This window comes from Podarcis melisellensis (assembly GCF_964234715.1).
Source record: "Podarcis melisellensis genome assembly, chromosome: 2".
Taxonomy (NCBI): Eukaryota; Metazoa; Chordata; class Lepidosauria; order Squamata; family Lacertidae; genus Podarcis; species Podarcis melisellensis.
In genome coordinates, this window is record NC_138529.1 from 104,430,103 (window position 1) to 104,667,149 (window position 237,047).

At 47.6% G+C, this 237,047-nt stretch overlaps 4 protein-coding genes across 6 annotated transcripts in view; all 4 read right to left on the bottom strand.

Annotated features, from left to right (window-relative positions):
• LOC309365186 (putative peptidyl-tRNA hydrolase 2) overlaps positions 1-952 on the bottom strand; it is an 11,362-nt gene extending 10,410 nt beyond the window's left edge. The window contains exons 1-2 of the mRNA XM_081903399.1: positions 636-952; positions 414-488 (exon numbers count right to left, since the gene is read on the bottom strand). Coding sequence (XP_081759525.1) covers positions 414-488; positions 636-731 — 171 coding nt within the window. The 5' untranslated portion in view covers positions 732-952. The remainder of the gene's footprint in view (positions 1-413; positions 489-635) is intronic.
• A 14,629-nt stretch (positions 953-15,581) lies between these two features.
• Positions 15,582-36,850, bottom strand: LOC309364979 (SRSF protein kinase 3-like). 2 transcript variants are annotated; one of them, XM_081903046.1, is made up of 12 exons: positions 36,331-36,850; positions 31,612-31,718; positions 30,008-30,116; positions 29,587-29,674; positions 28,877-28,966; positions 27,275-27,379; positions 24,876-25,029; positions 23,720-23,805; positions 21,180-21,287; positions 19,919-19,988; positions 19,730-19,822; positions 15,582-16,873 (listed from the first exon to the last, which is right to left on the bottom strand). In XM_081903046.1, exons 2-12 carry the CDS (start codon positions 31,655-31,657, stop codon positions 16,689-16,691), a joined length of 1,134 nt encoding a protein of 377 aa, XP_081759172.1. In that variant the 5' UTR covers positions 31,658-31,718; positions 36,331-36,850; the 3' UTR covers positions 15,582-16,688. The 2 variants fall into 2 exon arrangements, with proteins under 2 accessions (XP_081759172.1, XP_081759171.1); XM_081903045.1 differs by having other exon boundaries at positions 24,876-25,038; positions 36,331-36,849.
• Positions 36,851-43,661: 6,811 nt separating this feature from the next.
• Positions 43,662-51,703, bottom strand: LOC309365121 (ankyrin repeat and SOCS box protein 5-like). The gene is made up of 5 exons (XM_081903288.1): positions 51,473-51,703; positions 49,342-49,565; positions 48,133-48,326; positions 46,842-46,970; positions 43,662-44,656 (listed from the first exon to the last, which is right to left on the bottom strand). The coding sequence occupies exons 2-5, from the start codon at positions 49,550-49,552 to the stop codon at positions 44,435-44,437; spliced, it is 756 nt and encodes a 251-aa protein (XP_081759414.1). The 5' UTR covers positions 49,553-49,565; positions 51,473-51,703; the 3' UTR covers positions 43,662-44,434.
• Positions 51,704-53,877: 2,174 nt separating this feature from the next.
• PLXNB1 (plexin B1) lies at positions 53,878-212,753 on the bottom strand. Of its 2 annotated transcripts, XM_081901288.1 has the most exons (39): positions 212,278-212,753; positions 181,572-181,621; positions 179,753-179,877; positions 150,127-151,255; positions 136,289-136,471; positions 132,723-132,851; positions 128,227-128,327; positions 124,828-124,960; positions 123,786-123,942; positions 122,273-122,381; positions 122,077-122,185; positions 119,193-120,047; positions 118,156-118,281; positions 115,757-115,879; positions 108,109-108,202; positions 107,164-107,330; positions 104,535-104,686; positions 102,019-102,124; positions 99,900-100,036; positions 98,242-98,418; positions 96,683-96,851; positions 95,002-95,244; positions 92,474-92,650; positions 89,036-89,184; positions 87,619-87,719; positions 85,548-85,765; positions 80,735-80,913; positions 79,190-79,256; positions 77,688-77,834; positions 75,927-76,104; positions 74,873-74,976; positions 74,377-74,461; positions 72,625-72,791; positions 70,806-70,966; positions 69,716-69,863; positions 68,555-68,619; positions 68,380-68,455; positions 60,823-60,897; positions 53,878-59,772 (listed from the first exon to the last, which is right to left on the bottom strand). In XM_081901288.1, exons 4-39 carry the CDS (start codon positions 151,252-151,254, stop codon positions 59,668-59,670), a joined length of 6,600 nt encoding a protein of 2,199 aa, XP_081757414.1. In that variant the 5' UTR covers position 151,255; positions 179,753-179,877; positions 181,572-181,621; positions 212,278-212,753; the 3' UTR covers positions 53,878-59,667. The 2 variants fall into 2 exon arrangements, with proteins under 2 accessions (XP_081757414.1, XP_081757413.1); XM_081901287.1 differs by lacking the exons at positions 179,753-179,877; positions 181,572-181,621; positions 212,278-212,753 and adding an exon at positions 177,763-177,821.
• Positions 212,754-237,047: the final 24,294 nt, after the last annotated feature.

Genomic DNA, 237,047 nt, shown 5'->3' on the forward strand with positions numbered 1-237,047 from the left:
GCGAGTGGGTGCGGGGAGGAAGCAAAAACCCGTCTTTGAAGGGATGGGGAGTAAGAATGCGTGCACGCGGTTGCTGGGAACGTGTGTACCGTCGCAGCACGGGGTCAAAAAAATCTCAGAGAGCTCCTCAGTCGCCTCTTGAATATCACCTCGGGGCGCCACACCCTCCGAGGCGAGAGTCCCCGGTACCCAATTCCAGAGGGTGCCGGGCCGCAAGAAAGAGGCGCTCTTCACATGCTCAGAAACCGCGTCAGCAAAAAGAAAGGTTTGCGGGTCAAGGACTGAAAAAAGCGTAGGGCAGGGTGGATGAAACAAAGAGAGAGGAGTGCGTTGGGTTAGGCCGGAAAATGATCCCCGGCGGGATCAGGAGGCAGGAAAACGGGATCGGGCGGGGGAGATCGGGACGGGATTACCTGGGAATCGAGGCCGCTGCTGAAGTAGAGCTGCGCCGCCGCCTCGGCCGAGCGGCCCCCGGTGAGCGCTAGAGCCTGCGGGAAGGGAAAGGGAGACGGCCGTGAGGATCGGCTGCAGGGGGTGGATCCCGGCCCACACCCGGCGCCGCCAGCGCCACAAGGAGCAAGCGGCCCCCATCCCCTCCCCGCCCCCAAGAGAAAGAGATCCACCGGCCGACCCACCCGCCGCGCCGCCACCTCGGGGATGCCGAGCTCCAGCAGCGGCGCGACGAGAGACTCGTCCACGCCCGAGTCCGAGTCCAGCGCTTGCGACTCCATTCTTTTACAGCTGCTGCTGCCGGCGCTCTGCCCTCCGATTGGCCTCCCCTGCCGCCTCCCGGCCAATAGGAGCCGCCCACCGCCGCCGCCGCCGCCTCTCGGCCAATCGCCGAGCCGGCTCCCCGAGGCTGCGGCCAGTGGCCGGCGCCCGCCGAGCGCCGCTTTCTCCCCTCGTGACCGCCGCGGCCCGTCCAGGTTCGTGAACTTGCGCGCGCCTTTGGTCGCTTTCTTCCGCACGTGACGCGGCCGCGTTCCAGCCTCCCTGCGAGGTGGGCAGGCGCGGGAGGAGGCGGGCTTTCCCTGGCAGGAGCAGCCGCAAAAGAGGGCCTTGCATATGTCTCATATATGCAAAATTATATATAATTTTGTGCCTTCCTTTTTTGTTCTTCTTAGCCTGAACCTGAGGAACATTGTCAATTTTATTTCATAATTTTAATTTTAATTTAATTTTATATTTTATATATATTTTATATTATATATTATATATTTTATTTTATATATATTACATTTTATTTTATTTATAATTATTTTATAAATAAATATTTATAAAATATTTATTTTCTTTTAATTTATTTATAATCACACATACCGTAAATAAGAATAAAAATCTGCGCCCCACCACCAAGTATGATTTCAATGCTCAGAATGGGTATTTGAATGAACAAGTGTAGCACCTCTGCTTGTGGTTAACGCTTAGCTGGAATGAAATATTCAACGCAGCAATAGAGAAATTAAAATATTAATTTATTTGTCAGACAAATAAATGAGAGGCACAGTGGTATATGGTTACCAAGCTCTGGCCTGGCCTCCTGCCATTCTGGCCAGCACTTATATTCCCTTAATCCAGCCCCCTTTGCTCCTCCTGTGGCTGCCTCTGTCCAATCAGCCTGGTTGGAATTCCTATTGGCTGTTTGGTAGAACCAATCACAAAAGATACACCCACAAAAGATACACCCATTTCCTTGCCCTTATAAGGGAGACAAAGAGCTATATATATGACATATAAGTAATAATATATCTTACATGGAATCTTAATTACCAGCTCACCTCTTGCCCTATTGCCTTCTAAAACAAATGTTTAATCTTACATTTTTATGTTCAACAGATGTCAAGGATCTTGAGTTCACATCAACATTGAAAGATTTCCTTCATTTAAGGTTTCTAAACAAATGCCTGACAACTATATATCAAGAGTGCTTGGATGGCGTCTTCTGTCTGGCAGGGGGGCTAGGCTGGTGGCTGACTTAATTTCAGGATAAATACAACTCTTACAACCATATGAAATAAGAATCTAGCATTCCTTAAATCCTTTGCATAATTACATTTAAGCCAATATATTTAAGCTAATATATTTCATACATTATCATAGGTAGCCTCTTAAAAGAATAAAGCTTCTCAAAGTAAAAAGGAAGGAACTCAGTAAAAAACAGCTTTTAAAAGAAGCCTCTTTAGTTTACACTCCTCCTTTCACCCCCCTTTCCAGCCTAAAAATAAAGTAGAAAGAAGCTTCTTCTCCAGCCAAGCCAGTTGCCTTTCCCCAACATTTTATTGCCCTTTTTAACTCTCTCAGTTTGAGAAAGAAACAGCTTTAGAAGATTTCCTAAAAATGTTCTCTTTTTTTCTGTCAGCTAAATGTTTTTCCCATTTGCTTCTGGCCTTAGAGAATTCAGCTCAAGGTTTAACGTGAGGCCCATTGGTATCATTTTACTTATTTACCCATTCTTAATAGTGTTTTTTCAGCCTTGGGGCAGCATATGTAATTCTCCCTTTTTATGACTTTGAGAATTGTTTTTTCTACCATAAATCAATGGGGCCCTCTTGTCTTAGGAGAAAACCTCTTGCCAAGGTTTTTTCTGCCTGGCATGAAACATTTTGAAAATCTAAGCCCATTTAATTTAGGAACCTGATCAAGATATAAGCCAATATAAGTCTTGATTAAAAATGCAGTCTATATTCAGATGCCACATTCCCCCCTTTCAAGCTCAAGGACCTTCATCCCAAGTGTCCTTGATAGCTTGACCTTCATCATATTCCTGAGGTAAAGCTCTGTATAGGGCCATGATATGAGGTAGAGTTTCATTTGAAACCATCTTGCTAATTGTACTTCTAAAACATGAAATGATACATGGCATCATACATAAAACCATTACCACTACTGTCAAGAAAAACAAGCAAGACAATAGTATCCCTTTAAGTCCTGTGACATTAGGTAACCAATTGGTGAGCCATCCCATATCCCATCCTTCCCATGTTTGTACTGGGACATGTGCTATATTCTCCATCTTTGTAGCCAACACACGGATTGCCTCACCATTATCTGAAATGTTAAAGCAACAGGCATTCCCTGTCAAGTTCAAGACTCCACATAAGCCTCCCTGCCTGGCAAGTACATAATCCATTCCCATTTTCAGCTGCAAAATGGCGGCTCTACTTTCATCCAACTGTTGTGCAATAAGTCTCAAACTCTGGGCCGTTGCATTGGTTACAAGTTCCACTACTGCTTGCAATCGAATTATTCTATTTAGATTATAAATAGGATCCCGTGCCCCTTGTATGAGCTCACCAGGATTCCAGGAGGCAGGATCATAATAGGCTATAATGCGCTCTGGCGGCCAATCATCAGTACCGCTCCAACTTTGGGTACTTCCTCCTGCTATATGAGAAATATCAGCGTTTCTTCGTGTACGCTTGGCCGAACTAGTGGGCATAATCCACATTGGTGGTAATACCCAACCCAAGAAACAAGTCCCACTCCATTTGGAAGGGAGTTTCTTGTATGCCCATTCTCCACATATCCACCACAACCATCGGGTCTGAGGTTTTTGGTACGTGGAGTGCATAAGGCGAAATATCAAAAGGGGTAGAGAGTTCACAGTGCAGTATGTTAGATTGCCTTTTTCTGTCACAGTTATGTTCCACACCACTTTCCATGCATGAATAAAAGGAGGTGCACAGGGCAAGGTATTCCGAGTTCGATACGTAGTACCGTTTGCCCAGGTTTGACTATTCTTAATATAATCCCAAGTATAGTGACAATGAGAAGAGCCTATCATGGTAGGATCAGCTGCATCTGATGATTTATGCACACAGATTTCCCCTTGCACAGGTATAACTCGTATTGGTTTAGTTGAGTTCCATCCGGGGAAATTCTGTACTTCTGTTTGGTGTGGCATTTCGCTTACCATACCAATGGCACTTAATGGTATTGGTAATAAGGGCATACCTCCCTCTGAATCATCTGGCCCAAGAGAGCAAACAAGGCAATTAGTCCTATTTGCAACATTGGCTACCATCTCAGCTAAGCCTACCCACATATTGTGGTCATGGCGGAATCCATATTTAGCAAATTTGGTCAGATTCATGGACCCTTCCCCTTCCCAAGGGATCAGGATTAATAATGAAATCATGTTGATGTCTAGCATATGCATTCCTTCCACAAAAGATTACCTTATTGTGATAGCAAATAATTATTAGCCCCAATATAATTCCCCCAATGACAGAAATGGGGAACCACCAAGACCAAAACATATATCCCGAGGATCCCCAATGAGTAATATCACTTATAATTGTTCCACAAGGGGGCAGTCAATCGATTGTATAAGAGAATCTTCCCGTTCACAATCGCTGGTTTAGACGCTCCTCAAGCTTCAGGCGTGCGCAGGTCAGCCAGCTTCCAGGTTGTGGCTGCAGCAGGCCGGTCGTCAAATGTTGCCCGTGACCTAGCCCGTTCCCGGTAGGGCTAGATACAGGGGTTTTTGGAGAGAGTTAGTTTTAAAGGATTAGAGGGGTCACCTTTGCATGTCCAACTGCCTTCGGACTTCTTCAAACGAGAGTGATGAATCCAGGGGGTCACCTCAGCTACCTTCACCGCTGTTGGAGTAGAGAGCAAGACGGTGTAAGGTCCACGCCATTTAGGTGCAAGTGGATCGCGTTTCCACTCTTTCACCCATACGCTATCGCCAGCCTGGAACTGATGAATCGGCTCAGCAATGCTGCACGGCGTGCGTTCGAGGGCCCACCTGTTAAGAGAAACAAAAACACGGGAGAGAGATTGCACTTGTCCCTGTGTCACATAGTCTCCTATTTGTTTAAGATCAGCTGGAATATCCTGAACAAAGGAGGGCGGTCTCCCATACAGGAGCTCAAAAGGTGACAACTTAAGTCTTTTTGTGGGTGCACACCGAACACGAAACAGTGTTATGGGTAACACATCTACCCATCCCAATCCCGTTTCCTGGGTTAATTTTGCCAATTGGGTTTTCAGAGTCCGATTCATTCTTTCAGTTTTCCCTGAACTCTGAGGCCTATATGCTGCATGCAGTCTCCATTTTACTTGTAGGACTCGACATACATCTTGTACTACTTGATCAATGAACGCTGGCCCATTATCACTTCCAATGCATCTAGGTAATCCAAACCTTGGGATCAATTCAGTGAGGAGTCTCTTAGTTACCTCTCGTGCTTTTTCAGTTCGGGTGGGAAAAGCTTCAACCCATCCGGTAAGAGTATCTACAAACACAAGGAGATACTTGAATCCCTTAGAAGGGACCAGCTCTGTGAAGTCCACAATTAGGCTTTCCATGGGGACGTATCCCACATGCTGAATTCCAGGAGGTTGTACCGGTCCCTGCCTGGGATTGTTTTTAGCACAAAGAACACATTTCTGTGAAATGCAAGTTGCTAATTGTGATAGGTTAATAATATACAACTTCCGACTGAGACTCTCTCTGGTTGCAGTACCGCCAAGGTGAGTAGATTCATGATAATTTCTTACAATTGTGCCTGCTAGATGATGAGGTACATAAATCCTATTGTCCGGCAGGATCATCCAACCGTCCTTCACAACCGCTCCTTCCTGTTCAGCCCACTTCCTCTCTTCTGGGGTATAGTGAGGTTTAACTTCTTCTGGAACTACCTCTGGTATGAGGGCTGCTATAAATCCTCCCACAGGCTTTTGGGCTGCCTCTCGGGCTGCTTTGTCAGCAGCATGATTTCCTCTGGTTATTGGATCCCTTCCTCGTCCATGACCTTTGCAGTGCATTACAGCAATCTGTTCTGGAGCCCATACTGCTTCTAACAGGATTTCTACTTCAGGTCCATATTTCAAGGCCTTCCCGTGGGCTCCGATTAGACCTCTTTCTTTCCATAGAGCTCCATGTGCATGCAGGGTTAAGAAGGCATATTTAGAATCAGTATAGATGTTTGCCTTACATCCAGCTGCCAACTGCAGAGCTCTAGTTAAGCCTATAAGTTCAGCTTTTTGTGCTGAGGTGCCAGCAGGCAAAGCTTCAGCTTCCACAACTTCCTCATTGGTGACCACAGCATATCCTGCTCGTCTGGCACCTTCATGCAGGTAACTGCTACCATCCGTATAATATACAACATCTGGATTTTTCAATGGCTCATCTTTCAGATCAGGTCTACTGGAATAAACTTCATCCATTATTTGGAGACAATCATGTGATTCTTCATCATCTACCTCTGGTAGGGGCAGCAAAGTCGCTGGATTGAGCATATTCACTACTCGTAGATGAATCCTGGGATTTTCACACAATAGGCCTTGGTATCTAGCCATCCTTGGGTTCGTTAGCCAATAACTACCCTTATATTCCATGAGTGTCAGAACAGCATGAGGTACATTCACATACATCGTCTGGCCAAAGGTAAATTTATCAGCTTCTTTGACAAGGCTCGCAGTGGCCGCTACTGCCCTTAGGCATGGAGGCCATCCTTTTGCTACTGAGTCCAATTGTTTAGACAAATAAGCTACTGGACGGTTCCAACTTCCTAGTCTCTGGGTCAGGACTGCCGCTGCAATCCCATTCTGTTCATGTACATACAGCTGAAAGGGTTTTTCCGAATTAGGCAATCCAAGGGCTGGTGCCTCCATAAGTCGTTGTTTGATAACTAAAAAGGCTTGTTTCTGCTCAGGTCCCCATACGAATGGGTCCTTTTCTGCACCTCGAGTGCTTTCATGTAAGGGCTTGGCCAGACTGCTGAAATCAGGTATCCATAGTCTACAAAACCCTGCTGTTCCCAGGAATCCTCTAAGTTGTTTTCTTGTGGTAGGTTCCTTGATAAGGCAAATAGCTTCTTTCCTCTCTGGTCTCAATGCTCGTTGTTGGTGTGAGATGTCAAAGCCCAAATATTTGACCTTTTCTAAACATAACTGTGCCTTTTTCTGGGAAACTCGGTAGCCAGCTTCCCAGAGCAAGTGGAGCAGTTCCTCTGTCCCTTCTTTACAGGTATCAAAATCCTTTGCCGCTAATATAAGGTCATCTACATATTGCAGAACCACCTTTTCTCCCGGTATTGAGGGGTAACTTGTTAGATCCCTCGCCAAGGCAGTGCCAAATAAAGTTGGGGAATTTTTGAATCCTTGGGGCAATCTTGTCCAGGTTAGCTGGCCTTTTGTTCCTGTTAAAGGGTCTTCCCACTGGAAGGCAAATATAGGTTGGCTCTGTGGTGCCAGCCGGCAACAGAAGAATGCATCTTTCAAGTCCAATACAGTAAAAAATGTTGCTTCTGGTGGGATCAAACTCAGCAAGGTATATGGGTTTGGTACATTTGGGTGCAAGGTCTCGATAGCCTGGTTTACGAGCCTCAAGTCCTGCACTGGCCTGTATTCATCTGTCCCAGGTTTTCGAACAGGCAAAAGGGGTGTGTTCCATTCTGATTGGCAAGGCTTAAGCAGACCATATTTTAATAGGCGGTCCAAATGTTTCTGGATGCCCTCTGCTGCTCGCCGGGGTAAGGGATATTGCTTTACAGATACAGGGGTAGCCATAGGTTTTAGGGTTACTACAATTGGAGCTATATTCTTAGCCATTCCTGGTGGGCTATTTTCGGCCCATACTCCTGGTGGCACCTGTAGAGTTCGGAGGAGCTTGTTTAATTCTGTATCCAATGTGGGTTGGACTTGCAAGGCTGACATTAGGCGCCATGATTGTTCCTTAGGTACTGAGAGGGTAATTATTCCTGCTGCTTTTGATGGCAGTTTCATTTCTGGACCTCGAGGAGTGAAGGTGATTTGGGCCTGCAATTTGGACAGCATATCTCTGCCTAAGAGAGGTATTGGACACTCAGGTATATACAAAAACTGATGGGTTAAACGATGTCCCCCAATCTGGCATTCCAAAGGTTGGAGGAAAGACCTCTTAGCTGACTGTCCAGTGGCACTTTTAATGACTACACTTTTGGATGCCTTTTTCTGCAATAGTTCTGGGAGTACTGAGTATTCAGCCCCAGTATCAATCATAAAGTCTATTAAATGGCTCCCTAATTGAATCGTGACCGTGGGCTCCTGGAAGCCTAACTTTATGGAGTCCGGTCGTTCCTAGTCTTGGGTAAAATCCTCTTCTGCCAGTCCAATAAAATTGTCTCTACTCCGTCCCTGTCCTGGTCTCTGATATCTTCCATCTCGGATCATTCCCCGTCCCCGTCCCTGGTTTCTTGGGCCGGAGCCTGGGCCTGGGCCTGGGCCTGGGCCTGGGCGTACTTCTTCCAACCTCAAGGGTTCAGGACACTCCCGCTTCCAGTGACCCTCCTTCTTGCAATTTGCACATTGATTCCTTCCCAATGGTGGATTCCTTCCTCGCCCTCTCCCTCCATTTAAGGGGCGGTGGTCTTGCTTCACTGCTGTGGCTAGCATCACCATCTTTTCCTTCTGCCACTTCTTCTTCTCTTGTTTCTCAGCCTCATCCCTATTCCGATAAACTCGGCGTGCAATGGCCATAATTTGGCTCATCAGCATCCCTTCCCATCCTTCTGATTTCTGAATTTTCTTACGAATGTCAGAAGCACACTGGGCCACAAATGTAGCCGTAATCATTCTGCTGTTTTCAGGGGCTTCAGGGTCAAAAGGAGTCCATATACGATAGGCTTCCTGCAGCCTCTCTAAAAAGTCTCCCGGACTCTCATTTGGTTTCTGTTCTACTTCTGAAACTTTAGACATATTAGTGGGCTTCTGACATGCCCTGCGGATACCTTGCACAAGCGTCTGGCGGTAGGTGGTAAGTCTGGTCAGGTGAATTGCATTGTTTGGATCCCAATTAGGATCTTCCAAGGGAAAGTTGTCTTGGAGATGACGGTCAATATTAAAAATATTTCCCACTCTGGCCTGCTCACGCAAATATATCTGTGCCTTTTCAATTATGTCTCTCCTTTCCTCAGTGGTGAAAAGAGTATTTAGGAGCTGGCGACAATCTGTCCAAGTAGGGCTATGAGTATTTACTATTGAAGTCACCAAGTCCATCATAGCCTGAGGTTTTTCTGCAAAAGATGGGGTGTGTGTTTTCCAATTCATCAGATCTGTAGTTGTGAATGGAATGTACTGCAGGGTCGAAGTTCGAGGTGGCCGTGGTCCGGGTTGCCCGTTAACCAGCGCAGGCTCCTCAAGTGCATCAAATACTCTTCTAAGAGGGGCTACTACGTGACCTTTCTCTTCACTTTGCTCTAGGGGCCTCAAATCATAAGGGATGGTATCTGTTCCAAGGCGTTCTTTTAGCAGCTTTATACGCCTGGCTGTATTGCTTGCTGACCGATCAAGGTCTCCCTGTAACTTCTGTAATATTTCTCTAGGACTTGGATGTACAGGGGTTTGGGGTGGGCAATCAGTTGTTCCACTAAAGGAGACTTTAGATGGAGGTCTATTAGGAGTCACAGGTGGAATAACCACTTCTGCTTGGGCTTTATTATAGGACTCCAATGCCTCCTGAAGATATTTATCATAATCTATCAAGGAATCAAGCTCTGTGACTCCACCCCCATTATTCATTCCACTTTCTTGCTTCGGGGTTACAACTGGTGGAGTGTTTGGATTAGGCTCCCTTCGATGTGGAGCATAGGGGGGAGGTGGAAGCACCTCTTCCTCTGGTCCCTCAAAAATGGGTTTAAGTTTATTTGGCAAGATTCCTTTCCTAGCTTCAGCTTTTACAGCCAATAATTTGCATCGTTGGACTTTGCATTCCCTTATCCATGGAGGATTTTTATTTAATGTGCTCAGCCAGGAATCTATATATGGAAATTGTTCTGGGCACCCTCCAGTTTCTTTGGCGATATCAGACCAAAGTTTGCTTACTAAATTTATATCAAAGGTTCCCTGGGATGGCCATTCAGTATTTTGTTTTGGCCATTCTAGTTCACATAACGTTCTCAAGCGCTCTGGCGTCATTTTGACTCCATATGCCCCTGAGAAGGCTTTCTTAAAATTATTTAACATACACTCAAGAGGTGTATTTTCCCCCTTTGAACCCCCAACTCCCATTGTATGGCCCTGTGAAGTATCCACTCAGTCACTCACAGACACGCTTTGTGGGTTTCCTTGCCTAGTGAAGTCGCCTTACTAGGAACCGAAGTACTGCCCACTCCACACTCAGGTCAGCTACAGATTGCTCTGTACTTTCTCACACATACAATGCGCTGGATACTTCACCACACTCTACCTCCCAATTTTCCCTTTTCCTCCACCAGACCACCATCTGATGTACCCAACCACCTAGCGTACTCAGTTTCCCCTTACTGAGACGCAGAAGTTTGATCAAGACTTCTCTTCCTCCTAATTAATTGGAGGGCCAAAAATCCCTTTGTGCACTTACCCTTGGTTGATTCCCTGTTTCCCCCGGTTCCGTCGCCGCCAGTGAGCAGGGTATCAGACAGACGAGTCTTCTGCGTTCCCCCTGGAAAAATTTACCAGTGCGCGCTTTGGGTAAGCAGTTGTCCTCTCTCTTGTACCCTGCCCAGTAGGGCGAAGGGGCTGCGTTCCAGCAGACCACTTATCCGAGTCACAGGGCACCATAAAATGTAGCACCTCTGCTTGTGGTTAACGCTTAGCTGGAATGAAATATTCAACGCAGCAATAGAGAAATTAAAATATTAATTTATTTGTCAGACAAATAAATGAGAGGCACAGTGGTATATGGTTACCAAGCTCTGGCCTGGCCTCCTGCCATTCTGGCCAGCACTTATATTCCCTTAATCCAGCCCCCTTTGCTCCTCCTGTGGCTGCCTCTGTCCAATCAGCCTGGTTGGAATTCCTATTGGCTGTTTGGTAGAACCAATCACAAAAGATACACCCACAAAAGATACACCCATTTCCTTGCCCTTATAAGGGAGACAAAGAGCTATATATATGACATATAAGTAATAATATATCTTACATGGAATCTTAATTACCAGCTCACCTCTTGCCCTATTGCCTTCTAAAACAAATGTTTAATCTTACATTTTTATGTTCAACAGATGTCAAGGATCTTGAGTTCACATCAACATTGAAAGATTTCCTTCATTTAAGGTTTCTAAACAAATGCCTGACAACTATATATCAAGAGTGCTTGGATGGCGTCTTCTGTCTGGCAGGGGGGCTAGGCTGGTGGCTGACTTAATTTCAGGATAAATACAACTCTTACAACCATATGAAATAAGAATCTAGCATTCCTTAAATCCTTTGCATAATTACATTTAAGCCAATATATTTAAGCTAATATATTTCATACATTATCATAGGTAGCCTCTTAAAAGAATAAAGCTTCTCAAAGTAAAAAGGAAGGAACTCAGTAAAAAACAGCTTTTAAAAGAAGCCTCTTTAGTTTACACTCCTCCTTTCACCCCCCTTTCCAGCCTAAAAATAAAGTAGAAAGAAGCTTCTTCTCCAGCCAAGCCAGTTGCCTTTCCCCAACATTTTATTGCCCTTTTTAACTCTCTCAGTTTGAGAAAGAAACAGCTTTAGAAGATTTCCTAAAAATGTTCTCTTTTTTTCTGTCAGCTAAATGTTTTTCCCATTTGCTTCTGGCCTTAGAGAATTCAGCTCAAGGTTTAACGTGAGGCCCATTGGTATCATTTTACTTATTTACCCATTCTTAATAGTGTTTTTTCAGCCTTGGGGCAGCATATGTAATTCTCCCTTTTTATGACTTTGAGAATTGTTTTTTCTACCATAAATCAATGGGGCCCTCTTGTCTTAGGAGAAAACCTCTTGCCAAGGTTTTTTCTGCCTGGCATGAAACATTTTGAAAATCTAAGCCCATTTAATTTAGGAACCTGATCAAGATATAAGCCAATATAAGTCTTGATTAAAAATGCAGTCTATATTCAGATGCCACACAAGGTCACACAAAAAATAAACAAACCAACCAACCGCCAATGGGGGGGGGAGAGGTCCAAAACCTCGCCTATGAATGTTGGCAGTGCACGGTGAAGAGAGAGCGATTTTGTGGAGCGGAGGGTCCCCTTGGCCTTGCACACATTCAGGCCACAATCCTATACAGTGGTACCTCGGGTTACATACGCTTCAGGTTACATACGCTTCAGGTTACAGACTCCGCTAACCCAGAAATAGTACCTCAGGTTAAGAACTTTGCTTCAGGATGAGAACAGAAATCGCATGGCGGCAGCGGGAGACCCCATTAGCTAAAGTATTTCCTCAGGTTAAGAACAGTTTCAGGTTAAGTACGGACCTCCGGAACGAATTAAGTACTTAACCCGAGGTACCAGTGTACACACTTAGGGTCCGGATTCAACACAGTGGGACTTACTTCTGGACACTGACAACTGGGAAACACTGGCCTGCGAGCACTCCAGTTGGAGAACAGCCTTTACCAAAGGTGTCATGGGCTTTGAAGACGGTCAAACTCAGGACGCAAGGGAGAAACGTGCTAAGAGGCAGGCACGCTTGGCAAATCCACACCGTGATCAACTCTTGCCCGGAAACCAATGTCCCCACTGTGGAAGGATGTGCGGATCCAAAATTGGCCTCCACAGTCACTTACAGACTCACTGTTAAGACCGTGTTTATGGAGGACAATCTTGGGTATGAGTGATCTCCAGAGAGAAGACTTACTTCTGGGTGGGCAAATATAGGATTGCCTGAAAACCCTGAATTAAATTATGACAGACTGTGCTTTTTGCATTACTGTTTAAACCCCACTCTTTACATTACATGCTTCTTTTACACCCATGTGTATAAAAGACGCCTGGACGGTTAAGTCCAGTCAAAGGCGACTATGGGGTTGCAGCACTCATCTCACCTTCAGGCCAAGGAAGCCGGTGTTTGTCCACAGACAGCTTTCTGGGTTGTGTGGCCAGCATGACTAAACCGCTTCTGGCGCAACAGGACACCATGACAGAAACCAGAGCGCACAGAAACGCCGTTTACCTTCTCGCCACAGCGGTAACTATCTACTAGCACTGGCGTGCTTTCGAACTGCAAGGTTGGCAGGAGCTGGGATGGAGCAACGGGAGCTCACCCCTTCGCGGGGATTCGAACCGCCGACCTTCTGATCAGCAAGTCCAAGAGGCTCAGCGGTTTAGACCACAGCGCCACCCGCGTCCCCCTGCTCAGCATTATGAGGCAGTAGTGCAGAGCGTTCCAAACTGTGTCCAGACACGTTAGTGTGTCGGCTGCAGTGTAGGTGTGTTGCATTAACGCTCCCTGTGCTCCTCCCGGAGTTGGAAAGCGGTTTGTTTAACCTCGTTTGCTAGTAAAGCTGAATTCCTGTGTCACAAAATGATGCATGTCTAAAAAGCGTGCCACCAACATGAAAAGTTTGGAAAGCTCTGCAGTCGCTGGCCACCTTTGGTCCTGCTAGCTAGGGATCAAGAGAGTTATAGTCCGATGCCTGGAGACCCAAGGTTGAGAAAGCCTGGTCTAGAATTTCCACTAGCTGTCAAGGGGTGATTGGGGGTGGAGAAGGAGGAAGGCCATGCCATTGAAGGATAGGGAGACACCGTTATGGAGTTTGTGGGCAGAGAGAAGTGCTTATGCTTGGAGCTAGGGAGAATTGTTGAGATGGGAAGGGAGGGGGCTGTGGTAGCTCAATGGCAGAGCATCTGCCTTTCATGTAGAAGATCTCAGGTTGAATCCCTGGCTTTTCAAGGAAGATACTAAGAAATACTCATGTCTCAGATCCTGGAGAGAGTCTAGTAGCGTAGACCAGTGTTCTTCAACCTCATGTCTCCATATGTTGTAGGACTACAACTCCCATCATTCCCAAACTAACCAGGAATGATGGGAGTTGGAGTCCAACCACATATGGAGACATGAGGCTGAAGAACACTGGTGTCAACAGTCCTGAGCTTGATGGCAAGATGGTTCTCAGTAGAAGTCAGCTTCCTAGGCTCAATTCTTGACTTTCCACCATGAGGAGTTTTCTGCATGTAACCGTTCAGTTTAAGAATTTTGGCCAATTTTGCAAAAAATGAAAGTATGGAACCAGAGTTACATATATTTGCACCAATGCATCCTTTGCTACAATTCCATTAAATTTTATTTTGTTTAAACCAGTCATGATCTTTTCTGTATGATTGCATTCTGTTCTTTGCTTGTTTCTTGCACGAATACACACAGTTCCATCTTCTTCAGATTAGCAGGCCATTCATTGTGGTTGCGGTATTTTATTTTTTTTAAAGTAAAAATTGTTAAAAATTTTAAAATTGCATTTTAATGAAAAATCAAGTTATACATGGGCCCCTACGAACACAGGCAAACGATAATTTTGCCGATGAGGTGTGTCAACATCAAAAGTGGCGTAGGGAGACCTTAAGACATCTTTGTGAGATCAAGCGGTACAGATCCCTCAAAAGTCAAAAACCAACAAAGGTGTCTAGTGGAGGGGGTGGGGTGATGAACGGGTGTGCACATGCTCACAAAATTCTTAAAAGTGGGTGAGGGGAAAACAGCTTTGAATTTTGTAACATGGGGAAATGGATGGGCTGAAACATTCATCTAGATAAATAGATGGAACATCATGAAAAGGTTACTACTGCTTGTTCTTATTAGACACTCAATTTCACATTAAGAGGGTGGAATTGGCGCACCAACCAACTTAGGATGAGGTATGAAGTGTGCAAGACTCAAGATTTCTGCTTAAAATCCTGCAAAATCATCAGGCGCAGAAAGGACTGGGTGTTTCTAAAGATGATGTTTCTAAAGCAGAGAAACCTCAGTTTCCAAAGCACTCCGGTGGCAACTGTGTCTCCTACTTTACAGGGGACAATCCTCTATTTGAAGGAGTCTTCTAAATGAAGGTCTGTCTAGTCCAGGTCTGGCTCAGTGATAAAGAACCGTAAGAAAAGAGAGCAAAGGCCCTAGCGTTTCTCCACCAACTAGGTAACAGACTGAGCAGGTACACAGGTAACCTGGTCACAGTCTTTTTCTCTGCCGGGAAGTTGTATTGCAGTTCTATTTAAATGATTATAATTATTTTCTAAATGTGCACCTATACATATGAATTGGCACATACCAATCTAATGCAAATCTCTGCTGTCTCTTTTTGGGTGATGTATATCTGGCCACCCTAGGAAGCATCCTCACTGTGTTCCTTGCAAGCATCTCCTTCCTCTCTGTGGTGCAGCTCTGCAATTATACATATGCCATATTTTTCGCCCTATAGGACGCACTTTTCCCCCTCCAAAAATGAAGGGAAAATCTGTGTGCATCCTATGGGGCGAATACAGGCTTTTGCTGAAGCTTGGAGAGCGAGAGGGGTGGGTGCGCACTGACCCCTCTCACTCTCCAGGTTTCAGGAAGCTATCAGCAAGCCTGGGCAGCCCGCGGGAGTTCTCGCAGGGCTCCCTAGGCTGCGGGTAGCAGCCTGCTGCACGGAGCGTGGGCTGCACTGAAGCAGAGTGCCCCGTGCTTCGGGCAGACATCGGGCAGCCTCACAAGCTCGGGGGACAGCGGGGAGGCGCAGCACCGCCATCCCGCTGTTCCCTGACCTGGTTTGGATTCCCCAACCTGGTTTGGGGGGGGGGGGAATTAAGGAAAGAATTTTTTCCTTTATTTCCCCCCCAAAAAACTAGGTGCGTCCTAAGGGCTGGTGCGTCCTATGGGACGAAAAATACGGTATACTGCAAGTTTGAAGCAGAAGGTCTCCTAACCTGTACCTGATGCTGATTGGCTTGCCCATCTATGATGTCTCTCCGAAGCCAGATCCTAATCCCCAGAGAAAAATCTGCTCTTCTATAACCACGGCAGCAAAAGTCACGAATGCATAAATGCAAATGTGGAGAAATTAAGGTGAGCAGCTTGCCTGAGGTGCGTGTGGCCAATATCCAGGCATAGACACCTGTCATTTCCATTGTGAAGCCAGGAGGCTCACCCCATGGCAGAGGAGGGACCTGCCGTTTGTCTTACGTTACAGCAGTCTTCACCCTGTAGAACTGGTTTGCCAAGGTGGATTAAGAGGAGACGTATCCAGAGTTAAACCATGACCATTTGCTCTTGTGAGACGGGCTTCAAGAGCCTCATCCATCCAAGACGAAGGGCAGCCAGACTAGGCATGATGTTGACTTAATCAATACAATTAACGTGCATGTGTTTTGTTACATAAGCAGATCTGGGACTCGTGAGGGTGGGAAGAATTAAATTCTCTCTCCCAGCTAAATTTGCCCCTCCAAAGGATCCACTTGCATTCCAAGGGATGCAAATAGCAGCCTTGGAGAGCTGTTTTGTGTTCAATTGGCAGGAAGTGAAATAGTTGAACTACCCCTCTGCACCCTGTACGGTCCCGGGCTACTTAGGCTTCTTTGAGGCTGGGGCTGTTGAAGTTCAGTAGCTCATAGTGACAGCCCCTAGATAGCTACACCCCCAAGGAGTTGTTGTTGTTTTAAGCAGGTGTCAATCTATTATATAAGCTGCCCTCAACTTCTGACTTCCTCTATTCTCTAGTGAAACTTGAAAGCCTTGTTATCACCTCATTCACTTTCCAGAGCAAGGAGAGCCTGTCAATTACCCTGCCTCTCTTGTAGATGAGGCCATCGCTCCCACTCCGAGAAAAATCCCAGAGCTGTACTCCCCGGTGTTCCCTTGTCCGCCAGACCCCTGCTTGCTTACCTAACAGAGAAAAACCCATGCACTTTAATTTAATTCATGCCTAGTCTGCCCCTAAGATTCCTTTGTGAGCATGTCCTACTTCTAAACCATCCTGGCGGAGAGAGCAGCAGGATCAGGCCAAGCCTGCACTAGGTATTGAGCCAAGGATGCTGAAGGCATTTGTCAGCTGCTGCCCTCCTTTCTGGGGCATATTCCAGCATAGGTAGGAGAAAACTGGTAAGCGAAGATGCCTGATGCTTGGGCCAGCTGTATTTATCCGTGAGGATATGGTAGAGGTCATAGGGAGACAGCCAGGACATTCTCAGGAGAGCACCTGCCAAAGGAGAGAGGAAAAAAGCAGCTACAGTCATGTTCTGGAAACCTGTTAGATTCCTCCTGGGGACAAGGGCAGGGTGTGGCGTTTGCCTCCTAGGTGGGCCATAAGGAAAGGGTTAAATGAGTGTGATGTGATTGGCCAGTGGGAACTGATAGGAGGAGAGTTAGAGTGGGTGTTTTTTGGAAGTCAGTTGAGAGTTGGGAGTTGGAGAAGGAAGAGGGAGGATATAAGTCTGTGGGTTGGTCGAGTTGTGTGGTGAGAGAGTGAGAGGAACTGTTAGGTGGAGTCAGGTAGATCAGTGTTTTTCAACCTTTTTGGGCAAAGGCACACTTGTTTCATGAAAAAAATCACGAGGCACACCACCATTAGAAAATGTTAAAAAAATTAACTCTGTGCCTATATTGACTATATATAAAGTAATTCTCTTGAATAGGAATCAAATAAACACAAAGAAAGTATTTTATAATTACTTTATTATGAAATAGTAAGTAAACAGAAATGTGAAAAATTATAAAATACTTTATTTTTAAATCTTTCGAATTTTTCAATTTTTCCCACGGCACACCAGGCAACATCTCGTGGCACACTAGTGTGCCGCGGAACAGTGGTTGAAAAACACTGAGGTAGATAGTTAGTTGGGATAATCAGTTTGAAGTTGTTAGGAACGAATAGGACAGTATAGAAACTAAGATTAAGAAACTGCCAAGAAATTTAACTGAAACCATAAGCTTGTTCATGCCTATAAAATAAACTTGATTATTTGTTAATGTTAACAACTGCCTGGACTCCGTGTGTGCCCAAGGGAAATGGGTTGGTGGCAGCAAAGAGGAAATCACAGTGGTGGCACAGGGATCAATAGACCGTCAAACGTCCGGGGGTCCTGTGTGATCGCCACAAAGGGACACTGACTTGGGCCAAGATTATGGGTTGCCATGACGTCATGTTGCATCAGCGGTGCAGCGCCGCTTCCGAGGCCACGCAAAAAAACGGAAGTTGCATTGGACTCCTGCGTTGTGGGTGCCCTGGAACTGGCACCTGTGGACGAGGCTGTTGCATTTTTCCTTTACAAACTTATCTTTTGCAATTGCACCAGGCAAGTGCAGAATTTCAGACCAGACGGGCCTGGCTGTGCAAAGGCAATCCTCTGCATTTGCACTGCTTCCTATGCAATAGCGTAGGGCCAAATTCAGAAGCGGAAATTCCCTTCGTGACAGCCACAGCCACTTCCCCTCACAGCCACAACCCCTTCTAAAATGATACAACCTTCAAAGATAATACAACCATCTTAAAATTAGGCACGCATTGCAAACATCACTGCAGATCGCCAGGTGTTGCCTTTCAACTAGATCTACTATTTTCTGTGCATAATAATGATAATAATAATAATATAATTTTATCATTTCTACCCCACCTATCTGGCTGGGTTTCCCTAGCCCCTTTGGGGCAACAGAACATTAAAAGCAGAACAAAACATCAAACATTAAAAACTTCCTTCAACAGGGCTGCCTTCAGATGTCTTCTAAAAGTCAGATAGTTGTTTATTTCCTTGACATCTGATAGGAGGTGTTCCACAGGGCAGGCGCCACCACCGAGAAGGCCCTCTGCCTGGTTCCCTGTAACCTCACTTCTCCCAGTGAGGGTACTGCCAGAAGGCCCACAGAGCTGGACCGCAGTGTCCGGGCTGAACGATGGGGGTGGAGATGCTTCTTCAGGTATACAGGGCCGAGGCCGTTTAGGGCTTTAGAGATCGGCACCAACACTTTGCCCATCCATGGGCAAATGATATAGAGTGCTGCAGTATCTTCTTTTGGAGTTACTTAGGTTGGTTTTTTATTTGGAAGTTCCATTGTACTTGGCATTAACTTCCACACTTTTTCACTTGAAAATTGAAGCACCTTGTGTTTTGAGTGCTTCTAAATTCCTAGCTTTGGAGGATAAATAACTACTCCTTCGAGACTTTGCGCCTGCCCATTAGGGGAAATAGGAAGCCTCGAACATATTTTTTTTATATGTCCTTTTTATGTTGAAATTCGTAGAGACACCATCGATCCTTTGCTGATCTTTCAGGCAAGTCTAAACTTAATTTTCTCCTCTTAGGCAAAGATCATAAGACAACCTGACTAGTAGCCAGATTCTGCGCCCAGATTTGTAGGCACAGATCATCCTCTAGAATAAAATAGCTTACTAGGGAAATGCTGAAGTTGCCCTTTGGGGCGCCTCAGGGGCAATTTTTTATGGTAGCCCAAATCTCAGTTGTACGTACGGGTGTATGTATATATCTCAATTTCAACTCATGAGCTATTGCTGCAATCTGTTCCAATTGTATATTTTATCTTTATGAACGCTGTTTTTATTGTGTTATGTGAGATGGTCTTTGACTGTAATAAATTACAGTGGTACCTCAGGTTACATACGCTTCAGGTTACATACTCTTCAGGTTAAAGACTCCGCTAACCCAGAAATAGTGCTTCAGGTTAAGAACTTTGCTTCAGGATGAGAACAGAAATCGTGCTCTGGCGGCATGGCGGCAGCAGGAGGCCCCATTAGCTAAAGTGGTGCTTCAGGTTAAGAACAGTTTCAGGTTAAGTACGGACCTCCAGAACGAATTAAGTACTTAACCTGAGGTACCACTGTATCTAATTATCTAACTACTCCTTCGTGTTCTTCCAAAACGACTCTAGGAGCCAATCCTCTGTGACTGACTTACCCCTCTTCACTCTGATTGGCTCAATCAGCACTAAAGGTGAGAAGACTTCTGAAAAGCTTGCTGCAGAAATAGTAACAGGCCTTTTGACTCCCCACCAACCCCTCCCACTGGACCTCTGCTCTTATCTCCCACTCCCGCAGTCTCACCTTGCCTGTTGAAGAATGTTGTTGCCCGCTTCCAGAACAAAGCAACTTTAGGTGGGATTCTGCCCAGGAGTTCGATGATCCGAACCACGTGATCTGAAATTGGGGGGGAGGGAAGCAAAGTTAGATGCTTTACTGTATGGTTTTTCCTATCAAATGGAGTTTAAGAAGACAGGCTGGACTCTGACCTACCATCATCTCTGGAAAAATACTGCCCAGCCTGGGGATCAAAGAGACGGTCTCCAGTGGCCAGTTCAAAAGCCTGCAGGATGAAACACACTCCATGTAAGTCAATTTCAAGCCAATTTGTATAGTCAATACAGTGGTACCTCGGGTTAAGTACCTAATTCGTTCCAGAGGTCTGTTTTTAATCTGAAACTGTTTTTAACCTGAAGCACCACTTTAGCTAATGGGGCCTCCTGCTGCTGCCGCGCCACCGGAGCACGATTTCTGTTCTCATCCTGAAGCAAAGTTCTTAACCTGAGGTACTATTTCTGGGTTAGCGGAGTCTGTAACCTGAAGCATATGTAACCTGAAGCGTATGTACCACTGTAAATATTTTTGTTTTTACATACACTTAGCAGTTTGATCCGAAGGATTATAAATATTAAAATATCCATCTTACGTCTCTGAAACATTTTCACAAGAATAGAGACAAAAGAGTGAGACACACAGGGGTCTAGGGTGAAATCCAGCTATGCTCAATCCCAAAGGTGCCTCCAGACTATTTTACAGGAGGGATTCCAGCGCATGCCACAAATTTAGGGTTGCACATTTAAAGTGGATTGAAGTGCTCCATCGCCTCAGCACAACAAATTCACAGATAAAGCGCACCTTTTTTGCAGCCTGCGGAGCGATTAAGAAATGCATTGCAAAGTGTGGGGTGAATGAATGGTGAACGGGAAGACATGTAAACACCCCGCAAGCAAATCAGGGTGAAGGCAGGATGACTGCTCATTGTCACATAACCACTCCAGAAAGAAACCGGAACAAATGCTCAATAAAGGGTGGACATAATCGTAAACACTGTTTAAGATTTGTGCAAACAGATTAGGGTGAACGCTGAGCGAAAAGGGCATTGAGAGGAACCCCAAGGCTATCAGTTCATATGAATAGATGGTTGCGATTCTAAAGGCAAGAAGAAGAAGCAGCAGCAGTGCCATTCCTGAAGGAACATTCCTGTTAAGTTGTGGGTGAACATATCAGACGGCACAGCAATTCTTCAAACAGCTCTTGTTTACTCACAGGCCAGAACAGAACTGAACTGAAGGGTTCAGCCAGCCTGCTTATATAGAGCTCCACTACAACGCAACAGTAACCACTTTCTGTAACTATCCAATCACTGAACGTCACTTTCGATCCCTTATTTGCATACGTGGACCTGAGTGAAAACTATCTACAGTATCCCCCTGCTGGCCCAAGGTGAGAACTTCAGTACATAACAATTCCTTACCAGGCACGCTGTGCTCCAGATATCCGCTGGGGTGCCGTAATCTAATCCAAGGAGGACCTCCAGGGCTCTGTAGGGCTGGGTCTGGATCTTCTTGGAAAAGGGCTTGTACTGGAACAGAAGGGACAACGGGCTGAGTGAGAGTGGATGGCCCAAATGCACTTTTGGGTAGGCAGGTGGCATAAAACAGCGGCAGATCCTTAAGGGAATAACACTGTGCAGGATTATTTTATTTGTTGATTCATTTCATAAGATTTAAACACTGCTTGGTAGCAAAAAAAGAAAAACAAAACCACCCTTGATTTACAAACAGATAAAACCGTAAGACCAGGAAAGGATTGCAATGTGTTAAAAGACACAAGAGGTTAAAAGACTAAAGCAGATTAAAATTCACACCAGCTTTTCTAAGCACCAAAAGAATAACGTTTTTAGCAGGTGCCGGAAATAATCCAGCGAAGGTGCCTGCTTGATTATCAACAGGCAGGGAGTTCCAAAGGGCCACACGAAACTAATGGGTTCTTATAAATGTGGGATGGGTATTCTGCGGCAGCTGCGGCAGTGCCATTTCCACCAATCGAAGCAGTCAAGCGGGCGCATAAGGAAGGCCTGTAAGCATGGCCATGGGAGAGTCAAAGGGAGAAACTCCAATTATCAGGGGCTCAAAGAATCTTCCCTGCGAGGTTTTGAAAAACTGAAGTGTCGGGGCCTTTTTGGTTTAAGAGAATTTTTATTATATATCAATATAAATATATTATATATCAATATAAATAATATATATAAATAAAATATTTATATATAAATATAAGTAAAAATAAAAATTTATTATTACCAGCCCGACTCCCTCCTTTGGCAATCTTCACAGAACTCTAGCCCAATGGTTGCCATTAATTTGATTTGAATTATTTTTATAATGAACTGATTTTAGAATGTTGTATTATTTTATTGTTGTTAGCTGCCCTGAGCCCGGCTTCGGCTGGGGAGGGCGGGATATAAATAAATTATTATTATTATTATTATTATTATTATTATTATTATTATTATGGATGCAGATCTGGGAGTAAGCCCCACTGCAGTCAATAGGACATGGTTAGGATTGTACTGTTCAGAGGAGGTATACCTCCATATATAGCAGTTTGGGGGGGCAACAACAGGTGGAGAGGTCTTTTGCCTTAGAATCAGTGCTTTTTTTTCTAAAAAAAAAGTTTAGATTTACTCTCATTTCCCTACTTATATTGAAATACAGTGGTACCTCGGGTTAAGAACTTAATTCGTTCTGGAGGTCCGTTCTTAACCTGAAACTGTTCTTATCCTGAGGTAACACTTTGTCTAATGGGGCCTCCCACTGCCGCCTCGTGATTTCTGTTCTCATCCTGAAGCAAAGTTCTTAACCTGAGGTACTATTTCTGGGTTAGCGGAGTCTGTAACCTGAAGCGTCTGTAACCTGAAGCGCCTGTAACCCGAGGTACCACTGTACTGTCCCTCAATGAGGCCAAACTTAGATTCACAAAATGTTTAGGGGGGGTATGTGTACCCTCCCTGCATCCCCCAGAAAAAAAGCACTGCTTAGAATCATAATAATAGAATTGTGGGGTTGGAAGGGACCATGGGGGTCATCTCGTCCAATCCCCTGCGATGTAGGAATCTTTGGCCCCATGTGGGATTCAAACCCACGACCCTGAGATTAAGAGTTTTATGCTCTATTGACTGAGCTATGACACTGCCTTCCTGCTCAACTTGGTGGCATCTGATAGTACACTGGGGGAAAGGGAATGCTGGACTGGAAGGATATTTAGACAGAGCCAGCAGGGCTTTTATTACATATTCACACCTTCACTGCTGCCTTTTCCCCAGCTTAACACACCAGTGGCAAAACCACCTGCAGCACAGCCTAGGGCAGAAAGCTCTTGTGTTTTGTTCTTGTGGCTTGTGGCAAGGGGACAGGTGCCTCTGCCAAATTTTAGTTTCTCATTTTCCCAATTGTAATTGGATTTTTTAAACTGAAGATTGAATAAAAATGTATTATTTTTTTCCAGCTTCCATAGGAGTTTGTGATTTTTTTTTAAAGGAAGCTCCTCATTAAAAAGTCATCAGCATTTTTATACGCGTTTCTCCTACACACACATTCCTGTGAAGTTATTCCCCGATATACATTATTTTTTTGCAAGCAATTTCCTGTTATATAATGCGGTTTTGTACATTATGAACTTTTATGCACGCTTGACACAAATATATGCATTTTTTTGGCGGGGGGTACACATGACTCGGCTGGAAAACTGCACAAGATTCGGAGAAGCACAAATTTTGAAGCAAGGCTCTGCTTCAGTTTGAGCGCTGTTGTGGAACATGCAGATTGGGTGTGTTCACCTTTAAGTGCGAACTGACGGATTTCCCCTCCATCTCCACAACCTGTGGCAGCCTTGTCAAAAAGATTAACTAGCCAGCCATGGGGTGATGCCCTCCCTGGCGCATTTCAATGGAGAGCAACGTACTAACAAGCAACGATGGCAGAAAAGGGATGGGAGGGTGTGCTGTCATAGACTCACCGTCCAGCATGCGCTTCCCAGGTCCGCAATTTTCACTCCCAATTTCATGAGGTTGCAGCAATCCAGGACAGCAGCCCCGTCCTCCTCTGGATGGAACAAGCACAAGGAAATAATCTCCGGAGGCGATAGAAAACCATAGGTTATATATCCCTTATGGCACCTGTACTTCACACCAGCCCTGATCCAACAGCAGCAGTGTGAGATCTAATCCCAACAGAAAACAAATCCGAAAGAAGACTGTAAATGTATCTTGCACACTTCAGCCCGGCAGGAGTCCGCTGCAAATTATAGCACAGCAGACCCTCCAAGTGTCCCTATTTTCCAGAGACAGTCCCGGATTTACAGAAGCCGTCCCGGTTTCTGATTTGATACCAGAAAGTCTTGCTGTTCCTTAGGATGTCCCTGTTTTCATCAGAGAAACGTTGGAGGGTATGGAGTCATGCGACCCCCGAGCCAAGGAGATAAGTAACTATAACAACCTTTAAAAGGCAGGGAAGTTTTTTTTATTTTTAATGTTTAATGTTTTGCTATGTTTCTGTATAGGTTGGAAGCGGCCCAGAGTGGCTGAGGCAACCCAATCAGATGGACAGGGTACAGTGGTACCTCTGATTACGTACTTAATTCGTTCCGGAGGTCCATTCTTAACCTGAAACTGTTCTTAACCTGAAGCACTACTTTAGCTAATGGGGCCTCCCGCTGCTGCCACGCCACCGGAGCACAATTTCTGTTCTCATCCTGAAGCAAAGTTCTTAACCTGAGGCACTATTTCTGCGTTAGCGGAGTCTGTAACCTGAAGCATATGTAACCCAAGGTACCACTGTATAAGTATTATTATTATTATTATTATTATTATTATTATTATTATTATTGAATAGGATTTCCCTAGTTTCATTAGAGAAATGCTGGAGCATATGGCATAGGCATTGCCACCCTCTCCCAATTAACCTCCGTCTCCTGAGTTGGCAACCCTAGGCCCTGCCCACCGCCAGCATGCGGCTCCAGAAGTTGACCCACAAGGGGCTGCAGCCCTTGATCTAAGAAAAATTGTTCCCCACCCCTGGCCTGAAGGGACCAAAGAGGGATTCCTCCAAGTTCCTGGGTGGACGTTCTTTCCCCTTCCAAACAAACTCTGTGGCTTTTCTCCTGTGTGGCGTACCTGGCCTCTTGGGCTCGGCTCCTGCGCCGTGTTCCTGGAAAGCCACCTTGTGGAGAAGCGCCTGCAGGCTCCCTTCCGCCACGCAGAGCAGGATGTTCTCCGGTTTGATGTCTGCATGGATGATGCGACACTCCTTGTGCAAGAAATGCAAGCCCTGGAGAACCTGCCGCGAAGCAGAGGCAATCAGTGGCCCAAAGCTGTTCAGTGTGTACTGCGCTTGATATTTTTGTGGTATTGAAGAGCATAAAGGAGAAACTCCAGAGTTGGGAGCGGGGCTCAGAGGCGTGGGGGTATGGAGATTGAAGACCCCTATCTATTTCTGCAGCAGGGTCCCTGCCTCCAGCACCCTAGAGCCGTCTGATCAGCATGAAAGGGGAGCTGAGAAGAAGTCTGCTTGTTATGTACTGAAGTTCTCACCCTGGGCCAGCAGGGGGATACTGTAGATAGTTATGCAAATGAAGGATCGAAAGTGACGTTCAGTGATTGGATAGTTTTAGAGTTGCTACAGTACTGTGCTCCTGGAGCTCTATATAAGCAGGCTGGCTGCACCCTTCAGCTCAGTTCTGTTCTGGCCTCTGAATAAACAAGAGCTGTTTGAAGAATCGCTGTGTCATCTGATATGTTCACCCACAACTTAACACTGCTCATCCTTTGGGCTGACTGGGGCTCATCAGGGTCAAAGGGCAGGTGAGTCAGCCAAAGAGGATTGGCTCCTGGGGTCACTCTGGAGAAGGCATGTGGGAAGAACATGGACTGGAGTCGGTCTGTGTGCTCCAAAACTAAGCATTTAGGAACACTTAGGAACACAAGGGGCTTCCGTTTCATGCTGTGCAAACTCTGTAATGTACAAAACGCCAGTCACTCCAAAAGAATATCTCCAAATCAGTTGCCCATGTATGTAGCTAAAAGAAGTAGCTAAAAGGCAACACCTTGAGATTTGCATTGGTCGTTGCAATGCATCTGTGAGTATTATTATTGTATAATTATAAGATTATTGTATTATCTTAGACGGGGGTGTGGCTGTGGCTAGCATGAAGAGGCCCTGCACTTCTGAATTTGCCACTACGGTACAGGTAGGTCTTAGTATACCTGAAGGAGCGTCTCCACCTCCATTGTTCTGCCAGGACACTGAGGTCCAGCTCCAAAGGCCTTCTAGCGGTTCCCTCACTGCGAGAAGCCAAGTTACAGGGAACCAGGCAGAGGGCCTTCTCGGTAGTGGCGCCCACCCTGTGGAACGCCCTCCCACCAGATGTCAAAGAGAACAACAACTACCAAACTTTTAGAATACATCTGAAGGCAGCCCTGTTCAGGGAAGCTTTTAATGTTTGATGCATTACTGTATTTTAATATTTTGTTGGAAGCTGCCCAGAGTGGCTGGGGAAGCCCAGCCAGATGGGTGGGGTATAAATTATTATTATTAGCCTTAAAAAAAATCTGTCATGGACTGGATGTGCTCACACCTCAGGAAGGAAAAGGAGGGTGTAGCATTGTCTGATTGGCAGGAAGTATGGGAAGACCTCCAGGTTGGCCTTGTGAAATCTCTCATTCTGGGAGAAAATTCTGCACATGCTCAGAAACACCTAGGTGCCAAGGTTGCTTACCAACGTTGCACGTGACACGGGAGGGGAATGTGCCAGGGACTCAAGCAGCCTCTTCTGCAGGCCTCCAGGGTTTTATGCAAAGGGAAAAACTCGCCCAGCATCTGTGGAGGCTGCTCCATGGGGTAATTTGGGTCACTGCCCCACTCGTGTCATCCTTCCCTCCTCGCTGCCTGTCACCTTCCTCATTTCAGTGTTGCCCTTGTATGACTTAGCAGGGAGGATAGCAGTTCGAAAGCACGCCAAATAGTGCAAGTAGATAAATAGGTACCACTCCAACGGGAAGGGAAACGGCATTTCCGTGCGCTGCTCTGGTTTTGGTGTTCCATTGTGCCAGAAGCGGCTTAGTCATGCTGGCCACATGACCTGGAAAAACTGTCTGTGGACATGCGGACAAACGCTGGCTCCTTTAGCCTGTAAAGCGAGATGAGCACTGCAACTCCAGAGTCGTCCGCGACTGGACTTAACTGTCAGGGGTCCTTTACCTTTACCTTTTTATGACTGGTGTTGTTGCAGGCTGTGGCGCCACCTGCTGTCAGGCTCCCTCCCTTCCGCCCTACCAATCCCAATGAGAACCAGCCAATGCTGTCCATACATCTGAATGGGAAGACGCATGAATTTATACTGAGCATGTGTGGATTTTGGTGAGGCCAGGGCAATGAAGAGTTCTCCCCTCCGCCCACCCATTGCATCCTTTGCTGCAACTGTTGCCTGAGAAACATCCCCACGGCAACTGCCTTGCTGCATCTTGGCCGGCCCTGACGCTGCCTGGCTCAGCTCTCCAGGTAACCCTGTACTTACCTGTTGTGTTGCTTTCTTCACAAAGGGTAACGGGAGGGCCTGGACTCCTTGGCTGCTCAGCAGAGACTGCAGAGAAGGCCCCAGCAGCTCAAACACTAAGCACACATGTGGGAGGAGATATTGTCAGGGATCCAGTAACCGGGAAACTGCTGGAATTAGGTTCACTCCACGGCAGCTCCCTAAAGTCTCATGCAGACAGAGTGGAGGATGTGAGAAATAGCTTCCTGAGAACTGTGTCCCACAAGGAAAGTTAACTGGGAGAGATCATCAGGGGGTTTGGACTGGGTGTTCACCAGTATGCAGATGATGCCCAGCTCTACCTCTCCTTTAAATTGGAACCAGTGATGGTGGTGAAGGTCCTGTGTGAGTGTCTGGAGGTGGTTAGAAGATGGATGGCAGATATCAAACTGACGTTGAATCCTGACAAGACAGAAGTACTGTTTTGGGGGGAGAGGAGATGGGTGGGTGTGGAGGACTCTCCCTAGTCCTGAAGGGGTAATTGTGCCCCTGAAGGACCAGGTACGCTGCCTGGGACTCATTTTGGACTATCCATGGAGTCACAGGTCAATTCTGTGTCCAGGACAGTTGTCTACCAGCTCCATCTGGTATGCAGGCTGAGACACTACCTGCCTGCAAACTGTCTCGTCAAAGTGGTGCATGCTCTGGTTATCGCCCGCTTGGACTACTGCAATGCGCTTTATGTGGGGCCACCTTTGAAGGTGACTCAGAAACTACAGCTAATTCAGAAGCGGCTGCCAGGGACCATATAACACTGGTCCTAAAAGATCTTCATTAGCTCCCAGTATGTTTCCGAGCACAAATCAAAGTGTTGGTGCTGACCTTTAAAGCCCTAAACGGCTTCGGCTCAGTATACCAGAAGGAGAGCCTTCACCCCCATCATTCGGCCCGGACACTGAGGTCCAGCTTTGAGGCCTTCTGGTGGTTCCCTCACTGTGAGAAATGAGGTTACAGGGAACCAGGCAGAGGGCCTTCTTGGTAGTGGCGCCCGCCCTGTGGAACGCCCTCCCATCAGGTGTCAAGGAAATAAACAACTACCTGACTTTTAGAAGACAACTGAAGGCAGCTCTGTATAGGAAATGTGAATGTTTGATGCTTCACTGTGCTTAATGTTTTAAATTTCTTGGAAGCCACCCAGAGTGGCTGAGGCAACCCATTCAGATGGGCAGCATATAAAATAAAATACAGTCAAACCTCGGTTCTCGGACATAATCTATTCTGGAAGGCTGTTCAGCTTCCGAAATGTTCAACAACCGAGGCACAGCTTCCTATTGGCTGCAGGAGCTTCCTGTACTCAAGCGGAAGCCATGTCGGACGTTCGGCTTCCTAAAAATGTTTGAAAACCCGGAACACTTACTTCTGGGTTTTCTGCGTTTGGGAGCCAGAACGTTCCAAAACGGTGGCATTTGGGAACCGAAGTTTGACTGTAATGATGATGATGATTATAGCGAATTCCGTTAAGGACAGCTGGGTGTGTTAGGACAGCAGGTTAGTACAATATCAGTGGAAATGTCCAATATTTAATAGCATTGCCCTGTCCATCTTTTTGTGCCCTCCTGGTGCATTATCTAGCAACCAAAGGATATGGAAGCCATTGTCTCCAATCATTTTGAAATCGTCCAGGAAGTGGATGACACGGTCGCTGGCTTGGTCTTTCTTCCTCTTGCTGTTCACCTGCAAAATTATAAATAAATAAAAAACGTGCACAAATTACTTTTATGAGGGCTTCGACAGTCTCCGGATGGCTTGCGATTAGGGGAGGTACCAACTGTGTTTGAAATGGGCCATTAACGTAGGAATGGCATCATTAGTAGTATTAGTATTAATTATACACCTTTTATCTTGAGCTCCCAAGGCTGGTTACCATGATTAAAATCACAGTGTTAAAAACAGTTTAATACAGCTTGCCATATTTTTTTAGATGTGCCCTAAAAATATGCATTTCAAGGGTCATAACCTTCAGGGGCTTTCGAAGAAAAGAGGTGATTTGCAGTGGAGGCTGGTCCAGGAGGGCGAACAGGGCACTTGTCCCAACAAGCTCAGTCCGATTCCAGCCCCTACCTATCAGCCTTCTTAGTTTATCAGTCCAGAAGGTGGTAGCAGCTAACAGCTTCCCTATCTCTCGTCTCTGTGTTGCCCCTTGTAGCACTCAGCAGGGGAGAGAATGAGACACAGCTGGTTCGGGTTGGCCCCGTCTGCCGTCGGCTCTGTCGCCACCTACTGTTGGCCTCCTGCCTTACACCCTACTGGTCCCAATGGGCCACCAGTCCCCCAACTGGCGGTTTGTTACCTACGCAGCGAAGGAGCATGACTTCGTCCAAGGCTGCCTCAGCAAAATCCTCCCCGCCCTTGGGCACTTTGACAGCCACACACCTCTTCTTCCTGAAAGGAGATGCATAGTTTGAGAGCGAGAACATATATCTGGGCTCCGAACTGTTTTGCAGCCCTCTTCCAGCTGTTTCAAAAATGGGTTCAAACCTCTCCACCTGGTCGGCAGAAGATCGTTGACCAGGCACTCCTTTCCCCACCCCCCACGATATAGCAGCCTACTTTGCAAGGTTGTTGTAAGGAGCAAATGAAAGGAGGAGTCCCGTGTTCGCTGCACTGAGCTCCTTTGAGGAAAGGCCATATGAAAACACAGACCTTCCTCAGCCAACAGAATGTGTTCCTACCACTGCCTCTGCAGTTAGGAGCAGGCCGTTTTTGTTTACTCACCCCAAGTCTTGGCAAAGCCAGACTGTTGAGAAGTAGCCGCACCCGAGATTCTGCGCTACGTGGTACCTTCCATTGAACACCTCTCCTTTCCTCACGGGATAGTAACCTTCTGCACAAAGGGAGGGAGGATGAACAGGCGTTAATGAAAGACACCAAGAGACTTAGGCTTTGCAGGTCATGCCGATAGTATAAATCTTCCAGGGTTGAACAGTGGAAGGTGTGAAGCCTCTGACGGTAAGAATTTGAGAGATTCCCTGCAATTTTATTCATAAAGGCATAGCGGCCTATGCAATCTGGCGAAAACATCCCTATCTTATATATTACACCTGTATTCTCCCATTCCGGTAAGCAGGGTATGACTTATGGGAAGACAAAGAAACAGCGATTTCTGTATCCCCCCCCCAAAAATAGAGAAAATAGGGTGCCGATAGGGCAGCAGCCCAGATATGCATGGCACCAAAGGAAAATTACTTTTCTGGCAACAGATTGGTTTTTAATTAATGGTTCAACTTGGGGTGGGAAAAATTCAAGAAGAAAACTTGCAACAGCTGTTTGGTGATGCTGGCTCCGTTGCTGGTGGAAAAGCTTCTTTTCCCCCTGCTTGGAGCAATAGCCATAGCTGTCAACCTTCCCATTTTTTGCGGGAAGTTCCCTTATTCCAGCGCCGTTTCCCGCTGCTTCCCGCTGCTATCCCGGATTGTTAGATATCCCGTAGACTGTCCCCGGGACAGGTGAGGCTGCTGATCCCTTATTTTCAAATCTGAAAGTTGACAGCTATGGCAATAGCTGGTGTGCAGTTATGTGTCTGGGACTGATAGGAGCTGTGGACAGTCCATCTTGGGGGAGGCCAATTTGGACATTGTGGACTGGCTCACCTGTGGCCCTCTTGTTATTGCTGGACTTCATCTCCCGTCAGCCACAGCCAGCCTGGCCAGTGCAAAGAGATGATGGGGTTGGAATCCAACAACATCTGGGAGGGCCACAGGATAGCTATCCCCGAAGGAGACCATCCTGCATTCTTCAGCTGCAATTCACAGGGGGTGGACTGGATAACCATTGGGGTCCCTTCCACACAGTCTATGTTCCCTGACTTTTCTGGATCCATTTGCCCATCTGACTACCAGCCAGAAATCTTCCCTCATCTATAAAGCTTTCTGGATAACCTTTTACTGGATGCTGTATCTTGAGGGTGGGGACCACAGCCTCCTTTGAGGGTTGCTAAATGTCACAAAGAAATTTATTATTATTAATCATCATCATCATCATAATACCCCGCCCATCTGGCTGGGTTTCCCCAGCCACTCTGGGCAGCTTCCAACAAAACACTAAAATACAATAACCTATTAAACATTACAAGCTTCCCTAAACAGGGCTGCCTTCAGATGTCTTCTGAAAGTTTGGTAGTTGTTGTTCTCTTTGACATCTGGTGGGAGGGCGTTCCACAGGGCGGGTGCCACTGCCGAGAAGGCCCTCTGCCTGGATCCCTGTAACTTGGCTTCTCGCAGTGAGGGAACCGCCAGAAGGCCCTCGGCGCTGGACCTCAGTGTCCGGGCAGAACGAATGAGGCAGCTTGGTGCAAGATGCGTGTCTGCCACCCAACTCACCTGCGCAGGAGGCCAAGGCCTCCTCCTGCCACTCACACCCATCCATAGCAGGTGTGCAGCTCTCTCAAGGATGCTCAGAATTCTCCGGGGTTGAGGAGGCTTCACATCTAAGGGCAGAAACATTTTTATTCTGGAGTCAACGGTTACTCCTCAAGCTGCAAGCTAACTGAACAGAACTCTGCCTTAAGCCATCACTGCAAAGACCACTTTTGTCAGGTGAGAAGAATTAGAGGAATTCTGCAGTTCCACAGCACAGAGAGGGGGAATCTGCAGAAGTTGTAGGACTTCGATGCCCAACAAGGCCAACGATCAGGGATCGTTGGCGCCCAAAAACATCTGGAGGACCACAGATTCCCTGTCCCTGCTTTAAAGATCTGGACCAATTGCATGAGGAAAACCTGAAGTCATGTGTTGTCTTGAGAAATGCACGTGCCAGTTTTGATCTGTTTAGGGGAGGCCTGAAAGAACCCACACAATTAACTTGGCCTGCATTGTTGCTGCAGCTCATCTGATTAAACAGTGCATTTGGGGAAGAGAGCCAGTGTGGTGTAGTGGTTAAGAGTGGTAGCTTCGTAATCTGGTGAACCGGGTTTGATTCCCTGCTCCTCCACATGCAGCTGCTGAGTGACCTTGGGCTAGTCACACTTCTCTGAAGTCTCTCAGCCCCACTCACCTCACAGAGTGTTTGTTGTGGGGGAGGAAGGGAAAGGAGATTGTTAGCCGCTTGGAGACTCCTTAGGTAAAGGTAAAGGGACCCCTGACCATTAGGTCCAGTCGTGGCCGACTCTGGGGTTGCGGCGCTCATCTCGCTTTATTGGCCGAGGGAGCTGGCGTACAGCTTCCGGGTCATGTGGCCAGCATGACTAAGCTGCTTCTGGCGAACCAGAGCAGCACACGGAAACGCCGTTTACCTTCCCGCCGGAGCGGTACCTATTTATCTACTTGCACGTAGACGTGCTTTCGAACTGCTAGTTGGGCAGGAGCTGGGACTGAGCAACAGGAGCTCACCCTGTCGCGGGGATTCAAACTGCTGACCTTCTGATCGGCAAGTCCTAGGCTCTGTGGTTTAACCCACAGTGCCACCCGCGTCCCTTGGAGACTCCTTAGGATATTGATAAAGCGGGATATCAAATCCAAACTCTTCTTCTAGAGAACGGGGTTTTTTTTCAGCTGGAACTCACCAGAATTGAGTTCCACCACCTCTTTGGTGTGTACTGGCAGCTATATAGTGGCTCGGTGCCCAAAACTGTGTGTCGAAGGCTTCGGGCTGCATAACCCCCTAAAAAAAAGGCTCCCCCTTAAAAAAAAAGCTTTGATGGTTGTCCGTCAAAAAAAAGTGGCCGTTCTTGCACCTCTTTGTAGAAAAAAAGCACTGGTAGAGTATGTGTTGCAGGCATGCAAAGATCCCCAATACCTCTAGTTAAAAGGACCAGAGAGCAGATGATAGGAATGGACAGTCTTCCTAAGGCTCTACAGAGCCATGGTCAGCAAGAGGAGACAACATTGGGCTTGAGAGGCAAAAGTCAGCTTCCTAGGTATGTTCTGGCCCAGAAAGAACGCTAGTGAAAGTGAACTACAGTGGTACCTCTGGTTAAGTACTTAATTCGTTCCAGAGGTCAATTCTTAACCTGAAACTGTTCTTAACCCGAAGCACCACTTTAGCTAATGGGGCCTCGCACCGCTGGAGCACAATTTCTGTTCTCATCCTGAAGCAAAGTTCTTAACCCGAGGTACTATTTCTGGGTTAGCGGAGTCTGTAACCTGAAGCGTATGTAACCTGAAGCGTATGTAACCCGAGGTACCACTGTATTAGGTTTCCATACACACAGAAGGAAGGAAAGGAAATTGACTTTAGAAATAATAATTATTGGCTTATTGTAGATTGACAATTTGATGAGTAGATACCGGAAATGTTAAAATATTGTACGTGCAAGAATTGGAAAGTGGAAAGAGGCAGCTGGTGAGACTGGAGGGACATCGCTATGCCTGACAACAAACCCTAACTATTGGATTCTTTTGCCCCATCTTTTTGTGCCTGCCAAACAGCCGTGTCATGCTTATGATAATCTTTTATTCTTGTTAATTACGCTGTTTTAAATGTGCATTCTATATCTGACTTCACTTAGCATTTTTTGGGGGGGAAATGTTTAAGATTTTTTTGGGTTAACTTTGTTTATGTTAAATATGTATTCTGTAGTTGACCTTCTCTGGAATGTTTTATTTTGAAATCTTTAAGATATTTTAGTTTTCTGTTAATTATGTTGCTTTGACTGTATACGCTATATTTGACTTTCTTTGGAAATGTTTGATTCTGGATTGTTTTATTGATGTTTTAATATGCGGTAAACCACTTTGAGTTTTTTCTTTAAAATATAAAGCGGTACAGAAATGAAATAAATTCTAATGATAGCTGATGGATAATAAGTTAAAAATAACAAAAAAAAATGTAATACAAGGTTAATTATAGGGAATGGAATGCGAATTAGGAATAACTGGGAAAACAATGCAGCAAGAAGAGTAAATTATGACCACATCGAGACCAGAGTGCGGGAAGCCGATTTTTGAGGAAATGGTATTAAATTTGTTTCAATTTGCGGTTGATTCATTAACATTAGGAAAAATCCATAAAAATGATTTGGCAGAAATATTGGCAGCCTATTGGGTTATCGTAACAGAAACACTGGTTGTATTGGACAAGAGGAGGAGGAATATTTGGTTGGCTCTGAGCAGGAGCTTGCTGGTTCAGAACCTGGAAGTGGAAAGAAGGCAGGAGATGGGAGTGTATGCTGCCTTATACCATTGGCCCATCTAGCCCAGAGCTGCTACCAACACTGACTGGCAGTGGCTCTCCGCAGTCCCCAAGTCCTGAGCCTCATCCTTCCTTCTCTCTCTTCCCCAGCTGTTACGACTTCCCAGTCCTCCTGGGTTCCTGCCTCCTTGAATTCTGAGAGTTGGCCTGGCAGGAGAATTCCTGGCATTTCTGATAGGGTCGTGGCAGAGATTATTTCAGTGGGGCTGCACTGGGCCTGGGCATTTCAAAATGACGGCAGCTATGCCCGTTCTGCTTTCCGCACTCCACTGAGCTGGACCAAGGCCAGCCTGAGCGCTCAGCTTCCTGGCTGCCCTTCCTTGGATTTTCAGATGGGATTAGTGACGATTGGAAGGAAAGGCCCAGAGAGGCTTCCCTGCTGAAAGGCTAGCCTGGCCTTCTGCTGAGAGCTCTCAGATCACCTTCCCCAGGCGAGCAGAAAGGAGAGGCTGTTCTCGCACGTTCACAGTTTTGCACGTTCAAGTTGCACAGTTCAAATGCTTTGGGAGGATGGAGCCCTGCGCGCCCGTCATGTAGAAAACCCTTTTTAGCAGTTGCTATGTGAGCACAGATCTGGTCCAAGGTGAATGTTAGAATTATTCCAGTTCAGGCTGTCTGGTAGCACAGCAATCAAATCAACCTCGTGTTCATGAGGGACAAAACGGACGACACCACCAGTCAGCTTTCTTCCTTCTTTCCTCCCCTTCCCTGCTTTACTTACCATCTAGCCTGACGATGAGTTCTGCAGAACTAAAAAGCTTGCCCATTAATGGTCATGTGGGCATTTTTCCTCACAGCAAAAAACCAACCTGTTGGAAGTGTTGACCCTTCCAACACTGCTTGTTTGTGGATGCTCCTTTCTTTCAAGACAAGTGCAGTGGTACCTTGGGTTAAGTACTTAGAATCATAGAATCATAGAGTTGGAAGAGACCACAAGGGCCATCGAGTCCAACCCCCTGCCAAGCAGGAAACACCATCAGAGCACTCCTGACATATGGTTGTCAAGCCTCTGCTTAAAGACCTCCAAAGAAGGAGACTCCACCACACTCCTTGGCAGCAAATTCCACTGTCGAACAGCTCTTACTGTCAGGAAGTTCTTCCTAATGTTTAGGTGGAATCTTCTTTCTTGTAGTTTGGAACCATTGCTCCGTGTCCGCTTCTCTGGAGCAGCAGAAAACAACCTTTCTCCCTCCTCTATGTGACATCCTTTTATATATTTGAACATGGCTATCATATCACCCCTTAACCTCCTCTTCTCCAGGCTAAACATGCCCAGCTCCCTTAGCCGTTCCTCATAAGGCATCATTTCCAGGCCTTTGACCATTTTGGTTGGTTACTTAATTCATTCTGGAGATCCGTTCTTAACCTGAACTTAACTTTAGCTAATGGGGCCTCCTGCTGCTGCTGCGCCGCCGGAGCACGATTTCTGTTCTCATCCTGAAGCAAAGTTCTTAACCCGAGGTACTATTTCTGGGTTAGCGGAGTCTGTAACCTGAAGTGTATGTAACCTGAAGCGTAACATGAGGTAACACTGTATTTAAACATCAGGAAGAACTTTCTGACAGTAAGAGCTGTTCAACAGTGGGAGGTCTGTGGACTCTCCTTCTTTGGAGGTTTTTAAGCAGCGGTTGGATATGGCCATCTGTCATGGATGCATTAGCTGAGATTCCTGCATCCCCGGGGGTTGGACTAGATGACTCTCAGGGTCCCTTCCAACTCTACGATTCAATCTAAAAATTTCACTGGCTAGCGATATAAGAGTCTGGAGATCAAGAGCAGTGCCCAAGCTAGGAGTTTCTGAACACTCACAGGACTTCCTCACACTACTTTCTGTGCCCTTTGCAAAATTACAGAGCCAAATAACAGTGACCTGCGTATTCAATCCTTGCCTAAAAATGCATGAAACTTACCTTTGTTGTGGTTCAGGACTTAAGCAGCCCAAATCAGTCCGGACTCGCCCGGGGAAAGGCAGCTTGCAGGCTTCTGAGCTCTGGGGAGACTCGACCAACCAGCTCCCACTGCTTCCCTTTTTAGTCCCTGTTGCTGGAAAGGAGGCGGAGGGAGGGGGGCGTCCCAAGTCCCCCAGCATAGCTGTGGTGAGGATAGAGGGTCGGGATTGGATCGCACTGAAGTCTGTGGAAACACACGGTGCTTCGAAACAGTTCACGGGCCCCGGGACAGCTGGGAGGGTCTCATTTTACCATCCCTTTTCAACCCTACACCTGTTGGAATAGCTTCCTGCTATGCTCTCTAATACTTTCCTGGCTCCATCTCTGCCCAGCAAAACCTGGAATCTCCAGGGTGTATATTTATAGATCAGCAGCGACTGATTGCAGAGATGGAAATGCAAACTTTTGCATTGTGCAAAACGCAGACCTATACCTAGAAGAGTAAGTCCCGCTGAACTCGGAAAGACTTTAGCCTGAGCAGACAGGCAAATTGAGAACTTAATTTGTTCTGGAGGTCTGTTCTTAACCTGAAGCACCACTTTGGCTGTGTGTTAATAAGCATACCAATTATTCACACACACACATACACAGTGGTACCTCGGGTTAAGAACTTAATTTGTTCTGAAGGTCTGTTCTTAACCTGAAGCACCACTTTGGCTGTGTGTTAATAAGCATACCAATTATTCACACACACACATACACAGTGGTACCTCGGGTTAAGAACTTAATTTGTTCTGAAGGTCTGTTCTTAACCTGAAGCACCACTTTGGCTGTGTGTTAATAAGCATACCAATTATTCACACACACACACACACACACACACACACACACACACACGTACCTCGGGTTAAGAACTTAATTTGTTCTGGAGGTCTGTTCTTAACCTGAAGCATTACTTTAGCTAATGGGGCCTCCCGCTGCCGCCATAGCACGTTTTCTGTTCTCATCCTGAAGCAAAGTTTTTAACCCAAGGTACTATTTCTGGGTTAGCGGAGTCTGTAAATTGAAGCGTATGTAACCCGAAGTACCACTGTATATGAATGAAATTTTAGATTACCGATACATGCTACCTTGTTTATTTATAAGAGTATTCATATACCGCTGTCACACACACAAAAAAAGGCTTACAGCAACAGAAAAGGTAAAGGTAAAGGTACCCCTGCCCGTACGGGCCAGTCTTGACAGACTCTAGGGTTGTGTGCTCATCTCACTCTAGAGGCCGGGGGCCAGCGCTGTCCGGAGACACTTCCAGGTCACGTGGCCAGAGTGACAAGCTGCATCTGGCGAGCCAGCGCCGCACATGGAACGCCGTTTACCTTCCCGCTGGTAAGCGGTCCCTATTTATCTACTTGCACCCGGGGGTGCTTTCGAACTGCTAGGTTGGCAGGCGCTGGGACCGAACGACGGGAGCGCACTCCGTCGCGGGGATTCGAACCGCCGACCATGCGATTGGCAAGTCCTAGGCGCTGAGGTTTTACCCACAGCACCACCCACGTCCCCCACAGCAACAGAAACCATATAAGAAAATACCATTTAAAAACAGAAATCAGCTGTTATGGAAAGATGTGTTCTTAATTGCCTGCCTAGGCCTGGGAGAACAGAAATGTTTCCAGGAGGCACTTAGAAGTTAGCACAGAGGAACCTGCTGAATCTCAATTGGCAGGGTGTTCCACAGGACTGGGCCAATGCCACGGAAGGCTCAGTTTCTTGTTGTCGTTAAATGAGCCTCGCCAACTCGGGGAATGAAAAACAAGGCTCCTGCGGATGATCTCAGCAATTCAGCCAAGATCAACCTTGGGAGTAAGCCCTCATGAACTCAGAAGAACTTGTGCCTGAATTCCTAGGCTTACCAGTGCCATGATACTTGTGCTGTCACCAACACGGCCTCGTCACTTGCCGTTGCTTTTATGCAATTTGCCACTGTCCTTTTTGCATTTTGTTTCCCTCCAGCCTCACTTTACTCCAGCCTGTTCCCAAGCTATGTGTATACATGCCTGCTGCATCTGATGATCGCACAATAATACATTTGCCAGTGTGGTGGACTCGTAATCTGGTGAACCGGGTTCGCTTCCCCGCTCCTCCACATGCAGCTGCTGGGTGACCTTGGGCCAGTCACACTTCTCTGAAGTCTCTCAGCCCCGCTCACCTCACAGAGTGTTTGTTGTGGGGGAGGAAGGGAAAGGAGAATGTTAGCTGCTTTGAGACTCCTTCGGGTAGTGATAAAGCGGGATATCAAATCCAAACTTCACAAGACTCTCCATTGTTTGAAATATACATACAGACCGTCCTCTAGCAAAAGGTCCTACATTGTGCCAGAAGACAAACCCAGGACGCTTCTGCCTTGAAAATTAAGAACCAAGACAACCATTAACTCTGACGGCAAAACAGTGATGTCAAGGCAGTGTTGTTTTTTAAAGAAACGGCCTCAGCAACTGTGCTTGTGAACTCTCAGGGTGCATTCAGACATGCCTACTAAAAGAAGCCGCTCCATGTTTTTACTGCTGCAGCGAGAACTCTTGCTTCCTCTTACTTTCATTCTTCTAATGACAACACCCAAAACCTGGCTTAAAATCCAATGCTGATTTTCATTAAAAACAAAAAATCTTTAAAAAAAATTCAGGTGGTTAGCATGTTCATCAAGTTCAGAGGTAGGAACATGGCCCTGAGACTGAAAATAATTCCCCACCCCAATCTCGTCAAATGATTACTAATCCCCCCCCACCATCAAAAAAATGGCCACTCCATTGTGCTGCTTAATGAAACCTTGCTCCAGACAAGGGGAGCGGTAGCATGCTTGCCTTCTGTGACAGATCGTCTAAGCCCACCTAGCATGGAAAAGGCACGGTTCAAATGCGAGTCTTCCTGATTTGTAGCTCAGTCTCTTAGCCACTAGTTTTCATTGTGGTCCCCTACTTGTGGAATGTCTTCTTGAGAAAGGCTCACCTGCCAATCCATCACATTGTGGCCTTTCTGACCGTTTCATGTTCCCAGGCAAGTTTAAAGGTTAATAGCCCCAAAAGCTTTGGTTATTGTGGCTTGATAGTAGTGCAGTAATGCTGGTGGTCAACAAAAGAGGTTTAAAGACTCTCCCAGGCAAATCTAAAAAAATGTAGCATAAACATCGACAACTGGGAAACACTGACCTGTGAGCGCTCCAGTTGGAGGACAGCCTTTACATAAGGTGTCATGGGCTTTGAAGACACTCAAACTCAGGACACCAGGGAGAAACGTGCTAAGAGGAAGGAACACTTGGCAAATCCACACCGTGATCAACTCCCGCCTGGAAACTAATGTCCCCACTATGGAAGGAAAAATTGGCCTCCACAGTCACTTACGGACTCATTGTTAAAACTGTCCAACTAAGTTTGTTATTTGTATGAGCTTTCGTGTGCATGCACACTTCTTCAGGTGGTCTCTAAGGTGCTACTGGAAGGAATTTTTTTATTTTGTTTCGGCTACGGCAGACCAACACAGCTACCTACCTATATGTTAAAACCGTGTTTATGGAAGACAATCTTACTCGGCTACGAGTGATCACCAAACAAGAAGAGCAGATGAAGTGAACATAAAAGCAGCAAGGTAGCAAAATCTAAAATTCTGCGCACACAATAATAACCCAGGGAAAGGCAAACAAAAAAACCCCCAACAACAGTTGTAAGCCTTTGATATAAAAGTTTTTAAAACTGCAATGTGCATTACATACACACCTTTGGCAGCAGATGAGGCTAAGAGAAGATCAAATTAAGGTATTATCATGGAGACAGACAGTTAAGTTGTATATCCATAGCAGTGACCGGAGGAGAAATGACCTCTGGGAGGAGCATACAGAGAAGAAATGCCATGGTGTCCCTGTAACAACAGGAAGTGGACACCTTCATCTGCCCCAGCTGAAACAAAACATGTCTCTCCCACTTCGGTCTCTAAAGCCACAACAGGTGCTTCAACTTTCCAACAGCTTGACCTCACCCCCAGAGACGCATTCCTCCATTGTCTCTTGAGACAGACGGATGTGGACATACAAGCAAAAGGAACAGGTGAAGAGAAAGAGGAGGTCCAAGCTGCTGAGATACAAACTGATTTCTCCAGATACAAGACCGTTTCAGTGCTGGCAGGGTCAAGAAAGAAAAAGGAGAGAGGTCATCCCAGTGATGAATTAGCTTTATTAATCTCAACATCAATTAGAACAAGAATCTTGCAGATTGAGAAAGTGGATAGTTATGCAGTAGTTCGGACAGTTAAGATATCAAATGATAGCTTTTCTTGTAATCAATAATAATAATAATAATAATAATTTATTATTTATACCCCGCCCATCTGGCTGAGTTTCCCCAGCCACTCTGGGCGGCTCCCAATCAGTATTAAAAACAATACAGCATTACATATTAAAAACATCCCTAAACAGGGCTGCCTTAAGATGTCTTCTGAACGTCAGGTAATTCTTTATCTCTTTGACATCTGATGGGAGGGCGTTCCACAGGGCGGGCGCCACTACCGAGAAGGCCCTCTGTCTGGTTCCCTGTAACCTCACTTCTCGCAATGAGGGAACCGGCAGAAGGCCCTCGGCGCTGGATCTCAGTGTCCGGGCTGAACGATGGGGGTGGAGACGCTCCTTCAGGTATACAGGACCGAGGCCGTTTAGGGCTTTAAAGGTCAGCACCAACACTTTGAATTGTGCTCGGAAACGTACTGGGAGCCAATGCAGATCTCTCAGAACCGGTGTTATGTGGTCCCGGCGGCCACTCCCAGTTACCAGTCTAGCTGCCGCATTCTGGATTAATTGCAGTTTCCGGGTCACCTTCAAAGGTAGCCCCACGTAGAGTGCATTGCAGTAGTCCAAGCGGGAGATAACTAGAGCATGCACCACTCTGGCGAGACAGTCCGCAGGCAGATAGGGTCTCAGCCTGCGTACCAGATGGAGCTGGTAGACAGCTGCCCTGGACACAGAGTTAATCTGCGCCTCCATGGACAGCTGTGAGTCCAAAATGACTCCCAGGCTGCGCACCTGGTCCTTCAGGGGCACAGTTACCCCATTCAGGACCAGGGAATCCTCCACACCTGCCCGCCTCCTGTCCCCCAAAAACAGTACTTCTGTCTTGTCAGGATTCAACCTCAATCTGTTAGCCGCCATCCAACCTCCAACCGCCTCCAGGCACTCACACAGGACCTTCACCGCCTTCACTGGTTCTGATTTAAAGGAGAGGTAGAGCTGGGTGTCATCTGCATACTGATGAACACCCAGTCCAAACCCCCTGATGATCTCTCCCAGCGGCTTCATATAGATATTAAAAAGCATGGGGGAGAGGACAGAACCCTGAGGCACCCCACAAGTGAGAGCCCAGGGGTCTGAACACTCACCCCCCACCACCACCTTCTGGACACGGCCCAGGAGGAAGGAGCGGAACCACTGTATAACAGTGCCCCCAGCTCCCAGCCCCTCTAGACGGTCCAGAAGGATGTTATGGTCGATGGTGTCAAAGGCCGCTGAGAGATCCAGCAGAACTAGGAAACAACTCTCACCTTTGTCCCTAGCCCGCCGGAGATCATCCAACCTAACTTCATCACCCTTTGCCTATGGCCGAACGTGGATAATTTTTTGTAGCAATTGGGGCAAGAACTTCCTAGAAACCCTAGTGCTTTGCAGAGGATTTTAATGCCAGAATTGGTGGGGAAAGAAGTGAACATTTAAAGTGGAGTGATCAGGAATTCCAGAAACTCCCAAATCAAGTTCTGAGAGGTTCTGGTTGGTTTATTAGTCAGAGCTAATTTTTGTTGAATGGTTGTGCAAGAGGGGATGAGAAGGGAGAATTCACTTTTCTTACAAAGGAGCAAATGTAATGGATTATATGGCTGCTTCTCCACTCTGGTGGCGTAAGTGGAAGAGGTTCTCAAGTTCTTCCAGAACTGGGACGTAACCACCAACCCTTCTTCCGAAAACTTGCACACTGGAGAGGATGAACTGAAGAAAGCCCATCAACGTACACCTTCTCATCTTAGGGGTAATAGAGAAGTAGTGTCTAAATTCATGTACAGATCTGAGGACATTACAGATACCATATGGTATGCCTTCCTCTTGGTTACGAGCCAAAGCTAATCCACCCATGTTAAAAGATAAAGGTACCCCCGCCCGTACCGGCCAGTCTTGACAGACTCTAGGGTTGTGCGCTCATCTCACTCTATAGGCCGGGAGCCAGCGCTGTCCGCAGACACTTCCGGGTCACGTGGCCAGCGTGACAAGCTGCATCTGGTGAGCCAGCGCAGCACACGGAACGCCGTTTACCTTCCCGCTGGTAAGCGGTCCCTATTTATCTACTTGCACCCGGGGGTGCTTTCGAACTGCTAGGTTGGCAGGCGCTGGGACCGAGCGACGGGAGCGCACCCCGCCGCGGGGATTCGAACCGCCGACCATGCAATCGGCAAGTCCTAGGCGCTGAGGCTTTTACCCACAGCGCCACCCGCGTCCCAATCCACCCATGTTAGATTTTAGTAAATAATAGGATGAGGGTAGTTTATTGGATTAAGTTATCCTATGGAAATGGCTGGAAAATTTCCAGGCTAACACTTCTTACTATCCTGGACCAGAAGATCTCTGGGCGATTTCTTACAAGAATTTCTTACTCCCCGCTGATTAAGGAAGGAGGCAAAGGAGTAACTTTATTTGTGTTGTTTTTTTGTATGGAAGGACTGAGCCCAGTTCAGTTCTGTGGTACTTGAAACAAATTCCTGGGCTCGGAATTCTCTAATACTAACAGTGTGTCTCTTCGCACCTGGCTCTGGTTTGTGGATCTGGTTTGTTTTGAAGCCTCCTTTTCCCTTGATCTAAAATGCACACGGAGTCAGCTAGAGATAACAGGGGCAAGCAGCAGGAGAAGGTAAGGCATCACCTTCATGCTCTGCTTACAAAAGGGGTGAGGAACCTCCACCCCCCGGACAACCAGCCAAGGGTTCAAGTAGTCCCACAAGGCCATTTCCCCACAACCATGTTCACCTGTCCATCGGCTGATAGTCACCGGATGACACCACCTGATAGGCAGGGGAGTAGGGTTGAGTCCTGCTGGGTGCCACTTCACTAGAGTGCAGGATTGGACCCGCTGCTCATCAGCTGGTGAGCAGAGAGTTCAATCCTGCTTGGTGCCGCTTTGAATCAGACTACTCCATCACCACCGCAGGTAGGTCAACATTTGACAGGTGGGTGGGACCAACCCCCTATCAGTCATCATGATGTCAGGCGGTTGACAGGCAGCCGACCTCGTCCACCTGTCAACGTCGGGATGTGGAGAGAGGAAAGATCTGGCTTACTTACTGTGCCAAAAAAGGCTCCAACCCTGCCCCCAGTTTACAAGCTTCCCAGCAATATCAGGTTTTGTCAGGAACAAGAGGTCTGATCCAGGAAGGCAATTCGGCCATCCAAATGGCAAGACATCCAGGTGACAAGCAGAAGAGATGAAGGGGTGCCAGTAAGGAAGGAAGTGACTCGAAAGACCATAAGACCCACACCCAGATCAAACCCATCTAGGCTAACAACCGCTTTCAGAAAGTGACCAACTAGTTGCCCCAGGGAAGTCTGCAAGTAGGACATGAACGCAACACACATACTCCCACTATTCAGAGGAATCGTGCCTGTGATCCCATGTGATCATTGACAACCTTACCCTCCGCGAAGTGATCTAAACCCCTCTCATAGCCACCCAGCTTAGTGATCGTCGCAGCATCTTCTGGCAGCAAACCCCATCGTTTTAACAATGTAAGGAGTCTCCCAGCATTGAGCTTCCTTGTACGACCGGGTCCTTGTGGGAGAAAAAACGTCTTTGTTCTCTTTATTTGCGCTACACATCGCTTTATGCACCTTTCCAGCATGTTCCCTTTGCTCGCCTTTTCCTCCTAAACTAAAAAAGTTGTAATCTCATCCCCTTGTCTCCTTCTTGGAGAGCCCGACTTCCGCGTGTGATGGCGACGCCAGCACCCCAAGACAAAGGCGACATATGCCAGGTAAGGAAAAGGCGCCGGCAGGCCCTCCCGTGGTGGAGAAACAGCGCCAGCCGGAGGAGCCGATTCTGCGCCCGCGAGGCTACAACCCATCGAGAAGAGCCAGGTCTTCAAACATAAGGTATTGCTTCAGCAGCGGAGGGAGGTTGAAGTCCCTGATGGCTTGGAGTCTCCTGTGACCCAGGGCAGTCCGGATGGAGAGGCGGCTGAGGTGTTTGAGGGAAAGGGGCTGCTGGCGGCAGGAATCCATCCAGGACATCAACGCCGGCTGCGAGACGAGGCGCTTGGGAGGGGCTCCTGTTTTCTGCAGCCGGAAAAGAGAAAAAACAGCATTTCGGGTTGCGTTCCCAAAGGCCTACTTGGAGGAGGCGCACTGAAATTAGTGTACAGTGGTGCCTCGCAAGACGAAAAGAATCCGTTCCGCGAGTCTCTTCGTCTTGCGGTTTTTTCGTCTTGCAAAGCAAGCCCATTAGCGGCTTAGCGCTATTAGCGGCTTAGCGGATCAGCTGATAAGCGACTTGGCGGATCAGCTGTTAAGCGGCTTAGCGGATCAGCTGATAAGCGGATCCGCTGATAAGCGGCTTAGTGGCTTGGGGGAAAGGGGGGGGGGGAGGAAAAAAACCCCGCAGGAACTCGCAAGACATTTTCGTCTTGCGAAGCAAGCCCATAGGAAATTCGTTTTGCGAAGCACCTCCAAAACGGAAAGCCTTTCGTCTAGCGGGTTTTCCGTCTTGCGAGGCATTCGTCTTGCGGGGCACCACTGTATGTGAGTTAGCCCTGTTCCTTAACGCCAAAGGGTCTACTCTGAGTTGGGCTGGCACTCGAGGCAATTCTTTGGTTTGGGTGGCAAGAGATCAGGTGGAAGAATGGCAGAGTAGCAGTGAAGCTAACCTGGGACACAGAGGAACTTTGCCACCTTGGAATTAGATATTATTATTACTTATTATTATTATTATTTGCTAACATCTATTATAATATTTATTGTTGTTGGGAAGTTCGGGTTACGTACTTAATTTGTTTGGAGGTCCGTTCTTAACCTGAAACTGTTCTTAACCTGAGGTACCACTTTAGCTAATGGGGGCTCCTGCCGCTGCCGCACAATTTCTGTTCTCATCCTGAAGCTTCCAGCCAACAGAGAACACTGGGATTATCCCCATATGGGATAGCTCCACATGTATATACTTTGTAACTAAGTTTGCCCTTCAGGGATCCAACTGTGAACAGAATGTGAGTAAACTACGTTTATATACTTTACACAAGATTGTGGCATGTTCATTCTTTTAAGAGGGATATAAGGGAACTTACCAGTAACCCAATACAGTCATACCTCGGGATGAATACACTTCAGGTTGATCGTTTTCCGATTGCGCTCCGCAGCGACCCGGAAGTAACAGAACTCGTTACTTCTGGGTTTCGCCGCTCGCACTTGTGCAGAAGAGGCGAATCACGTGGGTTGCGTTCATTTCAGGATGCGAACGGGGCTCCAGAACGGATCCTGTTCGTATGCAGAGGTACCACTGTATTGAGAGGCTTACACAAGCCTGCGACCAGCTACCCACTGTGTGTTTAAAAGGGGAATGTGAAACTCTGCTAAGTAAAGGAACTTGCTAGCGCAAGTTAGGAAGGATAATAATAAACAATATATCCTCTCCTGCCTCCCTGGACATTCCCAGAGTCTTTAGCATGGGTAGGCAAACTAAGGCCCGGGGGCCCAATCGCCTTCTAAATCCGGCCCACGGATGGTCCAGGAATCAGCGTGTTTTTACATGAGTAGAATGTGTGCTTTTATTTAAAATGCATCTCTGGGTTATTTGTGGGGCCTGCCTGGTGTTTTTACACGAGTAGAATGTGTGCTTTTATTTAAAATGCATCTCTGGATTATTTGTGGGGCATAGGAATTCAAGTTTTTTTCTTCCAAAATATAGTCCGGTCCCCCACAAGGTCTGAGGAACAGTGGACCGGCCCCCTGCTGAAAAAGTTTGCTGACCCATAACTTATCTTTCATTTGCTTGTTTCATTGACCTCCTCACACCTCCCTTTTTTGTATTCTAGTTTGGTTAACTATTTCAGCAAATCCTTTCCATCTTTTCCAAATTTTGTCCTGTAATTTATCTTAATATAATGTAACTTTACTTTCCTTCCTTTCACCAATTAACAGTCTGTTTTTTCCTAAACCTTCATAACATTTCTGCTAAAACCACATAACTTCATTCCAACATCCTTCTAACATTCATTAATTTTACAATGTTTCTGTAGATAATCTTTAAATTTCTTCCAGTTATGGGAAGATTCGCTGTGTTTTTTAATGGATTTTATTTTTCTGTTTTTTCTTTTTTCTTTCTTTATTCCTTATTGTGACGTGATGTGTTGTTTTGTTTTTGTTTAATATGGTGTTTTTACTTTTTCTTTTTGTAACCTTTAAAACTTTAATAAATATTACTGTTTTTAAAAAAAAGTTTGCTGAGCCCTGGTCTTTAGTAATGGGCTACTTTGTTTCTGTAGCAGATACAGGCCCCAGCCTGCACCAGCAACCGGATGCACTCTGTCTGTCCACTGCATGCAGCCAGGTACATGGGGGTCACCCCCCAGTTGTCCTTCAGATTCACATCTGCGCCGTGCTGAGGAGAAACAAGAAGTCATTAGCACCACAGATCTCACCCCCCACCATGTCCTGGCTTGCTGAAGCCTTATGGTGTGAGCAAAGTCCAGAAGTCCATCCTGGGCATCTTTAGGGCCGAATCGGATGCAACACGTACCTGATTCCCCCTCCACCCACCACAGGCCAAACAGAACGGCTTCTGTGTAAATAATTTCCTGCAGTGATTGAATTTGCCCTCCTTCTTCCTGCCACTTTCAGGAATGGCAGCTAGGAATGGAGGAAGCTGCCTTAAAATGCCTCGTGGAGCAAAAAATACCAAGGGAGCAAAAAAAAAAAAAAAAAAGCTGTTTATGTACACAACAACGGCAGCCTGGATACTCTTAGGAAGAGAAGATCCCTATACAAGAGAGGAATGGATAACAAAACTGATGGACTATGCCGAAATGGTTAAAACTACTGGGGAAATCAGAAACCAGGATGATAAAAATGTCAATAAAGACTGCGGGAAATTTGTAGCTTATCTGAGAGAACACTGTAAACAGTTTAAAATATTAGGACTGCAATAAGACTTGCAATGTGAAAAAGAACTTCAGTTAATATTGAGTATATTGGAGAGACAGATGACGATATGATACACAGTGGAAAGTGACTATCTGCGGACTCCACAGAGAGAATTATTTATTTTGTGGTGGTATTTTATGTTTGAATGTAAAATTAAAATGCAAAACAAATATTTTTTTAACAAAATAATGAAATGCCTTGTGCAGAGAAACCTCTGAATAAGTAAATGAAGTCAGACCACAATCAATACACAGATAATTAACTATTATTATTATTATTATTATTATTATTATTATTATTATTATTCCTGTCAACAGGCCAGCATGCTCCTCCGGATCCTAGCATCAGGGATGCAGATTAGGAGCAGAGAAATCTGCCTTACACCATTGGCCCACCTACCTCTGCGTCACCAGCACTGGCTGGCAGCAGCAGCTTTCCAAATAAGGAGGTTCTCCCGTCTCGCCTTAAGAGATGCCAGGATTGAACCTGGGGCCTTCTGCATGCAAGACAGGGGCTTGACCCCTGGACGATGGCCCTTTCCCTAAGGCTTCCATGGAGGGAAGCAAACACCACTTTCTGCAGGACGGGATGATAAGGAGCAGCACCTTTGACGACGTTACCTGGATCAGCAGCAGGGTGCAGTCGGGGAAGAGGCCGACGGCCGCGTGGAGAGGGGTCCCCCCGTGTTTGCAGCAGGTGTTGACGTTGGCGCCGTGCTGCAAGAGCAGCTCCACCGAATGCCTCTGTCCCTTGTAGGCCGCCCAGTAGAGGGCCGTCTTGCCGTAATAATCTTTCCTGTCCACCAGCTCCCTGCCTGAAAGCAAAGGGGAGATGAGCACCTTCCAGAAAAACAGTGCAACATGGAAACAAACTGAGGACTTAAGAAAAGCCGGCCGGATCGGGCCAGTGGCCCAACTAGTCCAGCATCTTGTTCTCACAGATGCCCCCCAGCAGGACCCAAGCACAAGAGCATCCCACCACCTGTGGTTTCCAGCAAGTGGTACCCAGAAGCATCGCTGGGGAGGTAGAGTCTAGCCCACTATTTGAGTGTTTTGTTGGAAGCCGTCCAGAGTGGCTGGGGAAACCCAGCCAGATGGGCAGGGTATAAATAATAAATTATTATTATTATTATTATTAGGCTTGTGGGCTGGATGCAGCCCAATCGCCTTCTCAATCCGGCCTGCGGACAGTCCAGGAATCACTGTGTTTTTACATGAGTAGGATGTGTCCTTTTATTTAAAATGCATCTCTGGGTTATTTGTGGGGCAAAGGAATTCGTTCATTTCCCCCCCACAAAAAATAATAATAATAATCCGGCCCACCACATGGTCTGAGGGATGGTGGACCGGCCCACGGCTGAAAAAGGTTGCTGACCCCTGCTCTAGCCATTTCAGCCAGTTGCCCTCGATAGCCCTCTCCTCTGTGACTTTCGTCTAATCCTCTTTTAATGCCACCCAAGACGGTGGCCATTGCTACCTCCAGTGGCAGTGAGTTCCACAGTTTAACTGTGGAAGGGCCTTCTTTCATTCATCCCAAATCTTCCAACATTCAGCTTCACGAGTTCCCAGGGTTAGAAGGAAGGACAACTTTTCTCTGGCTTTCTCTATGCCATACATAATGGCCTGGATTAGGAGTGGACTACAGTCACCCCTTGCCCACGGTCCCTCTTTTTTGGTATAGTACACCATTTGTACTGCCTGCGCACAATATTGTTATGGAGTTTTGAGTGCGGGGAATAAACACCGCCCAGGCCCCTCTCCTTCCCAAAGTCTGGTTTGCTCCATTTTTAGCCCTAAGTGCAACCTGGAAACATTATATAGGACACACACTTGAGGTCAGCAGGAGTTGTTTCAGCTTCTCCACGTTGCCACGGCTGGCCTCGTAGTGCAGCTCCGTCCACCTGTAGTTGTAGCTGGGCGCCGCCTGGTAGCGCTTGGCAGCGGGGCGCGAGGACTCTGGCGGTGCCCCATTGCCGTAGGGCGCTCGGGAGAGGGAGCTGATGTAGAAGCCCATCTCCGTCCGTCCTCCCTCTGTCCACATGCAAAGGCTTCCCCTGTATGGTAAGGTAAAGGTAAAGGACCCCTGGACGGTTAAGTCCAGTCAAAGGTGACTCTGGGGTTGCGGCGCTCAGCTCGCTTTCCGGTGTTTGTCCACAGACAGCTTTCCGGGTCACGTGGCCAGCAGGACTAAACCGCTTCTGGCGCAACGGGACACCATGACGAGTGCCAGAGCACACAGAAACGCTGTTTATCTTCCTGCCGCAGCGGTACCTATTTATCTACTTGCACTGGTGTGCTTTCGAACTGCTAGGTTGGCAGGAGCTGGGACAGAGCAATGGGAGCTCACCCCGTTGAGGGGATTCGAACCGCCAACCTTCCGATTGACAGTGGTTTAAATCACAACAGCACCCGCGTCCTCTGTATGGACTGGGGGGTGCATTGAGCTTCAGGTTGGTGATAAGAGAACAGGGGGGAGGTTAAGCACCCTTACGTGTCGCATGAGACCTACTGGCCAGATTCTCTCTACCACAGTGGTTTCCCAGGACTACTTTAAAACTGCTGAGGGTCTTGGTGGACCACTTTATGATTTTTCTACCAGTTGTAGCAATTGGCCAAAGTACTCCTGGCCATGTACAGAGTTCCTCCCTGCTATGTTCCTCCTTCTCTCTCTTTCCCCGCTTCAGCCATACCACAGCTTCTCAGGGACGGAGGGGGGCAGACATGGTCATCCATAGGAGCCAACTCCAAGGGACCGAGGTCCCTTCATAGAATCATAAGAGTTTGAAGGGACCCCAAGAGTCATCTAGTCCAGTCCCTTGCAATGCAGGAATGTCAGCTAAAGCATCCCTGACAAATCACCATCCTTCTTCCCACCCTAATAAAATTTGCCTCCCCCAAGTTGATGGGCATTGCTGTTCCAATAGTGTGGGTGTGTCCCATCATGTGATCAATTACGCAGGGTGGGGCTTACCTCCCCCCCCCCCGTATTTTATTCAAGTTGGCACCCCTGTGGTCATCTGTCAATCCCACTAGGAACACGGCCCTGCCCCATACCCAGGAGTCCAGTGTGCATGGCCCTGGCGCTGAAATTTGTGGGTGCCTGGCCCCTTCATGGGAAATTTTGTGGGTGCTTGGCAAGGCCGGATTTAGCTTTGATGAGGCCCTAAGCTACTGAAGGTAATGGGGCCCTTTATATGCCCAGCTGTCCTTTGTCAACATATTGTCACTGGTTTTTTTGTCTTGAATATATGCTATATGGTAATTTATGAACCTAATAGGTATCTAAAGCCATTTGCATGTAACAAAATATGTATTTTATCAAAGTAATTGTTGAACTGAAATACAATTAAGAATATATTAATAGTGAATTTTTGGGGGGCCCCCAAGAGAGTGGGGCTAAGCTATAGCTTGTTTAGCTTATACATAAATCCGGCACCCAGGGAGTTGGCCCCTATATCTTAACTCAGCTCAAGCCTCCTGCACCAGAAGCACAGGGCTCAAAAGAGTCAGCGAAACGAGCTCAGGGGTGCTAGAGCTCAAGACCCGCGCTCAGCCCTGGGGGTGTCGAGCGCACTTCTGAACATGTGCAGAGTGCAGCGGCCCTAACCGGCCCATTACTACTACCAGACCACGAAGCCGTCGGAGCTCAGGGGAAGGACCTTCGAAATGGATTCACCCCAAACTTTCTCAGGAAGGCCAGGCAGGGGGATGCAGATCTGGGCCGGCAAGAGACGCCTCTGTCCGCGATGCAGAACGAGAGGCTCCCGCTGCACCGACGCCTGGACCGATTGGCAGCTGCAACATTCCCTCCCCGCTGCATCCGGCGCGGCGAGCGGATCCGGATTAAAACCCGCTTCGACCCCTCCCCTGCGCCATGCATTGCTCCTTTGAACGCCAATGGGTCGTGGCCGCCCGGCATCTCCCCGAATACCCTCCCTCCTTCCCCGTCTGGGCCGCTTACCCGCCCGCGCTACGCCCGGCACCGGCTGGGAGAGACGCGGCCGGCCATCTCGGAGCGAGAGGCGGGCGTTGCGAGTCCCGTCGGCGGCGCCGCTCCGCCCCGGGGAGGCCGCTTCCCAGGGCTTTCCTCAAGGCCCCGGGGGAAAGGCGGCCGAGCCTCCTTCCTCCGCCCCGTCTCGCCCCGAGGGAGGAGGCGCCGCCTGCAATGGCTGCCGCGCGGCGAGAAGGGAGCCGCCCTCCCGGGCGCCGCTTTCTCTGCAGTGCGAAGCCGCAGCGAGGCCTCGAGGAGCCTTTATAAAACACGCGGGAAACCCCGGGGTGTGTCGGCGCGCGGGAAGCGGACTCTTCAATCCACACGCCTTCATTTTAAATTCGTTTTTAATGCCGTGTAACACCGTGTTAATCATGGGCGTAGTCAAGGGGGGTGGGCAGCTGCCCCCTCCAAAATCATTGAAAAGCGTTAAAAATACTCAATTACCACTCGGTACATAAGGCCAAAAAGGAATGGGAATGCTTCCAAAATTATCTGAATAAATACGGTTCCAATAATAACACTTGGCTGTGTTTAGATTAATTTCATAGAAAAGCGGGGGGGGGATTCTTCCTATTGTTTGGATAAACAATAAAACACAGATTATTTAATTGTAATAGTCGGAATCGAAACCGCGAAAGTCAACCAACTCATGAGGGACTCAAACCAGTTGGAAGGACTTTGTGTACAGAATACCCAACTATTGGTTTGGTTTGGTTTTTTCCCCCTTCCTTTTTTCTTTTTTAATGTTAGTCTGTTTATCTTACATCTACCATGTATTTTGTGACACCTGTTTTTACTTTAGAATATGTAGTTGAGGATCAAATTATTCTATTCTTTGTAAATTCTGAAAATGTAATTAAGTTTATTAATAATAATAATACTCAATTAACTGAGTATGACAAAAGCCTGTCCCTCGTGATGTCCTCTTTTTTGGGGGGAATTTGACCCGTGATCTCAGGCTCCACAACCTGGGGGGGGGGCGTGATCTCCCAGAAAAAGCTATGCCCTTGGTGTTCAGGTTGTGTTTCCATTTTCTGGACCCTGCCCTGGGACCTAAGGGACCATCCACACTTCACTTTGTCCCGTGATTTCTAGTCAGGGGTTGGAGAGGTTTGTTTGGGGTTTTTGGACCCCCTGCTTTTTTCGGGAAAATCCGCGGTTTACTGTTGAATCGGAACAAACGTCAGTTTGCTGAAAACCCTATTGATCTTGGTTCCAGTTCAGCAGTAAACAGTGGGTTATCCCAGGGAAAGCGTAAAAGAAAAAACGCCTGACTAGAAACCACACAGGACAGTGGTTTGGATGGTAATAATAGAAATAATAATAATAATAATAATAATAATAATAATAATAATAATAATAATAGATGGTCACAACAGAGGTTACATAGGAAGCTGCCTTAATATAAAGTCAGGCCATTGGTCCATCTAGCAGAATGGCTTTAAAAGAGGATTAGCCAAATTTGTGGAGGAGGCTAAAATTTATTTAATTCTTATCCTGTTGTTTCTCCAAGGAGCCCAATGTGGTTTTACAGACTTCTCCTCATTTAATCCCTCACAACCACCCTGTGAGGCGACGACAGGCCCAAGGTCACCCAGTGCGCTTCATGGCTGAGTGGGGATTTGAACCCTGGTCTCTCCCAGCCCCTTGGCCAACCCACTGACCACGTCGGCGCATGTGAGAACATCATAAAAGCCCTGCTGGATTAGCCCAAGGGTCCTTCTAAAGTCCGGCAGCCTCTTCTCACATAGGCCTGCCAGATGCCTAGGAGGACCTCAACACAACACAACCTTCTCCACTTGTGATTCCCAGCAGATGGAAGTTCATCTGCTTTCACCAGTGTAGGTAGTAATTACATGGCTAGTAGTCCTTGATAGCCTTATCCTCAATGCCTGTATCTAACCCGCTCTTAAAAGCCATCCAAGTTGGCCATGTTGACACTGCCGGGAGATGGTCGTCCTCTCAGTACCAATTGCTGGGAATCGCAGGTGGGAAGAGTGGTTGTTGTGAGTTCGAGTCCTGCTTGCTGGCTTCTCACAGGCACCCGGTTAGCTGCTAAGAGAACAGGAGGCTAAGCAGGGCTCTTCTGTTCTTAATAGTACCAGTTAAGTGAAAGCAAGAGTTTTTCCTCCCACAATAAGGTACACACAAACACACACACACGAAAACTAGCTTTGATCCTCTGCTTTTTAACAGCATTGTGGCACAGAAATTAAGCTGGTGAGGTTTTCCACAGCAGAATACACAGGGTAGGAAAATTGCAGTTTCTAAATTTATGTATCCTGTTAAAAGCACAGGAGCAGAGCCAGTTGTTGTTGTTTTTTAAAGGCAATCAGACCTCCCACATCATTAAGGAACTGGAAGCTTGAGCCTTCTTCTGTGTTGTATATTAAAGTTTATTGAATTACCGTGTAAGAATTTTGCTCTGTAATAAAGTCATCTGGGATCTAAACTGATTATTTACAGACAAAACTTCTCATTTGATGATAAAACTCCTACTTTGCTCAGAACAGTATCTACAATAACATTATTATACTATGGAACAACAACAAAATCAGGCTGGCTGGTTTGTCCATCAAGCTTTCCAGATTGGAGAATTTATTATTATTATTAATCAGTTGAGAGAGTGCATTTACGGAGCTGGGCCAGAATGAGGAAAAAAGGGAAAGTGAGATGCTGAGCACCAGGGATGCAAGAAACTAGAAAAGAAACACAGGCAGAGTCCAACCCACCCACCCACCCACCTCAGGCAGCCCTCTCCCCAAAATGAGATGCTAGCTTACAGTGAGTCAGGCCATTGCTCCATCTAGCTCAGTATTGTCTGCAGTGCAGGCAATAGACTCTACACTGATTGGCAGTGGCTGTCCAGGTTTCAGGCAGGCATTTTCTCAGGCCTACCTGGAGATGCTGGGGATCAAAACCCTTCTGCATGCAAAGCGGGTGCTCCGTCACTGAGCTGTGGCATGAGCTAAGAGCAGTTTCTTCCTACAGAATTTATTCCCCCATTGTAGAAGTTCCTGCCGCCATTTACGCTGCAATGGAACTCTGTTGGGGGACTGAGCTGCCAAGACATAGAACCTGAGGAACTGCTCTCTCTCTTTCTGCTTTTCCAAGAAGCTTGGTCACCTAGTGGTGTTTGCAGACTGGGCTGGTGTAAAAAACACACCACAACAGAGACAAGTTAAAAAAGGAAGAAGTTGTTCTTCTCTTTTCCTTCTGCTTGTTGCAAGAGCACAGGTGATTCTGGTGCGTGGGACAGGAAGGGTGGGCTACAGGACATGAGACGTGTCAAGGAACCAAGGCAGAGGAGCTCCACTTTTCTTAAGGTAGCGCTAAAGATACAACATCTGGGCAAGCCGAGTTGTGCAGGGACCACTTTCTACAATGCACAGCTGCCGCTTTTCAGTCTCTGAATGGCCATTGCCAATAGATGAGGACCCCTGGGGTTTGAGTAAGCACCAGATGTACCACTGCTGCACCCAAATGCCTCTTTAGCACCCGCAGAAGGCAGTGGGTGCTGGGACCCCGCCAGAGGGCTCACCACCTCAAACAATGCTCCCCTCTCATTTTGCACAGAGCACCCCCCAGGATCGGAGGCGTCCAGAGGCGAAGAAAGGATTGAGGTACGCAAGAGGGTGCAGGGTGTGGGGAAAAGCATTTCTTAATACTAGAGCCTGGAAAGGGAGCGTTGCAGGACTAGAACCTGGGCAATCCGGGACAAAATGAGGTGCTTCTTCACGCTTGGGATACCGTTCATGAAGAATGCTTGTGTATTCATATCCGTAGGCACTCAGAGAACAGACTAGATGGGACCAGGAGGTTTCTTCTGATGCTTTTAAGAACATATCCCCACAAAGCAAGGCAGTCTCAAGCCCTGCATCCCAGAGCCTCTCTCAAGAACTGCAAGCTCCTAGGCATGATTATAGGGTTAGGAAGGGTCCTTCATTTCAACTCCCTGCAATGCAAGAATCTCAGTTGGGTGGTCATCCCCTCATTCAAACTGAAACCATACCAGACCCTGCTTAGCTTTGCAGTATTACTGGGGCACCACTAGGAGGGATTACATTCCGGATTCAGAGGTGTCTCAGTAGCAACTGCTAGGGAGCAACAATGGGAAATGGATATTGCCCTTTGCGTCTCGCTTGTGGCCTTCCAGAGACACCTGGCGGGGCACTTTGGGGCTGGGGGGGGAGAGAGAAGTATACGGGAGTAAACAAACCTTTGGCTCTTCCTTACATTCTTATCCTTGGCAGCGGGGCTAAAGAGGTAAGTTGCTGAGTCGACTGGAAGGTAACCGCAATTTTGTCTCGTAATGCGGCGACAAGAGGCCACCCCATTCTGGGAAAGGAAATGGGTGTCCAATATCTGTCTGTGCACGATATACCCTTTTCGTGGTACAAATCTTTACGGGACAAATTCGGAGCTCAAGACTAAGGCTCTAAGTTACGAGTTTTGTCTCACAGCCTGGTTTTAACTATGGGACAGGGGAATAATAAAAGGAGCAAGAGGCCTGCTGAGCATGTACGAAGTGCTCCCTACCCCCAAGTAAAACCAGCCCCGCTCTGAGCTACCTGAAATTTGGGGGGGAGGTTGTTCCAGGTCAAAGGGCACAGCTTCCAGCAGGGTTGTGCTTTCACCTGAGGTATTCATAACTAGACTGAGATAACAGGTGGGAATATGTATGGCTGGACAGCCATGTTGGCTGGATCTGGAGGGCATCAGACTGGAGAAGGCCGATGCGGCCTTTTCCCGAAATGTGTGACACACGTAATCTCAGTAATCCTTACAACAGCTATGCAAGGCATACCAGTATAATTATCGGTGTTCCTCATATTGTAAACAGGAGGCGGAGGGCTGGAGTTCAAGTGGCTGGCTTAAGGCATCTGAGGAGTGTTATGGCTAGGCTGAGATTTGAACCAGCGGTGCCGGAGCTGGCAACAGGTGCTCTTCCTAAAATCTGTGCTACCAAGGTGGCTCAGCCTTTGAATCTCTTAAGGCATGATGCAAGGAGATCCGTGAACAGACTCACCTGCATTTTAAAAAGCCAGGGAGGAGAAAAATTCAGACCCTGGTGCTAACAGATGGGAGGGAGCTAGCCCTTTCGTGCTTGTGCCATTTCCTCAATTCAAATTCCCCCTCTCCAAGGCTGGTGTTCGATTTGTCCTGCAGTTTAAAATAGGCAAGCCACGTGTATGGTACCTGGAAGTCTACCTGCCACAGGGCAAGTAGCAGCTTTGGGGGAGCGGGGATTTAAAATAAGGAAAATGGCACAGTTGAGAAAGGCAAACAAGTGCTGCGACTCTAAGCTGAATCCTCCTCCCACTCTGCGCCTGCTTTTAACTTACAAGGGTTGAAGATATATGCTATTCACGGATGTCCCACAACAAGCCTCATATGGCTCTTGTTGACCTACTTTGATGCTGGCACAGGCATTCTTTCAAAATTGCACAGAACTCTCCGTAAAAGCTCACTGGAGTGTTCTAGGAAGCCGGACTAAAAAAAGCTGGGCATCTATCTGCAACAGAGCCTAATCCAGGGAAAACATGCCACCTCTTCTGTTTTGTTGCCTGACTGTGCAGCTGTTGAAGGAGCAGGAGGCCTGCCAAAATAAAGAGAGAGAAATCCTTACCCCACGGCTTGCAAGGAAGCGGGCCAGAGCCTATGATGCAAAGCGGCACATTGGAACGATTTGCTGTGGCTGGATCTCACCTGAAACTGTGGCATTAGTGCTGTTTTTCGTAGGCTGCAAACATACAAGGAGAAGCAGAACTAAAACTGCAGAGGCAATAAGGTGCAAGGGGGGGGGGGAAGAAACACAAGGGTTTCTTTCCCCCCTGTGAGGAATGACATGGAATGATTCAACAGCACTTCAAGTGATAGTTCCTTTTCAGATAACCTAAGTAAGGTAGAGTTGTCAACTCCCCAGCTGGGCTTGCACCCATGTCTGTTAAAACAGATGAAATCAGCAAGGGATAAATATTGCCTCCTGCGGATGCCTGTAGGTCAGGGATGGGTACCTGCGACCTTCCAGATGTTGCTGGAGTTCAAGGGCGCTTCCAGACTGCTGCTATTTTGGGATGGGATAAGCAGAGCAGTGACAAATTCAGAAGTGTAGGGCCCCTTCACCATCGGCACTGCCACGCCCCCTTTAAGAAGGCTGCATAACCTTATAATTGTACAATACTACTAGTAATCAGGGATGTATTGCAACGATAAGTCCAGATCTCCATGTGCTTCCTGTGAGCTAGATCTACTTTTTACTGTGCTCGTACACGGGCAAATCATTTGGAGTGCTCCAATATCTGGAGCAACTTAAGTTGTATTTGTACGTTACGGAACATGCACGCAATTCTCCCGAAACCGAAGCAGCTTGTGTTTTCAGTGCTCCTAAAAGGCTTAGCTTTGGAGCATACAGAACAACTCCTCTGAGATTTTCCAGTGTGCCTTCTGTAGAACGACCCCGGGAGCCAATCCTCCATGGCTGGCTCACTTCCTTTCCCTCTGATTTGCTCCAATCAGCACGAAGGGTGGGAAGACCTATTCCAAGTAGCTAAAAGGCTTCCCTTTCCTGTGGCTTCAGGACCCTGGAGACAGAGACCCCGCTGCAGAAATCATAACAGGCCTTTGTCTCTACACACCATCCCAGACCACTAACACCTCTGGGTGAGATTCAATCACATATGGACAAATTCATGTTGGGTAAATAAATCTGATTTGGAGCTCTTGCTGGAGAACCTCATTCCCACCCCCAAATCTTATTTTTTTGTAATAGGCGAAGTGACAGGAAAACACACTGGGAAGTGTGGTATAGTATTGTGAAATAAAATAAAAACCCGAATGCTAAATAAACAGCTGAGGTTGTCTAGCTTCCCCACAATTTTTGTGCAAACAAATCCCAAGTAAACAAACAGAACGTCTGGAAGTGACCCAACTCCCATCAGCCCGAGCCAGCGGTCAGGGACAATGACAGGAGTTGTCGTCTAGCAACTTTTGGAGGGGCGAAGGGGGAGCCATTTCTGTTGTAGATCAAGCAGCTCTCAAAGACACAGAATGAGAAGTCGGTGAAATATTGGCAACTGAACTGCAGGAGGAGAAACAGCAAAAGCCGCCAGAATGGGCTTTGGAGGAAGCCAGAGGCATGGCCAATTGCTTCTGCAAAAATTCTGAGTTGCCTCTGGCAGACCCAGGAAAGACCCCCGTGGGGAAGCGGGGTGGCGTTGGACAAAGCAAAGCCACAGTGTGAGAGACAGGAACACGAGGAAAGAGGGTGTTTCCTTGAGGAGAAGTGCTAACTCAAAAGAGGAGTGGGAGAGGGGAGGAAAGACTTCCCCTCTCCATAGTGCGATCCAGAGGTCCGTTTTTCCCCAAACAGCAGCAAACAGGAGGGGGCAAGGCAGTCGGAGGGGAGCGAGGTCTCCTTTGTGCTTTCTGGGGACAGGCTCTGTGCTTGGAGTAGCAGCTGCAGAAAGGCATGCTGGGTTGTGGGGGGCAAGGACCTCCGAAGCAGATGGGGGTGAGCAAGGCAGGCGCAGGCTCCTCTGTGCTGTTCCAGGAATCTCGGCGGGGTCCCAGCTAGTGGCAGACCTTTCCCAGCCTGGCGGTGGCTCCTCTGTCCTCCATCCTCAGCCTCTTCCCTTTTGCTTGGTCCCAGTCTGTTTTGATGCGCCAGGGAAGGGCACTGCTGAAGAGATGCTCCCCTCCTTCTCTGATTGCTTAGGCAGTGGGATGCTTTCTCTTCTCAGGGCGAAAGGGAGGCCGCCCAAAACCAGAGGCTGCTGCCTGAGCCTTGGCTTCAGGCATCGAGGCAAAAAAATCGCCGCCTGCGTGGCTACACTAGTCTCTAACCCTCTTGGCACATTCGTAACTCCCAGCCTCCTGGCTCAAGCTGAACGAGAGGAGCCCACAGCTTCTGAGGAGGGAGACGCTCCCCTAAAGTCCATTATCATCGTCATTATTGTTGCAAAAAAAAAAAAAAAAAACAACCAAAGGAAAAAAGGAGAATAAAGTTCTCTGGCACCCTCGGCCCTCTACGGCACTTGGCATTTCCTGGTCTGCTGCTGCTCCTCCCTCCTTCCACGTCGTCGGTGTGGCGTGCCTGGTCCCGGCTGCAGCAGGTCCCTCTGCCCCCTCCCCCCGCCTGGCTGACTGTCCCCTTGTGCACATCACAAGTCCGTGACTTTGTTCTCTACGGCAGCGGCAATCTGCTGCAGGCGGTAGCCCAGCTGCATCTTCTGCGCCGTCGGGTCCTCCTCCAAGGCGGTGATGATCTGCGGGGAGAGGAAACCTGGAGCTGTTATCTGGTAGGGATCGCCTTCGCCTCTAGAGCCAGATTTTTGGTTTTGTTTGGTGGTGGGGCAGCAGATGCTCTGCATCCTAGGGAGGCCTCTGAAGGCTAGGTGCATGGATTTCTAGAGGCCAGAATCTCCATCAATAAGCTACAATGCGAACCTACGTTGTATTTTAATACTCTGCTGGAAGCCGCCCAGAGTGGCTGGGGAAACCCAGCCAGATGGGCGGGGTATAAATAATATACAGTAGTACCTCTGGTTATGTACTTAATTCATTCCGGAGGTCCGTTCTTAACCTGAAACTGTTCTTAACCTGAAGCACCACTTTAGCTAATGGGGCCTCCCACTGCTGCTGCTGTGCCACGCGATTTCTGTTCTCATCCTGAAGCAAAGTTCTTTACCTGAGGTACTATTTCTGGGTTAGCGGAGTCTGTAACCTGAAGCGTATGTAACCCGAGGTACCACTGGATGATGATGATGATGATCTTTAGGAAGGCCCCTGCTCTAGGTGCCTTCCTTGTTGACATCCAGGAAGAGCAGGGCCTTTTTGGTAAAGGCACCCCGATTAAGGAATGCTTTCCTCTTTGAGGTCTGGGGTCAGCTTGATTCATTCACCCTCGTGCTCTGAATTATCTCCCCACTTCCACCTTCTCTCAGCGGCCAAGGGACAAGCACCAAAACAAATTGTTTGATGGAGGAAGCAATTTCGAGTTCCAGGGGAGCCACAGAGTTTCTGTGGAGGCAGTGGGCTCATTTACACCAAGTCTGCAATTTTCCTCATTGCGTGTTCGTTATGCCACTGAGTTAGTAGTAACGGCAGCAACAAAACCAACTGAGAAACAGAGTCTTATGAACCATTAGCCCCTGTGGGCTAAATGTGGTACAAAGATGAAATTTGCACCCACTGCTCCGCCCACTTTTGCCTCTGGCCCCACCCACCAGGGACATGTGCCCCCCCCGCCTGAAAAAATGTTCCTTTCCCCTAAAAGGAAGTTTTTGGGACCGCATTAAAATATGAGCCACATTTACCTGGTCATAGTACTTGTTGATGTACTTGTAGAGCTCATGCAGAGCCACCAAGGAATTGAGGTCACCTGAGTAGTTCTGTAACCAGGAAACAACAGGTTAATAGTCACCAAGAGAGTAACATGCTGTCCCCCTCCCCCTACTGAGTCACTTTCAATAGTTTTGTGGTGGCCCAAGTTGCAAACAGGACTGTCGATATGGTGAAGTCACTTCATGGTGGGAAACTCTCAATGGATCTGTGGAACATGCCTTAAATAGGACTATAGCCCGGTTCTGTCTGCTCTGATGGGAAAAGGCTCTCCAAGGCCTCGCGCAGAGGTCCTTCCCACCATCACCTGTTATCTTGATATTTTTAACTGGAAGATGCCGGGGTCTGAACCTGGGAAACTTCTGCACCCAAACTTCCGCCTGGCCTTTGGGCTGGACTCAATCTAAACCCCCCTCCCATTTGTTTATTTTTTGATGGAACCCCTTATATGGGATTTTGTATATAAATTTTCCCTCGGCTCTTTTTGCTGGGCCATGTAGGACCAGCATGGATAGTTGGCCCCGGTGAGTATTTGATGTTTTCTCCCCTTATGGCTTTGATCTATAGGCTACCACTAAAACGAGGCTGCATTTTAAGCTGCATTTTAAACTGTAGTCTAACTTATATTCTAATCAACTGTTTGTTTCGGGGTTGGTTTTTTTTAAAAAAAGATATTTATTAAGATTTTATAGACAGGAATAGGTTACAGAATAAAAAAGAGAAAAAATAGAAATAAAAAGAAAAAAAGATACAAAAATACAAATGAAAAGTACAAAATACATAAAAAATAGATGAAAAATAGAAAACAACTAAAAACAAATCAATCTTTTCATGTCTTATATTTCATTTACTTATTTTCCTGACCTCCTCACGCCTCCCTTTCCTTTTTTGTATTCCAGTTAACATGGTTAAAGTTAGGGTTAATTCAGCAAATCCTTACCCTCTTTGTTTTTATCTTAATTTTATATCTTAACATATTGAGCTTCATATTTTCATCTACTTATCAATCCATTTTTACATATTCTTTTAACTTTGTTGCTAAAGCCGTCTCATTTCAATCCTACATCATTTTAACATTCATTAATTTTACAATGTTTCTGCAAATAGTCTTTAAATTTCTTCCAATCTTCTTCCACCAACTCTTCTCCCTGGTCTCGGATTCTGCCAGTCATTTCCGCCAATTCCATATAGTCTATCACTTTCATCTGCCATTCTTCCCGGGTGGGTAGATCTTGTGTCTTCCAATACTTTGCGATGAGTGTTCTGGCTGCTGTTGTTGCATACATATTGTTTCGGGGTTGTTGTTTTTTGTGTGTGTGTGTGTTTTGTTTTTAATGTTTTTACTGTATATTCGGTGTTAGCCGCCCTGAGCCCGGTCTTGGCCAGGCAAAGCAGGGTATCAATTAATTATTATTATTATTATTATTATTATTATTATTATTATTAAACTTGTGCTCTGTCATTAAGGCACACAGCCCCAGCCCACAACCACAAGACTTATTTTCCTTGCAATAACCTCTGCTCTAACCAAGTTGCTTCAGGAGAGTTGGAAGACCCAGCTGCAAGGAAGTTGGGATGGAGGGTCATGATGTTATCTCGGCTCCATCTTGTCTGTGCTCCCTGCCTTTTGCAGACCTTTCCCACCTGACCTGGGAGGATGGGGCCCTTACCGACTTCAGCTACAAAAGCAGAAGCTGCTGAACAGACCCTTGGTCCGGGGGTATTGTTTGGGGTGGGAGAGAGTTTCCTGTTATCAATGTTACTTTTTTTTGCATCTTTATTTTTGATCTTATGCGTATTTTTTGATGCTTCATTTATTGTTTATGACTGCTTTTGTTATGTTGTAATTACGTGGGGTTTTGGGGTTTTTTTTGCATTGCCAGCCACCTTGAGCATGGTTTCAACCACAGAAAGGTGGCATACAAGTACAATTATGTCAAGTATGCATCTCTGCAATGGAAGACAAGGGTAGCAGAGAGCAATGCCAATGCTGCTTCTGTGCCCATTATGCAACCTGACCTAGTAGCAGACAAATTCATGTGGCTACCAGGCACAAGGGCTATGCCAGGCTTCCTCAACCTCGGCCCTGTCAGTGTTTGTAAAAAGCAAAAAAAAAGGAGGAAAAGGTTCTGACCTCCCTTTGCCTCTTCAGCCTGGTCCTCGGACCCTTGTCGGCACAAAAAGAGTCCACGAGAATATCCTTGCAGAGTTTTATTCTTAAAAGTCTTTGTGCAAAACACGACTGAATAACTCCACACACCAGCACCAACCAACCCAAACACCAGCCTCAGCAACAAACTAACATTTCTCACTTATATATACAACTTGGTGCAGACCGCTGAGTCATGCTGACCCAGCTTTATTCGCATTAAAGAAACAGCGGCCATTTTAGCCGTGACACCCCTTCTGTTTCTTTAAATGCGAAAAACCCCAACAGAAACAATACATACATACATTATATACATAAACCCAGTTTTCTCATCAGTTCATTATGGCATGTTGCTGGCAAAGGCTTGGTGAACAAATCAGCAATATTATCTTGTGATTGACAATACTCCAGTTTGATTACCCCATTCTGTACACAATCTCTAACATTCGCATGACGGATAGCAATATGTTTTGATGCGGATTTCATTATTTCCGAGCCCGCTAATGCAATGCACGATTGGCTATCTTCATACACTTGGATAGGCAAATCAACTTTACAATCTAGATCTTTTAGTATCTGTATAAACCACATGATTTCATTGCATGCTAGCGACAGGCTCCCATATTCTGCCTCACAGGATGAGGTTGCAACAAATCCTTGTTTCTTTGACCTCCACCCAATTATGGAATTGGCAAACATCATAACCATTCCACTTGTAGATTTTCTGGTAGCTACACAGCTTCCCCAGTCCGCATCAACAAATACTTCTAGTTTTTCGTCTTGTGTACTAGATATCTTCAAACATACATTTAATGTCCCCTTTAGATATCTGATAAGCCTTTTCAAAGCACACCAATCAGCAGTACTGGGTTTAGATACACGTTGACTCAGAACATTTGTAGCACATGCAATGTCTGGCCTTGACCACTGGCTTAAATATAACAGTGATCCTATTTTTGAGTGATACAACTCAGGCTGATCAAATTTATCATCACACACTGTCTTTGGGAAATCTGGTGTCATGGGAGTCTGAACTGGCTTGCAGTTTTCCATGCCAAACTGCTCTATCAAACGAAGAATTTTCTCTTTCTGACTCAATAGGAAGCTTCCATCAGCTTCCTGCCTTACTTCTACTCCCAAGTAATTGCTTACAGGCCCCAAGGCTTTAAGCTTAAACCTCTTTTCCAGTTGACTTGTGAGCTTCTGGATCTCATCTGTGGAACTCCCTGCCACAAGCAAATCATCAACAAAGACTAAGAGCATTAGATATTTGTTGCCTGATCCCTTGGTGTACAGGCATGGATCAGCCACACTCCTTTTAAAACCAAGTTTTACAAGGGCTTCATTTAAACACTGGTTCCAACACCTTCCACTTTGTTTGAGACCATAAACAGCCTTTCTCAAACGCCAGACTGCACCATTCTCCTCTTCAAACCCAGGGGGTTGTCTCATTAATACTTCATGGTCTAAATTTGCATGCAGATATGCAGCATCAACATCAAAATGGTGCACTGCTAGTTGTCTTACAGCAGCAATGGAAAGCATTAAGCGAAAAGTTTCACTCTTTACAGTGGGAGAAAACACTTCATCATAACTCTCCCCTTTAATCTGAGTGAACCCTCTGGCTACTAATCTGGCTCGAAAACGTGGTTCCCCAGATGCAAGGGTTTTCCTTTTGTAAACCCACTTGCATGACACCACTCTGCCACCAGGTGGCGGCATTATGACCTCAAACACTTTGTTACGTTTAAAAGAGTCCATTTCTTCTTTCATAGCTTGTTCCCACAAAGCACGTTCCCCAGGGGGTAAGTCTAAGACTTCATTATAACTTTGTGGTTCCACACAACTCACATTGCATACTCTCACTCCTCCTAGGGTCAAACGCTGAGGAGGTACACCCTTGTTTGAACGCTGGGAGCGCCTAGGCACTATTACTTCTTCTTCCCCCCTTATCTCTGGCTCTTCTTCCTCTTCCTCTAGAGAAGTATTATCTTTTGCCACATCTTTTGGGGAAATCTGTGCCTCCTCCTGCTCCTGCGTTGCCAATGGCTGAGAAGAAGCCTCTTCTTTTACTTGCAGGGGCAGTAGGCAATCTGGGTTGGCATGGATCACAGTCCATCTGTCCTGGTCAGCGAAGTCTGCACTTCGTGACAGAACCACTCGTCCTGGGCGTAAATTGAAACGCCACCCTTTGCCATAGGACTGATATCCCACAAACCGCAGTCTCTGCGCTCTAGCACCCCCTTTCTGGCGCTGAGCTTTGGGGATGTTTACATGTGCCCAAGCACCCCAGTTATGGAGCATTGTCCACTCTGGTTCTTTCCCAAACAACACACGATAAGGAATATCTTTTATAGAGCTAGACCAGGTTCTATTAATCAAAAAGTTCGCTGTCAGAAAAGCCTCGCCCCACAGCCTATGGTTGTGACCCAATCCTGCATCCACTAGCAGGCAGTCCTTTACTGACTGTATTACAGCCCCACGCCTTTCACACAGACCATTTTCAGCAGGGCTATAAGGGTTAGTCAAACGATGAGTGATCCCCTTACGTCGCAACCATGTCCCAAATTGTTTGTTCAGAAATTCTCCACCCCTATCTGTTTGCAACTGCACAACAGGGCGAGCGAAGAGCTTTTCAGCTTGGGCAACCCATTCTCTGAATGTGGGGAAACACTCAGATTTCTGCTTTAACAAAAACAACCAACTAAAACGTGATTTATCATCAATTACCAGAAAAGCATATCTGGCGCCTCCTTCAGTCTTCTGTGGAAAAGGACCTATCACGTCACAATGGACAAGTTCTAAAACCTCTTTAGATACTCTGTCACTTTTAGAAGCCACAGGCTTCCTCTTAGATTTGGCCATTTTACATACATTGCAATCTAGGAAACAGTTACAGCTGTTTACTTTTAGGTTCTTGCACACCTTTTGCATCTCTGAAAGCACACGGAAATTGGCGTGACCCAGTTTTCTGTGCAGTTCATGTACACACCCCTTATGAACTGGCAAATTATCCTGAACCACCTGGGCTGCTTTAACAGGCTTGTCCTGCATTACATATAACCCATTTTCCAACTTTGCATGGCCACATACCTGAGTTCCATTCTTTATCAGACAGCCATCCCGTGTGAAGTTAACACTATACCCTGCATTAATGAAACAGCTTACAGACAGCAAACAATAGTCCAAACTGCTGACAAACAGAGTCTCTGGTAGAGTAGTGTTCAAGCACTGCAGGAAACATGTTCCCTGGCCATCAATCTTGCTTCTACGACCATCAGCAAGATAAATTGAGTCTTTTCCATCAGCTGGCTTCCCCAGGGTCTTAAAGTCCTCCCGACTGTTGCAGATAATCCTGCTGCTCCCAGAGTCCAGCAACCATGTTCCTCGAGGTATCTTCCTCTCCTCTCGAGAAAATGCAGAAACAAACTGAGCAGAACGCGTGTTCTTCTTCTCTGAAGAGAACCCCTTCTGCTTACGTTTCTGCGTTGATTGCTGTCTCTGCTCCACGTCGTCTCCTGGAAGTCTTGCCCTGCATTGACGTTGGAGATGCCCGGGTTGGTTGCATCTATAGCATCTCCTCACTGCCATGGCCAAGTCCAAACCTTGGCGTTGCTCCATAGGCAGATTCTGCTGCTGGCCCCCTCGACTGTAACTCCTCCGCTCTTGGAGTTCAGCTTGTTTATCTGACCTTCTTTCTGCTTCTTCGGTCAATCTTCCAACCACATACTCAAGGGTCAGATCTCGGGGACGCATACTCTCCATGCTGTTAATCACGGGCAACCTGCTTTCAGGCAAACGGCTTCTAGCTGCTGCCTCTGTTGACCCTCAGGTCCCGCCTGGCTCTGCAACTGGTGTAGCCGCTCTGTGAGTCGCCTACTGTGGTCCTCTAGCAGTTCAAACTGTTCCAGTAGCCGACGCTGAGTGCTTTTCTGGTCCTCAGATCCTAGCTGCTCCAGCGTCGCTGCAGACAGTTACAGCTTGCCACCAACTGCTCCAACGCACAGCCACCGGCTCCATACACCACCAGGACTCACCAGCTCCCTGCTGAGATGCTGTCAGTCGTTTTGCACTCTGCACATGCTCAGAAACACTGGGCCCATAACCTGTCAGTGTTTGTAAAAAGCAAAAAAAAAGGAGGAAAAGGTTCTGACCTCCCTTTGCCTCTTCAGCCTGGTCCTCGGACCCTTGTCGGCACAAAAAGAGTCCACGAGAATATCCTTGCAGAGTTTTATTCTTAAAAGTCTTTGTGCAAAACACGACTGAATAACTCCACACACCAGCACCAACCAACCCAAACACCAGCCTCAGCAACAAACTAACATTTCTCACTTATATATACAACTTGGTGCAGACCGCTGAGTCATGCTGACCCAGCTTTATTCGCATTAAAGAAACAGCGGCCATTTTAGCCGTGACAGGCCCCTCCAGATGTTTCGAGACTACAATTCCCATCATCCAGGACCGCTGGTCCTGCTAGCTAGGGATCATGGGAGTTGTAGGCCAAAAACATCTAGAGGGCCGAGGCTGGGGAAGCCTGGGCTATGCTCAGAGGCAGCAATGCTTCTGAATACTAGTTGCTGGAAACTGCAGGAAGGGAGAGGCCTACAGGTATCTTGGGTGACCTCTGTGAGAATAGGATGCTGTATCAGATGGGCCAGCATCCTCTCCCCTGGGATAGCTCAGCTGGTAGGAAGAGCATGAGACTCTTAATCTCAGGGTCGCGGGTTTGAGCCCCACATTGGGCACAAGATTTCTGCATTGCAGGGGGGCTTGACTACACAGCCGTTGTGGTCCCTTCCAACTCCACAATTCTATGATTGCCTTGATCCAGCATGACTCTTCTTCCGTTCCAAAAGAAGGCTCCTACAGTTTTCCCAGTAGTGATGTATGGAAGTGAGAGCTGGACCATAAAGAAGGCTGATCGCCGGAGAATTGATGCTTTTGAATTATGGTGCTGGAGGAGACTCTTGAGAGTCCCATGGACTGCAGGAAGATCAAACGTATCCATTCTTAAGGAAATCAGCCCTGAGTGCTCACTGGAAGGACAGATCCTGAAGCTGAGGCTCCAATACTTTGGCCACCTCATGAGAAGAGAGGACTCCCTGGGAAAGACCCTGATGTTGGGAAAGATGGAGGGCACAAGGAGAAGGGGACGACAGAGGAGGAGATGGTGGGACAGTGTTCTCGAAGCTACCAGCATGAGTTTGACCAAACTGCAGGAGGCAGTGGAAGACAGGAGTGCCTGGTGTGCTCTGGTCCAGGGGGTCACAAAGAGTCGGACATGACTAAACGACTAAACAACAACAACAGAGGTCTTGGCTCAGCAGGAGGAAAACAGAGAAAGGAAAAAAGACTGTGGTGTAGCTCGCAGCCTACTTACTCGTGAGAGTTCAGCCAGGGCGGAATTCATTTCCTGGTCACTTGCGGAGATGGTTTGGCGGATATCTGCATAGTACCTGCAGGAGATAAAGAACGATAACCCTTCATTTATTTACCCTGTTTCCTTCCTTTTCTTTCTAGGCACATCCAGCCGGCTCCCTGGCCCTCCTCCTTACCTTTCCACCATCTGCTTGTAACGTGGAATGTCGCGGGCGTAGAGAAGCTTGTTAATCGGAGAATCCTGGAAATGCCACAAAGGGAGCAAGACATTAGGAACAACATCCAGCAAATTTTTAGGTGTCATGATAATGGTTATCCAAATGGCAGCAGCGATGAATAGGACAAGGAAAGTTTGAAAGAGGAAATTTTTTGAAAGAGCTGGGTAAGTTTAGGATGTTGTTAGCACTCCCAACTCTCTTCCGTCTCTGCCAGCATGGCCAAATGCTCAGGAATGACAGAAATCATAGCCCAGAAGTTCTGGAGTGCACCAGGTTTGGAAGGTCTGCTCTGAGCACCCTAAGGTGCACACAGTGACTGACAACCGCCCTGCTGAATGGAAAGCAAAAAAATTGGTTTGGGCAGCCACTCTGGATGCAGAGAGGAAACCTCGCATTCTACTGAGAGCCAGTGTGGTGTAGTGGTTAAGGCGGTGGACTCGTAATCTGGTGAACCGGGTTCGCTTCCCCGCTCCTCCACACGCAGCTACTGGGTGACCTTGGGCTAGTCACACTTCTCTGAAGTCTCTCAGCCCCACTCACCTCACAGAGTGTTTGTTGTGGGGGAGGAAGGGAAAGAAGAATGTGAGCTGCTTTGAGACTCCTTAGGGTAGTGATAAAGCGGGATATCAAATCCAAACTCCTCTTCTTCTTCTGTCACCCATTTTTAAAAACAGTAATTGCGGGCAGGAGCTCTGCCCTCACATTACAATGAATGACAACAGAGACATTGCAGCAGCAACAACAAAAATGGGCTGGAGTCGTGTCCATCGGCGTCCTTCGCATGGCAGGTACTAGCCAAGAGTCGTGCAACTGCATGATTCCTGCATTTGCAAGGGAGATGGGTCCCTTTGGGACCTTTCCCTATGATTTTCAGACAGGTTGCGTCAGTGCTGGAGAGAAGCTCATTTTCCGAGCAAGAAAGCACTGTGGGTTGCGCTCAGGAGAAAGGCAACATGCCCACAGCAGAGGAATGCCTGGATCCTCTGCAGCAAAAGGGAACAGCCCCACTTGACTTGCGTCAGGAAAAGATGGCGTGGAAAGCATACGGCTACCATATTTTTCCCAACTGACACCAAAGCAGAAATTCAAGGCACCCGCCCATGCCTTCTCCAAGCTCACCCGGCCCAGCTTGTGGTCAGCGAGAGTGCAGGAGTCCATGAAGGTCTGAGCGATGACCAGGAGCACAGCATCCACATTGTCCGACGTCTGCACATCAAATACAAACTGGGGGTTCTTGATTATATTGATCCAGAACCTCAGGGGAAGGCTGCGGAGAGAAGAGGAAACGGTCAACACACTGGCATGCGATGGGAATCCTATGGGCTAAGTGCTTTGGGAGCTGAACTAGGGTAGCCCAGTGAACAGGGGCCAAAACCTACAATCCAATTACAATCCTGGCACAAAGCGACAACCCCACACCCCATTAGGGGCAGCAGAGATGGGTGCTGTCAAAGTTCTGCTAGAGCATGGGTAGGCAAACTAAGGCCCAAGGGCTGGATCCGGCCCAATCGCCTTCTAAATCCGCCCCGCGGACAGTCTGGGAATCAGCGTGTTTTTACATGGGTAGAATGTGTGCTTTTATTTAAAATGCATCTCTGGGTTATTTGTGGGGCATAGGAATTTGTTCAATTTCCCCCCAAAATATAGTCCGGCCCCTCACAAGGTCTGAGGGACAGTGGACCGGCCCCCTGCTGAAAAAGTTTGATGACCCCTGTGCTATTCTCTTTTTAAAAAAATAATTTTTATTAAGTTTCTTACAGATATAACACATATCACAACAAAAGAAAAACAGGGGGGGGGGGACAAAAAGTAAAAAGACAAGATCACAAGTATAAACCAAAAAGAGAGTAAAAACAAAATACCGGTAAACACCTAAACAACACAAATTAATTAATCATTTAAACTTCTAACCTCATAAACATATTTTGGGCTTCCTCTGAGCCCTCCCACCTGAATTTCCTTGTAATTAAAATGTAGCAGTTTTCTGATATCATTTTTTAAAAACACAATATTGCAATTAAAATAAAATTTCTTAACTTTCCTTAAAGTTCTAGATCTTATTTATTTAATTAACTCTCAATTTAATCCTAGGCCTTATTTTGGTACTTTCAAGTAATTTCTAATTTTTAACATGGGCTAGAGTATTCTCCATCACAGGGAAGTGGAGAGCATGGCAATATCCCAGTGGGCAGGGGCTTGGGCTGCACACCTGTTTGTCTTCCAGATGTGGATGGTCTCTGGGTCCGTGATCCCATGGCTCAGCGCTTGATCATCCAACAGGTCAAAGAAGTACTTCACAGCCAGTGGGACGGGGCGGGAGGTACTGAGGATCACCTGGAACAGGTCGTCTACAAACTTCTGCATCGTCCCCTGCAGGTAACAACCCAGGTAGAAAGAGACAAGCCATCAAGAAACATCTACAGTGGTGTTTTTCCAGCACGGAGCCAGCGAGGAAGAACTGCCAAACTACATGGATTTCCATCGTTGTTTGGGGTGGGGTACTTTGGTCTTCTTTTCTTTAAATAAAAGGCTGCTGAGACTGTACAGTGGAACCTTGGTTCTCAAACTTAATCCGTTCCGGAAGTCCGTTCCAAAACCAAAACGTTCCAAAACCAAGGCACGCTTTCCCATAGAAAGTAATGCAAAATTGATTACTCTGTTAAGACTTTTAAAAACAACCCCTAAAACAGCAATTTAACTTGAATTTTACCATCTAACGAGACCATCGATCCATAATATGAAAACAATAAACAATGTACTGCAGTCACACAATCAATCCATCAGTAGCTGAACTGGGTTCCACACAGTCACAAAAACAAAACAAAAAGAGCCGCAAAAACAAAAACACAAAATAAATAGCAAAAACAGACAGACCTCAGCATAACACTCGAAACAGAAGTGTGGCACTCAAATCGGAAGCATAACACTCAAAATGGAGCACATTCGGCTTCTGAAAAAGGTTCGCAAACCAGAACACTTACTTCTGGGTTTGCAGTGTTTGGGTTCCAAGTTGTTTGAGTACCAAGGTATTTGAGAACCAAGGTACCACTGTAATTGGAAACTGAAGACCGCTGGAGTGGGGGTTAAGGGTCCTGCCCTGTGGAACGCCCTCCCATCAGATGTCAAAGTGATCAACAACTACCTGACATTCAGAAGACATCTTAAGGCAGCCCTGTTCAGGGAAGTTTTTAATGTGTGATTTTAGTGTATTTTTGGTTTCTGTGGAAGCCGCCCAGAGTGGCTGGGGAAACCCAGCCAGATGGGCGGGGTACAAATAATAAATTATTATTATTATTTCAACCTTTCCCTCTTGCACCCTCTGTGGAAAATGTACCCATCCTCCAAGCCTTTGCTTACGAGCGACAGAGCTTTTATGTACATGCCATAAGCAGCGACAGTAGCAATTATCAATAAACAATAGCAATTATTGATAAATAATATATATGATACATAAATTATCAACGCATCATGGAAAAACAAATGCTAAATTGTGAAATGCATCAGAATTGACAGATGCAGCCATGTAAGATGTGTATGAAAAGCAGTGCTTTTCATTTCCAGATTACAGTGGTACCTCAGGTTAAGTACTTAATTCGTTCCGGAGGTCCGTTCTTAACCTGAAACTGTTCTTAACCTGAAGCACCACTTTAGCTAACGGGGCCTCCTGCTGCCGCCGCACCGCCGGAGCACAATTTCTGTTCTCATCCTGAAGCAAAGTTCTTAACCTGAGGTAATATTTCTGGGTTAGCGGAGTCTGTAACCTGAAGTGTCAGTAACCCGAGGTACCACTGTACTGCTTTTCCCCCATGAAGGTTCAGCAAGAGCATCGTGGGACAAGATCCCAGGATGCAACAGTGTCAGTGATGTCAAGTCGCAATGCACAGGCCTAGCGCTGCAATTCTGTGCACACTTAGAGGTAAAGTTTCTCTGCTTTTTCACTGGGGCTTATGCCCAGGAAAGCGTGCCTGGGGTTGCAGCCCGAAAGGATACCAGGAATGGGAGGAGGCGAGCAGAGAGCTCCTTCTTACCTTCATGGAGAGGAGGCGGGTGAGATAGATCTCAGGAATAGCCTTGGCCCTCTCTCTCTCCCGGACGCTCCCTCGCCGATGTTTAGGCAGCTCGGGCTCCTCTGTCGGCTTCACCAGGTGCCAGAGCTTCATCCCACCCTCATCGGCATCCTCCAGCATTGGGGTCTCTATAATGCACAAAGCGGTAAACACCAACAAATGTTTAGAATTTGGAACTGGGTATTGTCTGTCTTTTAAAATAGTTTCATTCTGTCTTTTCTCCAAAGGGACCAAGATGGCATAGATGGCTCCTGCCTGCCTGCAATTCATTCTCACAACAGTCCTGTGAGGTAGATCCCTCCATGTGGGGGAGAGAGAGAGACAGACAAAACTGATGACGACGACAACAACAACAACAACAACAACTTATTTATACCCTGACCATCTGGCTGGGTTTCCCCAGGCACTCTGGGCGGCTTCCAACAATAGATTAAAAATACATTAAAACATCAGACATTAAAAACTTCCCTAAAGAGGGCTGTCTTCAGTTGTCTTCTAAACGTCAGATAGTTGTTTATTTCTTTGACATCTGATGGGAGGATGTTCCACAGGGCGGGTGCCACTACCAAGAAGGCCCTCTGTCTGGTTCCCTGTAACCTCGCTTCTCGCAGTGAGGGAACCACCAGAAGGCGCTCTGAGGTGGACCTCAGGGTCCGGGCTGAATGATGGGGGTGGAGACGCTCCTTCAGGTATACTGGGCCAAGGCCGTTTAGGGCTTTAAAGATCAGCACCAACAAATTGTGCTTGGAAACATACTGGGAGCCAATGTAGTTCTTTCAAGACTGGTGTTATGTGGTCTCGGTGGCCACTCCCAAAAGCTTCATGGTCAAACAGGGATTTGAATGCAGGTGTGCTCAGTGCGCTGACTACCACACCACATACTGTAGATTCTTGCAAGCAAATGACAGACCTTTTCTTCTTTCGCCTCTCTGATCCAGTGGCAGGCAGACTTCCAAGCTTACAGAACTATGTTTAACCAAAGGTGAACTGTTCAGGAAGCTCTGCTAACACCATCTTTGTAGTCAAGATAACCCCACAATTAATGGGCAGTTATTGCAGCAGTGAGCTCATATATGTTTATAGCCACTTGCTTTGATATTAAGCTAATTGGCTTTCTTTGATGTTGTCCTTATCTGTGGGCTTGGGGTGCTGGGCTCTGAGCCCAGAAAGAGGAGCTGTCTGTAAGATTTGGGTCAGGCATAGGCAAACTCCAGCCCTCCAGATGTTTGGGACTACAATTCCCATCATCCCTGACCACTGGTCCTGTTAGCTAGGGATGATGGGAATTGTAGTCCCAAACATCTGGAGGGCCAGAGTTTGCCTATGCCTGATTTGGGTATTTCCCGCCTATGCCCTCATCTGGTCAGGCGAAGTGATGGGACGTTCTATCCAAAGTGACGTGACACTGCTTTGTGTATAAATAATATGTAAACACCTTCTGAGGGACTCCACTTATCAGAGCTGAGCTCACAGTCCTGCCTTACAAAAATCCAGTCCTAGTTTCCTCCAGAAGCTTTCTTCATTTCATCAGCCTAATTTACAGGGGGAAGGTGGAGGCTTTCTGTTGTTGCTATAGTTAAAACAACTGGCAGTCAGAATATTTTCTGATCTACTGACAAGCATTCAGAAATTTACCTTCTGCCCACCCAAGCTGGCACTGATTATTTCTCCAGATTTTCCTCCAACATTTAAACAAGAGTTAGAGCGACTTACTCTCTCCAGGGATATAATCCTGATTCTCCCTGGGAAGATGCTTGGTCATACGAGGAACAAGAGCAACAGTGGCTCCATCGGGCACCTGAAAGTGAAGGGGAAACTGAATTAGAAAGCACTGCACATTCCTCTTTCCCCTATATATAATAAAAACGTCATCATGTCATCATGCAGCCCCTACTGGAGGATCCTGTAGTGGCTCATCACAATCTTGGATTTGTATAAAGTCAGGATAGGGGATCAAAAGCAATGGCAGGATGCACAACACAGAATCTTAAGTGGGAAAGGACCAAAAGGCCAGGAAGCCCAGCCCCCTGCTGCAGAGTAGGACCTTTTTTTCACCAGATCCCAGAGGTCAAGAAGAGGCCAAATCTGGAGAACAAGGGCGCTCCAAAAAAGGTCCTTGGAGGGAAAAAACAGCTCAAGGCAACCCATGCACTGAGCCAAGCCACCCACTGTAGAGGAAGGCCAAAGGCCAACAATAATTCTCCCTCACCTTGTAGTGTTGCAGTGTGTTGAGACGCTTCCAGTTGCCCTGGACAACAGAAGTCACGTCCTCATCGGAGAGGATGAGGTGCCCAGCCAGACCTGATCTCCACTCTAGCAGAAACGAAAGGGGAACAAAAATCAATAACCAGGTTGGAGAACAGCACAGAGCAGAGCTTAGAGGTGGTTCGTGCCCAGATGGGGAGAGAGGAAGGCAGAGAGATCAATAGTAGGAGCAGCCCGATCCAGTTTTGTCCCAAATCTTCTCTTCCCTGCTTAGTTTTACAAGAACAACACTGAGACTGAGGAGGAGGAAGTTGGCAAGCTGAACCACCCTAGTAAGAATGCAGGCAGGTGGAAGCCTGAAGAAGGGAGACTAAGGTTGGTCTGGCAGTGCCTCCTTCGCCCTAATAGACCAGATTTCACTGCAGCAGCTACAAACCCATAATGAGCACGGGGGCAAGGGGTGGGAGACACTTCCGCTATGTATTATGTTCCCCACAGCAGGAACAGGAAAACCTGTGGCCCTCCAGATTGCTGGACTCCAACTCCCATCAGCCTCAGTCGGCACGGCCAATGGTCAGGGATGATGGGAACTGAAGTCCAGCATCATTTAGGTCAGAAACCTCTCCATTCTGAAGGAAATCAGCCCTGAGTGCTCACTGGAAGGACAGATTGTAAAGCTGAGGCTCCAGTACTTTGGCCACCTCATGAGAAGAGAAGACTCCCTGGAGAAGACCCTGATGTTGGGAAAGATGGAGGGCACAAGGAGAAGGGGACGGCAGAGGACGAGATGGTTGGATAGTGTTTTTGAGGTTACCAGCATGAGTTTGACCAAACTGCGGGAGGCAGTGGAGGACAGAGGTGCCTGGCGTTCTCTGGTTCGTGGGGTCACGAAGAGTCGGACACGACTAAACGACTAAACAACAACAACAGATCATTTAGGTGGCCACAGGTTCCCTCCATCCCTGGTCCTACAGCCAGATAGTCCATCTCCTTGGTACTTTGGGGCACCGTATGCCACCATAATTGCTCTTTCTTCCACTGCCTGGAATTCTACTCACCCAAGTCAAGCGTGTCTGGGTCTGGCCGGTGGCAGTAAGGTGTCCCTTTGTAGACCTGGTCGAGAATCTTCTCCTTCACTTGGGTGATGGTGTCGCAATCCAGCCCCTTCACCAACACCCCCTGGGATCCCTCTGGTCCTCCCACCGTGCTTCCAGTTTGCGCCACGGCTGTCAAGGTCTGGAAAAACAAGGCGGACAAAGATCATAGAATCATAGAATCATAGAGTTGGAAGAGACCACAAGGGCCATCGAGTCCAACCCCCTGCCAAGCAGGAAACACCATCAGAGCACTCCTGACGTATGGTTGTCAAGCCTCTGCTTAAAGACCTCCAAAGAAGGAGACTCCACCACACTCCTTGGCAGCAAATTCCACTGTCGAACAGCTCTTACTGTCAGGAAGTTCTTCCTAATGTTTAGGTGGAATCTTCTTTCTTGTAGTTTGGATCCATTGCTCCGTGTCCGCTTCTCTGGAGCAGCAGAAAACAACCTTTCTCCCTCCTCTATGTGACATCCTTTTATATATTTGAACATGGCTATTATATCACCCCTTAACCTCCTCTTCTCCAGGCTAAACATGCCCAGCTCCCTTAGCCGTTCCTCATAAGGCATCGTTTCCAGGCCTTTGACCATTTTGGTTGCCCTCCTCTGGACACGTTCCAGTTTGTCAGTGTCCTTCTTGAACAGTGGTGCCCAGAACTGGACACAGTACTCCAGGTGAGGTCTGACCAGAGCAGAATACAGTGGCACTATTACTTCCCTTGATCTAGATGCTATACTCCTATTGATGCAGCCCAGAATTGCATTGGCTTTTTTAGCTGCCGAGTCACACTGTTGGCTCATGTCAAGTTTGTGGTCAACCAAGACTCCTAGATCCTTTTCACATGTACTGCTCTCAAGCCAGGTGTCCCCCAACTTGTATTTGTGCCTCTCATTTTTTTTGCCCAAGTGCAATACTTTACATTTCTCCCTGTTAAAATTCATCTTGTTTGTTTTGATGAGATGAGCTGACTCAGCGGCACTCCACTCGCCCACCTGTTTCTCGAGGCCCAAACGCTGACTAAGCACTATAAAGATGAGTGGCGGTGCTGCTGTGGTGCAAAGGAACACACTGCAAAGAATTCTGGGAGCTGTAGTTTGTTAAGGGTGCTGAGAGCTATTAGGAGTGTCGGAATCTCCATTCGGCCAAGCTGATAAGGCTCATCTTTCGGAATCGGCCTCCCGACGAATAATTAACGACCTGAGCCTTTGATTAGGCCTCAGGCACGTTCCCCCATTCAGCAGAGTTTCCAAAGCAGCAGAAGTGATGAGATTTCTGGCTACATGCTATGCTTTATTACTAAGCTACGCAGAGAGCAAAGAAATATACGTCCTCTCTCTATGAAAGCAGAGAGGAACTGAAAGGAACAAAGGAACAGAGAAACCAGGACATCACATCCGTCTCCCTTCTCCCGTGAGACTTCCAACAGTCTGGAAGGTCTCTGGAATGTAAACAGAGCCTTGGGACTCTAAGCAGCTGCTCAGTGGCTAACAGAAACTAACAAGGAGACCCCCCCCCCGCTACTCTACTCCCAGAGCTGATTGATTTAACAGTCCATCCCTCTTCCCAGGGAACTGCTGGAACTGTTAGCTCTGTGAAGGAAAAGGACAGAGGGCCAGAAGATGAGGTATGCATTTGGGTGGCCAAAGAAGCCAATGTTTAGCTGAATGAGAGACTGGTTCTAGGTGGGCCTCTCTCCCCAGCAGGACTTTGGTCGCTCTCACCAGTGTGCGGTATTCCAGGTCTTCTCTGAGAAGGCGGTTGTCATTCAGGGTGTACTTCGCCTTTCCCGTCACCCAGTCCACTGGCCCCTTATCCACCTGGTGCTTTATGCCCCGGAAGAGCATATAGAGAGGCTCCCCAACAGAGTCCTAGCGGAGAAATGGAGAAAAGCCTCATCAGACACAACACAGCAGCTCTGGGAGCTTCTACCTGCCATTCTGGGCCATCTCACTGCAGAAGCAGGTCAGGTGGAAACATCTAACCAAGCCAGGCTGAGTGGGTCAACTGGTGGGCCGAGACCAACCAGTGGGTCCCAGCTTCACCTGAAGTGGGTCAACCAGCAGCATTACACTGCTGAAATACAGGGTGAAAAAAATTAAGGAATTAATCCCAAAATGCACGTTTACGCTGAAGGTGGGCGATAGGTCTGAAAAAGTTGATTAGTGTGAAAATTAGGTCTGAAAAGTTGATTAGCCACGTTTCCTCTTCAAAATGTTAAAAATGTTCCTCTTTAACCAGGCCTTTGGCTGATTTGACATCCAATGTCCTTTCATAATGTGTTGGGGAGGTGGTTTTTGTTCTTATTTATTATGTATTTTGTGTTTTTTATACAGTGGGACCTTGGGTTACAGACGCTTCAGGTTACAGATTCCACTAACCCAGAAATAGTACCTTGGGTACTATTGCTTTGCTTCAGGATGAGAACAGAAATCGCGTGGCAGCAGCAGGAGGCCCCATTAGCTAAAGTGGTACCTCAGGTTAAGAACAGTTTCAGGTTAAGAACAGACCTCCGGAACGAATTAAGTTCTTAACCCGAGGTACCACTGTATTGTGATTTTATGCCATCACTGCCCTGAGACCTGCAGGTATAGGGTGTTATACAAATGTAATTAATAATAATAAATAATAATCATGGTGGGCTCACAGGTCTGAATAAAAGCCGATTTAGACAGCAGCTGCCTTGAAAGCATCTTGGTTTCAGACTGGATGCTAGTGCCTTCAAAGGAGGGGTTGTGTCAATCCACATTTCCCTGTTCTGAAGGACAAATGTTCCTGGTGTGTCAAGATGGCCAACCTTTACATGGCCTGGGCTTTAATGTGTTGGGTTCCTGCTCCAGGGTCACCTCTGAATCCTGTTCCCCTGCTCTTGCCAGCCTTATCTCGGGAGAAAGTGACAACGGGTTCTTGGAGCTCTTGATTCTCCCTGCAGGCCAAGAGATCCTGACAGCTGTCCCCAGCCTCACAGGGATGGGCAAAATTGAGTTGCTCAGATGACAACAGCAGGCCAAACGCACAGGAAGTTGGCAACATAGTGCTCTCCTAATGCAGTTGGCCTCATATTCCTATCATCCCCCGACTGTCGGCCATGCTAGCTAGGGCTGATGGGAACTGTAGTCTGACACCAACTGGAGGGGGGCATTTTGGCTAGCTCTGTTCCAACAGGACATGCAAGCTCCACCTTGACCTCCTCTCCCCATGGACGACTAAGAGGATGATGTCTTACCCTCACGAACGCGTATAGGCAGATGGACATCCAGTTTGTCAGAAGCTTCTCCACCACCGTCTCTGTCCTGAAAGAGAACCCAAATTTGTTAGGCTTCTGTCCAGGGTGGATAAAACTCAGTAATTTTTAAATTGGATTTTTAAAATTTAAAACAGATTTTTTTAAATTTAAATTGGATTTTTAAAATAAAATGCTTTTGGAGGAAAAATCTTTCTAAAGATATTTTTCAATTTAAGTTACATGATAGTCCAAAGGCTATTCATCAGGAAATAAGGATTTGTTTTAAGCTTTTCATGTGTGCTAAAACTCAAGTCTAGCTTTGTGTTTTTTTTTTAAAAAAATTGTTTGACCATATCAGTTAACAAACATGGATAACACATGCTACAATGTTATTGTTTTAGTTAAATAAATTATTTAAATTGTTATTGAGGAAATGATTATTTTTCTCCTTCCAATAAAGGACAGAAGAAAAGTTGTCCAAATATAGAGTTAACTTATTAAACACCACCAGAATTTCATAATTATTTGTCTATGTATTTCTAATAGTACAACCGAATCAGTAACTTCTGATAGAACTGTAAAAAATACTCTGAAAATTCATTATTCCAAAAACGAAACCTTCATCTGGTTGTAAATATTAAGATTATACCAACAAGAATGAGTCTTTCTGTAAAAAAATATTATTTAAATCAAGCCTTACTGACTAGTGATTTAAATGGATTTGATTTAAATCAAATCCAACTTGCTTCTATCTCACAGCTCAACAGAGACAGTAACACAGGGGTGCCCAAACTTTTTTCAAAGAGGACCAGATTTGATGAAGTGAACATGCGTGAGGGCCGACCAAAGTTGTCGAGCTTGTCTTAGGATTGAAGTTTACCCAAAAGTTGTTCATCTTTTTTTTAGGATTTAACCCAGAAGTTATTGAGCTTTTTTAAAAGGCTTTTACCTGAAAGTTGTTGGGCTTTTTAAAGGATTTTACCCCAGGACATACTGTATTTCCCCCCGCTCTATAGGACGCACTTTTCCCCCTCCAAAAATTAAGGGGAAATGGGTGTGCATCCTATGGAGTGAATGCAGGCTCCTTGGCTTCAGCGATAGCAACGCGAAGCCTCCGAAGCGCAGAGGGATAGCCGCCTGAAGCCTTCGGGACGCAGCGGGAATTTGCGCTGCGCTCCAAAGTCTTCGGGTTCCTTTGGCTGAAGCCAGGAGAGCAAGACACCATTTCTCCTGCCGCTCTCGCTGAGCAGAGAGGGGGAGAATTTTTTTTCTTGTTCTCCCCCTCTAAAACAAGGTGCTTCCTAGGGTTGGGTGCGTCCTATAGAGCGAAAAGTACGGTATACTGCCACAGGGGCCGAATTAAATCAACCAATGGGCCGGATTACTCCCCTGGAACGGACTTTGGACATGCCCTGTAGTAACGCTTCTCTACGTCTGCTCCAGAGATATACTGGGCACTCAGCTTTTTTCTAAAACATCATGAAGTTGGGAGGTGGGGATATCAACACCAGAAAAAGTGGCAGGCTTTCTCTCTCTCCTGCCCACCTTCGCAGCATCAGTTTGGGGTTCTTGGCCACATACTGCTCCACCAGGTCATTCAGGAGGGTCTTGAGGATGTCTGTGAAATACTCAAGCTTCCCGTGCAGCGAGACCGTGAGAAGAGACGCAACGTAGGCCCGGTCCCTCGGGGAGAAAGTGCGCTGGATCTCCAAGGTGTGTATAAACTGGGGACATCGAGGGAGGGGACAAAAACACAGAACTGTCGTTAGGAAACAATTGATTGGTTGGGGACGAGGTATTTTAGCTGGTTGAGGGGTCGTCCTTTAGAGGTCGCTTTCCCATAAAAACAACAACCATGGAGATGAGCAGCTGGAAGGGGTTAAATTTAGAGAGGCCAAGAGGGGCCAGAAATGCACAAGAGCTGAACTGAATCAGAAGCTCCCCACTCCTGTGCCAAGGCTCAGGGAATCCTATCCCTTCCCTGGTGGCAGATAACATGAAGAGTCCTTACCACATAATCTACCGTATTTTTCGCTCCATAAGACGCACTTTTTCCCTCCTAAAAAGTAAGGGGAAATGTCTGTGTGTCTTATGAAGCAAATGAAGCAGAGGGATCCCTTGGCTGCCACTGCAGTCGCTCACTGAGGGATGCCATGGCTCCTGTCCATCGCTTGCTGTGAAGCCAGCAGAGCAAGAGCCGCTGACATGCTCTGCATAGCTCTTGCTTTTCTTCCTTTAAAGCAGAGAGCGTTTCAGTGGCTCTTGCTCTGCCGGCTTTACAGTGAGGCGGGAGGAGGGACGGACGGAAGCCATGGCTCCCATCCGCCCCTCCTCCCAAGCAAAGCACCTGTCCCGGTGTCTCCTCCTCCTCTTTTACAGTGAGGCAGGAGGAGGGATGGGCAAGCAAAGTGAGAGTTGTGCAAAGCGGGACAGACCCATGTGAGCCGCTCTCGCTTTGCTTGCTTTAAAGCAAACAAAGCGAGAGCCGCTTACACGCTCTGCACAGAATTTTTTAAAAATAGTTTTCCTCCTCTAAAAACTAGGTGCATCTTACGATCAGGTGTGCCTTATGGAGCGAAAAATACGTTATTCAGTACAGTGGTACCTCGGGTTACATACGCTTCAGGTTACATACACTTCAGGTTACACGCTCCGCTAACCCAGAAATAGTGCTTCAGGTGAAGAACTTTGCTTCAGGATAAGAACAGAAATCGGGCTCCGGCGGTGCGGCGGCAGCAGGAAGGCCCCATTAGCTAAAGTGGTGCTTCAGGTTAAGAACAGTTTCAGGTTAAGAACGGACCTCTGGAACAAATTAAGTACTTAACCCGAGGTACCACTGTATTCACACAGAGATACAAAGGAATGTAGTCTCTATGCCGTGATGGCATTGCTCTGAGCAAAGCCCAACTCCCTTCGTCTCTCTTATCGTACGTCATCCCTGCGCCGGCTAATCTGCACTTTCTGTCTCTGAGCTTTCTGTTCAGCTACTCTCACTGCATGCCTAGTCCTTGGGGAGGGGGCTCAGGAATGCTCTCCAAAGACACAGAGCCTGTCAGCTGTCTCTACCCCAGTGTTTCTTCTTCCAATATTCCCCAGCTGTTACCCTCTGCAGTCTCTGAACTATGTCCTTCCACAAACCACTGTTCTAAATCTATACTGTCCTCCTGTTCTCGCGGAGGTTCAGGAGAAGGAGGGGGGGCAACCATTCCTGCTCAGTCCAGCCCAACATCCTGCAACACCGAGTGATCGTACAAGTGTTGAAATGAACACCTCCGTCACGTGGGCAGTGAACAAAACAGCCTGGAAAAGAGGAGACCGAGAGGAGATATGAGAGCTGCCTTCAAATACAGTGGTACCTCGGGTTAAGAACTTAATTTGTTCTGGAGGTCCGTTCTTAACCCAGAACTGTTCTTAACCTGAGGTACCACTTTAGCTAATGGGGCCTCTCGCTGCCGCTACACAATTTCTGTTCTCATCCTGAAGCAAAATTCTTAACCCGAGGTACTATTTCTAGGTTAGTGGAGTCTGTAACCTGAAGCGTCTGTAACCTGAGGTACCACTGTATCTGAAGGGCTGTTACATGGAAGCTTGTTTTCTCCTGCTCTAGAGGGAAGGCTCAAACCAATGGCTTCATGTTAAAAGAAAGGAGACTCTGACTAAACGTCAGGAAGAACTTTCTGATGGTAAAAGCCAGGGGTTAGCAACCTGTGGCCCATGGGCCACAAGCAGCCCATGGGGTTGTTTAAATGGCCCACAAGCTGCCTCCGAACTGAGCTGCCCACTTGGCAAGTCGTCCCCATGCGCTGTGCTAAACCGGCACAGTGTGGAGCGGGGACTCGCTTCCGCGGTGCTGGAAATCGCGTCTATGTTAAGAATATGTTAAGATAATTACAGGACAGAAAACAGAGGAAGATGGAAAGGAATTGCTGAAACAATTAACAGAAGTGGAATACAAAAACGGAGGTGTGAGGAGGTCGTTGAAACAAGTGAATGAAAGATAAGATATTGAAATTGTTTGCTGTGTCTTAAATTGTTTTTGGCTTGTTTTGTTAGTTTAATGTCTTAGTGTTAGTGTTACGTAGTGTTTTTGTTTTTGTATTGTACTGTATTGTCTTGTTTAACTTTTTTTTCTTTTGTAGTGTTTAAACTGTTGGGAAAGTAATAAATATTATTTTTAAAAAAAATCTCCGCGGGAGTGAGCCCACCCAGGCAAGGTAAACTTTGCTGGCCCCTTGTAAAATAATAATAATAATAATAATAATAATAATAATAATAATAATAACAATAATAACAATAATAACAATAATAACAATAATAATAAATTATTTATACCAGGGCGGCTAACAACAAATTTAAAACACTTAATTATAAAAGCAACATAAAATACAGTATAAAAACATGAATAACAATAAAATTCGAAAGTCGGTTTAGGGGAAATAAGCATTAAATAATCACCAGGGCTAGCTGGCTGAATTGGTCCTACTTGGGCCAGTGAGGAGACCAGGGGAGAATTAGCTGTGGGGTCTCAGAGCGGGTGATCTTCATAAAAAGGGGAGGGCGAGGGAAGAGAAGGGAAATAAAAGATCAGGCTGAATTCAAATTAAAGGCCAGGCGGATGGGACAGTGGAACGGACTCTCCTTCCTTAGAGGTTTTTAAGCAGAGGTTGGGGCACCTGCCACCTGCCAGGGAAACTTTAGCTGAGATTCCTGCATTGCAGGGCTCTGGACTAAGATGACCCTGAAGGTCCCTTCTAACTCTACTGTTCTATGATTCTAACCAGGGCTTGGCCCCTCTGGGCCGCCCCCTAACAATGCCCCTCTCCCTGAATGAATGGTCGTCCCACATTCTGATCCCTTTCTAAATCCACAGCAGAAACTGCCAAAGAGCTTTCAGATTGACCCCACAATAGTGAGGAGTAGGAGCTTGAGGTTCAGCAGCACACAGCGGGCTTTTGCTTTGAAGGACAAGCGCTGTGTTCCACAGCATGGCTTTAGAAGAAGAGAAGAAGAAGAGTTTGGATTTGATATCCCGCTTTATCACTACCCTGAGGAGTCTCAAAGCGGCTGACATTCTCCTTTCCCTTCCTCCCCCACAACAAACACTCTGTGAGGTGAGTGGGGCTGAGAGACTTCAGAGAAGTGTGACTGGCCCAAGGTCACCCAGAAGCTGAATGTGGAGGAGCGGGGAAGCGAACCCGGTTCACCAGATTACAAGTCCACCTTAACCACTACACCACACTGGCTCTCAAAAAGCAAATGAGGTTACCGAAATCACTTCTTCACAAAGCATATGGCTAAACTATGGGACTCACTCCCACAGAAAGCAGTTTGGATTTGGATTTGATATCCCGCTTTATCCCTACCATAAGGAGTCTCCAAGCAGCTAACATTCTCCTTTCCCTTCCTCCCCCACAACAAACACTCTGTGAGGTGAGTGGGGCTGAGAGACTTCAGAGAAGTGTGACTGGCCCAAGGTTACCCAGCAGCTGCATGTGGAGGAGTGGGGAAGCGAACCCGGTTCACCAGATTACGAGTCTACCGCTCTTAACCACTACACCACACTGGCTCTCTCACTAATCCTCCTTAGTGCCACCTGAGACCTGCCTTGAATGTTTACAAGAGGCGTGATTTTTGGAACCATGTCCAGCTCTTCCAATGTGGCAGCCATGAAGAAGGTCGTGCAGCAGCTGCGCCTTGAGGCCAGCGTGAGCTGCGTGAAGGCTTCACAAGCCGCAGCTGACTTGAAGCCCCCTACTAACATGAGTTTCTTCAAGTACAAATACTTCTAGGCCGCAGAAAGTGTGGTGTAGTGGTTAAGAGCGGTAGACTCGTAATCTGGTGAACCGGGTTTGCGTCTCCGCTCCTCCACATGCAGCTGCTGGGTGACCTTGGGCCAGTCACACTTCTCTGACGTCTCTCAGCCCCACTCACCTCCCAGAATGTTTGTTGTGGGGGAAGAAGGGAAAGGAGAATGTTAGCCGCTTCGAGACTCCTTAGGGTAGTGATAAAGCGGGATATCAAATCAAAACTCTTCTTCTTCTTCTTCATTTCTCTAACGTGTGACCTACATGGACTCTTTTAGTGATCTAAAAACCTTTCAGTCTGGTGAATATGGAAGTGAGGTAACCTGGAACCTGTACAGAAACTTTGTGTTAAATGTGCCAACTTAGAACTGCCACTGTTGTCAAACTTCCTACAATCTACCTCTCTAAACTTGTATGCTAGTTGCAATAACTTCTGTTATCATGATGGAATCAATTTTATATTCAAGCGATAAAGAGTTGATTTAAAACAACAACAACAGAGGCGTGATTTTTGTTTTACTTCAATACGAAATCATCTGTTCCTGAAAACATACCTTGGTGAGAAAGAGCTTACTGTTGAGGAGGTTGGAGAGTTGCACTAAGCCTTGTTCGACCGTCTGCCTCCGGCATTCTGGCACGTCCAGGTCCCTTTGCAGCGGCGACTCGCGGTGCCCTGGGAAGAAGACACGCTCTGCGTAGGACTTGTAGTCCAAGAAGGGGATCCCGGTGCCAACCAAGTCGCTGGTGAGGTCCATCATCTCCGTCATGAGGTCTGCAATGAAAGAAAAAAACCCCGGGTGATGAGGAAGACGACGAGAGTGTGGGAAACAGGAAATGAAAGGAAGCTTTCTTATATAATCTCAGACTATTGGTCCGTCCAGCCCAGTATTATCTATTCTGGTTGGCAGCTGCTCTCCAGGGTATCAGTCTTTTCAAGCCCTCCCGGGAGATGCCAGGAAATTCTGCATAGACTCTACCACATGGGTAGGCAAACTAAGGCCCGGGGGCTGGATCCGGCTCAATCACCTTCTAAATCCGGCCCATGGACGGTCTGGGAATCGGCGTGTTTTTACATGAGTAGAATGTGTGCTTTTATTTAAAATGCATCTCTGGGTTATTTGTGGGGCCTGCCTGGTGTTTTTACATGAGTAGAATCTGTGCTTTTTTAAAAAATGCATCTCTGGGTTATTTGTGGGACATAGGAATTTGTTCATTTCCCCCCAAAAAATATAGTCCAGCCCCCTGTAAGGAGTCAGCTAACTTTTTCAGCAGAGGGCTGGACCCTTGCTCTACCACTAAGGCTCCTCTACTACTAAAAATGCCCCCTTTGTTTTTATTTTAATGGAGCTCTTGCTATTTTTCTCACATTGGGAAGGCCCTGTTAGATTCCCCCGCAGCCTTAAAAGTTCAAAAAGGAGAGCAGCCTATGCAGAAGGGATTCTTCCCTATTTCATGGGTTTGGCTGCCTAACATAACAGCATCATAATGAATAGGTCAGCAATCCTGATGTGGCAAAAGAGGCAATTCACAGCATCAGCCTTGAAAGAAACCTGCATTGTGAGACTGAGGGGACGTTCTATCATATGTGGTGGACCTGTAAAAGGGTAAAAGAGCATTGGGAAATAATCCATAAGGAATTGAAAAAAATGTTTAAAAGTACTTTTCCAAAAAAAACCCACCCCAGAGTCCTTTTTCTTGGGGATAATTTAGACGGAAATTCCCAGGTGTCTGTCAGGGAACTGCCATCAGAGCCAAAGGCGGAGGGAAGGCTCCAGAGGGATGCCGGAGAGGGTCCCAGTAGGGAGAGAGGCAGCCCATCTGCTGGGGAAGGAAATCAGCGTAGCACCAGTGGAAAAGGGGGGCAGATGGGGGAATCGGAGAGGAGGCTCCAGGACTCCTCGCCGGAGACCAGTGGGGAGAGCACGGGTCCTCCGCTGCCCACACCCTCCCTGCGCAGAAGACTTCCGCGCAGGGAGAGTAGGAGGAGACTTGGCGTCAAAGAACTTCTTTGCTGGAAGAAGTTCAAGAAACGCCCACTGACGGATTCTGCCAGCGACTGAGACAGCCACGGGTGAGAGGCTGTCCAGACAGAAAGGGTTCAACCAGGTAACCTAGCCAGGAGTGGTGGCAACTTACGCACGAGCAACCCCTAGAACCATTACAGTGTCAAATAAGGTTATTAATGCATGCCACTGCTGTGGCTTGTGTTTCCTTAGCCCCAAAATGGAAATTGAGTAAAGTCCTAACTAAAGAAGAATGGCAACTTAAACTGATGGAATAAGCGCAGCTTGCGGACCTAACATATAGAATAAGAGAACAAGAAGAACATTGGGAAATGTCTAGTGAAGATATGGAGGGAAATTGTGTTTATCTGAAAATGTGGGCAGCATTAAGATAAATTCAACAGTGTGAACGAGTTTTGATGGATGTAATAATGGAATACTGAATGGCTTAGTTTGTATAAAATATGAAAGGATTGGAAAGAGAAGAAGGGAAGTCATTGGTGTTCTTTAAATGAATGTCCTAAATTGTAAAACAGAAAATTTAATGAAAATTATAGAAGGAAGAAGGGAACTTGCATTCCCAGGGACAGAACAAGGGAAAAGCTCCTTCCTCTCCTCTTACCAGTGAATTCTTTTTTGCACCGGTCCCGGACACTCGTCTCCAGGTTTTCCAGCTGGATCTGAACTTTTTTGTAATCCCTCAGGGCCTGTTTGCTCTTCCTCCTGGAAAGAAAAACCATCACCATCATAATATGCTAAAGTCGATCCCTTCTAATCACAGTGTAGCTCTTTATTTCTATGCAAGAGAATCACCCCAGGTTTTGCAGCCACAAAACCAAATTAACCGTGCAAAAAGGAAACAGCGAGCTGTACAGCTAGGCTGATATTTTCATCCAAGCCTTTTTGGGACATTCTCTTTTTTTTAAAAAAAGATTTTTATTAAAGTTTCAAAAATTATATAAAAACAAAACAGAACAAAAATACAAACAGACAAAAGTAAAAAACAAGTATAATTTCAATCCCTTATTTTCTTATAACTTACTTCCCCGACTTCCTCATACCTCCCCTTTCTGTATTCCAATTTCTAGTTTATTAATTCAGCAAATCCTTTCCCTTAATTTTCATTTAATTTTTGGCCTTTCTTTTCTTTTTACTTATCCATTACAGCTGGAAACCACGTAATTTCTAACTTTTTGGGACATTCTCAGACGCAGCAACAAAAAGGCTTTCAAATATCCCCCGTGCTAGGGTTGCTATATCTTGAAGAGCAAAAAAAAGCAGACAGCCTGAGCTGCTGCCAGCCCGAGCCGGGGGGAAAGGCGCAAAGACCTCTTTCCCTGGCTCAGGCTGGCAGCTGTTGCAGTGTGCAGAACAGCCCAAGCCCCAAAACCCCAGACGTTTCCTTTAAAATGAAAAATCAGCTCAGATGGGCATGTTGGTTCCCCCAAAAGAGGACATGTCCGGGTTTTCCCGGATGTATGGCAACCCTACCCCCATGCTGCACTTTGACGGCCCAACAATCGAGGCTTCAAAGTGCAGCATCACCTGTTGTCATAGTGATGTCAGCTAACTGACCCTGATCACCTGTCTGAATTTGTCTGCCAGGAGTCGGGGAGATAAGGACCTGGAAGACAGAAAAGCTTCCTCGCTCCTTTCTTATAGGGTTGCTGTAAGGGATGCAATGAGATAATGCATGGGATGCACTTTGAAAGATTCATCACCAGCTTTCCTGAACCCGGTGCCCTTCAAATCTTTTAGACCACAACTCCCATCAGCCCCTGCCAAGTATGATCTCTGGTGTGGAATCAGGAAGAAAGAAACCTACAAAGTTCCCACTGCTCTAAGCAACTCTGAGCAGTTCCTGCTTCAGTGCCAATGTACTCTGTTCCCAAAAAGCAAATCTGTGTTGCTGTTTTTCCACAAACAGTACAGGTCACACAACCTAACTGGCTTTTCTCACATGTAGACTGCCGTGCCTGGCTAGGCCTATGGAATATGGTCCTGCAGACAGGCCGGCAAGCTTCCTCCTTCCTCCTCACCTGTAGATGAAGACGATGATGAGGACAATCAGAGCAACAAAGGAGGCGACAACCCCCAAGCCAATCTGGGCCTCCACGGGGAAGGTCAGCTGACTCTCTGTGTCATACTGCACACGGCCCAGGCGGAATTGGTTGTTGCCCATTTGAACCTGCAGGAGGACAAGAGGATGGAAAACTGATTTAATGTGAAGGCGAGGAGCCTCCATTATTATTATTATTATTATTACTATTACTACTACTATTTCCATGATGTATGTCCCAATCATTATCTATCTATCTATCTATCTATCTATCTATCTATCTATCTATCTACCGTATTTTTCGCTCCATAAGACGCACCAGACCACAAGACGCACCTAGTTTTTGGAGGAGGAAAACAAGAAAAAAAATATTCTGAATCTCAGAAGCCAGAACAGCAAGAGGGATCGCTGTGCAGTGAAAGCAGCAATCCCTCTTGCTGTTCTGGCTTCTGGGATAGCTGCGCAGCCTGCATTCGCTCCATAAGACGCACACACATTTCCCCTTGCTTTTTAGGAGGGAAAACGTGAGTCTTATAGAGCAAAAAATACGGTAATTATCTATCTATCTATCGTCTATCATCTATCTACATGAATATATTTACTAAATTTGGGAAGGATTATAATAGTGGGTTGACACGATCTTTCAATATCGCACATAGTTCAGTCTGAACAAGGAAAACAAATGGGAGAAAAAGCTAAACAAAAGGACTTTTCATCACTGACCATTTTATCTTTTCACGGGGTTCAGCAAGCGATGCTGTTGGAGATGCTTAAGATATGGGCTGTATATTACTGCTATAATAATTTTTACTTTTTTGTGCTTTACCTAGCTGCAGTTTCTGAAACCTCAGTTCCTTCGTTAATGCATTAAAAAAAAATAAATCATCCCATGACAAATAAAATGCTTGTTGTTATGCCTTCAGATAAGCGTACCTTGTGGGCTAGCTTTTCAGATAGAGCGGAAAAAACAACCCCAGACCCTATTATACCAATACAGTGGTACCTCTAGTTGTGGACACGATCTGTTCCATCCAGGGTGCCATTCGCACCCTGAAAAGTCTGCAATTAGAGCGGCGCTTCTGCACAAGTGCAGGGCGCGATAGAGAGCTTCTGCGCATGCATGAAGCACGCAGAACGCTTCTGCGTGTGTGTGCGCACACACACACACACAGTGAAACCCGGAAGTGTACACTTCCAGGTTTGTTGCGTTTGCAAGCCAAAAAGACGAAGCATGAACCTAATGCAACACGAGGTACAACTGTATTATAAAGTGGCAGTTTCTAAGTATTTCCTACTTTTCCCCACCAGATGGACCCAGTGTCTCAGAAGACCAAATATCTCCAAAACTTAGTGCCGGTGGCAAAGGAGAAACCATGGTGTGGTGTTGCTAGTTTTGACCCTATTCTGGCACAGTCTCCGTGCATGTAAGCAAGCATGCAAGGGGACGTGAGGGTGCACTGCTGAATCCTGCCCCCTCTGGTATTATCGTTTTTCACCCAGTTCTGAACCCTCCACACAAATTTAAGGGCAAAGGTCCGAAGTGGGGAGCCTCCATGATTCCTGCGCAATTACAGAAACCTGACTGCGCAGCAGGAATCATAGACTTAGAAGGGACCCTAAGGGTCATGTAGTCCAACCCGCTGCGGTGCAAGAGGAAAGTGGAGAGGCGGCTCCTCACTTCAGACCTTCGACCCTCAAGCTCCTGGAGGGCTGTACACAGAATGAAGTTAAGGGGCCAGAAGAAGACGGGACTGCCAAGAGGCTCCCCGCCAGCTCCCTCTCATGTAATTGCTTATGTGCGGCTACAGCAAACAGCTGGATAGGGCTCCGCACAAATCGTCATGATTAGTGGTGTCAGGGAGGACCTTCTCTTGTGACCATCCCAAGAAGGTCCCCATCAGCTCTATCCCTGTTATGGAACCAAGGGGGGCGGTGACCCAAAAATGTTTGGCAACCACTGCTTTATGCGATATCCCTGCAAACCGCTTTTTACTGACGAGATCCTCAGTCCACCAAAGTATATTAGGGGAGTGACTGGCAAAGGGGACCTGGATAAAATTAGCCGTTCCTGCTCAGAAGCTGTGCTGCTTTTTAACTTCTTGGTATTAAACCTTCGTCAAATTTTGCTTCCAACTGCAATTGAAGAAGCAGCCCACAAAGCGATAGAGTACTTGCTGGGGTCTGCCACCATGATTTTATTTTATTTTACAGAATGTGTGTACCACTAATTGTACAGAAGGAGGAGAAGAGGAGGAGGAGGAGGAAGAAGAAGAAGAAATAGAAGCAGCAGCAGCAGCTCAAAGCGGTTTACATAAAATACACACATTAAAATGATATGGAAAAGCCAGAAACTTGAAAAAAGAACAAGCTGACCTAAAAAACCCCAAAGGCAACATAGAAATAAAACCAGCATTTAAAATAAAATGATATACATTCAAAAAATAAAATAACACATTAAGAGGCATGTCAACTTTATCTATCCAAGGGAACAAAAGGTTTTAAACAAATTTGGCTACATGATGTGAAGCAGGCGAAAAGGGTCTCTGCTGTGGTTTTTCCCCCCCTTCCAGTTTTGCTAATTGGCGGCTCCACAAGGCCCACTTTGAAGATAAGGGAGCTGTTGTTCTCAGAGGGCCTCTTTCACCCTTCCTTCCCACAGCCTCTGTCAGAAGTAAATCCTACCCACCCACCTCAACTGCTTTTAATCCCATGAGGGAACAAAAGAGCACCATTTATACCCGCTTTCTACACCCCCAACAATTCCCCACAACGCCCCCAAATGGACTATTAATAACCACATTAAAAAAACAACTAATAACCCAACTTTTTCCCAGTGCACCCTCTTTTAGGCCCAAAAGAGTTCCTTACAGATGGAACTCTGAAGAAAATTATTTTCCCTTCCTTTCCTCAGTCCTGGCCTAAAGGTATAGGTAAAGGGACCCCTGACCATTAGGTCCAGTCGTGGCCATCTCACTTTATTGGCCGAGGGAGCCAGCATACAGCTTCTGGGTCATGTGGCCAGCATGACTAAGCCGCTTCTGGTGGACCAGAGCAGCGCACGGAAACGCCGTTTACCTTCCCACCAGAGTGGTACCTATTTATCTACTTGCACTGGTGTGCTTTCGAACTGCTAGGTTGGCAGGAGCAGGGACCGAGGAACAGAAGCTCACCCTGTTGCGGGGATTCGAACCGCCGACCTTCCGATCGGCAAGCCCTAGGCTCTGTGGTTTAACCCACAGCGCCACCCGTGTCCCTGGCCTATTGTGTTCTAATTCCCAGGCAGGCATTCCCTCCTTCATCCACCAGGTTCCCTGTGCCCCCCCCCCGCCATCTTATCCAACTCTTCCCTTTCCCTCACGTTCCACCCTGCTCCCCATCCCGGTTCGAGTTCTTCCCATTGCCAATATCCACCCCTTACTGTGAACTCTGGCAAAGAGTCTGTGCCTTCCCGCTTGGCCCGGTGCAGAGGGGCTGGTTGCTCGGCGGGGGGTTCGCAATAGAGGTGGTTCTTCGTCAGGGTCTTGACTGAGCAGACGCCCACTCCGATCATGGCTTTCACCTCCTCTTTGGAGATGGCCAGGTCCAGGTTCTCCCCCTGGAGGAAAGAAACCGAGGCAGTCAGGTGAAGGCAAGCTGTTTTTGTCGCTCAGCGGCCCAGTTTGCACGCAACGCTAAGCCAAGCCACGGTTTAGTGTTGATATGTATCGCCATTTAGCTGACAACAGCGGCAGGACTGGAGAAGCGAGGTGATGGTTTGGCTTAGCGTGTTGTCTGAATGCAGACTTGTGGTTTGTCTCACTCCAGATAAACCATAGCCTGCAACTGAGGTTAGTTCTTCATTTATAGCTTGTGGCTGTTTATTATATATAAAGGTAAAGGTAAAGGGACCCCTGACCATTAGGTCCAGTCGTGGCCGACTGTGGGGTTGCAGTGCTCATCTCGCTTTATTGGCTGAGGGAGCCGGTGTACAGCTTCCAGGTCACGTGGCCAGCATGACTAAGCCGCTTCTGGCGAACCAGAGCAGCGCACGAAAATGCTGTTTACCTTCCCACCGGAGCGGTACCTATTTATCTACTCGCACTTTGACGCGCTTTTGAACTGCTAGGTGGGCAGGAGCAGGGACCGAGCAACGGGAGCTCACTCCGTCGCGGGGATTTGAAACGCCAAAGTTCTGATTGGCAAGTCCTAGACTCTGTGGTTTAACCCACAGCACCACCCGCGTCCCTATACCCCATTCATAAAAAAATACTAGAGTGGTTTACAACAATTGTACACAAAAGCACATGGTAAAAGCCATACAAAAAAGTTGAAGTCAGCTAACTATGAGGGGAGACAAACTATAAGCCCAGGTTAGGACAACATGCTGTGCCAAACCATGGTTTAGCTCGCAGCAGGACTGGAAAAGCCAAGTGTCCACAGTCTCAACCTCAGGAACCCTCACCGTTGCGTTATAACATGTTTTGGCACTGCATGCAAACAGAGCCAATTGATTTTATATCAATGCATCCCATAACACTTTCCAAATTAAATAGTGCTATCGTTAAGGGTCGTTACAGGCACAGATGTAACTTTAAAGGTCTTGTGACTTTCACAGGACAGTGCTTTATATTGCGTGACATGACACTGGTCCATTGGTCACACAGTATTGCCTACACTAACCAGTAGCAGTTCTCCGGGGTTTCAAGCAGGTGGTCTCCCACAATCCTACCTGGATATGCTGGGGATTGAACCTAGAACATTGGCTCCCAGTACGTCTCCGAGCACAGTTCAAAGTGTTGGTGTTAACCTTTAAAGCCCTAAACGGTCTTGGCCCAGTATACCTGAAGGAGCGTCTCCACCGGACGCTGAGGTCCAGCGCCGAGGGCCTTCTGGCGGTTCCCTCACTGCGAGAAGCAAAGCTACAGGGAACCAGGCAGAGGGCCTGCTCGGTAGTGGCGCCCGCCCTGTGGAACACCCTCCGACCAGATATCAAAGAGAAAAATAACTACCCGGCATTTACAAGACATCTGAAGGCAGCCCTGTTCAGGGAAGTTTTCAATGTGTGACATTTTAATGTATTTTTAATCTTTTGTTGGAAGCTGCCCAGAGTGGCTGGGGAAACCCAGCCAGATGGGCGGGGTATAAACAAATAAATTATTATTATTATTAAACCTTCTACATGCCAAGCAACTGTTCTACCACTAGCTATGACCCTTCCCCACCAGAAACAGTCTAGAGATTATGACTTCTGTTGGCATAACTGGGGGGGGGGGCCTTTGGGTAGTGTACATTAGGTAGCGCATTACAGAGGAAGGAATTCATACACCACACCTGTTGCTTTCTACCTTGCTGCCTTTGCACAATGCATAATGAACTTATGGAACTCACCGCCACAAGGCACGGAGGCGGCTGCTGTCATGGATAGATTGCAAGGGGGGATTAGATGGATGCAGAATTGTTCTTATTTTTAAAGTTTTTATTTATGCTTTTCAAGTTTATACATTTCCTTAGTTTTACAATCAATTTAGCATTTCAAAATTTGACTTCCTTCTCCCCTTTTCTGCGGTTCCTTAAACGTTTTATTTTAATACCTTCTGCATATCCAAATTCATTTCACCTGCTTCTTTAATTATCTACTGCAAATATATACTCTTGTGCAACTGCAGGTTATTACAATAACCCTGCTAATGATTTTAATCTGTTTACAATTTATCTGTAACCATTTCCATTCTTTTATAAAAAGTTTGTTCTCTTGATTTCTTATTCTTCCAGTAAGTTTTGCCAATTTCTGCACATTCCATGAGGAATATATACAACATTTTTGTATGCAGAGACGGACGCAGAATGAGGCCTTTCTTAGGAGGGACTGAGCTACCTTGAAAGACGAGTTGTGGTCTATGGAGTACCCAAAATCTACAAGCAAGCGGCAGGTGTATCTGCTCGCTGCATAGTGGGGCTGCCCATTACCTCCACAGAGATGACGCTTCCAGGCTTGTGACGATAGGGCTTGGTGTGGTCATCCATATTGAGGGGGTGCAGGACGGGATCCACCTCGTAGGAGAAGCCGCTCGGATGCACGGCGTTGAAGTCGAAGCTGAGGTTATCGAGGACAAACTCCAGCTTCACTTGCACGGAGGGAGAAAGCTGCTTAATGGCAGGCGTTTTGCACAGGATGAGGCTGGAGGAGTTGACCTCGCAGGGCTCTTCAAACTAGGATCGGAAATAAAGGAGAGTGAACGGCCCACTCTCTCCTAGACACCCCCCATAGCTGTCAACTTACAGATCTGAAAATAAGGAACCATCACCCTCAAAAATAACGGATCAGCAGCCAAAATAAGGGATTTTATGAACACAGGTATGTTCAACTTCTGAGCCCCTCCGAGCCAAAGACAGAAAGCCCAGCCAGCAGCCAAACGAAGCCTCAAGCGGTGGTTCCCACAGCACAGCAACCCGGCAAGGGAAACTACCGTCACCTCTCCACTGGGAAGCGCTGAGCAAAGGCGAGTACCCAGGCAACACAGCCGATTTGATCGGCACAAGGCATGCAAGCTCCACCCCCCAGGCGTTCTTAGACTCCTTATTGGGTGAGCAACGCAGCCAAGCAACACAGTTGGAGCCTCCCTCCTCCCAGGCTGGCAGGGAGGGAGGGAGAGGAGCTGCTTCCTTTGAAACGCGGGAAATTTAAGGAACATTATCAATAAGGGACAGCAGCGGGACACGGCGCTGGGATAAGGGAGTTTCCCGCCAAATAAGGGACGGTTGACAGCTATGACACCCCCTCCCCCATTCTCCAGGACACCCCAGAGCACAGGGAATCCCTGGAGTGGAGCTTGCTAAAAAAAACATCTGCAGGACACTCTCTGCAGAAGACCTTGGGCACATCCCTTGTCCAATTCCTCAAGACCAAAGCCAAAAGCCAAGTGCAAATCCCCCTTCTGACTGGTCACTTTCAGAACATGATGTGGGACATAGATAGGTCTTTGGCCGGATCCAGCAGAGGGCGTTTTTGTATGTGTGTGTTCAGCCTTCAAGTTCACTGGGTGAACTTGGGCCAGTCACGTTCTCTCTCTTCACAGGGCTGTTGTAAGAATAAACAATATTTTTTTTGCCGGCAGCGGGGAGAAAACATGTTCACCACCCCTAGGTCCTTAGAAGAAGGGTAGACTCTAAAGGAAATGAATAAGGCCTGTCCCCAAAACACTTTGGTATTAAAAAGGGAGAAATCCAAAACGCCACTAGGGACTGTAATGAGAAGAGGATTGTAATACAGTCATACCTCATGTTATGTCCGCTTCATGTTATGTTCTTTCAGGTTACGTCCTGCAGCGATCCGGAAGTACTGGAAAGTGTTACTTCCAGGTTTCGCCGCATGCGCATGCGCCGAAGCGCAAACTGACATTACGCGCATGCGCCGAAGCAGCGAATCGCAACCTGACGTGTGCAGATGCGCTGCTGCGGGTTGCGTTCTTTTCATGTTGCGAACGGGCCTCCAGAACGGATCCCGTTCACAACCAGAGGTACCACTGTAATACTAAATGGACCCGTTTTCGCTACCCTTTAGTTTGCAAATTGAGGCAGCCACAGATCCCTCACACCAGTAGCTTTGAACAGAACAACACACTGGCAAGCATTGCAATGGTAAACCTACTTGCTGGACGCTGCAGAGGGCATTCTCAGGGCATTCTGTATCCGGAATAATCCTGCGCCACCTGCCCAAGCCCCGGCGCCGGCGCTCCAGCGGAGAAACCGTGACGCGGATTTTGGGCCACTGCACGACATCAAGGTTGTGCCCACGAACTCGGATCTCTCTGCCACCACTGAAACACACACACACATACGTATGTTAGTGACTACAACCAGTGCAGATCTGAGGGCCTGCAGCTTCAGGATTTGCCCTTTGAGGCAAATGCTGAGGCTCAGTGGAAAAGCCCCTGCTTTTCATTCAGAAGGTCCAAAGTTCAACATTTGGCATCTCCAGGTAGGCAAAGGAAGATTCCTGCCTGAAAAGCTGGAGAGAAGGTAATCCTGAGCTGTATAGCCCATTGGTCTTACCTCTCTCTACAAACCCACCAGCTTTCTGCAGCTGATCGCTTTCCTGATCACAGTGTGCCGTCAGGCAACTTTGGGAAGCTGACAGGCTTTGTAAGGTAAAAGGTAAAGGGCCCCTGGATGGTTAAGTCCAGTCAAAGGCAACTATGAGGTTGCGGCGCTCATCTCGCTTTCCGGTGTTTGTCCACAGACAGCTTTCCGGGTCATGTGGCCGGCAGGACTAAACCGCTTCTGGTGCAACGGGACACCATGACGGGAAACCAGAGCACACGGAAACGCCTTTTACCTTCCCACCACAGTGGTACCTATTTATCTACTTGCACTGGTGTGCTTTTGAACTGCTAGGTTGGCAGGAGCTGGGACAGAGCAACGGGAGCTCACCCCCATCGCGTGTATTCGAACCGCCAACCTTCCGATCAGCAAGCCCAAGAGGCTTAGTGGTTTAGACCCACAGCACCACCCAACGTCCCTTGTAAGTTATCCTGTCTAAATACAGATCTCCAGAGCAGCAGCCATGTTAAGCCTGCACTGCAGCCAAAACAACAGAGTCTCGTGACACCTTTAAGCAGTCGTTCTCAAACCTTTTTCTCTGGGCCACACTTTCTGAATAAGAATTTGCTCTGAATATGTGCATTGGTAAGAAATACATTGGAAAACAAAAAGAAACGACTCCAAGCCGTGTTTGGTTTATAATGTATAACACAACTGCTTTATAATATGATCACGGGACATCCAGGAAGTACAAAATAACGCAACTACATAAGAACACGAATCGTGCCCAAAATATAATCTTGATCACCCTTGAATCTTGCCTCCCTCTCCTGCCTGTGGCACACCACACACTTTGAGAATTGCTTTAGAGGCAAACAAATTTCCAAGCTTGCTGGTTTTTTAAACTGTGATTGCATTGATTAAACGGCTTTTGCATTTATCAGTCCCATTTTCCTCTTCCTCCTCCCCGTTCCCACAAGGCGGGGGTAGCTGCCGAAGGCAAAGGAAGGGTGGTCTGATAATACCGGAGTGATGGAGGACCATTCCAAGTAGGTGGAGCGAGAAACCAAGCGGTCAAAGACTCAATAATTTTTTTAAAAAAATAACTTTTAAAAAATCGCCTTACAAACTTGTCTTGGTGGGGACGGGGACAGACAAGTCATTTACCTTTGGAAACTCTTGGCTGGTTCTGCATACGTGATGTTGGGGTCCAGGGTGTACTTGAAGCGGGGGTACTCCAAACTCCGTTCCTGATCCCCGTACTTGATCGTGACGTTGAGTTCCACAGATGCGTTACTGGCGCTAGTCAGGCACTGAAGCTCCTTCTCTTGTACTTCAGAATGACTTGTGGGGGCGAGAGAGAGAAAGAGAAAAGGGGCTGGTTTCAATTTAAATATCGTATAAATATAATCAGCCACTTGCCTAGAAAACCTATTCTAAACTAGTGCTCTTCAGCCTTGGGTTCCCAGGAACTGTTGGACTACAGTTGCCATTGTTCCTGACCGCCTTGGGCTAAGCTGTGGTTGGGGATGATGGGAGTTGTAGTCCCTTGCTAGTTGTTGTTGTTTTGCCTAGGCCTCAGCCTCCAAACTATCAGGCCCCACCCAAAGGAGGTGAGGAGGGCATCCGATGATCTGACCTGGTGAAAGGCATCTTCCTTATTTCTCCAGAAATATGTTGCTATCTGGCTAGTAACGACAGGGAAATTGCTGCTTTCTTCCTCATTCCTGAGCAGGTAGAAGTACAGTGGTACCTCAGGTTAAGTACTTAATTCGTTCCGGAGGTCCGTACTTAACCTGAAACTGTTCTTAACCTGAAGCACCACTTTAGCTAATGGGGCCTCCTGCTGCCACCGTGCCGCCGGAGCATGATTTCTGTTCTCATCCTGAAGCAAAGTTCTTAACCTGAAGCACTATTTCTGGGTTAGCGGAGTCTGTAACCTGAAGCGTATGTAACCTGAGGTACCACTGTATACCTGCTTTTCCTTGTTAAGAGGGCAATGTTACCTTAAAACAGGAATGGAGAACTTGTGACCCTTCCAGAACCTGTTGGATTCCCCAGCAGAAGCAGCCCGTACGGCCAATGGAAACCAACATCTAAGGAGGCCGCAGGTTCCCCAAGTCTACCTTGGAACTATTCTGAAAATGCTGGCCCAAAGCATACTCTGGCTTATGACAGAGGGTCCCCATGGCTCATAGCTGTCAACTTACAGATTTGAAAATAAAGGACCAGCAGCCTCAAAAACAAGGGATCAGCAGCCAAAATAAGGGATTTTCCAGGCACAGGTATGTTCAACTTCTGAGCCCCTTCGAGCCAAAGGCAGAAAGCCCAGCCAGCAGCCAAACGAAGCCTGAAGCTTCAAGGAAAACCACCGTCACCTCTCTGCTGGGAAGCGCTGAGCAAAGGCGAGTCCCCAGGCAACGCAGCCGATTTGATCGGCACAAGGCATGCAAGCTCCACCCCCCAAGCGTTCTTAGACTTCTTATTGGGTAAGCAACGCAGCCAAGCAACACAGTTGGAGCCTCCCTCCTCCCTGGCCGGCAGGGAGGGAGGGAGGGAGGGAGAGGAGCTGCTTCCTTTGAAACCCGGGAAATTTAAGGGATATCATCAATCCGGAACAGCAGCGGGACACAGCGCTGGGATAAAGGACTGTCCCGCCAAATAAGGGACGCTTGACAGCTATGCCATGGCTTACAATGCCCCTACAACCTAGAAAAACTTGTTGGGGGCTATGTCCCAATAATCCAAATCAATGACCACCCTGAGCAAATAGCCTGGGGGGAGGGTGTTGGAGCAGCAGCCTGCTGCCTGGTGCCGTTTCTTACATATAGCAGGGGAAGCGTCCGACCAGAATGCTGATTTTGCTGGGGTTGCCAGTCAGCAGCTTGGATCCCGTCAGTGTGAGGCAGGTTCCTCCAGCCTTGGGGCCTCGTGTTGGGTAAATGGACTTCAGCTCTGGGTTCTGAGCAAAAGGGAGAGGAAGGAAAGAAGGAACATTCAGCCAAAGGAATTCAAGAGGCAGCGAACAACACTCCTGGCTTGGGCTGCACATCGCAGGAGAGCGCAAGGAGGAGGCCCAATGGCCCATCTTGTCCAGCGTCCTGTTGGCACCTCTGGGAAGCCAGCAAGCAAGACCCGATCACAAGAGCAGTTCTCCCCACCAGAGATTCCCAGAAACGGTGTTCAGAGGCCTCTGACAGCGGAGGCAGAAGGTAGCCATTGTTTCTAATAGCCACGGAGAGCCAGTGTGGTGTAGTGGTTAGAGTGGTGGACTCGTAATCTGGTGAACTGGGTTTGATTCCCTGCTCCTCCACATGCAGCTGCTGGGTGACCTTGGGCCAGTCACACTTCTCTGAAGTCTCTCAGCCCCACTCACCTCACAGAGTGTTTGTTGTGGGGGAGGAAGGGAAAGGAGAATGTTAGCCGCTTTGAGACTCCTTAGGGTAGTGATAAAGCGGGATATCAAATCCAAACTCTTCTTCATCCAAACTCTTCTTCTCCTATAGAAATGTGAAGAGGAGCCCGGCTAGATGAGGCTGTGTCCCCTTCAGACCAGTGGCATTTTTTAACACTGCTGAAAAAGGATGACTTCGGGCATATGCTGTGCTTGCAGCTCCTTAGCTGATTATGCAACTTGCTGCTCAGGAAACAAAAACTTTTCTGGCAACCATTTCTGGGAAAATACGGAGCAGCAGGTTCTCAGGGGCTGGTGGCAAAGCCGTCCATTTGTAAGGGCCACGGGTGGGAAAAAGAAGCTCTGGGGAATCTCAGGCCATGGGCCTAATGTGGTCCTCCAGGCCTCTCTATCTAGCACTCAGGACTCTTTGCTCTGCACCTTCCTCGAGTGTCTCTTGCCTGCCTAAAATATGCCCTTGATGGTCCCTTTACATGGGTAAACTAATATTTACTGATGCACTCACTTTTGCTTCTGGCGCCACCCACCGCTGGCACGTGGCCCCTGGGCGGCGGCCTGGAAAGGAATGTGGCCCTTGAGCTGAAAAATGCTACCTGCTCCTGATGTGGCTACTCTGCGCAACTAGGGTGTTCTGTGCACAAAAGCATTCCTATTTACGTTCAAAGTGTTGGGGCTGACCTTTAGAGCCCAAGACAGCCTCGGCCCAGTATACCTGAAGGAGCGTCTCCACCCCCATCGTTCAGCCTGGACACTGAGGTCCAGCGCCGAGGGCCTTCTGGAGGTTCCCTCACTGCCAGAAGAGAGGTTACAGGGAACCAGGCAGAGGGCCTTCTCAGTAGTGGCACCTGCCCTGTGGAATGCCCTTCCAGATGTCAAGGAAATAAACAACTATCTGACTTTTAGAAGACATCTGAAGGCGGCCCTGTTTAGGGAAGCTTTTAATTTTGGATGTTTTATTGTGTTTTTAATATTCTGTTGGGAGCCGCCCCGAGTAGCTGGGGAAACTCAGCCAGATGGGTGGGTTATGAATAAATCATCATCATCATCATCATCATCATTACATGCCCCACGCAATGTGTTGCTGACGCCAGAGCTAGCAGAGCATGGTCCCTCTCCCTAATCATGTTTACTGTATGTGTGGAGCATGCATGAATAGGACCACGATGTCTCACTGCATTGAGTTTCCCAGTTCCTGCAAGCGGTACAGGGGAAACGTGCAGCATGTCGGCATCACAACATACTGGATTTTTCTGGGTATAAGACTAGGTTTTCCCCCTAAGAAAATAATGTCAAAAATTTGGGTGGCGTCTTATACACGGATACATCTCCCCCCATTTTCTTAAATCGGAGTCCCTCCCAAAAGAGGAACTTATACATGGGAGCATCTTATAGGTGGAAAAATATGGTATATATTCCTTCCCTATTATGGGGAGGAGGGACTTCCTCTTTTTATCTGGCAGGCCACATGAGTTCTTGCAACCAGCCAGCTTTAGCCTGGGAGTTTCTGTCCAGAGAGGGGGACTCCTTACCTGGTAAGTAAACACATGTCCAGACACTCCCTGTCCTCCTCCGGGAACCTCCACGACCACGTGCCCAGACCTCTCCACGCCGCTTCCGCCCGTGGTGCACACGATACTGCAGGACAAGGGCAGAAGAGAGGATGGAGAAGAATCCCCCACCAAGGTGCACCACATGGGCTGCTCTAAACCTGAGTTAATGAGAGGGGGGGCACTTTTAGCTCTCGGCCTGGCCAAGGAGGAGACGTCACTCGCCTGAACAGTCGCGGCACCAAATGATTTCCCCCGCTTCCTCTGCCCTACGTGGCTTGGCCCACTTGTGTGAGCCACATGGGAGAGAGTGAGCTGTGCAAAGCACTTTTCTGCAGCGCCAACAGACGGTGGTAAGGGACACGGGTGGCGCTGTGGGTTAAACCACAGAGCCTAGGACTTGCCGATCAGAAGGACGGCGGTTCGAATCCTTGCAACGGGGTGAGATCCCGTTGCTCGGTCCCTGCTCCTGCCCACCTAGCAGTTCGAAAGCACATCAAAGTGCAAGTAGATAAATAGGTACCGCTCCGGCGGGAAGGTAAACGGCGTTTCCGTGCGCTGCTCTGGTTCGCCAGAAGCGGCTTAGTTATGCTGGCCACATGACCCGGAAGCTGTACGCCGGCTCCCTCGGCCAATAAAGCGAGATGAGCGCCGCAACCCCAGAGTCAGTCACGACTGGACCTAATGGTTAGGGGTCCCTTTACCTTTACCTAACAGATGGTGGTATGGATCGCACAAGGTTGCTGTTTGGTTATGGGGGGTTTTTTGGTGGGGGTGGGGTGATGCACAGTGACTTGTCTCTGGGCGCCTACCAGTTCCGTCATTCTATGTACTGCTTTTCATCAACCTCCTTTTCGGTCTTTATCCCTTTCCTCTTGGGCCCCTCAGGCAGACACCAGCTTAAGAGACAGCTCAGAGTCAACACAGAACAGAATCCCTGCACTCTGCATGGCAGATGGGTGTGATCAGAGCTGGTGTCTCCACTGCGCCAAGATCAGAACGGACCAGAACCATGCCACACTGTTAATGTTCGATGAGACGCACCTGCCAACCCTATAAACCAGTGTATCAAATTCCAACAGAAGTACAGTGGTACCTCAGGTTAAGTACTTAATTCGTTCTGGAGGTCCGTTCTTAACCTGAAACTGTTCTTAACCTGAAGCACCACTTTAGCTAATGGGGCTAAAGGTTGTGAAGGACATGAAAGGTTGTTACAGTCCCGTTAGACTCTGTGAAAGGATTTTGTGGAACTGTAACAACCTTTCATGTGGATTTTTTTTGGACTTTATGAACAGACAGGTGGAATAGACACCATTACACGGATGGAACCTTATGCATGAACTGACTAGAGAATGATCTGATCCACTGGGTCTTCTGCTTTGTTCGTTTGTTGAACTTTGTAAGTCACTTCTGTTGAAATTTGATACAATGAATAGTATACCTTATTTATCTAAGAACACAGCCGATTACGTCTCGTGTGTTTATTGAGGATGCTTTACGTGACCATAGGTTTGTTGTTTGTTGTTTTGTTAACCCTATAAACCAGGCATGTCTAAAATCTGTTTGGGGGGCCTAATTCGCCCCCCCAGCAGTTTATTTATTAGGGTAAAATCATAAAATGCTCAACAACTTAAACCCTAAAAAAAGCTGAACATCTTCAATACTAAAAAAAGGTGAACAACTTTGGGGGGAAATCCTAAAAAGAGCTGAACAACTTTTGTTGGCCCTCACGGATGTCCACTTCATCAAATCTGGCCCTGTTTGAGAAAAGTTTGGGCACCACTGCTAAACCTCCCTCCCTCTTTTTCCCTTTGGTAGCTAACAGCGTCAACTATCAAGGCTTCTCTGCTAAGACTTTTTTGCAGATTTCTTTCTCCGAAATGCAACTTCAGGAACAGGAGATTAGGAGGTAGGCAAATCAATGGGGAGTGAATCGCAGGATAATCGGGTGTCAACCTTGCCCAATTAACATGGCGCAAGGCAGCGCTACTATTACTCTTATTAATAATAATAATTGAATTTGTTACTCGTTTTATCTCGCCCAAGGCAACCCGAAGCAACTTACAACCAGCCAACCAAGAGTGCTGAGAGTAATTTGGCAGTTCTGCCCCCTTATTGGCCAGAAGGCATTAGAAGGCTGCCCGAAAGCTTCTCCAAAGGTGGGGTTTGGGGTTTCTTGACGGTATATATCTTACACTTCCTTGAACCTGTCAGTTCCTGTTTCCTTCCACCCAACACCTGTCCTGCAGTCTTTTAGCCTGCCTTTCCTCTCTGGGACTGATCCTCGGAAGAAGCTGCTTGTGCCAAAGCTACCATTCAATGCCAACGCAGTGGAATTAGGAGGATCTGGCTTGAAGAGAGAGGATTTTCTTTCCCAAAGCACTGCTATCTTTTTTTAAGGGGGGGGGAGAATGGAAATTTCCACCTGTTGCTGCCTAGGTGATGATGGAGAGCTAAGTATCAGCTCCCTCCTGGGAACCCCTGGGAAAGCCACTTACCTGCTGGAGATCTCGTACACCAGAGCATCGACCTCACAGGGGATTCCGGCCACGGTGACTCTCCCAGCAATGTCCTGGTGCTTCTGACCAAGGTTTGAGCCAGTGATGGTGATTCTGGTACCCCCTTCAACCAGCCCAGTTAAGGGATAAACCTGAGAAGGACAGAGTGAAAACCACCCATGTCAAATTAAGAGCCAGGGAGAATGCAGATGTTTTTGGTGCCAGGTTTTTTAAAAAAATTAACCTCCATAGGTGTCAGGGAACTGCCATCGGAGCCAGAGGCGGAGGCAAGGCTCCCAAGCGATGCTGGAGAAGGGCCCAGCAGGGAGAGAGGCAGCTCATCGGCTGGGGAAGGAAATCAGCGTAACACCAGGGATAAAGGGGGGCAGATGGGGGAATCGGCGAGGGGGCTCCAGGACTCCTCGCCGGAGACCAGCGGGGAGAGCATGGGTCCTCCGCTGCCCACACCCACCCTGCGCAGAAGACTTCCGTGCAGGGAGAGTAGGCGGAGACTTGGCGTCAAAGAACTTCTTTGCTGGAAGAGGTTCAAGAAACGCCCACTGACGGATTCTGCTAGTGACTGAAACAGCCACGAAGTGAAGGGCTGTCCAGACAGAAAAGGTTTAACCAGGCAACCTAGCCAGGAGTGGCGGCAACTTACGCACGAGCAACCCCTATAACCATTACAATAGGGAAGGGAATCTTAAAACTAGGGAGCTTCCAAACCAATAGGCCCTGCCCCACGTTCCCACTAATTAAACCTCTTTTGGTGGTGCGGCAAAGAAAAAGACCTTGGGAAATGATGTCAGCCTACAGGAAGGCTCACATGTTAACATTTCTATTGCCAGCTTTTCAGGACTCAAACATTAATGCTTAAAATTCTCCACTTCTGTGCCCTACATTACTCTTCTCATCTCTTACTATCAGCATGAGCTTATCTCCAGCACAGGCGCCTCTGCCTTTCATCTTCCTCTCCCACGCTCTCCGTGTTTTGTCTCTGCGCTGCTCTCCAGAGCCTTCACCTCCACTCTGCCCTCTATTCATTAAGCCTCTGCCGAAGTTCATCTTCCAAGACCTACTTCCTCTGCAAAGATTGCCCTTCTTTTAAAATTTAAATGGTATTGATTCCTCTCTTCAAGGTTACTTCTGCTATAATCCCTTGCAAACACACCAGGGAGTTGGGGGAACCATTCCCTGGTTACAGGGTCTCAGAGATGCTTCTCGTGATAAATCCACATGAGCAGGTCTCTTATCCTGCCCCACATTCATTCTGCAGGCAAAAAATACTTATGAGGCTGCTCTTCATAAATTATATTTTGCACATGTGCTTTGTACACCGGACTCAGCTTCCTGAACCCAAGAGTTAGCACCGCCCTTCATAAAACAGTGCATTGGACTGAGCTGAAAAGAGGGTGGACTTTTGTGAATTTTTTCCGCAGCTTCTTAAAGCAGCAATTCTTTTGGTGACCAATGAGGGAAGACTTGAAAGTGCTTGCTAATTCAGCCAACACTGCCCCCATTCTAACTTGGCATCCTTTGCACCTTGTGACATAATCAGGTAGTAGCCAAATTTGACTGGCTATTGTGATGAAATTCCATTCGGCATGTGGTCCCTGATTGGCTGGGATCACCCCCTGAAAGGAAGTATCACCATCGCACATAATTAGCTTTGTTAGCCCTAAGTGAGAGCAATGCCTCCCAATCTGTGTAGTGCCATTGCGATGTTGTCTCATTCACTCCATGATACCTGATGGGCTGGAATCACAAAAGTCACTATTCCCAGGACACTATAAGGCAGGTCAGCAATAACTCTCAAGGTGTCAATGAGGTTTATTCAAAGAAACTAAACCCCTCAGGTCTAGTGAGCCCAGCAGCTCTTCCCACTACGTCATGCCCCAATGAGGCAGTTGCGAGGACCACAGCTCTCTTAAGTCGCCTCCCCCCCCAGGTCCTTCCCAAGCAATCTGAGACTCTGGTTCCTTGCCTGTCTCTGCTCCACTCTCTTCATAACCCTGTGGGTTCTGGGAGACCGGGTGGAGGCGAGCTGGTCACAGCAGGAGGTGGGGACACCCTGGCTTCTTCACCAGCCTGACTCATCTCTGCCTCTTGGCCCTCCTCCTCCCCAGCCTCCGCTTCTGCCTCTGATCCTGAACTGCTCTCTACCACAGCCTCTTCCTGCTCACTAAACCCTGTCGCCCCTTCAGCTTCTGACACCTCCTCCTCCCAGTCTGCTCCCTCTTCTCCCTCGGCCACTCATCATCGTCACACCACCATTCCCCTGGCTCTGAGCCTTCCTCTCTTGGCGTTTCCCCAGCTGTTGGCTCCCACCTCTCCTCTGCATCCAGCCAGTCCATAACATCTAGGTGGGACAAAGTTTGGCTGAAACGAGGCAGCCGCCTATGCTCCTAAATGCCAGGCTGCACAAAACGGGTGGGGTTTCATGCCATTCTCCCTCTGCAGAGAGAGCCAGCTGCTTTCCCGCACATCAAATTCGCCACGTCGAAAGTAGCCGCCCACCACTTCAATCGCAACCTTGGCTACCCTCGTCGGGCCACTTGGGACCATCCTGGATCCCTCCCGGGTTTCTCCGACAAACGCCTGGCTCCCGCCCCACCGCACTGTTACTCACGGCGTGAATCAGGGGAGCCGGGCATGTGTCCGCCACATCTTCTTTGCAGGAGTCGCGGAACAGGCAGCTGGGCTGCTCCCCACTGCACCACACGCAGCCGTACTTGGCATCGGCCGTCTGGCAGCGGCTGCAGTCCAAGTGCCCCACAGAACAATTGTACAGGGTCACTGTGGAGAATGAGAGAGAGAGAGAGGCACAGGTGAGTCCCTGCTAGCACAGTCCTCTGGATGCAGAAATTAGGCTATGTAGACAAAGGGGCATAAAAGAAGCCCAGGTATAGGGGTATCACATTCCTTCGCTCCTGCTTTGCTCGCCCCAGAAGGCAGGACTCCATGGATTCAAATGACAAGAGATTCTGGCTAAACACCAGGAAGACTCTTCCGACAGTGGAACGGACTCCCTCGGGAGGTGGTGGACTCTCCTTCCTTGGAGGTTTTTAAGCAGAGGTCGGGTGGCAGGGATGCTTTAGCTGTGATTCCTGCATTGTAGGGCAAGGGAAACATGTCCTGTTTCACCTTGTCCAGCATCCACTCCTGCTGCTGTACCTATCACTGCCGGCACAGCTTCTCCACGCTCCTTGTAGCCTCTGCCCCTGGTGCAGAAGCAGCACTGGCACCGGTGCCAATTTGGGGCAGGATTGCATGAGACACTGGCGCTGCTTCTACACAGGGCTGCCACTAGGGGGCGCTTTCTGCCACCTGAGACAGCCGCCCCAGTTTGCCTAACGGCGGAGCACGACACAACTGGATCTGCAACTAGGCTGCAACTCCCACTGGCCGCGGCCACGGCTGCTGTGCTAAGGTGGAGATGATTGCAGTTGCAGCTCAAAACACCTGGAGGGCACCAGGTTGGGGAAGACTGACCGAAAGCTGCAGTGATTCCCTGTCTCCCCCTTTTACCAGCTCCAGAACCCCCACGATGCTCCCCGTGCCCCTTTTCCTGTACCGTGGAGATCATCGACGCTGTCCACACGCAGGCGCCTCTTCCGCTGCACGAAAATCACAGCGCTGAACTCCAGCTGGGGGGCTGAGTAGCTGTACTGAAAGAGAGACCAAAGGCAAATAAACAAATAAATCGGCATTACACAGAGCTGGGAGAGTCACCGCTCCATGCAATGCAGGATTGCCTTAACAAAATAAGGGAAGGGGGGATAGTTCAGCTGTGAAAATCGTAAGCTTGCCTTCAGAAGGTTTTAATAAGAGAATATTATTTTTCTTGGACCTCCAGATGCTGCGGCATTAGCAGGCAGAGGGAGACCTTGTACAATTATGAAGAGCCTCCTCCTTGTAGAGGTCTGGTGGTCCCTCTTCCTGCTTTTGGGTGGGTTTAATAAAATCATCATTTCAACAGGCCTTCAGAGGATGACTTTCTGGGTGGGCTTTTTAAAAATTGCTTTCCTGCTAGTTTTACCACTGCTGTTTCAATTGGGGCTTCTAAAAATGTGACTTTAGACTGATCTCCTGATTTCTTTTTAATATCCCGACCAGCTGCATCAAAGGGAGAGAGGATGGGCCACTCCATCGACCTGGCTGGGACCCGCTGAGAATTGGCTCCTTCTCTCTCCAGAAATCCTTCCTCCATTGGTCATTCCACCCAGTCCCTAAACATTCATGGTCTTTTATGAAGAATCTCTGGGTGTACAAGTTCAGGTAGGTAGCCGTGTTGGTCTGACACAGTAGAAATATATATATATATGTCAGGGTTTCTGGGAGAGAGGAGGAGATGACAGAGGAGACGGAGAGCGAGTGGGAGGAGGGGCAGAAGGATGAGGAAGAAGATGACGGAATTCTGAGGGAATCCACGAGTCTGAGCAGCGAGTCAGAGGATTCTCAAAAGGGGGTTACCTTAATCAAGCAAAAGGGAGGAGAAGGGAGAAGCGGAGAGGAGCCCAGTGGAAGACAGACGCAGCAAGAGGCGTCTCAGCCGGAACGGAGTAAAGGGGGTGGAGTCGTCAGCCTCTCGGAGGGAGCAGGATTAGGAGAGAACAGAGAAAGGGGGTTGGAGCAAGGTGTTCAGCCGGAAAGGGTGGAGAGCAGAACAAGGGGTGGTGTAGCGGTCGAAAGAAAGGTCAGCAGCAACGTACGCGCGCCAAGTTCAAACGTAGAGGCGCGCGGAAGTGGAGAGAGCTCAGGGGAGGAGCCCGGCCCTAAAGCCAGAAGGAGGGGGGAAGAGGCGGCAGAGGATTCAGCCTCAGGCGAGTCACGGAGAGAGGGAACCCAGGGGGGCAGGAAGACCCTGCGGAAAAGAAAGGAGAGGAAGAGGTGGTCTAGAGCCAGGCTATTAAGTTGGTGTGGAAGAGGGGAGGAGTCAGAGGGGACTTCAGCGGTCTAACGTGACAGACGTACGGCCACGATGCTGAACTGTACGAGAAGCAGAAATCTTCAATAAACTTTTCCTGTAAATAAACTGCAACGGAGTGAGGTCTCTTGTGAGCTGGGACCCGTCCTGGGTGGCCGTGACAGTAAGTCCCCTCTCAGAAAGCAAAAAAATTTTTTTGCGAAGCTCACGAACGGGAGCAGCCATGAGCGCTGAGGAGCAGCTGGTTGCACTGCGGGATCAGGTTACCGCTCTCACATCGGCAGTCATTGCTTCGCAGAAGAAGAATGACGACTTGGAGAAGACGTGCCAGGATTTGCAGGCAAGGTGGGAACACGCGGACAGGGCGGGGGCCCCAGGTTCCAGAGCGGAGGGCATTGCGCTTGGACGGAGGGGGGGTGCCCTGGTTCCGCATTTTAATGGCAACTTGCAAGACTATCCCAATTTCAGAGCGGACGTCGTATATGCACTGCATTTACTCCGTCACGATTTTAAAGATGAGGAGGAGAAAGTGGGGTTCATTGTTTCGCACCTGCATGGGGAGGCCAGGGCTTGGCTACGCAATCTGTGGCGCGAAGATGGACCGGCCCGTCGCAATTCAACTGCGTTCATCAAAGCGATGGATTCTTGTTTTCAATCCTCTGTGGATGTGGACATTGCGCGCCGTCAAATGCACGGGCTGAGGCAGGGGAAAGCGACTGTGCGCCAATACCACTCTAAATTTTTTGCATTGCTCACCGCCTTAGATTGGCCAAAGGACAGTAAGCCGGTCAGAGATCTTTTTTGGGAGGGATTGAGCCCCCCCATCAAGGATGAGATCGCTAGGGGGGACAGACCCCAGACCCTAGAAGACGTGGTGCAACGGGCTTTAGCTATTGGAATTCGACATGAGGGACGTCCGTGGCACGAGGAGGACGGGCCCCAAGCGCGTGCGCAAGCGAGGACTCTCCCTTTTGTGCACAGGGATTTCAGCCGTGCGCACCCCTCGCCAATGGGGAAGGACAGCGAGGAGCCAATGGAGATTGGTGGTGCTAGGGCTCAGAAGCCATCCCAGAGCCCTGTCCCTGGTGCAGCCAAAGCGAAGCCTCCTAGAGGAACCAGGAAGTGTTACATCTGTGACAGTGCGCACCATATGGCGAAAGAGTGCCCCCAGAGGCTCCAGAAGCACACTGCAGCACTGGCAACTGTAACAGCAGAGGTGCAACCAGGGGAGCAGCTTCAGGGAAACGACAGTGCCTGGCTGGAAGCAGAGCTACTGGGGCTCAGCCAGGCGGATCTGTAGACAAGCCCCCAGCATCACTGCAGAGCGTGGACCCTTTGCCTCCCAGACCGGCAGTTCTGCTCACAGCAACACTCCAGTTGCCTGATGGGAGACTCCTCGAGGTTCCAATAACGATCGATTCGGGAAGCAACGCCGACTTCGTGGGACTGCAGTTCGTTAAGCAGCACAACATGGCGCTCCTGCCTGCAACGACGCCTCTAAACGTGGTCACGGTAGACGGCAGGAAGTTGCTGGGGGGGCAAGTGGTGCAGCAAACCCCTCCCATGATGATGCAGATTGGCAACCATCGAGAACTTATTAGTTTCAATGTCACCCACTTATCGGACACACCCATCGTGTTAGGCATGAGTTGGCTGGAGAGGCACAGTCCCGCGGTTGCGTGGTACCAGCGGCAGATCACCTTTTGTTCATCGTATTGTGCTCAGCATTGCTTTCAGACCGATCAGGGAGGAGAAGCCGAGCAGCAGTTGCATCTGGGTATGGTGCAAACAGTGCCTCACAAGTACCAGGACTTCTTGGAGGTTTTCTGTGAGAAGGAAGCTGACAAGTTGCCGCCTCACAGACCTTACGACTGCGCGATTGATTTAGTGCCAGGGGCGCAACTGCCTGCTGCCAAGCTGTACTCCATGTCGGAAGACGAGATGCAAGAGCTTCGGGAGTTCATAGACCATAACCTCAAGCGAGGTTTCATCCAGGAATCTAAAGCAGCGGGTGGCAGCCCTGTGTTCTTTGTGAAGAAGAAAAACACGCCCCAAAAAAGGCTTATAGTGGATTACAGGTTCATAAACAGCTTGACTAAGCCCAAAGCTTTCCCCATGCCCAAGATTGACGACCTTTTAGCGACCGTCAGGAGGGGCAAGATTTTCACCAAGCTGGACCTACGTGGAGCTTACAATCTCATCCGCATCCGGAAAGGAGATGAGTGGAAGACCGCCATGTTCACCCCTCTGGGCACATACGAATACAGAGTCATGCCTTTCGGTCTCCAAAATGGCAGCCACGTTTTTCAAGCATTTATGCACCACGTGCTAGCAGGTCTCCTCTACAAGAAGTGTGTCTGCTTTCTCGACGATATCCTGATTTTCTCGGAATCGCCGGAGGATCACGATAAGGACGTGAGGGAGGTCCTGCAGAGGCTGAAGGACCACAGGTTGTACGCCAAGTTGGAAAAATGCCAGTTTGATGTCAGAGAGGTTGATTTCCTTGGCTACAAGTTGTCCGACGAGGGACTGGCCATGGACAGGGCTAAGGTTCAAGCGCTGTTGGACTGGAAAAGCCCTCGAAATCGGAAAGAGGTCCAGAGGTTCATCGGCTTTGCCAATTTTTACCGCAAGTTTATTAAAGGTTTTGCGAACGCGACGGCGGCTATCACTGACACCCTCAGTTCCAAGAAGAAGAAGTTCGTCTGGACCGAACAAGCGGAGCGGTCCTTCCGGACGCTTAAAGGTCTTTTCGCCTCCGAAGAGCAGCTGCTCCACGTGAATCCCGGCAGACCCATGCGGGTAGAGACCGATGCGTCAGACAGAGCGGTTGGGGCCGTTCTTTTGCAAGAGGATTCACAAGGCAACTGGAGACCGGGTGCGTTCTACTCCCGGAAGCTCAGCAAGACGGAGCGCAATTATACCATATGGGACAGGGAGTTGTTGGCCATTCATGCAGCTTTCAAAGCGTGGCGACACTTCTTAATAGGAGCCAAGCACACGGTGCAAGTCCGCACGGATCACAAGAACTTAGAGTATTGGCGGACGGCTAAGTTACAGACCCAGCGACACATGCGCTGGGCGGAGTTCTTTGCGGATTTCGACTTCAAAATAGAATACATCCCAGGAGACTCCAATGTTATTGCAGACGCGCTGTCCCGAAAGCCGCAATACTTGGAGGAAGCAGCTCCAATCGCAGCAAAGCACATTTTCGCACCGCAGGCGTGGACGTGCGCTACCATCGCAGTCGACCTGGACGCGGTGCGACGCGCGTTGCAAAGGGATCAGTTTGCACAGTCCAAGATGGAGGAGCTACGCGGAGGGTCGCGAGACAACGATGAGTTCCAATTGCAAGATGGACTTTTGACTCGTAAGGGTGCCCTTTACGTGCCCACCGACGATCTTCGAGCCAAGGTTCTGCAACAATTGCATGACGCCCCTAGTGCAGGCCATTTCGGCAAAGAGAAGACGATGGAGTTGGTGGCTAGAGACTTTTGGTGGCCCCAGATGAGAGGAGAGGTGGCGGACTACGTCGCCAGGTGTGATATCTGCCAGAGGTCCAAACCAGTGCACCAGAAGCAGGCGGGATTGCTAGAACCGCTGGAGACACCGCAGCAACCGTGGGAGAGGGTAGCGTTGGACTTTGTTACGGACCTGCCCAGCTCCAGAGGTAAGACGGCGGTGTTAGTGGTGGTGGACTTGTTCACCAAGATGGCGCATTTCATCCCTTGTGCCAAGGTGGCGACGGCAGAACAGACCGCAAAGCTCTTCATCGATCACGTCTTCAGAGTGCATGGACTTCCGCAGTCCGTCTTGTCCGACAGGGGGCGCCAGTTTGTTTCCACTTTCTGGCGAAAGCTTCTGGGCATCTTGCACGTCAAAATCAACCTGACATCGGCGAGACATCCACAAACCAACGGTCAAGCGGAGAGGGTCAACGCGATCATGCAGCAGTACCTGCGGTGCTACGCCAACCAGCGACCTGCGGCGTGGGTGGACTATCTGCCGATGGCTGAATTCGCCTACAACAACACGAAACACGCATCCACCGGGGTGACGCCTTTCTTCGCGAACAATGGCCGTCATCCCAGAACCTTCCCGAGATTTGCGGCACCAGGAGGGGGGGGGCCTCAAGATGCCGACCAGTTTGCAGCGGAGTTGCAAGAGGTGCACGAGGAGCTGCGGAGACATTTGGAGCTGGCAAAACAGGCGTATAAGGTGCAGGCCGATAAGCACAGGAGGGCGGGAGAGGACATCCAGATTGGGGACTGGGTGTGGTTAGCAGCCCACGCGATGCCGGCCAGGTCATTGGCCAAGAAGAAGTTAGGACACAGGCAGCTAGGGCCATATCAAGTTGAGGCTAAGATCAATCCGGTGGCTTTTCGTCTAGCCCTTCCGGAGGGTTCCAGGGTGCACCCGGTCTTTCATAGGTCGGTGCTCACTCCCTACAAAACCCCACACAGGTTTCAAGAGTCAGGAGCACTCCCAGAGCCACGTAGGAGGGCGCCTGAGGGGGGGGAATCGCCAAGACCAGAACCTCTTAACGAGGTCACAGAGATACTGGACTCGAGATGGGGGGAGGAGGGAGTTGAATATTTTCTAGCCAGGGAAGGCACTCCGGCCTCTGCCAATAGCTGGGTGCCGGGTTACGCGTTGGACGAACCCCTGTTGAAGGAGGAGTTCCATGCACTTTTTCCGCACAAGCCCATGCCCGAGGAGTATTTTGATGATTGGCTTTTCACGCCCACTTTGTCAGACAGCGCGTTCGAGGGTTTCTCCTCACCCGAGGGCCATACGCCCGAAACAAGCCCGACCAGGGATCCGAGGCTGGGGGGGGAGGAGACAGGCCCTTGTTGGTGGGTGGATCAGCCAAGGGAGGCATGGAGTCAGAGATGGATGGTAGGTCCTTGGCAGGCAGCGCCAGGAGAAGCAGTGATGGAGGAAGAGACTGTGATGTCTGTGGGTGGGGAACCCGAGTTCGAACACACATATACGGAGATGACAGAGGAGAACGTTGAAGTGGACAACTTGTATCCTGAACCGACCCCGGAAGAACCACGTTTTCCTCAACCTGCACCCGGCGAGCGGGAGGGGGGAAGGGGGGGCTTCGAGGGGGGGATGGATGTCAGGGTTTCTGGGAGAGAGGAGGAGATGACAGAGGAGACGGAGAGCGAGTGGGAGGAGGGGCAGAAGGATGAGGAAGAAGATGACGGAATTCTGAGGGAATCCACGAGTCTGAGCAGCGAGTCAGAGGATTCTCAAAAGGGGGTTACCTTAATCAAGCAAAAGGGAGGAGAAGGGAGAAGCGGAGAGGAGCCCAGTGGAAGACAGACGCAGCAAGAGGCGTCTCAGCCGGAACGGAGTAAAGGGGGTGGAGTCGTCAGCCTCTCGGAGGGAGCAGGATTAGGAGAGAACAGAGAAAGGGGGTTGGAGCAAGGTGTTCAGCCGGAAAGGGTGGAGAGCAGAACAAGGGGTGGTGTAGCGGTCGAAAGAAAGGTCAGCAGCAACGTACGCGCGCCAAGTTCAAACGTAGAGGCGCGCGGAAGTGGAGAGAGCTCAGGGGAGGAGCCCGGCCCTAAAGCCAGAAGGAGGGGGGAAGAGGCGGCAGAGGATTCAGCCTCAGGCGAGTCACGGAGAGAGGGAACCCAGGGGGGCAGGAAGACCCTGCGGAAAAGAAAGGAGAGGAAGAGGTGGTCTAGAGCCAGGCTATTAAGTTGGTGTGGAAGAGGGGAGGAGTCAGAGGGGACTTCAGCGGTCTAACGTGACAGACGTACGGCCACGATGCTGAACTGTACGAGAAGCAGAAATCTTCAATAAACTTTTCCTGTAAATAAACTGCAACGGAGTGAGGTCTCTTGTGAGCTGGGACCCGTCCTGGGTGGCCGTGACAATATATTTTCCAGCAGCACCTTAAGAGACCAACTAAGTTTGTTCTTGGTATGAACTTTCATGTGCATGGCATCTGAAGAAGTGTACATGCACACAAAAGCTCATACCAAGAACAAACATAAGTTGGTCTCTAAGGTCTACTGGACAATTTTTATATATATTTCTAGGTGTATACATTGCTTCATCTCGTTTTCTAGAATGTATGGGATTATGTGGCAATGTAGTATAGTTCTATGTTGGGGATTCTCCATCCTCCTTCTGAGGAGGGGAGGTGCAGGTATTTGGGGTTTATTCTTGGGGTTTTTTTTGTGTGTACATGAGGTGATAACTACTCCCCTTTATTTAGATTCTGAGGTCAGCACTCACGGCAACTCGAGCACAGGCTCCTCTTCCGTGAAGGCCTTACCTGGTGCAGCTGGCATGTGATGTAGCAAAGGGATGGATTGGTTTCGTCTTGCTCGATATCCGCCTCCATGCTCAAGGTCTTCCCTTCCAGGACCAACACACATTCATATTCCCATAGATTATCCTTTTAAAAGATGGAAGAAGCACAGGGACTGAATCCTACATGTTAAGTTGTGGGTGAACATATCAGACGACACAGCGATTCTTCAAACAGCTCTTGTTTATTCAGAGGCCAGAACAGAACTGAGCTGAAGGGCTCAGCCAGCCTGCTTATATAGAGCTCCAGTACAACGTTACTGTGCAGGGACGCGGGTGGCGCTGTGGGTAAAAGCCTCAGCGCCTAGGACTTGCCGACCGAAAGGTCGGCGGTTCGAATCCCCGCGGCGGGGTGCGCTCCCGTCGCTCGGTCCCAGCGCCTGCCAACCTAGCAGTTCGAAAGCACCCCCGGGTGCAAGTAGATAAATAGGGACCGCTTACTGGCGGGAAGGTAAACGGCGTTTCCATGTGCTGCTCTGGTGCCGGTTCGCCAGAGCAGCTTTGTCACGCTGGCCACGTGACCCAGAAGTGTCTGCGGACAGCGCTGGCTCCCGGCCTCTAGAGTGAGATGAGCGCACAACCCTAGAGTCTGTCAAGACCAGTGGCGTAGCGTGGGTTGTCAGCACCCGGGGCAAGGCAAGTAATTTGTGCCCCCTAACCCGTGGATTTGCGCCCCCAACCCGTGGATTTGCGCCCCCTAACCCTAACCCCCAGATGTTGCGCCCGGTGCGGCCGGCCCCCCTGCACCCCCCACGCTACGCCACTGGTCAAGACTGGCCCGTTCGGGCAGGGGTACCTTTACCTTTACCTACAACGTTACTGTAGCAACTTTCTAAAACTATCCAATCACTGAACGTCACTTTCGATCCTTCATTTGCATAACTATCTACAGTATCCCCCTGCTGGCCCAGGGTGAGAACTTCAGTACATAACACTACGAACCCTCGCTGCGGTGCTAAGTGTGGGTGACCCCTGTTCACTTTCATCATCTATGGCCAATTCCCCATGTCAGTGTCTCTACGCATGGTCCTGTGGCAGAGGCAAGCAGCTTCTGGGAGAGAGGCATTCGCAGATCGCGAACTCCTCGGCCCACTTCTAGCATCTTTTAATGGGATGGGCTGTTCCTGCTCATCCACACAGGTGCTCAGGGCACAGGTGGGCTCCTTTTATTACTGCTGAGGATAATTTGTTGGGGGAGGGGTCTGCATGCCAGGAGTGGGCGGGGCCAAAGCCAAAGGCAGGCGGGGCTATGTCTCTCTAGATGACGGAACGTATCAAATATCCCTCCACGCAGCTCACAGTTGCATTTAACAGGAGAGATTTGCTGCCACTGCGTCTCTACCTTGGATCCAAGGGTTAAAAATCAGGGCCCCAGCATTGGATCAGCTCTTAAGGACAGATCAGTGGCAGGAGACATACCCCCGGGTATAGAGTGGTATATAAATTAAATAAAATAAATAAATAAATACATATTTTGCACACAGGAGGTCCCAAGTTCAATTCCTGGCATCTCCAGGTAAGCCTGGCTGTGTGTCCGCTGCCGGAAACCCTAGAGAGCTGCTGCCAGTCAGTGTTGGCAATATTGAGTGAGTTGGGCCAACAGTCCGACTTAGTGAAAAACAGCTTCCTATTCTTATCCCGGATGTCGCCTTTCTCTTGGCCAGTTCTGATATGGTGTTTTCTATTATTAATATTAATAATATAGTATTATTGTTATGGGACGTGGGTGGCGCTGTGGGTTAAACCACAGAGCCTAGGACTTGCCGATCAGAAGGTCGGCGGTTCGAATCCCCGCGACGGGGTGAGCTCCTGTTGCTTGGTCCCTGCTCCTGCCCACCTAGCAGTTCAAAAGCACGTCAAAGTGCAAGGAGATAAATAGGTACCGCTCCGGCGGAAAGGTAAATGGCGTTTCCGTGTGCTGCTCTGGTTCGCCAGAAGCGGCTTAGTCATGCTGGCCACATGACTCGGAAGCTGCATGCCGGCTCCCTCGGCCAATAAAGCGAGATGAGCGCCGCAACCCCAGAGTCGGCCACGACTGGACCTAATGGTCAGGGGTCCCTTTACCTTTACCTATTATTATTATACCTGTGGGTAGAGGGTGGCATAATAATAATAATAATAATAATAATAATAATAATAATAATAATAATAATGTTTACTGGATTTATATACCACCCTTCATCAAAAGATCTCAGGGCGCTTCGCAAGATTAAAAACACAAGAATAAAGCCCAATAGTTATAAGAAAAGCAACGAAACAGCAACCCTTCCCTTTGAAAGCTTTCGCTAAGCATCTTCATAAGCAGGGTTTAGCACCGCCTCTCCCCCCTCCCCCCGAGTGCCTGAGCTCAGTCTCTAGGCTTACCTGGTAGAGGTAGAAGTTGCTCCCTATCAGTGTGATCTTTCTCTGCACATTGACGGGCATCAGCGAGGACCCCTGAATGCCCCGCACACAGGGACAGGCTTCCGGTCCCTGGCTCAGCTCCTCATTCTGAAAGCACACAAGCGAGGCAGAAAGTAGTAAGGAAGAGATTTGCCCGCACAGCTTTGTTGCTGCTGCTCCAAAAAACCTCCAGCCCGAAAAAGAAAGACAGCGGGTCAGAAATGTTACGGCACCGTTGGAAAATTGAAGGGGCTTGAATGAGATGACCCGTTGGGTCCCTTCCAATTCTATAGTTCCATGACTCTATGAAACAGGAGGCTGACTCTTTCAACCATGCTGGAAAGGCCGTGGATTAGGGAACCATTAAAACACCGTATTTTTCACTCTATAAGACACACTTTTTCCCTCCTAAAAAGTAAGGGGAAATGTGTGTGCGTCTCATGGAGCGAGTGCAGTGACGGGCTGCCCTTCTCCCTCCTCGAGGAAAAGCCTGCAAGCGCCGCACACACGCTCCACGTGGCTCATGAAAGGGAGTTCTTAGTGGAGCCTGGGATGCATACACCCTCTAAAAACTAGGTGTGTCTTATGGCCAGGTGCATCTTATGGAGCGAAAAATACGGTACGTTTCCATGGCAGACTGCAGATGTGTACTGCAGTTGTGTCTGTCGGGCCTTAAATAATCCTTCACCAACATGGGGTCCTCCAAGTGCTCCCATCAGCCAACAGAGGAGGGCCAGAGGCTGGCGAAGGCCGCAATAAAAATAGTTTGAACACAGCATACTTTTAAGGCAGGATTGGGCAACCTGTGGCCCTAAGACAATGTGCAGCCCTTGGCCTAATTTCATGCTCCTTTGGTTTTGCCTCCAACCATGCCTGCCCACCATTGTGCATGGGGCCCATGACAGATGACACCCCCCAGGGGAACACACCCTTCAACATCAACAAAAGGTTGCTCCCTGCCTCGCAAAGTTCCCGTTCTCAAGTTCCTAGTCCTCATGCCTGAGGTTCTTGGAACTCACCAAGTCGAGAAACCCCGGCGCGTCGTACTGATAGTCCAGGCCCGGGTTGAGGATTCTGGGGATATCAGAGACGTCGCTCTCTGAGGAGTCCCCGTCGCCCGAGAGGAGGATGGAGGCGGAGAAGGACGTGCCATTCTCAGGCGGCAGAGAATCCACCCATTCCGCACTGTCCTCGAGTTCAGAGCTGTCCCCCGGAGGCCAGTCGGGAAAGCCCGTAGCAGGCGGCGCCTCAGAAGTCACGAGCTCCGTCTCCAGATCTTCCGGACGCAAGTCAGCCGAAGAGTTGGGGGCGCTTCCTGTCTGGTTGGGGGCGAGGGAAGTTGGGACGGGAGAGGTGAGGGCCTCAGGGGCAGCCGATGAAACTGATGTCAAGTTTTCGGCATCGGGAGAAGGCGTCTGGGCCTCCACATGAGGCCACAGGGTGCCGTCAGCCACAGTGGCAGGAGGGGACGTGGACCAGTCTTCGGGGCCAAGGACCGGCTCAGAGTGTGTCACAGGGCCCTCGGTCTCCGGCTGGGCACTGGAGACGACCTCTGAGGTAGGGCTGGCCGTAGCAGGCACGTCGGTCGGAGGCAGCGTCGGAGCGTCCGTCCCCAGCGAAGTGAGGCCGTCCGTGGTCGGGGCTGGCGCATGCGTGGGGCTGGGGGTTTCTGGCGGCAGAGGGGTCGTGGCAGGAGTTGCCGGCGGGGTGGTGAGGGGGACGGCAGGTATGGTGGTGGGACTGGGAGTGGAGGTGGCCGCAGGTGTGGCTGGGACCACGGCGGGTTCGGTGGCCGTGGTCGGAGGAGACGAGGGGGACACTGCTGCATCCGGGGTGGCCGCAGAAGGCCATGGGGTGAAGGCTGGTATTAGAGCCTGGAGGGGTGGAAAGGGGAAGAGAAGAGACAGCCAGTCAGGGCCAGAGGAAGACAACAATAGGAGGAAACCGTTTTTGGACTCTTGTGGGTGGGAAGAGAACGAAGTGGCTCCTCGCCAAGCAGGCATCCCTTCCAACTTTTCCTCAACAGGCCTCACAAGTGAAGGCCTCGTGGTGAGTCAGACCACTGTTCTACCTACACTGGCTGGCAGAGGCTCCCCAGAGTGTCTCTATAATTGCTGAAAATTGAACCTAAGGGCTTCTGTACACGAAAGCACATGCTCCACCACCGCACTACAGCCCAGTCTTTCCCCCACTATGTATCTGTCTATTTCTTATCCCTATGCTGCAAAGCTCCTCTTGTTTCTCCACCGCGCAAGAGCTTCCAGAAGGACAGTCTCCTGTAGCTCAGTCGGTAGAACATGAGACTCTTATCCCCAGGGTCGTGGGTTCAAGTCCCATGTTGGGCAAACGATTCCTGCGTTGCAGGGGGCTTCAACCAGATGACCCTCGTGGTCCCTTCCAACTCTACCGTTCTATGAGGCACACTGCAGATTTAACAAATATATTGTGGCTTAAGCTTCCGTGGGTCAGAACATATCTGATTAAATTCAGAGCAGGTCTGCTATCAACAGCTAATTCAGCAGACTGAATTTTCACAAAGCGCTACTTCCCCTGCTGCAGACACTCACATTTTCCTCCCAAAGCCCGATCTCTGGCAGATTGCCCTGCTTTCAGAGGAATTCAAAACGGGAGCTAAGGCGAAGGATATGTAGTTGGCACAAGGAACTTGTGGCTCCTCAAGTGTTGCTGAACTACCATCAGCCCCAGCCATCATGCCTAATGGTTAGGGATTATTATTATTATTATTATTAGCCACCCATGTGACTGGGTTGTCCCAGCCACTCGGGTGGCTTCCAGCAAAATATAAAAAGCACCATAAAACATTAGAAGCTTTCCTATACAGTGGTACCTCGGGTTACATACGCTTCAGGTTACATATGCTTCAGGTTACAGACTCCGCTAACCCAGAAATAGTGCTTCAGGTTAAGAACTTTAATTCAGGATAAGAACAGAAATCGTGCTCTGGCAGCACGGTGGCAGCAGGAGGCCCCATTAGCTAAAGTGGTGCTTCAGGTTAAAAACAGTTTCAGGTTAAGAACGGACCTCCGGAAAGAATTAAGTACTTAACCTAAGGTACCACTGTATTCTCAGGCTATGAAGGACTTGCTCACAAATGTATTGACAGCTGCACGAGTTATTATATCTAGGAAGTGGAAGGGGCAAGGTGAATATAAAATGAAAGAATGGTATAAAGAGGTGTGGGATATAGTTATTAAAGACTACCATGTGCCATTAAGGTAAGACGGGGAATATGCAGGAGAAATGATTTTTGAGGAGATATGGAAGCTGTTTGGAGAATTTGTACTGTTAAAATGGAAAGGGGTCAAACCATCGCAATTTTGGGAGGTTGGATAGTTACAATGGAATTGTCTCAGGGGTTGGGGTGCACATTTTTATTTCTATTTATTATTACTTTGTCAAAATAAAAAATAAAATAGAAGAAGCAGCAGCAGCAGCTTCCCTATACAGGGCAGATTTCCCGCCCCTCTTCTACAGGGAATAAATTGTTCACTTGAGCAAAGGGAACTTGGGTTACTCATTTTCATGGTCCTGGGGCAGCTACCTTCATCCTAGATGAGCACCTTCTGTTGGAGCCACCCACATACTCTCTAGAGCACATGTGAGGAACCTCTGGTCCTCCAGATGCCGCTGAACTTCAACTCCCATCAGCCCCAGTCACCACGGTCAATGTCCAGGGACAATGGAAGTCGTAGTCCAGCAACATCTAGAAGCACCGCAAATTGCCCAGGACATTTTCTAGAGCACGGAAAGTTCTAGAGGCCCACTCTCTTGGTGCCCTGAATACTAGGGCTTCAAAATGGCTGCCCTCTGGCTACCGGGACGTCATCTGACAGGAACTAGCAGCAGACCAATCAGCAGACGAGAGCTACGAAAGACACACACCCTCTCATTGTAGATAACGGTTCCTTTTTCACAGGCATCTTTATGCGTACAGAGGTGCTGGTGGACGCACCAATTGCATCCCCAGTGGCTGCTCACACATCCCTGGCACCTGAAAACGACAACACAAGAACAAGGTTGAGTAGGCCCCATCAAATCTGATGCCTGCTGCGATAATGTGGAAACAGGCGGGACTCACGGTGCCGATTTCCTCAGAAGAGCCACCGCCCTGCAGTCGTAGAAGGAGAAAGGCGTTGAGGTAATGAAGACGTCGTTGAAGCGCACCATCAACTGGATGGTTACGTGGTCTGGAAATGGAAAGAAAAAAGGCATCCCTCAAAACACAGTTCGGCAGCATCCTATTCAGATAATGGGAAAAGAGAGAGAAATGTGTGTCTAATGGAACAGTCAAAGATTCTAGTTGATAACAGATTTTTTTTTTAAAGCAGGGAAGCCACATTCTGCAAATCCTCCACTTGAAGAATAAATTTTGTAGTTTTCTTCAGATCTTCTTTTTACGTAAGAAAAAAACCTGCACGTCTTACTAAAATAAGGACGTGTGATTGATCAGATTGCAGGAACAAATGTCTCTCAGCATCATCTGACGCAGGGGGTGTTTATTCCCGACTCAAGCTAGGGCAGGCACTCCAGTCGCAAAATAGTGCATTGGCAGAGAAGGAGGAGGAGGAGGAGGAGGAGTGGGGGGGAGGTCAAGGCTCATGAGATTTTTTGGCAGGGATCACATGGGATCTTGGCAAGGGAGCAGCGACGGGGGTCAACGGAGAGGGAGAGACGGCTGGGAAGAGAAAAGCAGTCTCTCTCCCGGCGTGGATGAAGGGAAAAGAAAGTGGGAAAAGACTAACGAAGCAACAAGTGGCCAGATGGGAAAAGACATTTGAAAAAGCAACAAACTGATAAGAGCACCAAGGTTCGGATCGCTTCACAAAGGACTCCCCCTATAAAAATGCCGTGTTTAATCAAATGTTTTAATCTGTTGTGTCAATGTTCTAATCTGTTTTAGAATGTCCGCTATGCCTTTGCTTTAAACGGTGCATCTGTGTGTCACCCTGGACTCCTTGGGGAGGAATATAAATTCAATAAACAACTCCAGGCAGCTTCAGACCCTGAGAAATGGCCCACTTGCCTTCATGAAACACTCACACCATGCACACACTGTGGCTTTTATATCTATCTATGTATCTATCTATCTATGGGATGCGGGTGGTGCTGTGGGTTAACCAGAGCCTAGGACTTGCCGATCAGAAGGTCAGCAGTTCGAATCCCCGCAACGGGGTGAGCTCCCGTTGCTTGGTCCCTGCTCTCGCCCACCTAGCAGTTCGAAAGCATGTCAAAGTGCAAGTAGATTAATAGGTACCCCTCTGGCGGGAAGGTAAACGGCGTTTCTGTGTGCTGCTCTGGTTCGCCAGAAGCGGCTTAGTCATGCTGGCCACATGACCCGGAAGCTGTACACTGGCTCCCTCAGCCAGTAAAGCGAGATGAGCGCCGCAACCCCAGAGTCGTCCGCAACTGGATCTAATGGTCAGGGGTCCCTTTACCTTTATCTATCTATCATCTATCTATCTATCTATCTATCTATCTATCTATCTATCATCTATCTAATCTAATCTATATATCTATCTATCATCTATCTAATCTAATCTATCTATCTATCTATCTATCTATCTATCTAATCTATCTATCCTGGCACTTACCTGTGCCTGCTTTCAAAACTGGCGCATGGCTGGGATCTGGTGAAAGACACATGATGCCTGACCCCATTGGCACTGCTGGGCTCTCATACTCTTCAAAGAAACACGTGTAGGACTCTCCGTCCCGCAGGGCTGGCAAATCCGAAAGAGTGAGGAATACCTGCCAAACAAGAGAACCGACAGTTCAATACCTTGCCGTCTTAAGGAAGACTCTCCTCTAATTAGCATTATCTCACCTTCTGAAACTGAAGGAGAATTGGGGGGGCGGTGCGTGATGGAAAGAACAGGGTCATGAAAAGGTAGGTGAGTAGAACACATTAAGTACTGGTTCTCAAGAGCTCGCAACATTTTTCTACTAACTCTTTTTATCTGCAGATTATTATTATTTTTAAAAAAAATCCTCCTCAAAATATGCAAACTTAAAGTATCACGCAAACACCAAAGGCTTTGTTTCCAAGGCGCGTTTTCTGGAACTGTGAGGACGACATACTTTGTTTAATACAAAATAAAAGGAATGCATTGTTCTCCCAGACGCCAGATTCTGCGCTTGCCTGGGGAACCACATAAATGCACGAGATGAACATGCTCTTGCAAACAAGATGCTACGGTACATCAGCCACATAGGCTCCCAGACTATTTTTTATTGAACTATTTATTCAACTATTTATTGAAAATTAAAACAAAACGTATTATCCAGAAACATATCATCCTTATTTCCCCCCATTTTTCCTCCCTCCCCCCACAGAACCCACCCACCCCCATCCCCCAACTTCCCTCAGTTCCAGTCTTTGATTTCTCTAAAAATGCTGTTTTCTGCATGTTATACAGTTGTATAGATCCTCAAACTATTTAGCTGATTATTATCAATAAAAAGTTTGTGAATGTTTATTCAATATATTTATTAAACAGCTACTGCACACGCGGCGGCAGTGAAAAGCACAAACAACTTCCCAACCCCCTTCACAAATAACTTCACAGTCTTCCAAAATGGGGGCATGGCAGGGCTAAGGCGGAGAGAGACATTGTACTCATCATAATAGCTCACGTTTTTCTGTTCTTCTCTGCTGATGTTGGCCGGGCTCAGAGACTGGACGGAGAGACATTGTTGGGTGGACTCAAAGCCCCACAGCCACTGCTCACTCACTTTAAACCTGGAGCACTCAGAGCGACGGCTGCACCTGCAGAGATACGTATACAGGAAAACAGAACGGAGACCTTAGACTGCCCTAAAAGGGAGAGAAGACCTTTTTCTCTCCAGTCAAGTGCTCGTCCGTAAGCAAACAGACAGAGAAGATTATCTGGCACAAAAGTGGATGCTTCCAGAATGTCAGGCAAGGTTCCCCCTGCCCAGAAAGCACACAGCTGAATTTGCTGAGCATGATCCAAATGACGTCCGCATAATGCTAAGCCATGGTTTGCCTGGCCTAGGCGTAGCTTGCTTGAACGTCCGAGCCCAGTCTAGCAGACTACCTATGGTTTGGTTACTTTATTATTATTTTTGGATAAGATTACTTAAACGTTAGATAAGTATACAGTCGTATCTTGGTTCTCGAACACCTTCGTACTCGTACATTTTGGCTCCCGAACGCTGAGAGAGTGTGTTCCAGTTTCCGAACATTTTTCAGAAGCCGAATGTCCGACGCGGCTTCCGCTTGAGTGTAGGAAGTTCCTGCAGCCAATCGGAAGCTGCGCTTTGGTTTTTGAACGTTTTAGAAGTCGAATGGACTTCTGGAATGGATTACGTTCGGGAACCAAGGTACGACTGTATATGGAAATGTAATTGTTAGCTTTTATAATTATACAATTATACAATTATATAATAATAGCAGTTTGAAAGCACATCAAAGTGCAAGTAGATAAATAGGTACCGCTCCAGCAGGAAGGTAAACGGTGTTTCCGTGTGCTGCTCTGGTTCGCCAGAAGAGGCTTAGTCATGCTGGCCACATGGCCCGGAAGCTGTACGCCGGCTCCCTCGGCCAATAAAGCGAGATGAGTGCGCAACCCCAGAGTCGGCCACTACTGGACCTAATGGTCAGGGGTCACTTTACCTTTACCTATAATTATACAACAGGCCTTTTCATTTTGTTCAATTAAACTCTTCTTTAAAAACAAAAAAAGCTATGGTCTGGTTCCTGATAACAAACCATGGTGTGATGTCATGGTTTGCTGTTTGCTTGCTTTAACTGTGGTTCTGGCAATGCCCTGATATGTTGTGGCACTGAGTCATTCCACAAGCACTGCTGGCAAAATGGATGGTGGCCTCAATTGTGGCACACTGTGTGTGTGCCTTGCGAGGATGGTCCATTACAATTGGAGAACCTTGCAACTGTCACCACTCCCACTAAGCTCTTCTGTTCCAAAACAAGTCACGCAGAACAGTCATCTCCCTCCCCAACTGGCTGGTAGCTCTCCAATCTCCTCTGAGTACAGCCTGCAGGGGGCATCTGTGGCTCTCCAGATGTTGTTGGACTCCAACTCCCATCAGCCCCAGCAAGCATGTCCAGTGGCCAGGGCTGATGGGAACTGTAGGCCAACAACATCTTGAGGGCCACAGCTTCCACATCCCTGGCCTAAGGTGTTTGCAGACTGACAGCTCCCAACACAATTCATTTGTTGTTCCTTCGCCATAAACTGCACACCTATGACTGCTCTGTGGGGGTGACTGCACACTTTGCGTGGACATTCTTGCAATTTTCTGTCCACGTTAGCGGGCAAAATGCAGCTCTGTGGCTCAGAAAGGTATAATCCACCCAACTAGCATGTGTGGTTTTGGTTTTTTTAAATCTCGTTCAATCCCAAGTGTCAATCTCTGCTCCTCCAGCGCCCTCTCTGCCCCCTGGCCAGTTGGCCCAGCCTCAGCCACCAGCTGGCAGAAATCCGAGCCCCCGGCCTGCACTCCCCAGGGTGGCTGCTTCCGCTGTGATCCTCCTCCGGGGGACAGGAAACAATTCCCTTCCTTCCCTGCAGAAGAAATCATTGTGTTCCCCACCTCCTTTTTAACCCCTGTGGCCTGCCGAAACAACTCCTCTCTCCTTCGCCCCAAGCATAAAAAACTAGGGTTTTGGAGGCAGGTTTAGCCAGTTTGAAGCAAACTAGGAAATTTTTAACTCCCCAAACAAGCTTGTCTCTCCCTGGAATTTGTGCAAGTTGCAGTCCTCTTTCAGCGACTGCAAGCAACTCTTGATGGAGTGATCAGTTTCGAATTGAGAACATAAGAGAGCCCAGTTGGGTCAGGTCAAAGGCCCATCTAGTCCAGTATCCTGTTCTCATGAGGACCAACTAGAGCACTGGTTCTCAATCTGTGGGTTTCCAGATGTTGTTGGACTACAACTCCCATCATCCCTGAGCTCTGCCTTGCTAGCTAGGGGTGATGGGAGTTGTAGTTCAACAACATCTGGGGACCCACAGCTTGAGAAAGGCTGAACTAGAGGCCTGTGTGAAACCCATCAGCAAGGCCTGAGTATAGCACTGTGTTTCAATGAGGCAGAGGCTAGAACAGAATAGGAATCACGTGTGCTCTCCTGTCTTGGGCCAGATATTTGCTAATGTTACATTTTTTAAAAACACGTTGGCTTATATTGTATTGTACTGTATGTTGAAAATTCTTAATAAAATTGATTTCCTAACAAAATTACTGCATCCGTGAAAGAGCTCTGTTAACATACATACGTGTGTTTGTGTGTGTGTGTGTGTGTTTGTGTGTGTGTGTGTGTATACACATTCGTACCTTGGTTCTGGAACGCCTTGTGACTCAAATGTTTTGGCTCCCAAACAAAATGTTTTGGCCACAAACCCGGAAGTGAGTGTTCCAGTTTGTGAATGTTTTTTGGAAGCCGAACGTCCAACACGGCTTCCAATTGAGTGCAAGAAGCTCCTGCAGCCAATCAGAAGCCGTGCCTTGGTTTTCGGAAGTCAAATGGACTTCCGGAACGGATTCCATTCATATATATTACAGTAGAGAACACATGATTTGCAGGGGAAAACAGGCTTTCGGGAACAGACTGCTTTTAATGAAAGGGTTGGTGCCATGCTGTTTTTATTGCGATTACTTGCAAGGTTTCCATCCATTTTAACATAGAACTGTAGAGCTGGAAGGGTCCACAGGGGTCATCTAGCCCAACCCCCTGAAATGCAGGGATCTTAACCCGATGTGCGGCTTGAACCCACAACCCTGGGATTATATATGTCTATAGTTTTAATTCTATCCAGGTTTGTTTTTTAATCACCCCCATGTTTTCAGCAGTTGTTATTTTTATCCGTAAACTGCCTTGAGTCCTGTTAAGGAAAAACGGGTGGTAATAATAATAATAATAATAATAATAATAATAATAATAATAGCTAAATCAGCCATTGCCCTCCCCCTCTGCCACCGCACCAGCCCTCTTGCTGCCGCAGGAAGCATCTTGCCTGCAAGTGGCCACTGCGTTCTAAAACCGGGTCTTACCTTCCTTGAAGGACGCACCAGCCACAATAAGGGTCCCTCAGAGCCAAGCACGACTCGCAGTCGGGGTACTGGGAACACTCAAATATGGGGATCTTGGTCACCTGAAAAGGCAGAGCCACAGAGCAGCCTGTCAACTGGCACCCGCAGATCGGGAAGTCTGCCTCTTTGTTGCAGCTGTGTAAATCTCTGGGGCTGTCCATCCTCCCCACTGTTGGTACTCCCATAGCAGAGAAGACAACAGGTTGGGACTGAGTCAGGGAGGCTTCCCAAACCCTCCCAGATTTGTGGGTGGAGGGGATAAGTACATGAGCTCTTAAACTGGCATACAGATTTCCCTATTTTTTTAAAAAAGGGGAAACCCCCCCAAGGGGAGGGGAGGCAGCCCCCCCTTCCTCATCTAAATACAACAAGGCTTTGGATTTGGAAGTTCATACACAACCACTAAACCCCACCACCAGCACCACTGCCTTGTTAAGAAACACAACACCTTTTTAGCCATTCAGCGTTTCCATCTCATTGTTTTCCCAGATAAAACTGAGATACAAGAAAGTACATCAAGAACCAAGGAAGAGAGCCACACTCTTTGAAGGAAAGAAAATCAGAACATTACTCCAGCGCTAACAGCATGAAATAGAAGCAGCCTTCCATAAATCGTCATGTGTTCCAGGGGAGCAGTTTTTAAAAATTATTTTTCACTCCCCAAACATTGCAGCTCTGCTTGTCGCCATCTTACATTAAAAACATTGTCCAGTACAATATATTAGAAAGGTTCCTGTGCGCCATGTTTCAGAATGACAGAAAAGGAAAAATGCTATAGGGCCATATTGCGTCTTGGTACTTAAATTGTTCTGAAACTTGACCAATAAAGCCCAACATTCGAAGAACTTACCTGGTGGTTGTTCCCATCTTATGCCGTACGCTAATTTTGTCATTATTACGATACCCCATTATTTTTCTTTATCCCATTAAAGAAAAAAAACCCCATACCATTCTTAGCAATGTTGGAACATTACTTTTTGTTTCTCTTTCATTTTGCGAAACATTTTTTTTTTTGCTGCGGTAAGGAAAAGTAGACAATGCTTCTATTTCTGGAACTGGATGCTTTAAAAATAACTCAGAAGCAGCATTTCAGGTTTCATCGGTCATAAATAACCTGAAATTTCATTTGCTGCATTTCTGGTTTTAATTATATGGAACATACGCCCCTCCAGGGCTGCCTGCCTCTGATGGCAAAATTACCAAAGGAGTTAACAGACGACAAGCCCGGAAGGGATGATTATGCTGCCTCTGGGATTAGAGATGGAGGGGAGCGGGCAGCTCTGGCTTGGAACAGCCAAGGGAGCCTCTCAAGGTTTGAAATTCCCAATCGACTTGGACAGGGCACGGTCACGTGAGCGGGAACCTGGTGGAAGGCGCATAAAAGAATAAGACAGTGATAAATGACACGCTGCTGGGGGAGATGCTTAAGATAGCCTGGGTTGCAGAGCAGCCAGCCCAGCCTCTTTGTCTTAACGGACACTTCCCATCTGCTGGGTTTTTCTTCTCCCCGCTGCGCTGTCTGCTTTTTGTCAGGAAGCCCTTCTTATTTGTCCAAACCACTTTTACGATTGGAAAGATGCGGTTGAGTTAAACGCACACGAAGGAAAGGAACTGAGATGCTTTGATTTGGTGGCGCTCACCTGCACGCAAATGAGGTGCCCTCTAGGTGTTGCCGGACTACAACTCCTATCATCCCACTCTGGCTGGGGCTGATGGGAGTCATAGTCGGGCAACACCCTGAGGGCATCACGTCGCCTATCCCTGCGCTGCAGGATGCAACGTTTGGAATGTCGCTGCTTACGCCGGCCTCCTCTAACCTGGTACTGATGGGAGTTGGTAGTCCAAAACATCTGGAGAGCACTCAGCAGCATAGCTGTCAACCGTCCCTTATTTGGCGGGAAACTACCTTATCCCAGCGCCGTGTCCCACTGCTGTCCCTTATTGATGATGTCCCTTAAATCTCCCAGGTTTCATGCTCGCCCGGCTTGGGAGAGAAGCAGCAGCTTGGGGTTCTCCTCCGCGAGAGAGCGCACTGGCGCCGTCGTCCTGGCACAAGGAGTTCCATCGGCCCTTCCCCACCCGAGGGGGGGGGAGGGAGAGAGACTCTCGCCCACGCCGCCCGCGAGCCCAGAGGCGGTAGCGGCGGCTGAGGAGGCGGCCTGAGGGAGGAGGAAGAGGAGGGGATGGGGAGGGACGCAGAAGGGCGCCGCCACAGCCGCCTCATGCCGGATTGACAGCATCTGTCAATCCTACCAATGTATGCAACTCTCTACAATAGCAAAATCCCTTATTTTGGCTGCTGATCCCTTATTTTCGAGGCCGCTGGCCCCTTACTTTCAAATCTAAGTTGACAGCTATGCTCAGCAGGTTGGGAAAGGCTGGCCTACACCCTGAGATTGTATGATGAAGGACAGTATATATAAATCCAATTTATTTATAAATAATAAATAAAAACGCACCCATCTTATGGGCCTGATTGGGCTTAAGTATTGCTACTGACCTTGCACCCTCGGGATACAATAGGGTAGGGCTCAAACAAGGTAAAATAAATTAAATGAAAGCACGCTTAGGAACCAGGTCCCCTTCTCAAGTCTCATAACCATCTTACAACTGTTAATGAATGAATGAAGGCCTTTCTCTTCCATTACTCAAGGGCCTTTAGATGTTCATGATCCCTCTGGGATATTAGCATGACTGCCGGAGCTTTTGTTATCTATAAATAGATATGGATTTTCATCCTCCTCTGTGCTGCGAGTTCAAAGGAGGTCACAACATTCTAAGAGTGTCAGAAGGCTCTCCCCAATTATTCTCTGCGGGACGAAGGGAGAGAAATCCATCAATGTGCTTGAAAGCCCACAAGAACCACTACGGTATCATGAGGATCTCAGCAATTCCCAGTTGTTCTACATGACTGTATTATTTTGGCGGGATGCTTTTTTTGACCATCAGATTTTTTACCCAGCCTCTCAAGGAATCCATTTGGAGATTGATTGACTGATTTATTTGTTTGTTTGTGTATATTATCAGGTTTCCAGGTGAAAGAATTCATTTGTTGGAGGAATAATATAGTGGTACCTCGAGATGCGAACGGGATCCATTCTGGAGCCCAGTTCGCATCCTGAACGCAACATAAGCCATGATGGCGTGTCTGCGCGTGCATGGGTTGCATTTTGCCGCTTCCGCGCATGCCGTCATTTTGAACGTCTGTGCATGCGCAAGCGGCGAAACCCGGAAGTAACGCACTCCGTTACTTCCGGGTTGCCGCGGAGCGCAACTCGAACGCGCTCAACCCGAAGCACATTCAACCCGAGGTATGACTGTACATTGAAAATGGGGGGAAATTGCCCTGACTTGTTGAAATTTTTTTGGGGGGGGGATTGCCTAGAGGCCAACAGCCGCGGGCATCTAATAGGCTGCCTATCAGCTGTTCCCGCTGAGCTTTGGGGGGGGGCAGAGTTGCGCTTTTTTGGGTGGGGGGGGAAGTGGTGAAGCTTTTTTAAAAATTTCTTTTAGCACTTTTCGCCTTTCCCACATGGCCTCCGTATTCTGCTTGCCTCCTCCCACTCTGCCCGCCCTACAGCTGGGAGGGAGGCTGTAGGCAGTCCGTTTTGGCCGTGCGGGCCTTTGTGCGCGGGCAGCGCAATGTTACACAGGAGGAACGCGGCGATTGAAGTAATACCCCCCCATTCTTTTAACACCAGCAAAACATTGCGCCTTGTGCTCCTTCTGTGTAACATTGTGCAGCCTGCGCAAAAATGGAGCTGTGCGAAGACGCCGCACAGAAAAAACAGATTGCACGCAGCCTCCCCCACAGCTGCAGGGCAGGCAGAGTGGAAGGAGGCAAGCAGACTAACCAGTCTCCACCCCCATTGTTCTGCCCAGATGCTGAGGTCCAGCGCCGAGGTCCTGCTGTTCCCTCATTGTGAGAAGCAAAGCTACAGGGAACCAGGCAGAGGGCCTTCTCGGTAGTGGCGCCCACCCTATTGAACGCCCTCCCATCAGATGTCAAAGAGATAAACAACTACCTGACATTTAGAAGACATCTGAAGGCAGCCCTGTTCAGGGAAGTTTTTAATGTGTGACATTTTAATGTATTTTTAATCTTTGTTGGAAGCCGCCCAGAGTGGCTGGGGAAACCCAGCCAGATGGGCGGGATACAAATAATATATTATTATTATTATTATTATTATTATTATTATTACAAGGCCACATGAGAAAGGCCCAGAGGGGAGAGATATCTTCGATCACTGCGGCCAACTAGAACAGCAGTGCCTTTCCCGCAGGGCATTCTCAGCATCAGAAAAATTAGAGGATTTTAAAAGTATATGTGTCCGCCTCTTGGCTCAGGAAGAGAAAATCGCCAAACAAAATCCCACCCCCCACCCCCAGGTGTTCTGTGCCTTGTCCAAAATGGCCGACAGCAGCCATACACAGCAGGGACTTTCACTTGCTCTCACCATAGACTGAGTCATGACATACAGGTGCTTCTTGGGCAGGTCGAAGAGGAGGTCTCCACTCACGGCACTGTTCGGCTGGATCACTAGAGAAGCATACAGGTTGGCGTCTCCCATTGGTCCCAAGTACACCTGCAAGGCGGCAAATGAAAATGGGGAAAGGTATCAAATTCAAGGGGAGGGAGAGAAGGACGCCATTGTTGCCAGCCTAAGATTCTTTCAGTAGTACAGTGGTACCTCAGGTTAAGAACTTAATTCGTTCTGGAGGTCTGTTCTTAACCTGAAACTGTTCTTAACCTGAAGCACCACTTTAGCTAATGGGGCCTCCCACTGCCGCCGGAGCACGATTTCTGTTCTCATCCTGAAGCAAAGTTCTTAACCTGAAGCACTATTTCTGGGCTAGCGGAGTCTGTAACCTGAAGCGTCTGTAACCTGAGGTAATAGGTAAATCTATTCATCGCGCTCAGTGAGCAGAAACCTTCATTTAATGTGTCCAGAATAAACCAGGCAAACTGAGTGCCTTTGCTGTCTCTTAAGGCCTTTCTGCATTGCAAGCCAAACCAAGGACCAAACGCCATTTTTACTTCTAAGCAAAGACCACAAGCTCCCAAAGCACAGTATTTTCTCCACAAAGTATTGGGATGAGGGAGAGAGAAAGCTTGACATCTTGCGTGGAGGGAAATGACTGCTGTTTGCCTCCTCCTAATGCTCTAAAGGATTAGGAAGAGATACTCCCTGGAAAAGAGTGATGTTGGGAAAGATGGAGGGCACAAGGAGAAGGGGACGACAGAGGACGAGATGGTTGGATAGTGTTCTCGAAGCTACCAGCATGAGTTTGACCAAACTGCAGGAGGCAGTGGAAGACAGAAGTGCCTGGCGTGCTCTGGTCCATGGGGTCACAAAGAGTCGGACACGACTAAACAACAACAACAATGCTCTAAAAGCATATTCAAGCAGAAGACGAGCGTGCACAGCTTGCAAAGAAAGGGAATGAAAACAGGGGCGCTTCTAAAGTATCAGGCCATTGCATCAGAGGAGAGAAGGGAAAAGGGAAGAGATTGCCTTGCTGGCGGTCGCATTAAATCAGGGTTTCCCAAACTTGGGTCTCCAGCTGCCTTTGGGCTACAACTTCAATCACCCCTAGATAGCAGAACCAGTGTAGTCCACAAACAGCTAGATGCCCAATTTTGGGAAGCCCTGCATTAAATGAATAAGGCTGAGTGTTCCACAATGGAGTTGGGCAACCGTCTCCAAAATATGATGGCAATGCAAACTGAAAAACCCAGGGAAGTTGCTGGTTGGTAGGGACGTAAGAGGGGACAGTGTCCCTCAGGTTATCTCGCTCAGTCACACACTGGAAGGAACATTGCCTGAGCTCGTTTGGAGGTTCTAGCAGGGGAGCGCAGCTATCGTATACCCTTGGCCGAAGAACGGTACACTCCTTCTATCTGGGATGGTCGTCCTCTTCCACCGAGCGCGCAGCTTCGGGAGGGTCGCACATGAAGCGGTGAGGGAGGAAGGGGACACCCGCCTAGCCAGCCAGATCAGCCGAATCAACCCTGGCGATCAATGGGGTGACAGATGTCGCAGCCATATCGCCCTCACATCCTCATTTACAGAAATACTGCAAAATTAATGAATGTTAGAAAAATGTTGGAATGAAGTTATATGGCTTTAGTAGAAATGTTATAAGGAATTAAGTACAAAGAGATTATTAGTGTATTAAAGGAAAAAATAAGGTTAGAATATATTAGGATAATTATAGGTCAGAAAACAGAGGAAGATGGAAAGGAATTGCTGAAACAATTAACAGAAGTGGAACACAAAAAGGGAGGTGTGAGGAGGTCGTTGAAACAAGTGAATGAAAGATAAGATATTGAAATTGTTTGATGTGTTTTAAACTGTCTTTGTTTTGTTTGGTCAGTTTAATGTGTTATTATGTAGTGTTTCTGTTTTTGTATTGTATTGTATTGTATTGTACTGTATTAAATTGGTTGTTGTTGTTGTTGTTGTTGTTTTGTTTGTTTTTGTAGTGTTTAAACTGTTGGAAAAGTAATAATTTTTTTTTTTTAAAGGAACATTGCCTGGAAAGTTAGCAGCTCCTGGTTGTGGCAACTGCCACAAAACCAAAACAAGGAGCCACCACCCAGCAAAAGTGCAAAAGGCAGCAATTGCTTCTGGCGGGAGCTGGGACACATTGTGGGGACAGCTGCCACCTGCGCTGACTCTGGAAGAAGGCCACTAGGTGGCACTGAGGCCCAACAGTTGACAGGGAAAAGTTGTGAGCACCGAACATTGCCTTTTTTGAAGGACAGCTCCCAAATGCCCATTGGGTTGATAGGTCAGGCTAAGTGGGAAAAGGGGAAGAGACTGGTAGATTGTAGATTTAAGACATGGGTAGGCAAACTAAGGCCCGGGGGCCGGATCTGGCCCAATCGCCTTCTAAATCCGGCCCACGGACAGTCAGGGAATCAGTGTGTTTTTACATGAGTAGAAAGTGTCCTTTTATTTAAAATGCATCTCTGGTTATTTGTGGGGTGTGCCTGGTGTTTTTACATGAGTAGAACGTGTGCTTTTATTTTATTTAAAATGCATCTCTGGGTTATTCGTGGGGCATAGGAATTTGGTCATTCCCATCCCACCCAGCGAGGTAACCTGAGTGACACTGTCCCCCCCCCCAAAATATAGTCCAGTCCCCCCACAAGGTCTGAGGGACAGTGGACCAGCCCCCTGCTGAAAAAGTTTGCTGACCCCTGGTTTAAGAGAAGGGCAAGCCAGGACACGCATCAGCCCCAAACAGCCAGAGGTCAGGAGTAACGGTGATGGTTTGCTTTATTTCTCAGTTGCTTTTCTTACAACTCAAAGCAGCTTAAATTAAAAACTTTGGGAAACAACAATAAACACCTAAAGGCTAAAGAAAAAGGCAGGGCTAGGTGTCCCACCCCGCAAAAAAGAGGACACCAAAGCCTTCAAATTAAGGACTGAAATCTGTTAATATGGGGATTACCTTCCCGCCACAGTGGTAGCTATTTATCTACTTGCACTGGTGTGCTTTCGAACTGCTAGGTTGGCAGGAGCTGGGACAGAGCAATGGAAGCTCACTCCGTCGCGGGGATTCGAACAGCCAACCTTCCGGATCGGCAAGCCCAAGAGGCTCAGTGGTTTAGACCACAGCAACACTTGCATCCCTATATAAAACCTGAGTCTGCATCCCTCCTGCTAGGACCCATCCAATCAACTGTATAAAAGAACCAAATAATATTCCCACATACTGGTGCGCTTTCCACAATTTGCAGAGGTTGCAAAATTCATCTCCCCTCCGCCCCGATCCAATTTGCAGAGCATCTGAGCATGCATAGCCTGTACCGGCATGCACACATTACGTAATAAACACTTTTCCTGATCTGCGGATCAATCTTTGTTGAGACAAGATATGCGATGTAAACCTTGCCTTGCTTGTTTCAAGCACACCACACAACTGCGCTTAATAATAATGGGACACCCAGTATTAGTGACAGCCCCATGAGGCGCCACCCCTCCTTCCCAGGCCAGGCCCACCTCGCTCCTACCTTGTGCAGGCAGCCTTTGCTGTCTCCCAGGAAGATGACAGTGTGCCCATCTTCAATGCTGACGGCCACGGCGGTCAGACGGGCGTCCGGCTTTTCCAAGATGGGCTCTGCTTCAAGCGGCACACGGCTGGCCATTGGACTGGGGGTGTGGTCTGAGCCACAAGGGTAGGCATCCAAAGTATCCTTTTTTGGGAAGAGGGAGAGAAAGAAGAAGATGAGAATAAAGCTATTCCAAGCCAGCCAACATTTGGGAGGTTGGTTGAAATAATCTGATATAAACCACAAATACATAAAGTGTTGGAACAGCAGAACTTGGGAACAGCAGAGGGTCTGCTGGGATCTACTGGTAGATCGACTGAAGATTTGCACTAGAATATGCACAACTTGGAAGGGACGCAGGTGGGGCTGTGGGTTAAACCACAGAGCCTAGGACCTGGCGATCAGAAGGTCGGTGGTTCGAATCCCCGTGATGGGGTGAGCTCCCGTTGCTCGGTCCCTGCTCCTGCCAACCTAGCAGTTCAAAAGCACGTCAAAGTGCAAATAGATAAATAGGTACTACTTCATCAGGAAGGTAAATGGTGTTTCCGTGCACTGCTCTGGTTCGCCAGAAGCGGCTTAGTCATGCTGGCCACAGGGAGCTGTACGCCAGCTCCCTCAGCCAGTAAAGCGAGATGAGCGCCGCAACCCCACGACTGGACCTAGTGGTCAGGGGTCCCTTTAAGGTAAAGGCAAAGGTACCCCTGCACGTACAGGCCAGTCGTGACCATCTCTGGGGTTGCGTGCTCATCTCGCTTAAGAGGCTGAGAGCCAGCGCAGTCCGAAGACACTTCCGGGTCACGTGGCTAGTGTGATGAAGCTGCTCTGGCGAGTCAGCACCAGCGCAGCGCAAGGAAACACTGTTTACCTTGCCGCTATAAAGCGGTACCTATTTATCTACTTGCACTTAGGGGTGCTTTCGAACTGCTAGGTGGGCAGGAGCTGGGACCGAACGACGGGAGCTCACCCCGCCACGGGGATTCGAACCGCCAACCATACAATCGGCAAGTCTTAGGCACTGAGGTTTTACCCACAGCGCCACCCGCGTCCCTAGGGGTCCCTTTACCTTTACCTTATACACATGGAAATAATTGTGTACTGCTGAAAACGCTGGCAGCATTAAGATAAATTAAACACTGTGAACAAGTTTTGAAGGATGAAATAATGGAATACCGAATGGCATAGTTTTTGTAAAATATGCAGAGATTTATGATATGTAAAATGAACCATGGAAAGAGAAGAAGGGAAGTCATTGATATTTTAAGGATGCAAAATGAGTATTTTAAATTGTAAAACAGAAAATTGGAGAGAGAGAGAGAGAGAGAGAGAGAGAGAGAGAGAGAGAGAGAGAGAGAGAGAGATTTGCAAGCAGTAGAATCCCAATGGTTTAACAAAAGCAATAACAAAAAGCCTAGTACAATTCCTGGTGCACAGTAACTCAGGTGTAGATTTGTCCTTTCAGATTCAGCCCAGGTGAATAGTCATACCTCAGGTTGCGTTTTTTTGGGTTACGGACCGACAAAACTCGGAAGTACTGGAACGGGTTACTTCCGGGTTTCGGCGGTCGCGCATGCGCAGTGATAAAGCTGGATATCAAGTCCAAACTCCTCCTCCTCCTTTTCTTCGACATCAATAGACTGAAGCAGATACAGTGGTACCTCTGGATGCGAACGGGATCCGCTCCGGAGCCCCATTCGCATACTGAAGCGAACGCAACCCGCGTCTGTGGGTCACGATTCACCGCTTCCGCGCATGATGTCATTTTGAGCGTCTGCGCATGTGGCGAAACCTGGAAGTAATGCGCTCCGTTACTACGCTCAACCCAAAGCTACTTCAACCCGAGGTATGACTGTATTGCAAAGAAAAAGAGAAAGTGATCTTTCCAGTTCAGGTTTTTGTTCCCCGGTCTCCGGGCAACAACGGGACTCAGTTTGTTGCTGCTGCATTGGGTTTCCTCCTGCAACCTGGCAGAAGCTAATTCTTCTGACGAGAAGCCAGCTTGTACCACAAGGAACCCAACAACATGATGTCAGAAGTACAGTTTGTGCCCAACATTATGTCCTGCTCTGACAGATATTCTACCTCTGGGCTTCAAGCACTAAGGTTAATAGGAAGCTTCCTAAGACCAGATGGGGCTCTTTGGCAACTAGCTGAGCATTGTCAATTACGACTGGCGGCAGCTCCCTGGGGATCTCAGGCAGAGATCTATCACATCACTTGCTAAGAAAACCTTTAAAAAAGGGTGGGGGGGGGATGCCAGGAATTGAACCTGCAACCTTCTGCTTGCAAAACTACGAGTCACTGAGCTGCAGTCCCTCCCCCCAAGAACTTTACACTCTACTAATATACCCTTTAATGCTAACAATACTATCCGGGAAACTGTTTTGCAGCTCCTTCCAACCCAACCGTTGCTCTGCTCTTCTCCAATTCGGCCACCTTTAGAACCGGACACGCCTGCCTAATTGCCAATCATTTGCACATAAGAGAGACTAGTTTTCAAGCTGTGGACCTCCAGATTAAGAACAGGCACATCTGTCAATTTGGACTCTCTCAATTGACTTCTCTTTCCAATCCTAAATTCACTCCTCCACATTTTACAGCAATTTGCTGCCCCCCCCAAAAAAACAACAACAACAGTTTTCTAAAAAAAATCCTCACGAAACTTCATCAGCGTTTGGGTGCAAATTTCTCCTAAAGAACACAATTTTATATGCAGCATAACACATTTTGGCAAGCCAATTTTTTCCTTAATACGATAATTTAAAAACTTCAAACCAATCTTCATTTTTATGCACACTTCATTAAAGTATGCATTTATATGCAAACACTGGTTGGAGAACTGGATTGCAGCATTCAGGCAGGTGTGACTTTTGATGTGTGTGTTTGACTTCACTTAGTGCTTGGGGAAATTGCCGTGCAAATTATTCCTTTTAAGCTCTCCCTCCTGGAGGTGCTGTTTGCTGCAAACACAGAGAATTGGGGGGGGGGGGCAAATAACAGCTGCAGAGACAACATTTCGGCAGAAAGCACTGCAGGGAGGTCAGGGTTAAACTTTTCTCCACCCCCGAAACACATATCCAGGGCCGGCCGACCCATCCATGAGGCAGACTGAGGAAGCTGCCTTAGGCAGCGGAATCCAAGGGGTGCTGCCCCAGGTACCCCCACCACTGCTGGAGAAGTGAGGACAAGCAGTGGCAGCCGTTTCCAGGTTCCAGAAAGGTTTTAAAACTATGCATGCTTTTTTTTAAAAAAAGAAAGTATCGTACAGGCATCATGAAGGATTCCCTGTCGCCCAAATTACACACACACGCACACACACGCACACACACACACTCCTGTTTGCAGAACCTCACACCACAACCCTCCACAGTGAGCCAAGCCAAACGATTTCCAGTGGAAGGGACAGAGCTGAACTTTCTGTCTAGTGTCTGGATTTCCTGGCCCTCCCCGCATGTTGAAAATAGACTCAAAAGCGAGCTTGCGGAATTCGCTGGGGAGCTGGTTTCCAGAGCTAACCTGTGCGGGAGGAGAGGCTCGCTTGCAAAGCGAGCACAGAATTAGCATTATATGCCTCGGAAGAATGCAAGCAGAACTGTGAGAAACCAGCCAAGCTCAAACTGCCTCCGGAGAGGTATGTGTGTATATATGGGGGAAACCGACAGGCATTTCATTTCGTAAGCTGAACGGAGTGATTTGGGAACTGGCACAACAAAACATGCACAGCCCGATACGAGCTTTTTAATGGCAAGTCCCTTCCCAGGGCTGAATGGCCAAGGTTGACGTTCACACGCCACAGGATAAACACGCCATTAAACAAGGTCTGTGTTCCACACATGCCACTTTTGTGTTCTAAACTATGCAGCTGGAGCCACAGAACGCAGAGCCAGAAAACACTGGAGATTCATGGTTTGCCCTCCAGTCCCAGAGGCCTTCTTTCCCTCCTTGCTCGGCTATTTATTTTGATATTAAATTCCATTTATAATGGCATTCACCCCCCACCCCTCCTCCCAGTCTGGCATGTTGCACATTTAAGCTGTTTGCAAAAATGAGGAGTTTGTGCTTCTGCTAAGGAAGGTCCAAGGGTCACACAGAAGGGAAAGCTACGAAAAAGGGGTGTTCGGACCATCTGCTGGTTTGTCTCTTTTTTTTCCAGTTTGAGAGGAGAGAACTGGGAAATGACAGTTCAAGTAGGCAACTTGGAGGTCTGAATATGCTTTCAATGGGACCAACTGTGTTGCAACTACAAACTGGCTTTGAATTTGTCTGTGGGGCCGGGAAAATGAGTAAAATTAAAAAGCTGAAGAAGATCCCAGCCAACAGGTTGCATAGGACAAATCGGAACTTTTGCCTGAGCTAAACGGACAGGGTAGACTTTCAGGAACATTTCCATGTTCTTCAAAAGGCGCCTGCTTTATGTGGTTCTTGCGAGTCATGGAAACATTAATACAGTGGTACCTCGGGTTACATACACTTCAGGTTACATACACTTCAGGTTACATACGCTTCAGGTTACAGACTCCGCTAACCCAGAAATAGTACCTCGGGTTAAGAACTTTACTTCAGAATGAGAACAGAAATCGTGCTCCGGCGGCGTGGCAGCAGCAGGAGGCCCCATTAGCTAAAGTGGTGCTTCAGGTTAAGAACAGTTTCAGGTTAAGAACGGACCTCCGGAACGAATTAAGTACTTAACCCGAGTACCACTGTAAGGGCGGTGGAGGAAAGGGAACACATCCTTGTTGCCTCAGCAGCTGGAAGTGGGGGCTCCTTTTAGACTCTGGTCTTATGGGCATAACACGCATTACTTGGCCTGCAAGCGCCGTAGCTCAGTGGAAGAGCATCTGCCTAGGCTACACAAGGTCCCAGGTTCAATCCCTGGTAGGGCTGGGAGAGATTCCTTGCCAAAACTCTTTGAGAGCCTCTGAGCGAGATGGACCAATGATCTGACTCCATATACAGCACCTTCCTATGTCCCCACTTACTTAAAAATGGAGTGACCATACCCTGCAGTGTTTTGGTGGTGGAGGGGGCGGCTGATTCTCATTCTGCTGAATAGGGACTCCTGACTTCCCAAAGTCCTGCCCTGATGGCAACGGCTCCCTATTTGGCAGCGCTCAGACCATGAAACTGCTGTAGGCTGGATCTAGACACATCAAAAAAGCGTTTCAGGAAAACAGGTTGTTGAACTTCGTAACAGGAAATCACGTTGGCGAAAGACAGGACTCCACAGTGCCGTCTGGTGTCACAGTGTTAATAGCACATATAAAGCGCTTCTCCTCCTTCTCCTCCTCCTCTTCGGTGATCACTCGTAGCCGAGTAAGATTGTTTTCCATAAACACGGTTTTAACAGTGAGTCCGTAAGTGAATGTAGAGGCCAATTCTGGATCCACACGTCCTTCCACAGCGGGGACATTGGTTTCCAGGCGGGAGTTGATCATGGTGTGGATTTGCCAAGCGCGCCTTCCTCCTAGCACGTTTCTCCCTTGCGTCCTGAGTTCGAGTGTCTTCAAAGCCCATTACACCTTTGGTAAAGGCTGTTCTCCAATTTGAGCACTCACAGCCAAGTGTTTCCCAATTGTTGGTGTTTATACCACATTTTTTAATGTAGCAGTGTCAAGCAGGAGAAAAAACATGTGAGGCTTGTCCCAGGAGTACATCTGGGTGCACCTTGGAATATGGATTCAAGCACGTGATGTGGACCAAAGGAAAGCAGAGTAATGCATCATTCATCAACATGTAACAGTGCAGAGGTCAGCAAACTTTCTCAGCAGGGGGCCGGTCCACTGTCCCTCAGACCTTGTGGGGGCTGGACTATTTTTTTTGGGGGGGGGAATGAATGAATTCCTATGCCCCACAAATAACCCAGAGATGAATTTTAAATAAAAGCACACATTCTACTTGTGTAAAAACACCAGGCAGGCCCTACAAATAACCCAGAGATGTGTTTTGAATAAAAGGACACGTTCTACTCATGTAAAAACACGCTGATTCCCGGACCGTCTGCGGGCCAGATTTAGAAGGCAACTGGGCCGGATCCGGCCCCTAGGTTGCCTACACATGTGTTACACACTGGAAGATTCAAATGAAAGTACAGTGGTACCTCAGGTTAAGAACTTAATTTGTTCCGGAGGTCCGTTATAATAATAATAATAATAATAATAATAATAATAATAATAATAATAATAATAATAATAATTTATTATTTATACCCCGCCCATCTGGCTGAGTTTCCCCAGCCACTCTGGGCGGCTCCCAATCAGTGTTAAAAATAGTACAGCATTACATATTAAAAACTTCCCTGAACAGGGCTGCCTTAAGATGTTTTCTGAATGTCAGGTAATTCTTTATCTCTTTGACATCTGATGGGAGGGCGTTCCACAGGGCGGGCGCCACTACCGAGAAGGCCCTCTGTCTGGTTCCCTGTAGCCTCACTTCTCGCAATGAGGGAACCGCCAGAAGGCCCTCGGCGCTGGATCTCAGTGTCCGGGCTGAACGATGGGGGTGGAGACGCTCCTTCAGGTATACAGGACCGAGGCCGTTTAGGGCTTTAAAGGTCAGCACCAACACTTTGAATCGTGCTCGGAAATGTACTGGGAGCCAGTGCAGATCTCTCAGAACCGGTGTTATGTGGTCCCGGCGGCCACTCCCAGTCACCAGTCTAGCTGCCGCATTCTGGATTAATTGCAGTTTCCGGGTCACCTTCAAAGGTAGCCCCACGTAGAGCGCGTTGCAGTAGTCCAAGCGTGAGATAACTAGAGCATGCACCACTCTGGCGAGACAGTCCGCGGGGAGGTAGGGTCTTAGCCTGCGTACCAGGTGGAGCTGGTAGACAGCTGCCCTGGACACAGAGTTAACCTGCGCCTCCATGGACAGCTGTGAGTCCAAAATGACTCCCAGGCTGCGCACCTGGTCCTTCAGGGGCACAGTTACCCCATTCAGGACCAGGGAATCCTCCACACCTGCCCGCCTCCTGTCCCCCAAAAACAGTACTTCTGTCTTGTCAGGATTCAACCTCAATCTGTTAGCCGCCATCCAACCTCCAACCGCCTCCAGGCACTCACACAGGACCTTCACCGCCTTCACTGGTTCTGATTTAAAGGAGAGGTAGAGCTGGGTGTCATCTGCATACTGATGAACACCCAGTCCAAACCCCCTGATGATCTCTCCCAGCGGCTTCATATAGATATTAAAAAGCATGGGGGAGAGGACAGAACCCTGAGGCACCCCACAAGTGAGAGCCCAGGGGTCTGAACACTCATCCCCACCACCACTTTGTCCGGGTCTAAAGATGTTTTTTTAAGAAGCGGTTTAATGACCGCCTCTTTCAGCGGGTCTGGGAAGGCTCCCACACAGAGGGAAGCATTCACCACCCCGCAGAGCCCATCGCCCAGCGCTTCCCGGCTCGCTTTTATCAGCCAGGATGGGCAAGGATCAAGGAGACAGGTGGTCGGTTTCACTCGTCCAAGCAGCCTGTCCACATCCTCGGAGGTAACAGATTGGAATTGATCCCATATAACAGGACTAGACAGAACTCTAGCACTCTCCCGCCCTGGCCCTGCTCCCACGGTGGAGTCTACCTCCTTCTGAATCTGAGCGATTTTATCTGCAAAAAACTTTGCAAAAGCATTGCAGGAGATCTTGGGGTCCCTACCAGGCCCCGGTGGTACAGGTGGTTCCGATAAACTGCGAACCACCTGAAAAAGTCTCCTGCTGCTGTTTTCTGCAGATGCAATGGAGGCGGCGAAGAAGGCCCTCTTCGCCTTCGCCATTGCCACTTGGTAGGCTCGACGTTGAGCTCTAACCCGTGTCCGGTCTGATTCAGAATAAGTTTTCCGCCACCGGCGCTCTAGCCGTCTCAACGATTGTTTCATCACCCTCAGCTCCGGGGAAAACCACGGGGCTGTCCGGGCTCCATGCAATCGGAGAGGGCGCTTCGGAGCCACTCAGTCAATTGCCCTGGTTAGCTCCGCATTCCAGCGTGCCGCATTCCAGCGTTCTTAACCTGAAGCACCACTTTAGCTAATGGGGCCTCCTGCTGCTGCCGCGCCCCGGGGAATGATTTCTGTTCTCATCCTGAAGCAAAGTTCTTAACCCGAGGTACTATTTCTGGGTTAGCGGAGTCTGTAACCTGAAGCGTATGTAACCTGAGGTATCACTGTACTTTTTCGCACGGTGTATATTTAAACTGTGGAACCCACTCCCACAAGGAGCAGGGGTGGCCACCAACTTGGATGGCATTAAAGGATTAGACAAAAATCCTTGGAGGATCAGGCTGTATCAGTGGCTACTAACCCTCATGGATCTGTTCTATCTCCACTGTCAGAGGCCATAATGCTTCTGAATACCAGTTTCTGGAAACCTCGGGAGCGGAAAGCCCTGCTGTTCCCTGACCGTTTTTGCAGGCTGCCCACAGGCATCTGGTTGAGGACGGGAGGCTTCATTTGATGGAGCAGGAGGCTCCTCTTCTGTGTTTACGTTCATTCTGAAGATGGTTTGGAAGCTGCCTCTGGTCCTGAATAAGGCTACTAGACTGTCACAAGCATACAGTGGTACCTCAGGTTAAGTACTTAATTCATTCCGGAGGTCCGTACTTAACCTGAAACTGTTCTTAACCTGAGGTACCACTTTAGCTAATGGAGCCTCCTGCTGCTGCCACACGATTTCTGTTCTCATCCTGAAGCAAAGTTCTTAACCCGAGGTCCTATTTCTGAGTTAGCGGAGTCTGTAACCGAAAGAGTATGTAACCTGAGGTACCACTGTATTGCAGTTCTGCATTCTCTCTCTTTTGGGGTCCGATTCAAAGGAAGCTGCCGTATACCAAACCTCCTAAATAATAAGGCAGCTTCCTAGAAAAAGCTTATTAACACCCCCCCCAAACCCCGAGAAAACAAGCCATGCTGAAAAGCTCCTCACTTTTACAGGGCTGCCATTCAGGACAAACTTCCCGTTTTATTTCCCCCCCAGTAGATGATCTACAAGTCTCCCATAAAAATACATTCTGTGCCGCCTTTGCAATGGAAACCCCAAAGTACAGACAGAGGCCTTCTCTCTCCAGTTGCCCTCCAGACAGAGCTGGCCCAAGATTTTGTAGTTCTTGTTACCAATCTTCCTATGCAAATTAAAACTTCCCTGGGGTTTTTTTTGGGGGGGGGAGGGAGGGGGGTCCTTACAGCAATGTCCAAGGTCAACAGGCATGCTATCTCTCTAAGTATTTTTTTACTTCCTTCCTTTGACAAGGGTGCCTATCGATGCCTCTGGGCAGCGGAAAGAGATTACAAGCCTCTTGAAAACAAGGGATCTAAGGCTTGCCAGCTTTCAAATTGGCCCCTGGAGCCGGGCTTTTAACGCCTCTTTGATCTGAAGCAATTAGCAGGTGACTGGGCTTATCTCCTTGCCCGTATCTCTGTCCCTTTCACCAGGTGTTGGCTGGCAACTCTGCATTCCAAAGCTGCTGTCTGAGTCACAAGAGCAGGTCCACAACAACAAAGAGAGGCTTGTGTCCCCTTTAAAGAGTAAGAGCCACAAATAGATTGGTTAAGTTTTTAATGTGCCAGAGGAGTCACGAGGGTGGGTGTTGCGCTGAAACAGACACAGCACCAGACTCCTGTGTCCCCACACCCACCCCACCCACACGCCCCATCTATTGACAACCCCAGGGGAAAACTATTATAAGACACACTTCTAAGCAGTCCTGTGGTTTTCCAAAGCAACTATGGTACAGTGGCACCTCAGGTTAATTCGTTCTGGAGGTCCGTTCTTAACCTGAAACTGTTCTTAACCTGAAGCATCACTTTAGCTAATGGGGCCTCCTGCTGCCGCCGTGCCGCTGCTGCGAGATTTCTGTTCTCATCCTGAAGCAAAGTTCTTAACCCGAGGTACTATTTCTGGGTTAGCGGAGTCTGTAACCCAAAGCGCCTGCAATCTGAAGCGTCTGTAACCCGAGGTACCTCTGTACTCTATTCCAAACTTAAATATGGAAATCGTAATGCTGGTGGTCAACAAAAGAGGTTTAAAGATTATCTCAAGGCAAATCTTTTTAAAAATGTAGTGTAAACACCAACAATTGGGAAACATTGGCCTGAGAGCGCTCCAGTTGGAGAACAGACAATTGGAGAACAGGTGTCATGGGCTTTGAAGACACTCAACTCAGGACACAAGGGAAAAACGTGCTAAGAGGAAGGCACGCTTGGCAAATCCACATCGTGATCAACTCCCACCAGGAAACCAATGTCCCCACTGTGGAAGGACGTGTGGATCCAGAACTGGCCTCCACAGTCACTTACGGACTCACTGTTAAAACCGTGTTTATGGAAAACAATCTTACTTGGCTACGAGTGATCGAAAGAAGAAATGCCCTTTTCCCAAAGGGAAGGTGCTCCCTCACTCTCCATGGAACTAGGCTAGTTCACACATTTCGCTGAATATGGGTGTAAGCTCCCTCAACACATGCGGTGTTAGAAATTTCCCATTTTTTGTGACTGGTGCAGTTCCAATTGCGACTGCATGGAGATCTCTGGGTGCAAGGTTGGCAACTGATGTCTCCATCTCCATCGTTCTGCCCGGACACCAAGGTCCTGTGCCAAGGGCCTTCTGGTGGTTACCTCACTGCGAGAAGCCAAGTTACAGGAAACCAGGCGGAGGGCCTTCTCGGTAGTGGCGCCTGCCCTGTGGAACGCCCTCCCACCAGATGTCAAGGAAATAAACAACTGACGAAGGCAGCCCTGTTTGGGGAAGCTTTTAGTGCTTGATGTTTTATTGTGTTGTAATATTCTGTTGGGAGCCGCCCAGAGTGGGTGGGGAAACCCAGCCAGATGGGCGGGGTATAAATAAATTGTTGTTGTTGTTGTTGTTGTTGTTGTTGTTGTCTGGCTGGGCTCTCCAGCTTTCTTAAGCAGGTAAGCAGAGTGAATGGTTCACCTTCCTCCTCTAATTACCGTATTTTTCGCACCATAGGACGCACTTTTTCCCCTCCAAAAATGAAGGGGAAATGTGTGTGCGTCCTATGGTGCGAATGCAGGCTTTCGCTGAAGCCTGGAGAGTGAGAGGGGTCGGTGCGCACCAACCCCTCATGCTCTCCAGGCTTCGCACACCTCTCCGCAAGCAGCAGGAGCCCAGCGCTGGGCTCCCGCTGCTTGCGGAGAGGTGCCTGCATGCCGAAGCCTGGGCGCGCTGAGCTCAGCGCGTCCAGGCTTCGCGGACCTCTCCGCAAGCAGCGGGAGCGTTCCCGCTGCTTGCGGAGAGGTGCCTGCATGCCGAAGCCTGGGCGCGCTGAGCTCAGCGCGTCCAGGCTTCGCGGACCTCTCCGCAAGCAGCGGGAGCGTTCCCGCTGCTTGCGGAGAGGTGCCTGCATGCCGAAGCCTGGGCGCGCTGAGCTCAGCGCGTCCAGGCTTCGCGGACCTCTCCGCAAGCAGCGGGAGCGTTCCCGCTGCTTGCGGAGAGGTGCCTGCATGCCGAAGCCTGGGCGCGCTGAGCTCAGCGCGTCCAGGCTTCGCGGACCTCTCCGCAAGCAGCGGGAGCGTTCCCGCTGCTTGCGGAGAGGTGCCTGCATGCCGAAGCCTGGGCGCGCTGAGCTCAGCGCGTCCAGGCTTCGCGGACCTCTCCGCAAGCAGCGGGAGCGTACCCGCTGCTTGCGGAGAGGTGCCTGCATGCCGAAGCCTGGGCGCGCTGAGCTCAGCGCGTCCAGGCTTCGCGGACCTCTCCGCAAGCAGCGGGAGCGCTCCCGCTGCTTGCGGAGAGCTGCCTGTTTGAGGGCTGGGGTCGGGGGAAGCTCTAGCTTCCCCCGCCCCAGCCCCGCACCTGGGGGGGAAATAATTTTTTCCCCTTTATTTCCCCCCAAAAAAACTGGGTGCACCCTATGGTCCGGTGCGCCCTATGGTGCGAAAAATACGGTAATCGCTACAATGACCCAGTGAGGTAAAGTTCAGAGGCTGTGACTGTCCCAAGTTCACCCAGTGGGGGCTGACTGAGTGGGGATTTGAACCCGGATCTCCCAGGTCCTAGTCCGACACCCTGACCGCTACACCATACTGGCTTCCTAGAGTACTTCTGCCATGGGGCTGCTATATAAATTAAGTAGGGAAATATATATGGGGAAAGCAAAATGTCACTTAGAAAAGGGTCTGAAATATTTTCCTTAAAGCTTGAATTTTTGTTCTGGATTATTTTATTTGATGTTTTAATGTGCTGTAAACGGCTTTGAAAGTTTTTTCTTTAAAATATAAAGCTGTGTAGGGATGAAAATATCCACCACCAACAACTGGGGGGGAAATGGCACTTAGACATTCCACTGTAATATAGGTTTAAGGTGACTAAGTTTAAGGCTGACCACAATAATTGCAAGCAAGAAGAGTTTTTTTAGTTATGGGTGATTAAATCTGCCTCCCTGACCACTCCCTCTCCGACTTCTCCATCTTTTTTCTAAGAGGAAAACAGTACAAACATATATTCAAAAGACTTGCCCTGAAGTTATTATTTCTGAATTATAAATCATCGTTTCTAGAACTCTAAACAACCAGGTGTAATTTGAAATTCAATGCCGGAGTACAAAAGACAACAGCTCCTGCAGAGATTTTGATGCCTACAGTGCTCATTATATAACACACTTAATTGTTATATGCATTTCAAGTATTACTACTTTCATACTTCATCATATTTCTCCGAAATGCAAAGAGGTGTTGAAGTGAGGCTAATATCAACCTGAGTCAACTGAAAACGTTAATCGGCAACCTTTCCTCCGTACGTGGCCGATGATTTAACAATTTTTTAACTTTCTTGGAAAGTGGTCGATGGCAGGGGTGGGCAGACTTCAGGCTTGCAAGATCTACTTTGGGATTTGTTTTTTTGTTTTTACTAGAACCCCAAGATCCATCAAACAGAGGCTTGTAGTCAACAGTAGAGTAAGCCCACTGAAGTTAACAGACATTACAAACTTAGGTTTCATTAACTTCAATGGGTCTACTCTTGAGTAGAACTCACTTGGCTACAACCCATAGGGTGAGCCCTGCACAAGAACTTCCACCTGCACAATGGAGTTTCCTGCCAGTGCTTGAGAACCCCCAGAACAGCATGCAGGGGGAAGGAGATGGGGGAATCATTCCATCAGAACTGCCTATCCCGACAAAACCATCAGCCTAACACCATGTTGAATGCCTTCTGTACTCTTTCCACAAAGAGGTCCATTCCTAGTACATACCCATCCACCACCACCCACAGAGGGAATTTCACTGAGGGAAGCAAAGTTGTTTTTTTAACAACTGGGGTTCAGAAACTGGTGCTGAAATAGTTAAAACTGTGCAGAAATCAACCAGGAAAGGCACCCACCCATCTTCTACCTACCCCTGATCTGTGGAACTTGCAAAGTTGAGTTCCTTCTGCCTATAGGTTAAAAAAAAAAGTAAAGGAGCGCTGGACGATTAAATCCAGTCAAAGGCGACTCTGGGCTGTGCCGCTCATCTTGCTTTCCGGCGTTTGTCCACAGACAGCTTTCCAGGTCATGTGGCCAGCAGGACTAAACGTTTACCTTCCCGCCACAGCGGTACCTATTTATCTACTCGCACTGGCATGCTTTCAAACTGCTAGGTTGGCAGGAGCTGGGACAGAGCAATGGGCGCTCACCCCGTCGCGGGGATTCAAACCGCTGACCTTCTGATCGGCAAGCCCAAGAGACTCAGTGGTTTAGACCACAACACCACCCGCGTCCCTTTACCTCCTGCCTATAAACCATTCTGGCACAATGTATGCCATCTTGCCCTCTTCAAGCTGTGGGTTCCCACATGCACGTCGCAGGACACACACACCCCACTTACCGCCGACAGCTGGACACAGTTGGAGCTGACGTCGTACTCTATATAAGCCACCTCGACACCTTCCTCCGATTTCCCATCCTTGGTGTAGCAAAGGTCCCTGGTCCGCGTGGCGAGGCGGTCCACCTCGTCCATCGTGTAAATACAGAGCGCAGATTCCTCGCTCAGCTTCCCGGAAGAAGCCTGCCAGGCGGAAAAGGCAACAAAAAGCACGTCTCCCCGGGCTGCGCCGCCGATGCCGCCTTCTCCGCCCGGCTGGGAGACGTAGGCGGCCTGGAGGTGGCTGTACGTCTTCCCTTTACTCCGGCAGAGCAAGGGCAGCTCCACGTAGGAGTAATAGTGCACGTCATCCAGGCAGATGCGGGAAATGTAGGTGCGGTACTCGCGCGAGTGTGACTTGAGGTCCCGCCGGTAGAACAGGAAGTAGACGCTGGAGCCGTGCGTGAACGACTTGACAAAGTGGTGGTTGTATTCCGAGAGGCGGCCCACGGCCAGCTTGGCCGTTTCCTCGTAGGAGAAGATGGAGTGCGGGTCTTGCCCAGGGTGGGTCCCGAGATTGCGAGTGGTAATGGGGGGGATGCTGCCCCCGACCCCCCGGCTGGTGTACCCCCGGCCCACGAAGAGAAGCGGCATGTTGTCTTTGGCGTATCCGATCAGCCCCACGGTGGAGATGTTGGGGTCGTTGGCTGCCACGTACTGGGTGTCTCCCGGCGTCTGGGGCTGGAAGAGGACGCGGTCGATGAAGCCGAGTCTCCTCTTCTCGCAGATGCCCTGCCACACGCTGCCGCAAACGATGAGCTCCTCCTTGGGAGAGTTGACCAGCAAGAGCTTGTTGTAGTTGTCCGTCTCCTGCGCTTGGGGGCATTCCTGCCTGGTGACGGGCGGCAGGCAATCCTTGCTGTCCAAAGAGGGACCGGTAGAGACGGCTTCCTCCAGCGCCAGGCCCGACGTCAGCTGGAAGAGGAAGTTTGTAGCCCCCAGGTAGAGAGTCCCAGAGTTGGGATCCATGATCAGATGGAGGAATTTGGTGGCGTTGTGCGAAAAGGTGGCATACTGGAGTCCCGGTGGAATTACGGCACCCAGGAAACACAGAGCAGGAAGAAGGAGTGCCCCCAGAGGCATCATACTCATTCTACAAGAGAGACACAGAGAAAGTGCAGTTAATTCATCTCAAAAACACTAGCTGTTATCAACTCTTTCCCTTACTCTTCATTATAAAGAAATTTCACATAGCATAAAGAGGTTATAGCACTGGAAAGGTCTCACATATATCTAAATTATATTCTGCATTCTTGTAAGCAAACAAAGACGATCAGGAAATTTCTGTATATGACTATCTGCCATCTCCTAATAAAGGTAGGCGGATTGGGGAAATGGGTGATCGTGTAATCTGTCTTGAGATCCTTAGAGGAAAGGCAGGATATGGATGTAATAAATAAAAGCTCTCATGTGGCCTTATTCAGTCAGTTTCGCCATTAAAACTAAACTCCGTGTTCCCCAAACCCATTTTTTTCAATGCTGGAGGATTATGACCATACGGTTCCAACACAATTGCCATTTTTTGCTGCAGTTATTTAAATTCATAAAAAATATCATCATGTTCGTAATCGAACCACGTCTGCAGATATCTGAGCAACATAATCAACAGATTAAGTGGGAGAGAATAATTGTCAAACCAAATCAGTCATATTTCCCTCCACAAAAGCTAAGATCAGCTTACTTCTTCCAGTGATTCCCAACTCTTCATCTATGCATGTCCAGTATTAAACCAGGACTGAGTCTTAGAAACAAGAACTGAAACAAATTTGTATGTTATTAACCTCATTAGCATATCTTCTGCTGAAATTAGAGTTGGTGGGCAAATGTCACTTTCCCCGCAAAAGCTTTGTGCAAAAGAAAATCCTCAGCCTACATCAAGGGAATCCAAATTCTTCATTTAAAAAAGCTGAATAATGCAAGTTGCATGTATTTGCATAATTCTCCATTTGCTTCGGCTGGCAATGTAGAAGGGAAAGGAGTTCCTCGTATCTGAAACATTGGAATGATCTGATAATTCCCTCTCCAGTTTAAGAAATTGCATTACACATTTCCTATACCTTTTCATAAGTATGTAAAAAAGTCCTACTGTATCAAATTAAAGGTTCATCTAATTCAGAATCCTGCTTCTCATAGCAGCCAACTGGCAGGTGCGTTACAGTAATGTGCTGGGAGGGGCAAGATAGCAGGGAGGTTGGTGTGGTGCAAACGCTCCTCTGCTGGTGCGTTTGCACTGAACTGACCTCCTTGCCCTGCCCTGCCCTGCCCTGCCCTCTCTGGAAAACAACAGCAACCCACCTACCAGGAAGTTAGCTCACTGGCTTCATCCAGTGAACTGCTTCTGTTCATAGGAAGCCCCCCTGTGAACACAGAGCCCCCAAGGTCTGACTGAAGCCATCCAGGACTTTCTCTGATTGTTGGGATAGCTCAGCTGGTAGAGCATGAGACTTTTAATCTCAGGGTTGTGGGTTCAAGCCTCACATTGGGCAAAAGATTCCTGCATTGCAGGAGGTTGGATTAGAAGGTGTCCAAACTTGTTTCAAAGAGGGCCAGATTTGATGAAATGAAGGGCCGTGAGGGCCGACCAAAGTTGTTAACTTTTATTTTAGGATTGAAGTTGTTGAGCTTTTTATGATTTTACCCCAGAGTTGTTGAGATATTTTCGGGTTGAAGTTGTTGACGTTTTTTTAGGATTTTACCCCAGAAAATAAACTGCCACAGGGGCTGGACTAAACAACAGTCGGGCCAGATTAGGCCCCTGAAACGGACTTTGGACATGCCTGGATTAGATCATGGGTAGGCAAACTAAGGCCCAGGGGCTGCATTCAGCCCAATCGCCTTCTAAATCTGGCCCATGGACGGTTCGGGAATCAGTGTGTTTTTACATGAGTAGAATGCGTCCTTTTATTTAAAATGCATCTCTGGGTTATTTGTGGGGCATAGGAATTCATTCATTATTTATTTCAAAATATAGTCCGCACCCCCCCCCCAAGGTCTGAGGGACAGTGGACCGGCCCCCTGTTGAAAAGGTTTGCTGACCCCTGGATTGGATGACTGGCCTTGGGAACTTTCCTCAGCCCACACCCCTCACTGGTGCTGATTTGTGCCCCAGGTGTTCTGGTCTGGCTGGAAGAATGCATCCTTGAATTCTAATGAATGGCCCTTGTTAACCTGACTACAGGGTAGAGTGGGTGGAGGAGCAGGTGTGTAGAAAATAGCCTACTCTACAAAAGCTAAAATTTACATTTGTTCCTCTGCCTAGTTTTGCCCCTGGCCCTGCCCACCCCAGCAAAGTGGCTGTCGGAAGGTTGTCCAAAAGAAAATGTGATCTGCGGTCTGAAAAAGAACACACACACCCCGGCTTAGCCCAATACAGTGGTACCTCAGTTTTCGAGCGTCTCGGAAGCCAAATGTTTCGGTTTCTGAACCCCAAAAACCTGGAAGTAATTGCTTCCATTTTCAAACATGCCTTGGAATTCGAACAGCTTCCGCTGTGTGTCTTTCAATTTTTCTAACTGAACTAGCAGCCAGCCCTTTGTGCCTCGGTTTTTGAACGTTTCAAAAGCCGAACGGTCTTCTGGAACGGATTATGTTTGAGAACCAAGGTACCACTGTATTACCTCCTCTGATTGGTTGTGGTTCTCCAAAGTTTCATCCAGCTCTGCTACCCAGTATCTATTACAATGAAGATACTGGGGACTGAAGATGGGATCTCAAGCAGGCAAGCGGTGTGGTCTACTCTGTAATATGAGGCCGCCCCTATCCCCCGCACTGTGGAAATACATTCACAATGTTTATGATGGACATAGTTATCCTCCTTCAGTACTGAGATTGAAGGAAGCTGGTTCTATGGTGCTTGGAGCAGGACTTCCTTGCCCAGAACTGATCAGCTGGCAACTGGGTTGCGCAATGTACACAGTGTGAACTCACCAATAGTTGTGGGCCTAGAATCATAGAATTGTAGAGAGTTGGAAGGGACCATAAGGGTCATCTAGTCGCTAAACCCCCTTCTCCAGAGCAGTTTCACAAAAAAGGGTGTTGTTGTTTTTTAAGGTGTTGAATTAAAGCAGGCATAGGCAAATGCGGCCCTACAGATGTTTTGGACTACAACTCCCATCATCCCTGACCACTGCTCCTGTTAGCTTGGGATGATGGGAGTTGTAGTCCTAACACATCTGGAGGGCTGAGTTTGCCTATGCCTGAATTAAAGGAAAAATGCACGAGTGTTCGTGTTGCAGCTGCTGCTTTTTCAGAAGTACAATTCCTCTAAAAACGTGAACTGCTCCAGGAAGGAAGGCTCACAGCCACCAGCCACTTAGTACTGTAGACAGCCAGCCATCAACCAATCAGCACTGCAAACAGCCAACCCTCCAGTAAAAATAAAAATAAATAAATCTGCAGAACCAGTGAAAAAACGGGAGGGCACCAGATTCATCTCATCAGAAAAATAAACTGCATGGCAACAGCTGTTTACAGATGCATCTACTATGTACATACCTCAAGGGTGCTGAAAGGGTGTTTACAACCTGGAAGTGGATTCCATAGGGCTAGAGAAGAATTATCTCTTATAATCAGGGTCTTATGTTACGTGTCAAAGGATCATCTCTAAGCAAGGTGCAGCAGCAGAGCCAAGAAGTGCAAATACAATGGAAGAAGCAGTTGTAACAACGAGCAGAAGGTGATTCTCAGAAAGGAGGGAAGTTTGTGGGTGCTAGTTGTTCAACTCTGCAAAATCAAAAAAATCAGAGCCCAGCAGACAACAGCGCTAGGCACCGGTGGAGGGGTGCAAAACCACCCTGGTCTTATTGACAAAACCACAGATCCTCCCAGTTCTTAATCCGTTGTTATGGAGACTGCCCATGAAGGCGTGAAAGGTCAAAGTTGCCTTGGTGGTGAGAGCAGAGCCCCAGGCGATACTTTCCCCAGTGAAATCCCAATGCTGGGAGTGCTCTTTGAACCACCACACTCGAATTCCCTGGCAGGCAAGCGTTATCGAAGTGTGACTGGCCACGACTTTCAGGGCCTGCTGGAGGGAAGGAACAGGCTGTCCTCTGGGCCGAAGTCTCCCTTTGTTGCTGCTGCTACTACTGCTGTTTTGCCTGACCTTGTGGAGGGGGAGAAAAGTTAAAGCTTCCAATCTGGAAGCTTTTCAATGGAGTTTCTTGACAGTGGTTGAAAACAGGGCGGGAGGAATTATTGACAGGGATGTTACTACTCAACTCTTCTGAGATCTCTGCCAATAGCACTTCGAAATCAGTGTCGCTTTTGTTTTAATTCCCCAGCGAAGGGACGAGAATCTTAAGCATCCTAAAAATAATTCCGGGGCAGCTGTTTTGCCCCTTCTCCGTGTCCCCTGTATCAGATCAGACGATGAAGCAAAATGTATAAATTGCAATATGTCATGGACGCTTTAGCTGAGATTCCTGCATTGCAGAGGGTTGAATTAAATGACCTTTGGTATCCCTTCCTATTCTATATTGTGAGATAGCAGTAAGTGACCTGTTAGGCTGCCATTTCTGCCGTCCAAAAACTGCCACAGCTATGGCAAAAGCAACAAGAGCTGCTGGGGCTCTATTTGGTGGAAGAGTTGATCTGCAGTTTGAGCAGAAGCCCAAAGGGCTGTCCTTCAGATACAGCTTTCTCAAAGTCTCCCTGCTGTCGTTGGAAGACAGGATCCTGCACACCGTAAGACGTTAGTTCAATCTGATAATGCTATTCACAGACTCTTAAAAGAGTGTTTAGGAATTCTATGCAAAACGGGCCAAAACTCTGGAAGATGGGTCTGGAGAGCAGATCGTCTTTCTCTGGGATGTAAAGCCTGTTGCATGTTATCCCCGTGGTACCTTTCTGTCCACGTCTCTCAGATTTCCTTGTGGGTTGACGGTCCCCTGTCCAGTGTTTGCTCTACCTGGAACACAGGGGTCCGTACAGATACAGGCGCCCGTGTGCGTAACCTTCGTGCCAGGGCAATTGAGCACAATGGCCCTTGTGATTCTAACAGCCAGCATTTTGTTAAGCTCCAAAGTCCAGCTCCCCATGCTTATTTTAGGTAAGTAAGCAAGACGGCCGGGACACTCGCGCTCACTGATGCTCCTTTGGCACGCTGCCCTCAAAGCTCACATACGCCGATTCACATCACACCAGCTCTGGCTGCTGTTTAGGTGGCACAGACAGAGGGGCTTTTGTTCCTGGGGAATAATGGGCACTCAGAATTCCCTCCCTCCTCCCCCCCCCCCAAGCCGCTGGAGACACTTGCTTCTCTTGCATTCCCAAGCAACTCTGCATTGGGCTGCGGGGATCATCCCTTCCCACTCTCCTCTCCCTTTTTCAGGCTTCTAAGGGATGGGAAAGAGAGAGAGATCGAGGTGCATTGAGTACAACTAGGTCTTTTGTGGGGCTTGGGGCAAGGGTTACGGACCCCCTAACACACCTGCCCTCCAAGTCACTACAGGGCAGGGAATAAATGATGTCCACAGAAACACATAAATAAACTATCAGAAGTTTTTCTGCAGACCTAGAAGAGAGTGATTAAAATTGGGTGCATGTGGGAGGCGTTAATAGGGTTAACTTAAGAATGTTAAGCCCTGCTGGATCAAGCCCATGTGGAGTCCGACAGCATCTTGCTTCCCACAGCAGCAGCCAATCAGACGCCCCTGGGAAGCCCTCCGGAAAGGCTATTGGCCACAATGGCTATGTTCTGCCTCCAAGGTCAGAGCTTCTAAATTCCAGGCAGAGTCTTCATGCACCCAGGTCCTGCTTGTGGGTTTCACATAGGTCAGCCTTTGAAAGAACACGATGCTGGACTAGATGGGCCACTGGCCTCATTCTTATGTCCTTAGGGGAAGCCTGAAGCACAGCATGGTGGCAACTGTCCCCCCTTTCTGCTGTTCTTCACCAACCAAATTCAGAGGTACACTGAATATGGAAGTTTCATGAAGCTGCTGTAACTAAAAAGCTGTTGGATAGACCCACCCTCATTCAGACATGTCTGGAAGCCATACCTGAATTCCTGACCATCTGCTACAATGGTTATAAGCCGTCAATGAAGGCTTAGAAGTATCACAACACGACCTGAAAGCCAAGGCTGGCAAAAAAATCTTGCTGTAACACCTGAAGCCTGGTTCTGGTCATTTGAGGCCATTTTTTAATGTGACTGGGATCAGTTAACGCCCCCCCCCCCCATTTCAGTCTCTTAACATCCATACGTGTTCACGGATGTTAATTGCCTTCCTTTCCTTCCTTCTTAGGAAAAACTACGCTCTAAACCAGGTGTGGGGAGCCTGGTGTGATAATTGCAATAATCCAATCTGGATGTTAGCAGAGCATGGAGTACAGTGCATGTCTCATGTCTGAAGAGTAGCCTATATGCATTGATCTTATCACTTATAGGCCCCCATTTGTGCAACCGTTCAGAGACAAGAGAACAATTATCCAGACTGCACCTACACATGTGTGCCCCTGTTGGAGCATAGGATACAGTGAGTGTCTGGTAGGCGCATGGGCAGAAGCAATAGGAGGGGCCAGTGATAGACAGGCTAGTGCAATCCCAGCTCTGCTTCATATGTGGGAACTTACATACCTGCAGAAGACTACAGTGGCCTTTGAATGGTGCAAGACAGCCGTTCAACACCTTGAGATGGGGCCAGGAGTCCTTTTGGCACAGTGGGTCAGATTCTTATCTCCTGCTCACTGGTCAACTTTGACCTAAGGTGTCTGACAGGTGAGTGGGACCCCACCTACCTGTCAAAATAAACCTGCATGGAGGGGTCTGCTTTGCCAATACCTTTCTTGCAGGGAACATGCTGGCGTCGGCAAAGAACTTAAGGTGACATGGGAGATTTTCCCAGCACAGGATGCTGAGCCAAGGGGGGGCAAAATAAGGAGGAAATCGATAATTGAGAAGATCCATTTGGGGTCGCTCAATTCTGGCACAATATTACGGAAGATTACCAAAATCTGCCCCTGATGGCGTAGCAGCATCCAGCTGGATTGAACGCTCCGCTCATTACCTGTTGAGCAGGTGTGGTTAAATCCTGCTGCTTTGGAAGGCACAGCCAGTGCAGAACTGAACCCCACCTGTCAGCTGACATCACCTGCCAATCACACCAGCTGATTGACAGGGTGGGCATAGTTTGGGGGAATAGCCTTGTGGGCCACATGGGACCCCCTGGAGGGCCAGGAGTGGCCACCCACCCACCTTTCCCTGATTCCCCACCCTGCCTTCAAATGTCATATAGACTGGGATTATAATCCGAGGATTAACAATCCTGGGGTAACAAATCCGGTTCTGCCTCCAGACAGAGGCAGTAATGTTTCTGAACACCAGTTGCTGGAAACCACAGGAGCTCTTGCGCCCAGGTCCTGCTTTTGGGCCTCTACTGGGCACCTAGTTGGCCACAGTAAGAACAGAATCCTGGGTGTGCCGGGCAACTGGCCTGATCCAGCTGCCTCTTCCAATGTTAAATTGACAGTACAAACGGAAGGGGAAATTACACGTTACATGAAATGCTTAAAATGGAACCCTGCTGTTGTTTTAATGAAAAGCAGTCACTCCCCGTGCCAGGATTCCAGCTGCATAATTGCCCTTTTAAAACACACACATCTGGAACCCGGGTAGAGGAACAGATTGGGGTGATTTTTACTTTTAAGATGGCTACCAGGCGCTCTTCCCAGCCCCTCCCCAGCAACACACAGAGCACTCCTTCGCTCAAAATAGCGACCTCTGGAGAGACTATTTTTCATTTGAGAGAAATACCTGCCTGGGTTTTGTTATGTACATTTGTGCATAAAGTGCAGAAACTAAAATTAAAATCTCTCTCTGTGTGTGTATACACAGTGGTACCTCGGGTTACATACGCTTCAGGTTACAGACTCCGCTAACCCAGAAATAGTGCTTCAGGTTAAGAACTTTGCTTCAGGATGAGAACAGAAATTGTGCTCCGGCGGCAGGCAGCAGCAGGAGGCCCCATTAGCTAAAGTGGTGCTTCAGGTTAAGAACAGTTTCAGGTTAAGAACGGACCTCTGGAACGAAGTACTGAACCTGAGGTACCACTGTATACACACATACACACACACACACGCCAGCTATGGACAAAAGTTTGACATCTGTACCCGAGGTTTTGAAGGTAATTTACAATCTAAACATTCAGTTTAGATTCATCTTCAAAAGTCTTGCTAACAAATTTTAAAAGCAGTAATGGCAAGCACAGCTTCCCCAATCCATATTTTTTATTATTATTACACTCTGTTTTTCTAAAACCCTTGACTCCACCAGCACCCATAAACGTGGATCACAATATCACAATAGGGTTAATTATTAGCAATTATTTCAAAGTAGCATTAAACAAGCCCAGGCACATGGGGAGTGGGAGCAGCGTGCCATACCTTTAAAAAAAGCAATCGCCTTTTATAATTTCGCAGCAGTTAGGGATGCCCGTGAAGGCTGAAAAGAACCACTTTGCAAATGTTTACACAACCGACAGAAGACAAAAGGGAAATAAAAGCTACCACCAGCGTTTGGCAGAATGGAAGAAGATCCTGAAATGTTTTGCTTTGGCAGAGGGCAAAACAGAACAAAATCGAAGGAATGACATGTGGTACAAATGGTTGCCAAGAAGGAAATACAAGATGAGAAGGCAAACAGACAAAGACCAGGAAGGAAAATGGAGAAAAGAGGATTGGGGAGGGGGGGACATACAGCCCCAAAGGTCACAAACGCCAGCGCTCATTCCCACAGGAAGCTGGATTTTTTTCCATGAGCGCTGCAGAATCTATCACAGCTAAAGACACTGGACAAAAAGACAATAGCTGCGCTTAAAGTGAATGAGACCATCTGATGGGTCTAAAAAACAGCGGATCATGTGGAAATACCGTATTTTTTGCTCTGTAAGACTCACTTTTTCCCTCCTAAAAAGTAAGGGGAAATGTGTGTGCGTCTTATGGAGCGAATGCAGGCTGCGCAGCTATCCCAGAAGCCAGAACAGCAAGAGGGATTGCTGCTTTCGCTGTGCAGCGATCCCTCTTGTTGTTCTGGCTTCTGAGATTCAGAATATTTTTTTCTTGTTTTCCTCCTCCAAAAACCAGGTGCGCCTTGTGGTCTGGTGCGTCTTACAGAGTGAAAAATACGGTATTTTTTCTAGACCAGACCACTTGATACTTCAGGTGAGGGCGATATGATTTCAGTGCTCTCTGTGTACAGAAAACTAGATCTTAGGAGGAGGTTCCTGGCTTTCACCACTACAGACAAGTTGTGTGTGTGGCTCAAGTATTATTATTATTTATCTTTACAGGAAAGCAATGCAGCATTTAACTCTCCCATCCACCTGTCATCTGAGATGGCAGGAACATGTTACCATGTGCTTTGCTATTTAAAAGGCCTTTAGGTCATCTTTAAGGGGAAATCCCTCCAATAAAACTCCCTTGTTATGTGACACTTACAATGCAGTCCTACATGCAGGAAGGCCCACTGAGTTCAATGGGGTTTACTCCCAAGTAAGTGCATACAGTACAGAATAGAACTGCAGCTTTAGTGGGTTTAGTGCAACTGCATGGCAGGTGAGCAGAACATTTGCTGCCTAATTCAAATGATAATGCAACGTAAGAAATAAAAATCAATAAAATACCATTGGAAGTTAATATGAACATTTAATGCAACGTTATGTGCTATCTCCCGTCTTCAGCCACAAATCCACAGACCAGCTGCAGACCGCCTGAATGAAGTTCATGGACTCCTGGTGATCCGGAAACCAGAGTCTGGGTACCCCATGGTACAATCCTTAGTATTTGGACGGAAAACCCATGAAAGGCACATTGTCATCAGTTTTCTGTACATGGGAACTTCTATATCAGGCATAGGCAAACTCGGCCCTCCAGATGTTTTGGGACTACAACTCCCATCACCCCTGACCACTGGTCCTGTCAGCTAGGGATGATGGGAGTTGTAGTCTCAAAACATCTGGAGGGTCGAGTTTGCCTATGCCTGTTATATATTTTGGTGATCTCTTTTGCTTCATTCATAGACAGTTGCTTCTCCCGCTTGCGGCTTATTATCTGCACAGCTGGACTGGTCTGGTATTGGGCAAGAACTCAACACCGCAGCTCCTACGACAAACTAAGCCGGGCACATTGATACGCCTAGACGACACCTTCCCACGCCTGCCTTTGGGTGATGTAGCGCCATGTTGTTAACGCTCCACTGCTTACAAGAAGCATCAAGTTCAATTTACAGCCGAGGAGATTAAGATCAGGTATCAGGAAGTACCATAAGAATGCAGGGGGAAGTAGCGGGGAGGCATTTAGCTTGCATTCTCCAGGCACGTCCCACAGATTATTAGGAGCACAATGACAAGCATAAGGGTTTTTCATTTTAAAAGCTAAGCTTGGGGATCTGGGCGGCTTAAAACCACTGATCTTCAGTTGGCAGGTCGGGCCGGCCCTCGACTGGGTCACGATCTGCTCCAAGATGGGTTGCAACAACAGCATTCGCACTGTACCCTCCAACATTTCTCTGATGAAAACAGGGACATCCTATTCCACAATAACAATTGTGTTATTTATACCCTGCCCCAGCCACTCTGGACAGCTTTCATCATATATAAAAAGATGATAAAACATTAAAACACTTCCCTATACAGGGCTGCCTTCCTATGTCTTCTAAAGCAGTGTTTTTCAACCACTGTTCCGTGGCACACTAGTGTGCCGCGAGATGTTGCCTGGTGTGCCGTGAGAAAAATTGAAAAATTCAAAAGATTTTAAAATAAAGTATTTTATAATTTTTCATATTTCTGTTTACTTACTATTTCATAATAAAGTAATTATAAAATACTTTCTTTGTGTTTATTTGATTCCTATTCAAGAGAATTACTTTATATATAGTCAATATAGGCACAGAGTTACATTTTTTAACATTTTCTAATGGTGGTGTGCCTCGTGATTTTTTTCATGAAACAAGTGTGCCTTTGCCCAAAAAAGGTTGAAAAACACTGTTCTAAAGGTCGCATAGTTACTTATCTCTTAGGCTCGGGGGCCGCATAACTCCATACCCTCCAACATTTCTCCAATGAAAATAAGGATGTCCTAAGGAAAAGCGGGACATTCCGGGATCAAATCAGAAACTGGGACTGACCCTAAAAAATAGGGACAGTTGGAGGGTCTGCTCTCCTCATCTGTGATTCCCAGCACCTGGTATTGAGACATTCTCATTCATGTTTTGCATTTTTGCAAAATGCCAAAATTTTCGACTGCTCCTAAGTGTGGACTGTCTATGAGGCTTCTCTCACGCACTAGAAATTAACATCCGAGGCTGCCTTGTGGCAAGTCAGCCTATAGGCCTGCCTAGCTCTGCAGAGACTACTGGCACCGCTCTTCTTCTACCTGGAAATGCCAACTGTTGAATTCGGTCATTTATCCTCGCTAGATTCAACGTGCTGCCGTCTGCCTTACTGCAGGGCAGATTTGAAGGTAAACCATATGCAGAATGAGTCTGCCCCTGCGGCTTCATGGAGGAAGAAACTGTTCTCATGCCTTGTTACACTGATGTTTTTACGGGGATATACGCTTGGTATTTATTACCCCTGCTATGCAAAAATCTCCAAATGAATCCAAACTTCAATGTCTAAAATCCCTGGTTGAGGACAAGGATCCTGAGATCATGTTAAAGGTAAAGGGACCCCTCACCATTAGGTCCAGTCGTGACAGACTCTGGGGTTGCGGTGCTCACCTCGCTTTACTGGCCGAGGGAGCTGGCGTACAGCTTCCAGGTCATGTGGCCAGCATGACTAAGCCGCTTCTGGTGAACCAGAGCAGCTCACGGAAACGCCGTTTACCTTCCCACCGGAGCAGTACCTATTTATCTACTTACACGTTGACGTGCTTTTGAACTGCTAGGTTGGCAGGAGCTGGGACCGAGCAACGGGAGCTCACCCCGTCGCAGGGATTCGAACTGCCGACCTTCTGATCAGCAAGTCCTAGGCTCTGTGGTTTAACCCACAGCGTCCCTTGAGATCATGTTAAGGGTAGCCAAATTCTGTGCAATTGCCATAAAACTTAGAGAACAAGCTGTGCTATCATAATGATTACGGTTTTAAATGGTAATTTTAGGTTATATGCTAGTGACTAAGTTTTAGGGACGCGGGTGGCACTGTGGGTAAAACCTCAGCGCCTAGGACTTGCCGATCGCATGGTTGGAGGTTCGAATCCCCGCGGCGGGGTGAGCTCCCATCTTTTGGTCCCAGCTCCTGCCCACCTAGCAGTTCGAAAGCACCCCTAAGTGCAAGTAGATAAATAGGTACCGCTTTATAGCGGGAAGGTAAACGGCGTTTCCGTGTGCTGCTCTGGTGCTGGTTCGCCGGAGCAGCTTCATCACGCTGGACACGTGACCCGGAAGTGTCTGCGGACAGCGCTGGCTCCCAGCTTCTAGAGTGAGATGAGCACACAACCCTAGAGTCTGTCAAGACTGGCCCGTATGGGCAGGGGTACCTTTACTTTTAAGATTTAATTTATATTTTTTTAACTGTTGCTATATCTGTATTGTCCCTGTTATACCTAATTGCAAATTCAAATGCATCCCTATCATGTTTTTTTATGACTTCCAACTGTTGAATCGGGAGGTTCTGCTTGCAAAACACACAGTCTACCTTGTCCCAGCCAGCCTTCTACTGGGATCCCTAGCTTGCCTTCTCCCTACAATGTCTCCCCATGAGCCTCAAGCCCAGGAAGTCAACTTCTTCTCCACCCTCAGTAGAATCATAGAGTTGGAAGAGACCACAAGGGCCATCGAGTCCAACCCCCTGCCAAGCAGGAAACACCATCAGAGCACTCCTGACATATGGTTGTCAAGCCTCTGCTTAAAGACCTCCAAAGAAGGAGACTCCACCACACTCCTTGGCAGCAAATTCCACTGTCGAACAGCTCTTACTGTCAGGAAGTTCTTCCTAATGTTTAGGTGGAATCTTCTTTCTTGTAGTTTGGATCCATTGCTCCGTGTCCGCTTCTCTGGAGCAGCAGAAAACAACCTTTCTCCCTCCTCTATGTGACATCCTTTTATATATTTGAACATGGCTATCATATCACCCCTTAACCTCCTCTTCTCCAGGCTAAACATGCCCAGCTCCCTTAGCTGTTCCTCATAAGGCATCGTTTCCAGGCCTTTGACCATTTTGGTTGCCCTCCTCTGGACACGTTCCAGTTTGTCAGTGTCCTTCTTGAACTGTCGTGCCCAGACACAGTACTCCAGGTGAGGTCTGACCAGAGAAGAATACAGTGGCACTATTACTTCCCTTGATCTAGATGCTATACTCCTATTGATGCAGCCCAGAATTGCATTGGCTATTTTAGCTGCTGTGTCACACTGTTGGCTCATGTCAAGTTTGTGGTCAACCAAGACTCCTAGATCCTTTTCACTAGATCCTTTTCTACTAGGCTCTTTTCTATGGGGTCCAGGAAGCAGCATCCCATCGCCCTGCATGGCTGTGTAAAAAGTGGTCGTCTCTAAGGCTGCCATTGTGCTTGTGCAACAGAATTTCCCTCTCCTCTTCCCTCCAGCAGCATCACACAGAGGTTTGGGGACCAAAGCCAGAACAACAAGAGGGACCACCACCTCTGGAGCAGAATTTGGGGTTGCACAGGGAGAAGAAGAGGCACTCCCACTGCACAAGCGCAACATCGCTCATGCAGCTATAAAGGTAAAGGTAAAGGTACCCCTGCCCGTACGGGCCAGTCTTGCCAGACTCTGGGGTTGTGCGCCCATCTCACTCAAGAGGCCAGGGGCCAGCGCTGTCCGAAGACACTTCCGGGTCACGTGGCCAGCGTGACATCGCTGCTCTGGCGAGCCAGAGCTGCACACGGAAACGCCGTTTACCTTCCCGCTAGAAAGCGGTCCCTATTTATCTACTTGCACCCGAGGGTGCTTTCGAACTGCTAGGTTGGCAGGCGCTGGGACCGAGCAGCGGGAGCGCACCCCGCCGCAGGGATTTGAACCGCCGACCTTTCGATCGGCAAGCCCTAGGCGCTGAGGCTTTAAACCCTAGTAAACGAAGCAAAGAAATAAATTGCGTCATTTGAACAGATCAGAAAATCCAGCTTTTCTTGGCAAACCTTTTAAGCACACCGAGTTGCACATCCTTGGCTAGGACCTCCCTGCTTCCCTCTGCCCCAACTGCTTCTGAAAAATAGGATATACGCGCGCCATTCCTTCCTTCCTGCTTTCTGTAGCAGCAAAAAAACAACAACACAAAAAACCCTGCCTGCTCTGCACTGATGCTCTGCGTAACATCCTAGTACTGCTTTGAGTAATCCCAGCATCGTAATCCTTAGCAGAAGGGAGAAGGATAATTTGCATATGCATCTGCAGATTTTGTTGGAATTGGCTAAAATACGGTATACTAGTACAGCCATGGCACGTCGCTCCCGAGCCTCTCCTCTCCTACCTACTCACAGAGATCCCCTTTTTAGAAAAACACAAATCAGGGTTTCCAGCAGTTTCTCGATTCTCCATCAGGAAGGTGTCACAGTGGTGTATATATTGTTTAATATACCTCCCCAAGGAAATTTCCCACTCCTCGCTGTTGAAATAACACTCCCAGGTCCAGCGTATTTAATCTGGAGTGCAGCAGAAGGCAATACAGGATTAATTGCTTCTGCAAGAGAAGCCTCTGTCTCCTGTTCCGTGGGAACTACGAAGGAAACCTGTGACTTTTTAGGAGTTTTTTGTTTTTTTTAATGAAATGCACGTTGATTGGTACTGAATCGCCCTCCTCTGCTGTGGGTATGGCCTTTGAGCTCCTCCGAAGGCAAAAAGTAAGCGAGATCGCACATTTTTGAATTCTCCACCCACCCAGTGGCAAATTTTAATCTCATATCAGCACTCAAGAGATTGATTTCAATCCTCTTTTATTATCCACCTCAATAACAATTCCTCGCTCCCTCCTGGATGCGTCAAGTGATGGAGGGTAATGCCTTCTGCTTCCAGGCTAGATTTCACATTATTAGTTAATAATCCCAATGGAGTTTTGTAAACAAAAGCGGGGGTTGCCCAGCCACTAATAAATGCTGCTTTCTCTAGTGTGCAGCCAACAAACCTGTTTCAGGAGAACCTCTAAACAGATATTTTTTTTAAGGATTTATAAAACCGTCTCCATTCCTGAGGCTGAAAGTGTTGGAGAGGTTGTGGGTGTGTTTTATCCAGTGCTTCCACAGAGCATGGAATAGCCAAAGGAGACTGAGCCATTCTTAGCCATGGCATGACTTCAGGGCCGGCTCTAACGTTAGGCAGGGTGAGGCGGCTGCCGATTTTCATTTGGCTGTTGGCTTTTCAACTACCTGCTCTTACTTGTTGTTTTATGATTGTTCTGCATTTCTGCATCTTGCCGTACTGTGCATGTTTACATTAAATAACTAACAGGGACTGCAAATAAAACATTGTCAGGGGCGGAAGACGCACCGCTCTCTTCGCACACTCCCATCCATCTGACGGGCCCCAGCTGCTGCTTGCTCTGCTCCTAATGCCCAAATGTGCAGCTATCTATTTAAATGGCAGATTTCACCCACTTGGAAAACAACTCGTGAGATGAGTAACTATTTCCCATTTATAATCCTGAAGAGCTATTAATAGCAGGCAAATAAAGTGCTTCCTGCCAGTTTGGTGCCTACCCATTATACGTCTGAGAGATGTCGGAGCAGCGCATACCTTTTTAATGCTCAGCGGAGCAAATATTTATTATAATCGCTAATTATAGAAAAGGCAGAAGCAAGCAACAGAGGTATGGCACTGCAGATGCTCCAGTTTGGTTTTAACTAGGAGATAATAAAAGAATCACATAGAGGAATATTGCAGGGGCGGCTTTATTTTTATAAAAAAGAAAGACACTTTTTGGATTTGTATGTCATTTGGATACCATGATCCCCCTTTTAAATATTTGCAGGGATTTTTAACCATCTTAATAACCAGTCCTGAGAAAGACCTCTGTGTGGTTAAACAACCCGATTATACACAACGAAAATTACCTGGAGGGGAGAAAACGTTTTTTACTGCGTCGATACTTGCTCTGCTATGTATATGTACATGTTTTTACAGGAACTTGGAATCAATTGTGTTGGTTTCGCCGGGTGAAACAGACGGCTGCTCCAAGCCAAGTGATGTGCTGAGGGGTGTGGGAGCTACGATAATCCAAGGCGATCCATCGCTCGCCTACATGAAGGAAGCCGAAATTCTGCAGCCAGGCCCATGATTCTATCATGAACTATGAGCTATCTATCATTTATCATGAGTGCCATTGATTGTCGGTAAGAGCAGTTTGACAATGGAACCAAATCACCTAGCAGGGTGGTGGGCACACCCTTGCTGGAAGGTCTCTCAAGCAGACGCTGGACAGACCCCTCTTGGAGATGATCTGGCTTTTCTGTGTCAAGATGGCCAACAATGATGTGCAACTTCATACCAAGAGGCCAAATATGGGTCCTCAGGGCCTCTCTGTCTAGCCCTCTTGACCACCCACCCTACCCACAAAGCCCCCTCACTAGTCCTGCTCCACAGCCTCCTCCAGTTTTTTTGCCTCCTGAGAAGGTGCAGCAGGAAAGGGCCTACGGTTGGTATCCATCTCCCATCCAGAAACAGTCCTGCTACCACTGCCTGTCTCCTAGGTCCTGATTTACCTGCACCATCCATCACCAATGCGATTGTGAAACCATCTATAGTGGCATGCTAAATTAGGAGCATGCTGGGCTATGGGCCTCTGGGGCTGTTCTCCACCTCAGCGGCTTGAGGTGTGGCACTACAGGAAATGCACTGTGGAGTAGGCAAAGGCTGAAGGACCAGATTCCTGGAAGACACACCAGGCCTAGCCGATCCAGAAGCTGCTGACCTGGCACAGCCCTTCTGTTCCTTTATGCTCCTCTAATAGGATTGAGACAATACTGTGGACAGTAGCTCACGAGACTATGGCCACATACACAACACAATTTAAAGCACTATCATAGCTTCCCCCAAAGAATCATGGGAGCTGTAGTTCGTCATGGGTGCTGAGAGTTGTCCAGACTTCTATTCCCCTCACAAAGCAACTGTTCCCAGGATGGTTTAACCATTAGTCCCTCTTCCCAGGAAACTGTCACTTCTTTTGGCTCCCTCAACAAACTACAGCCCCCAGCATTCTCTGAAGGAAGTCATGACTCTTTTAAAGTCTTGGCCTCAAGTGGTGAAGTCCCTGTGTTTCGAGCTCTGGAAACTCCTCCATCCTAGCTTGACGACGGGATGGGTAAGGGGCATCTGGGAACTGGGAAGGCAAGTCCTTAACTGTGACCCAAACATGCATGTCACGGGGAAGAAGCGTAGCTCAGTGGCAGTGCCACATGCTCTGTGTTCAGAAGGTCCCTGGTTCAATCCAGTTAAAATAGCCTGGGAAGGTAATGGGAAGGACCTCTGCCTGACATGATGTAGATCTGTTGCCAGTCAGAGTAGACAATACTGGTCTGGATGGACAAAGGTGCAAGATGTCTGTTGTAAGGAATTATCCTATGAAAAAAAGGAATTCTTTTTTCTCCCCAATCTGTCCAGTTTCTCCACTTGCCCAGGTATGGCACTCAAGCTACCACCTGCTTGGTGGTCTCTGAAACAGCCGGTGCTCCTGTATCCCACCCCCCACTCTCGGGATAAGCGCTGAAAATAAACAAAACACAGCAGGATTGGGCTCCATGATGTGGGCGACTAGTTCATAGCGACGCAGCTTCAAGTAAGCTGCTCCTGAGATGTGTGTGTAATTTAGCTATTGTTTAAACAGCTTTCATAACAGACAAAGCTTTAAATTATTTCTCCCCCCCCCCACCTCCACACACACACACACACACACACACACACACACACACACACCCCTCAGGCTACTCAGAAGCAGCCAAGTTTTTACAATATACTTTCCAAAAAGAAAAACAGCCAAGCCCCACTCAGCGGCTAAATATAGAGAAGAGTCTATTTTTTCATTAAGAGTGCGATTCATGACCCAGCGACGCTTAAAGCCCAAACTACGCCAACAGCAGTTCTCAAGGTAGAGAGCTGCTGCTGAACTGCACCTACCAGATGGCGGTGGGGGGGGGGAAATAGATCACATGACAGAGGAAGCCCCTATATTTAAGAAGCAAAATAGCCAGGCCAAGGAAAAAACTATGGTCGGGTGAAGGATTTTAACACAGACTTCCCCACAACAAGCTGTTCTTTCTCTTTAATCAATATACAGTAGTACCTTGGATCCCGAACGCCTTGCGAGTCTGATGTTTTGTTTCCCAAACACCGCAAACCCGGAAGTGAATGTTCCATTTTGGGAACTTTTTTGGAACCTGAATGTCCAAAATGGCTTCCTATTGGCTGCAGGACCATCCTGCAGCCAATCAGAAGCCGCACCTTGGTTTTCGAACATTTTGGAAGTCGGACGGACTTCCGGAACGGATTCTGTTCGACTTCCGAGGTACGACTGAGAGGGCCTCCTGAAAACACCATCTTATCAGGTGGTCCATGCCACACAATATAGGAATTTGGGATCCTCACCTCAGTTAAATACTAGGCAAGCTCCACCTTTGTTGTCTGAAATTTTTCCTCTTTCCACCAGCCTTTTAAAAAGCAGAAATCTTTCACAGTCAGCATCTGTGCTGGAACTGCTTTTAGACATTTTATCGCTTGTGTGTTTGCCGCACCAGACACATTTGGGAGAAAGGTTGCATATAAATTAAATAAACAACAAACAAATCATGCGTAAGATCTGAAACAGTGATGTCCAGAAAGCTGCACAATCTGCTGCTTTTGTTTAGTGGGCCATGATTCACTCTATGAAGATGACGATGGGGTCAGCATTTAGAATCACAGTCATCTTGTCCAACCCCCTGCAATGCAGGAATCTCAGCTAAAGCATCCAGGACAGATTTATCGAGTGAGAAGGAACTGAGGCCAGGTGGGTGATGGAACAGTGTCCACTGAAGTACAAAAACTGAGGCCTTGGACGGCTGCTGCAAATTAAAGTGTTGGCCAGGGATTCCCAAATTATTCCCACCATGAATGCTGAGGCAGATTATGCACCATGACAGATGTTGAAGCATGCCTTGAAAAATTAAGCTACTACACTGGCCACGCTCACTGCCCCTCAAGAGTGGGCAGGCCACATGCAATGCTAATCCCTCCTTTCCCCACCACACTCAGTCACTCACTGCCAGGATATGACCAGTTGCATCATCCTGAGGAACACCCTGCGATTCCCCAATACAGCCTGCACTACAGTTGGTGTAGTGGTTAAGAGTGGTGGACTTGTAATCTGGTGAACCGGGTTCGCTTCCCCGCTCCTCCACATGCAGCTGCTGGGTGACCTTGGGCCAGTCACACTTCTCTGAAGTCTCTCAGCCCCACTCACCTCACAGGGTGTTTGTTGTGGGGGAGGAAGGGAAAAGAGATAGCAAGCCGCTTTGAGACTCCTTAGGGTAGGGATAAAGCGGGATATCAAATCCAAACTCTTCTTCTACAGTTGGCAAGGGTGAGAGAAGTCCCCAAGTATCATCACTGCTCAGAATCTAGCCAGGCTTGCCTATGAGCCAGTTTAGTGTAACAGTTAAGAGTCCAGGGTATAAAATCCCCACTCAGCCACGAAGCTCACTGGGTAAATTTAGGACAACCTCGCCCACCGCCCCCACCCAACACTTAGCCTAACCTACCTCAAAGGGTTTTTTAGAGAGTAGAAAGATGTGGGGAGAACCACATACATCAGTGATGGCCAAACTTGGCCCTCCAGCTGTTTTGGGACTACAATGTGCAATCTGCAAGCGCCATCTTCGTAGTCAAGATAACCCCACAATTAATGGGCAGTTATTGAAGCAGTGAGCTCATATATATTTATATTCACTTGCTTTGATATTAAGCTAATTGGCTTTCTTTGATGTTGTCCTTATCTGTGGGCTTGGAGTGCTGGGCTCTGAGCCCAGAAAGAGGCGCTGTCTGTAAGATTTGGGTCAGGCATAGGCAAACTCTGGCCCTCCAGATGTTTGGGACTACAATTCCCATCATCCCTGACCACCGGTCCTGTTAGCTAGGGATGATGGGAGTTTTAGTCTCAGAACAGCTGGAGGGCCAAGTTTGGCCATCACTGACATATGTCATCTTGTGTGCCTTAGGATATAAAGGCAACATAAATAAAACCCCAAAGTCTGGGCAAATGGGAACGGATGGAAGGAGGGGGTTGTTGGTTTGTTCCTGTTCTTGTTTTTATTATGTATTTTGTGTTTATTTTATTTTATTTTATTATTTTGTGAACCACCTTGAGATCTACAGATGAAGGGTAATACACAAATTTCAACAATAACAATAGGCCTATCCTTCATTTACAAAGCAGGATGCCTGCCCTTTGTCCTGGGAGCCAACTGAGAACAATGTGAGTGTCTATTTGAGTGGCATGTGTCACAGACAAACTGTGCCACTGATACAGTTGGGAAACTTTGGACAGCAGAGGCCTAGATGAGCCAACAGCCTGACTTAGGATAAGGCAGCTAATAACCTTTCCCGTATTCTCTTTCTGGTCTGTAGAAACACACCGCCAATCAGTACTTTTTGTCAGGCATTTCCATATATTTCTCCACAGCCTTCCATCATGAGGGAGAGAAATGGATGTATATCAAGAGTCTGAAGACCTAGGTGCCAATGGTGACAGGGCAGGATTCGCGGTGCCCATCTCAGTGGCAGCCGCTCAAGACCTCTGGATCCTCAGCTATAACGAGCACACAATAACAGCCATAATGAAACCACAGAAAGCTCCCGGCCAGACAGTGCTGTTATGCGAGAGGGATATAAATTGACAGGAAAACGACAGTGATCAATTGTCTAGTGACATACTGGGAGGAGACTCTGGCTGGAGCTGGCAGCCGTCCAGTAGTATTCAACATTTTAATTAGATATTTGAAGGGCTGTGTGGTAAATACACTAGCTGGATTCATGAATGGTTTGAAACTGAGGAGGGAGATGGTAAAGACTGTGGACAGGGATCATAAAATAAAAAATAAAAGGAGGCCTGACCTCAATAACATGGAGAAGCAGGCTGAATTTCTGGCCTGGTGCCACACAAAAGCTTATACTCAGCAGGCTTCAGAGAAGCCTTTCTAGTGCATTAAAAAAAAAAAAAAACTTTTAATGGATTTGAATTATACCAGTCTTAAAGGATTTAGGCTAGAAAGCACAGAGCATCTGCTTGTCTCTGGGGCAAATCCCCTGCCAACGTACAAAGTTCAGCTTCAAGCGGGGGGAAACAATATTTCGGGCGGTGCGGGTAGGAGAAATTGGAGAAGTGGAACTTAATTGAACCCGTGGCCATGTACCTTTTTCTTGGCCAATCTTGTAACCAGCCAGCCCTCCCTGCAGAATTTTCACTGCCAGTGAAAAAGACCCTGGAAAGTGAAGGAAGGCAGTCCACCTGCTGCTGATGCTTGGACTGGAAACTTTTATGCAAGGAAGGAAATCAGGGAGGGGAAGGAAGGCTGGCATTATGAGCCAAGGCTGTACAGTATAAAAATCAAAGGCGTACATCTCAGGCCCAGGAATTGTCAAGCAAAAGGTTACATTGGAGAACAGGTGTCATATAATATCAATCACATATAATAAACACACACTTTTCTCTCATCCTCCAAGGAACTCGGAGCAGCATACATACTTATTCCCCCTCCTTTATCCCCAAAGCACAGCTTGTGTTCAGACACTAAAGGTAAAAGAACCCCTGACCATGAGGTCCAGTGGTGGCCGACTCTGGGGCTGCGGTGCTCATCTTGCTTTATTAGCCGAGGGAGCTGGTGTACAGCTTCCAGGTCATGTGGCCAGCATGACTAAGCTGCTTCTGGCGAACCAGAGCAGCACACGGAAACGCCGTTTACCTTCCCGCCAGAGTGGTACCTATTTATCTACTTGCACTTTGACATGCTTTCAAAGTTGGCAGGAGCAAGGACCAAGCAACGGGAGCTCACCCCGTCGCAGGGATTCGAACCGCCAACCTTCTGATCGGCAAGTCCTAGGCTCGTGTTTTAACCCACAGCGCCACCCGCATCCCTCACATTCAGACATTACGCTAAGCCATAGTTTAGGTTAGCCTTGTGCTCACACCCTCCTCCTTCCCCAGAGTCCAGAGCAGGCATCCCCAAACTTGGCCATCCCGCTGTTTTGGGACTACAATGGTCCTGTTAGCTAGGGATGATGGGAGTTGTAGTCCCAAAACAGCTGGTGGGCTAAGTTTGGGGGTGCCTGGTCCAGAGCCAAGGTTTCAAGGTAGCTTTAAAAAAAAGGGGGCTTGAGGGGAGTGGATCACACACCCCCGCACAACAAACGGCGATGTCATTACTTTGGCACACAGTGCCTTAAACTGTGAAATTCTCTTCCAAAAGACAGCTAGAAAGCTGGACATCTGCTACAAGGGAACTAGACAAATTCATGGAGGATAAGGCTCTCAATGGCTGCAAGCCACGGTGGCTTTGCTACCCCTCCTGTGTCGGAGGCAGCAGGCTAGTTGCTAGGAATTGAGAACGAGGAGGGTGCTGCTGAATTTAGGCCCTGCTGGCTGGCTGGCTTCCCATAGGCATCAAGTTGGTTCACTGGGCTAGATGATGAGCCTTTGGTCCGATCCAGCAGGCCTCTTCTTATGTTTATTTTTCGCGCAGCAAACTCCTCCAACCACAAAAGTCCCTTCATCTGGACTTGAACTCTCTGCCACCCCACGTTTTGCAACCACACATGCCTTGGGGATATAATGACAGTTTGCTGCAATTCTGCCACCGCCACCTCTGCCCTGAATTCTGTGCTAAAACAAGAGCTGTGTGGAGCTCTGGCAGGGCAGGGCAAAAGAAAAGGAAAAAGAACAACAAACCAAAATGAAGAACTGCCCAATTTAGCAGGGTTATAGTCCTGCAACAAATGCAAACAGTTGAGTGTTTTTTTTTTCTTCTAACCCTCTCATCAAACTGCTTTTTACTGGGGTGTTTTTCTTTTGGTCTCTGAGCTTTTGATGTACTAATTAGCCCACCCAACCTGGGACAGCCCTTCTTCTTCTGTTTTTGCTCTGACCATTTTTGGCTTGAAGAGGAGCTGCAAGAGGCCTGACATTTTTGCCCTGTGCTTCCCCTTCCACACGTGTGGTCCAGAGCAGACATGGCAACATGGCACCGGGGAAAGGATGTAGCTCAATGGTTGAGCATCTGTTTTGCACTCAGAAGGTCCTGGGTTCCATTCCAGATAGGACTGGGAGAAACCTCTGCCTAAAATCCTGGAGAGACGCTACCAGTTTTGCATACGCAATACTCAGCTGGATGGAGTAATGATCAGGCTCAGTAGAAAGGCAGCTTCCTAGGTTCCTAACGCTGACCCAGCCAGAAAGCCTGCAACGCTGGACATGAACACAACAGCACTCTGCCCACCTGTGAATCCCAGCACCTAGTATTCAGACTCCAAAGAGTGGAGACAGACCTCCACAACACTTGTATAAATCACATTACAGAAATCGTTCACCATCACTACGGATGCCATTCTCTGGTGGAACAATAGTTAAGTTCATTCATGGTTCTAAAAACCGGAGTTGGGGAATGCTGGAGTTGAGGGTAGGAGTACAGGTGCTTGTAGCATAAACACCGACAACTGGGAAACGCTGGCCTGCGAGTGCTCCAATTGGAGAACAGCTTTTACCAAATGTGTCATGGGATTTGAAGGCGCTCGAACTCAGGACGAAAGGGAGAAATGTGCTAAGAGGAAGGCACGAGTGGCAAACCCTCAACGTGATCCACCAGGAAACCTATGTCCCCACTGTGGAAGGAGGTGTGGATCCAGAATTGGCCTCCACAGTCACTTACGGCCTCGGCCCAGTATACCTGAAGGAGCGTCTCCACCCCCATCGTTCTGCCCGGACACTGAGGTCCAGTGCCGAGGGCCTTCTGGCGGTTCCCTCGCTGCAAGAAGCCAAGTTACAGGGAACCAGGCAGAGGGCCTTCTCGGTAGTAGCACCCACCCTGTGGAACGCCCTCCCACCTGATGTCAAAGAGGAAAACAACTAGCAGACTTTTAGAAGACATCTGAAGGCAGCCCTGTTCCGGGAAGCTTTTAATGTTTAATAGACTATTGTATTTTAATATTCTGTTGGAAGCCGTCCAGAGTGGCTGGGGAAACCCAGCCAGATGGGCGGGGTATAAATAAATAAATAAATTATGATGATGATGCGACTCATTGTTAAAACTGTGTTTATGGAAGACAATCTTATTCGGCTACAAGTGATCACCAAAGAAGAAGTAGTAGTTCAGATGCTGCCAAAACAACCAAACAACCATAGGAAACCATTGCCTAGAAAGGCCCACAAATTCCAATTCCTTTCTTGCCTCTGTGCTCTGGAATACCCAGTCTGATCATCTGAATAAAGGTGGAACTTAAGGCACAGTTCTGCAATGAGTTTGCTGGAAGGCTCTCTTTCATCCTGTGAAACAAGAGATGGCGAACTTCTTGTGGGATCTACTTTGTTGTTGTTTTCTACTAGAATGCCAAGATCCACCAACTGGTGCCAAAGACAACACGGTAGAATTAAGGAATTCTGAGCCCGAGGAATTGTTTCAAGTACCAAAACCCCAACTGCGCTCACAGTCCTTCCACAAAAACAAAAGCACACCCGTTTTCCCACCCCCAATCACCAGTTTATTTAGGGGAGCTCTTTTGTTGCTGCTACTGTTGAACAAATGGACGTAAGAAATATTTGCCAATGTACTTACGATACTGATCTACCTTCTATTCACCCCTAAAGCAGGTAGCTAGAGGTGAACAGAAGACTGGGAAAGGTGAGGCTTAAGCCCTAGCAGAAGTATGCTCAAAAATTATCACCTCCATCCCCTGAACCTGCAGCTGATCTGTAAAAAATACAGGGACACATCCTGTATCCTGCAAAAGTGTGAATAGTCAGACAACAGAAAAAAATTTAAAACAACACTGCTACCTCATCTCATCCTCTTCTGCATTGCAGACTAAACAGTCTTGATGCTTCTACTTCCCCTTTATACGGACACCCACTCAGAAGCTTTTCATCATAGTTTCCAGGCCTCTCTTTTATCTAAGCTCAACTGTCTGACCAAGAGCCCAGTCATAGCAGAGGGTAATAGCTGGAGGCGGCCTGACTAAGGTGGACACATGGCAACAGGTGCTCCTGCACCTTTAATAGCTGGGTCCTGGCATTTAATGTATGACAAGCCGAAATTCCCATTTCCACGCAACAAAAAAAGGTGCAGCAGCCCTCTCCTGTTTTGAACCTGGGCCTCCAAATCTTGTCCTAGACTAAGGAGACAAAGTCATGCACTTCACTTGACATGTGTGGGCCTTAGGTATGTCCCTCTCCCATTGCTGCCTAAAAACTAACAGCACAAATTACTATTAATTATTATCACTTAATGTATTTGCATCCTGCCTTTTTCCCAAGACAAGGTTCAATGTGGCTCGCAAATACAATATATATCAGTAAAATACCATATATATCAGTAGTGGCACCAAATTAAAGTTGAATGACAATAAATTTGTGATATTCAAAAAGAGCGAAACACAAGGCAAAAGGAGTAGACTAAATCGGCATTCAAAGCAATTGCTATCACCTATTAGGGCTCACAGGGAAGTGGGTGGCGCTGTGGGTTAAACCACAGAGCCTAGGACTTGCCGATCAGAAGGTTGCCGGTTCGAATCCCTGCGACGGGGTGAGCTCCCGTTGCTCAGTCCCTGCTCCTGCCAACCTAGCAGTTTGAAAGCACACCAAAGTGCAAGTAGATAAATAGGTACCACTCTGGCAGGAAGGTAAACGGCATTTCCGTGCGCTGCTCTGGTTTGCCAGAAGAGGCTTAGTCATGCTGGCCACATGACCCGGAAGCTGTACGCCGGCTCCCTCGGCCAATAAAGCAAGATGAGCGCCGCAACCCCAGAGTCGTCCGCGACTGGACCTAATGGTCAGGGGTCCCTTTACCTTTAACTATTAGGGTTCACACCCAGCACGATTCAAAGCATGTCTACTCAGAATTAAACTCCATTGGCTTTAGTGGGACTTAAAGAGTGCAAGCCTATACATGTTTACTCAGAAGTAAGTTCCTGTTATGCTTAGCAGGTCTTTGTCCCAGGTAAGTGTTGTGTGGCCCAGAAGCTTTAATCTTGGTAGACCACTTAACTATTTTTCCTCCTGTTGCAGCAACTGTAATTCACTGTGCTAGATGCTGTATGATTTGTAATTGCATTTGTATTGCTTTTTAATTTTTCATATTGCCTTACAATTTGCATTCCACAGATCTGAGATACAATAAAACCCAAGGTAAAGAAAAGAAGAAGAAATGAAAATACTATTAAAAACCGACAAGAGCAGGCATGCCACAGACCACGTGAATGAAGCTCATGGACCACTTCTGGTCCACGGACCACTTTAGGAACCCCTGTTTTAACCTCTGGTAATTGTCTTTATTTCCTTTATTGCACTTGCAGCTTTCTTGCATTCAAGGAAGCTTCTAATAAAAATACAAAACATAGCATAGCCGACATCGGAACCCAGCAGGTTAAGAAATGAATAGTTCACATAGAGGCAGTCAATTTCAGCCTCACTAAGCACTTACTTCCTGCCTTTCTCCCACACTGGCGCTCTCAGCAGCCCACAGGAAGCTCCCAGGTGGCTCTCCATCCAGGCTCCTGCCTCAGGTGTCCTTGGACCATAGCCTTGGGGCGGCTGAGCTCTGCCCTTATTCAGGCTGCCCAACTGAGGACTCCAGAATGACACTTCCAACAAAAGTGGCAGCCTGCTGTGGGGTAGGAATCACGGCTATTAAGGGCCAGCTGCATCCTGCGCAGCTGCCAATCAGCTCTTCTTAAGGAAGTAGGAAGAGGCTCCTGGTCAGCAGTTGCTTCCGCTCCGTGTTCTTGCCTGTTTCTTAAATTGCTCTTTTGTTTATCTTGGTCCGTGTTCATATCCTACGTTTTAAGCACGGTGATGCCACTTCAAAGCGTCATGGCGTCCCCCAAGGAATTCTGGGAGCTGTAGTCTGCTAAAGGTGCTGAGAGTTGTTAGGAGAGCCCTATTCCCCTTGCAGCAAGCATCCCCAAACTCTGCCCTCCAGATGTTTTGGGACTACAATTCCCATCATTCCCGACCACTAGTCCCGTTAGCTAGGGATGATGGGAGTTGTAGTCCCAAAACATATGGAGGGCAGAGTTTGGGGGTGCCTGCCTTGCAGTGATGCAGTTCCCAGAGTTCCCTGGGAGGAGGGGATGATGGTTAAATGCAGGCATCCCCAAACTCAGCCCTCCAGATGTTTTGGGACTACAGCTCCCATCATCCCTAGCTAACAGGACCAGTGGTCAGGGATGATGGGAACTGTAGTCCCAAAACATCTGGAGGGCAGCGATTGGCGGTGCCTGGTTAAATCACTCTGAGAATGTCTCCTAACAACCCTTAGCAGACTACAGTACTAGAAGGGTAGCCAGTATAGACCTTTTAACAATGGCGTCACATATTGTCGACCAGATGCCCCCATCAGCAGTCTGGCTATAGCACTGTGCACCAGCTGGAGCTTCCAAAACAGGCCCAAAGGCCAGATCTACCGTATTTTTTGCTCTATAAGATGCACTTTCCCCCTCCTAAAAAGTAAGGGGAAATATGTGTGCGTCTTATGGAGTGAATGCAGGCTGCGCAGCTATCGCTGAAGCCAGAAGAGCAAGAAGGATCGGTGCACAGCGATCCTTCTTGCTCTCCTGGCTTCAGGGATAGCCACGCAAAGCCTCTTGAGCGCAGCGGGAGAGCTACTCTCTCTTCGCTCAAGAGGCTTTGCGTTGCTTTCTTGTTTCATGTTTTCCTCCTCTAAAAACTAGGTGTGTCTTATGGTCGGGTGTGTCTTATAGAGCAAAAAATACGGTACATAGTGTGAAATGCAGTAATAAAGTTTTGAGGTTACCACCACATGAACTACGGCGGTCAGGCTATGTGCAGCTTCTCTTTTTAACAGTACTTGTACAGAACGGTGGTATTCAAATGATCCTCCACACCATAGTTTAAAAGAATCAGGAACAATTATCATTACCCTTCTCCCTCCCTCACATACACAGCTTCATGTATTACGTCCTGTTTAGCTCAAACTACCATGGTTTGATCAAACCAAAGTTTGCAACATTCAAACACAACAGCAAACTATGGTTTGACCGAAACAAGAAAGCAGGGGGTGCTGGCATGGAGTTCATTCTCAGTCATCCAAACCATGGTTTACAGGACGACCAGGAGGCAGCCACCAGAATTCCTTTTCTTTTGCTACCCAACAGCAGCACAACCATGTCACAAACAGAGTTCCAATACGGATGATGTCGCCATCAAGGGGACAGTAGAGTTCAACCAGAAACACCCAATTAGGCTTTGAACACCAAGATCTCTACAGTCAAGGTACAACGAGGAGCGTGGGTGCCCGATTAGTCACCAAGAATTACAAGAGGGTAGTGATTTGTCCTCCAAAACAGCAGGAACTTTCTTCCCCTGCAAAAACTCGACATGCGGCCATGCAATTTTTGGTCACCTCTGCACAGTGGGCTTCAAGCATGTTATACATCTCAGAGCAAACTTACCTGAGTCCTATAGGCAAGTTCTGGCAGGAGTCCACAATCGATGCAATGGCAGCAGTTGAAAGTCTGCTGGTAAATAGCTTAGAGCTGCAGCCAGAAATGAATGGGATACCTGGGGTTCAGGCAACCTTCAGGAAAGAAAACAGGAGGTGGGAGGGTTGGTTGGTAATAATAAATAATAATAATAATAATAATAATAATAATAATAATAATAATAATAATAATAATTTATTATTTATACCCCCCATCTGGCTGGGCCTCCCCAGCCACTCTGGGCGGCTTCCATAAAAACCAAAAATACAGTAAAATATCACACGTTAAAAACTTCCCTGAACAGGGCTGCCTTAAGATGTCTTCTGAATGTCAGGTAGTTGTTTATCGCTTTGACATCTGCTGGAAGGGCGTTCCACAGGGTGGGCGCCACTACCGAGAAGGCCCTCTGCCTGGTTCCCTGTAGCTTTGCTTCTCGCAATGAGGGAACCGCCAGAAGGCCCTCGGCGCTGGACCTCAGCGTCCGGGCAGAATGATGGGGGTGGAGACGCTCCTTCAGGTATACTGGACCGAGGCCGTTTAGGGCTTTAAAGGTCAGCACCAACACTTTGAATTGTGCTTGGAAACATACTGGGAGCCAATGTAGGTCTTTCAAGTCCGGTGTTATATGGTCTCGGCGGCCGCTCCCAGTCACCAGTCTAGCTGCCGCATTCTGGATTAGTTGTAGTTTCCGAGTCACCTTCAAAGGTAGCCCCACGTAGAGTGCATTGCAGTAGTCCAAGCGGGAGATAAGCAGAGCATGCACCACTCTGGCAAGACAGTCCGCAGGCAGATAGGGTCTCAGCCTGCGTACCAGATGGAGCTGGTAAACAGTGCCCTGGACACAGAAACTTAAATCTCCTACCGGTCAGTATACAATGTGCATAAACCCCCGTCCTACGAAGAAAGCAAAAACCACACGTATCTAGGTTTGCTAGGTTGCACTCCAGCAATGTAAAAAATTCTGAGCTTGCACGATGCAGTCGTGGCTGCTCCTGCCACCCCAAATACTACTACTACTACTACTAATAATAATAATAATAATAAATTGTATTAATACCCCGCCCTCCCCGGCCAGAGCAGGGCTCAGGGCAGCTAACACCATTAAAATTACAGTAAAAACGTATTTTTTTAAAAAAAACAATTTAAAATACAGTGGTACCTCGGGTTACATACGCTTCAGGTTACAGACTCCGCTAACCCAGAAATAATACCTCAGGTTAAGAACTTTGCTTCAGGATGAGAACAGAAATTGTGTTCCGGCGGCACGGCAGCAGCAGGCCCCATTAGCTAAAGTGGTGCTTCAGGTTAAGAACAGTTTCAGGTTAAGTACGGACCTCTGAAACAAATTAAGTACTTAACCTGAGGTACCACTCTACAGGTTAAAATGCAATTAAAAATGCAGCCTCGTTTTAAAAGTAGCCCATAGATCAAAACTATACATCGCCCAACACCAGGGCCAACCCGCCCATGAGGCAGACTGAGGAAGCCGCCTCAGGAAGCAGAATCCAGGGGGCGTCTCTGTGCCCCACCTCCCAAAAAGTGAAGAAGAGAAGCGGCTTCAGTGGCTTCCACTAAGTGAGGCTTCAGTGGAGGGTGGTACCTTCTCATTTCACCTCAGGAGCCCAAATGGAACAAGCCACTCCTGCCCAACACTCACTCTGATTGCCTACATATGGGGCAATTCTCATTCTGGGCCAAGAGCATCATCCAGAGTCTCGCCCTCCCTGGCCTCTGGTCCACGGCTTGCTCCTCAGTAGAACAGCATGGAATCGTGACCCCTTTTACTTACCATCTGGACTGCCTGGGCTTCATTTCTCTTCTCAGTCAGTGCACCTCAAGCTGTAAGAAAAACACAACAAGAATGTCTCATCCCAAGCAAAGCGAATGCAAGTAACTTTGGGCCTATATATTTCTTTAGATGCATGGGACATTAAGAGTTTGGACCACTGTACTCTCCGAACAGTTGACTAGTTGTGTTAAAAAAGCTCAGGGGCGGAGAAGCACAGACAGCTTTATTATTGATTGGTATCCTTTTATTCAACACATGACAACAACTGGTGTCAATAGAAAGCCGCCTCGCTCCCTGCCAAAACAGAAAAAAATGGTCAGCTGTAGCTGGATCTAATACCAGACTGATCCTTCCCTTTACAATAATTCTTTTGTCCTCTATGTCTCATCAGAAGATGTTTGTTTATGATGCAATATTGTCTTCTTCCTGAATTCATTCTGCACTCTCTTCCGCTTCGGTTTTTTATACGATAATCTTTATTGCCATTGTCCCATACAGAACAACGAAATTGAAAAAATCTACATCATACATTCAAAAACCAACAAGCCTGCTATCCCAGCCTTGTTAACCCCCTAAAAACTCTGTCCCACAGAGACTACTTTACACTGCGTTTAAAACCAAAATCGTATTTGGATAGAAACTGTTTCTCAGGTGACTAGTCCTAGTCTTTATAACCCTGTACCTTCTTCCAGAAGGCAGGAGCTGAAAGAGATCAGTTCCAGGGTGTGTACTATCCTGCACTATCTCTGCAGCTTTCTTATGACACCTGGAAGTATAGATTTGATCCAAGGTGGGAAGAGTGCACCCAATTATTCTCTCTGCAGCCTTTACAACCCTGGACAGCATTGTTTTTTCCCTGACCGTTTAGCTCCCAAACCACACACACAGACCATAAGTTAATACACTCTCAACAGTACAATGGCAAAATGCGATCAACAGGTCCTTTGAGAGATTATTTTTCTTTTGTAGTTTTGACTTGTAATATAATTTAGAATTCGATAAAAAAAATTAAAAACGTTGGGCCTAAATGTAGGAACTTGTTCTTTCCATATGTGTGCTTGGGGCATGATGGGGCAACACTCATCACAACCTGAGTTCCTTGGAAAGGTGGGGCGGGGGAGACTGTAATAAATAAATGAAGGACCACACACCTTCCGGCAATGCAGTACTGCAGCATAATATTGACTCCAAAACAGGAACATAAGCTTTCAGGAGCGATCAACCATATTCACAGAAGATGGACCTCTCAATCATCAATCAAATGAACAGTAGTGGATGGCCAGATGGGGCAGTGGCACTGAACTGACCTCCCTTTGCCTGCATCACTGCAGCCAGGGCAGAGAATGAGAGGTTGGCACAGTGCAAACACACCAGCAGAACCAATCTGATGTTCCCTTTGGTGCATTTGCATCCCACCAACCTCACCCCTTTCCCTCTCTGTTTTGTTACACAGCAGCGACACAGGCAACCAGAGGTCAGGTGAACGCCACAACGCCACTCCACAGTCCTCTACCGCAAATTCTTTATGGAAGCGTACTAAGAATTGCTGGATGCTAGGAACAAATAGTAGGGTGATGCGATAATGAATTAATGAATGGCCAACCAAGGACCCCATGCATGCGCACACATGCATACACCTTACATCAGAGCAACGTTGTGATCCCAGAACATGAATATTAACCGTAAAACAGAAGAAGAGCACAGCATATAACTAACTTATAAAATTTATGGCCGCAGGTTATGGCGATGACTCAGATAGCTTTAGAATGTGCCAGACAAAGTAATGCAGAACAGGCCAGCTGGTGGCTTGTAAATAAGTTCACCCAAGTTACTAGCCTGCAAAGACATTTACTAGCCTGCATTTCCATGTTAAGAGTAGCAGCCAAAGTAAGAATACAGGCTGCTAGCCCCTTAGCAGGCTTGTAAAAGAGGAAAGGGGCAGGAGAGATAAAAAAATTTCCACCCAGGAGAGAAAGAGTGATCCATCCATCCTCCACAAGCTCTGCTGGTCATTATGGGCTCTGTGGCTGGCACAGAGGAGGAGGAGGATAGGCTTTCTCGTCCCCCCCACTACCACCCACTCAACTACCTTGAATTCCTGGTTGCCTTGGTTTCCCAGTTGTTAAATACACAGCAGCAAAAAGTAATTCAATTTGTCATCATTGCCAATGGGTCCTCCAAGTTCAGGGACAATATGCCTCTGAGCAGCACATACTAGGGACCAACAGCAGGGGACATGCTGGGTTTGTATTTATAGGGGTGCAGCTGAGGCTCCAATACTTTGGCCACCTCATGAGAAGAGAAGACTCCCTGGAAAAGACCCTGATGTTGGGAAAGATGGAGGGCACAAGGAGAAGGGGACGACAGAGGACGAGATGGTTGGACAGTGTACCAGCATGAGTTTGACCAAACTGTGGGAGGCAGTGGAAGACAGGAGTGCCTGGCGTGCTCTGGTCCATGGGATCACGAAGAGTCGGACACGACTAAACAACAACAGCTCATCGACAGCATACCCTACAAAATCCAGGTGATCCAAATTGGGATGCTCTGCTGACATCACGCCAAAGTGCCAGACCAAAAAAACAGGACATTCTGGGATCCAACCAGGAGCCGGGATGACTTCTGTAATTCTGGGATGTCCCGCTTAAATCGGGATGGCTTGGCAGCATGTGGTACAGCCCCTGCTTTGCAGATGAAAGGTCCCAGGTAGGACTATGAATGTCCCTTGGTTGGAACCCCAGAGAGCCACTGCCAGCCAGTGTCCATAATACTGAGTTGGACTGACCAGTTGGTCTGACTCAGAATAAGCTTCCTATGTTCCTGTGCTTTGCTTCCCATCAGCTTCCCAGAAACATCTGCCTGGCCACTGAAGGAAACAGGATGCTGGCCAGATGGACCTTTGACCTGATCCAGCAGAGCTCTTCTTGCATTCATGTCACCCAGCAAAGGCAATTCTTAGGCTCAAAGCTCTTAGCGCAAGAGGATGCTGGTGATCTTACACCAATTCCGGCGCCGGCCAGGAGCAAGTCCTTTGCAGGGACGCTTGGAGGTCGCACTGTAACGCTGTGTGAGCCTAGCTGGCCTATGCAACAGTTCGTCAAGTTTTGGCTTGTCTGCTTCACCTTTCCAAACAAGGATGGAGACAGAAGACACCCATCACCCCCTGGGGGCAGAGGGGGTGGGAGATTCTGTTGGCATGGTGACTGACAGTAGCCCTCGCTTCCTTTTAACGAACAGGAATAAAAATGTTTTGTTCTCATTAAGGAAAAAGAGAGCTGCATTCCTGATTGGTGAGTAACGTCTCTGCCTGCGAGTTAATCTCCCAGAAAGCTGTGGCAGCCTGGGATGGGGTTTCCAGTCCGACCCACTCAGCCACTTTTCTCCTGAGCCTCTCTAGATACCCTTGAAGAGGGAGTTTCACCCAGGTTGGGGCTCACACTGCCCCACCCCACTTCATGCTAGGGTCCCACAACAGACAGGTGTTTCCTCACAGTGCCCAAGGGAGAATTGAGACACACAACTGGTTGAAGGGGTGCGGTGGAGCAAGCATGTTAATTCTTCAACTCTTATTTGTGATAAGGCAGATCAACCATCAAGGTTCGCAGTTTTCCAGGTCAGGGAAGGCTTTTCACACCATTTTGTCTGATGAAGCATACCACACTGACTCCAGCACGTTGCAAAGGATTCTGGGGGCATGTTCTGGGATGCATGGTGCGTTCCTGCAGGCCACTGTGGCCAGGCCTATTAAACCACCTGGCAGGAGCTGAGAGAGCACTCTAGAATACACACAACAGTCTTCTGCATTGCTATCTGTGTTGGGCTCAGAATTGGCATGGGGTAGGGGAAGCCGGGAGAGGTTAGGGAGGTGGAAAGGGGAATAAAATAGTTTAGCAGCAGCAGCTGCTGCAAACAAAACTGTTCCAGATAGCCACATTGCAGTTACAAATTCTGGCGAAAGTATCAGCAGCAGCAAGCAATTTTATCATAATCACAATCTTTTTCGTAAACCGCCTTGAGGGTTTTTTTCTACGATCAAGCTACGTATAAATGTTATGAAATAACTAAATAAATCACCAAGCAACTTGCTTTTCAACGAAACTTATCAACCATTAATAACCTTCGAATTGTGGAATCCTTCCTCCTCCTCCTCCTCCTCCTCCTCCGATAAGTTTCCAAGGAAATTGATGGTTCAAAAGCCAAGTTTTGCAAAAGCTTGTTTAAATTAGCTTCCGGGGAACTGAGCGGCAGGGAACACACACACACACAGCTTTGATCTAGCAAGCTCAGCATTTGGAAAGCTGACCTGGATTGCCAGCATACTTGAATGAAGGGCCAAGCCGAAAGGCCTGATTTCAAAGTGTTAATAAAATAAAATAAAAGGCATTTGTTAAAGGTGCTGAGAATTCTCCCAACAGTTCTCCCAGGAGCTTCTGGCAGAGGGAAACGGTATTAAAACCCATGCTCTTCTGTAGCACAGAAAGGCTGCAAGTATTTTTGGATTGAATTAAACTGGTTTTCTCGGCACCTTTGCAAAAAAGAAAAAGAAAATCAGACAACAGCCAGGAGAGGATCTGTTACCTGAATTTTCCCCTCTTCTTTTTATGCCCAGAAGAATGTGACTTGCAGGTCTAGCTCGCAAAACGTTCCTCTTACAATGCCGACTCCTTGGCAGGTGGCCGACGAGCCCTCGAAACCATCTGTGATATGAGCAATTAGCGCAAAATGCCAGCTTCCCAACTGACAACATGGGCAAGTTATTTCCAGCGGAGAAGGAGTTGCGTTCCAATAGGCCCAGGCAGGCATTTCACACCCTGGCATCTCAGCCTGCTCTCCGCCTGCCTGCCTCCGGGTAGGAAGTTCTTCTGCAGCTTATTCCCCCCCACACACCCCTCCTCCAGAGAGACAAAGGGCCTTCTCACAAAACACCTCAATGAAGGAGGCAGCTGAATGAACAATGATGCAAACCAACCTTGGCTAACAAGCTCTGCCCAGTGTCCATTAGCTCAAATTTCTCCCAGTCCAGTGAGCAAAGCTGAAGAGGCTGCAGCACTGGGCACTGCTGCCCACCCCCACCCACCCCGCCTGCAAATTTGGGGATTTGTGGGAATAACTCCACTCCTTACTCTCTCTCTCTCTCTCTCTCTCTCTCTCTCACACACACACACACACACACACGTATACACTAACCAAGCATTGGCTAGAATAGAGCACAACCAGAAACAGCTGATCATAATACTAAGAGATCAGAGCCATTCACTGGGTTTGGCCATACGATTAGGAACAGGCATTTCTTCACAATTTGCATCTCTCTACACTATACGTTTAAAGCAGTATCGTACTACTTGTAATAATAATAATAATAATAATAATAATAATAATAATAATAATAATACAGTGGTACCCCGCAAGACGAACGCCTCGGAAGACGAAAAACTCGCTAAACGAAGGAGTTTTTCGTTTTCTTAGCCGCTTCGCAAGACGCATTTCCCTATGGGCTTGCTTCGCAAAACGAAGCTTGCCCCGCAAGCTCCAGGGATAGCGGGGAAGCGCAGCGCGTCTTCCCCGCTGTCCCCAGACCTCTTTTGAAGCAAGGGGCGGCGGGGAGAAGATCGCTTCTCCCCGTTGCCAGCCCCACAATCTCCGGGGACAGAGGGGAAGGCGCACGCGCCTTCCCCTCTGTCCCCGGACCCCTTTTGAACCAAGGGGCGGCAATGGAGAGAAGCGATCTTCTCCCCTCCGCCCCTTGCTTCAAAAGAGGGGACAGAGGGGAAGGTGCGCACGCCTTCCCCTCTGTCCCCGGACGGTCTCCATAGGAACGCATTGATTGATTTTCAATGCATTCCTATGGGAAACCGTGCTTCGCAAGACAAAAAACTCGCAAGAAGAAAAAACTTGCGGAACGAATTAATTTCGTCTTGCGAGGCACCACTGTAGTAATAATAATAATAATAATAATAAATTTATTTATATCCCGCCCTCCCCAACTGAAGCCAGGCTCAGAGCAGCTAACAACTATAAAAGTAACACAATTTACATAAAATCGCAATCAATTGATTGAAATGCATTCTAAAACCAATTCAAAATCAAATTAATTGCAACCATTGGGCTAGAGTTCTATGAAGATTACAGAAAGAGAGAGGGGGTCCGACTCTGCCTTGGCCAAAGGCCTGGTGGAACAGCTCTGTCTTGCAGGCCCTACAGAAAAATGTAAAGTCCCGCAGGGCCCTAGTCTCTTGTGACAGAGAGTTCCACCAGATTGGGGCCATGGCCGAAAAGGCCCTGGCTGTGGTTGAGGCCAGTCTAACCTCCCTGTGGCCTGGGATCTCCAAGATGTTTTTATTTGAAGACCGTAAGGCTTTCCCCCAGAGACTCCTGTGATTTGTGAAGGGTGCAGAGTGTTGTTGAGAAGAGTGGTGATGATAATGATGATGATGATGATTGTCCCAGTCACACTGGGCGGCTTCCAGCAAAATATAAAAACACAATAAAGCATCAAACATTAAAAACTTTATCGTGGTGGGGTAGGGGAAGCCATGCCTGTTTAAAGTGGTATGATCCTGCTTTAAAAGTATAGTGTAGATAGGGCCAATATGTGAGGAAATGCCTCCTGTTGCCTCTTCTGAATGTAGCGCCATACCCATTTCATTGATTTACGGAATACACTTCCACAAAGATGTGTTGGCAGTCTCTGCCTCGGACAGGTTTAAAAGGAGATAAATTCTTGGGGAAGGTTAAGTGTATCAACCACTACTACTAGCTATTTTTGTTTTATTCATTTGTAAGAGATGCTCTAGCCTGCCCTCTGTCACATGATCCAAAGGCAGTTCATAATAATACCAGGCCACCGTAAAACCAAATCAACAGAAAGGAGGTCAAAACAAAGCATGCCTTAAAAAATATCCAGCGAGCCGCAACTTGGGTTCTCCACTTGCAGCACCGATGGGATTTGTAATAACATAAAAACGTCCAGGCAAAGAGGGCAGCTTTCCCCTGGCACAAGCATGACAAAAGTTTTAAGAACATAAGGAGAGCTCTGCAGAATGAGGCCAAAGACCCATCTAATCCTGCATTCTCTTCACACAGCGGCCAACCAGATTCCTGTTGGTGGTAGTTGTGCCTGCAGGGCGGAGGTGGCCAACATTTATGGCTGAAGGGTTGCATCCAGGCAGGCAGGCAGGCAGACACAGGTTGTTGTGGCCAAAGTAAACTGTGTCCTCTCACCCACAAACACACATGCACAAGCAGGTACAGTGGTACCTCAGGCTACAGACGCTTCAGGTTACAGACTCAGCTAACCCAGAAAGAGTACCTCAGATTAAGAACTTTACTTCAGGATGAGAACAGAAATCGCGCAGCAGCAGCAGCAGCAGCGGGAGGCCCAATTAGCTAAAGTGGTACCTCAGGTTAAGAACAGTTTCAAGTTAAGAACGGACCTCCAGAACAAATTACGGTAAGTTCTTAACTAACCAGAGGTACCACTGTACTATGCGTGCAGACCACACAACATTCAAACACATGCACACACGCATAATGTTTATATGCTCTGCCTCCACAGTTGCTAGAGGAGTGAGAGCTCTTGTACTCAGGCCCTGCTTGTACATTTCCCACAGGAAACTGGTCAGCCACTGTGAGAACAGGATGCTGGACTAGGTAGGCCACTGGCCTGATCCAGCAGCCTTGTCTTATGTATTCATGTCACTGAACACCAGGCACTTTGTTCTCTCTCAATTTACCCAGTTGTACGAATGGAAGGGAAAGTGTCAGGGAGATAACACTGAGGTAATACATAACCTGAAAAGCGATGACAAACCTAGACAGCATCTTAAAAAGCCATCACCTTGCCGACAAAGGTCCATATAGTTAAAGCTATGGTTTTCCCACTAGTGATGTATGCAAGTGAGAGCTGGACAATAAAGAAGGCCGATCGCCGAAGAATTGATGCTTTTGAATTATGGTGCTGGAGGAGACTCTTGAGAGTCCCATGGACTGCAAGAAGAACAAACCGATCCATTCTTAAGGAAATCAGCCCTGAGTGCTCGCTGGAAGGACAGATCCTGAAGCTGAGGCTCCAATACTTTGGCCACCTCATGAGAAGAGAAGACTCCCTGGAAAAGACCCTGGTGCTGGGAAAGATGGAGGGCACAAGGAGAAGGGGACGACAGAGGACGAGATGGTTGGACAGTGTTCTTGAAGCTACCAGCATGAGTTTGACCAAACTGCGGGAGGCAGTGGAAGACAGGAATGCCTGGCGTGCTCTGGTCCATGGGGTCATGAAGAGTCGGACACGACTAAACGACTAAACACCAACAAAGATACATAACCAGCTTGACTTTTTTAAAAAAAACAACAACAACTCTTTGAGGAATGAGCACTCCTGTACGTGAGATGGCAAGGCACTAGTAGGGAAATGCTAGTTAACCATGTCCAGATGACCTGTTCAACAAATATTTGTCCCGATTTATTTTTGCAAAAGAGATTAGATGATGATGCCTATTTAATGAGAATTCATCCTTTTTTGTTTGTGGGTTTAATACCCCTTGCCATCAAGCGTCAACCCACACTTTTCAATGCATTCCCCCCCCCCAACCCACCCACACTCTCCTTATCCCCCAAAGTCCAATCTTTTCAGGGAAGAAGGGGTTTGTTTCACGAGAGCTTCAAATCAGGTTCTAATGTGCAGCTGGAATTTGGTGATCTTCTTACTGTTTGAACTGTGCGTCTGCGCTAAAAGGGATAGGGTTCTGGGCCAGTCACTGTCTCTCTTCACAGGGTTGCTGTTGGTGGGGAAAACTGGATATGAGCTCCCTGGAAGAAGGGATATAAATTGTGCTCATGTCATCCCATGCTCCCAATCGATTCTCCACCATTCTGTCGTTTTTTCCCCTTTCCACATCGCCTGACTTGCACCTGTTATTTTCTGATGCCTATCATCTTATCCACACACACAACGTAACATTTTTCTCCATGGGATATTGCGCATGTTGTTGCCATGTCTGTTTTGTTTGTGCTGCAGTAAACATTCAAAAATCCTAGGGTTCGGGTCAAACTGAGGAAGGGGCTTGGATATAAAAGAGGGCAAAATTGCCTTTCTCATTTTTGCATGTTAGGGGTAAATTTATGGCCGGGAGAGCAGAATTAATTGGCACATGAATGCTCTGAAAGTTCCTATGCTGCTGCTGTTATTTAACACTGACACAAGCGCCTAAAACTTGGTAAGTGCTGCACATACGTTAAAAATATATGAGTTGTGGCCTCAAACCTCAAAAGTTCCTTCCACCACAACTTTCTTCCTCTTTAAGGTGCCACATGGGTCTTAGTTAAAACATTTTAGGATATTTGAAAAAGAGGAGGATAGCTGAGAGGCCGGAGGTAATGCTGTGTGCGTTTGAGGCTAGCCAACATCTCTGTTTCTTGTCCTAAAAAGAAAATTATATAACATATTTTACCAAAAATATATATATATGCATGGATATTAAAGATTCATAGCACTGCTGGAGATATGTGGCAAGTCAAAGCCCTGGCAGAAGAGGCAGCAAAGCTTTGTTTGTGCTGGAGAACTTTCACCTTCTCTAGGAAATCCGGGTGACATGGGCAGTTTCCTTTTGCTGGGAGGCAAGCAACGTTGGGTGGTCTTGTGGATCTTTGAAAAAACAGGCCACAAGCTACTCTAATGGACTGCAGGTACTTGCAATGATCTGTCTTATAAAAAACTTTTGCCTTGCACTTAAGGGGAGCAAACAGCCATGCAGAAAATAAAAACACTGGCGGAAAGTGTTACAAAACATGGTTCGCCATGCAACAAGGGGGGGGCAGGGGGATGGAGAGGAGGGAAGCGAGAACCCATCTGAGCAGCTCTGAAGGGAATAAAGGTAAAGGGACCTCTGGCCATTAGGTCCAGCCGTGGCTGACTCTGGGGTTGTGGCGCTCATCTCGCTTTACTGGCCAAGGGAGCCGGCGTACAGCTTCCGGATCATGTGGCCAGCATGACTAAGCCGCTTCTGGCGAACCAGAGCAGCGCACAGAAACGCTGTTTACCTTCCCGCCGGAGTGGTACCTATTTATCTACTTGCACTTTGATGTGCTTTCGAACTGCTAGGTTGGCAGGTTGAGAAAAAAAACTACATTTCCTAGGATTCTTTGGGGGAGGGGGGGATGAAGAATCCATGACTATTCAATAGGTATTATAGTGCTGTGGTGGTCATGGGGCCCTGAATTTCATTACTGTAATGCCACTGTAATGCAGAACGCCACGCCAGAGACGCATGCCCCTCACTGGCAAACTCCTTAGGCCCAAGGTGCCCCACACACAGTTCCCAAGGGCCTGGCTGGCCACTTCCTGGCCGGTACCTCGTGGGTTAACATGAACATTCCTCTCTCCTTCTGACCTGAGCGGTGCAGCTTGAGTCCAGGCTATTCTTTGCGCTCTTGATAAAAGCATGTGAAAGCTGAAGGCCTCACACATTCCTCCATTCAGGGCTTGGCCGCCTGCCTGTAAACTGTCACTCCCTGGCACCCAGGCCAGAGAGGGAGAAAACTGCAGGGAACGCAAGCCAAACTCCCACCCAGGGCCAGCTGCGCTTAAAACGGCACCCTCCCCATCTTTCCCCACCAGGGAGATCAGATCCCTTCTTCCGGCAAGTGGAATAATAATAATAATAAAACCACTCCGTTTTGGCTCCAGTCAGCATCTTTCCCCAGAAGCCGCCCCCTGTCCCCAAACCTGTTCAAAAGAGAGCACCTTACTCACCCCTCGGGAACAACTCAGAACAAGCCCCACTAATAGCAGGGTTGTGCCCTGTTTACATAAAACTTTTGAGAAAGGCGGGAGACAGGACTGTGTAAGAAGGTTCCTTGGGGTGCCGTGACATTTAATTACCCAGGCCCCACCTGTCCCAGGCCCACAGCCTGGCATGGCTGCAGTTACGGCAAGAGCATGTTTAACAGCACATTGTGCTTATATTGCAAGGGGATCTTTGCATCCCCAGGGAGCCTTTCGTTCGTTAAAGAAACAATAACCCAGAACTAAATTAAAACCAGCAATGCCACCAAACCCGACTCAGCAGTGGCCCAAGTAATGCTTTAAAACCACCACCACCACCATTTTAAAAACAACAACACAACAACCACCCCCCAAAGCACCTTATTTTTCTTTTCCTAACTTTCTATTTAAAAAGACAGCTACGTAAAGGAGCATGTTTTTTAAAAATAAAGCAATCCCGCGCTAGTGACAATGAAGGTATTTTTAGATATTATAAAAATGAAAAAGCCTCAGCAATCTGGAAATGGGTGATGGGCCAGCAAAGGAGGCTCACTTCACCAGTCGGATTTGCAGCTGTAAACTTGAGGGCTCAGGGCTGTTTGAAATTCTGCGCCCTGAGTTTCTTAACATCAAAATTTTGCATTAAGACGACAGAGAGGGAGAGAGGGAGGATTGGACAAGTACGGGCACACATTAAAGGCAAAGCCAAGAAAGGAGGAGGGATTAGAAAGAATAGTTACAGGAGCTTTAAGAATCACAAACACAGGGTTTTTTACACTAAATGCAGCAGCAGCAGACCTTGCTGCTAGCATATCTCTACAATCAGTGGGTGAGGCAGGTGTTTCCATTCGGCCCATTTTATGCATTAAGGCTTCCTTCCAGCCTCGGAAGTGCCCGGTGTCTACCTCTGAAGTCGCACTCAAGCGAAACCCCACCTGACAGCCCAAGCTGACAAGGCGCCGGCTGTTCTGGTTAGAAATCAAGAGGCGTCAGGAGCTGAAACAATGCAGGGACGGTTTTAAGGATGGAAACGCCTTGCATGGTGAAGGGCCCTTAAGAAGCCAAAGGAAATGCCATTTCTGATGTGAGACATTACAGCTTCGGGCCGCCTCCGGACGTCACAATAAAACATATCTGAAGAAGTGTGCATGCACACGAAAGCTCATACCAATAACTCACTTAGTTGGTCTCTAAGGTGCTACTGGAATTTTTTTATTTTGTTTCGACTGCGGCAGAATGACACGGCTACCTACCTGTAACTAGAACAATAAAACATGTTTTTTTCTTCTTGCACGGTTTGGGGAACCTTTTTCCTGGGGGACCTTCTGGGATCTGGATGTAGTGATGGGTAGGGCCATAGGCATAAGCGGAAAGAGGGATGGGTGCGAATTTTACCTCGCAGGAGGCTACATTCCAGCCACACCAAAGTCAGAGGTTTCTACATGCACACATTTCCATCCATCCAAGCAAGCAAAAGGGTGTTCTCATCATTCAAGGACATGTCCCGACCCAGGAAAAAGTACAAAAGGAGGGCATGATGCAGGGGTGTGGCCTATGGAGAGTCTGATAAGAGAGGCCTAGACTGGGATGCAGGTCTGAGGTTCCCCATTCTTGGGTTATTTTAGTGGGAATGAGCCTGTGCATGTTTCAGGCTCACACAATCCCTGCTCTCCTCGCCCTGCGTGGCCGTGAGTTCAGAAGCTTTCACTACCATTTTCGATAACTACAGTTTAGTTACAGTGGTACCTCGGGTTACAGACGCTTCAGGTTACAGACTCCGCTAACCCAGAAACAGTACCTCGGGTTAAGAACTTTGCTTCAGGATGAGAACAGAAATCGTGCTCCGGCGGCGCGGCGGCGGCAGCAGGAGGCCCCATTAGCTAAAGTGGTGCTTCAGGTTAAGAACAGTTTCAGGTTAAGAACGGACCTCTGGAACAAATTAAGTACTTAACCCGAGGTACCACTGTAATTAGGGGCGCTAGGGGAGAGGTATTATTATTAATTGAATTTATATACTGCCCTATACCCGGGGGTCTCAAGGTGGTTCACAGAATAAAATCAAGATATAAAACCACAAAATACAAAATAAACTTTCAAAAAAAAAAAGGTACAGATCATTTGAGCACGTCAACAACAAATCTATTTTACTGTCATAGACCAGCATAAGGAGGGAGGGGTACAATCGTTTAAAATCATTTAAAATCTAAACAAAAACAAAAACCACGCTTTGCTTTGCTTTGTTTTGTTTTTAAAAACTAAAGGGAGTTAAAACAGTGTATATATAAAAAAGTCCATAAGAATCCAAAAGAAGCTAAGAAAGTCTAAAAGAAGGGTTAGGAACATCAGACAAGAGTGAAAGAGCGCAAAAGGCTAGTACAGTGGTACCTCTGGTTACGTACTTAATTCGTTCCAGAGGTCCGTTCTTAACCTGAAACTGTTCTTAACCTGAAGCACCACTTTAGCTAATGGGGCCTTCGGCTGTCGCCGCACCACCACCGTGGCGCGATTTCTGTTCTCATCCTGAAGCAAAGTTCTTAACCTGAGGTAATATTTCTGGGTTAGCAGAGTCTGTAACCTGAAGCCTATGTAACCTAAGCGTATGTAACCTGAGGTACCACTGTATATATAATACCACAGCTATCAGTTTACAGAGCACTCAAATCCGAGAGCTCATTATCGAGCACATCATCATTCCTAACACTACTTTAAGAAATACAGAAGTGGTCAAACATTAGTAAAATGTAACAATGAACCCAAAGCGTACATTGATTTTTTCACTACTCTATCTAGGCTTCTAACTTTATTGACTCAAGTACCAAACGTGCTTCTTTATATTCTTCAGCTTCTTCCAACTCTTTTCCATTTTCTAATAGCTGGGCAAGATCTGCACGTGCAGCTTCTAATCTGTGTTGGCAATCAGGAATCATCATTCGAAATTCTTGCAAGATCTCAATCTGTTTTTTAATTGCATAATTTTCAGAAGCTTCAGCTTTCATTTTCTCAAATCTTCTCTTCTTGCCGTTTTGCTTCTTTTTCATACATAACCTTTTCTTTTGCCAAGCGCTTCACTAAGCCCGTTTAGTACCTCTGGTGGGAGACACATTGTGCTCCTTCTGGGATATTTTGCTCACCTTTTGTCCACACCTTGCCCCTCAGCTCTCACCTGTGGCTCCTCGAAGCTGTCAGCATGCGACAGTAGCCGCACCCCAGGAACGGCTTCGACCGGTGAGGGTAGCCAATGGGTCTCAAACCCTCAATGAATGGACTTCCCCTGTAGGCAAAGACAGGCACCGGGGGATTAAGCGGACGAGACCAAAAGTGGCTTGAACGGTCAAGAAGGCATTTTCTGCACATGCTGCAGAGGGAAGTAAGGTGCAGGTGGGGCTTGCCAACTTGGGAAGGTAGCCCATCTAGAAAAAGGAAAACTCTTATCCTATGCTGCCTTTAGGGATATCTTTGAGAGGAGAAAAGGCTAAGAAGTAAACCCTACATGAATCTGAAGTGGTCTCCGTAAGACGGTTGGATGAGCAACTCCCACAGCTAAGCTGGCGTCAAACATATGACCACAAACTTGACATGAGCCAACAGTGTGACGCGGCAGCTAAAAAAGACAATGCAATTCTGGGCTGCATCAATAGGAATATAGCATCTAGATCAAGGGAAGTAATAGTGCCACTGTATTCTGCTCTGGTCAGACCTCACCTGGAGTACTGTGTCCAGTTCTGGGCACCACTGTTCAAGAAGGACACTGACAAACTGGAACGTGTCCAGAGGAGGGCAACCAAAATGGTCAAAGGCCTGGAAACGATGCCTTATGAGGAACGGCTAAGGGAGCTGGGCATGTTTAGCCTGGAGAAGAGGAGGTTAAGGGGTGATATGATAGCCATGTTCAAAGATATAAAAGGATGTCACATAGAGGAGGGAGAAAGGTTGTTTTCTGCTGCTCCAGAGAAGCGGACACGGAGCAATGGATCCAAACTACAAGAAAGAAGATTCCACCTAAACATTAGGAAGAACTTCCTGACAGTGAGAGCTGTTTGACAGTGGAATTTGCTGCCAAGGAGTGTGGTGGAGTCTCCTTCTTTGGAGGTCTTTAAGCAGAGGCTTGACAACCATATGTCAGGAGTGCTCTGGTGGTGTTTCCTGCTTGGCAGGGGGTTGGACTCGATGGCCCTTGTGGTCTCTTCCAACTCTATGATTCTATGATATTGCTCTGCTTGGACCACATCAGCGAGGCCGAGAGAGGTATGGGTGTCTTGTCATCTGGCCCCTGGTTGGTCACTTCGGTGCTGCTAACACAGAGGTCCAACTTCACCTCCAGAGACGAACTCCATTGTCTCTCGAGACAAACGGTTGCCAACAGCAGTTTAGTACCCCAAACCACGATTAATCTTAACTGGAGTTGGTTGAATCGAGCAATCTTTATACAGTGGTACCTCTGGTTGCGAAAGGGATCTGTTATGGAGGCCCAATCAAAACATGAAAGGAATGCAACCCGCAGTGGTGTGTCTGCACACACGTGTGTTGCGATTCGCCGCTTCTACGCATGTGTGTGAAGTCATTTTGCACGTCTGCGCATGCGCGAGCGGTGAAACCCAGAAGTAACCCTTTCCAGTACTTCCGGGTCGCCGCGGGACGTAACCTGAAAGAACATAACACGAAGTGGACATAACATGAGGTATGACTGTACAGTGGTACCTCGGGTTACAGACGCTTCAGTTTACAGACTCCGATAACCCAGAAATAGTACCTCGGGTTAAGAACTTTGCTTCAGGATGAGAACAGAAATTATGCAGCAGCAGCAGCAGGAGGCCCCATTAGCTAAAGTGGTACCTCAGGTTAAGAACAGTTTCAGGTTAAGAACAGACCTCCAGAACGAATTACCGGTAAGTTCTTAACCCAAGGTACCACTGTAACCCAATTTGAAGCTGGCTCATGTCCAACAAAGCACACTTCAGATTAACCATAGCGTAGGGTTCAGACAGCACCGTGAGCGGTGATTTATGTGAAAAGGATAGGAAGGCTTCCAATGTTCCCTTTGCAGTGGAGAGGGGAGTCGCCAGTCAAAGGCTCACATAGGTTTGTTTCCATCACAACCTTGCCCTCATGCAGATGACGACCAAACACAGCCAACTGAGGCTAAGCACAGCTTACAGTCTAGAGCAGGGGTCAGCAACCTTTTTCAGATATGGGCCGGTCCACCGTCCCTCAGACCATGTGGCGGGCTGGACTATATTGGGGGGGGGGATGAATGAATTCCTATGCCCCACAAATAACCCAGAGATGCATTTTAAATAAAAGGACACATTCTACTCATGTAAAAACACGCTGATTCCCGGACCGTCTGCCGGCCGGATTGAGAAGGCAATTGGGCCGCATCCAGCCCCCGGGCCTTATGTTGCCTACCCCTGGTCAGGGCTTATACAAGATGCCTAGGGTTCAAAAAGCCTGCTCAGCTATCAAGCTAACTAGACATAGCCTATATTGTAGGGTTACCGTGAGGCCAAACAAGGCAGGTAAGAACTATGCATGCTACCACAAACTCCTTGGAGGAAGGGTGGGTAATATATGGCATAAATGTTTTTTGAAAAGGCCAAATTCACCATCTACTAGTGGTTATGAAATTGCACTACTACTACTACCAGCAGATAACAACGGCTGATTAGAGACTGATTGCCCAATTTCAGAATCTCAGAAATAAGTTTTTTTTTAAAAAATCTACTTGGTTACACTTACATTTTACGGCACTTCAGTAAGCTCACAGAAGCTTACCTGAGGCTCTCCGCTGCCATCTCCCATCCAGGTCGAGCTAAAACTTGCTCAGCTTTAACAAGGTAGCAGCACCAGTACCCTCAAACCATTATTCTGCTTCAGCTTTTCTCCTCCAGGCCCCCAAGGCACCAATTTCCCGCATGATGCATCCTGCGTTATTTTGCTTTCCGCCCCAGCAACCTCTCCTCTCACATTAACATGGGTGCATGTGCCAAAGCGACTAGGCCGTGGCTGTAAATGCCTCCAATTGCCGGAATCAGATGACGAGCCGGTGCTCCTGGCAGGTGGGAAAACTATGTTCTGTGTCCTCTTTCCCTCCTCATGAGCAGAATTTCTGCCTGCTATTTGAGCATGGGGCACAGAAGCGATAAAGGTAAAGGGACCCCTGACCATTAGGGCCAGTCGTGACCGACTCTGGGGTTGCGGCGCTCATCTTGCTTTATTGGCCAGCATGACTAAGCTGCTTCTGGAAAAACCAGAGCAGCACACGGAAACACCATTTACCTTCCCGCCAGAGTGGTACCTATTTATCTACTTGCACTTTGACGTGCTTTCAAACTGCTAGGTTGGCAGGAGCAGGGACTGAGCAACGGGAGCTCACCGCATCGCGGGGATTCGAACCGCCAACCTTCTGATCGGCAAGTCCTAGGCTCTGTGGTTTAACCCATAGCGCCACCCGTGTCCCGATAAGTGTTCCTATTTGGCTTTAAAGGAAAATGAAATGCTGGCACACAAGCATGCTCCACAACAACAGTTTGGATTAAGGCCACACTCATGCCATACATTTGAAGCTGCTTTAAAAAAGTCGTGGCTTCAGTTCAGCTGCAGTTTCTTAAGGGTGCTTGGAGTTGTCAGGAGACCCCTCACAGAGCTACAATTCTCAGAGTGACTGAACCGTCAATTCCTCTTCACAGGGAACTCTGGGAATTGTAGTTCTGCCAGGGGAATAAGAGCCTTCCTATCAACAATCAGAACCCTAAATAAACCACACTTCCCATAATTCTCTGGGAGAAGCCATGATTGCTTAAAGTGGTATCACAGCACTTTAAATGTTTGGTGTGAATGTGGCCTTAGGGAAGACAGTACTACCAAGGTCTCTTAGTTTAAGTGTGAACAGGGAGGTTCGTCTGATGCCTTCCTTACATATCTTTAGGCACCAGGCAAAAAAACCCCGTTCCTCTGCTACCAGGCCTTTGGCTGATTAATATTCTACAGCTTTTTAAATGTGTTTGTGGCAGAGGGGGTTATTGCTTCACTGATTCTGTTTTAACTACAGGGGTACCTCGGTTCTCAAACGTAATCCATTCAGGAATACCGTTCAACTTCCGAAACGTTCGAAAACCAAGGCGCAAAGGGCTGGCTGCAAGTTCAATTGGAAAAATTGAAAAACACACAGCGGAAGCCGTTCGACTTCTGAAGCGCGTTTGAAAACGGAAGCAATTACTTCCGGGTTTGCAGCGTTCGAAAACCGAAACGTTTGGCTTCCGAGACACTTGAAAACGAGGCTCCACTGTATTTATTTGTGCTTTTATTGGACCAGAGCTCCCATCAACCCCAGCCACTATGGCCAATGGTCAAGGATGATGGGCGTTGTAGTTCAACAACATTTGGAGGACCACAGGCTCCCCATCTCTGGAGCACCAGATGCTGAGAGGAAACTACAGGGGGGTTTCAGGCTGGTTGCTATCAGAGGCAGAGTGCTGTTTGAGGGCCCAATGCAACAAGTATGAGGGATCTTCCTCAAGAGTCTTTCCAAGGCCCAAGCCTTTCGCAAAAGCAACTTAAGGCACTTCGACGGGCTGCCCTTTGGTGTCAAGGGCAGCTTTTAGCACTGCATTTTAAAATCTGTTTTATTGCATTTTAAGGTGCTGGTTTTATGTCTTTCATAATATATATTCACCCACCGGAGCCTGAGGAAATGGGCAGGTTTACAAGAAAACACTTGTGAATCACTTGAGCCTCTTTGAAGACTACTTGGAAACTACAACTGCTTCAGAACAGCAGCCAGGTTGTTAACTGGGTCCTGCCATTCTGAACATTTTTCAACAGTGTTAAAAGTTCTTGACTGGCTTCCAGTTTGTTTTCTAGTCACAATTCAAAGAGCTTATTTTGACCTGCTGTATGGATAATGGCACAAGAGGAAGGAATTAGCACGCCTGAGGAACCCCAGGCTTTACAAAAGGATGGGGGCAAAAGCGGGGGAATGGAATGGAGTGTCCTCCAAAAGGGCATGGCTGGCTTAAACAGGGGAACTCCATGCTGCATTTTGCTGCAGGTCTCACTGATAAAGCTCTAAATGACCTGGGATCATAATATCCAAATTGCTGAGGTCTTCTGGTAGACTGCTTTTGGTGCCCATGAGGTTCAGCTGGCCCTTACCCAGATTCCAAACAACAACAACAATAATAATAAATTTTATTTATATCCCGCCCTCCCCAGCCGAAGCTGGGCTCAGGGCAGCTAACAACAATCAGTGGGATTGTGGGAGGTAGGAATTACTTTTGAGTAAACACACACAGGGTTGTGCTGTATAAGTACTTCACTTTAGCTAGGCTAGCTGAAAAATCTATGAGAGCTTTCCCCTCCACAAGACATTTAAAATTGGACTATGAATGCACGTTTTATCTGACCTTGAGTTTGTGTTTTATTCTTTTAATTGTCTCATTAGCAGCACATCTTTCAGCTCTGGCATGAAAGACACCTTGAACTTTTCAAGTCATAGAATTCTAAGTACACAAGCCCATCAAGGAAAGAAGAGTTGGCGGAACATCTGTAAATCTGTGTCTTGTTACCAAGTGTGCGCTGTGGGTTAAAATCACCATTATTATTATTATTATTATTATTATTATTATTATTATTATTATTATTATTATATTTGTTACTCACCCTTGACCATAAGGTACCAGGCTGGATTATATCTATATATTTAAAAAATGCAATACAACACAGTAAAACAAATAAAATAACCCTATCCCAAAACACCATACAGTATACATGTCAAATAAGGTCCTTTTTAAAGGCTACATCAACTCCATTACAAGTTGAAGAAAACATAGCTTTTTTTGTAGTGCATACTCATGAAAATCGTTGATGAGAGGTATTTGACTTTGCTAACTCCTGAGAGGAACCGGAGCCCCAGGGGAGGCCATTTGTAACAGTATGTATGGAGCTCTAAAATCTGCCATAGTAAAAGCAGGAACAGGAAGGTGTCAGAGTCGAGGAGAGAACAGTTGTCCGGGTATAGGGCCAGCCCTATCATTATGCAAACTGAGGCGGATGCCTCAGGGGGAGAAATTGGGCTGTCATTAAAAGAGGCACAAATTTATTATTGTCGTAAAGAGCTGGAGAGGCACTTGTGGGATTGTGCCACAAAAAGGGGGGGGACAACTTGATGGGCCGTTGGCACTAGGCACCATGACAGGAGAGGAAAGGGGAGGGCACTATGATGAGGGAGACCATTTGCTCCTCTACCTCAAGCAGCAAAATGTCTTGGACCAGCCCTGACACTGTGACTGTTTTGTCTGAAACTTCCTTAATAAAATATATCACAGTAAATTGGAAATTACCGCTTTTGGTTACACTAACAGTGTCACATGAAACACCATATCTAGTTAAGGAGCAGGGCTGATGAACAATGGTCAATAGCGGGGGGTTATGGACTTGTAGTCCAACATCATAGAAGACCAAAGCAGGGCAGTCTTAAGCATATGCGGCGCCGTGGTGCAAAAATCTGCCCGGCGCCCCCCCCCCACCCGCAGATTGCCCAGAGTTGTTGACATTTTTTAGGGGGGGGACCCCAAAGTTGCTTAGCTTTTTAAAGGAAAGGTTCAACCTTTTTTTAGGGAGCTGACACCATGCTTATCTCAGCTCAGGAAAAGAAAACAGGAAACAAATGAGCCTAGCGCAACAAACCAGCCCAAAGCATCAGCGTCGGCGACTGAGTGAAGCCGGGCACCTCATGGCATAACCAGCGTGCGCTGGGTGGGCCTCTCCACGGCCCTACGCCAATCTCAGGCACGCAGAAGGGCAGAGCCAGCCAGCCGCCTCAGCACCTTGCTGGCTCGCTCGCCCCCAAACTCATGGCGCAGAGCCGACCACAGCAGAAGAGCCCGCCATGGCCCTCCAACCGACGGACAGGGCCTGGCGCCCGGTCCACCGCACCCCTGGCGCCTATGGTTAAAACGACCCTGGACCAAAGGTTAGCCACCCCCAAGGCTCCTGGATAGCAGTACTAAATAACTCTGGAAGGCCCAAAGGAAACATCATATGCTCATTATTGTTCAATGCAGACTTAAAATTACAAACTTAAACCACCACTGAAGTCTTATTGTTTTTCCTTGCCAAAAGGAAGTTGGGGAAATGAGAAGATTTGTGAGGGACAATGCAGTGGTACCTCTGGTAATGAACTTAATTTGTTCCGGAGGTCCATTCTTAACCTGAAACCGTTCTTAACCTGAGGTACCACTTTAGCTAATGGGGCCTCCCACTGTCACCGCCACGCAAATTCTGTTCTAATCCTGAAGCAAAGTTCTTTACCCAACGTACTTTTCTGGGTTAGCGGAGGTTGTAACCCAAGGTGTTTGTAACCCAAGATACCACTGTATGTCTCTCCCATATCAGTCTCTACAACCACAGAATGTGCTGTAACCCTCCAATGGTTTGACTTCCCCATCAAAGGCACACTCATTCATTGTCTTCTGAGACAGACAGATGCCAACAAGTTGGACTAGGTATTAGGTATCTTCCTAAGATAACAAATAACCTTTATGCCTTCTTCATTTGCCTTTTCAGTCTAGTTCCTACCTGCCCCCACACAGGGGCTAACTAAACCTTCCATCCATCTTTCCAACCTGGACTTTCTGTGCTCCATCTTTCTCCTAGTCTGGCTCCAGAATATGGCACCCCGGGCATTGTTAGAGAACTAAGAGAGGGAAAGAAGGAGGGACTCTGGCCAGAGCCAAAATGAGCAGCAGAAAGGAGCCTGCAAAGATTTCCATGCCAGCACATTCTCCCAGGAGATTAACAGTGTGCTATGGGGAAAAGGGGAGGGCGATCTTTAACAAAGCTGTTTCCCAAATGAGATTTTACAAAACTACAACATATGTAGAGGGAAGGAAGAGGGGGACTGGTAAATTATTAACCTGTTTGGCTAATTTGCAGATGGAGAGAGAGAGAGCGCGTACGTTTGTGCAGCAGCGCAGAACAACTTAATTCAGATTTCTCGCAAAACACAAAACTAATTTTACTGATCAAGTCCACGCTGGCACCAAGAAATTGCTGCAAATGGAGATAACACACCTTCATCAGGGAGACCCCTTGCGAGCATTCGGGAGCTGAGAAAGAGGAAACATTCCCAGATCTTCTGCATGCATTATCTGTACTGGAGATCAAATATAAAGTATTTGGCTTCTTTGACACACTTCCTTCACCTGGAACTAGCAGCTCCCACAAACATCTTACTGTGATTCATTTTGTCGCTGGTGCCAGGAGCTTGTGGCTGATGTAGAAAAATGAGAGGGAGCCAGAGCAGAGGCTTAAGGAGATAAAGGATGATAGCTACAGGATGAGAGTGATGAATTTAGCAAGGATATTACAAACTGTGCAATAGAACGCCTCCCGTCACGTCTCTGGCTACTGCAGACTGGCAGGTGCTTTCCATCTGCTGCCTTCTGTGATTCCTTTCCCTGTCCTGTGATTGGGGCACATCAGAAACTCATCTCGTTTTACTGGCCGAGGGAGCCAGCGTACAGTCATGTGGCCAGCATGACTAAGCCGCTTCTGGCAAACCAGAGCAGTGCAAGGAAACACAGTTTACCTTCCCGCCAGAGCGGTACCTATTTATCTACTTGCACTTTGATGTGCTTTCGAACTGCTAGGTTGGCAGGAGCAGAAACTGAGCAACGGGAGCTCACCCCGTCACGGGGATTCAAACCGCCGACCTTCTGATCGGCAAGTCCTAGGCTCTGTGGTTTAACCCACAGCGCCACCCGCGTCCCTATCAGAAACTTAAGCAAGCCTTAATCTCTGCATGTGCAGGTACTTCCTTGCTTGCCACTGGAAATCCTTCACCTTCAGTGTGAGGATTGTTGGCATATTTGAATGTCATACCAATGGCATTCAATCAGAAATACTGCTGTCTGTCAGAGAGCTATTTCGGCCATAATGAGATCATCTTGTGAGTTTCAGGTGGGAGATGAACAGAAGTCCCATTGTCAGTCTTTCCTAAAAAGCACCAAGAATGAACATAGGAACCTGTCAGTGTCAGATGCTTGGTCCGTCTAGGTGGTTTTTGTCCACACTGATTGGCAGTGGCCCTCTAGGGTCGCAGACACTCGCCTTCCCCAGGCAAAGTATGTGAAGCTCCTCCCCAAGATATCACAGTATTGTGGACTTTTCATAGAATTGGAAGGGACCACGAGGGTCATCTAGTCCAACCCCCTGCAATGCAGGAATCTGTTCCCCAACACGGGGCTCGAACTCACAACCCTGAGATTAAGAGTCTCATGCTCTACTGCCTGAGCTATCCCAGAGCATCAGTTGGGAGCATACCCTAACTATTTTAATGCTCCCATGAATTAAAGGTAAAGGTAAAGGTACCCCTAACTTTAGGTCCAGTCGCAGACGACTCTGGGGTTGTGAGCTCATCTCACTCTATAGGCCGAGGGAGCCGGCGTTTGTCTGCAGAAAGCTTCCAGGTCATGTGGAACCGCCGGAGCGGTACCTATTTATCTACTTGCACTTTGACGTGCTTTCGAACTGCTAGGTGGGCAGGAGCAGGGACTGAGGAACGGGAGCTCACCCCGTCGCGGGGATTCGAACCGCCAACCTTCTGATCGGGAAGCCCTAGGCTCTGTGGTTTAGACCACAGCGCCACCCACATCCCCCTCCCATGAATTAGTCATGGCCAAAATGGCCCATTCATGGGCTGAGGAGGGCTTTTCCTTGCCTCGTCCATTTCAGACAATAAATAAATAAACACCCCCACCTCACTGCCTGCTTTATTATGAGTGAACAAGACACAGGTAAGCAAAATACAAGTGGGTGCCCCATCACATTTGCCTCAACCCTCCGTCGAGGTCTAACTTCCTCTGTGGTATTTCTGAACTTTCAGCTTTCCCCTCTATTTAGACCAGTGGTTCTCAAACCATTTTTCCTCTGGGCCACACTTTCAGAACAAAACTTTGCTCACTGAATTAGTTACTGATAACAAATACATTGGAAAACACAAAGAAGAAACTCCTAGCCGTGCTTGATTTACAACACAGAACACAACTACTTTGTATTATTATCATGGGACACCCAGAAAAGTATAAAACAACACAGCTACGTGGGAACATGAATCATTCCCAAAATATAATTATAAACGAGCCTCTTAAATATGAAGCATGTATACAAACTCCATGAGAGGTGTGCGTTTGCTCTTGCCGGGTAATCTCATTTATGTGAGGCCTAATTTGAGACAAACTCTCATCTTCTCACACAAAGAAGCCTTTCTCTTTTCTGATCTTTGTTCACAACAATATGTTGTCGAGAACCATAGCAGAATAGCCAATATTCTTGAACAGAGACTATTTCTGGTTGTATATCCCTCCCCCAAAAAATTATTTTGATACTATACTATGCTGTACTCTATTACAATGCACTGACATGTTTAAATGTTTCTTTAATTCTCCATGAATCTTTCCGCGACACTTGCCACACCCTTTGAGAACCACTACAAACCTTCCCACACAAACTTGCCATGTGCTTTACTTTTCTGCAAGGCCATTTGTACACCTTGAAACCAACGTAGAACTTTTAACAGTACAGATAGGTGCTGCAAGTACCTGCCGTGTGTTTGGGTAGCCTGCGGCCTATTTTACAAACGCTGAGAGCATCCAACACATTCAAGGCCACCCAACAATGAAAAAATGGAAAACTGGCCTGGGTTTCCTGCAGAAGGTGAAAGTTCTCGGGCACAAACAAGGCTTTGCTGCTTCCAGTGCCAGGACTCCAGAAGTGCCATGAATCTTTAATGTCCATGCTTTTTTTAAAAAAAGATGTTATATAATTTTCAGAGATGTCGGCCTTGAAAGCACACACCAATACCTCCAGTCTCTCAGCTACCCTTTTTCTCCCAACTATCCCAAAACGTTTAAATTAAGACCCCTGCAGCACCTTAAAAAGGAACAAATTTATGGAGGAATAAACCTTTGTGGGTGGTGCTGTGGGTTAAACCACAGAGCCTAGGACTTGCCGATCAGAAGGTTGTCAGTTCGAATCCCCGCGATGGGGCGAGCTCCCGTTGCTCGGTCCCTGCTCCTGCCAACCTAGCAATTCGAAAGCACGTCAAAGTGCAAGTAGATAAATAGGTACCGCTCCGGCAGGAAGGTAAACAGCGTTTGCGTGCACTGCTCTTGTTCGCCAGAAGCGGCTTAGTCATGCTGGCCACGTGACCCGGAAGCTGTACGCCGGCTCCCTCGGCCAATAAAGCGAGATGAGCGCCGCAACCCCACAGTCAGCCACGACTGGACCTAATGGTCAGGGGTCCCTTTACCTTTAAACCTTTGTGGATTCATGCGCTAGTAAACCACCCATATGGGCTCATCATGCATGTGTCTTCCTGCTTTCACCTTTTTAACCTCAACTTTGAAAACAATTCTTCTCTCTACTATGGATGCATTGTATACCCCACACCTCATGACCCTCCTCTTGTGGCTGGACTCCAACTCCCATCAGCCCCAGGCAGCATGTCCAACGGTCAGGCATGATGGGAATTGTAGTCCAGCAACATGCACAGTCTCCCTCTCAGCCTGTCAGTAAGAACAGGTTGACAATGGAACCAATAGAGGGGAAAGCGTTCTCCCTTGCTGGAAATCTTCAAACGGATGCTGAACCATCATGTGCTCAAAAGTTTTGCACTGGCTGCCCATACGTTACTGGGCCAGGTTCAAGGTTCCTGGGTCAATTTACAAGGCTCTTAACAATTTGGGCCAGGGATACCTCAAGGACTGCCTGATCCTTTATATCCCTGCCCTGGTCACTGAGGTCTTCAAGGGAGTAACACTGTTAACGGTCCCCCATTGCTTGGATGCACCGGAGTCGTGCTCTCAGTATTGTGGGCCCCACTTTACGGAACTCTTTCCAGCTAAGGTCAGACAGGTTCCCTCCCTACTGAACTTCCAGTGCCATTATTATTATTATTATTATTATTATTATTCCAGCAAGCGTTTTAACTGATTGTTTTATTTTATTTTTGTATTGTGTCTTTGTAAACTGCTACTGTAGTTAAAGTGGCGTATAAATTATTTAAATAAATGAATAAATCGCAAGCATGCATAAGCCAACAATTGGGTGTTCCCTGATCACACTACAGAGTAAAAGGTAAAAGGACCCCGGATGGTTAAGTCCAGTCAAAGGCGCTCATCTCGCTTTTCAGGCTGAGGGAGGCGGCGTTTGTCCACAGATAGCTTTCTGGTCATGTGGCCAGCATGACTAAACCGCTTCTAGCGCAACGGGACACAGTGATGGATAATAATAATAATAATAATAATTTACTATTTATACCCCGCCCATCTGGCTGGGTTTTCCCAGCCACTCTGGGTGGCTCACAACAGAATTAAAAGCACAATAAAACACCAAACATTAAAAACCTCCCTAAACAGGGCTGCCTTCAGATGTCTTCTAAAAGTCAGACAGTTGTTTATTTCCTTGACATCTGATGGGAGGGCGTTCCACAGGGTGGGCGCCACTACCGAGAAGGCCCTTAGTGCACGGAAACACTGTTTACTTTCCCGCCATAACGGTACCTATTTATCTACTTGCACTGGTGTGCTTTCAAACTGCTAGGTTGGCAGGAACTGGGATAGAGCAACAGGAGCTCAGCCCGTTGCAGGGATTCGAACTGCCGACTTCCACTGATCAGCAAGCCCAAGAGGCTCAGTGGTTTAGACCACAGCGTCACAGTGAAGGACTGTTGAGAAGCTGGACAGATGGAGGCATGGGGCATCCATAACCTTCAATGTCCATGCTGCACATCAGATTATGAAGGCTCTTGCTTAGAAAAACCTGGTCTTACGGACGCCTTGTTCCTTGCTGCAAGAGACTAACATGGCAACCCTCTGCGACTGCAAACATACGCTGGGAGACCACAGCACCAAATATAGTCTTCCAAAGCATTCATTTGTACACATGGTTCTATTGGGGCTCTCTTCTTCTCACACCCACGCACCCGGTGACTCTGCTGAACGAATGAAACGAGATCTCGGCACCACCCACTTGACCCCAGTAAATCAAAGAGCCGGCAGCCAGCAGCAGAGTTGCCAGATGTCCTTCATTTAAAGGAATGTCCCTTCCTCTCCCCCACGTCAACCCGGCACAACGTCCCATGGAAGTGGTCCATTATTTCTGGACTTTTGACCCAGCAGCATTGTCAGCTTGATTGGAAATGCAACTAAGTGGCTTGGGGCGCAGATGCCCCCAAGGCCCGCAACAGACGATGGGGCCACAATAGGATTTGGCCTAAAAGAAAAGGCGGTGGCTTAACAAAGCACCAAGCCCAGCCTCTGCCTGGAGGAGAGGGAGCGAGGGCCTCCCCCCCTCCTCCCCAAATCTTCAGGGACTCTTCCCATTTCTCTCCAGCGCAGGGGGTGACATCTGCTGGCAAACGGTCACACCACAATGTGCTGCATTTGCTCCTCTGCAGGCAGCGCAAGGTGATGAAAGTGGCCGTCTGCCACAGCTGTTCGTGAAGAGAGTCTTGAGGCCCCCCCTCCTCTCTTTTGATTTGCATCTGACACACTTGCAAAGGAAATCTCCTGGCAACCCACCCACAGCGCAGGCTGGGGCTAATAACGCTGTCCTTCCCAAAGCACGAATTCCCTCTCTCAGGGTCAGCCACAGCAAAGTTTGGCAACTTTTCCAAAGAAACGCAATTATTTTGCACTATGAGCCCACAGCTAGTAATATTTATTGTCAGGGTAGATTCCCAAGTCTACACTGCTATAGGAGGAGGACTGGTCCTTTTGGGGAAGAATTGGTGTTTTTTTAAAAAAGGGGGAGGGTCTCACATCTCAGGTTTTCTGTACTACAGTGGTACCTCTGGTTACGTACTTAATTTGTTCCGGAGGTCCGTTCTTAACCTGAAACTGTTCTTAACCTGAGGCACCACTTTAGCTAATGGGGCCTCCCGCTGCCGGAGCACGATTTCTGTTCTCATCCTGAAGCAAAGTTCTTAACCTGAGGTACTATTTCTGGGTTAGCAGAGTCTGTAACCTGAAGTGTATGTAACCCGAGGTACCACTGTATTCAGTAGCTAGAGGGCCGGTGGGAAAGGCAAAATGCCACTAGCAGTTCTCACTAACTCTCCCAGCAAGGGGATACTTGGTTTTCTTAACCCCCACCCTGAAAACAAGCCCAGTTATTCCAAACTGAAAGGAAAGCGTTCCCAAACGAAATGTCGTCTTGACAGATTACATCCCCACTGGGTGCGCTAATGGTAATAATGACTCCTCTACAGGGAAATCCCAACCCGTCTAGCCCAGAAGTTCTGCTGGATTCAGATGGGAGGAAGGGCTGTTGCTGAGTGGCAGAGCATCTGCCCTGTCAGCAGAAAGTCCCAGGTTCAGCCTCCAGGAACTCGCAGGTTCAATCCCCAGAGTGGGATTATCCAGCGTCCAAAATGCTGGAGAGCTACTGCCATTTGTTGTGGACAACACTGAGCTAAACTGGCCACTGGACTGACTCAGCTGAAGGCAGCTTCCTATGTTCCAATGGGGTTTACCCCCAAGTTAAGTGGCGCTTGGATTGCAGCCTCACTTGTCAGGGGAAAAAGTAGGATCCTGCCTGCTTTTACCACTTTCTTATTTTAAAAAAAAAATAATATTTTATTGAGTTTTCTGCAAGCGTAACAAACATCACAAGTAAACAAAAGAGAACAAACACTACGACAACAAACTAAAAAATGAAAATAAAGTCACTTTGTTATTCTGACATCTGATGAATGAACACAAAGGCTGTGCTCTGTCAGAGGCTGCATGACACAGAATTCCAGTTGTTGGGAATCACAGGTGAGCAGTGCTGCTGTGCTCATGTCCTGTTTGGAGGTTTTCCACAGGCATCTGGCTGGCCACTGTGAGAACATGATACTGGACTAGATGGGCCACACCGGCCTGAATCAACAGGGCTTGTCTTGTGATCTTATGGCTTGAGCTTTGCATGGACCAAACTAAACATGATGCTAACACTCAGCTTGGTGCTGCAAGTGTCCTTCCCTTTTTTAAGCCATAAACATCTGCCTCTGGGGGGACCTGATCCGGACTGGGACCACAGCCTGCAGGAGTCAGGGGTTTAACCCAAGCCACAATCCTGACCCCCCCCCCAAAAAAAAAATCCAGAAGGGGAGATCCTCTGTGTGAATTATAAACTCTGTTAATAAATGAATCTGTCTTAAATGAACAACTTCTAACATGCTCACAAAGCACACACAGGCTTGATTCTGAATTAATTGCCATGTAATAACTACCGTTTGCCCAGGAAACTGTACATAAATTTTTTACTACCTCATTAACATGCACAGAGGGGGAGAGAGGGTGAATCATCCCATTCGCCTCTTTGATTGGGGTGAGCACAAAAGGATGGTCAAATGGGGAACTAAACCCAACAATTAAGTGATTTTAAGCAAGTGCTTGTTGGGGGTTTTTTTTACTCAGAAACCACCAACTCTGCAGACAAAGTTCTTGCACACCATCAAATCTGGGAAGGCTTAGCCTAAAAGTTGGGAGGTGAGAGTGCAAACTGAGATCTTCTTCACTTGTACTGAACATCTCCGTGAATCTTGTTGCTAGCAGATCACAAGAAGGGTGTGTGTGTGTGCAATAATGTACACAGACAGGGGCACTCCCTGTTCCAAACACAGAGCAAAAATCGCTGGAACCTTTGCAGGGATATCTGTCAGTCTCCCCTTCAACGGGACTTTCCCTCCCTAAAGTCCTTCAGCCTCTCCCCCTAAGCACGCACATGGGCAGGAAAGTACATCAGCTATTCTGTTCCCCCTCCCCATTGCGCGCCCCCCAACTTCCCATAATATAGGCAGGTTTCAGAGAGGAGCATGGGGCTCTCCCCGCATCCACCCCACTTCTCCCTCCTTCTGGTAAGCAGGTTTCATGTTTCTTCCTGAGCTCCCAGTGGGACAAACAAGCACCTCCATCTGAACAAAGGAGGTAGAGGGGGGTGGGACCAAGTCCAGCCCTCCAGTGCTCGGAGGGGAAGGGTCTCTGCTGCTGCTGCTGCCACTGCTGGATGGCTCTCCTCTCCCCCCCCTTCCTCCTCCTCCAGACAAATGGGACAGGGAGATGGGGGCCACTCTAGAGGGCTATGATGGCTGAAACCGAGAGATTCCCAAGGAACACTGCTGGTCTCTTTGGAGGGAAAAGTCCAGCCAAACCCACCTTCCCTTGGCAAGGCTTAAAAGTGGCAGAAATGCACCCTTATTCCCACCCACCCCACACACACCCTCTTGCTAGGCTGCCGGGGTGGGGCTGCAAGCGAAATGGGGGAGGCGAGCGGGCAGGCAAGAATAAAAGGGTCATTCTGGAAGGCCGGAGGCTCTCCTTGTAAACACACCTCGCTCTCCCGAGGACGCAGCGGCCGGCCAACTCACACACAGACACACACAGATGTGTATACAAGCGCTCCTCAGTGCCCGGCGAGGGAGGCGATGCCGCCCTCCCATCCCACCCACCCCCCAAAACCAGATCGGAGGCCTCCCAAATAAGTTCCGAGGGACCCGGCCAAAGAAGCCGCCCAAACCCGATGCCCTTTTGCGCGGCGTGGAAAAGTTCCATTCAAAAGCCGCGTGCGCCGCCTCGATTGCGCCGGGGAAGGGAAGGGAGGTTAGGGGGAATGAATGGGCGCCGGAGGGGAAAACTTGGGAAGACGAGGTGCAGAAAATGAGAACCGGGGGGGGGGAGGAGGCGGGGGGGAGGGCTCTGCGCGATCCCCCTTTCCACCATTCTCAATGCAAAAAAATATTAAGCACACATACCACAAAAAAGCTCACTTTCCCTTCTTTTCTGGTGTTGCTGCTTCTCCCAGCCCGGGCAGAAGCCACCAGGTCTTGGAGGGAGCGTGCAAACAAAAGAGAGAACGCAAATTTAGCCGGGGGTGGATGGGGAAAAAAGCAAGCGAGCAACTCACCCAAAATGCCATCTCCGACGAAAGTGCACCGGGAAGGAGGTGGAAGAGAGCAGGGGTGCTGGATCAAGTCGTCTTCTCCCTTCTTGCTCCAGGACAATAATAAGGGACGTGAGAGCAGTTAAGTAGCAGAGCCTCTTCTGCGCACAGCACTCTTACGCACCAGCTGCAGCCGCCAGGGTCCCCCGTCACCTTCGCGCTGGGTGTGTGTGGGGGGGGAATTCCAACTCCCGGGATCGTGCCTGTGTCAACAAGCCCCCACGGTTATCCCTCCTCTTCCTTGGGCTGCGCGGAAAAGGCACGGCTCCTCCAGGGACCGGGGCGCCCCAATCGATCCGTCGAGTTTCCTTGCAAGAGAGCGCGGCGCGCACACTCACACGCGCACAAAAACCCGGGAGGGCGACGCGGCTGCTGCTGCTGCTGCTGCTGTGTGCGCAAAAGTAGTTCTGCGGCCGGCCCGCCGCTAAGCAAACAAGGAGGCAAGGCGAGGGAGCCCCTGCTGAGAGCGAGCGGCTACTGCAAAGAAAAAAAGAGGAGAGAGAGAGAGTGAATGAAGGGCGGACAAAAGCCAAGCCAAGCCCCCAGAGCTAACTCCGCCTGGAATGGTACACAGCGCTGAACCCAAGTGGGGAGATCCCTTTGGCAACATAAGGCGGACCCAGGAGACCACCGAGCTGCCTGGGACTTTAGTAATCCCCGGGCCATAGAAAGGGTAAGACAGGAGCGCATGGGTTTGCCCCGCTCTCCAGCCAAGCCAGGCTTAGGAGTTTTGTTCGTAGGTAAGTTTAAGAGGCCCCTTGATGGATCACTGCCTTGCCGTGGCGAAGAGCCATCACCTTGCCAACAAAGGTCCGTATAGTTAAAGCTCTGGTTTTCCCAGTAGTGATGTATGGAAGTGAGAGCTGGACCATAAAGAAGGCTGATCGCTGAAGAATTGATGCTTTTGAATTATGGTGCTGGAGGAGACTCTTGAGAGTCCCATGGACTGCAAGAAGATCAAACCAATTCATTCTGAAGGAACTCAGCCCTGAGTGCTCACTGGAAGGACAGATCCTGAAGCTGAGGCTCCAATACTTTGGCCACCTCATGAGAAGACTCCCTGGAAAAGACCCTGATGTTGGGAAAGATGGAGGGCACAAGCAGAAGGGGACGACAGAGGACGAGATGGTTGGACAGTGTTCTCAAAGCTACCAGCATGAGTTTGACCAAACTGCGGGAGGCGGTGGAAGACAGGAGTGCCTGATGTGCTCAGGTCCATGGGGCCACGAAGAGACGTCTCCCCCTAATGTCTCATCAAATGAAACAGATTTGTAAAAATGTTACATGGAAAAAATATGAGGCATTACATTTACTTCTGTAAAACAAGAAAATATTTAATAAAAAAAAGAACAATAACAAGTTTAAGAGGAGGCCCTTCACCACCCAAGATGAGGCCCTCGTTCAATGGATAGGATCGGGGCAGGTGCCCCCCCCCAAGTGCCGGATGCAAATAATGCAGACTTAACTGGATGTGCAGGCCACTCAATTAACACAGGGTTAAGTTCTGAGGAAGGCACCAACATGGCATATAGTCAAAACACATTGGGTTCAATGGTGGGTGGGATTACCAAAGTCTCCCCCCCCCCCGATGGACGGCTCCTTTCCGCCCCCTTTAAAAAATAATAATTGCCAGGCACATAAAAGGTGAAAATGTTAAATGTGCATAAGTTGCAAGTTACGTGTGTGCCTGTGTATTATTAAACAGGCTTTGAAATGTGGTAAGGCAGTCCAGCTGCATTCTGGGGACCTGGATGTCTGCACCCAAAAACTGCCACACTCCCCTCAGCCCTTGAATTCATACTAGGTTAAGTACATAGCAGTGGCCGGCCCAGTCTCCTATGCTAGGTGCTGAGGAGAAACTGAGCACCTTTAAAAATGCATAATGTTGCATATGAATAAAAAGATATGTAGACTTATTAACACACAATCATCTCAGCAACGCTGAGTAAATTATCACCAATTTGCTATTGTAAAAGGTGTGCCCATTTAGCATAATGCTCTAATGATCCCTGGCTGCAGTTATTTGCATCTCGTTGCCATCCACCCCGCATTTTACAATTTTCTCCTTCATACGCTTGCCAATTAAGATTTCACTTAATGCATCTGACGAAGTGGGCTTTGAGTCCACAAAAGTTTAGGCCATAATAAATGGGCTAGTCTTTTAAGGTGCCGCAGGACTCTTTATATTATTATATTTTTTGCTACCGCCCCCCCCCCCCACGGAAATCCATACCATTATGTTGACAGGTGTTGTCATTTTCCATAAAAGGAAAGATGAAAAGGGAAGAGTGGGCTAGCAAATCGGCAACGCGTGGTTTAATATGTCAAGGCGGCATTAAAATAAAATGTACCGTGAGCTTTCCTGTGGGAAGTATAAAGCTAACATTTTCCACAAAAAGTCTCTCTGTGTGTGTGTGTATTGCAGGGGAGTCATGGGCCCATTCTGCCATGCTAAAGTCCTGGGAGATGGATGAGTGTATGAACTTTGAATTATGGTGCTGGAGGAGACTCTTGAGAGTCCCATGGACTGCAAGAAGATCAAACCTCTCCATACTGAAGGAAATCAACCCTGAGTGCTCACTGGAAGGACAGATTGTGAAGCTGGGGCTCCAGTACTTTGGCCACCTCATGAGAAGAGAAGACTCCCTGGAGAAGACCCTGATGTTGGGAAAGATGGAGGGCACAAGGAGAAGGGGACGACAGAGGACAAGATGGCTGGATAGTGTTTTCGAGGCTACCAGCATGAGTTTGACCAAACTGCGGGAGGCAGTAGAGGACAGAGGTGCCTGGCATTCTCTGGTCCATGGGGTCACGAAGAGTCGGACACGACTAAACGACTAAACAACAACAACAACAACATGAACTGGCACATGGCCTCAACATGTGTTCAAATGTGGAGCCACCCACAGCTGTAATCTGAAGAACTACTGTACTCATCAGACACCTACATCGCTTTCTTGCGCAACCATCCCTTATCCCTAAGTTTGAAATGGAGTTTTTTAAAAATAGATTTTATTAAAGCTTAAAAGAAGATACAGTGGTACCTCAGGTTACATACGCTTCAGGTTACAGACTCCGCTAACCCAGAAATAGTGCTTAAGGTTAAGAACTTTGATTCAGGATGGGAACAGAAATTGCGCCCCAGCAGGAGGCCCCATTATCTAAAGCGGTGCTTCAGGTTAATAACAGTTTCAGGTTAAGAGGAGACCTCCGGAACGAATTAAGTTCTTAACCCGAGGTACCACTGTAATGCAAAGATTAATATCAACTACAAAATTTATTTTATAATACAAAAAGATAAAAAAGGAGTCAGAATGCAAACAAAAATTAAGGAAAGAGGAAAAGAAAAAGAGAGTAAAGGAGAGAGAAAAAGGAAGGGCTTCCAATTCTTCTTATGTCAGCGATATATTAAAAAATATTCAAAACATTTGCTCCAAGGGAACACCCAACAATTCTACATTCTATAAACCAGCATTTTCTCCAGTCTTCAAATCCAGATACCTTTTTCATGCAAAAAGTTCATAAGGATTTTCCCATCATTAATAAAGATCAACGATTTTTCTCTAATTAAATAGTAATTTCAGCAACCATTCGTCCATTATAGGTGATGGTATATATTTCCATCCTTGTGCATGTAAAATATCCAAACCTCAGGAGTCAAACCTCAGGAGCCAGAGCAGACTCAGCTGATGTCTGCACCTGAGAATCCACCTGAGGATCCAGCACAGGTGAGGACCCTTCGGGCTCATGCCCCAGCCCCAGCTCAGCTGGTTCTGGAGGCGGGGAATCCTGTGCAGGCTGGGATCCCTCAGGTTCAGCATCCGAGTCTGAATCCCAGGCCATCACAGCTGCTGGCCTCTGGATCAATGTAAGGAAAATGGCCATGATCCAAGTCAACTCGCCCCTACTCCTGCAATGTACTCTGAAAAAGGCCTTTCGTACCATTGCTAATTGCAAGGACGGCATCGAGTCTTGTTTGGCCCCCGCAGCCCCAACAAAGGACAATCTTATCTTTCTTATACTAACTTTAATCTTTCACATTGTACATTGTGCTCTGCCGAGAACCAAACCTCTGATTACCTTAAGCATACTGCTTAAAAACCACTTCAGAACCTGCCACTTTTCTCAGAACGGGAGGTTAGGAGGAGGAGTGGAAGTAGAGATCTGAAGGTTGTTATTTGACTGGGCAACTTCCCGTCCTGCCGGGTTTTGAGTTGCCATGCCAGCTCGCTTGCCCTCGATTGACTGCAATGCATGCTATTTCATACAGCAGACCATTTCGGATTCTACTGTTAGTGCTCATTTCTTCCCCATTCCCTTAAAAAGGACAAACATCTTATCTATGTGTCCAAGGGGTGGGAAAAGGAGCGACTTAACTGCATTAATATGTGATATTCCTGAACTTTGTTCCTTAGTCAGAACACAAGTTGGGTTGGTGCTGTGCTGACTGCACAACATCTCAAGCAAGGGGTCATTGCTTTTTCCGAAAACCTCTTGCTATGTTCGGGACATTTATTCACAGCTGCAAAGGTGTTTTTTGTTTTCGTTTTTTGCTCCTGAAATGGAGAAACCACAGGTATCTGTTACACATCCACTGTGTTCTGGGGGTGGCGAGGGGAGAGGTTTATGCCCCTTTCCCAACATTTTTTTTTAAAAAAAACCAGATGTGTTCTTTACCACATGGTTGGCACAGTAATAGCGCATTGGTGGTCTATTTATACTCGACCATCCACACATCACACCACTGTATTAGTTGTTCTGAGATGCTTCCCCAGTGCTGCTTTACAGTGGTACCTCAGGTTAAGTACTTAATTCATTCCGGAGGTCCGTTCTTAACCTGAAACTGTTCTTAACCTGAAGCATCACTTTAGCTAACGGGGCCTCCTGCTGCTGCCGCGCCGCCGGAGCACGATTTCTGTTCTCATCTTGAAGCAAAGTTCTTAACCCGAGGTACTATTTCTGAGTTAGCGGAGTCTGTAACCTGAAGCGTATGTAACCTGAATGTAACCCAAGGTACCACTGTTGCTATCCGGAGGGACACTCTTGCAGTATAGGATGCCAAAAGTGCAACAAGAATAAATAAAGAAACAGAAAATTTGATTGGCTTATGGTTGGCCACTGGGACAAAAGGTTGCTAGAGTAGATGGGCCGCTGGCCTGATTCAGCAACCCCACTATTATGTCATTTTGTTAATGAAGCAGTTTGACTGCCCCGTAACTTTTGCAAATGCAAACTGTATTGAAGACAGGATTGGGTATAATTGCCCCGATTCCATCATGAATGCACAATGAAATGAATGTATGGAGGAGCCCTAAATGCACATGGCTTCCCTTTTAAACTGCAGACCTGTTTGCTTCCGCACAGGAGGCTGGCGGTTACTAATCCTTGTTCCCCATTGCAAACACTAACCAGCCTAGAGGGCGCAATGATATTACAATGCCCCACCCCAATCTCAGAGCAGCAAAAGGCTCCCAGAGTTCCTGCGCTTATCCAGGTTTGGTTTCCTTGGAACGAAGGCCAGCAAAGATTGTGGTGTCTTTGGGATATATATGGTTTTATTTGTACATATTTACAACCCGAGCATAGGGACGCGGGTGGCGCTGTGGGTTAAACCACAGAGCCTAGGACTTGCCGATCAGAAGGTCGGCGGTTCGAATCCCCGCAACGGGGTGAGCTCCCGTTGCTCGGTCCCAGCTGCTGCAGTTCAAAAGCACGTCAAAGTGCAAGTAGATAAATAGGTACCACTCTGGCGGGAAGGTAAACGGCATTTCTGTGCGTTGCTCTGGTTTGCCAGAAGCGGCTTAGTCATGCTGGCCACATGACCCAGAAGCTGTACGCCGGCTCCCTCGGCCAATAAAGCAAGATGAACACCGCAACCCCAGACCTAATGGTCAGGGGTCCCTTTACCTTTACCTTACAACCCGAGCGTAGGGTGGAGGGGCTCGTGGCATTAACACCCCAACAGATCTTGCCTCTCCATTAGGTTTCCAGGGGAACCCCAAAGAGCGGCACAGAGCAAGACATGCAGTTTCCAGCTTTCCACGTCCAGTTTCCAGCCAACACACCCAATTCTGGCTATTGTTCTCCTTCATACATGGGAGAGCAGGCCAACCCTGCTTGCTTCTATGGCATAGAGCAACTTCTTTGGATATGCTAAATCGTGGTGCTTACTAGCCAGCCAAAACCATCACTTCTTGGTAGTGGCGCCCGCCCTGTGGAACGCCCTCCCATCAGATGTCAAAGCGATAAACATCTACCTGACATTCAGAAGACATCTGAAGGCAGCCCTGTTCAGGGAAGTTTTTAATATGTGACATTTTAGTGTATCTTTCATCTTTGTTGGAAGCCGCCCAGAGTGGCTGGGGAAACCCAGCCAGATGGGCGGGGTACAAATAAAAAATTATTATTATTATTATTATTATTATTATTATTATTATTATTATCACCTTGACAAAGGAACTGACTGGGCGAGTTTCCCCTGTTACATTCTACCTTCACAGATACAGGGCCGCAGGTCTGGAAGAGGACCCAGAGTTTTATCCAGAATGACACACACACACACCCCTTCATAACATTATTTGTTCCCAAGTCAAAACACTGGCTGGCTTGCTGTTGTGCAGAGTGCACAATCTTGTGCAAGGCCCGAGTGCCACTTCAGGTTGTTGGCTTCCTTTAACCAGTTCTATGGTAACTTTTCAAAAAATCTGCCACTGTTTTGGGGGCGCTCATTCAGGGCAGCAGATATGAAGAAGAGTTTGGATTTGATATCCCGCTTTATCACTACCCAAAGGAGTCTCAAAGTGGCTAACGATCTCCTTTCTCTTCCTCCCCAACAACAAACACTCTGTGAGGTGAGTGGGGCTGAGAGACTTCAGAGAAGTGTGATTAGCCCAAGGTCACCCAGCAGCTGCATGTGGAGGAGCGGGGACGCGAACCCGGTTCACCAGATTACGAGTCTACCGCTCTTAACCACACCACCACACTGGCTCTTTGATCATCTTGCTTCCCAAACCAAGAAATGATGGAGATTTTTTCCTCCACAGTGAACTGGGCAAGTCCTGTCCGAGGCGAGGGAAAAGTTCTGCATTGCCAGCTGCCCATCTGCTCCTTTGCCTGAGAAATAGACGGCCCAGTTTTCTGCACGGCTGCGCGAGACAACTGCATGATTGCCTCTTTCCCCAACTGTGTTGGCAGCAATCTATTCTCTCAATGGGAGGGCAGGAGCAGGAGGCAGACTGGGATGTGACGGAAGGATCCTCTGCAGGAAAGGGGGAGGAGGGAAAAGAGCTTTGCTTATAAGAATTCTGAAAGTTTCTCTCTGCAGCAGCCCCAGCACATACCTGCCCTTCCCACACGCCCCTTGGTTGCGGGCAAACTTTCCTCCAGGTGTTTCAAAGCATTCCTGCCATGCTAGAAAACATTCGTGGGAGCCAAGCACGCTTTAGAAACCGGGGTTAGGCAGGTATCGATTTTTAAGGCAGAGACAAAGGCGACCTTTTACATGCCATTTGAGGAAGGAGTTTTTATTTCGCACACACACAAAAGCAATTAAGCTGGCTGGTAGTCATGCAAGCCCGGAGAGATCCAACCTTTCCTTCATCTCTTCCCCGTTGCTGCCACCACACCGATTTTTTATTTTTTATTTTTGCAAGGAGGGAAGATTCTCAGGAGCAAGCGAGGGAGGAAAAAAGGCTGACCTGGAAAGTTAACAGCTATGCCAGGGAGAGCATCGCTGTCTCCCTGCGGTTGGCAAATCTTGATCTATGTACACATTAATAGCTCCACTTCAGCTTCCACAGTGAGAGAGGCCAAAGGAGGATCTGGTGGGGATGGGGAGAGAGAAAGAGCAGTCAATCTATCACTGTCAATCAGCCAGCCAGTCACTAAGCACAAAGTGCGGTCTGCTCAGTTGGAATTCAAAGCAGCCACACAACCTCTGGACCCTAAAGAGAGCTGAGGCAGTCTCTGCGTTTTCCCACAAAAAGGGCAGAGCAGCCCTTCCTTATTTATGCTTTTCTTTTTTTAATCTATCTCTGCTTACAAATAACAACAGCAAAACCCAGAGATGCCAGCAGAACACAGAGCTGGAAAGCAACAAAATGGAAACTCTTTGTTAGAAGAAATAAAGTTAACAATGGGGAATAAGTGTCTGCAAACTCAACCTCCTTAGCTGAAACTAACCAATTATGACAGGAGCCTAAAAATAAAAGGACAGTAACTACCTACTAGCAAAAGCTGCCATGTTTTGACCAAGTGATTAAAAAAAACCAACAGTGGTGGAGCCTCCTTGGAGGTGCCACCATTCAAAAGGCCCTGCCTAGCCATGTGAAGAATTTCAGCCAGTGGAGAGGCTCAGAGCAGGCCCAGGACCTTATTTTCATTTATGTATTTGCTCCTTATTTATTCCACCCTTCCTCCAAGGACCACAAGGCACCACACGTGAATCTCCTCACTTCTTCTCCTCTTCTCCTTATTCTCACAACCTTGTGAGAGGTAGATCAGGTTAAGAGACAGTGACTGGCCTAAATGAACTTGCGGGAGGTGGGAATTTGAACTCAGGCCTCCCTCCTGCTAGCCTGACACCCAAACAAATGCACCACACTGGCTTAAATTTTGGTCCTGCAAACCAACTGGTAGCCCATGCAAATCCTATATGTCAGCCACTGACATGGTTTATGGTTTTATGATGTTTTCATTATTTTGCTGGTACTGTTAGTGAGCTAAGAGGTTAATAAATACAGCATTAGATAAGAATACAGTGTTTTAATACAAATGTATAAGAACACAGTTTTTAGTTTTGATTACTGATTTCCCACATTTATCACAAAAATGACATAACAAAACGCACAAAGAAAAGCACATTACACTACAATAAATTAAACACAAAGGAAAATGGATTCTTCAAATACCTAATTCTCATTACATTGATAACCGACTTCCTTGAATCCCCTCTAACTGAATTTCGCTATATCACCTATATAAAAGTTCTCCAAATTCATATTTCTAACAATATTGACTCCTTTCAATTACTAACCTCCACTCCTTTATTAATATTTTAATCCTTAATATTTACTATCACCTATTCTAATACTACCCCTAAGCCAAGAACACAGTTTTTAATATTGTAATTTACTTGTTGGAAGGGATCCCAAGGGACACCTAGTCCAACCCCCCCACAATGGAGGGTAGAGTAACTAGTAGTACTACTATGAGTAGTGATAATGTTTCATTCTTCCAGCCCCAGTCAAAATTCCGGTGGCAACTTTTTCTCCTTTTGGGGTAGCAAGTGAGTTTTCTGGAGAGTTTTTCAAGCCGGCCCCATGTACAGCACCTTACAGCAATCCAGTTAATAGTTTATTATTATTGCTGTCATGTTAAGCATTGATCAAGGTAATTAACAGATTTCCTCCTTAGCATAAAAAAGCACACCCTCTCGAACTGTCCTCTTTGAAAGAGTATCTTTTTCTTGCATTTTGATGCTCTCCTATTAATCAAGGATAGATGTCAGTGCAGGGGCAAGCGTTTCCCAAAGGGAGAAGGGAAAGCAGGCGGGTGCGGGGAGGAGGGGGAGGCAATCTGTCAAATTCTGACAGGTCCAGAACTTCAGCGCTAGACTCCGGTACATAACAATTTATTAACCATCTGTGCCATCCAAGGTCACGCACCACACTGAACTTTTCTTTAAAGAACGTATCGCACAGCGTTAAAGCGGCTTTGCAAAAGACTTTCGCTGCCAAGCCTGTGGAAGTCTACTCAGAGGTAAGTCACATTTCAGCAGTCCTGTTCCAAGGAAATACAGTGGTACCTCGGGTTACAGACGCTTCAGGTTACAGACGCTTCAGGTTACAGACTCCGCTAACCCAGAAATAGTACCTCGGGTTAAGAACTTTGCTTCAGGATGAGAATAGAAATTGTGCGGCGGCGGCGCAGGAGGCCCCATTAGCTAAATTGGTACCTCAGTTTAAGAATTAAGTGGGATTGTAATGTAATTTTAAAAAATTGGGAAATGATATACAATGAATTGAAGAAAATGTTCCATGTAACATTTGTTAAAAAACTGGAAGCATTTTTGATAGGGATTGTAGGGAAAGATCTGCCAAAAAGCTGAAAAACATCTTCACGTATGCGACAACGGCCGCGAGAGTTCTAATAGCGCAAGGATGGAAGACTGAAGAAATCCCAACTAAAGAATCATGGCAAGAAAAATTGATGGACTATGCAGAACTGGCAAAATTGACATATAAGCTACGGGACAAGGATAACTGTGACTTTAAAGATGAATGGAAACCCTTTACAAAGCATTTGAAGACGCAACAAAGCGAACTGGACTCCTTGGCTGGCTTTGAATAAACATTCACAAACTTTTCTATTGATGATAATCAGCTAAATAATTTGAGGATCTGTACAACTGTGTAACATGCAGAAAACAGCATTCTTAGAGAAATCAAAGACTGGAACTGAGGGAAGCCGGGGGTGGGGTAAGGGGGGTGGCTTTTGTGTGGGAGGGTGGGGGGAGGGAGGAAAAATGGGGAAAAAATAAGGATGATATGTTTCTGGAGAATATGTTTTGTTTTAATTTCGAATAAATTTTTTTTTAAAAAAATTGTTCTTAACCCGAGGTACCACTGTACAATATTGATATTAATATTAATAATTAGTGTCTGTTACAAACCAGAATAAGAGCTAAAGGCAAAGAGAGGGGGGTTTCACTGGTTGACCACAAATAAATCTACCACAAAAATAAAATAAATCGAGGTTATTATGGTCATAATTCAAGATTCAGGGACAATAGAGAGAGATATAGGAGTGATGATGCCTACTCTGCGGAGTTTAAAAATGAAACACTGTGAAATATCAATATGCCCCCTGAAAGGCGAAACCAGGAATTTAATAAAAATGGGTCAAGGAGGAAATTGTCTGTCATGAAGGAAGAACTGTGGGCTCCCATTTATATCCCATTAAATGGAAATGCAACTAAGGATTACATCTGATGGTCTGACTTTAGACTGCAAAAGCTTATGCTCCATAATAAACTTGTTAGTCATTAAAGGTCTCTATGTCGCCTTTGCTGCAACACAGCAAATCCTGGAAATGGGGGAAAGAGGGAATCTAACGAGTTAATTTACTGACCGGCCTTCAGCCGCAGAAGAATTATTCTAGTACCTTTAATCGTATTAGTCATTGCTATGTCAATCGCTTTATTAACCTAATTCTCTTCACATGTTTGAGGAAAAGGAAATGGAATCATGTATGATCCCAGCAGGTGGGCTGCTTTTTAATTAAATTCCCACTTTGAGCTAACCGCACGTGAAGTGCCATTCTAGTCTGTGTCTAATGGGACTTACTCCCAGGTCTAAGTGTGCGCAGTGGAGGTAGGGAGCATAGCTGTCAACTTTCCCCCTTTCTTGCGAGGAATCCTATTCGGAATAAGGGAATTTCCCTTAAAAAAAGGAAAACATTGACAGCTATGTGGGGGAGTCAGCCCCAGTCAGCATGGCCAATGGTCAGAGATAATGGGGATTTTAATGTAACAGGACCAGGAGGCCACAGGTGCTCCAGTGACGTAGCGTGGGGGGTGCAGGGGGGGCCGGCCGCACCGGGCGCAACATCTGGGGGTTAGGGTTAGGGAGCGCAAATCCACGGGTTAGGGGGCACAACTTACTTGCCTTGCCCCGGGTGCTGACAACCCATGCTACGCCACTGAGGTGCTCCGAAACCCTTCTATGTAGAATTACATTGTTACAGTGCAACCTTAAATAGGTCGGCTCAGAATAAGTCCCACTGAGTTCAAGAGGGCTTACTCCCAAGTAGCAGGGTACAGGTCTGCTGTCACAAATAGCTCTTCCACATCTGGTTGATGCTGAAATCAATGGGTGTCGTTGTTGTTGTTTTGAATCTGAGGGAAATTTGCCCTCAGATTTTCACATTTGAATTTTTGACTGCAAATAACAAAGACTCAAAATACCTCAGCCCCCATGAGCATTTTGTTTGATAGGGTCCTATGCCCCTCCTGCCATGCCCCATTGATGCCAGTGTGGTGTAGTGGTTAAGAGTGGTAGTGAATCTGGTGAATCTTGTAATCTGGTGAACTGGGTTCGCTTCCCTGCTCCTCCACATGCAGCTGCTGGGTGACCTTGGGCCAGTCACACTTCTCTGAAGTCTCTCAGCCCCACTCACCCCACAGAGTGTTTGTTGTGGGGGAGGAAGGGAAAGGGGAATGTTAGCCGCTTGGAGACTCCTTAGGGTAGTGATAAAGCGGGATATAAAATCCAAACTCCTCTTCTTCTTCTCACATAGCATGAGATAGCCCATACAGAACAGAAAATATTGGCATGGCTTAAATCCAAAGCGGAATTTCTCAAGCCACACTTGCCAATGGCCACATCTCATCATATGTTTATAACACTATTATACCACTTTAAACAATTGTGGCTTTCCCACCCAAAAGGATCCTGGGAACTAGTTTGTTCAAGGTATTGAGAGTCGTTGGGAAGATAATATTAGCCCATTTGTCTTGGCAAAAGGGGCAAATTACTGTCCCCCTTTCCCCAATATCTGCCCTTACATGGATACTTCAAAACAGAGATTGGGGACCTGTGGCCCTGCAGATGTTAGACTCCAGCAACTGCAGCCACCATGGCCAATGGTCAAGTATTTATTTATTAGATTTATTTTAAATTTATATCCCACCCTTCCTCTCAAGGGTGCCCAGGGTGGCAAACACTTCTGTGATTAGAAAAGGCAAATAAAAATAATATAAAAACACGTTGAAAACATTAAAAAATATAGAAAAGCAATTCAAGCACAACAAAATGTTTAAAACGAATTCGGAAAAATAGAAACAACCAGTTTTTGTGTCTGGATAGGCCTGCCTAAAAACTGAAAAGTTTTCTTTTTTTCTTTTATATATTTTTATTTATTTTTTTAACATATCATTTCCAACAGGCATATAACATAACTTTTCATCTTATACAATGTTTTAGACTTCCATCAACACCTCTGATGATTTTTTGTTCTTTATCTGCATTTCTTAATTTCACTATTACACTTAATTGTCGTTAACTAACAATTCTCCTCACAGTCTTCCTTGCAATATTTCGAATAATCCTCCTTACAAAACTTCTTGCAGTCCTACCAGTGTAATCTGTTCGGTACAATTACTTTCCAAATAGTTCGTATATCTACTCCAGTCTTCTAAGAATCTCTGAGGTTTCAAATCTTTCCAGTTAATTTATCAAGTTCTGTATAGTCCATCAATTTCATCCTCCATTCTTCTTTCGTTGGTAATTCTTCTTGCTTCCATTTTTGTGCCAACAATATTCTTGCTGCCAAAAACTGAAAAGTTTTCAGCAGGTATCTAGAAAAGTGCAGTGAGGGCACCTGCCTAATGCCAAGAGGGAATGGTGGGAGTTGTAATCCCATGACATCAAAAGGATTCCTATCCGTGGGCATTTCAGACTGCTGATATTTTCAGGCAGAATTTAATCACGTGCCACCAAATTCAGGCTGCATGATCAAACTCAGTTTGGAACTCAGGTGCAACAAATTCACTTCCCTGCATCCTCACCCGCCCCCCGCCTCCAATTGGACTTGGAAAATGCACTGGAAAGTGTGCGATGATGCTTGCTTGACACAATGTCATGTAACCTCCCCACAAACAAATAATAAACAGCAGGGGTCTAAACTCCCTGCTTGCTTTGTGAATGCTCAGTTAACAGAAGCAACCTGTTAAAAGGATGAGCAAAACTATCTTTGAAAGGAGGCGTGCTTCTCGATGCAGCAAAAAGCATATGTGAAATACCCACCCATTTTCAGCTCAGTTTCTTGATGTTAAGAAACTGCTAGATCATGGGTAGGCAAACTAAGGCCCGGGGGCTGGATCCGGCCCAATCGCCTTCTAAATCCGGCCCACGGACGGTCTGGGAATCAGCATGTTTTTACATGAGTAGATTGTGTCCTTTTATTTAAAATGCATCTCTGGGTTATTTGTGGGGCCTGCCTGGTGTTTTTACATGTTAAAGGTAAAGGTAAAGGGACCCCTGACCATTAGGTCCAGTCGTGACCGACTCTGGGGTTGCGGCGCTCATCTCGCTTTATTGGCCGAGGGAGCCGGCGTACAGCTTCCGGGTCATGTGGCCAGCATGACTAAGCTGCTTCTGGCAAACCAGAGCAGCGCGCGGAAGCACCGTTTACCTTCCCGCTAGAGTGGTACCTATTTATCTACTTGCACTTTGACATGCTTTCGCACTGCTAGGTTGGCAGGAGTTTTACATGTTAGAGTGTGCTTTTATTTAAAATGCATCTCTGGGTTATTTGTGGGGCATAGGAATTCATTCATCCCCCCCTTCAAAATATAGTCTGGCCCCCCACAAGGTCTGAGGGACAGTGGACTGGCCCCCTGCTGAAAAAGTTTGCTGACCCCTGTGCTAGATAATGCATGGATTGCAGACCATGGAAGTGTTTGCCCAGAAGGCTTCTGCAGTCTGGCACTCGGGTCCTCCTGGCAAGGCAAAGTTGCTCAAAGCGCTATATCTCGGCTCCCCTCCACTGTGAGCTAAGCATCCTTCGGCTTCCCGCATTTCAAGCAAATCTCTGGTTGCGCTGGTAGACAGCAGGAGCACCTGTTCAAACAGCCTCAGGAGGAGTGCCCTTGCCATGACTTCGCACTGGTAAATCACGCCTTTAAAATGACAGGATGTGCTCATTCCGAATGCGGGCAGGAAAATCACAGCCCAGAGAATAGTCCTTGAACAGCAGCCTCCCTCCCTGCATAAAACATGTGGCTTTTGACTGCAAGATCCAAGGCAGGGCAATCTTCTCCCTCTTTTCGTTAAAAAGAAGCAGCAAAAAGCGTTGCCTTTTACTATCCACCATATGGTGGGCCAGTTGGGGAACAGACTGGAAAAGTAGAGAAGATTTACCCCGCCAGATGCATCAATCATTCAGTTGCATTTGGAAAGCCCAGGCATTTCAATTATTAACATTCGGGTGGTGGTGGGGGGGGAAGTGCATTAAAAGAAGAGGAGAACACTATGTCCTGGGAAGGGCAAAGGGGGTAGAGGATCTGCTTTGCCCGCGGAAAGTCGCAGGTTCAATACTTAGCATCCCCAGGTAGAGAGGGGAGACCCCGGTCTGGAGATGCTGCTGTCAGTCAGAGTACAGTGGTACCTTGGTTTTTAGAACAGCTTAATTTATGAACAACTTGGAAACAGAACGCTGCAAACCTGGAAGGAGGTGTTCCGGTTTGTGAACTTTGCCTTGGAAGCTGAACCTGTTCCGCTTCCTGCTGAGTGTGTTCTGTTTGTGAATTGAATTCCACACTGCAAATCAGAGGCTTCCTGTTGAGTCTGTTGGCTGTTGAGTCCCAAGCACTCAACAGTAGTACCTCAGGTTAAGTACTTAATTCGTTCCGGAGGTCCGTTCTTAACCTGAAACTGTTCTTAACCTGAAGCAACACTTTAGCTAATGGGGCCTCCCGCTGCCGCCGTGCCGCCGGAGCACGATTTCTGTTCTCATCCTGAAGCAAAGTTCTTAACCTGAAGCACTATTTCTGCGGAGTCTGTAACCTAAAGCGTATGTAACCTGAAGTGTATGTAACCCAAGGTACCACTGTACTTGTATTCCATTCTGCTTAACAGACATGTTTTTGCAACACCCCCTGATATGACACATTTTTAAAGTGATTTTTTGCTGACGTATGCATTTGTATGCGCAATTTATCCTAGTTGTGCGTTTTTGTACACATGGATTGGCTGCAGAAATGCATTGCAACGTTTTGAGATGTGCAAATTTCGAAGGCTGGCTCCTATTTTGGTTTGTGTTTCGTTTCAGAAAGTGCCGCTTAGGTAGGTAGATGAGTTTGAACGACAATCTGTTCTCGCCTCCATCCCTCCCAAAATACAAGGCTGGGTTCAGCTGCTGTGGGCGGGCTGTTTGGATTAAAAAAACAAATAAATCTTGGCCAATGTTGATGTTATTTCAGGTACAAATCAGTGCTAAAAAGGAGATAGGGAGCAAGTATTAGAAATCACCCCAGAATTGGCCCTACTAAACATCTTCCAAGACAATAATGCCCACTGTCACATTACAAAGAACTCATAACCCACCTACTTTCAGCAGCCAGAAACATCATAACCAGACACTTGAGAGACCTGTCAGGAGTAAGCATGGACCAATGGTACCAAATAGTATGTGAAACAGCCCTACAGTGGTACCTTGGGTTAAGAACTTAATTCGTTCTTGAGGTCCGTTCTTAACCTGAAATTGTTCTTAACCTGAGGTACCACCTTAGATAATGGGGCCTCCCGCTGCCGCCACTGCCGCGCAATTTCTGTTCTCATCCTGAAGCAAAGTTCTTAACCCGAGGTACTATTTCTGGGTTAGCGGAGTCTGTAACCTGAAGAGCCTGTAACCTGAAGTGTCTGTAATCCGAGATACCACTGTACAGTGGTACCTCGGGATGCGAACGGGATCCGTTCCGGAGCCCCGTTCGCATCCTGAATGAAACGTAAGACGCGATGGCGCGTCTGCGTGTGTCGCGTTTTGCCACTTCCGCGCATGTGTGTGACGTCAATTTCTGCGCATGCGCAAACGGCAAAACCCGGAAGTAACACGCTCCGTTACTTCTGGGTTTCCGCGGAGCGCAACCCAAAAGTGCTCAACCTGAAGCACATTCAACCCGAGGTATGAGTGTACTAGAAAAATTAACCAATAAACTGAAACTGACAGGGGACAAATAGAAGAAGACACCATCACCCCGGTATGGCTCCCCTTTATCACATACACAGCCCAACAGGACAACGACAAGAATCCACCAACAGCATACAAATCAATATGGCTAACCTGAGTCAAAAAACACCCACCCACCCCACTCACACATGAAAACAAAGTTCACCACAGCGAACCACAAACAAGCAACCAACCACACCCTAGGCCAACCCCAACTTCTCTCACCACCAAAGGAACACAAGCGAATACAGTACCACAAACCCACACATACATTAAGTAAAATAGAAACTTTGCCACCCAACCCCCTCCATCTCTTCCCCCCTTTTCTTCCTAATGTAACCCTAATGTCTCAACAAATGAAACTGACCTATAGAAAATGTAACTTGAAAAAAAGAGACATTGCGCATACCTTTGTAAACCAAGAAATCTTTAATATATATTTTTTTTTTAAATGGAGATAGGGTGACAACACTAGGATGCAACGGTCTGGGAGCAGTGTTGTCTGTAAAGTTAAAGAATGATGGGGAAAGCAGGTGCTCTGGGGAAGCAAGTTAAATTACCGTATTTTTTGCACCATAACACTCACTTTTTTCCTCCTGGAAAGTAAGGGGAAATGTCTGTGCGTGTTATGGAGGGAATGCCTATGGGTGGCATGCCTATGGATTTTCCTCCTCTAAAAATTACGTGCGTGTTATGGTCGGGTGCGTGTTATAGAGTGAAAAATACGGTATGTGTGAGGGAAACTTGTATGTTACTTGAGAACAAAGAAGAGAAGTGCAGGAGGGAGCTTATGTTGGAATATCTTCCCCACCTACCACATGTGAAGGAGCCATACAAAAGTAAGAGAATTTGAGGCTCAGAGTTAAAGGATTGTATTCAACGTAGGGTGAAGGAGGAGAAACATAAGGAAGACCCTCGTATATGTCCTTAATGTATTCCCTGTGTGCGCCCCAGGTAGCAAAAAGTCAAAGGTTTTGCCTTTCCTTTGGCCAATTTTATACTGAACACCCATTTTTACGTGAGTACATTACGCCAATGCCTATGGAGAATTGATCCTGTTTTCAGGAGTTTGCACCGGCAAAAGTTTTCAGGATAGAAACACTAGTTCATGAAAAAGCTTCTGGGAGATGATATATAACGAGATGAAAAAAATGTTGAAATATACATTTATAAAGAAACCAGAAGCATTCTTATTGGGCATTGTAGAAAATGATATATATAGAAAGGAATGTAAGCTGTTTTTATATGCAACAACGGCAGCAAGAATGTTATTGGCCCAAAAATGGAAGCAAGAAGAATTACCGACGAAAGAAGAATGGAGGATGAAATTAATGGACTATGCAGAACTGGGCAAACTAACAGGAAGGATTTGAAATCGGCGGGACCAGAAATTCACAGAAGATTGGAGTAAATTTACAGCTTATTTGAAAAGTATTTGTGATGATCAGACTACGTTTGTAGGCTTGCAAGAAGTTTTGTGAGGAGCATTATTGGAATTACTGCAAAAATGGATAAAGGGGAGGAGGATTAGTTATGATAAGTAAAGGTAATAAGAATTTAAGAAATGCATAAGAAGTGGTTAAAACGGTGGATCAGCAGAGGTGCTGAGGGAAGTCCAAAAAAGACTGTATAAATGATGATGGTTTGTGGTATATTTATACTGTATGTTAAAATTAGTAAAAATTATTATAAAAAAGAAAAGAAACACTGGTTCATTTCCAATCAGTGCGTGTCCCACAGCCTCCTCCCAAAATCCTTTAACTTTTCATTCTACAAAGGTTTCGGGGTACCGTGTGACTCCCACTTTTGTTGCACTAATATAATAATAATAATAATAATAATAATAATAATAATAATAATAATAATAATTTATTATTTGTACCCCGCCCATCTGGCTGGGTTTCCCCAGCCACTCTGGGCGGCTTCCAACAAAGATGAAAGATACACTAAAAGGTGCAAGAGTGCATTTTCAGGCAGTGATAATGTAGTAACATTGGCGGTTTCATCACAGAACAACTAATAAAGCAGATTGATGTGTGGACATCCCCCTATAAACCCACCACAAAATGCCTTGTCATTGCAGAATACACCCCACCCCCAAAGAAAAACCATCTGTCTGGATTGGCCCAAAGTAGGTATACGTATTCTATTATCGCAAGCTTTATTTGCTTTTTAAACTAGCCCTGGCTTATGATTACAGATGATTTTTCCTTTTTACGAGTTAAAACCCCCCAAAACAGAACACATTAATGACTGTTGAAACAAAATCTACTTAGACATGGGAAGTTGGCGCCAGAATCTAAATGGCTTGCCCTGCATATGACATACTTGATTCTGTCAGAGATATGAATGCGCTATCTCCAGAGGAGGCCTGGCAGCTCCCAAGACAGAAAACAGGCTGCGCCTGATGGCTAAGAATAGGCCCTGCTAAGTTTTTATTGCGCTTATCTTTATTTTCCCTCCCCAACATGGTCCAAAAGCAACCCTGAAATTGAAACTGGCCCTGCCTAGAACATGATTTTTTGCGTTGTTCGTCGATTTAAGACACGGGGCCAGATTTGGAGCAAAGCCGTCCTGGAATAATAATAATAATAATAATAATAATAATAATAATAATGATGATGATGATGACTCACACCAAAAAAGGACATAGCACAGAGTGTTATGAATGTCAATGAATGTGGGCAGAGCCACTCATATTGTTCCTAGGTATCTCAATTCAGATTTCACAGCCTTACAGAGGAGAGACTGCAATAGTCTCTGGGCTGTATGAACAAAAACATTTTCACTTAGGTGTTAGAAGGACTGCAATCTGCCTGATAACCCACTCTAGAGAGGATGCAGGTGGCGCTGTGGTCTAAACCACAGAGCCTAGGACTTGCCGATCGGAAGGTCGGCAGTTCAAATCCCCGCAACGGGGTGAGCTCCCATTGCTCGGTCCCTGCTCCTGCCCACCTAGCACGTCAAAGTACAGGTAGATAAATAGGTACCGCTCCGGTGGGAAGGTAAACGGCGTTTCCGTGCGCTGCTCTGGTTCACCAGAAGCAGCTTAGTCATGCTGGCCACATGACCTGGAAGCTGTCTGCAGACAAACTCCAGCTCCCTCGGCCAGTAAATCGAGATGAGCGCCGCAACCCCAGAGTTGTCCACGACTGGACTTCACAGTCAGGTGTCCCTTTACCTTTACCTTTTACCATGCCTCTGCTTTTAATTGCTTGATTTTAATGGCCATGTCTTACGTATACTTTTATCTGCACACCACCGGGAAGTGTACCGGTATTTATTTTGGTCAGAAGAGTTTGTAAGTTTTCTAAGCAAATAAATAAATGATCGGTTTTCCTATTCATGCACAGCAGATATGTGTTTTCCGTATAGCTGGGAAATGCAGTTTTAGTCCTAGAATTAATTACAGAAACACGGCCGCTATCAGCCGGACCCTGGCACGCGTGTGATACTGCTTAGTGTCAGCCTTGCAGTGAATAATTACAGTTGTATAATCCAAGCGTCCCCGTTTCGTGCTGACAAATGTACGAAGGACTTTCTGAGATGGGGACAGAAAAAACACACAAGCCGGAGAGGCTGCCTTCTGCCAGTATCTGTGCCTTGCACACCCTCACATTAGTCTGAACCAAACAGCCACCAAAACTTGCCAGTTCTTCCCTTCTTGTACCTGAAGGAGATTGCAAGGATTTAGGCAATCGGCAGCCACTGGCAGCAGTACACAGACTCCCTCCAAACCTAGCCACCAATATGGAATTGCAGCGGTACCAGCTTCCAGTGTGCAATGCAAATGTTTCTGCCGACGGCTGTGGCCAGAAGGCATTACACACAAAAAAGGGGAATGGTCACCCTCTGCATGCCAAGAAGACCCCACTGGCTTTCTGGTAGGAAAGGCCAGCAGCCCCTGCAGTCCTTTCATATGCATTTTGACACTTCTTATGTAGAATCTTTTCAGTCAGGAAATAAGCCCACGACTATCCCACAGACATTCTCCTCCAACCTGTGAGGCTGTTGCATGCGAGCAGCAGCTGTTACCATGCAACTTAGAGGGGAGTGCTGTTATGTACTGAGTTGAATAGGATTCAGAATGCAGCAGTCTGATTGGCCCTAGAACAATAGGATTCAGAATGCTGCAGTCTGATTGGCCTTAGAACAATAGGATTCAGAATGCAGCAGTCTGATTGGTCCTAGAACAATAGGATCCAGAATGCAGCAGTCTGATTGGCCCTAGAACAATAGGATTCAGAATGCAGCAGTCTGATTGGCCTAGAATAGGATTCAGAATGCAGCAGTCTGATTGGTCTACAGGAGCCACCCAATCCAGCTCCAGGTGGAAGTGAATCCGCAACCTGATTGGCCTACAGGTGAATCCCGGAATTAGCCAATGACATGGGGCCCATTGTGTAAATAATGTATATAAAGCAGACATTCTGGGGGGACTTCCATTCCTCCTCACCACTATGAGTTGAATAAAGAGCATGAAATCGACTCTCGACTCCGAGTATATTTCAGGTGCACTGATACCCAGCCCCCTTTGCTTGATCTCAGCTGCTCCACCTCCACGCCTGTTCAAAGCCTGCACTTGGGGCTCCCTTCCACCCCCTGGTCAAAGTGCAATGTTGGCTCCTCTCAGAGTATGGAGATCAAAGGCAGCTCCCCCAGCCTTGGCAAATGCAGGCCTAGAACTGAAGGCGGCGGCAGCGGGGGGGAACGAACGTCGCAGGAGAGTCAGAAATCAGATTATGGTTCCAAGTCAGGGCCGCTAAGCGGTCAGGATACAACTTTTTTCCTGACAGTAGTGGAGAGAGGTCAGGGCTTCAAGACTGGCAAAGGGCCCAACACCCCAATAAATTCTGCCATTTTCGCTTTTATTTATTACATTTCTATCCCATCTCTCTTCCATGGAGCTCATAGTGGCGTATGTAGCTGCCCCCCCCCCCAGCACATTTTATCCACACACAGCAATCGCTGTTAGTCTGAGAGGCAATGACTGGCCCAAGGTCACCCAGTGAGCTTCGTGGCTGAGGGGGGATTCGAATCCTGGTTTCCCAGGTTCTTGTCCGACACTCTAACCACCGCCCTGAACTTCCAGAGAGTGCCCAAGATCGAAGATTGGATAGCCACACATCATCTTTCAAAAAGGACGGTCCTGTGTTTGAAGGAGTCCTCTCTTTGTTGAAGGCCTCTCTGGGCCAAGTTTGGTTTTAAAGGAGGGAGGGCCTTGAGGCTGTCCATCAACAGGGAACATCTGGGCCCAGCGCACTGAGGTAGCGCTTACAGTGGTGCCTCGCAAGACGAAAATAATCCGTTCCATGAGTCTCTTCGTCTCTTCGTTTTTTCGTCCTGCGAAGCAACCCTATTAGCGGCTTAGCGCTATTAGCGGTTTAGCGGCTTAGCAGCTATTAAAGGCTTAGCGGCTTAGCGGCTAAAAGGCTATTAGCGGCTTAGCGGCTTAGAAAAAGGGGGGGGGAGCGAAAAAAATCGCAAGACTTGCAAGACGTTTTCGTCTTGTGAAGCAAGCCCATAGGGAAATTCGTCTTGCAAAGCGCATCGAAAAACGGAAAACCCTTTCGTCTAGCGGGTTTTTCATCTTGCGAGGCATTCGTCTTGCGGGGCACCACTGTACAAGCCACCTGGTCACAGCTTCCTATACTAGGGTGACAGTAAATATGTGCATATAAACCAGCACATACAAGCATTATGCAAATATTCAGTATGCCCTCTTTTCCAGTCAAGCATTTTCTTACTTTTGGCAATGTGTAAGTAACTACCCTACTGTAAGTAGGCCATGTCCATAGCCCCATAAAATCCCAGAGCTGGTATTGTATTGGGGTCTGAAAAGCCAGTAAACACTTTTTTTTAAATTACCCATAATGCAACAAATTCTTCCACCTTCAACCTGACGGCCTCTGTTGTGGTACCCCCCCCCCCACTCCCTGCCAGATTATTCCATATTCCACCCTAACTCGAAAATTCTACTTCCTGGTTCCATCTGAAAGGAAATATCTTTGAAATAAAATGTTGGCAGTCCTTCTTCCAGAGTGGCAGAGTTAGATGTAGGTGTACCTGTCATTGGTTCCAAAGACATTCTAGGCCTAATTATTGCAGGTAGCCCACCTGGTGGTGATTCTATTTCCCATCTATTTCACTTCCGATGGAGCGTGGGAGGACAGCTGACTGAGCGCTCCTCAAAAGAGAATTCCCTGTACACAGAAAGCTAGCCTATCAGGAATAGGCATGTCCCAGACATTTTAATTTTCCATGGGCAAGGATTGTTGTTGTTTTTTACACAAAAGAAATCTCAGCCACACGTGCCCCCATGTCACGGTCCGGTTCATGGGTGATTGAAGTCCCAGCAGGGGACGTCAGGACCGGGGGCAAGATGGCGGGGTGGGAACAGAAACGGGGGTCCAGTAGCCAGAAGTCAGGAGCCAGGAGTCAGAGAGCTGGGAGTCAAGAAGCCAAGGTTCAAGGATCAGGAAGCAAGAAGCCAAACACAGCAAGGCAGGAAGTCTGTTGCTGTGGCAAAGAGCCAAAGGGAAATGCTGACCTTATATCCCTTCTTGCCACCAGGTGCTGTGAGTTACCAATTGGCCTTACCTGTGAGGCCGCGCCTTGCCTCTTCAGAACAAACTTAGGGAGGCCCCAGTCCTGCAAAGGCCTACTGGTCACAGGGCCTGGTTCCTGCATGTACACCTGATACCCATCTGATGTGTTAGAGCTCAGGCACACATTTGCCATCATGGGGGATTTCTCTGGACAGCTAGTTTATTCAACCTTTATTGAGGATTTGTTCTGATCTGGTTAGAGCAGGCATGGCCAAACTTGGCCCTCCAAATGTTTTGAGACTACAATTCCCATCATCCCTGACCACTGGTCCTGATGATGGGAGTTGTAGTCCCAAAACATCTGGAGGGCCAAGTTTGGCCATGCCTGGTTTAGAGGATAGCTAGATGACAATGAGCATTCATCCTGATTTGCTTACACGTCTGTTAATCATTTGTTCAACCTAAACTTTTCAAAGCATTTTCCCAACACTTTGCAAACCATTAAAAAATCAGTGTGTTGTGGTTTGTGTTTTTTTAAAGTTGATTAAGTTGAGATTCCTGCATTGCAGGGGGTTAGACTAGATGACCCTTGGGATCCCTTCCAGTTCTATGATTCTATTATTTGTTGTGTTGGGGGCGACAAACCACTTAAATGCACACCAAAGGCACAAACCTTAAGTTCTGGTATGTGCCTGTATCCCTCCCACAAAATACTAACAGTCCGGATGCACCCCAAGGCATTTATGTCAGTGGTTCTCAAACAGTTTGCATCAAAACACAGAAATACATAAACCATCTCAGCAACTTAAGAAGAAAAATCCAAGTACAATACAGCACAGTATCCATAAAGCTAGCAATAACCGTAAAGCAAACACGTTTTTGTTTTTTATTAAGATGACAAATCATACAAAGACATAGGGATTACGACAAATGATTCCGGCACTTATGTCTTATATGAGCATATTTGCAAGCTGCTGTCACACAGGGACGCAGTAGCAAGGCATGTCCCTTCCTGGTCCCAGCTGAGAGTATCCATGGTAACTGCCCTCACTTATCAGCCAGTCCACAGCATAAAAACCATACCAGTCCATACCCCATTCAGGATCCCCTCCTGGCCTCTCTAGGATATTGATGTTATTGCTTTGCCACAGCCTAATTGGTTTCCTTATTTCTTCCCGGTTTACCACACTATCAAGGAAAGGTATGTTCTAGCATCTACACTACGAGAACTCGAGTTTAGTTTTTGTGGCGTCCAACAAATTTGGGGAGTGCTAAGAATTATCTGCTCTGAGCCGTAACCCAGCCTCCCCCAATCTGATGGCCTCCAGGCACTGGTGGACTATAACTCCCATCATCCCCATCCCATGCTAAGTGGGGCTGAGAGGAGTTGTAGTCTAAAAAAATCTGAAAGGCACTTCAATTGGGGAAGATTACAGACCCTCCAAGTGCCCCTGTTTT

Excerpts from the sequence above, each read along its gene's own strand:
- PLXNB1 (XM_081901288.1), bottom strand. The coding sequence starts at position 151,254 with ATGAGTATGATGCCTCTGGGGGCACTCCTTCTTCCTGCTCTGTGTTTC. Across the intron at positions 98,419-99,899 it reads GGACGCTTCCCCTGCTATAT|TCATTCTGAAGTACAAGAGA; the intron begins GTAAGAAACGGC and ends CGCCCCCACAAG. Across the intron at positions 74,462-74,872 it reads ACACACTGCAACACTACAAG|GTGCCCGATGGAGCCACTGT; the intron begins GTGAGGGAGAAT and ends CTTCACTTTCAG.
- LOC309365121 (XM_081903288.1), bottom strand. The coding sequence starts at position 49,552 with ATGTGGACAGAGGGAGGACGGACGGAGATGGGCTTCTACATCAGCTCC. Across the intron at positions 46,971-48,132 it reads GCACCCTGCTGCTGATCCAG|CACGGCGCAGATGTGAATCT; the intron begins GTAACGTCGTCA and ends GTTTCTCCTCAG. Across the intron at positions 44,657-46,841 it reads GTATCTGCTACAGAAACAAA|AAAACAGGAGCCCCTCCCAA; the intron begins GTAGCCCATTAC and ends TTCCGGCTGCAG.
- LOC309364979 (XM_081903045.1), bottom strand. The coding sequence starts at position 31,657 with ATGGATGGGTGTGAGTGGCAGGAGGAGGCCTTGGCCTCCTGCGCAG. Across the intron at positions 30,117-31,611 it reads GGCCTTGGCCTCCTGCGCAG|AAGGTTACTATCCCGTGAGG; the intron begins GTGAGTTGGGTG and ends CCCTTTGTGCAG. Across the intron at positions 23,806-24,875 it reads AGCCGAGCCCAAGAGGCCAG|AGGAGGACGGGGCTGCTGTC; the intron begins GTACGCCACACA and ends TGTTCCATCCAG.